General features: G+C 42.9%; 8 protein-coding genes, 3 long non-coding RNA genes, 2 other non-coding genes and 1 pseudogene across 21 annotated transcripts; 9 read left to right on the top strand and 5 right to left on the bottom strand.

The window, feature by feature from the left end:
- Positions 1-3015: 3015 nt before the first annotated feature.
- LOC115137602 (zona pellucida-like domain-containing protein 1) lies at positions 3016-7891 on the top strand. Its single transcript, XM_029673918.2, has 11 exons — positions 3016-3225; positions 3560-3673; positions 3795-4015; positions 4203-4384; positions 4564-4636; positions 4845-4942; positions 5415-5495; positions 5731-5902; positions 6137-6239; positions 6556-6585; positions 6851-7891. The coding sequence occupies exons 2-11, from the start codon at positions 3568-3570 to the stop codon at positions 7024-7026; spliced, it is 1242 nt and encodes a 413-aa protein (XP_029529778.1). The 5' UTR covers positions 3016-3225; positions 3560-3567; the 3' UTR covers positions 7027-7891.
- A 3999-nt stretch (positions 7892-11890) lies between these two features.
- LOC115137600 (uncharacterized) lies at positions 11891-13460 on the top strand. The gene is made up of 3 exons (XR_003864815.2): positions 11891-11979; positions 12123-12688; positions 13358-13460. It is a non-coding gene; the product is annotated as an uncharacterized LOC115137600 (long non-coding RNA).
- Positions 13461-55449: 41989 nt separating this feature from the next.
- LOC115136704 (CD166 antigen homolog A-like) lies at positions 55450-126976 on the top strand. Of its 2 annotated transcripts, none has more exons than XM_029672382.2 (16): positions 55450-55733; positions 114142-114248; positions 117074-117275; positions 117443-117507; positions 117960-118047; positions 118328-118486; positions 119451-119575; positions 119829-119961; positions 120533-120645; positions 120975-121101; positions 121370-121491; positions 122966-123098; positions 123699-123728; positions 125103-125214; positions 125324-125474; positions 125582-126976. In XM_029672382.2, the coding sequence occupies exons 1-15, from the start codon at positions 55673-55675 to the stop codon at positions 125436-125438; spliced, it is 1692 nt and encodes a 563-aa protein (XP_029528242.1). In that variant the 5' UTR covers positions 55450-55672; the 3' UTR covers positions 125439-125474; positions 125582-126976. The 2 variants fall into 2 exon arrangements, with proteins under 2 accessions (XP_029528242.1, XP_029528243.1); XM_029672383.2 differs by having other exon boundaries at positions 55451-55724.
- A 1019-nt stretch (positions 126977-127995) lies between these two features.
- On the top strand, positions 127996-139406 carry LOC115136703 (dual specificity tyrosine-phosphorylation-regulated kinase 1A-like). Of its 4 annotated transcripts, none has more exons than XM_029672377.2 (12): positions 127996-128786; positions 130584-130653; positions 132661-132857; positions 133052-133144; positions 133321-133509; positions 133649-133796; positions 133919-134205; positions 134393-134539; positions 134666-134806; positions 134931-135234; positions 135434-135558; positions 135872-139406. In XM_029672377.2, exons 2-12 carry the CDS (start codon positions 130644-130646, stop codon positions 136430-136432), a joined length of 2202 nt encoding a protein of 733 aa, XP_029528237.1. In that variant the 5' UTR covers positions 127996-128786; positions 130584-130643; the 3' UTR covers positions 136433-139406. The 4 variants fall into 4 exon arrangements, with proteins under 4 accessions (XP_029528237.1, XP_029528239.1, XP_029528238.1 ...); XM_029672378.2 differs by lacking the exon at positions 127996-128786 and adding an exon at positions 128805-129593; XM_029672379.2 differs by lacking the exon at positions 130584-130653.
- A 455-nt stretch (positions 139407-139861) lies between these two features.
- Positions 139862-139933, top strand: trnap-cgg (transfer RNA proline (anticodon CGG)). Its single transcript has one exon. It is a non-coding gene; the product is annotated as a tRNA-Pro (tRNA).
- Positions 139934-140153: 220 nt separating this feature from the next.
- On the bottom strand, positions 140154-140225 carry trnap-agg (transfer RNA proline (anticodon AGG)). Its single transcript has one exon. It is a non-coding gene; the product is annotated as a tRNA-Pro (tRNA).
- Positions 140226-140608: 383 nt separating this feature from the next.
- LOC115137599 (52 kDa repressor of the inhibitor of the protein kinase-like) lies at positions 140609-144953 on the top strand. The gene is made up of 5 exons (XM_029673917.2): positions 140609-140887; positions 141946-142066; positions 142233-142340; positions 142495-142531; positions 142626-144953. Exons 1-5 carry the CDS (start codon positions 140799-140801, stop codon positions 144527-144529), a joined length of 2259 nt encoding a protein of 752 aa, XP_029529777.1. The 5' UTR covers positions 140609-140798; the 3' UTR covers positions 144530-144953.
- Positions 144954-145487: 534 nt separating this feature from the next.
- LOC115137598 (uncharacterized) lies at positions 145488-155753 on the top strand. Its single transcript, XR_003864814.2, has 3 exons — positions 145488-146062; positions 146286-146391; positions 151680-155753. It is a non-coding gene; the product is annotated as an uncharacterized LOC115137598 (long non-coding RNA).
- An 18316-nt stretch (positions 155754-174069) lies between these two features.
- On the bottom strand, positions 174070-181879 carry LOC115136702 (diacylglycerol O-acyltransferase 2-like; annotated as a pseudogene).
- Positions 181826-187907, top strand: LOC115136701 (microtubule-associated protein 6 homolog). The gene is made up of 3 exons (XM_029672374.2): positions 181826-182984; positions 184100-184325; positions 186021-187907. The coding sequence occupies exons 1-3, from the start codon at positions 182236-182238 to the stop codon at positions 186225-186227; spliced, it is 1182 nt and encodes a 393-aa protein (XP_029528234.1). The 5' UTR covers positions 181826-182235; the 3' UTR covers positions 186228-187907.
- An 8395-nt stretch (positions 187908-196302) lies between these two features.
- LOC135573960 (uncharacterized) lies at positions 196303-198267 on the bottom strand (the record flags this gene model as incomplete). Its single annotated transcript, XM_065024418.1, has 6 exons — positions 196303-196801; positions 197027-197225; positions 197360-197472; positions 197613-197693; positions 197802-197948; positions 198114-198267. Coding segments are annotated over 6 exons (921 nt in total), but the record flags the coding sequence as incomplete, so codon positions are not given.
- A 6337-nt stretch (positions 198268-204604) lies between these two features.
- On the bottom strand, positions 204605-237562 carry LOC115137759 (mucin-2-like). The gene is made up of 13 exons (XM_065024060.1): positions 237483-237562; positions 228176-228855; positions 227750-227920; positions 227213-227485; positions 226244-227179; positions 225737-226063; positions 215134-215262; positions 214858-215061; positions 214453-214755; positions 206261-206333; positions 205208-205621; positions 204778-205093; positions 204605-204649 (listed from the first exon to the last, which is right to left on the bottom strand). Exons 1-13 carry the CDS (start codon positions 237560-237562, stop codon positions 204605-204607), a joined length of 3951 nt encoding a protein of 1316 aa, XP_064880132.1.
- A 7375-nt stretch (positions 237563-244937) lies between these two features.
- zgc:112083 (uncharacterized protein LOC550461 homolog) lies at positions 244938-250297 on the top strand. Of its 3 annotated transcripts, XM_029672371.2 has the most exons (10): positions 244938-245045; positions 245524-245709; positions 247126-247352; positions 247480-247591; positions 247721-247873; positions 247991-248065; positions 248283-248403; positions 248511-248649; positions 248821-248945; positions 249045-250297. In XM_029672371.2, exons 2-10 carry the CDS (start codon positions 245559-245561, stop codon positions 249460-249462), a joined length of 1521 nt encoding a protein of 506 aa, XP_029528231.1. In that variant the 5' UTR covers positions 244938-245045; positions 245524-245558; the 3' UTR covers positions 249463-250297. The 3 variants fall into 3 exon arrangements, with proteins under 3 accessions (XP_029528231.1, XP_064880488.1, XP_064880489.1); XM_065024416.1 differs by having other exon boundaries at positions 247721-248065; XM_065024417.1 differs by having other exon boundaries at positions 244952-245049; positions 247721-248065.
- A 907-nt stretch (positions 250298-251204) lies between these two features.
- LOC115136700 (uncharacterized) lies at positions 251205-257607 on the bottom strand. Of its 3 annotated transcripts, none has more exons than XR_003864687.2 (5): positions 252949-257607; positions 252563-252642; positions 251893-252220; positions 251687-251770; positions 251205-251558 (listed from the first exon to the last, which is right to left on the bottom strand). It is a non-coding gene; the product is annotated as an uncharacterized LOC115136700 (long non-coding RNA). The 3 variants fall into 3 exon arrangements; XR_003864688.2 differs by having other exon boundaries at positions 251205-251770; positions 252949-253063; positions 253219-257607; XR_010465041.1 differs by having other exon boundaries at positions 251205-251770.
- Positions 257608-269802: the final 12195 nt, after the last annotated feature.

Below are 269802 nucleotides of genomic sequence, written 5' to 3'. Positions count from 1 at the left end.
TGTGTTTGACCTGGTATGGTTCCAAATCAGAGGCAGCTGTCAATCGTTGTCTCTGATTGAGAACCATACTTAGGCAGCCTGGTTTCACCCTTGAGTTGTGGATAGTTGTTTTCTGTTTTGTGTATATCACATGACAGAACTGTTTCGTTCTCATTAGTCCTTGTTGTTATTTTGTTTAGTGTTCAGTTTTGATTAAATTTGCAATTGTGAACACGTACCACGCTGCACCTTGGTCCTCACCTTCTTCCACCTATGACGATCGTTACAGCCTTAAAGAAAAATGTATCAACCCCTACAAAAAGAATCCACATAATAATTCACAGTTCCTGTCGCTGCAGGATTATTTTCCTGCTTTAGTAAACTGGCTCAAATTGAGATCCTACATCTGTCCATTTATTGTGTTCATGGCCATCTAATCCGATTTGTTCTCAATGGCAGTTGTGTTCTTGTGTGCGCTTCATATTTCATTACAGCCCAGGGTCATCATATGGACAGATGCTAATGAATAGCAGATTCCCCTTGTCTGTTGTGTGCAGAAGGTTTTGTGACCAGCAGTGGCCTGGCGTCAATCTAGCACAGAGTGTGACACTTGAGGGAAGCATGCTATCAATACACTGATGCTCTATTGGGGTGCATAAAGTATTATGGGGTATTGACAAACAAGCAAACACATGATAAACACACACACACAAGGACAATACACACATACAGATCTGTGATCTTAATTTTGTCACCCTGTTGCAGGAGAACTTTCCCGCAATGCAGGAAATGTTAAACTTGTAGTGTATTTGTGGGTTAAAAAGGCTTCTGAAATGTGTAATTTCACACACACAAGAAAACATTGATCCAAGGCGGAAATACACCAGACATATTTCATGAGTAGCCTACAACATGACACACTGCTCTTCATAAGTGAATCAATGTAAACACCAATGTTATCTTGCTAGTAACTTTAGATATTATGCTCTTTATATTGTATGCCATTACATAAGCATGTTATCTAACAAAAAATTGAAAAGCTAAAATGATGTAACAAATAGCCAAAAGCATGTTATGTTACAAAAACATTCTCTAAAGTTGCCATTTCCATTCTGTTCTAGGGGTGTTTCAGGAGAGATAGGTTAATGGGTGAGGAACCAGAGAGCACATGACCCTACACTCACACTAGGCCCCAGCTCATCTGGAGAGAATGCCTTGAAGTAGCCCAATATTAGACCTCTGATTAGTTATTTCATTCATCTGGGATATAATATTGGGCTTTGAAGAAGCCTGTCAGATCAGGTTGAGAATCACAGTATGTTCCCAAATAGTATTATGTCTGATGATAACACATAACAGCCGATGAAGCTGTTAGGGAGATGTGGTGTAAAAATGTATCAAAAACATAATATTGTAATAACTTCTAAATTGGGACCATTCTGGTCGCAAATGCTCTTAAATATTTTGCTTTGCGACCTGGAGTTTTGATTTCACCCACATAACACATTAATTGAATGGCAACATGATGGCTGTGTCTACACAGAAAGCCCAATTCTGATTGCTTGCCCAATTATTGGCAAAAGAGCTGATCTGATATGAGTGGCACCACTGAATTTTTTCAATGGAGGAGAGAGAGGACGGAAGAGAGAGGACGCAGGAGTTGAGCAAATCAAATTAAGAAAAGGGCATTGTATCATTTCACCTCACCCGTGAGAGTTAAGAGGAAATTCTGCAATTTTCAGAAGACAGTAGAAGTTGATAAAAGTGCTTCAGGAAGTTATAAAGTAAAACATTGGTCATCAGTATATAGACCATCTTTGCTTAATTGCTTTAGTTTTAAAGATTAAATGATTAAGGAGGCTGTTATATATTTCAAATAGGTTCAGGGGCCAAACACAATGGGAATACAAAACAAATGATGTGATTGGTAAATGCATTTAAAAAATCAGACAGATGTATTCCCATTGTGATTGGTTCATTGACAGAGGCAATATATAGTTTTATATTTAAATCTGATCTATTCTGTTTGCTCCTCAATTCATGCACCTTGATTGGATCTAGGAGAGTGAGGTAGAGGCAATGTTAAATTCACTTCACTTACACCTGAGAACAACGAACACACTGCCAAGTCTCGTCTGATGATGATTCGCTGTACCAAGAGTATTGTAATGAAACAGCAGGGAGCAGGTTTCGAACCCTCGACCTTCTAGCCTGAGGTCTGGTGCGCTATTGACTGTGCCGCAAAAGCATGCTCGTGCGGCAGGGTCGATTTCCGCGCTTATAAACCCAGGGTCGTTACATACCGTTTTAATCTACTTGCGGGTCGCTAACTATTTGTTTGATAGCAAAACAACCTTGTCCAGTCATGTTACCTTGCTGGCTAATAACCTGGTAACTTAACCTGTATGGTTTAAGATGGCACTGGAAAAAATAAAGAGGCTTCTGTATAGCTTCAAAATAAGGATTCATACAGGCCTAGTGTAGGCCATATATAAATCAATTTAAATTCATCTATTTTCTGGTGATCCTAAATACTGTTTGGTGTGCTCCTAACTTCTGTTGGGAGCACCAGTGCTAACAATGACAAAAGTTAATTTGGAGCTTAATTTAGAGTTTTTGTTATCAAAAGTCATATAATTTAATGTTAAAGACTTTCAAAATAAAACTTCCAAGTCTAAGTAGGTCCAAACTACACCATAAACTCTTAAAATCATCTGTTAAAATCATTGAATTAACTTTACCCTAAGTGATACCCTGTGCATCACAATGACCTACACACAGCCCTGCATTAGACCATGCAGACCAGACGTGAGTTGACTTTTATGTCCATGTGAATGTAGGCCGCGGCCTGCTCTCCTCAGCACCTGATGACAGCTTAATTCCCAGGCCGGGCCCCCTGCTGAGGAGGCCGTTTGTGTGGGATGACAGACGGAGATCAGGCCAAGGGGAGATGAGTGGGAACCCTGCGAGCCCGCTCAGGTTTCGTGCACCGTGAAAAGATTTGTCCAGGCCATTCACCTCTGATGGAGTTTCCCATGTTCTGCTGGGAAGCAGTTTTTGTTGAAGTGTTTCCATAGCGAGTCCCCGTTTCTCTCTATCTCTGCGTGGGCACGCACATATGCACTCACTCACGTATGCACGTTGGCACACACACATTTTATGGAGAGAGCTGGCCCGTCCATTCGGTTGTTTGCTGCAGCCGAGACCACATGGCGCACCGGTGAGCTGGCCACTACACAGACCAAGGTAAGATGGGTTCAGGCCCAGAACAAGAGGATAAGAAAAATAAGGGAACAGGATAAAAAAGGGGTTGGATGGTCTTGGAAAGAGGGGACTTGTGAGAATAGTTAGGGGATTAGAGTAAAGTAAAAGAGGGGCAGTAAGGTGACCAGGGCAAGAGGGTTTATGTTATGAGGAGGTCTAGATGTGAGGTGTTGGAGGACTTTGGGGGCTTGAAAGGGCTTTTAAATAACTTAAAGGTACAGTACAGTTTCAGACATTCTTGCAACACAATAGACATTTTGAGGGTTATAAGTTGTGACATTCTGAAGGATGGAAATGTGTGAACCTCGCTCTCTAGGTGGTAAGATGGAGCGCTTATGTTTGATCCTCCTGCTGATGGGTAGGACCACTTCAGTCTTGGCACAGTTTAATGGATACAACTGTGATGCCAACTACCACAGTAGGTTTCCCGGTGAGCATGACAGTCATTTCATCTCTATGTAAATTATCCTCTCAAATCATTTTCACTTAGTCTTAGGTCTGAGAATTGTTGTTAGAATTACTGTTTATCCTTTATATCTCTCTCTCTTTAGCGGAGCGCGACATCAGTGTGTACTGTGGGGTTCAGACCATGACCTTGAAGATTAACTTCTGCCCAGTGCTGTTCTCCGGCTACACAGTTGCAGATCTGGCGCTCAACGGTCGCCATGGCGATACCCACTGCCGGGGCTTCATCAATAACAACACGTTCCCCACGGTAGTACTGTTCAGCATCAGCCTCAGCACGCTGGAGGCCTGCGGCAACAGCCTGGTGGTGAGGAACACACACACACAGACGGACACACTCGCGCACACACACATATACAGTTATGCTTTGTACTCACACAGGTGTATGCCCATCAGAATGTAATGTGTTTTATAATGTGGGAGCACGTCTTGCTTGAGTCTATGGTAGGTGTTGTACCAGATTGTGTATTTAGAGACAATGTCCCTGTCCTCAGGTCACAACATCCTATGGGGCTAATGCCTACAGGAACATGTCACTGGTGCAGATTGGGAATATCTCAGGGTACATCGACACTCCAGATCCGCCATCCATCATCAGCTATCTGCCCGGCCTGCTGTACAAATTCAGCTGCAGCTACCCCCTGGAATACCTGGTCAACAACTCACAGCTGGCATCGTAGGTGCCTGTCATAAACACCTGAAGAGCTTATTTTGAATAAAACTGAAGTATTGAGTACATAAGTAGGGATATTTCAGTGTTTTCATATTCAGTGCAGACTTCAATAAGCAAACATTCAAAAAGCAAAAGCATGTTTACCTGTCTGAACTGTACTAAATCATTTGAACCTTTTCTAGATCATCTGCTGCAATATCAGTGAAGGACAGCAATGGTACCTTTGTGAGCACATTGAGTATGATCCTTTACAATGTGAGTACACAACATCAGTGTTTTTTTTAGTTCACACAAAGACTTCATAACAGGTCCCTCATAGTAGGAATCCAATGTCAAATAATAGCTAGAACATGCTCCTGTCAAAATACCAAACTAATGACGAGACATTTCTATTAGGTAGAAATAGGCATATAATAAAAATAGGCAACTTTTTTTATTCATGGACAAAATCATGTTTGTGCAGGACTCAACCTACAACCAACAACTCTCTATCCCAATGGCCGGACTGGCTTTGAAAACCCGAGTGTTTGCTGCAGTGAAAGCCACAAACCTGGACAAACGGTGAGAGAAGGAGATCTTCAGATATGAAAAAGTTATATTTTTTGTTCTAGTTTCTATTATTCACAATACAGATGGGGATATGATCTGAGAAGCACAAAGATTTCCAACATAATGTGAACAGAAAACTATGATTCCGCCATGATACGTGCTGTTTTCAAAACGAATTGAATAGCTGCAACCTGCTGGGACTTTCTCTCACATAACCTGGATGGCATAGAATTCTTATAGTAGTCAAGTACAACTGCACTATGTCATGCACAGTATGCCATACACATACGCTATAATTTAAGACCAATCCTCTATGCCCCATACCAATTCAGTTCTATCCTCTTTGGTTCATTGCCATTCAGCTGTCCTCTATGACTGTGTGAAGGCGCCAGTGGTGGTGCTAAGAATGTCTGATCTGTCCTGTTGTGTTGTGTGGTTAGATCTCTATCCTGCATCAGCCCCGTACTGTTTTGTCTCTCTCTAGATGGAATATCTTGATGGACTACTGTTACACCACTCCCTCAGGGAATCCCAATGATGAACTGCGCTATGACCTTTTCTTTGGGTAATCACACTTTTTCTCAAATGATGCCTGGATAAACGACAAAAGTGTCCCATTACCCATTCACCCTCAACCACTTATCATAGAGGCCCTACAATGGGTTCTCATGATGACTGATAGGACATTTTTCTCATTGAGCAGTTAAAACAGGTCTAGATGTTTCAGTAGTTTCAGTGCATTTTGTGTGTGTGTGTTTGTGTGTGCGTGCATGCTTGCGTGCGATGCTCTTTCCAAACAGCTGCTATAAAGACCCACAGACCACTGTTTTTGAGAATGGGAAGAGTCAAATGGGTCGTTTCGCCTTCGAAGTGTTCCGTTTCGTCAAACACAGACACCAGAAGATGTCCACTGTGTTTCTGCACTGTGTCACCAAGCTGTGTCGGGTAGATGACTGTGTCCTGCTCATGCCGGTAAGAACATTTGACACCTTACCAAATGATGTGTTCAACATCAGCACAGTCAATAGGGGGAACTACAATGCTCTGCAAATATCAGAAATCATGTATCACCTATCTTGTCTTCTGATCAATATGAAGCTTCACATAGTCCAGTAATACCTGAGCACAATTTACTATTCCCTATTGAATACAGTATCTTATAAAGGGGTATGTGTCTGTCATTTTATATTGATCTAATATTGCCAGATCTGTGGGCGTCGGCGTAGGAGGGACATAGAGGATAGCCTGGAGTCTCGGCCGTCGTCTGGGGATGCCATCATCACCGCTGGACCCATCATCACCAGGATTGGTACGCAGTACACCTCTTCATCCATAACCACTTCAACTTAGACTATAGTTTTGTCTGACTTTAATTAGATTATTTTGATATCCATGATATAGTTGTAGAGTAAGTATTAAAACTGTATGATGTGATGTAGCCTATACACGATAATCCCTTTCGATTATATACTGTATAGTCTTGAAATATATTGATGGAGGGTGAGGTGGTATTTGACAGTATAATCAGTGGTTATTCAGTACATTTTATATTAAAATAAATGGTTGTTTTTCTCAATAATGTTGAAACTATGAAAGCATCAATGATTGATTTAGTTTCTTTTCAGATGAAACTCCAACAAATAACTCACAACTTGGTAAGCTCTCTCGCTTTGTCACTGCTTGTGCAATGCCTTGAGAGGTGATATATATTTCTAATCTATAAACTCTATGACCTTTATACATTATTTTTACATTATTGATACATTCTCTAGCTTCAAAAGAACATTTTGACATCCATGGATTTACAGCGGAAGTGACTCATACAAGTTTTACCACTAACTGTGGTAATTTTAGCCTATATTAGTGAGTATTTGTGTCGGCCCATACTTACTCTTTGTGTGTTTGTGTGTGGTAATCCAGCTTCATCGAGTGGCCCCTCCCTAACGTTGAACCCAGTGACCAGTGCTCTGCTGTCGGGTGTGGTCATTCTGGGCGTGTTCAGTCTGGGATTCTTCCTGCTCTCGCTCTGCCTCCTCCGCAGACCCCCCCTCCCTACAGCCACACCATCAGAAGCATGGAACCCTGGCTTCAAATAAACCTTTGGTGTGCGTGTGCTCTCTCTCTCTCTCTTTCTCTTTCTCATAATCGCTCTCATTCTCCCCCTCACTTTTTTCTCTCTTTCTCTTATCCATCTAACTATAACTAATACCTACAGTATGTATTTGCACGGCAGTTAGAATAGGCAGGTGCATATAAGCTCCCAGTAAAGATAACTGTGATCTAAAATAATGATTCTAGAGTAAGAGGAGGTTTAGCCACGAGCAATAGTTTCACTCTGTAACTACCAAGTAAATAGGTCAATACATAATAGGAGCAGTTATTGTAGAGCGGGACCTGTATCTCCTGAAATGTATACTTAGGTACTCTATCTTTCCTGAACGTGTACTTACTCTCCGTTTCTTACTTACTCTTATCCGGCAGCTGTAACAGTCACTGTCATGCCAAACTCTCAGTCACATACTCACATGTACATACACATAGTTAAGCACATATTGATACTGTAAATAGTTAATTCCTCCTTTGTGTACAAGGGTACAGTATATGTTCAATAACAATTTAATGAATTGTTTTCCTGTTCTTTATTTTGATCTATTGATAGACCAGTGTATTGTTTTTTACAGGTAGTGTGTAATAAAACTGACCCAGGTCAGTATGTAAGGCTCATTTCCCATCTATTCAATACCTTAGTGTCTTTTTGTCATCAATTGGGGCGGCAGGGTAGCTAGTGGTTAGAGAGTTGGACTAGTAACTGAAATGTTGCAAGTTCAAATCCCCCAGCTGACAAGGTACAAATCAGTCGTTCTGCCCCTGAACAGGCAGTTAACCCACTGTTCCTAGGCTGTCATTGAAAATAAGAATTTGTTCTTAACTGACTTGCCTAGTTAAATAAAGTTTATTTAATTGCTTGGCACAGGATCAGTTACATTAAAGAAATGAAGGGTCATACAAATAACCCTGACACACGGTGATGACTGCTACTATCCTCTACAAAGACCAAAATGTTACTTTTTGTAGCTATTTGATTTCTATAACATACTACCTGTCTTAAGTATAGTACTAACACATGAGGAGAATTGAAGAAGTCATCAATTTTATATATATGATCAGGATGAATATTTATATACCATATGTACTTATTGGTATTAATTATGGCTGAAATATTGACTTCCACATAACTTGAATATTTGTGACATCAATGCTTAATTAAAAAAATAACATTTCTTGCTCAAGTCAGGACTTCAGCCTATGTGCATTTTTTATTTGAGATAAATTTGTTTTTTCCTCTTTTTAGGGAATTTGCTATTTGACCTTCACTGATGTGGAAAGTTTAAAAAAGAAAGCAAACAATGTACTGTAATTGCCTAACTTCGTATTATGTGTTTAAAGTTATAATCATGTTGAAAGGAGTTGCATGTGGGGGGTTATTTTTCAAATAAATCTTTTACATATCAGTCTGCCTAATGATATTATTTACTGGCCTTATTTATAGTGTATCAGAATTATTTTTAACACTGATGTTGTGCCATGTTTTAAACTTCAAGCTAGAATTGAATCGAACCTGATTGTGTCTTTTACCCATGGCCAAATAAAATCACAGAAGGTTTCTAGCTATTGTAGAAAGTAGAGGTAGACCCCCTTGGATGTTTCCAGTTTTAGGAATAAGTGCACAGGCAGTCTGTAAACAAAGATACAGCATACATATTGCTATTTTTGATTGTATTCCAGCAATTGCAATTACATTCTATGATGATTGTGATCTATTTTCCTCCATATTACAGGCATATGGTCGCAGTGGCCTGCTATCACATGTCTAACTCCATGCTAATTGTCGAAATGTAACCTACACAACAATCCTGTAATCTGGGCCCTTTATTGCGCTAATCCCATATTTCAGCAGCTATTATACATTATATTCTCTGTCCACAATGGCCGCCGATGACTGAGAGGAGAGAAATAAGGGCAGTCATCACCCTCTAGATTTACTATCTTTGATAAGCTATTATGCTTTTTTTTTCTTGGACATTCAATATTCAACCCAAGTTCAGGTCACTGCCAGGTCCAAACCCAGGCTGCGTTTAAACAATAAGGCCTGAGTAGGTGTGGTATATGACCAATATACCACGGCTAAGGGTTGTTCTTATGTACGACGCAACACGGAGTGCCTGCAAACAGCCATTAGCCGTGGTATATTGGCCATATATCACAAACCCCGAGGTGCCTTAATGCTATTATAAACTGGTTACCAACATAATTAGAATAGTAAAAATTACTTTTCATCTGTAATGAAAAGCGCTATAGAAATTGTATTTATTATTATTGTTTATTATTAATCAGAATAAATGTTTTCCCTTCCCAGGTGGCTCACCTGACAAGACCAGGTTACTACTTTCCTTCATGCAGTTCCATTCAGTCCCACTTCTGATTCCAGACCAAAGTAGAAGGGCCCCTAGATGTAGACATGATGAATAATATGTATGTGCACTCACTCTTCAAAGTCACACAGGGCACATTTTTTTGGTGATATTTCTTGGTGACATTTACATCATATTTGGTTTTATTTGCATTGGTGTCACATGATAGTATCCCCTCTGTCACATGTGTGAGTGAATCACAGTGGCGTCATTCCATGGTGAATCATATTTGTGTACTTTCCCCAACACTGTCAGGAAGAATTGAATTTGTTCAAAATGTTTTTGATAACTGTAATCAGTACTTGCTCAATGTAATGTATTTGAAATTATCATATTAACAAAGGGATTCACTTGATTAGCATAGGGCATTTAATATGACGTTTTTAATCAGAGTATTGTAATGTGATGTAAATTACCCATCCACCATAAAAAAAATAAGAACACAGATGAAAGCAGAGCCTTCAGACGATCCCTCGTTTATCAATTTATCTCATTTTAATGGCCATATACTATACATATACATATACTTTTAAGCTCCTTCCCTTAAAAGTGGATGAAAACCCTTTACTGTGTCGATAGTAGACAATCATTATTCAGATAAGAGACTAAAGAGGTAAGGTCTAAGCTATTAGAAAAGACAACATGTGCTACAGATTGCACACATCTAGGAATACGAAGTCCTCCCATAGTATTTTATGCTAGTCTTGAAATGGTATTTTACACCTTGGTTTAGATTTTTAAATGTTATACTTGACATTGAAATCTGTGTGTTTTGCTGCAGATCTTCAGTGAAACAGATTGGTGAGATGGCTTTATCCAGCTTCCTCATTCTGATATTGTGGGACATGATCAGGCCCTCACCCCTGCTGAATGTGGGTTTTGTAACTACCAGGCATAGTAACTACATTGACTCTCCATTTCACCTCTTGTTTACTGTAGCTAAGCCTCACCATCTTAGCTTTATATAAGACAGTGTTTATGATAAAAGGATTTGAGACGGTTAGGGTTAGAGTCTTGTTACGTTGTTATTTGAATCATGTCTAAAACAGCTAGATTGCTACAGAGCAGGGACACTTAAACTACAGTGGTTTATCTGTATGTATTGGCTCAGAATTCATTTGAATGTTTTCAATCTCATTCAGTGTCTTCCTGCATCTATCAGAATATACACAGCCATCTCTGTGGTCTGTGGGACCTCCTCCATTGACCTTGCTACTCAAATCTGCCCTGCCATCTACACTGAATACAATGAGAGTCTGTTGATCCTGAATCAGATCATGGATAACACAGTCTGGAAGGGAACTCTGGACACCAGAGTGAATCCTCCTGTCCTGAGATTCAGCTTTCCCATTCGCCAAGGGGATGCCTGCGGGAGTGTCTTCTTGATTATTAATAGGAGAATGTTTCAGTATGCTCTCCTTCTGCCCTGGAGGAGTGTTGTGTTAAAAATATATATATTTATATAGCCCTTATGGGCTAGGGCAGGCCTGCCCAACGCTCTTCCTGGAGATCTACTGTCCTGTGGGTTTTCAGTCCAACCCTAATTTAACACACCTGATTCTACTAATTAGCTGCTCAACAAGACCTTAACTAGCTGAATCAGATATGCTAAATTAGGGTTGGACTGAAAACCTACAGGACAGTAGATCTCCAGGAAGAGGGTTGGGCAGCCTTGTGTTAGAGGGAACACTCGCAGCACCACTAACCTTGACTGAGGGGAATGGGGGAGCAAAGAATGTAGGTTTCTCTGAGAGGTTTTGACCCCTGTGAATCTTTTAAAACTTTTGAAACGTACCTTATCATGAGCTAGAAAGTAACACTAACTTGAAAGTTCATTTAGACTAAAGTAGCTGAGTTGAACAGGTGATGGCTTTCAGTCTAAAATAAACTTCAAGGGAATAAGAGATCTCATTGTCTGGTTTGCTTGTACACACTATTGCACACAGCAACCTTCAAAGCCACATAGTCAACATACTTCGTCAACAACACCCAGGTGGACATGTAAGTGAAAAGATTTACTGGATATATCTCTTACATTTGAAAATCGGACAGCAATTTAAATTGGGTCAGGATGTGACTAGGGGGGTGTTCCTATCTAGGTTGTTGATTTCTATGTTGGCCTGGTACGGTTCCCAATTAGAGGCAGCTGTTTATCATATTTAGGCAGCAATCTCCCCACTGTGTTTTGTGGGATCTTGTTTTTGTGTTGTTGCCTTTAAGCACTTCATGTACATCACGGTTCTTTATTTTGTCTTGTTCAAAGTTTCACATCAATAAATATGTGGAACCCAGATCACACTGCGCTTTGGTCCGAGTATGCTTCCAACGACGATCGTGACAGACATGGCAAAGTGCCAACTTTCCTACGTGCTGCCACCTTATAAAATAACTGCAATCCCATTCCAACATGTGTAAACCTGTCTGTTCTTATGTAAGTGTGCTTTTATAATGGTGCCATCTTCCTTTCTTCCTTCACCAGGATGCAAACTATACCACACCCCTGGTTATCCCTCCTCTGGGTATTGAGCTGAGGACTAACGTCTACGTTCAGGTTTTAGCTGCCAACCTGACTTCCTAGTAAGAACCTTCTCGTTGTGTTCCCTCTTAGCCTTAGTAATAATTACTGTCAGTTCTGGTCCAAACTGTTAAATGTGTATAGAGGGTTCTACTTGTGATCTGAAATGTTTGAGTCTGTTCTGATGACCTCACTCTCTCTACAGATACCATGTGCTTCTGGACCGATGCTACGTGGCCATCTTAACATTCATTAATTTCTTTGTATTGTTAGACAAAAAAGAACCCTCTTCAATCAAATTTGGAGAAAGTGTTAGTAGCCAAATTCATATCAAATGGTTAATCATTTTAAGACTGGGCTTGATTAAATGTCTTTCCTCCTTTGCATTCAGACACAGTGTACCTAAAGAATTTAACTATCTCCATCCATGTTCTTTATCGAGTGAGCTCAATGCAAAACTGAGGAGTAGCCACTTTGTCTAGGCACCAAGGTGCCTTCTAAATTACATTAATACGATTTTTAGATCAATCATTAATACTCTTTCTGTATCCATCGGTGTGTTGTCCTGCCTGTGTGGGCAATTGTGAGGTTCACCTTTTTTGTAAAGGTGCTCCATAGATCAGATGACCACCATGCTGGAGAATGGAGACAGCCATAGGGCCATGTTCTACTTCCCTGCCTTCTGCTTCATTGAGCAGGCAGCAGAACCAGACCGTCTCCACCTACTACTTGCACTGAATCACACGCCTCTGTGATCGCAGGACCTTCAAGGTACAGTACCATTGATCTGACCATACAATGTTATGCTCCATCCATCCATAACACGTCACAGCTTTGGTTGTTGGCAGCTTTACAAATTCAAAATAAAGAGAAGGTTACAAAGAAAGTTAGAAAATGACCCTTTACTAGTGGGTTGCCTCCAGAAGTCACATTTGAGCTGTCTAAATTTGCAGCCTGGTCTCATAGACTAGATGGAACATAGTAAATGAAAAACCGGTACGCTGAAATTATTTTGATGTTACATGAGACAGAAGGTTATTTAAGGCAAAAATAAAAGGAGGGTGGTTGGTCGGGATGGATAGGTAGGAGTATAATGCAAATGTCCAGCAACCAAAGTGTTCTATTTCTAACATATCATGAAAATAGTAACTTGTAACATCATATGAAGTGGATGATGAATGTCCACAAAATAATACATACATGTATCGTACATGTCAAACGTAACATATCATACTAATTTGAGTGTCCCAAATTGTATTATGCTATGTTACGTCTACCCTTGAGTCCAGGTTGCAGCATACAGTTTGTTGCTATATGTTAGGTATAGATAACTGTACACCTGGTGTTTCACTGTATAAACAATTATTGAGGAATAGCATGGTCACTATACCAGCACGATACTCACTTTTCTGTACTCTTTCTTTCTCTCCCACCACATAGCAATTCAACAGGAAGCGGAGGAGGGCTGCAGAAACCCCCATCGGCCAGGATGGGATTTCAGATGAAGCTCTCTTCACCTCAGGACCCATCAAGACCATGGCAGAGAGCTGTATGTCTACTCTCTATGTATCTATGTTATATTATATGTACCAATATGCCCATATTAGGACCACATAGCTTTCCTAAAAGACGTGTTAATGTAAAGATAATTTCACCATGTTCACTAGGCATATCTATTGTTGTCCATTTCCAATACTCGCATGTAATGGCAATTTATTTGGAATAATCTTATGAATACTGTTTCTCTCTTTTTCAGCCTCTCTTACTTCCAAAGAAGAGGGTATGTTTTTTCTTTATCACATTAACTCTATCATATGACAGCAAACCTTTCACTTTTAAAGTGGTGAACATCATTCTAACAGGAAGGTCAGAGCTGCTCAGAAGCTTTTCCGTTGGCTGTTGGTGTAATGTACTGTATCATGTTGCTCCCTCTCCCCTTTGTGCACAGCGCTTTCTGCTGGCCAAGTGAGCGGCCAGGGTGTCTCTGTTGGCCTGGAGATTGCCATGGCAGTTGTCATTGTGGTTGGTGTGGCTGCTCTAATGATGGCTGTAACCTTTTATTGCAAAAGGATGTGGTTAAGCTAATGCCAGTGCCAGACTGCCATGCCAAAGCCCTCATCAGGAGACTGAGACATGACATGAGTTCAACAGGGTTACATTTCAGTACTGCTGTATTTGATTTATTTATTTTTATTTAAGCTTTATTTAACTAGGCAAGTCAGTTAAAGAACAAATTCTTATTTACAGTGACGGCCTACCAAAAGGCCTCCTGCGGGGACGGGGGCTGGGATTACATTTTTTTTATTTCTATATAAATATAGAACAAAAGAGTAGTGTTCTCTTGTACTCACTCAACCTTGACTATTGCTTTGGCGTCGTTTATGTTTCTTTGGGCCTCTTGAGAAACCGTTACAGGCTCGGTAACATGAACATTCTCATGGGTTTAAAACCTTAATGGATATCCCAGGTAATAACTGTGCTAACAAGTAGGGTGGACCGTGACTATTGTAAACACAGATAGTTGACTACTGACCCTGTGAGAAACCTAAGCTTTATATGTACAATCCAGAGCTGCATTTTAAAGTTTTGTTCAACTTTAGGTTATTGTAATCTTGATCTTTGTTGTGCATGTTATATGGAAAGATGGGACATGTAGAATTAAATATTGGTAGCAAATGAGTGTACCCTGCATTCAAGTGATATAAGATGCTATAAGGATGAGAAAGTGGCATGTGTATGTCTTTAAAAAAAATCCATATTCCAGAAATATGAAGATTCATTTGGCTATTTATTTCCAAGAAATGCATGCACGTGAAGTCATGATCTTTATATCCAAATTAAGTGAGACTAAGGACTGCAAACGTTCCTTTCTAAAATAGGACTCTGTCAAATAATCTTACACGTATCACGTCCTATAACTTTCAGGCTTGTGTGATTCTTGTATTATGGATACTTAGGTGTGTTTCTGTGGCTTTACTTTTGGATTGATGTTTAAAATGTATCTTGTGAAAACTGTTCTGTGAAAACTTTGCTTATTTCCAAGACGTGAATGGTTTTAGTTATGTACAGTGGGGCAAATAAGTATTTAGTCAGCCACCAACTGTGCAAGTTCTCCCACTTAAAAAGATGAGAGGCCTGTAATTTTCATCATAGGTACATTTCAACTGTGACAGACAAAATGAGAAAAAAAATCCAGAAAATCACATTGTAGGATTTTTAATGAATTTATTTGCAAATTATGGTGGAAAATAAGTATTTGGTCAATAACAAAAGTTTATCTCAATACTTTGTTATATACCCTTTGTTGGCAATGACAGAGGTCAAACGTTTTCTGTAAGTCTTCACAAGGATTTCACACACTGTTGCTGGTATTTTGGCCCATTCCTCCATGCAGATCTCCTCTAGAGCAGTTATGTTTTGGGGCTGTTGCTGGGCAACAGACTTTCAACTCCCACCAAAGATTTTCTATGGGGTTGAGATCTGGAGACTGGCTAGGCCACTCCAGGACCTTGAAATGCTTCCTACGAAGCCACTCCTTCGTTGCCCGGTGTGTTTGGGATCATTGTCATGCTGAAAGACCCAGCCGCGTTTCATATTCAATGCCCTTGCTGATGGAAGGAGGTTTTCACTCAATCTCACAATACATGGCCCCATTCATTCTTTCCTTTACAAGGATCAGTCGTTCTGGTCCCTTTGCAGAAAAACAGCCCCGAAGCATGATGTTTCCACCCCCATGCTTCACAGTAGGTATGGTGTTCTTTGGATGCAACTCAGCATTCTTTGTCCTCCAAACACGACGAGTTGAGTTTTTACCAAAAAGTTATTTTGGTTTCATCTGACCATATGACATTCTCCCAATCTTCTTCTGGATCATCCAAATGCTTTCTAGCAAACTTCAAACGGGCCTGGACATGTACTGGCTTAAGCAGGGGGACACGTCTGGCACTGCAGGATTTGAGTCCCTGGCGGCGTAGTGTGTTACTGATGGTAGGCTTTGTTACTTTGGTTCTAGCTCTCTGCAGGTCATTCACTAGGTCCCCCCATGTGGTTCTGGGATTTTTGCTCACCGTTCTTGTGATCATTTTGACCCCACGGGGTGAGATCTTGCGTGGAGCCCCAGATTGAGGGAGATTATCAGTGGTCTTTTATGTCTTCCATTTCCTAATAATTGCCCCCACAGTTGATTTCTTCAAAAACCAAGCTGCTTACCTATTGTAGATTCAGTCTTCCCAGCCTGGTGCAGGTCTACAATTTTGTTTCTGGTGTCCTTTGACAGCTCTTTGGTCTTGGCCATAGTGGAGTTTGGAGTGTGACTGTTTGAGGTTGTGGACAGGTGCCATTAATACAGGTAACAAGTGGAGGGCAGAGGAGCCTCTTAAAGAAGAAGTTACAGGTCTGCGAGAGCCAGAAATCTTGCTTGTTTGTTATTGACCAAATACTTATTTTCCACCATAATTTGCAAATAAATTCATAAAAAATCCTACAATGTGATTTTTCTGGATTTTTTTTTCTTATTTTGTCTGTCATAGTTGAAGTGTACCTACGATGAACATTACAGGCCTCTCGTCGTTTTAAGTGGGAGAACTTGCACAATTGGTGGCTGACGAAATACTTTTTTGTCCCACTGTATATGTTTCTGCCATTTCTTCATGATTGCATGCACTATATCAAAGCTTGCAGGATCAATATGGCTGTGTCTAATTGTACCATCAGTAGAAACCTTCGCTATAGCATGATATCAACAAACATACGGACCAGAGTTCAGGTGGGCCTTCACATTTCAGCAAACAAAGGAAAGGAGGGGTGCACAACAACATTGACAGAAATCACCAGGATGGCTTACCAAGAAAAACTTCCAAAAGGACTAATTCGAGGTAAAAAGGAGTTGGAGCACTCGACACAAGGCAGAGATTGATTTGTTATTGCTCACTTTAATCCATTGTACAGGATGCAGACAGGTGACTAACGTTTTGACGTCAAGCTGACGTTTTCCTCAGTGACCTGGCTATTGCACTTAGCTCCTATTTATAGCCTAGTGGCTCATTGAAACACAACAATATAAAACAAATTATAGTGATGAAAGGTAAATGGAAAATTATAGCTCAAGCATACGGACAACTTTAGATCTTACTCATTTTACAGCCGCTTGTAGAGCGAAGGCTACTATACTCGAAACCAGAGATCCTTGTCTCGTTGCAGAGTTGTGGTCAGTTCTATTTCATGTGAAAATCAAATGATTGAAAGTTCTGTTAATTTAAACTTTCAATACTCACAGAAAATGATGGCCAATTACACATTGATTGAATGGGATGAAATGGAAATGACCCTAATTCAACTCATAATATAAAAATGTAGGGCTACAAATCTGGGTGGGAAGTTAAGGAGCCTATTTGATGGAACGTGCAAACAGACTGCCTATTCATTATCATACAGTAAACATTTGATATCTGTTCATAGCAGTATGTGCTGCTCTTCCAGCATCTTTCCACTAGGGGGTATCTAACCACCATTTTCAGTTTTTCAGCATAGGGTTGATGTTGGAGAGTCTCTTCGCTTACTCTAACAAAGGATATTGTGATAGGTAGGAATCCTCAAAGATAAGCAGGTGCTGTCTGCAATGCAGTGGTATGGAGTGCCTTTGTTTAACTGGCATTTCAGTCCATAGCACCTTTAAATTAGAACATGATTCACTAGGGATGTCTCTTTAAAGTAATCTTAGCACCATATTCTTCACAGGTAAAGTGAGTGGCCTGCCTTTGTTTGATAATGGTGTCCTAAAAAATACAAGGTGAATATGTGGTGTGACCCTATGAAAAGTGATCTACCTGAAACGGGGGGAAAAGTTTAGGAACTGACCTCAGCCTTGTTAGAAAATGATCTAATTATGAATTCACACCCAGTTAAGTAGGCCATCACAAACTCTGTGACAGGATGACCCATTTTAAAACAGCAGAGGATAAATCAGTTGGGTAAGTATCCTCCACAATGATTAGTGTAATTGTGTGTTAGGTATAAATCTCCCCTCTCTTTATAAGGGCTTCTTTATAAGTGAATTAAAACAACAAGGACAGGCGTGTGCTTCTCTAATAGCGTGGACATTAACCTTTAGCTACAGATGGGCTCTCTAAAATGTTAATGCTCTGGGGGGAGGGATCTAGTCTGGAGAGTGGTTGGTTTGGAACTCTGTGTTCTGTTTGGTTGCTCTGATCCTGTTGCTACTGTATTTGTCTGGGCCTAACTTGACAGGCCAGATGGAACACATGACCATTACAGTAACACAATAATGCATGTTCATGATGTGATTTGTGTTAGGTATGTGCCTGTTAGTATTGTTGGGGGAACCAGCTGCCTGTAACCAGTGCCTTGCCTTCCACAGATTTGTGTTGCTTTATATACAGTACAGAATAGAAAGAAATCATGCATTCAGTTGAGATTCAATTTTGCCAATGTGGGAGCTTTATAGGAAATCGTATGTGGTTATAGAGACACTCAAAACAAGAAACAATCACTATCTCATGTGCTGCACTGTGCTCGCGGCAAATAAAGAGCAGTCCCACTAGGCACAGGCCTCAATTCAACATCTATTCCACGTGGGTTCCACGTCAACAACGTTGACTCAACCAGTGTGTGCCCAGTGGGGTGAGACATGATTCTATTGATCCATCTGTAAGGATAATAATACACTAATTCAGCTGTACATTATTTGGGGGATTATATTACTGAGTAAACATTTGCATGGCACTGTGTTTGAATTGGTCAGACAGGACATGTATGAAGGATTGACAAACCTGGCCGGCTGTAATTCTGGTCAGCCATATGAAGAGTTAGTCTATCATTTTCCCTTATGAAATTAACAAAGCCTTCTCTGTGTTTGCTTTCTTTATTTACAGACACATTGCCAAGGTCGCTGTCTGTCATAGAGCTCTGTATTTGAAAAGAGTGTTCATGTTGGCATGGATACCAGGCAGGTAAAATTCATGGCCCTTAGATCAGATATGATCAGCTGAAGATACATTAGATGTGGCCCCAGAGACACTAGTACACCAGATTTAGATGTTTGAAAGTTTTATAATAGAGGAAAAGAAGATTCTGTGTGTGTGTGTGTCTGTGTGTGTGTGTGTGTGTGTGTGTGTGTGTGTGTATATATATATATATACAGCATCTTCGGAAAGTATTCAGACCCCTTGACTTTTTTCAAATTTGGTTACGTTACAGCCTTATTCTAAAATCCTCAGCAATCTACACACAATAGCCCAATGACAAAACAAAAACAGGTTTTTAGAAATGTTAGGAAATGTATTAAAAATAAAAACAGAAAAACCTTATTTACATAAGTATACAGACACTTTGCAATGAGACTCGAAATTGAGCTCTGTGGCATCCTGTTTCCATTGATCATCTTTGAGATGTTACTACAACTTGATTGGAGACCACCTGCGGTAAATTTGGAAAGGCGCACAACTGTCTATAAAAGGTCCCACAGTTGACAGTGCATGTCACAGAAAAAACCAAGCCATGAGGTCGAAGGAATTGTCCGCAGAGCTCAGAGACAGGATTGTGTCGAGGCACAGATCTGGGGAAAGATACCAAAAAATATATGCAGCGTTGAAGGTCCCCAATAACACAGTGTCCTCCATCATTCTTAAATGGAAGACGTGTTGAACCACCAAGACTCTTCCTAGAAGAGTTTGAGAGGATCTGCAGAGAAGAATGGGAGAAACTCCCAAAATGCAGGCGTGCCAAGCTTGTAGCGACGTACCCAAGAAGACTCGAGGCTGTAGTCGCTGCCAAAGGTGCATCAACAAAGTACTGAGTAAAGCGTCTGAGTACTTATGTAAATGTGATATTTCCGTTTTTTGTGAAAAATTTGCAAACATTTCTAAAAACCTGTTTTTGTTTTGTCATTATGGTGTATTGTGTGTAGATTGATGAGGGGAAAAACAATTGAATCAATTTTAGAATAAGGCTGTAACATAAAAAAACAGGGGGAAAATCAAGGGGTCTGAATACTTTCCAAAGAAACTGAATGTGCACACGCAAGGTGTGTGTGCCATTGTGTGTGACTGACATCTCTTTCAAAGAGAAACCTGACCAATAGCTCTGGAGGTCGCCATGGGCAACTGTTTAGATACAGAGCCTAGACTCTGTTTTAACCAGGAGAAGTGTGAGAAGGAAAAGGCTAAAGGTTTACGGTCACGCAAAGGGGATTTCTAATCTTATGACCCAAGCACCTGGTTTAGATTTGGAATTCCTCAAATTGTTCCCTATTTTAAGCAGGTATGTGGATTTGAGACAACAAGAGAGTTTGGTTTCTGGCTTTGTCTTTATGCCAACAGTACAGCAAACAAAGAAAGACAGAAAGAATATTAAATCCCAAAAGACAGGGTAATACTACTGTAGAGGAATAGCCCTGTTTGTCTTCTTGACCGGTACACAAACTCTTAACACTCTTAACACAGAAAACCCCTGTGGAATTACTAGGTGAAGTGGTGTCCCAAGAAACAGGATTTGAGTGTCAGATTCACAACCCATCAGGAGGCCTCTACACTAAACCCCCTTTAAAGGATGGTGAGGCTTATCTGTTGAGTCTGGTTTGAGACTTTTACTTATTTCAGAATAAACCTGAGCAGCATTGATCTCTTCCTGTCTCTCTATTAAATACATTTTTATTCACAGCAATTCCCCTATTCCCTTCTTGATATATTCCTTAGTCTTAAATACATCTTCTGAAATGGGAAAGGTCATCATCACCCTGTCCTGCTTCGTCTTAACATATTTTTCAAGCTGTCCACCATTCTCTCAACATTGGGCTACTTGTTAATGATTGATGTGAACACCTCTTAATGTGATGGATGAAGCCCCCGCTGCATGCCGGGATAGAGGGCAGAAGGCTCCTCTTGACTACTCTGTGAGTGTGAATGAGGGGAACACGCCTTGTGTCTGTCTCTCATGGAACAAAGGCACATTTAATTTAAACCCCATCAATAATGCATAGCTAGGCAGACAGAAAGCAGGGAGGAGCTGAGGCAGGGAGGGGGCTGAGGGGCTGGGAGAGCATTGAAGAGCACCAACCTCCATTTGGTAGAGGCAATATTTTCTTGAGAATTTATCTGTCAGAATTGTACACAGTAAAGTCTTAGCTTTGGTTTTATCAACACGTATGGCTCATTGCTTTTGCAAAAATATTCTGGTGCATGCCCTACAACCTATATTGTCAGCAAAAGGGAAATATGTAGAACAGAAAGTGCTGACATGTCTAGCCAGTGCATATATTATGGCAGACCCCCTGATTTTGCAATCACTGAGTTAGTAGTCAACAGACTTGGAGGCAGAGAGGCAGGACAGGGGGGGGAGTGGTTGAAGTGAAAATGTTGTGTGGTGCAATCAGCAGAGAATTGAGACCGGGACTATTAGTGTGGAGTGTGTGGCTGGCTGGCTCTCTGTACCCACACCCTGTCTCCTATCTATTCTACTGGAGGAATGCATGCCCACTTAGCCCTGCTGACCCAACACTAATGCAGTCTACAGGGGGGCGTAGGGGGAAGCAGGCCAGCCACGCCCACATGGCATTATCAGAGACACCCTTGGTGCACTCACACAACACAAATGCCCTCTGACACTCTGGCTGAGATGGGCCAACGTGCCCAAATCCCTGTGTAGGCCGCTGGGAGACCCGAGGAGCAGGATTACCTTTCATAATTCATAGAGGGAACCAGACATCCCCAGACTGGTGGCAGACTGCCTGGGGCGAGGGCCTGCAAGGCTAAACCAACCTGTTTCATAATGCATGCAGTACACAGCATACCGTGACCCAAACTCACAGACAGATAGGCAAACCCTCAGATATTCACAGGCCAAAGATGTGTATTTAGCTTAGCCAGACCCTCATACTTGTACATTGGCACTTTAACCTGCCAGGCACAGCCACCAAGTTGATGGGGTCCATGTAACTGCATTTCCTCCATGGTGAAGAATGAAGAAGCCCCCCTTTTGGTCTCACTCAGGTATTTTGAGTGATTAGGCATGAAGGCGGAACTGGCAAGCTGATCAGGCATAAAGCGCTGGCAAACAGCACGGCACTAAAGAGTTAGGAGAAATCCCCCCTCAGTGCAGTCAAGCGTCAACTCTCAAGGCAAAGCCCTGCAGAGCAAATTGTAATGAGTTAAGTGCAGTGGTGAAGCTAATTGCAAGGCAGAAACCCCTGCAAAAAAACACTTTCCTATTTCTCCTTTGGGTTTCTCAAATGATGGTCTTGACTCTTTAGATTGGTCTCAGGTTGTCCTGAAATGTCAGAACTGTCATTTATTGTAATTGCCATATTACGATTATTTGGATAAAATGTAAGAAATTCTGCCTGGTGCATGGCTGTAATCCAATCCATGATATTTGTGCCTACTCACTCAGTCTCAGACATTAGCACAAAATGTAACTGAGTTTCATTGTTTCCCCTTGTGCTGTTGTAGTTTTAATGTATTTGTTCATTATTTGTTAATACTGTCAGTCACACTTTAATGGATAGTCCGGATTTTCATACTATCAGCAAACTGTTGATAAACAACTGCTTCCTAAGGGATTTGGAGTGAAAACCTACAGGACAGTAGCTTTCCAAGAACAGGTTTGGAGTGAAAACCTACAGGACACTAGCTCTCCAGGAACATATTTGGAGTGAAAACCTACAGGACGGTCGCTCTCCAGGATCAGGGTTGGAGTGAAAACCTACAGGACGGTCGCTCTCCAGGATCAGGGTTGGAGAGCCTTAGAGCATCTACAGATGGACTATCGAAATACTTTCTTTTTGTTGTTGTCAATGCGCTGTTCGTTTTCAATGCGCTGTTCGTTTTCAATGCCCTGTGTAGTTTTCAATGCACTGTGTAGTTTTCAATGCCCTGCGTAGTTTTCAATGCCCTGTGTAGTTTTCAAGGCCCTGTTGTTTGCACAGCCTTTGAAATGCAGCTCCATGTTTTCCCAGACTGACTCCTAATTACTCCTTCTGATAGAATGTGAAAGAATAGAGGTGCTTAATGTGCCCTACCTCAGTTCTGACTCCTCATTTCAGGTGAAAAAATAAATGCATGTGCTATTACTTATTTTCTTCGCAATCATTCTTCTGCCTGCGGGGGTGAGTTGCACATGCCGGGAGCACACTCTCACTACCTCTCGCTTATTTATCATTCACACAGCCTCTCACCGCCCACTCTCTGTCTGTCTTTCTTTTAACCTTTGATGAGTTCATCTAACAAGATATTTCTATGAATAAATGAAAGCTTAAGCATAATTTTACTAAACACACCCACCTGTTAGACATAATTGTTCAAGACAATAAATTAGACATCTGTACAGCATGGTTTTCATTGGTGAAAAAATGGTTCCAAAAGGGGTCTTCGGCTGCCCCATAGGAGAACCCTTTTGTGTTCCATGTAGAACCCTTTCCACAGAGGGTTCTACATGGAACTCAAAAGGGTTATACCTGGAACCAAAAGGGTTCTTAAGAGAACCAATAAGAATTCTTCAAAAGGTTATCCTATGGGGACAGCTGATTAATGCTTTTTTTCTATGGGTGTAAAGTCAGCTAAAGTAAATAAGGCTGCTGCCAAGATCTCTTATCATTGTGTGAAGCTTCAGCAGACCTCTTGGATTAGCTACAGGTGGCTAAATGCCATATTTTAGTGGTACATGAGGGGAGTAAACCCGGACTCTCGCTTCTCCAACCAAATAATATTCTATAACCATTCAGTTCTTGTGAAGTATGATGTTTTCTTTTTAGCATTTTCAAAAAGCTTCTAGGTTCAGGGAGCACCATTTTTAGATGGTGATATCCCTCAAATCCCATGGGAAAACCACAAAAGCAACCTGCAAATAACTGAGTAAAACTACTCTCTGTCAAGATGTTTCTGAAAGGCATCAGAGAGATTGATGTGTGTTTCAGATCATTAACTGGAGAGTAAAATTATAAAAAAATGTGCGTGTCTACCAACTGTTCTCCACCCTGTTTAGAATGCAGTGGAAAGATGAGATCCCTGTGGGAGCTGAGGAGCTGGAAGCCCAAAACACAAATAAACCTTTCCCATGACACATCCCTGAAAATAGAGAGAAATATCTGAGCTCTCTGCATCATCCTTCAACCCGCATTTTCCTGTGAGTGCTGGAGGCAAGGCACATCACCACCATTTGATTAAAGATTTATACCCTTTCTGACATGTTTTCTCTCACTTTCTGAGGGCCTTATGTGAGATGGTCTGCTGGGAGACGTAATTTAAGAGAGGGGTGTGGCCTCGTCTCATTTGTTTTGCTGTAGTTGTTGTTGTGGTTGTGTACTTGTGGCTGGGTTGCCAAACAACAAAAGTAGTCATGAATATATTCAGCGTGGCTCATTTGGTTACATGGATTATGAAGGATTAAATGGCCAACATAAACAGAACCTGACTGTGCGGCTTCCTTCTGTAGGTGTCAGTCCGTCTTTTCCCTGAAGCACTGGACAGCAGCCGTCAGACACTTCTAATTGGTGTCTCTTTTTCTCTGAGAGTGGAAACATGGAAAGAATGTTTCAACCTTTTCATTCTCCACTGAGCTGTGGTGGTGGGAGTAGAAAAATGTCCTTGTTTCATGGTCATGAAATTAAAATGAATGAATAATGGGATGAAGGTGTGTTCTGGAAAATTCCACATTAAACATTCAATGAGTTTGGCTAATCTTTTGATGATGCACAAAGAGAGAAGGTGCAGAGAGAAATAATCTGTTATTTAATTAGTTCATCAATATTGTATCTAAGAAGAGAGAGAAAGGGCAGTACGATCCTTTCAAATAGTGTTAGATTATTTTTAGAAGATCTAATGAACCTCAGTGTATTATTTTAATGTTTTATACTGTACAGTCAAGTGTTTTGGAGAATTTGAGGCCTATATCTTCCACTTTCTGTTTCATTTTGTTTACATGGTTGGGGTATGTGGGTGTGTGTGTATTTTGGTGGACTTGTGCATACATGTGTGTGCATGCTCATGTGTTTGATTGTAGTGGATAGTCATGGCTGTAGAGACATGATGGACTGACTTACAAATGCCTCATTGTCAAAAACAGAACTCTGGACATGAGGTTTCATCTTTGAATAGAAAGTGGGTACCGGCTCGGGAGATTGTGGGAAGGTTGGAGGCCTGACCTCTGACCTTGTGGTGGAATGGGGCCAGTGCTGGCGGGTTTAGAGCCCTGTTCTGTTAAAACGGAGAGAAAGTGCCAGAAGGCTTCATGGAGCCAGGAGTATGAGCCAGACACAGTCTGAGTAATACTAGAACTCAGTGAGTTCGTCATCGCAAGAAGCTGCAGTACCAACAAGGGAAATCAACCAGCTACAAGAGGTTTACTGGAGCTAATTTCCTGAGCTAGCACTGCTGTTTTGGCCTGGGGCAAAACAACATTGTAGCAGTTAGTAAATATGCTATTAACATATGTAATTGTTGTACTGTATATGTGTCTATAGTTTTGTTCAATGTTGTGTTAGTGTATGTAAGTTGTTTTCTATGAAACTTTGTTCCCTCTGCTGCTGTTGGAAAATAGATTTTATCGCAATAAGAAACACCTGTATAAATGAAGATAATTTCTTAAATTGAATTGGAATCTTTAAAACTGAAAGATAATTATTGTTCATTGAGAGTGCTATGATACAGCTAAACATAGCCTGCTATGTAGTTCCACCTCCACTTCCACCTCCTTCACTTACTCTGAGTAGAGATGGAAAAGAGACTTCCTCTATTTCAATGTTTTTTTTGTCATCAGAGATGGGCCAACCCACTCATTATCAGTCCAGCAGATTCTCTGGGTGAGAATAGTGGAAGGCATCAATGAATAATGGTATTAACCCTCACCTCTGACTCCCTCATGTACCGAAGCAGCATTGTGCTGCCGTGCCGACAGATAATAAGAAGGACAATAAGCCTCTGGTCTATTTTCACGGAAGAGATGACAGTTTGGAAAGCAAGCATGCCTCAATGTAACAGACACACCTTGAAATCTGACAATGCCTCTTTGAGAGTTCCAAAGGCATTCATTTCATGCTCCTTTTCGATTCTCTTCTCTCCATTTTTCAATTTCGATATTTCCAGTACCTCTCTTTATTTTGTACATTTTGGTGTTGTTGGAGGTGGCCATGGACATGGTCCACAAAAAGAGTTGTTCCTCAAGTAAAGAACCATTGCAATAGGAAGCAGATGGCATGCATGGTGGGGGCATGGTGGATCCATCCATTAACTGTTCCTTCCAGCTTGCACACAGACCTAAATGATGTCAGAGGGATTTGTGTATTCTTTGTCATTTGAATGTTTGTTCATAGCAAGATGGAAATTGTGCAATGCAGGGTTGTTTCCAGTGATCTAAGATAATGAAACAATAATACATTTAGAGTTCCGTAATAAAGGGGAATATTATGGTGTCATGAATTGTTCATGTGTTATGAATGCAAGTGCAAACCCCCTTCAAGTTGTGTTTGTCATTTTCACTCTTCACCTTAGCATTCTCAGAAGGTTAAATCACTAGTGCCTTGTTGCAGGCCGTATAACATTATGTGACAAAACAAAAACACAGGCAAATACACAAGACCATTTGGATGAACCAATTTATTATGCACATAATAAATTGGCCTCTCAAGCTTGATGAAATTAATCTTCCTCTGAATTGCTTCTGAAATGTCATAATTGTCTAAGTTTGCCTCTCACACATCAGTTTGGTTATGCTGAGTCGATCTGCAACAGTTTCATTTATTGAGGAGTAAGAAGTCGAACCACACTATTTGGAATCTCAATAGATTGCCGATGAAATGCTAATTGTCTACCAGTGCAGACATCATTGTACATAATTCATCATACATCCATGTGTAGCCATCCATTAACACAAGACTGTTTTGTTACTGTAGTCTGTTGTGCAGTTGGTGCGATTTTCGACGTGTGGAGAACATGGAGCCCTTTCAATTTGGCCTTGAAGACTACACCTGATCCTCCATTATATTGATGTAAAGTATTGGGTGGCAGGCACACAATGCATCAGTTTGAGCACTTTAAGTCACTATCATGGTGCTGGCCATGGGCCTCTACTGTTGTATAGCATAGGAATCCGATCCCCATGGGTAAAAATCTATTCACAGTAGTACCACACTCTTCAACACATTTACCAAGACCTGAGTCAGAGAATTAAAGAGGGTTCAAATATATTTAATTTACTTTGGGTAAAACAACACAGTGTTAGATATTGGAATTGATAGATTCAAGTTGTTTTCATACAGCAAACATCCTTAAATAATCGTAATCGGGAGAATATATTGGATTCCATTTCCTTGTCAGCTATTTTAAAATCAGAACATATTTCCCTATGAATGAAACTCCCCAGTGTGAGATGAAACAAGATTGCACAAAATAACAGTTTAAAAAGAACATCAAATAAAATAAACCGTTTACCCATGTATAATACTTACAGACAAGACTTTATGTGACTACAGGCTACATGTAAATTAATTGATTATTTTCAGATGTCTTATATTGTCTGGATTCCTACAATAGGCCTAGATATCAAACATTTACATATGCTGCTTCAAAACCACTATACCATCACAAGGATTATCAAAGGTATTGCTATGGGGAGGGAAATATTGCCAAGATGGCCTTTTACTGTTACCTGCTACTTTTCCAGAGACAGGTCATCAATTTCATAAAGACTATGTTTCACTAGAGCAGGTTAGGTTTGAATGGCACAGTTAGATAACCTACACATTAAATAAATGCAACAAAGTATAAAAATGAGGCCCAAAGTGAAATAGTTTCAAATAGGCCATTGCGGGAGGCAGTGGAGGGTGTGATGAGTGAGAAGGCACCAGAACAGGGACACAGGGGCTTGCTCAGTCCAGTGCTGAATTACTTAGAACCCCCCCCCTATTTGTTCCTGCACCGAAATCTTTCCTACCAAAGGTAATTCAAATCCGCAGCAAGCACTTAACAAGATTAATGCCATCTTGATTTCCAAAATAAGCACCACATTCAGGATTTAATGAACTGCAGCTTCAACAATTTTTTTCTACGATGAATCAATAACCGAAAGGCAAGATGATTCAAGATGATTCATTCAAGTCAATAGGATCTTAGCTCTGTCTGCTGACATCACACACAGTTCTTCATCAGGGGGGGGATAAAATATGTGGCTCAGGATCTCAAAATATGTTTGTGCTAGGAGGCGCTGCACTCTAATAAATTCCCAGGTTTTCGAGAATAACACAAACAATGTTCATCAAAGTATATCTCCAGGCTTATGATGCTTAGTTTAAAAGTGTAAACTGCCGTTTGTGTTTACTCTTAAACATTAATATATCACCACACAGAACATTTGCTGTACACACACATTATGTGCACATCACCTGCTGAACAGCCTCTTTTAGGCCATATAGCAATGCTTTGTCATGGGCTCTCCGCATGAGTCAGTGGCGCATTTGTTTAGCAAACGGTATTCATTGCCATGCTAATCTTAGTTTGTTTGGAGCAGAGGTGTGAAAGAGGCCCTCCAAATTGTGTTCTCGTAGGTTATAAGAGGGCAGTCAGAGCATGAAGGTACTGGTCATCATGTTGTTATTCAGCGCCAAGGGCAGTCAGAGCACGAAGGTACTGGTCATCATGTTCTTATTCAGCGCCCAGGGCAGTCAGAGCATGAAGGTCCTGGCCATCATGTTGTTATTCAGCGTCATGGGCAGTCAGAGCATGAAGGTCCTGGTCATCATGTTGTTATTCAGCGCCCAGGGCAGTCAGAGCATGAAGGTCCTGGCCATCATGTTGTTATTCAGCGTCATGGGCAGTCAGAGCATGAAGGTCCTGGCCATCATGTTGTTATTCAGCGCCCAGGGCAGTCAGAGCATGAAGGTCCTGGCCATCATGTTGTTATTCAGCACCCAGGGGTTGTCAGAGCATGAAGGTCCTGGCCATCATGTTGTTATTCAGCACCCAGGGCAGTCAGAGCATTAAGGTCCTGGCCATCATGTTGTTATTCAGCGCCCAGGGCAGTCAGAGCATGAAGGTCCTGGCCATCATGTTGTTATTCAGCGCCCAGGGGTTGTCAGAGCATGAAGGTCCTGGCCATCATGTTGTTATTCAGCACCCAGGGCAGTCAGAGCATGAAGGTCCTGGCCATCATGTTGTTATTCAGCGCCCAGGGCTTGTCAGAGCAAGAAGGTCCTGGCCATCATGTTGTTATTCAGCGCCCAGGGCTTGTCAGAGCATGAAGGTCCTGACCATCATGTTGTTATTCAGCACCCAGGGCAGTCAGAGCATGAAGGTCCTGGCCATCATGTTGTTATTCAGCGCCCAGGGGTTGTCAGAGAGAAAGAGATAACATCAGCCTGGCCAGGGCCATCTTTAAAACCAAACACACTCTGGCTCCTCTCTTCCACACGACCGTTGTAGAAAAACAAAACTGGAATTTCTACTAGTAACAGGCCCTGGGGCTTAAGTCACACAAATCCCCCAGATTCAAATGTCACAGGGCTTACGTTCTCTGCTGTTCTGCTCTGCCCCTTAGGCCAACCATCAGTGGCGTGTATTCATGGATGCCAAGGGAAGCCAGGCTTCCCCAATAAATCGTCAAAAAAAAGAAATGTTTGCATCTCTATTTTCATAATTTTCATTCAATTGCCAAGAGGCTGAATGTATCTCACCTGAGAAAGCATCAGAGCGAGCGAAACAGCAACCCCCTGGGCCTCTACGTGTAGGCCATCTATCTGATGCTGTCTGGTTATAAAGAGTATGACATTGTTACCGCCCGTAGCATTGAACGCAAGGGAAGCATTTGGCCTCCCTTGATAACAAAACATGTCAAATAATAGACAATCAGCGGTGAATTTAACTAAGTGAACTCATCCGTGAAGAGAAGTACGTTTTGATTTTGGCTTCACTCCAATCACATCGCATCAAAAGAAATACGTCATTGACAGAAACAACTTGAATTGTTGCATCTCGTTGTGTTGTTGTCCTCCAGTGGCTCGCTAGCTAGCTACAATTGTCACTTTCCTAAATTAGCCATGGATGAGACAGGGATTTGGACTTGTGGTTTTACTTCATTCTCCGTGACTATAATGGTATATTATATAGTTGTCACTGTATTAGACTAACATCTTGACCAGACCGGACAAGTCGCGTGATCCATGTTATTCAATTATTGCACCCACACTGCTCGCGCACGCCAAATCAAATCAAATGTATTTGTCACATACACATGGTTAGCAGATGTTAATGCGAGTGTAGCGAAATGCTTGTGCTTCTAGTTCCGACAATGCAGTAATAACCAACGAGTAATCTAACCTAACAATTCCACAACTACTACCTTATACACACAAGTGTAAAGGGATAAAGAATATGTACATAAAGATACATGAATGAGTGATGGCACAGAACGGCATAGGCAAGATGCAGTAGATGGTATCGAGTACAGTATATACATATGAGATGAGTAATGTAGGGTATGTAAACAAAGTGGCATAGTTTAAAGTGGCTAGTGATACATGTATTACATAAAGATGCAGTAGATGATATGGAGTACATATGAGATGAGTAATATACATATGAGATGAGTAATGTAGGGTATGTAAACATTATATTAAGTAGCATTGTTTAAAGTGGCTAGTGATATATTTTTACGTAAATGTCCATCAATTGACATTATTAAAGTGGCAGGAGTTGAGTCAGGGTGTTGGCAGCAGCCACTCAATGTTAGTGGTGGCTGTTTAACAGTCTGATGGCCTTGAGATAGAAGCTGTTTTTCAGTCTCTCGGTCCCTGCTTTGATGCACCTGTACTGACCTCGCCTTCTGGATGACAGAGGGGTGAACAGGCAGTGGCTCGGGTGGTTGTTGTCCTTGATGATCGTTATGGCCTTCCTGTGACATCGAGTGGTGTGGGTGTCCTGGAGGGCAGGTAGTTTGCCCCCGGTGATGCGTTGTGCAGACCTCACTACCCTCTGGAGAGCCTTATGGTTGTGGGCGGAGCAGTTGCCGTACCAGGCGGTGATACAGCCCGACAGGATGCTCTTGATTGTGCATCTGTAGAAGTTTGTGAGTGCTTTTAGTGACAAGCCAAATTTCTTCAGCCTCCTTAGGTTGAAGAGGCGCTGCTGCGCCTTCGTCACGACGCTGTCTGTGTGGGTGGACCAATTCAGTTTGTCCGTGATGTGTACGCCGAGGAACTTAAAACTTAGTACCCTCTCCACAACTGTTTTTTTATTTTTTATTTTACCTTTATTTAACCAGGCAAGTCAGTTAAGAACACATTCTTATTTTCAATGATGGCCTGGCAACAGTGGGTTAACTGCCTGTTCAGGGGCAGAACGACAGAGTTGTCAGCTCGGGGGTTTGAACTTGCAACTTTCCGGTTACTAGTCCAACGCTCTAACCACTAGGCTACCCTGCTGTTCCGTCGATGTGGATAGGGGGGTGCTCCCTCTGCTGTTTCCTGAAGTCCACAATCATCTCCTTTGTTTTGTTGACGTTGAGTGTGAGGTTATTTTCCTGACACCACATTCAGAGGGCCCTCACCTCCTCCCTGTAGGCCGTCTCATCGTTGTTGGTAATCAAGCCTACCACTGTAGTGTCGTCCGCAAACTTGATGATTGAGTTGGAGGCGTGCATGGCCACGCAGTCGTGGGTGAACAGGGAGTACAGGAGAGGGCTCAGAACGCACCCTTGTGGGGCCTCAGTGTTGAGGATCAGCGGGGTGAAGATGTTGTTACCTACCCTCACCACCTGGGGGCGGCCCGTCAGGAAGTCCAGTACCCAGTTGCACAGGGCGGGGTCGAGACCCAGGGTCTCGAGCTTGATGACGAGTTTGGAGGGTACTATGGTGTTAAATGCTGAGCTGTAGTCGATGAACAGCATTCTCACATAGGTATTCCTCTTGTCCAGATGGGTTAGGGCAGTGTGCAGTGTGGTTGCGATTGCGTCGTCTCTGGACCTATTTGGGCGGTAAGCAAATTGGAGTGGGTCTAGGGTGTCAGGTAGGGTGGAGGTGATATGGTCCTTGACTAGTCTCTCAAAACACTTCATGATGACGGAAGTGAGTGCTACGGGGCGGTAGTCGTTTAGCTCAGTTACCTTAGCTTTCTTGGGAACAGGGACAATGGTGGCCTTCTTGAACCATGTGGGAACAGCAGACTGGGATAAGGATTGATTGAATATGTCCATAAACACACCAGCCAGCTGGTCTGCGCATGCTCTGACGAGCGTCTGCGACGCCAAGAGCTCTGCGATCACCATATAAGTTCAAAGATGAAAAAGCCTGGAAGGAGGAGAGTTGACAAGAATCGATTCGGTTGACTGTTTCATGTGTGGATTAATTGTCGAAGTAGAGGCATTTCAGGTAAAATAACAACTCAATGTTTATATCCCAGGACAAATTAGCTAGCAACAGCAAGCTAGCTAAATAGGACAAATTAATGTTATCTAGCAAGTTTTTTTTTATTTCACCTTTATTTAACCAGGTTGGCAAGTTGGGAACAAGTTCTCATTTACAATTGCGACCTGGCCAAGATAAAGCAAAGCAGTTTGACACATACAACAACACAGAGTTACACATGGAGCAAAACAAACATACAGTCAATAATACAGTAGAAACAAGTCTATATACGATGTGAGCAAATGAGGTGAGATAAGGTAGGTAAAGGCAAAAAAAAGGCCATGGTGGCAAAGTAAATACAATATAGCAAGTAAAACACTGGAATGGTAGATTTGCAGTGGAAGATTTTGCAAAGTAGAAATAAAAATAATGGGATGCAAAGGAGCAAAATAAATAAATAAAATAAATACAGTAGGGAAAGAGGTAGTTGTTTGGGCTAAATTATAGATGGGCTATGTACAGGTGCAGTAATCTGTGAGCTGCTCTGACAGCTGGTGCTTTAAAGCTAGTGAGGGAGATAAGTGTGAGATTGTGTGAGATTTTTGTAGTTCGTTCCAGTCATTGGCAGCAGAGAACTGAAAGGAGAGGCGGCCAAAGAAAGAATTGGTTTTGGGGGTGACCAGAGAGATATACTGTACCTGCTGGAGCGTGTGCTACAGGTGGGTGATGCTATGGTGACCAGCGAGCTGAGATAAGGGGGACTTTACCTAGCAGGGTCTTGTAGATGACATGGAGCCAGTGGGTTTGGCGACGAGTAAGAAGCGAGGGCCAGCCAACGAGAGCGTACAGGTTGCAATGGTGGGTAGTATATGGGGCTTTGTTGACAAAAAGGATGGCACTGTGATAGACTGCATCCAATTTGTTGAGTAGGGTATTGGAGGCTATTTTGTAAATGACATCGCCGAAGTCGAGGATTGGTAGGATGGTCAGTTTTACAAGGGTATGTTTGGCAGCATGAGTGAAGAATGCTTTGTTGTGAAATAGGAAGCCAGTTCTAGATTTAACTTTGGATTGGAGATGTTTGATGTGGGTCTGGAAGGAGAGTTTACAGTCTAACCAGACACCTAGGTATTTGTAGTTGTCCACATATTCTAAGTCAGAGCCGTCCAGAGTAGTGATGTTGGACAGGCGGGCAGGTGCAGGCAGCGATCGGTTGAAGAGCATGCATTTAGTTTTACTTGTATTTAAGAGCAATTGGAGGCCACGGAAGGAGAGTTGCATGGAATTGAAGCTCGTCTTGAGGTTTGTTAACACAGTGTCCAAAGAAGGGCCAGAAGTATACAGAATGGTGTCGTCTGCGTAGAGGTGGATCAGAGACTCACCAGCAGCAAGAGCGACATCATTGATGTATACAGAGAAGAGAGTCGGTCCAAGAATTTAACCCTGTGGCACCCCCATAGAGTGCCAGAGGTCCGGACAACAGACCCTCCGATTTGACACACTGAACTCTATCAGATAAGTAGTTGGTGAACCAGGCGAGGCAATCATTTGAGAAACCAAGGCTGTCGAGTGCCGATGAGGATGTGGTGATTGACAGAGTCGAAAGCCTTGGCCAGATCAATGAATACGGCTGCACAGTAATGTTTCTTATTGATGGCGGTTAAGATATCGTTTAGTGTAAGCTAGCTAGCTAAATTGCCATACATGTTTAATGCTTTTCGACCTGTCCCCAAATTAATGTCATTGGTTCAGAGTTTGTTTTGATATTTTAACCTGCGTGTCGTGATCGCGTTTGGTGTGGGGGGGCAAAATACATTTATGCACGATAGCGCACGATGGTGCACGCGCGCAGCCGGTTTGGGTTCCGTGTAAGCATAGCTGATTTGATGATGTTGAAGTTGAAATGGGGCTGAAATAGAGGAGGCAGCTCCTGTTTTCTTTGCAACTTGCAGTAACTCTCCGTGGTTCTAAATCAATAGTTGTTTAGTAGTTTGAAAACGTCAGAAACATTAACTTGCTTAATTGACCATGCTGTAGGTCATGTAACTGTTTGTTACATGCAATATGCTGTGTCGACTTCACCGGACAGCGGTTGCTCTCCATTTTTTGTGATGAAAGAAAGGTGTGGTTGAATTTGTTCTGTCACTGTGTCTTCTTATTGTCTTGGCCTTAGGTCTATATATCACGGTGGCAAGGCATATGATCTTACAGGTTATAAAGCAAACAATGCAATTATCACAACACATAGGTTTTAATATGGCTTTTTTCTGGCTTGGCTTCCCTTGTGATTTTACCCACACACCGCTAATGCCAACCATAGAGTCAACTGCCTCTGTTGAACCAATCTGTCAATCAGTTATTTTTGATTGAGCCATTGACATAAAGTTGAACTGGATCAGGTGTTACCTGGCTATAAATTGACAAGAGGGTGTTGGAGGACAAGAGTTCTGTACAGTCATCCCTTCTGGTGCTGGACAACATGCTCTCCACAGGTTCTCGTCACACCTCCTTGTCATGACAGTAACAAAATACTTTTGCCTGTCTTGTTTCGTTTGACTTTGCTACTTTGGAATTGCTGTTACCTAACCATTACATACAGTGGGGCAAAAAAGTATTTAGTCAGCCACCAATTGCGCAAGTTCTCCCACTTAAAAAGATGAGAGAGGCCTGTAATTTTCATCATAGGTACACTTCAACTATGACAGACAAAATGAGAAGAAAAAAATCCAGAAAATCACATTGTATGATTTTTAATTAATTAATTTGCAAATTATGGTGGAAAATAAGTATTTGGTCACCTACAAACAAGCAAGATTTCTGGCTCTCACAGACCTGTAACTTCTTCTTTAAGAGGCTCCTCTGTCCTCCACTCGTTACCTGTATTAATGGCACCTGTTTGAACTTGTTATCAGTATAAAAGACACCTGTCCACAACCTCAAACAGTCACACTCCAAACTCCACTATGGCCAAGACCAAAGAGCTGTCAAAGGACACCAGAAACAAAATTGTAGACCTGCACCAGGCTGGGAAGACTGAATCTGCAATAAGTAAGCAGCTTGGTTTGAATAAATCAACTGTGGGAGCAATTATTAGGAAATGGAAGACATACAAGACCACTGATAATCTCCCTCGATCTGGGGCTCCACGCAAGATCTCACCCCGTGGGGTCAAAATGATCACAAGAACGGTGAGCAAAAATCCCAGAACCACACGGGGGGACCTAGTGAATGACCTGCAGAGAGCTGGGACCAAAGTAACAAAGCCTGCCATCAGTAACACACTACGCCGCCAGGGACTCAAATCCTGCACCCCCTCCTCCCCCTGCTTAAGCCAGTACATGTCCAGGCCCGTCTGACGTTTGCTAGAGAGCATTTGGATGATTCAGAAGAAGATTGGGAGAATGTCATATGGTCAGATGAAGCCAAAATGTAACTTTTTGTTAAAAACTCAACTCGTCGTGTTTGGAGGACAAAGAATGCTAAGTTGCATCCAAAGAACACCATACCTACTGTGAAGCATGGGGGTGGAAACATCATGCTTTTGGGCTGTTTTTCTGCAAAGGGACCAAGACGACTGATCCGTGTAAAGGAAAGAATGAATGGGGCCATGTATCGTGAGATTTTGAGTGAAAACCTCCTTCCATCAGCAAGGGCATTGAAGATGAAACGTGGCTGGGTCTTTCAGCATGACAATGATCCCAAACACACCGGGCAACGAAGGAGTGGCTTCGCAAGAAGCATTTCAAGGTCCTGGAGTGGCCTAGCCAGTCTTCAGATCTCAACCCCATAGAACATCTTTGGAGGGAGTTGAAAGTCTGTGTTGCCCAGCAACAGCCCCAAAACATCACTGCTCTAGAGGAGATCTGCATGGAGGAATAGGCCAAAATACCAGCAACAGTGTGTGAAAACCTTGTGAAGACTTACAGAAAACGTTTGACCTCTGTCATTGCCAACAAAGGGTATATAACAAAGTATTGAGACAATTGGTGGCTGACTAAATACTTTTTTGCCCCACTGTATCTTCAGTTGTTCCTTGAGGGCTAGAGCCATGAAAGCTAAAATACTTAATTAGTTAAAACTAGCTCAATTGCCTTTCACGCACGTTTTCTTGCCCAATACAGTCATGGTACAGTAGTCCACCTCAGTTATAAAGGGGAGGATCACTTATATCAAATCAAATCAAAGTTTATTTGTCACGTGCGCCGAATACAACAGGTGAAATGCTTACTTACAGGCTCTAACCAATAGTGCAAAAAAGGTATTAGTTGTACAATAGGTATGTAAAGAAATAAAAACAACTGTAAAAAGACAGTGAAAAACAGTAGCGAGGCTATATACAGTAGCGAGGCTATGAAAGTAGCGAGGCTACATACAGACACCGGTTAGTCAGGCTGATTGAGGTAGTATGTACATGTTGATATGGTTAAAGTGACTATGCATATATGATGAACAGAGAGTAGCAGTAGCGTAAAGAGGGGTTGGCGGGTGGTGGGTGGCGGGTGGCGGGACACAATGCAGATAGCCCGGATAGCCAATGTTGATCGGTTGGTCGGGCCAAATGAGGTAGTATGTACATACAGTGGGGAGAACAAGTATTTGATACACTGCCGATTTTGCAGGTTTTCCTACTTACAAAGCATGTAGAGGTCTGTAATTTTTATCATAGGTACACTTCAACTGTGAGAGACGGAATCTAAAACAAAAATCCAGAAAATCACATTGTATGATTTTTAAGAAATGAATTTGCATTTTATTGCATGACATAAGTATTTGATCACCTACCAACCAGTAAGAATTCCGGCTCTCACAGACCTGTTCATTTTTCTTTAAGAAGCCCTCCTGTTCTCCACTCATTACCTGTATTAACTGCACCGGTTTGAACTCGTTACCTGTATAAAAGACACCTGTCCACACACTCAATCGAACAGACTCCAACCTCTCCACAATGGCCAAGATCAGAGAGCTGTGTAAGGACATCAGCGATAAAACTGTAGACCTGCACAAGGCTGGGATGGGCTACAGGACAATAGGCAGGCAGCTTGGTGAGAAGGCAACAACTGTTGGCGCAATTATTAGAAAATGGAAGAAGGTTAAGAAGACGGTCAATCACCCTCGGTCTGGGGCTCCATGCAAGATCTCACCTCGTGGGGCATCAATGATCATGAGGAAGGTGAGGGATCAGCCCAGAACTACAAGGCAGGACCTGGTCAATGACCTGAAGAGAGCTGGGACCACAGTCTCAAAGAAAACCATTAGTAACACACTACGCCGTCATGGATTAAAATCCTGCAGCGCACGCAAGGTCCCCCTGCTCAAGCCAGCGCATGTCCAGGCCCGTCTGAAGTTTGCCAATGACCATCTGGATGATCCAGAGGAGGAATGGGAGAAGGTCATGTGGTCTGATGAGACAAAAATATAACTTTTTGGTCTAAACTCCACTCGCCGTGTTTGGAGGAAGAAGAAGGATGAGTACAACCCCAAGAACACCATCCCAACCGTGAAGCATGGAGGTGGAAACATCATTCTTTGGGGATGCTTTTCTGCAAAGGAGACAGGACGACTGCACCGTATTGAGGGAAGGATGGGTGGGGCCATGTATCGTGAGATCTTGGCCAACAACCTCCTTCCCTCTGTAAGAGCATTGAAGATGGGTCGTGGCTGGGTCTTCCAATATGACAACGACCCGAAACACACAGCCAGGGCAACTAAGGAGTGGCTCCGTAAGAAGCATCTCAAGGTCCTGGAGTGGCCTAGCCAGTCTCCAGACCTGAACCCAATAGAAAATCTTTGGAGGGAGCTGAAAGTCTGTATTGCCCAGCGACAGCCCCGAAACCTAAAGGATCTGGAGAAGGTCTGTATGGAGGAGGGGGCCAAAATCCCTGCTGCAGTGTGTGCAAACCTGGTCAAGAACTACAGGAAACGTATGATCTCTGTAATTGCAAACAAAGGTTTCTGTACCAAATATTAAGTTTTGCATTTCTGATGTATCAAATACTTATGTCATGCAATAAAATGCTAATTAATGACAAATTACTTAAAATCATTTTCAAATTTTCTCTCACAGTTGAAGTGTACCTATGATGAAAAATTACAGACCTCTACATGCTTTGTAAGTAGGAAAATCTGCTAAATCTGCAGTGTATCAAATACTTGTTCTCCCCACTGTATGTACATATGTACATGAATGTATAGTTAAAGTGACTGTGCATATATGATAAACAGAGAGTAGCAGCAGCATAAAAGAGGGGTTGGGGGGGGCACACAATGCAAATAGTCCGGGTAGCCATTTGATTACCTGATCAGGAGTCTTATGGCTTGGGGGTAAAAACTGTAAATCCACTCAATCATATATAAATACTTTTTTTTTTCGTTTTGGTGCTATTTTCATAAATATGTGGTGAATTTTCTAAACTCTTAGTACAAATCTCCAAACTGGTTACACTTGTAATGCAGCAAGTCTCAGATCAAACTTTTTATTATGCATTCATTTTACTAGAAGACATCTTTCACCACACAACCATTGATTCAAAAAATACATTACTGTAAAATACCATGAGAATCTTGATTTTAGTGCCAAAACACAACATAATGATATCTTCTCAATTTGTTATTTTAACAACAATTAAATCAAATAGCAAAAAATGCTAGATGTTTCTAAATGGCTAAAGTACCGTAAATTACAATAGATATAATTACAACATAGGTGTACTGTAATCAAATGAAATAAATTAAAGAAACATAATGTTTAGCAGGCACTAGTTTGCATCAAGCCTGTTTGAGCATTTGGCCATAGCTTTTCATCGACATCTCAGTAAATTGTTTCATTATTCATGCACCTGGGGAAAAACATTTTGGCATGGCCAATCCAATCCTGACATAGGTTTGAATTGATGTCATTGTATGCCTCATCCATGGCCTGAAGGAGGGTGGTACGCTCATGGCAATCATACACATTCCACCTATATTGTATTCATGTATTGTATTTTACAGTATTGTATTGTATCCATCAGATCCTCCTCTCCACCCTCTCCGAGTTGGGCATCTCCGGCGCGGCCCACGCTTGGATTGCGTCCTACCTGACAGGTCGCTCCTACCAGGTGGCGTGGCGAGAATCTGTCTCCTCACCACGCGCTCTCACCACTGGCGTCCCCCAGGGCTCTGTTCTAGGCCCTCTCCTATTCTCGCTATACACCAAGTCACTTGGCTCTGTCATAACCTCACATGGTCTCTCCTATCATTGCTATGCAGACGACACACAATTAATCTTCTCCTTTCCCCCTTCTGATGACCAGGTGGCGAATCGCATCTCTGCATGTCTGGCAGACATATCAGTGTGGATGACGGATCACCACCTCAAGCTGAACCTCGGCAAGACGGAGCTGCTCTTCCTCCCGGGAAGGACTGCCCGTTCCATGATCTCGCCATCACGGTTGACAACTCCATTGTGTCCTCCTCCCAGAGCGCTAAGAACCTTGGCGTGATCCTGGACAACACCCTGTCGTTCTCAACTAACATCAAGGCGGTGGCCCGTTCTTGTAGGTTCATGCTCTACAACATCCGCAGAGTACGACCCTGCCTCACACAGGAAGCAGCGCAGGTCCTAATCCAGGCACTTGTCATCTCCGTCTGGATTACTGCAACTCGCTGTTGGCTGGGCTCCCTGCCTGTGCCATTAAACCCCTACAACTCATCCAGAACGCCGCAGCCCATCTGGTGTTCAACCTTCCCAAGTTCTCTCACGTCACCCCGCTCCTCCGCTCTCTCCACTGGCTTCCAGTTGAAGCTCGCATCCGCTACAAGACCATGGTGCTTGCCTACTGAGCTGTGAGGGGAACGGCACCTCAGTACCTCCAGGCTCTGATCAGGCCCTACACCCAAACAAGGGCACTGCGTTCATCCACCTCTGGCCTGCTCGCCTCCCTACCACTGAGGAAGTACAGTTCCCGCGCAGCCCAGTCAAAACTGTTCACTGCTCTGGCCCCCCAATGGTGGAACAAACTCCCTCACGACGCCAGGACAGCGGAGTCAATCACCACCTTCCGGAGACACCTGAAACCCCACCTCTTTCAGGAATACCTAGGATAGGATAAAGTAATCCTTCTCACCCCCCCTTAAAAGATTTAGATGTAAAGTGGCTGTTCCACTGGATGTCTTAAGGTGAACGCACCAATTTGTAAGTCGCTCTGGATAAGAGCGTCTGCTAAATGACTTAAATGTAAATGTAATGTATTGCACTTATGTATTGTAGGGGTCCTGTACGTGGCCCAGTTCGTAAGAGCATAGCACTAGCAACGCCAGAGTTCTGGGTTCGATTCCTTACTGTTATCACTTTGGATAATGACATATACTGCAGTACTACAGTGCTAGTTTTTTAAATGATGTTTTATTTCACCTTTATTTAACCAGGTAGGCCAGTTGAGAACACCTTTATTTAACCAGGTAGGCCAGTTGAGAACACCTTTATTTAACCAGGTAGGCCAGTTGAGAACACCTTTATTTAACCAGGTAGGCCAGTTGAGAACACCTTTATTTAACCAGGTAGGCCAGTTGAGAACACCTTTATTTAACCAGGTAGGCCAGTTGAGAACACCTTTATTTAACCAGGTAGGCCAGTTGAGAACAAGCTCTCACTGTATTGGCCAATTCATTTTTTTCCCACATCAAAAAGACCCCAGAAAATTAATTTTGGATACATGTTAAATGTATAGTGGATGCATTAGTTACATACAGTATTTCTCTGAACTTGTCAATATCCAATTTTTTAAACTTACTTTGAAGTCAAATCAGAATAGTCATCATCATAATAGTACATTGCAGTATATATCATACTTTATACACTATGTTTATACTTTACAAACATACATTTTCATTATGTACAATAGTTCTCAAAATCTGTAGTAGACAAACCTGTTTAAAATCTATATGTTTACCAAAACGGTTAAGTGATTATCAATTAAGAGCCGTCTGATTAAGTAATAGTAAAATGTATTTTAACAAATAAGAAGAGAATCATATTAAAAGTAAAGTGAACATTACATTGTGAAAAGCAATTACTTTATATAAACATGTATTGCAATGTGGAACATGTCATTCTAGATGAAATACAGGAGGTTGGTGGCACCTTAATTGGGCAGGACGGGCTCCTGGTAATGGCTGGAGCGGAATCAGTGGAACGCTATCAAATACATCAAACACATGGTTTGATGCCATTCCATTTGCTCCGTTACAGACATTATTATGAGCCATCCTCCCCTTAGCAGTCTCCACTGATGATGAAACACTGATTAAGTTTGGTGAAAAAAGTGACTTTTTAAAAAAGTCTGGTGAAAAGTGATTTTGTGTGTTGTACTTAGCCAATTGAAATGTGCTAGAGTTTTGAAACAACTGCCTTTTTGATGATCTGTTTTGAGTTTTGTACTAAGAATTGTGAAAATGTATCACATACTTAAAAAATACAATAAAAAGAACAGTATATTCTTGTTTTGAGGCCAAAAATTATAGACTACCCTTGCCTAACATTTCTTGTATTGATTCCCTGTCTACAGAATGCAGTACATTGTAATTTGTAAGGGATTATTCTAATTTATGTAAAGCCTGGAAATATGGGAATGTACAGGCAAAAAAAAGTGGTTCAAAAACTACTCCACAGAAAATACTTTTTGATGTAATGACAGCTCTTTCAACCCAAGCCCAAAAATGGTATCTGTAGATTCAGCTGCTTGCTCTCTGGTTGAAAAATAGTGTCTTTAATGTCGGATTTCTGAGTCATCTCTTTGATATTCTTGACATGCCCTTTTCTCTCAAATCTATCAGGTTTTGCCTTGCTTTGTCTGCTATCTATCTCCAGCTTTTGCTTTAGATATTAAATGGCTAATAGAATGTCAACCTGCTTTCTTTCTCCCAAAGATTTCTGTTTGGATTTGGATCTGTAGTGAATGATGGTGAACAGAAAGAGAGACTATTTCAACGTCTTTACCTCTGAAGTCAAACACAGCTGGGTCAGAGGATTAGGAGGCAAATGTTTCCCAATGCTTTCAATTGTTATAAAGCTACACTACAGTTAATAATTAGCAGATAAAACTGATGATGAAGCAGTGAAACCTTGATTTTCTAACTAAAGTGTAGTAAATAAAGTAGTAGTAGTAAAGTAATAAACATATTTTACTACATTTGGGAAGTCCACTGTCTTAAGCGACTGAATAAAAGGAATCAGAAAAAGGGTCCACAGGCCCAGACTTGTTAGAGGCAAGACAACACATTAGCAAAGTTGGAGAGGAATACAAGTCAAAACATAGACATATCCATACTCTTTGGCTGCTTGGCAGATGCTAAGGTTATAGCAGGTCTGTGAGCATGCCCAAACCATCCCCATGATAGACACAATGCTTTATAATTACATATCAAAATCCAATAATCCACTGCAATAACGATAAATTGGACTAGTCTCCTAAATTAATGTGGGATTTGATCTGGATTCACATTAAAGTGAGGAAAGTTCAACATTTAATGATTTTCCTGTTTGCCTGTTTAGAAAAACTGATTAAAATGTAAACACAATCCAGAATTGACCTGTACCATGTCTGCATCCATTGCATGAGTTTGCGCTGTTATACAGTTGGATTAATTAAATGCTTCGGACCATTGTTGCACATTGGGAGAAATGTGTAATTAGGCATCTATAAATCACACCTCATTAAACACACAATTTTCAAAATCTATCATTTGTGTATTTTCTGGGTTTGCTTTCTGACTAAGCCTGCAGGTGAAGAAAACATAAATACGATTGATTCCAGAGGCATTGTGCCATCATTAGCTGACAAACCAACAAATAATTGTAGGTTTGGGTGAAGCATGAACATTAGTGACAGCTGACTGATGCCTGAAGTCTAGCAGACAGGCCTATGTCTTCATGACTAATTTCTCCACCTCTCTAGCGATCAGCGAGTAACATTTAGGGGTATAACAGGTAGCAAGCCAATAGCACAACACATTACAGCACAGCAGCATACATTGCAGAATACACAAAGAATGACACAGACTGAGTAATAGAGGCTGGGAGTAATTAGCCCAAGAGGAACAATATGATGGGCCTAACGGCAATAAAGATGCAGCCTGCCTTGTTGCTTTAATAGATATCATCAACAGCACATTTTTATTGATTACCTTAATATAATTATGGAGGACTTGAAACGGATCATACACAGAGATCCATCTCCTGTTTTTCTGTAACTGTGAGGAGGATGAGTTCTGAGAAAAAGATGCGCTCTACAGAGAACAATGATATTGATTCCGACACAGACTCTTCGCAGAGGCAGAGCTAACCTGCCATTGACCACTGGCCGCTCGCACACTCAATCAGATTAACTAATGAAGCAATCACTGATTGGAGGCTCTGCTGCTGGTTGACACAGGGCCGGCCATTAAGTGGATCACCATCTCCCATGGCCACAGCACAGACAGAATATCAGGGTTGCGGTGTTTTCCGTCCGCTTTGTTCCACGGCCTTGTCACAGAGCCTATTTACTGGGAGACGAATCACTACACCACTGGCCCCTGGAGGAGATGTGGCCTAGGCCTCCTGCTTCATGGGACCTGCAATCTCATGTCCCCAAGGCCCAGTCAGTATGGACAGTATGCCCTGTCTCCAGTGGTGATCTGTCATTCAGGGCAGGTGGGGCAGAAAATATGGAGCGTTGCGCCGTGATTGGCTCAGTGTTCTGTCACTCATTGGGACACTACGTCACCACCAAGTCTAAGGGTAGAGTTCTAAAATTCTGCCCCTTGGGTGCTGCCGTAGAGTTACATTAGAAGTGCCCATCCAAGAAGGCTCGATGTCATTGGCCACAGATAAAATGACATCAAATCACGTTATATCTACAGTAGCTAGATTGGACAGATCATGTCAACACCATACTTTCAAAATCTTAGCTAGCAATCATCATCATGAACCAAGTCGACAACCTACTGGCAAATCCTTTTTATTCCTTGTCATATGAAGAGAAATAATGAAGAGAAAATATAGATAAAACGTATCAGTGCTCATCGGCCATTGGACATAAACCTTAAACAACAAGTTGGAAATCGCAAATTCAACAATGAGTGGTTTGGAAGGAATCAGTGGATAACTGTAAGCATCGCAAAGCAATCATTAGCCTGCTATTCAGTGGAGTGGATGTGTGGTCCCAAGTCTAAGATTAAGGGTCTCTTTTCCTAGTTTAAAATGATAAACATTCAACATTGGCCATGCGGTCAATGAAGCATGAGATGTGCAGCGCTCAAAACAAGTGATAACTCGGAACTGCAAAATCTGACTTTAGTGAGTTCAAGACGACTGGGACCTTGGAAAAAACAAGCTACGACTGGGAAAAATACATTACATCCAATTCTGAATTGTAAATTGGGAACTCGGGCCTCTTTCTAGAGCTACAACCTGAAGATCACTGAGATTTCTGAGAACACAGGTGTCTTGAATGCACCATACATCCAGAGAATGCCAGACTTTGATGACAATGTTTGATGACAACATTTTCCCATGAAGGACCACCGCGCCACCTGAATGTTCAAGTGAGCACAGGACAACAAGGTGTCTGGTATGCTGCTGCATAAATGATGCAATATGCCAGGGAGATATGTATACTGTCGCTAAGAAAGTAATACTAAGTGTATGTTGTTGTCACGTCTGCTCCCTCTCCAGCGTCTAGGTCACCAGGCTGCTCATTATGGCGCACACCTGACACCATCATTACATGCACCTGTACATCATCAGACTCACCTGGACTCCATCACCTCCCTGATTACCTTCCCTATATATGTCACTCCCTTTGGTTCCTTCCCCAGGCATTATTGTTTATGTTCCAGTGGCATGTCTGTGCGTTGTTAGTGTTTCTTGTTTTGTATTTAGTTGAGTTTATTTATGAAAACCCTCACTCCCTGAACTTGCTTCCCGACTCTCAGCGCGCTCATTACAGTTGTGTAGTAAGCTGTTAGTAGCCCATGTGCCTCACCCTAATAATTTAGTCAATTTTCACCTCTTAATTTTGCCTACTGTTCTGACTTGGTGGTGCACATGTAGCCTATAACCTGTTTTTGAGAAATGTAATCCTTTAATATTTTAAGAGCTTCATTGTCTGCTTATTTGCTCCCTTTATTTATCCTACGGTTCTGACTTAGTGTACAGGGAGAACACTGTAAGAATGGCCCATGTTCTGAATTCTGTCACTGTACATTTCAAAAGTGCTCAACAAATAGTTATATTGACTAAATCAAAATTACGAATTGCCTCTATCCACTTGTCGTCCCCTTATGCCATAGTTAACTACATCCTGCGCCGAAAGAGATGGCCGCCTAGCTTCGCGTTCCTAGGAAACTATGCAGTATTTAGTTTTTTATGTGTTATTTCTTACATTGTTACCCCAGGAAATCTTAGGTTTTATTACATACAGTCGGGAGGAACTATTGGATATAAGAGCGACGTCAACTCACCAACATTACGACCAGGAATACGACTTTTCCGAAGCAGATCCTCTGTTTGGCCCACCACCCAGGACAATGGATCAGATCCCAGCCGGCGACCCAAAAAAACGGCGCCGCAGAAGGGGCAGACGAAGCGGTCTTCTGGTCAGGCTCAGTAGACGGGCACATCACGCACTGCTCAAGAGCATACTACCCACCAATGTCCAGTCTCATGACAACAAGGTAGACAAAATCCGAGCAACGGTAGCCTTCCAGAGAGACATCAGAGACTGTAACGTTCTTTGTTTCACGGAAACATGGCTCACTCGAGACACGTTATCGGAGTCGGTACAGCCACCTGGTTTCTTCACACATCGCGCCGACAGAAACAAGCATCTCTCTGGTAAGAAGAAGGGTGGGGGTGTATGCATTATGATTAACGAGACGTGGTGTGATCATAACAACATAGAGGAACTCAAGTCCTTTTGTTCACCTGACTTAGAATTCCTCACAATCAAATGCCGACCGCATTATCTACCAAGAGAATTCTCTTCGATCATAATCACAGTCGTGTATTTTCCCCCCCAAGCAGACACACATGCTTTGAGAGACTAGTCAAGGATCATATCACCTCCACCCTACCTGACACCCTAGACCCTCTTCAATTTGCTTACCGCCCCAATAGATCCACAGACGACGCAATCGCAATCACACTGCCCTAATCCATCTGGACAAGAGGAATACCTATGTAAGAATGCTGTTCATCGACTACAGCTCAGCATTTAACACCATAGTACCCTCCAAACTCGTTATCAAGCTCGAGACCCTGGGTCTCGACCCCGCCCTGTGCAACTGGGTACTGGACTTCCTGACGGGCCGCCCCCAGGTGGTGAGGGTAGGTAACAACATCTCCACCCCGCTGATCCTCAACACTGGGGCCCCACAAGGGTGCGTTCTGAGCCCTCTCCTGTACTCCCTGTTCACCCACGATTGTGTGGCCATGCACGCCTCCAACTCAATCATCAAGTTTGCGGACGACACTACAGTGGTAGGCTTGATTACCAACAACGACGAGGGAAGAGGTGAGGGCCCTCGGAGTGTGGTGTCAGGAAAATAACCTCACACTCAACATCAACAAAACAAAAGAGATGATTGTGGACTTCAGGAAACAGCAGAGGGAGCACCCCCCTATCCACATCGACGGGACAGTAGTGGAGAGGGTAGTAAGTTTTAAGTTCCTCGGCATACACATCGCGGACAAACTGAATTGGTCCACCCACACAGACAGCGTTGTGAAGAAGGCGCAGCAGCGCCTCTTCAACCTCAGAAGGCTGAAGAAATTCGGCTTGTCACCAAAAGCACTTACAAACTTTTACAGATGCACAATCGAGAGCATCCTGTCGGGCTGTATCACCGCCTGGTATGGCAACTGCTCCACCCACAACCGTAAGGCTCTCCAGAGGGTAGTAAGGTCTGCACAACGCATCATCGGGGGCAAACTACCTGCCCTCCAGGACACCTACACCACCCAATGTCAAAGGAAGGCCATAAAGATCATCAAGGACAACAACCACCCGAGCCACTGCCTTTTCTCCCCACTATCATCCAGAAGGATGTTTAGTGTTGTGTAGTGACTTTGCTGGCATGCATCCCGCATATATATATATGTTTTGCATGTCACGAATCCCGCCGAAATCTCGGCGGTCGTCGTCGCCGGGCTATTAGCTGCCATCGATTCCCTTTCCTTTTGTTTCTGTTAATTGGGTCTAATACACCTGTTTTGAGTTAGTTTTGTTTATAGGCTATTTAAGGGCACTAGGCCCGCTGGGTATTGTGCGGGCTTGTTCTCTGTTCATTTGGTGTTGGTGTATTAGTGTGATCGCTATTTTTCCAGACAGTTTTAGTCCTGTGTATTTTGGACGGGTTGTTTCATGCGCCCTTGTGTTTTGCATGTCCATGTCTCCGTTGGAATAAAAGATCCAAGTACGGAATTACCTGCTCTCTGCGCTTGACTCCTCCACTCACCATTCATAGAAGTCGTAACATTGCACCACCAAGATTTACATGCTAAAATCGCCACTGCCTGTGTCATATCATACATGCTGCTTCTCCACAACAGAGCACAGAGACAGAAACATGATTAGTATCTAGGCTATAATGGTGTAATTAATGTGCAATGTCACTCTGCTGAAAGTCCCGCTCAATGCCTTATATAGCGTATTCAGAGCAAGAGATGATAAAACACACTTAAGTAATCAATATATCATTATGTTACAGTCACTTAAGATCCCTGAAATAAGTCATAAAAACTCATAATGTAATGTAATGATTTCAACCCATGAAAGATTCACTGTGTAGGTATGTGTACTGCCCCTAGATATAACTAGCTTTATTCTACAAATCCATAGCAACGTGTGGTTCTTTGTATTCACCTGGTAGCAAGGGCAATGCCACAAGATGTCTCAAAAGATATCAAAGTGAGAACATTCTCTTTCATCAAATAAAAGATGTGCACACCGGTACAGTGGCCTGGATATGACATTATATACTGTAATTAATTATTCTCTGTGAAACCGTATTATTTAACTCTGTGGATATCAAATGCTTTTCAGTGAATACTAAATATGACTATGTATTCACCATCATTCTTTCCCTCCTAAACAAGAATACATTTTCTCTTTCTTCTTTTTTCCTGCTTCTACATCTGCATTGCTTGCTCTTAGGGGTTTTAGGCTGAGTAACTTATCTGTAAAAGCACTTTGTGACAACTGATGATGTAAAATGGGCTTTATAAATACATTTGATTGATTTAGTATTGTACTATTTTGTGTGTCCCTTTTACAACTATCAAAGCTACATTTGCTAGGATTTGCATAATATGTCATTCGTCATCTATAATACAGAATATAATGCTGTATTATCTTGCAATCTTGTACAGTATGTGCAGTTCGAGACTCTTAAGAGATAAAGTTTTAAATGTTCCTGTTCAACTATCTCAACTATTTATGTTGGCCATCCATTCCTTCAGACGTTCAGTCTTGGAGTTACTTGCTTTAGCCTTATCTACCTAGCTAACCTATGGGTCTCCCGAGATCCCAGCTCAAGTGCCAATTATACCAACCTGTTTTTCTTTGGTAATTGAATGCCGAAGTCTCAGGCATTGTCGCCATTCAGACCCAATCATTCTCATCCGTGCAGAAGAAAATAAATATTTACATTTTTCTTCCTGTGCAGTCAGGCATATCACTCTCACAGAATATTGCATTTCGTTTTTCGCCACCAGCGCACTCAATACATCCTTACAAAACTATATTACTTGAAATACTTCCCCAGCTAGACCCAGCCACAAATCGGATTTTTACTCTAGCATAGCCACTTAGTTAACAGCACAGTCAGATTTCACAATGTCTGGTTTTGTCAAATGCAAACTCCATAATCTCACTCACTTCTGATTCTAGCTCCAACCAGAGTATGTGAGCGGACCAGAGCGTGGAGCGAGATTCCCAAAGGCTGGACAATCGGTCTTCTCGCCTGCTACGATTTTTCTCCAAGTAGCGCTCACTTCAAGAGTTCAGGGCATGCCATTACAGCTTGCATTTGCAGTCTACTTGTGTGCTGCTATAGCCCCTTGCTTTAGCTACTGTCATGGAGTTCGCTAAATATTTTTTATAAAGAAACTGATAAAACACACAGATGCTAAATTAAAGTAATTTACAAAGATGAGGACCAAGAGGAAGAGAGGGAGTGCGGTGATTTAGTGTCCACAACTAAAGAATAATTGTGGAATCTGAAAAGACACATATCCCAAAAGCATGCTACATGCACATGCTAAAAGAAATGAACGAGGTGGGTAGATAACTAAGTGTATCATTGTGGCAAAGTATTTATAAACCAAAAATCAGATCTCTTTAACGTTTCGTTCATGTTCGTTCTATTACCTATACAATAGGCCATAATTGATTTTTGCCCAATAGGCCTGTAATGAATTTCCTCCTCCTCCTCCGAAGAGGAGAGGCGAAACGGATCGGAGGACCAATATGCGTCGTGGTAAGTGTCCATGGTTCTTTTTAATGCGTTAAGGTACACATGAACAACTGACTACAAAAACAAGAAATGTGCAAACTCAAAACAGTCCTATCTGGTGCAAACACAGAGACAGGAACAATCACCCACAAACACACAGTGAAACCCAGGCTACCTAAGTATGATTCTCAATCAGAGACAACTAATGACACCTGCCTCTGATTGAGAACCATACTAGGCCGAAACATAGAAATACTCAAATCATAGAAAAAACAAACATAGACTGCCCACCCAACTCACGCCCTGACCATACTAACTAATTACAAAACACAGGAAATAAAGGTCAGAACGTGACAAGGCCTGGCATATTTCCACGTTCAATGAGCTTTTTATTTGATTGAGTTATTTTGCCTAAAAACATTTAGGCCTACCTATAGAAAAAAAAACTGCATCTCTGCCCAGCCTGGCAAGCGTGGCCAAAGGGATGTTTAGCAGTGGCTCTGCAAGTGTGGAGAGGATATTCTACGCTCCTGTCCGGCTCTCCAGGCACCATAGCATGAGCCTGAAGCCACAGACAGGCCAAACTGTGTTTCTAAAAAATGAATTCTAAAAATGAATTCAAAGGCACTATTAAGTCATTTTTCGTTTAATTGGTATTTGATTCTAAGTAAATCACAGCCTATATGCGCAATTTATAGACTTTAATGACTGAATACAGCAAATTGTGGTTTAAATGCTAGGGCTTTATGTCCCTACCAGCCTATTGTGTGGCACTCGCAAATGCTTCACAATGTAATTCTTTGTAGGCTATAGCCTTGAAATAATTGAAATAATATAGCCTTCCTAAATAATTCACTTTCGTTCCTTCTTATACTCCCTGCCTGGCTCCTGACCTATTTAGAATGTTTGTATGCTGTTTAATATGACATGTCGCCTATTTGAAATGATGTTCACTTCTTATATGTTCAAATACGTTTTATTCAAATCCATATGGTTTGGTTTCAATACTTGAAAACCAATTGGTAGGTCCACGTTATCTTGCAAAAATAGATTGGTGTTGGTTTAATTGTGATTTTAATGAATGGAGCGAATTTGGAACAGCGTTTTTTTGTTGTAGCTGTGAGCCGGAGCGGTTTTTAGCAGGGTGGTAGGACAGCACATGGAGCGCTGAAGCGATGAGCAGGATTTCCTACCGCTCAAATCCCCTCACATGTTCTGCCTCGAAAAACACATGATTAGTCCCAAGATGCGCAAACCAGATGGGATGGCGTATCACTGCAGAATGCTGTGGTAGCCATGCTGGTTAAGTGTGCCTTGAATTCTAAATATGTCACAGACAGTGTCACCAGCAAAACATCCCCACACCATCACACCTCCTCCATGCTTCACGGTGGGAACCACACATGCAGAGATCATCCGTTCACATACTCTACGACTCACAAAGACATGGCGGTTGGAACCAAAAATCGCAAATTTGGAGAGAAAAAATCGCAAAGGACATATTTCCACTGGTCTAGTGTCCATTGCTCATCTTTCTTGGCCCAATCAAGTCTCTTCTTCTTATTGGTGTCCTTTAGTAGTGGTTTCTTTGCAGCAATTCGACCATGAAGTCCTAATTCATGCAGTCTCCTCTGAACAGTTGATGTTAAGATGTGTCTGTTACCTGAACTCTGTGAAGCATTTATTTGGTCTGCAATCTGAGGCTGATAACTCTAATGTACTTATCCTCTGCAGCAGAGGTAACTCTGGGTCTTCCTTTCCTGTTGCGGTCCTCATGAGAGCCAGTTTCATCATAGCGCTTGATGGTTTTTGCGACTGCACTTGAAGAAACTTTCAGTTCTTGAAATGTTCCATATTGACTAATCTTCATGTAAGATGGCACCGAAGCAGAAGGCAGACGGTTTATGTGTCCCCAACCGATTGTGTTTTTTGTTCGTTTATCTGTGTTGTTTCTAACTTATTTTTTTACTCATTTTGTACATAATGTTGCCGCTACCGTCTCTTATAACCGAAAATAACTTCTCGACCTCAGGATTACGATTACTCGCCATTGACTAGCAGAATCCTTTTTCTTCTTTCACGACTCTGACGAGCCCGAGGCAGAATATTTATGACTCCCTCGGGAACAGGCCCGACCCCAGTGATCTGCGTGAAGGGGAGGCAGAGAAAGAGAGGCCGGAGAGCGGGTTGCCTTCTGAGAAGTCGGAGGCAATCGAATAAATCCCCACTTCCATCAATTCTTCTAGCAAACATGCAATATTTGGACAATAAAATGGATGAGTTACTGGGAAGATTAAACTACCAACGGGACATAAAAAATGGTAACATCTTATGCTTCACAGAGTCGTGGCTGAAGGACGACAATATCAACATACAGCTGGCTGGTTAAACAATGTACAGGCAGGATAGAACAGTGGTGTCTGGTAAGACAAGGGGCGGCGGTCTATGTATTTTTGTAAACAACAGCTGGTGCACGATATCTAAGGAAGTCTCAAGCTATTGCCCGCCTGAGGTAGAGCTTCTCATGATAAGCTGTAGGCCACACTACCTACCGAGAGAGTTTTCATCTGTATTCTGTGTAGCTGTTTACATACCACCGCAGTCAGAGGCTGGCACTATGATAGCATTGAATGAGCTGTATTCCGCCAAAAGCAAACAAGAAAACGCTCACCCAGAGGTGGCGCTCCTTGTAGCCGGGGACTTTAATGCAGGGAAACTTAAATCAGTTTTACCAAATTTCTATCAGCATGTTAAATGTGCAACCAGAGGGAAAAGAACTCTGCACCACCTACACTCCACACATGGAGATGCATACAAAGCTCTCCCTCGCCCTCCATTTGACAAATCTGACCATAATTCCATCCTCCTGATTCCAGCTTACAAGCTAAAATTAAAGCAGGAAGCACCAGTGACTAGATCAATAAAAAAGTGGTCAAATGAAGCAGATGCTAAGCTACAGGACTGTTTTGCTAGCACAGACTGGAATATGTTCCGGGATTCCTCCAATAGCATTGAGGAGTACACCACATCTGTCATTGGCTTCATCAATAAGTACATCGATGACGTCGTCCCCACAGTGACCGTGTGTACATACCCAAACCGGAAGCCATGGATTACAGGCAGCATCCACACTGCGCTAAAGGGTAGAGCTGCCGCTTTCAAGGAGCGAGATTCTAACCCGGAAGCTTATAAGAAATCCCGCTATGCTCTCCGACGAACCATCAAACAGGCAAAGCGTCAATGGAGGACTAAAATCGAGTTGTACTACAGTGGCTCTGACGCTCGTTGGATGTGGCAGGGCCTGCAAACCATTACAGACTACAAAGGGAAGCACAGCCGAGAGCTGCCCAGTGACACGAGCCTACTGGATGAGCTAAACTACTTATATGCTTCGAGGCAAGTAACACTGAAACATGCATGAGAGCACCAGCTGTACCGGAAGACTGTGTGATCACGCTCTCCACAGCCGATGTGAGTAAGACAATTTAGACAGGTCAACATTCACAAGGCCTCAGGGCCAGACAGATTACCAGGATGTGTACTTCGAGCATTCGCTGACCAGCTAGCAAGTGTCTTCACTGACATTTTCAACCTCTCCCTGACCAAGTCTGTAATACCAACATGTTTAAGCAGACCACCATAGTGCCTGTGCCCAAGAACACTAAGGTAACCTGCCTAAAAGACTACCGACCCGTATCACTCACGTCTGTAGCCATGAAGTGCTTTGAAAGGCTGGTCATGGCTCACATCAACACCATTATCCCAGAAACCCTATACCCACTCCAATTTGCATACCTCAACACAGGGGCCCCTGAGAGGTGCGTGCTCAGCCCCCTCCTGTACCCCCTGTTCACTCATGACTGCACGGCCAGGCACGACTCCAACACTATCATTATATTTGCCGATAATACAACAGTTGTAGGCCTGATCACCGACAACAACGAGACAGCCTATAGGGAGGAGGTCAGTGACCTGGCCATGTGGTGCAATAACAACAACCTCTCCCTCAACGTGATAAAGACAGAGGAGATGATTGTGGACTACAGGAAAAAGAGGAATGAGCATGCCCCCATTCTCATCGACGGGGCTGCTGTGGAGCAGATTGAGAGCTTCAAGTTCCTTGGTGTCCTCACGGTGTCCACCAACAAACTAACATGGTCCAAGCACACCAAGACAGTCGTGAAGAGGGCACAACAAAACCAATTCCCCCTCAGGAGACTGAAAATATTTGGCATGGGTCCTCAGATCCTCAAAAGGTTCTACAGCTGCACCATCGAGAGCATCCTGACTGGTTGCATCACTGCCTGGTATGGCAACTGCTCAGCCTCCAACCTCAAGGCACTACAAATAGTACGAACAGCCCAGTACATCACTGGGGCCAAGCTTCCTGCCATCCAGGACCTCTATACCAGGTGGTGTCAGAGGAAGGCCCTAAAAATGGTCAAAGACTCCAGCCACCCTACTCACAGACTGTTCTTTCTGCTACCACACGGCAAGCAGTACCGGAGCGCCAAGTCTAGGTCCAAGAGGCTTCTAAACAGCTTCTACCCCCAAGCCATAAGACTCCTGAACATCTAGTCAAATGGCTACCCAGAATATTTGCATTGACTCCCCCCCCTCTCTACACCATTGCCACTCTCTGTTGTCATCTATGCATAGTCACTTTAATTAACTCTACCTACATATACGTACTACCTCAACTAACCGGTGCCCCTGCACATTGACTCTGTACCGGCATCCCCCTGTATATATTGTTATTTTTTACTGCTGCTCTTTAATTACTTGTTATTTTTATCTCTTATTCTTTTCCATATTTTTTTTAAACTGCACTGATGGTTTGGGGCTCTTAAGTAAGCATTTCACTCTAAGGTCTACTACACCTGTTCTATTGTGACTTATACCATTTGATTTGATTTGATTTAAAGTAATGATTGACTGTCGTTTCTCTTTGCTGATTTGAGTTGTTCTTGCCATAATATGGACTTGGTATTTTACCAAATAGGGATATCTTCTGTATACCAACCCTACCTTGTCACAACACAACTGATTGGCTCAAACACATTAAGAAGGAAAGAAATTCCACAAATGAACTTTTAACAAGGCACACATATTAATTGAAATGCATTACAGGTGACTACCTCATGAAGCTGGTTGGGAGAATGCCAAGAGTGTGCTAAGCTGTCATCAAGGCAAAGGGTGGCTACTTTGAAGAATCTCAAATATAAAAAATATTTGGATTTGTTCAAAACGTTTTTGGTAACTACATGATTCTTTATGTGTTATTTCATAGTTTTGATGTCTTCACTATTATTCCAAGATGTAGAAAATAGTACAAATAAAGGAAAACCCTTGAATGAGTAGGTGTGTCCAAACTTTGACTGGTACTGTAAATCAAACTAGAAGTTGAAATGATGTCTGTGCCCATTGGGTTATTTTGGCCGTTGTCCTATTTCGAAATGTGTTTTGTTGTTGTTGCATATCCCACTCTTCCTGAGACCCTCGGAGAGTGGGGTCATGGCCAGGGTCTGCCATTATCAACTTATTAAGTGCCTTGCTCAATGGCACATCGACATATTTGTTCACATTGTCGGCTCGGGGATTCGAACTAGCGACCTTAAGTTACTGTGTGTGTGTGTGTGTGTGTGTGTAATGCAGTGCGGAGTGGGGTCCACAAGACAGTGGTAGATCCTGGGCGGAGTTGCTGTAAACCTCTACCCTACAGAGCTTCCCGTCGTCGCTCACTCGACGCGCTCCCGCATTTTACCTGTTAGCCAAGCCAAGCGACAGAGCAGATGTTATACAACTGTAACTGAACACAGTTAGTGAATATCTCATTATTTAACGCTGACCTTTACGGAAGGAAGTTAACTGATCGATATCAACGAACATATTATCAAACTTTAGGAACAGCGGAACAAGGATATCTGACATTTGCCAGGATGCACTTTTCAAGCTGTCTGTGTACCCTCCTCGTCGCGCTTGTCTACCAAGGTACTTACTGTATGTAGCCTAACATGCATCATATTTTACATTGTTTAAAATAAAACTGTTACATTTTATCAACATTTTTAATAAAAACTTAATGGGAACTACATGGGGATTATGAGAATGTAGACGATACATCTAAAGTGAAAATGCTTGTTATTCGATTAGCAATATTGATTTCCACGGAGGTTTGTGAAGACAAATTTGTAGTTAGTTATAGTCATGGTTAGAGTTTTTTTAACCATTATTGCACATAGCATAACAAACTGTGTAACTACGAGTTGAATAGTGCATAAGTGTGTACAGCCTCTGGCCACACTTCGTGAGTGTAGAATAGGTTTCGCCAGGTGATAGTGATGTGCTGTCAATTTGGGAGATCTGTCCTCTCATTTATTACAATACTTACAACAGTAAACCGAGTTTCACAAAGCATCCGCTGTCTAATGCAACACTTGATAAATTATTATGTACTGCTTAAATAATAGAAATATATGCCTTTCAAATTAGGAATGTGAGTGAATTACTATTTGAAATTTGGACCTGATTTGGTGCATAACCGAGTTGCAGTCAGATAACCTGCTATCTGACATATCTCATAGTAAGATGTTATTCCACACACCCTTTTCGACATTAACATGATGGATATGTGTTGTGTTCCTTCATGGAGCCCCATCCCTTGTATATTATACAGTCTATTGACCCAATAGTAGCTGAAATTATTTGAAGCCCCTAAGAGTTAATCATTTCAGTGTTTTTGTCATGCTGAATGGGTTCAATTGAATGAATGTTGGAGATGGGTGGGGTGGTGTTATGGGGTGATTTCGTGATGAGTCAGTTCTAGGAACTGGGGGCAGGGATGATGGGGTATTATAGGAATGAGAGTGCTGTGTGTTGGGGGAGGGGGGTAACTACATCAGATGAGGAAAAATATTGAAATTTGGCTGTTTTACGTTCTGTACATTTCTTTAAAGAAATACTTTCCCCAAGCCAACAGGTACACACCATGTGTTTAAACATTCAGTCTCAACATTTAACTAAACTGCAGTGGAGCTCTGAATAGTCCACCGGGAGAGGGAAAGGAAACCTGGTCTCAAGAGCATTTCGTAATATTTTGCATGTAAATCCGAGACACTCCATTTAGTATATGTTAAGTTTCGTATGGTATGTATTAATTTGTGTATGTCCATCACCCATTTCATAAACTAGGCTAGGGGTTAGGGTTAGGATTTGGATTAGGAGTTAGGTTAAAGGGTTAAGGTTAGGGGAAGGGTTAGCTAAAACTGTAAAGGTTAGGGGAACAATTAGCTAAGATGCTAAGTAGTTGCAAAGTAGCTAAAAAGTATTAAGTAGATGAAAAATAGCTAATTTGCTATAAGTCTAAAGTTGTCCGTGATGAGATTTGAGCTCGCAACCTTTGGGTTGCTAGACGTTGGCGTTATACGCCCAACCAACCACCCTCATTTTGTTTTAGTCTTAAGTAACTATGTGTCTTATGTAACCATACCATACGTAACATATCGTACGAATGGAGTGTCTCGGAATAACGTACAGAATAATACGAAATGCTCTGAGACCAGGTTGGGAAGGGAGGTGGGTGATCTGACTTAGGTCCTCCTCTGTCTGACACTGTTACATGACATGCCTGTCATTGTAAATTACAGTGTGCCTCACTTGTCACTGTCACCCACTCTCAGGTGTTTTTATTTGAACTAGGTGGAAAAAAGAGCATCCCCTATGACAATAGCATGTCACGTGTTGACAGTTTTCTAGTTGGACTGTGTGTTGTAGCTCCGTTGCCAGTTGCCCCTGGTTTTAATTTGGTTTATAGCTCTCCACACCAACATTTGATGAGTAAACATGATGCTGGCAGACAGGCCGTCCTCCATAAATGGTGAAACCATGTGTCTGTTTGCTTGTTCTATGGAGAGTTGATGATAACTTTTCAATGTGCTGGTTGCTCATTACACCTTCATATGCAGTCTCATTTTAAGAAGCACTAGGCAACCATCTAGTTATCTATCTTCATCAAATCACAGAATCCCGTTTAATCTATCACCATATGCCTCATTGTAAATGTTGAATTGTAGGTTTTAAACTAAGTGCTCTGTTTGTGAAGGTAGTATTCAGAATAGACACCATCAGTCAGTAATTAGATGCACTGTTGATCTTTTATTCCAAAAATTATCCTCTGGCAGGCGGTTCAGGTCAATCATGACCAAAGACTCTTACCACCTGAACAGTTTAGTTCCCTGGGCTGTGTCCCTCACCAACCGGCCATCTGGCCCATATAAACTAAAGGACTGTGCACTCTATGCTGAACACAGCAAACAGCTACTGTATCTTTGAATTGTACACAGAATAACTGCACTATTACTGCATTTAGATACAGTTGAAGTCCTACGTTTACATACACCTTAGCCAAATACATTTAAACTCAGTTTTTCACAATTCCTGACATTTAATCCTAGTAAAAATTCCCTGTTTTAGGTCAGTTAAGATCACCACTTTATTTTAAGAATGTGAAATGTCAGAACAATAGTATAGAAAAATTGATCATCACATTCTCAGTGGGTCAGAAGTTTACATACACTCAATTAGTATTTAAATTGCCTTTAAATTGTTTAACTTGGGTCAAACGTTTTGGGTAGCCTTCCACAAGCTTCCCACAATAAGTTGGGTGAATTTTGGCCCATTCCTCCTGACAGAGCTGTTGTAACTGAATCAGGTTTGTAGGCCTCCTTGCTCGCACACACTTTTTCAGTTCTGCCCACAATTTTCTATAGGATTGAATTCAGGGCTTTGTGATGGCCACTCCAATACCTTGACTTTGTTGTCCTTAAGCCGATTTAACACAGCTTTGGAAGTATGCTTGGGGTCATTGTCCATTTGGAAGAACAATTTTAACTTCCTGACTGATGTCTTGATGTTGCTTCAACATATCCACAAAATGTTTCTTTCTCATGATGCCGTCTATTCTGTGAAGTGCACCAGTCCCTCCTGCAGCAAAGCACCCCCACAACATGATGCTGCCACCCCCGTGCTTCACGGTTGGGATGGTGTTCTTCGGCTTGCAAGCTTCCCTCTTTTTCCTCCAAACATAACGATGGTCATTATGGCCAAACTTAAAGAAAAAAAAAACTATAAATCAATAAACGAACAACTAAATGTGACTATGTGGTGCACATGCACAAACACGAAACAATATTCCACAAACACAGGTGGGAAAAATATCTACTTAAATATGATCCCCAATTAGAGACAACGATTACCAGATGCCTCTAATTGGGAATCATACAAAACACCAACATAAAAAATATAAAACAGAACACAACATAGAAATATTAAACTAGAATACCCCCTAGTCAAGCCCTGACCTACTACACCATAGCGAAATAAGGGCTCTCTGTGGTCAGGGCGTGACAGTACCCCCCTCCCCCCCAAAAAAAAGTGCGGACTCCAGCCGCAAAACCTGAAACCAAATGGGGGGGGGGTAAGGGGGGGTGACTAGTTTCGGTGGCGGCTCCGGTGCGGGTCGTAGCCCCCCCTCCAGATCCTGGATCCGACCATTGCGCCAGGCTGAACGCCGTGCCTGGACTGGGCATCGGCGCAGAAGAAGGCTCCGGCCATGGAGCTGGGCACCGACGCCTGCCCTGGAGCTGGACTGGACACCTTGCCTAGAAGCTCCGGACCGTTGACCCTTGCTGGAGGTTCCGGACCGTTGACTGTCACTGGAGGATCCGGACCGTTGACTGTCCCTGGAGGTTCCGGATCGTTGACTGTCGCTGGAGGTTCCGGACCGTGGACCGTCGCCAGAAGCTCTGGACTGTGAACCGTCGCCGGAAGCTCTGGACTGTGAACCGTCACCGGAAGCTCTGGACTGTGAACCGTCGCCGGAAGCTCTGGACTGTGAACCGTCGCCGGAAGCTCTGGACCGTGGACCGTCGCCAGAAGCTCTGGACTGTGAACCGTCACCGGAAGCTCTGGACTGTGAACCGTCACCGGAAGCTCTGGACTGTGAACCGTCGCCAGAAGCTCTGGACTGTGAACCGTCACCGGAAGCTCTGGACTGTGAACCGTCGCCGGAAGCTCTGGACTGTGAACCGTCACCGGAAGCTATGGACTGTGAACCGTCACCGGAAGCTATGGACTGTGAACCGTCACCGGAAGCTATGGACTGTGAACCGTCGCCGGAAGCTCTGGACTGTGAACCGTCACCGGAAGCTCTGGACTGTGAACCGTCACCGGAAGCTCTGGACTGTGAACCGTCACCGGAAGCTCTGGACTGTGAACCGTCACCGGAAGCTATGGACTGTGAACCGTCACCGGAAGCTATGGACTGTGAACCGTCACCGAAGCTATGGACTGTGAACCGTCGCCGGAAGCTCTGGACTGTGAACCGTCACCGGAAGCTCTGGACTGTGAACCGTCACCGGAAGCTCTGGACTGTGAACCGTCACCGGAAGCTCTGGACTGTGAACCGTCACCGGAAGCTATGGACTGTGAACCGTCACCGGAAGCTATGGACTGTGAACCGTCACCGGAAGCTCTGGACTGTGAACCGTCACCGGAAGCTATGGACTGTGAATGCGCACTGGAGGCTTAGTGCGTGGAGCCGGTACAGGTGGCACCGGACTGGTGACACACACTTCAGGGCGAGTGTAAGGAGGAGACACAGGATGTACCGGACTTGGGAGGCGCACTGGAGGCCTGGTGCGTGGAGCTGGCACAGGTGGTACCGGACTGGTGACACATACCTCAGGGCAAGTGCATGGAGGAGACACAGGATGTACCGGACTGGGGAGGCGCACTGGAGGCCAGATGCGTGGAGCCAGCCCAGGTTTCACCGGACTGATGACACGCTCCTCCGAACGCCTGCGTTGCCGCATACTCCTAGCCAACTCCATTCTCCGGTATCCCTCCTCACACTGTTCCATCGACTCCCAGGCGGCCTCTGGTACTCAACTTGGGTCGACCGACCACCTCTCTATCGCCTCCCAGATGTTCTCTGACTCTTCCCTCTGCTCAGCCACCAGCTCCATGTGTCCCCCTCCCAAAAATTATTGGGGTTTCTGTGGCCGCGGTCCCCGGCGTCATCGCCATCCTTCTTGCGTCCTCTGCGACTCCTGCCAAGGAAGGGTCTCCTATCCTTCCATGATTTCTTCCCAGGTCCAACTTATTTTTCCCATCGTTGCACGCTGCTTGGTCCTTAGTTGGTGGGATATTCTGTCACGGTTGTCGTAAGAACGGGACCAAGGATGTTGAGTTCCACATATTTATTGCAAAGTGAAACTTAAAGAAAAAAAACAATAAACGAACAACTAAACGTGGTGCACATGCACATAGGAAAAATATCTACTTAAATATGATCCCCAAATAGAGACAATGATTACCAGCTGCCTCTAATTGGGAATCATACAAAACACCAACATAGAAAATATAAACTAGAACACAACATAGAAATATTAAACTAGAATACCCCCTAGTCACGCCCTGACCTACTACACCATAGCGAAACAAGGGCTCTCTATGGTCAGGGCGTGACAATTTGTATATTTGTTTACCCACTACTCATTCTCTTATAGTGTTATTCTCACTCTACCTAGTTGTATATAATGTAGATAAACTTTGTTTAAATTCATCTGTCTGTATTCTGTCTCTAAGGGTTGTCTATTACTAGCAGCACCATATCACCAAGTCACATTCTGAGTATGTCTAAATGTACTTGGTGATTCTGATTCTGTTGTTTTAGAGAGAAACAGACGCTCGAAAAAGCTACAGCTGTTCAGGTTGTTAAAAGCAGTTCCTCCGGCTCAAACACTGAGAGCTGTGACCCCCCTATGGAATAGACACCATTCAGTGTCACACCTGGTATTACTTGTCAAGCAAGTGGGGCTCTTCATTTGCTAAAGGACTAATCCGGACCCTGTTCTCGTGGGGACCACACGGTTTCATTGTCTGAGTGAAACCTCCTTGAAATGTATTCATCCACTTTCTCACACTCCGCAACCAGTTTTTGTCATGACATTATAGATAAATGTTCAGATGACTGGTGCAGAGGAAGACTTGGACGATCTGTATTCTCAGTTTGTACCTGTTTATTTGTATGACTGTGCATTTCACGTCTTGTTTAGAGGCGGTTGTTCTATCTCCCATTGACTCCTTATGCAATGTGACCCTTCATGCAACATTTTGTTTCATGGATGGAAAGCACAATAACATGAATCTATTCATCCTTAATCGTAGATGTTTATGATCCAGATTCTATTTACAAAGCAAATTGTATGCGGGTGGTGCAAGACATTGATATCAGATAATACTAATGTAATATAATTATTAACTAATGTCCTACAGTGATATGCTAATTACATGTTTTATGACAGTATTACAGGGCGGTGACAGGGGGAGCCCTTGTGCTATTAACCATGAGGAAAATGTCACTCTTCTTAGCTCTGAACATAGAGGATGTCACTCATGATGACATCATCATTTTGTACATTACCCTTAAATTTACAGGCCTTTCAATCTGCAGATCATGATATGATGTGAGAAATGTCATGATACTGAAAATATGGATGTTTTTAGTTAGTTATTTGTGCCTTGCATTACCGCCAATTTGGTATACAAGACTATAGACTTATTCCTATGAGTGTCTTTCACGCCTTTTCTGAATTCATTTCCTACCCCTCATTTAGATATGAATGATTGAAAAGGGCCTCAATCACACATCATACCCAATAAACATACCCCTTTTATCCAGCTTTACAAATGCTCAACTCACACTGGTAGCTCTTAATTTCCTTCAAAGGCATTGCGGGACTGTCAATGTTGTGTTTGAACGGACATTTTATGTATGTCATAGGAAATTGCCATGAGCAATGTGTTAGAGTCTAAATTAGAGGTCGACCGATTATGATTTTTCAACGCCGATACCGATACCGATTATTGGAGGACCAAAAAAGCCAATACCGATTAATCGGCTGATTTATTTATTTATTTGTAATAATGACAATTATTAGCACCCCCACAACATGATGCTGCCACCCCCGTGCTTCACGGTTGGGATGGTGTTCTTCGGCTTGCAAGCTTCCCTCTTTTTCCTCCAAACATAACGATGGTCATTATGGCCAAACAGTTCATTTTTTGTTTCATCAGACCAGAGGACATTTCTCCAAAAAGTACAATCTTTGTCCCCATGTGCAGTTGCAAACCGTAGTCTTGCTTTTTTTATGGCGGTTTTGGAGCAATGGCTTCTTCTTTGCTGAGTGGCCTTTCAGGTTATGTCGATATAGGACTCATTTTTACTGTGGATATTAGAGGTCGACCGATTATGATTTTTCACCACCGATACCGATTATTGGAGGACAAAAAAGCCGATGCCGATTAATCGGCCGATTTTAAAAATGTTTTTGTAATAATGACAATTACAACAATACTGAATGAACACTTATTGGAACTTAATATAATACATCAATAAAATCAATTTAGCCTCAAATAAATAATGAAACATGTTCAATTTGCTTTAAATAATGCAAAAACAAAGTGTTGGAGAAGAAAGTAATATATGCCAATATGCAATATGTGCCATGTATGTGCTATGTAAAAATGTGTGCCATGTAAAAATGTGTGCCATGTAAAATATGTGCCATGCAAAAAAGCTAACGTTTAAGTTCCTTGCTCAGAACCTGAGAACATATGAAAGTTGGTGGTTCCTTTTAACATGAGACTTCAATATTCCAAGGTTTTAGGTTGTTGTTAATATAGTATTTATAGGACTAAGAAATACTCTATACCATTTGTATTTCATATACCTTTGACTATTGGATGTCCTTATAGGCACTTTAGTATTGCCAGTGTAACAGTATAGCTTCCGTCCCTCCCCTCGCCCCTACCTGGGCTCGAACCAGGAACACATCGACAACAGCCACACTCGAAGCATCGTTACCCATCGCTCCACAAAAGCCGCGGCCCTTGCAGCGCAAAGGGAATAACTACTCCAAATCTAAAAGCGAGTGACGTTTGAAACAGTATTAGCGCACACCCAGCTAACTAGCTAGCCATTTCACATTGGTTACACCAGCCATTAGGCTGATAGGCTTGAAGTCATAAACAGCGCTGTGCTTGCGAAGAGCTGCTGGCAAAACGCACGAAGGTGCTGTTTGAATGAATGTTTGACTGAGCAGCAGCAGGCCCGTAATCAGACTTAATTATAACATAATAACACAGAATACGAGCCTTTGGTCATTAATATGGTCGAATCCGGAAACTATAATTTCGAAAACAAAACGTTTATTATTTCAGTGAAATACGGAACCGTTCGGGATTTTATCTAACTGATGGCATCCCTAAGTCTAAATATTGTTGTTACATTGCACAATCTTCAATGTTATGTCATAATTACGTAAAATTCTGGCAAATTAGTTTGCAATGAGCCAGGCAGCCCAAACTGTTGCATATACCCTGACTCTCTCTGCGTGCAATGAACGCAAGAGAAATGACACAATTTCACCTGGTTAATATTGCCTGCTAAACTGGATTAGTAGTTATGACTAGTGATTATGATTGATTGTTTTTTACAAGATAAATTTAATGCTAGCTAGCCATTTACCTTGGCTTCTACGGCATTCGCGTAACAGGCAGGCTCCTCGTGGAGTGCAATGGTTAGAGCGTTAACTGTACGGTTGCAAGATTGGATCCTCTGAGCTGACAAGGTGAAAATCTGTCGTTCTGGCCCTGAACAAGGAAGTTAACCCACCGTTCCTAGCCCGTCATTGAAAATAAGAATGTGTTCTTAACTGACTTGCCTAGTTAAATAAAAAATTAAAAAAATAATTTGGAAATCGGTGCCCAAAAATACAGATTTCCGATTGTTATGAAAACTTGAAATCAGCCCTAATTAATTGGCCATTACGATTAATCGGTCGACCTCTAGTTTAAATGGTTTCATTCTCTGAGGGTATCTCTTGCTTTTCTCAGTCTTCCCAAAGTATCATTCATGTTCTGGGGGGAAAAATAAAAGAACTTGTATATTTCGATAAGGGTCTTCTCGCTTTTGGCAATCTGGGAGAGGGAGGACATATTCATTCAAGTAAAGCAATTGCACTATTGTGGCTCTGCGTCTTTTTCATTTAATTCAGATTAGGGTCACAGAGACTAATTTAGTTTTAATCCACTTTGAGGCCTCTTGAGAAAAGGGGTGGGTCAAAGATAGAACCTATCCTTTTACCCAAATGCAGTGGATGAGGGTTAGCTAGCCAACAGGGCAGGGTTCCCCAACTGGCGGCCCGCGGGCCAATTCGGCTGTCCCCAAATATGCACACGTCTAGCATAGTAGATTTATTCACTCTGGTTCAGTCTCTGATTTCTCCCCTGAAATGTTCAATTCTCAGTATTCACTTAGTTTAGGGAAAAGTATTGGCACTTTCTGTTAAGAGCTCAGGATTCACTGACGGGATGTAAAATGTTTCCGCCCTACAGAACTGTAGTCAGGCAACAATGAGAACATGTAAGCCAGCCCAGAAAACAGTGTTTTTCCGTAATGTAAAAGAGAGTATTTACAGACTGGACGCACACAGCGATAAGATGTACAGCTTTGCTTAGAGAAAATGAAAGGGCTTGTGTGGCCAATGTAATCAGTCTCAAGCAATGACTCACCGGTGAAAAAAGTATTTTGTCTGCCTGTGACAGTTTTACACACGAGGGTATCAGTAAAACAGCCAAAGGAGTCTCAATTACACTAGCTAGTGTGATTGGCTTGTCCCAATTTTAGAGAGGAGTGGGAGATACGTTCTGTTTCAACAGTCACGATTGAGATTTCCCCTTAATCCCCCCCTTATCCAGAAAACTCACAACTCGGTTTGTATTGTCACTGGTTAGACAGGTTATAATGGCCTGGGTGGGTTTTCATTAGACAGTTTAAGATATAGGACATGTTTTACATATAGATTACATTTCCAGTCACACATTCCTGCGTGAAAGCCAAAATGTTACAATTTTGTAGAAAGGCACAGAACACCCTGGTATTTCTTTGAATGAAGATGCCAGCCTTAGAGTCTCTATCTATTTCACTCCCCATTTTCTCACAGCAATCTTTCTTCATCATAGCACTTCTGCTATTCACACACAAAAAATGCCTTATTTGTTATATGAAGGGAGTGACTACATTTTCGAGAAAGCCTTAACAACAGGTGTGAAATGACTACAACAGCACTCTCTCACTAGTCCCGTATGCCGAAATGCACCCATTGAAATGCATGAGGATATCTTTGGTTTTGGTGAAAGCCTACAGCGCACTGAAATCAGCTCTGCCCCTGTTTTGGGACAAAAATGTGAGGTTGTTTCTCGCTTTTGTTATTCACACTATCCCTCCTGCTTTCTCTAGTTTCCTGCGGACTCCCCCCGACGGTATTGTGAAGCAAGTTTCTTTTTAAACAAATGCATGGTATGATGGTGACTTCTCCTGCCGACTCCTCTCTTTGTCATGAAGATGGAACAGCACACACCCCTCTGGGAGGGCATTGAGGATCTTCCCCCTGTTCGCCCACCTCTCATATGCGCAAGGCAAGCCAAGCCTACTGGGGGAAAGTAGCTCTGGTCCATATGAAAAGCTAATGACGTGGCTCATCCGAATGACACAATGATCTTAGTTTAAATATTACATTGGAAAGCCGTAAGCTTTTTACTAGGTGTGATTTAATTAGAATAGTTCATTAGCTATACCATTAGCTGGATTGGTAGTCACACATGGTTCCCCAAGGACCCGCTCTTTTTGGCACGTGAGTTCTCATAGAAGATCATTTCTCTTCTTCTTCTTTTCCTCACATTGCCTGATGTTTTCTGAAAAGAGACAAAGCAAAAACAGTGTGTCCCATTATTGAGAGCCTATTAAGAGCCAGGGGAGCTCCAAGCACTAGGAACTTAACCTGACCCACTAAAGGTCAATGGGTAAACGGCCAAGATTTACACTCCCCATAAAGTGATTATATTGCCACATATTTACATGGGGTCAGGGCTGAAACGGATGGTACTATCGCTCTGCAGTCCAGAGTGGTCTATTGTGATGACAATGGCATTGTGCTAAAGATAAAGCAGAAATTCGAAGCGGTGGGCAATAAAATGTCATGCAATTTTCCTTTTCCCATTCACTTTTAAATCGCTTTCTGTTTGGTCAGTAACGTCAGTAGTGACTGGTCTCTATTCATTCCAATGTTATTTTGCAATTTTCATCCATGAAAAGACAGTGTCATATTTAGTGTTGCTCCATGAAGAATCCTGCCCCAGGGATCCAAACAGAAGTGTTTTATGTCTGCATTTGACCTCAGTAGTCCCCCATTCTAGCACTGCTGATGTCCCTCATCTATCCTTCTGAGATGGCGGCACACTGTGGAGCCTGGAGCTATCTATGATTACATGCTGCTTCAGATGAACTTGCAGGAGTTGTCATTCAATCCCAGAGTCCCTAACTTTCAACAAGGGACAGACATGCAGTCACTGCATATCTCTGCTTTCTGGAGAATAAACGCCTGCCATTTTTGCATGATAGGGTATGTAAACTGGTAAAAATACAGCACATTCACATGTCAAGAGTGCAGAGTGTACTCTTCCTTAGTTGCTTTGAAGCATTCTTTTAGGTCTTAAACATCTTGCTCAGGAAGTTTCAAATGCATGCTTCCTCTCATGCGTTGGATTCCTGGCTGTAAATCCCAGGTGGTAAAGGGCTTTGTAAAAGAGTGGTTTTTATGCTGAAACCTATCTGGCTGAGGAGCTCTCGCTGCCTGGAATTCAAAGCCTTGTATTAGCCTTGGATGTATGGAGTTCCTTCACCTGATGCATACATGAAAAAGCCAGAACCAAGGCTTTTGTGATCATTTGTAACAATACATTTTAGTGAATATTTTATAGATTCTAAACAGAAAGCAGAATTATTCCTTTTACCAAATGATAAAAAGTACTTTAAAAGGTTTCTGGTGAGGTTGAGAACTAGATATATTCACTGGTCAGTCACTAGTTGATTCTGGTCTTAAGGGTGTGATACTCTTAAAACTACCCTGTGAGCAAGAACTGCAATTTACTGTTTATATAGAAGGTATATACAATACAGTGTAGTTTTAGAATGAACTCTAAATACTCTGAATTCTTCACACCAGCCCTATTATCTTAGATGTTGAACCATTTCACGTTTAGTGAAGTAAAATTATCTTCTTGCAAATGTGTCACTGTATGGACGCCGTTGATGATGAATGCCATGTAAAACTGGGTTTGATTAGCTAGTTGCTACTGTGCAGTAGTTGTATTTTAACACTTCCATTGTCAGTGTCACACCTGCTCCCGCTCTTCCACCCTGGCGCTCGAGGGTGTCAGGCTGGCCTACATTACGTACTCCTGCCACCATCCTTTACGCACACCTGCCTTCCCTCGTCACGCGCTTCAGCGATATTAGACTCACCTGGACTCACTCGATCACCTGTTTATTACATCCCCTATATTTGGTTAGTTCCCCAGCTCTGTTCCCCGCTGCAACATTGTTTGTCATATGTCCGTGTTACCTGTGTGCTGACGCTGTTCCTGTCTTGTTTTATGTCTGTTCCCGAATAAATGTCTGACTCCCCATACCTGCTTCTCCTGTCCGACGTCGGCTCTTACAGTCAGACATTAGTGGGTACGCGAAGAACCTCTTGTGCACTAATTAGATGGAGAACCTAATTGTCTAATGGGACCCATCTTGAGAGGTCAAGCTCCATCGGAGCTGTTAAACCAGGGTTTCCCAAACTTGGTACTCGGGACCCCAAGGGGTGCGCGTTTTGTTTTTTGCCCTAGCACTACACAGCTGATTTAAATAATCAACTAATCATCAAGCTTTGATCATTTTAATCAGAACCCTTGGGGTCCCCAGCACCGAGTTTGGGAAGCACCGTGTTAAACCGTGACATTTTCCCGCTCATCTTTCGAAACCGCTTAAGATGGAGCACAGGAATTTGCAATGAAACACTAGAATCTGCTCTACAATGATGGAGTCTTTTGCTTTAGAAAAACCCTTCATGTTAGAGAGAAGGAATAAGTTTTTCTAAGGAATCACAAATAAATTCAGTTGCATAGTTCCGTGTCAAGTAAATGCTGCATTATTCGAAGTACTAGCCCAGTATATGAGAGCAAAGGAATTGTAAAATAAACTTCCAGGTGTTTCATTTTGAGTAATGGAGGTGCCATAATCCATTATGAATTTGTTTGCTTTCTCACCTGTAGTAGATACAGCGAGGAGAGGATATCGCTTTTCCTAATGTAATGATAGTGATTTAATTTAAATCCTCTGGGTATGTGCAATAAGAGATTGTCACAATGGAAAATGCATAACAATTGACTAGTCATATTAGTTTATGTGTTGTAGGGATGAATGGGTATGGCATTCCCCCTCCCTCTCTAAAGAAATCTCTGGATTACCTATCCCATGCTCCAAGCCTTGCCACTGTGTATTTGCCTATAAACAGATATGACACAGGCAATGAATCACAGTGGAGATCATCACTACCCCTGTCTGCCATTACATGCACATTTACCCAGACAGTAATGTCTCCAGATGTCCTCGCCAGTAATTGGATCGCTTTGTCACCCTTCGGCACCAGACGACACTTTTCCGGGTTCTGATATACATACATTCTTCATTGATGTTCATGCTTCATACAGTGTTGTCTTATGTTGTGATCCCCACTCAGAATGTTGCTGTTGCTTGTTCTTTTGTCCGTGTGGACTGTTGAGAGGCTGTTGTTCTGTAAATACGGAATGTTCTAGAGGAGGTTTTTCATTTGACTATTCAAAGTATGAGGATCCGGCCCAATTGCTCTCCAAGCCAACAGACTCTTTAATCAGGAGATGTTTGCTGCGGGGATTGTTTTTGTTGGAAGGATATGAGTCATACAGCTGAAATGTTGCTTATCGACAGGCTTCTGTGAAGTTATCGTGTCTTTCTGCTGCTGGTGATAGTGAAGGCAACTCAGCTCATTATCAGGGGAATCTGCAAAGCTCCTGTTCAAAAGCACCAGTGTTGGAAATTGTTCTCTATAGACAAACAGGAGGGGATAATAGGGAAATACGCATAGCATGGCGCCAGGCTAAGTGGTTTAAAGCACTTATGTTGATATATGGCTGCTCTCGTGTGATGATAGCAGGAGAAAACGTAATGGCCATCGAGTCATTTGTAGTAAAACTAATGAAAATATGTTACGCCTGAGAATGAATGCTCATAAGCAAGAGACATCGAAGTGAATGGTAATTCTCAATGTGCGGTGACAGTTCTAACAATAGATTGATTTGAAGTTAAAATACAAGTGTTCAACTTCTCTCCTTTGAATCTGAAGAAGGTAACAATCTTACCAGAGCATAACCTTTTTATACAAGTCCAGATTTAATGTTCTCTATCCCACACAGTATATAAAGTGTATTAATTGTAGTTTTATAATACCCCTGTGTTTTCAAGCCTTTGAAATAGGTGTAATTGGACGGCAGTCTGCAGTGAACTTATATAAGCAATTTTGCTTGTAATTGTGAAGGGAAGTGTTGCTGAAGCCATTTTCTTGAAGAGCTTGAATGACATTTGAATGTATGCCATTTCTCATACATTTTTTACAATAATGGGTAAAAGGCAAACATATATTACTCTTGTTGTGTACTGTATGTAGTAGACTTACCATTTTAGGCTTACTGTAATCCCGACAAAATCACGGCACAGAAATTATTACAAATGGCGTCCGCCTAGCATGCGCCATTGCGAGCATGTTGATTTTGTACCCCCACACCAGAAACGATCAGGACACGCAGGTTGAAATATCAAAACAAACTCTGAACCAATTATATTAATTTGAGGACAGGTGGAAAAGCATTAAACATTTAAGGCAATTTAGCTAGCAAGCTTGCTGTTGCTAGCTAATTTGTCCTGGGATATAAACATTGTTGTTGTTTTACCTGAAATGCACAAGGTCCTCTACTCCGACAATTAATCGATATTTTCTGTACAGTTGCCTGTTGGGGAACCGCTTTGCATTGCACACTTTAATTGAAAAACACATCTGCAGGTATTAAAACCTACTGACCCCAAGCTTTATAGCCTGTATCATGTTCAACCAGTTTGAAAAATACCATTGTTTTTTGTCAGAAGTTGTTACTGTCGCCCTTTGCCAGCGAGGCCGGGCGTGGAGACAGTGAAAGTCTTGTGTTTTCAACTCGTGCTGTCCTGGAGGGATTCATGTTAGTCAGTGGACTGTGTGCTCAGTCTGTCATTGGACCTACACGGCGTTCTTTCTCTCCTTAATCTCTGTGTTTATCTCTCTGAGGGAATGGGGGGGATCACTGCACTCTACTCTAGATCCATGGCTCAACATTGACCTCAGGTTCAACAGGCAGAAACTTTGGCAGCCTAGCCCAGAACCTTAGAATGGCTGTTTGTGACCTGGGGTGGGCTCTCCTTTGAGGAAGGTGGGTCATTATTTGGTGTTGGTGACATGCGGGGCCAGCACTGCTCATCAGTGATGGACGTCGGTCACACCTGTCCCAGGTGAATTACTACACACAAATCTTACTCCCCAAGAGGGATATCTTTCACTCATAATCCAGCCAAAGAATAACACATTCTCAAGTGATGTTTGTTTCTCTTCCAAAGAGTGTGCCAAGTCCCACTCAGAAAGCTTTCTCTGTTTTGTCCAGCACATTGGATGCTCCTTCCCGTTAGACACTTTATATGGTTAGTGCATCTGTAAATTCTCTACTGACTATCAGTAACATTTCAACTAACAATCTACTAACCCTAGCTTTAACCTTAACCCTTATCCTAACCCTAAACTTCACCATAGCCCTAACCTTAACCCTTACCCTAACCCTTATTCTAAACCTAACCCTAACCTTAGCAAGCAGTTGCTTATCAACAGATAGTTTGTTGATAGTATTACCATCTGTAGAGCATTTGGACTATCCATTTTCTAAAGCAGAGTAAACAATATTATTTATGCAAGGAAGACCCTCAAGACATATGTTCCTTTTGGAATTGATAGGAACAGTAACTAGGAGCATGATATCCCCCTCGTAAATCAAATCAAATGTAACACAAGAAAATAACAATAACGAGACTATATACAAGGAGTACCAGTACCGAGTCAATGGCAGGGGAACGAAGTAGTTTAGGTAAATTAGGTAATACATTATGTACATGTAGGTAGGGGTAAAAGTGACTAGGCAGTCATGATATATAATAAACAGAGCGGAAGCGTATGTGAAGAGTGTGTCTTTGTGTGAGTGTGTGTGTGTGTCTGTGGCGTCAATATGCTTGTGTGTGAGCATATGTAGTGTAATTATGTGTGTTGGAGTGTCAGTGTAGTATGTGTGAGTGTGTGTGTGTGTGGGTAGAGTAGTGAATGTATCAGGTATCAAGGGAAGACCCAGATGCAGACACGTCGAATTGACAATGGTTTAATATTCCAACAGGGGCAGGCAATAGACAGATCAAGGCAGGCAGGGGTCAGTAAACCAGAGGTGGGGCAAAGGTACAGGTTTGGGCAGGCAGGCTCAGGGTCAGGGGCAGGCAGAGTAGTCAGACGGGCTCAGAGTCAGGACAGAGTCAGGACTGATACCCCAGGGAACACTCAAACGGATATAGGCCCGTGGCAGAACAGGGAAGAGTGTTGCGGGCGTACTCAACCCACACCATCTGCTGGCTCCAGGAGGTGGTGTTGGCAGAGACCAGGCAGAGCAGAGTGGTCTCAAGATCCTGGTTGGCTCGCTCCGACTGGCCATTGGACTGTGGGTGGAACCCAGAGGACAGGCTGGCCGATGACCCAATGAGGGTGTAGAATGCCTTCCAGAACCGGGACTAGAACTGAGGACCCCGGTCGGAGACCATGTACACGGGCAGTCCATGGATCCGGAAAACATGCCGCACCATTAGCTGGGCCGTCTCCTTGGCTGAGGGTAGTTTGAGGAGAGGAATGAATTGAGCGGCCTTGGAAAACCAGTTGACCACAGTCAGGATGGCACTGTTGCCCTCAGACGGGGGGAGACCCGTGAAGAAATCCAGGGATATGTGGGACCAGGCCCGGTGAGGGACAGGCAGTGGTTGCAGAAGATCAGCCAGAGCTTGCCGAGGAGTCTTATTCTGAGCACAGACAGTGCAGGCGGAGACAAACGCAGCAACATCCGGAACCATCGTATGTCACCAAAAGCGTTGGCGCATGAAGGCCAGGGTGTGACGGGAGCCTGAGTGGCAGGCAAGCCTGGAGGAATGGGCCCACTCCAGGACGGCAGAGAGGACAGCATCAGGCACAAACATCTGATTACCAGGGCCTCCCCAAGTTTTGACTGGGACCTCTGCGCCTCCCAGACCTGTTTACCTATACCCCAGTTGAGTGCTGTCACCAGGCACGAGGTGGGAAGGATGGTCTCGGGCTCCGGGGTGGTACCCGTGGGGCTATAGCGGCGGGACAGTGCATCCGGCTTGACATTCTTGGATCCCGGCCGGTACGAAAGGGAGATGTTGAACCGTGTGAACAGCAGGGCCCATCTGGTTTGCCTGGAGTTGAGGCGCTTGGCGGTACGGAGATACTCCAGGTTCTTGTGGTCGGTCCACACGATGAATGGGTGTTCTTCCCCCTCCAGCCAGTGCCTCCATTCCTCCAATGCCATCTTTACCGCGAAGAGCTCACGATTCCCCACATCGTAGTTCCTTTCTGTGGCGTTGAGATGGTGGGAGAAGGCAGTGCAGGGATGTAGCTTGAGGTCCCGGACAAAACGCCTGGACAGGACTGCCCCCACTCTGACATATGAAGCACAGGGGATTCATGGGAAGATGGGCGACACCTGAAGGGGGGTGGAGACAATTACAAGGACAGGTGAAACAGATCTGGGTGTGACAAAGTGTGCACAAAAAATATATATATAAACTCAGCAAAAAAAGGAATGTCCTCTCAATGTCAACTGCGTTTATTTTCAGCAAACTGTAAATATTTGTATGAACATAACAAGATTCAACAACTGAGACATAAACTGAACAAGTTCCACAGACATGTGACAAACAGTGCATCTTCTCCTCATGGACTGCACCAGATTTGCCAGTTCTTGCTGTGAGATGTTACCCCACTCTTCCACCAAGGCACCTGCAAGTTCCCAGACATTTCTGGGGGGAATGGCCCTAGTCCTCACCCTCCCATCAAACACGTCCCAGACGTGCTCAATGGGATTGAGATCTGGGCTCTTCGCTGGCCATGGTAGAACACTGACATTCCTGTCTTGCAGGAAATAACGCACAGAATGAGTAGTATGGCAGGTGGCATTGACATGCAGGAGATGCATGTCAGGATTAGCCTGCAGGAAGGGTACCACATGAGGGAGGAGGATGTCTTCCTTGTAACGCACACCATTGAGATTTCCTGCAATGACAATAAGCTCAGTCCGATGATGCTGTGACACACTGCCCCAAACCATGACGGACCTTTCACCTCTAAATTGATCCCGCTCCAGAGTACAGGCCTCTGTGTAACGCTCATTCCTTCATCGATAAACGTGAATCCAACCATCACCCCTGGTGAGACAAAACCGCGACTCTTCAGTGAAGAGCACTTTTGCCAGTCCTGTCTGGTCCAGCGATGGTGCGTTTGTGCCCATAGGCAACATTGTTGCCGGTGATATCTGGTGAGGATCTGCCTTACAACAGGCCTACAAGCCCTCAGTCCAGCCTCTCTCAGCCTATTGAGGACAGTCTGAGTACTGATGGAGGGATTGTGCGTTCCTGGTGTAACTCAGGCCGTTGTTGCTGCCATCCTGTACCTGTCCCGCAGGTGTAATATTTGTATGTACCAATCCTGTGCAGGGGTTGTTACACGTGGTCTGCCACTGCGAGGATGATCAGCTGTCCATCCTGTCTCCCTGTAGCTCTGTCTTAGGCATCTCACAGTACGGCCATTGCAATTTATTCCCCTGGCCACATCTGCAGTCCTCATGTCTCCTTGCAGCATGCCTAAGGCACGTTCACGGAGATGAGCAGGGACCCTGGGCATCTTTCTTTTGGTATTTTTCAGAGTTTAGTAGAAAGGCCTCTTTAGTGTCCTAAGTTTTCATAACTGTGACCTTATTCGCCTACCGTCTGTAAGTTGTTAGTGTCTTAATGACCGTTCCACAGGTGTATGTTTATTAATCGTTTATGGTTCATTGAACAAGCATGGGAAACATTGTTTACCCTCTCTGGGATATGTGGGACGTTAGCGTCCCAACTGGCCAACATTCAGTGAAAATGCAGGGCGCCAAATTCAAATAAATTACTATAAAATTTCAACTTCCATGAAATCACACATTCAATTTTCCAAATTAAAGCTACACCTGTTGTGAATCCAGCCAACTTGTCAGATTTCAAAAATACTTTACGGCGAAAGCAAACAATGCTATTATCTGAGGATAGCACCCAAGCAAACAAACACAGACCATCATATTTCAACCCTCCAGGTGCGACACAAAACGCAGAAATAAAAATAGAATTCTGTATGCTATATACAGGGGGTACCACTACAGAGTCAATGTGCGGGGCACCGGTGTCGAGGTAATTGAGGTAATATGTACATGTAGGTAGAGTTATTAAAGTGACTATACATGATAAAAACAGAGAGTAGTAGCAGTGGGGGGGGGGGGGGGGTGCAAATAGTCTGGGTAGACATTTGATTAGACGTTCAGGAGTCTTATGGCTTGGGGGTAGAAGCTGTTTAGATGCCTCTTGGACCTAGACTTGGCGCTCCGCTACCGCTTTCCATGTGGTAGCAGTGAGAACAGTCTATGACTAGGGTGGCTGGGGTCCTTGACAGTTTTTAGGGCCTTCCTCTGACACCGCCTGGTATAGAGGTCCTGGATGGCAGGAAGCTTGGCCCCGGTGATGTACTGGGCCGTATACACTACCAGTTGTAGTGCCTTGCAGTCGGAGCCTGAGCAGTTGCCATACCAGGCAGTGATGCAATTTGTCAGGATGCTCTCTATGGTGCAGCTGTAGAACCTTTTGAGGATCTGAGGACCCATGCCAAATCTTTTCAGTCTTCTGAGGGGGAATAGGTTTTGTCGTGCCCTCTTCACGACTGTCTTGGTGTGCTTCGACCATGTTAGTTTGTTGGTGATGTGGATGCCAAGGAACTTGATGTTCTCAACCTGCTCCACTACAGCCCCGTCGATTTTCCTGTAGTCCACAATCATCTCCTTTTTTCTTGATCACTTTGAGGGAGAGGTTGTTGTCCTTGCACCACATGGTCAGGTCTCTGACCTCCTCCCTATAGGCTGTTTCATCGTTGTCGGTGATGAGGCCTACCACTGTTGTGTCATCGGAAAATGTAGTCATGAGTCATGAGTGAACAGGGGGTACAGGAGGGTACTGTGCATGCACCTCTGAGGGGCCCCTGTGTTGAGGATCAGCGTGGCGGATGTTTTGTTAGCTACACTTACCACCTGGGGGCAGACTGTCAGGAAGTCCAGGATCCAGCTGCAGTGGGAGGTGTTTAGTCCCAGGGTCCTGAGCTTAGTTATGAACTTTGAAGGCAGTATGGTATTGAACGCTGAGCTGTAGTCAATTAATAGCATTCCCACATAGGTGTTCCTTTTGTCCAGGTGTGAAATGGAAGTGTGGAGTGCAATGGAGATGGCATCATCTATGGATCTGTTTGGGCGGTATGCAAACTGGAGTAGGTATAGGGTTTCTGGGATAATGGTGATGTGAGCCATGACCAGCCTTTCAAAGCACTTCATGGCTACAGACGTGAGTGCTATGGGTCAGTAGTCATTTAGGCAGGTTACCTTAGTGTTCTTGAACACAGGGACTATGGTGGTGTGTCACTGGGCAGCTCTCGGCTGTGCTTCCCTTTGTAGTTTGTAATAGTTTGCAAGCCCTGCCACATCCGACGAGCTTCTGAGCCGGTGTAGTACGATTCGACCTTGGTCCTCTACTGACACTTTGCCTGTTTGATGGTTCGTCGGAGGGAATAGCAGGATTTCTTATAAGCTTCCGGGTTAGAGTCCCGCCCCTGTGAAGCGGCAGCTCTACCCTTTAGCTCAATGCGAATGTTGCCTGTATCCATGGCTTCTGGTTGGGGAATGTACGTACAGTCACTGTGGGGACGACGTCATTGATGCACTTATTGATGAAGCCAGCCCCTGATGTGGTGTACTCCTCAATGCCATTGGAGGAATCTCGGAACATATTCCAGTCTGTGCTAGCAAAACAGTCCTGTTGTTTAGCATCTGCTTCATTTGACCACTTTTTTATAGACAGAGTCACTGGTGATTCCTGCTTTAATTTATGCTTGTAAGCAGGAATCAGGAGGATGGAATTATGGTCAGATTTGCGAAATGGAGGGTGAGGAAGAGCTTTATGCGCGTCTCTGTGTGTAGAGTAAAGGTGGTCTTGTCACGTTCTGACCTTAGTTCCTTTGTTTTGTCTTTTGTTTTAGTATGGTCAGGGCATGAGTTGGGTGGGTTGTCTATGTTAGTTTTTCTATGATTTTCTATTTCTGTGTTTGGCCTGGTATGGTTCTCAATCAGAGGCAGCTGTCAATCGTTGTCCCTGATTGAGAACCATATTTAGGTAGCCTGTTTTCAATGATGTTTTGGGGGTGGTTATTTTCAGTCTTTGTGTGTCTGCACCAGACAGAACTGTTTCGGTTGTTATTTTGTTATTCAGTGTTCAGTTTTGATTATTATTAAAAAGATGAACATTAACGACGCTGCGCTTTTGTCCTCTCCTTCTTCCACCCAAGACATCCGTTACAGGTCTAGAGTTTTTTCCCTCTGGTTGCACATTTAACATGCTGATAGAAATTTGGTAAAACTGATTTTAAGTTTCCCTGCATTAAAGTCACTAGGAGCCTAGGAGCCACTAGGAGCGCCGCCTCTGGATGAACATTTTCTTGTTTGCTTATGGCGGTGTACAGCTCATTGAGTGTGGTTTTATTGCTAGCATCAGTCTGTGGTGGTATGTAGACAACTACAAAAACACAGGAGGTTTTTGGTCCCGGTACCACATGCCGTGTGGTAGCAGATAGAACTATGTATGACTTGGATGGCTGGAGTCTCTTATATAGCCTTAGACTTTGGGTGACTTTGGTAGAGTGCTGTAGAGTGCTTCATTTTCAACCTGTCACAGCAGTCCTCCAAAACATGTGATGTCAGTTAGTGGACATTTAAAAATACACAGACAGGATGCCCATGCAGGTATTTAATCCTCTGTGTTTATTATCTGCATTCCGTGTGCTCATTCATGTTATCTGGCCTGTGTAGCATTCTGAATGACCTCTGACCCAGTGTTTAGAATGTCAAGCAGAACACAAATGCTCCGAATTCAACCACTAATGCCCTTTTATTACCAACCAGGCTGTGGAACTTATTGGAATGGTCTGTTTCATTGGGAAGGGTTGAAAGGTCAGTTCTGTCATTAGATGTTCCACAACACAGTACACTACTTTCTGGGATCATAAGGAAGCATCAAGCACCGCTATGGCAATTACACAAGATGAAAGCCATCGCCGGTAGTCAGTTGAACAAATGGGAATATTTGTATTTGCTTTTTGACAACATAAGACATATATTATTGATAGCCAAAGTGGGCCTTGCTTTAAAATCTGACAATAATGAAACTGTAGATTCTGCTGAGTGTATACATCCATTAATCATTAATTTTGCATTAGGGAAATGTCAGCTCCTGCTTCTTACACCATCTAATGAAGCACTTTCAGATCAATAGCTAGACGGTGTTTTGTTTACACATTGATATTAGTGATCAGCCTTGGGGTCTTATCACCAGAGGGGGTTGGCAGGTGGAGGTGGGGGGGCACACAATGCAAATAGTCCGGGTAGCCATTTGATTACCTGTTCAGGAGTCTTATGGCTTGGGGGTAAAAACTGTTGAGAAGCCTTTTTGTCCTAGTCTTGGCACTCCGTTACCACTTGCAATGCGGTAGTAGAGAGAACAGTCTAGAACTGGGGTGGCTGGGGTCTTTGACCATTTTTAGGGCCTTCCTCTGACACCGCCTGGTATAGAGGTCCTGGATGGCAGGCAGCTTTGCCCCAGTAATGTACTGGGCCGTACGCACTACCCTCTGTAGTGCCTTGCGGTCAGAGGCCGAGCAATTGCCGTACCAGGCACGGATGCAACCGGTCAGGATGCTCTCGATGTTGCAGCTGTAGAACCTTTTGAGGATCTGAGGACCCATGCCAAATCTTTTTAGTTTCCTATGGGGGAATAGCCTTTGTCATGCCCTCTTCACGACGGTCTTGGTGTGTTTGGACCATTCTAGTTTGTTGTTGATGTGGCTCTCAACCTGCTCCACTACAGCTCCGTCGATGAGAATGGGGCTGTGCTCGGTCCTCCTTTTCCTGTAGTCCACAATCATCTCCTTAGTTTTGGTTACATTAAGGGATAGGTTGTTATTCTGGCACCACCTGGCCAGGTCTCTGACCTCCTCCCTATAGGCTGTCTCGTCGTTGTCGGTGATCAGGCCTACCACTGTTGTGTCGTCAGGAAACTTAATGATGGTTTTGGAGTTGTGCCTGGCCATGCAGTCGTGGGTGAACAGGGAGTACAGGAGGGAACATAGCAAGCACCCCTGGGGAGCTCCATTGTTGAGGATCAGCGTGGCAGATGTGTTGTTACCTACCCTCACCACCTGGGGGCGGCCCGTCAGGAAGTCTAGGATCCAGTTGCAGAGGGAGGTGTTTAGTCCCAGAATCCTTAGCTTAGTGATGAGCTTTGAGGGTACTATGGTGTTGAACGCTGAGCTGTAGTCAATGAATAGCATTCCTTTTGTCCAGGTGAGAAAGGGCAGTGTGGAGTGCAATGGAGATGGCATCATCTGTGGATCTGTTTGGGCGGTATGCAAATTGGAGTGGGTATAGGGTTTCTGGGATAATGGTGTTGATGTGAGCCATTACCAGCCTTTCAAAGCACTTCGTGGCTACGGACGTGAGTGCCATGGGTCTGTAGTCATTTAGGCAGGTTGCCTTTGTGTTATTGGGCACAGGGACTATGGTGGTCTGCTTGAAACATGTTGGTATTACAGACTCAATCAGGAACATGTTGAAAATGTCAGTGAAGACACTGACATTGTCAGAAGACACTGACATTGTCACAGTGAAATGTCAGTTGGTCAGCACATGCCCGGAGCACACATCCTGGTAATCCGTCTGGCCCCGCAGCCTTGTGTATGTTGACCTGTTTAAAGGTCTTACTCACGTCGGCTACGGAGAGCGTGATCACACAGTCGTCCGGAACAGCTGATGCTCTCATGCATGCCTCAGTGTTGCTTGCCTCGAAGCGAGCATAGAATTGATTTAGCTCGTCTAAAACATACTAGGTATCTGAATGCAGGTAAAACACCAGTCATTCGTACGCGAAAGGCAATGGGTTAAGAGCAGCCTATAGCTTTATGCTTGTTCTTCTCTGTTTTAAACTGACTACTCCAAAGGTCCTTTCCTTGTCATTGTTGACATAATAGGCCAGCTACGACGGTTTTGGGGGTCCAGGTTTACTTGTGAAGTGGTTTGTTACAGGGACATTGTTAGAAAGAGCTTCTAATGAAATGGAACTGAATGGTAAATTGAATATCAAACGAACCCAGTCTGAGAGAGAGGACAGATACTGGCCCTAGAAATTGTGCTCATGCTCTGCTGCTTGTGTGCTAGCTTTGCCTCAGGCAGGGAATAATAAGAGAATAATTTTATGGCTGGTCATATGGAGAGAAAAAGTCAGACACCTCCTGTCTGATGCAATACCTGTTGAAGAGGAGTGTTGAGAGTAGGAACACTTTGATGTCAAGAATTTTGTCTTCAAGTGCCAATACCATTTTGAAGTTGCCTCAATAACACTTTTGTCACAGCGCAGTCAGACCAAACCTGTCAGAATGGACCCGTGTGCTATGTAATGATATACCTGTGAGGAGGCTAATGTCTTTGTAAAGAATAGAAAGGCCCGCACACTTTTATGCTCCCAATTCACCTCCTTGTCTTTTACATAGACATGGCAGAATCAATTACATTTCTGCAGCAATTAGGAGAAACATGTTCTTTAAAGGTCACATGTTGACATAGGTGTTGAGCAGAAATAACACTTTCCCTCCTGAGATAAGAATGTCTGATTTGTCATCAAGTTCATTCAAAGTCAGACTCCAAAATGTGGTTCTGACTTGGTGGTCAAGCCCTCCCACACTGTTCTTTCCCTCTGTAGTCTGACTAGTTCAATGTTACATTAAGTGCTTCCCTAATATACTGTACGTAACCCATAGACTACTAGACTGAGGTAATCTCAGCTTCTGCAGAAGCAGCAGAATGAAGTCATTGCTAAAAACCTGGAGGCGGTGAATTAGTTTAGGAGTTAATGGACCACAAGGGAAGCAGTGTGGCTGTATTTTGTTAATGGTATTATGTTGGCTTTAATGGCACCCCGTTAATGGGAGATATTGTTGGATCTTTGGGGTCAGTGCTGCGAGCCTCCCATGATCTGCCCTCCCTTGTCTGGAGAGACATTCCTTAACCACCCCTCCCCTGGGGTCCCACTCCCCAGCTGCACCCCTCAAATATATAATTCACAACATAATGGATGTGATTTCAGAGTGCATTTGTCTCGTAGCCCAACAGAAGGCTGCTGTTTCTGAAAGCAGTTCCTGTACCCTCCCTGCTCATCCACGGACGTCATTTGTGAGTTTTTTAAAGAGGCTTTACTGGAACTTGTGTCGGGTTTGAATGCATAGAAGAGAACATTTGAAAGACTAATGATGCCCACAAGATCAATTTCAGGGCAGCCAGCCTAATGCTGGTCTTTCTAAATTGGTGGCTTTTCTTTCTTCTTCCAACGCTTTTTCTCCTCCTGTCTGTCTCGTCTACATACATATGCTAACATACCCTCACTCACCCTAATGGCTACTGACCATCCTCTTTTCTGTAATGCAGTATGGCCTTTCGGTCCTCAGATATAATGGCAAATCACAGCATAGATATAGCTTTGTAGTGTCCCAAATTCAAACTGTGTGTCTGCATTCGTACATAAATCCAGCTATACTAATATACAGTGCGGAGAACAAGTATTTGATACACTGCCGATTTTGCAGGTTTTCCTACTTACAAAGCATGTAGAGGTCTGTAATTTTTTTAATAATAGGTACACTTCAACTGTGAGAGACAGAATCTGGGGCGGCAGGGTAGCTTAGTGGTTAGAGCGTTGGAATTGTGACCGGAAGGTTGCAAGTTCAAACCCCTGAGCTGACAAGGTACAAATCTGTCGTTCTGCCCCTGAACAGGCAGTTAACCCACTGTTCCTAGGCTGTCATTGAAAATAAGAATTTGTTCTTAACTGAATTGCCTGGTTAAATAAAGGTCAAATAAAAAATAGAAATCCACAAAAGCACATTCTATGATTTTTAAGTAATTCATTTTCATTTTTTTGCATTTCATAAGTATTTGATCACCTACCAACCAGTAAGAATTCTGGCTCTCACAGACCTGTTCGTTTTTCTTTAAGAAACACTCCTGTTCTCCACTCATTACCTGTATTAACTACACCTGTTTGATCTCATTACCTGTATAAAAGACACCTGTCCACACACTCAATCAAACTGAGTCAAAGGTGAACAAGGTGATTAGCTCACTAAAGAACTCCAAAGCCAAAGATGTGTTTGGGATGGACTCTACCTTTCTTAAAAACTACAAAGAGTCACTCATTGGCCCCATTACTAAGGTCACCAACACATCTATTGGTCTCGGTGTGTTTCCAAGGTTATGGAAGTCGGCCATAATAACAGCCATCTTTAAATCAGGCGACCCTGCTGACGTGAGTAACTACAGGCCCATTAGTATACTACCTGTGGTGTCAAAGGTTGTTGAAAAGTGTGTAGCAGAACAACTGATTGCCCACCTCAACAACAGCCCCTTCACATTACACTCCATGCAGTTTGGCTTCAGAGCGAAACACTCCACAGAAACGGCCAACTGCTTTCTTCTGGAAAATGTGAAGTCCAAGATGGACAAAGGGGGTACTGTTGGGGCTGTGTTTCTGGACCTAAGGAAGGCTTTTGATACTGTTAACCATGAGATTCTCATCACAAAATTGTCCAAGTTCAACTTTTCCCCTGATGCCTTGAGATGGATGAAATCATACCTTGAAGGCAGAACTCAGTGTGTCAGAGTGAGCAATGAGCTGTCGCCCACTCGTAGCTATGATGTGGGCGTGCCCCAAGGGTCAATACTGGGGCCCCTCCTGTTCAGCCTGTACATTAATGATCTGCCTTCTGTCTGTACTGGGTGTGAAGTTCAAATGTATGCAGATGATACAGTGATATATGTGCATGCAAAGAGCAAACAACAAGCTGCACAAGAACTCACTACTGTAATGGTCCAGGTTACAAAGTGGCTCAGTGACTCGTGTTTGCATCTCGATGTGAAAAAAACTGTTTGCATGTTCTTCACAAAGAGGGCAACAGATGCTCCTCAGCCAGATGTCTATGTGTCAGGGGAGAAGCTCCAGGTGGTATCCGATTTTAAGTACCTTGGCATCATACTTGATTCCAACCTCTCTTTTAAAAAGCATGTGAAAAAGGTCATTCAAATAACCAAATTCAACCTAGCTCATTTCCGATTTATACGAAATTGTTTGACTACAGAGGTAGCAAAACTGTACTTTGAAACTATGATACTCCCCCACTTAACATACTGCTTGACTAGTTGGGCCCAAGCTTGCTGTACAACATTAAAACTTATTCAGTCTGTCTACAAACAGGCTCTCAAAGTGCTTGATAGGAAGCCCAATAGCCATCATCATTGTCACATCCTTAGAAAGCATGAGCTCTTGAGTTGGGAAAATCTTGTGCAATACACCAACGCATGTCTTGTATTCAAGATCCTTAATGGCCTGGCTCCCCCTCCACTCATTATTTTTGTTAAACAGAAAACCCAGACATATGGCAGCAGATCCACAAGGTCTGCCATGAGAGGTGACTGTATAGTTCCCCTAAGGAAAAGCACCTTTAGTAAATCTGCATTCTCTGTGAGAGCTTCCCATGTCTGGAATACACTGCCATCAGACACACATAACTGCACCACATATCACACTTTCACAAAATGCTTGAAGACATGGCTAAAGGTCAATCAGATTTGTGAACATGGTCCCTAGCTGTGTGTTGCCGCTTTCCATGTTGTCTATTGTCTGTAGCTTGTGAGGTGTGGAAACACTTTGTTGCTTTTATGAATTTTGTCTTGCTGCTTTTTGTTCTATGTTGCTCTGTCTGTATGCTATGTCTTGCTTGTCCTATGTTGCTATGTCTTGCTTGTTCTATGTTGCTATTGTCTATATTGTAATTGTTTTTAATAACCTGCCCAGGGACTGCGGTTGAAAATTAGCCGGCTGGCTAAAACCGGCACTTTTACTGAAACGTTGATTAATGTGCACTGTCCCTGTAAAAATAAAATAAACTCAAACTCAAACTCAAACAGGCTCCAACCTCTCCACAATGGCCAAGACCAGAGAGCCGTGTAAGGACATCAGGGATAAAATTGTAGACCTGCACAAGGCTGGGATGGGCTACAGGATAATAGGCAAGCAGCTTGGTGAGAAGGCAACAACTGTTGGCGCAATTATTAGAAAATGGAAGAAGTTCAAGATGACGTCAATCACCCTCGGTCTGGGGCTCCATGCAAGATCTCACCTCGTGGGGCATCAATGGTCATGAGGAAGGTGAGGGATCAGCCCAGAACTACACGACAGGACCTGGTCAATGACCTGAAGAGAGCTGGGACCACAGTCTCAAAGAAAACCATTAGTAACACACTATGCCATCATGGATTAAAATCTGGATGATCCAGAGGAGGAATGGAAGAAGGTCATGTGGTCTGATGAGACAAAAATAGAGCTTTTTGGTCTAAACTCCACTCGCCGTGTTTGGAGGAAGAAGAAGGATGAGTACAACCCCAAGAACACCATCCCAACCGTGAAGCATGGAGGTGGAAACATCATTCTTTGGGGATGCTTTTCTGCAAAGGAGACAGGACGACTGCATCGTATTGAGGGGAGGATGGGTGGGGCCATGTTTCGTGAAATCTTGGCCAACAACCTCCTTCCCTCAGTAAGAGCATTGAAGATTGGTCGTGGCTGGGTCTTCCAGCATGACAACGACCCGAAACACACAGCCAGGGCAACTAAGGAGTGGCTCCGTAAGAAGCATCTCAAGGTTCTGGAGTGGCCTAGCCAGTCTCCAGACCTCAACCCAATAGAAAAGCTGAAAGTCCATATTGCCCAGCGACAGCCCCGAAACCTGAAGGATCTGGAGAAGGAGTGGGCCAAAATCCCTGCTGCAGTGTATGCAAACCTGGTCAAGAACTACAGGAAACGTATGATCTCTGTAATTGCAAACAAAGGTTTCTGTACAAAATATTAAGTTCTGCTTTTCTGATGTATCAAATACTTATGTCATGCAATAAAATGCAAATTAATGACTTGTGATTTTCTGGATTTTGTTTTAGATTCTGTCTCTCACAGGTGAAGTGTACCTATGATAAAATGACAGACCTCTACATGCTTTGTAAGTAGGAAAACCTGCGAAATCGGCAGTGTATCAAATACTTGTTCTCCCCACTGTAGGTAGCTAACAAACTTTCTATAAAAAATATCAAACTAAACTGTAAAAAATATATACAGTTGAAGTCGGAAGTTTACATACACTTTGGTCGGAGTTATTAAATCTTGTTTTTCAACCACTCCCCAAATATCTTGTTAACAAATTATAGTTTTGGCAAGTCGGTTAGGACATCTACTTTGTGCATGACACAAGTAATTTTCCCAACAGTTGTTTACAGAGATTATTTCACTTATAATTCACTGTATCACAATTCTAGTAGGTCAGAAGTTTATTTATATACACTAAATTGACTGTGCCTCTAAACAGCTTGGAAAATTCCAGAAAATTATGTCATGGCTTCAGAATCTTCTGATAGGCTAATTGACATAATTTGAGTCAATTGGCGGTGTACCTGTGGGTGTATTTCAAGGCCTACCTATATCGACAGTAAAACAAGTCCTATATCGACATCACCTGAAAGGCCTCTCAGCAAGGAAGAATCCACTGCTCCAAAACCGCCATAAAAATCCAGACTATGGTTTGCAACTGCACATGGGGACAAAGAATGTACTTTTTGGAGAAATATCCTCTGGTCTGATGAAAGAAAAATAAAACTGTTTGGCCATAATGACCATTGTTATGTTTGGGGGAAAAGGGGGGGGGGCTTGCAAGCTGAAGAACACCATCCTAACTGTGAAGGCAAGTTAAGTTAAGAACAAATTCTTATTTAAAATGACAACAGGTTAACTGCCTTGTTCAGGGGCAGAACAACAGAGTTTGCTCTTGCAACCTTCTGGTTACTAGTCCAATGCTCTAACCACTAGGCTACGGTAATGCACAAACAATGCACAGACTGCTGGGGTGGCAGCGTCATGTTGTGGGCGTGCTGCAGGAGGGACTGGTGCACTTCACAAAATAGATGGCATCAGGAGGAAAGAAAATGATGTGGATATATTGAAGAAACATCTCAAGACATCAGTCAGGAAGTGAAAGCCTGGTTGCAAATGGGTCTTCCACATGGACAATGACCCCAAGCATACTTCCAAATTTGTGGCAAAATGGCTTAAGGACAACAAAGTCAAGGTATTGGAGTGGCCATCACAAAGCCCTGACCTCAATCCCATAGAAAAATTGTGGGCAAGACTCAAAAAGCGTGTGCGAGCAAGGAGGCCTTACAATCCTGATTCAGTTACACCAGCTCTGTCAGGAGGAATGGGACAAAATTCACCCAACTTATTGTGGGAAGCTTGTGGAAGGCTACCTGAAACGTTTGACCCAAGTTAAACAATTTAAAGGCAATGCTACCAAATACTTATTAAGTGTACGTAAACTTCTGACCCACTGTGAATGTGAGGAAAGAAATAAAAGCTGAAATAAATCATTCTCTCTGGTATTATTCTGACATTTCACATTCTTAAAATAAGTGGTGATCCTAACTGACCTAAGACAGGGAACATTTACTAGGATTAAATGTCAGGAATAGTGAAAAACTGAGTTTTTAAATGTATTTGTCAAAGGTGTATATATCATGTATTTGTTTCAGCTTCATGGTAAAGCATTTATTCCTACTTACTCACAGCACTAAAACAGCATCCCTATATATTCCTCTTTCTAAGTGAGTACTCTGCTCAAGCATGTGAACATTTTTAATTAAACAGTTTCAGTTATTTGGAAGTTAGAGATACAAGATTTTCTCTCACGATTGCGCTGTCAGCAAGATTCAAAACATAGGATAAATTGCAGGTTGGAAATGGAAAATTCAAGTATTAATAATTTACAGAAATTATTTGCCAATGCTTTCCTCGTTTCATCACTGTAAAATCGACTGAGCTATTTTCGGCATTTACTGTTGGCAGCAAAGATCAGTAACACACATTTTTTTCTGTTCAGTGACTCCTGATCTTGAATGCTATTGAGCTGGAATCTGTGTGAATATCAAGGCCTGTTTTTTTCTCTGTGACACTGGGATGTGGAAAACTTCTCTCATGGGACGGCAGGTGGGGGAAAATGAGGCAACTGTTCACAAACAATGCGCAGACTGCTGGGTAATTTGTTTGCCTCACCTGGCGATGGCTTAGGGTTCAAAGGAGACAAGCAACAGAGAGAGGCTTCATATTGTCTGCCTCTGTGTGTTTACTCTTCAAAATCAAATCTGGTGATGGAGAATCTAGAATAGACTTTTCAGCAGGTGTTGCTGGTGCCTATATTGTCGAGTGATAGAAGAAATGTGTTAAAGGAGAATTCCAGCACTTTTCAACATAATTTTCATTATCTCCAGTACCATACCAGTGTCACTGTCTACATATGTGAAAACGGTGCATTTCTACGCTTTATAAAAATAAATATGAAGTTAAAAAGTTCTACCCGATGACATCATCAATAGGTTAAACATTTTAGAAACAGTGATTTTCAAACACTTAGGAGATTCGCGGTGACATAGGGAGCAAGAAGACACCCTCCCTCTGGCTAGAAACTCATTGAAGTTTTTGAAAATCACAGTTTTTTAAACTTTTAATCATACCCTTATTAGTGGAACCCTGTTGGGTGTCTTTTTCAAGGCCATATCTTAGAGCGTAGTAGAATAGTATTATTATGCACCGGTCAAACAAGCATTGGTAACTGTGTATCGTGCACCACAATATTATTTTATTGACATTGAGCAGTTGAATGATGACTAGTTTCTACTCTCTCATGTTCCTTGGTCTTTCTTGTCCTTTTTTCCCTGAGTATTTCCTGCTACCACAAAGAGAGGGAAAATGGGGGACCTGATCTTGTCTAGTGGCAAATCTGCACAGGTATTGATTGAGCTCTCCTCAGGAACTGTCTTGGACAGAGATGACAGGAGGGGGAATTTCAGTCATTAGATGACGCAGGACGCAGGACAGGTTGGACTGCAGGCTAGGTATGGTATGAGCCCTTACACTTAAGGTGTTGACTTCTTTACATGAAGATCTCACCAGTCATCACTAACAGGCACAGAGGCTCAGCTCAGGAGAAGTTACCTTTTCAGCTGAGGTATATTGTCCCTGCTCCTCTCAGAGCTGCATGTTCAATATGTCTTGTACTTTTCTGGAGGGACTGTCAGTGTAACACAACCGTTTTTTGGTGTGATTAGTGAATAGAGTATTCACTATAGCTGCATCTTTCCTTTGTGTTATTTTGTTCTTCTGGTACACAGGAGGAAGCATTTACAGGAACTCACAAGGACTGCGTTTCTTACAATGCCCTTCCGTGCATCAACAACTTCGTATTATTTACTACTCGTCATAGAGGCTGCAATTTTGTCAGTTCTGTCAGTTGTTTCGAAAATGGGGCTGTAGGCCTAAGTGTTGCTATACTAGCTGTGTAGAAAATAAAGCCAATGTTCCAGATAGATTGCACTCTGCACTGTATATTTACTTTTTAGCACATGACTCCTCTGTGTTCATCCAGACCCCATAGTCATTACAATCACTACACAAGGTCATAGCCGCGGGAAGTAGTTTGGGGGTGGGGTCCTGAAAAAATCATGTATCCCTCGCTTCAGATGGCTATATCGGTCTGCTAATACAGGACTAGTAAAGGCCCAGTGCACTACTTTTTTAAAATATATATTTTGTTCACAGATTCTTCAGGGGATGCTGGCAACACCATCAGCACCCTTACTTCCCACGGCTATGCACAATTTTTATTTCATAGTCAGTGGAAATGGCCAGATATTGATCTAATATATGTTATCCTTCTGGAGGTTTTGTCACCATACATGATTGACTAATATCTGGGGAATCTACAGTAAGTCACATCTGCTATAGAGGACTGATTCATCATTGAAACAGATGCTAGTTTTGGTCTCAGTGTTAAAGAAACTATATAAACATTTTAAGTGACCTTTTTCAATAAACAATTGATTGCAAAATATATAGTGAGTGAGAATGTGAGAAAGGAACCTTGGGTTCCTCCTAATTTTTCTGCTTCTCAGACTCTCAGTATAAAATGTTTCAGTCATAATTGCCCTCGGACCTAGAAGTGTTGACCTGAATTGATAAGAACCCAGATTAAACCAGTCTATAAAAATCTCAATGTGTGTGCTTTCTGTTTTCCCACTCATTTCAGTTGCCTTTACCCTGTGTGTCATGTCTAATCATTTCCTAGCTGGACTGGAGCTAGGCTGCAGAACAACATGTTGCTTGTCAGGGGACAGCATCAAGCAGAACAACATGTAGCTTGTCAGGGGACAGCATCAGGCAGAACAACATGTAGCTTGTCAGGGGACAGCATCAAGCAGAACAACATGTAGCTTGTCAGGGGACAGCATCAGGCAGAACAACATGTAGCTTGTCAGGGGACAGCATCAGGCAGAACAACATGTAGCTTGTCAGGGGACAGCATCAGGCAGAACAACATGTTGCTTGTCAGGGGACAGCATCAAGCAGAACAACATGTAGCTTGTCAGGGGACAGCATCAAGCAGAACAACATGTAGCTTGTCAGGGGACAGCATCAGGCAGAACAACATGTAGCTTGTCAGGGGACAGCATCAGGCAGAACAACATGTAGCTTGTCAGGGGACAGCATCAAGCAGAACAACATGTAGCTTGTCAGGGGACAGCATCAGGCAGAACAACATGTAGCTTGTCAGGGGACAGCATCAGGCAGAACAACATGTAGCTTGTCAGGGGACAGCATCAGGCAGAACAACATGTAGCTTGTCAGGGGACAACATCAGGCAGAACAACATGTAGCTTGTCAGGGGACAGCATCAGGCAGGACAACATGTAGCTTGTCAAGGGACAGCGTCAGGCAGGGCAACATGTAGGTTGTCAGGGGACAGCATCAGGCAGGACAACGTGTAGCTTGTCAGGGGACAGAATCAGGCAGGAATAATGGACACTAAAAAGCACAACACAGATGGCCGGGTGCTCCCATGGTATAGCCTGTGTGGTGCGCTGAACAAAAAGGACCCTGTGTGATAAGGTGTGCTGTCAGTTATCCATCAGTGAAATGATTACATCCCTTCCTCAGAGTGAGAGAGAGAGAGACAGAGAGAGGGAGATAGAAAGAGATGTACAGCTGTTTGTCACAAACCTGTTCAACTGGTAGCTCTATGTCAAAAATGTTTACAAACAGGAATCAGTTAAACAACACAGTTTACTTGGAATCATTGTGCAAATTAGGATATTGAATGTCACAGCTGTAGCCCTGCCATTGTAAATTGGCTTACAATGAGCTTGATGAATCATTGACTGAACCCCATTGATAAAGTATGGACAAGACAAACATACAGTAGTTCAGCTTTTATCTTCAGCCTCACATTCCAATCTAGTTACATTAGTTAGCTCATAGTACTGACCAGCTATGAAGAAATGGTAGGCTTGGCTAAACTGCTCTGTATTGTTTTGTTTTTTCAGATTCTAGATGAAAAAGATTGAGTTTGTTAAATTACTGTGCTCACTCAAGAGACTCTAGGGATATGGGAATCAAAATGCTGTGCTTGGTTAATAATTCAAGAATAGATGGAAGGAAAAGAAAATGTCATGCAGAGTTAAGTTTCCTTTGATTTCTGCTGCCTATACAAGTAGTGTTCACTGTAGGAGTCTGGCCTTTCTGCAACCAGTATTGATCTAGTTAGAGTGGTTCTCCTAGCTGCTCTCTAACCCCTGCATTCCCAGCTATTTGCCATGGTGACTTTGTGGACATGCACCATGGGATCACCATTCATTGCACAGCCCATCAGTTTCAACACTTAATAAGTGTGAGCTTATTTTTGTATCTCTCGCCGAAGAGGTGTGTGGCACAGAAAGAGGGGGAGATAGAGAGGAAAAGGAACAACCAGGGAGAGGCAGAGGAGAGGAGTGCAGACAGAGTTTGGTGTGTGTGGGGGGGGGACTGATTTCCCCAGTGAGCGTGTATCTCCTCAGGGACAGGGCCACCTTAATCAGGAACATGAAAGTATCTCATGGCCTGTGGTGCCGGTCTCTCTCTCTCTCTCTGTCTGTCTGTCTGTCTGTCTGTCTGTCTGTCTGTCTGTCTGTCTGTCTGTCTGTCTGTCTGTCTGTCTGTCTGTCTGTCTGTCTGTCTGTCTGTCTGTCTGTCTGTCTGTCTGTCTGTCTCTCTCTCTCTCTCGCTCTCTCTCTCTGCCTTTCTTTTACTTAATTTCCCTCTCTCTCTCTCTCTCTCTCTCTCTCTCTCTCTCTCTCTCTCTCTCTCTCTCTCTCTCTCTCTCTGCCTTTCTTTTACTTAATTTCCCAGTTCCACTGTATGCAGTATTAACTCATTTTACATTGAACCTGAGGATTTGACTTTGCAGATGATTTCACATCAGAACTGGCGATCTGATCTGAACTTATTACAGTTTTTCTCATTCGCTTTGGTGCATTTTTCACATCATCCCTAACACGTGCAAAATAATAAGTGCATTTCTCAGAACAATTTGTACAAATTGCAATATTCAATAGATATGTTTCTAAAGCTAGTCAGTCACTAAAAATCCTTAGTACATCTCTCAAAAGTAAATATTCATGCCAATGATCATGTCAGTGTCATCAGAATGATAAGTCATTGAGTCATTGTTCACGAACAAGGTCGTCAAAATGTTTAGGCATGTTGTCAATGTAACTGTGTACGTTGACAGTATTACCTGATGTAAACGTAGGCTACAGTTTGGATGACAGCTACTGTATTGAAAATGCACAAGGCTGCACTTCTATGGCATATATCAATTTTAACAGTGCTATTTACTTATTACTGTATGTGGGTTATTGATTGAAAGAGACTGGACAACCCAAGAGGCACAAAGGAAAAAAAACTAAATTAGAAAGAAACACCGGAAACCACCCCTAAGGCACAACTTTGCCCGCAGCACTGTTGTGCTGTCTCTACACATCCAGACGTTCCTGTCTGTCGGCCCACATATTCTCATCCACATCACACCGGATATTCTCCCTTCCAATGCAACGTGGAAAGAATCTTTTGGAATGCCTTATCCATCCTCTTCAGGCGTCTACTGTGATGTCCTCACATGCTGCATCCATTGCAGCCAGCAGGGTCATCTGTGTGTGTGGCTGACGATCGTACACCTTCCACCTCCATGCTGAAAATAGCTCCTCAATTTGCTTAAGGAATGGTGAATAAGGTGGGAGGAATTTTATGAGCATCCTCGGGTGGGTCACAAACCATTGCCTTATGTTTGATCGATGGAAACTCACATTATCACAAATGACCACATACTTTGGCAAATCCTCTCTAAACAGACCCCTCTCATCATCAGGGATGAGAGCCCTGTAGAGAGTCTCTAAAAAGTTGAGTAGATGCTGGGTGTTGTATGGCCCTATAAGGGGGATATGGGTTAGGACACCATGCTCCGAAATAGCAGCACACATGGTGATATTTCCTCCCCGTTGGCCTGGCAAATCCACAGTAGCTCTGTGACCGATGATATTCCGACCCCGTCTTCTGCATGTGGGAGGGTTAACTTGATTCCAACTCCATTATACGCTATATCCCAGAACACACAGTTGAATTTGTTTTGGTAAGGAAGAGTGACATAACATGTACATATATTGCATGTTCCTTCCACCTTCCACCAGGCTATGAGGGGTGGCCAGTCCTCTTCTGGCTGTGCCGGGTGGAGATTATAAACCTAGAGAGGAACCAGGCTATGAGGGGTGGCCAGTCCTCTTCTGGCTGTGCCGGGTGGAGATTATAAACCTAGAGAGGAACCAGGCTATGAGGGGTGGCCAGTCCTCTTTTGGCTGTGCCGGGACGAGATTATAAACCTAGAGAGGAACCAGGCTATGAGGGGTGGCCAGTCCTCTTCTGGCTGTGCCGGGTGGAGATTATAAACCTAGAGAGGAACCAGGCTATGAGGGGTGGCCAGTCCTCTTCTGGCTGTGCCGGGTGGAGATTATAAACCTAGAGAGGAACCAGGCTATGAGGGGTGGCCAGTCCTCTTCTGGCTGTGCCGGGTGGAGATTATAAACCTAGAGAGGAACCAGGCTATGAGGGGTGGCCAGTCCTCTTCTGGCTGTGCCAGGTGGAGCCTATGTCCTCTTCTGCCTCTTCCTCTGTTTTGCCTTCCACCATGCATCCTTGCTCCTCTTATTCCTCCTCCTCTTGGCTGTTGACCCTGTTCATTTCCTGGTCCATCCATTATTGGAAAATTGCAACTCTGTGTTTTTGGTCTGTCTATATATGCTTGCCAATTGATTCTTCATGAGATGCACCTTTGAGAAATTTAGACAACTGGTTGATTGTTGGTTGAACTAACACTTTACATTCCTTCATGAGTGAGGGTCAATTTCACCTGCACGATTCATCAATTCACGTTTCTGTACAAAAGGTCTAATAGAAATGTGTAAAACTATGCTTGACAGTTTATGACAAATAGTTCAACAATTTTGCATGTAATGGCTTATGCAAGGAACTCATGCCTAGATGTTTTGAGGGGTAAGACTATTCAACAGAGAACCATCTACTACATTTTGATCAACATGACATGAGCAATTGATAATGTGGAAAAAAGCTGACACTTGTACATTATCAATTGCAATTTGCTCTAAAGGAATAAGAAATTGCTTTAATGATGTGCACAAGTGACTAGATGATTTGGAATTTGTACAAGTAGTTTCAAGAATTGCACTTTTGATCTAAGAAATGCACCAAAGCGACTGAGAAAAACTGTAAAAGGTCCAATGCAGCTGTTCTTATCTCAATATCAAATCATTTCTGGGTACAGTTAAGTAACTCACTGTGAATGCTTTCAATAAACATTTTCAAAAATAAACAAAAATAGCTTCTTAGCCAAGAGCAATTTCTCACTCAATAATTTTGCAAGGACTGTCTGGGAGTGGTCTAAGTAGGGAGGGAAAACTGAAAACAGGCTGTTATTGGCAGAGAGGTTTGGAACTATATTTGTTATTGGTCTATTAGCTAATGTACAGCATGGTGATGTCACCAGGTAGGCCAAAACTCTTATCCCACCAAAACAGGCAGAAATTTCGGGAGGTCTTTTCAAATAGCTTTTACACTAAAAGGGCGTTACCAGCATTTTCACCATTTCACAGTATTATTCCAACCTCATAGTGTGGAAATATATATACAACATAGAAAAAAAATCACGTTTTTGACTGCAATGGGCCTTTAAAGCTTCAGAGGACTTTAGGATAATGTGTTACAGTATGGTTGTGACACCATGCTAATGTAGCAGATGTCCCACAAAGACAAGAAGACTGGTCTCTGCACCGGTGTAAAAGATGTGATTGTGCTTCTTAACTCTCTTGCTGTGTGTTTAAAAAAGAAAGACTGTCCAGCTAGCAATCCCAGTGGATTGGTGTTTATTAGACACAAGGAAGCACATTAAATGTTCAGGACAACAGTATGTTGATGGCTGTAGATTCGGGAACTAACAGTAAATTGGCAGTTGAATATGTGTGGTTATTAGGCCGACTGTGGGTCGATACTGATAGTGACTAATATTTAACCTGATAGAAATAGGAAACAGAGAAAGTCGGGGGGTAGCCTTTAATTAAGAAATTCGATAGTGCCCATCCCTGCAAGTTAAAAAGCCGTACAATTTAAATTCTGCATTTCATTAACTTAACTGTAGGAAAGTTGATGTTGGTGTGCTTCAGATTGCTACCATATGACTGGTTTCACATTTGTCTTCAGCGATTATAAGATCAAATATATCTAAAATAAGTATCATTTATATTTACAATTCCATGATCCAAATGGATTACTCATTTACCTACTTCTTATCAATAGCTTTTAACAAGCTGTAAAATACAGTGCAAAGAGAATGGTGTTATTTCTATCAGGAAAAAATTCAGTTGATGCTTTTTCCACTTGGAACCGGAATGTTCGTTAGACCTTATTCATGGTTTCCCTGCACGTAAAGGTGGTGGAATTATGAGGGGATTAGGTCAAGGTCAGGATAAGGCGTATCTGTAGACACACCTCCGTCACACCTTAATTTATAAGATCTCCACCCCAAAGGAATAGCGGGTGAATGGCATGCTATTCTCATGCTTAAGTTCATGGTCAGTATACGCGTAGAGAGAAAAGTGCATGAAAAGGGAATTGTGTTCCCCATATAGAATTTTGTTTGGATGTCAATGCAACCAAATATCAACATTTGAAGAATATCTTTTGTGCCATTGACTTAGTCTGGCCTTAATTCCAGTTTGTCTACAAATGAATACTTCAACTTGTCTGTTAGCATGGAAATAACTGAATTAGCAGGGAGCTAATGCGACCATTACATTTAAAACATCAAAATCAAATCAAATCAAATGTATTTGTCACATACACATGGTTAGCAGATGTTAATGCGAGTGTAGCGAAATGCTTGTGCTTCTAGTTCCGACAATGCAGTAATAACCAATGAGTAATCTAACCTAACAATTCCAAAACTACTACCTTATACACACACAAGTGTAAAGGGATAAAGAATATGTACATAAAGATATATGAATGAGTGATGGTACATAGGCATAGGCAAGATGCAGTAGATGGTATCGAGTACAGTATATACATATGAGATGAGTAATGTAGGGTATGTAAACAAAGTGGCATAGTTTAAAGTGGCTAGTGATACATGTATTACATAAAGATACAGTAGATGATATAGAGTACAGTATATACATATACATATGAGATGAGTAATGTAGGGTATGCAAACATTATATTAAGTAGAAATAACATACATACAAAAGCACATCACTGGAAGCCCCCAATATCTAACCGGGTACCGTAAACATACATATATATCAATATATATATATATCCAACATGTAATTAATAACATACACACACACACACACACATACAGTACCAGCCAAAAGAGGCTGGAGACACCTACTCATTCAAGGGTTTTTCATTATTTTTACTATTTTCTACATTGTAAAATTATAGTGAAGACATCAAAACTATGACTGTTGAAAAGCATTCCTCATGAGGCTTGTTGAGAGAAAAAGGGGGTCTGAATACTTTCTGAAGGCACTGTATATATATCTCAATGTCTGTCGCCAAGTGAACTCGTACGTACACATTGTAAATAGTATTTCAGAAGGTGACCTACTACTTGCATGTCAATATCAGACTGGGAAAAATGGCCGTTCACAACCCCCCCCCCCCCCCCCCCCATCTGCAAGCATGACCAATGGTATAACACCTTATTAATATGTCAATTCAGCGAACCAATGGGAATACATAAACATCGAATACATATTTTTGCAGAGGCAAGTGGAAACATAACCAACCTTGTTACACTCATTATAGACCTGACATTTTAAGTATATATCACTATTTAACTCCTGAAAAATACCATGACGTGTTAATGTCATAATTCCACTGTCCCGCAGCCCAGGTAGGAAGTTCATAAACTTGATCTCCCTCGGAAAAATGGTGTCTAAACATTATTAGTTCATGCTACTATTTGGTTTGCAACAATTGGGGGGCTGTATAAACCTAACTGTGCAGCAATGTATCATTTTACAAATGCGATCTCTCCTGGACCAGTAGGGTAGCTAGTCCAAGAATGAACATGAAAGGAATAATTCACCATGGAAACCGTAAACTCTCAGAATTCCATTAATGAATTAACCAGCACAGTGCGGCTAGCACGAGTGCCTTCAGAAAGTATTCACACCCCTTGATTTTTTCCACATTTTGTTGTGTTGCAGCTTGAATTTAAAATGGATTAAATTTTTTTTTTTTTTCACTGCCTACACAGACTACCCCATAATTCCAAAGTGAAATTATGTTTTTCAAAATTGTTACTTATTAATTAAAAATGAATAGCTAAAATGTCTTGAGTCATTAAGAATTCAACCCCTTCGTTATGGCAAGCCTAAATAAGTTAATGAGTAAGATTTTGCTTAACAAATCACATACAAAGTTGCATGGACTCACTCTGTGTGCAGTAATAGTGTTTCACATGATTTTTGAATGACTACCTCATCTCTGTACCCCACACATACAATTATCTGTAAGGTCCCTCAGTTGAGCAGTGAATTTTAAACACAGGTTCAACCACAAAGACCAGGGAGGTTTTCCAGTGCCTTGCAACTGTCTGGTGAAAAGCAGACCGAAACAGGTTTTCCTCTAGGATTTTGCCTGTGTTTAATGGGTAAATATTGGTAAAAACTGCACCTATTGGTAAATAGGTAAAAACAGACATTGAATATACCTTTGAGCATGGTGAAGTTATTATTTACACTTTGGATGGTGTATCAATACACCTCTACAAAGATGCATGTGTCCTTCCTAACTCAGTTGCCAGAGAGGAAGGAAACTTCTCAGGGATGTCACCATGAGGCCAATGGTGACTTTAAAACAGTTACAGAGTTGAATTGCCGTGATAGGAGAAAACTGAGGTTGGATCAACAACATCGTAGTTACTCCACAATAATAACCTAATTGACAGAGTGAAAAGAAGGAAGCCTGTACAGAATACAATTATTCCAAAACAACAAGGCACTAAAGTAATACTGCAAAAAATGTGTCAAAGCAATTAACTTTTTGTCCTGAATACAAAGTGTTATATAGAACACATTACTGAGTAGCACACTTCATATTTTAAATTTAAGCATAGTAGTGGCAGCATCATGTTATACGTATGCTTGTAATCATTAAGGACTGGGGAGTTGTTCAGGATAAAAAAGAAACGTAATGGAGTTGAGCACAACCTGATTCAGTCTGCTTTTCACCAGACACTGGGAGATTAATTCACCTTTCAGCAGGACAAGAACCTAAAACACAAGGGCAAATCTACACTGGAGTTGCTTACCATTTTTATTTTCAATACATTTGCAAAAATATCTAAAAACATGTTTTCACTTTGTCATTATGGAGTGTTGTGTGCAGATGGTTGAGAAAATGTTTATAATTAATCCATTTTGAATTAAGGCTGTAACACAGCTAAATGTGGATTAAGTATAGGGGAATGCATACTTTCAGAAGGTACTCAGAAGGTACTCTAGGTGCCAATGATTTGTTTAGCATAGCTATGTCAAATTAATAGAATGATTAGAATTAACGACTGGGTCAAAACATGAGAAAATAACTAGCAACTTGTTGGTAGTTGTTGGAAGAATTGGACCAAGGTGCAGCGTGGAAGGCGTTCATCATATTTATTAATGTGAACCAGCAACAAAACAAATAAAGAGTAACAAAACGTCCAGCTTTGTAGGGCTCAAAAGCAACAATACCAAATCAAGATCCCACAAACAACAGGTGGGAAAAGGCTGCCTAAATATGATCCCCAATCAGAGACAACGAATGACAGCTGCCTCTGATTGGGAACCATACTAGGCCAACCTAGAAACGAAAAAACTAGAATTTCCACCCTAGTCACACCTTGACCTAACCAAAAGAGAAATAAATAGATCTCTAAGGACAGGGTGTGACAGTACCCCCCCCCCAAAGGTGCGGACTCCGGCCGCATACCTGACTCTATAGGGGAGGGTTCCGGGTGGGCATCCAGCCTTGGTGGCGGCTACGGTGCGGGACGTCGACCCCGCACCGCTCGCGGATCTGTCCGGTTTTGGTGACGCCTCTGGTGCGGGGATCGTTGCCAGAAGCGTCGGACCGTGGATCGGCGTCGAAGGTTCCGAACCGTGGATCATCGCCGGGACTCTGGACCGTGGATCGTCGCCGGAGGAACTGGACCGCGGATCGTCGGCGGAAGCTCCAGACCGTGGATCGTCGCCGGAGGAACCGGACCGTGGATCGTCGCCGGAAGCTCCGGACCGTGGGGACTCCGGACCGTGGATCGTCGGAGGAGGAACCGGACCGTGGATCGCCGCCGGATCATCGCCGGAAGCTCCAGACCGTGGATCGTCACAGGAGGAACCGGACCATGGTTCGTCACCGGATGCTCCGGACTGTGGGGACTCCGGACCGTGGATCGTCGGAGGAGGAACCGGACCGTGGATCGCCGCCGCATCATCGCCGGAAGCTCCAGACCGTGGATCGTCACAGGAGGAACCGGACCATGGTTCGTCACCGGAAGCTCCGGACCGCGGGGACTCCGGACCGTGGGGACTCCGGACCGTGGATCGTTGCCGGAAGCTCCAGACCGTGGGGACTCCGGACTGTGGGGACTCCGGACCGTGGATCGTCGGAGGAGGAACCGGACCGTGTGACGCCGCCGGAACATCGCCGGAGGAACCGGACCATGGATCGTCACCGGAAGCTCCGGACCGTGGGGACTCCGGACTGTGGGGACTCCGGACCGTGGATCGTCGCCGCAGGAACCGGACTGTGGATCGTCGCCGGAAGCTCTGGACTGTGGATCATCGCCGGAAGATCCGGATCGTGGATCGTCCCCGGAGGAACCGGACCGTGGATCGTCGCCGGAGGAACCGGACCGTGGGGACTCCGGACCGTGGATCGTCGGAGGAGGAACCGGACCGTGGATCGCCGCCGGATCTTTGCCGGAGGAACCGGACCATGGATCGTCACCGGAAGCTCCGGACCGTGGGGACTCTGGACCGTGGATCGTCGCCGGAAGCTCTGGACCGTGGATCGTCGCCGGAGGAACCGGACCGTGGGGACTCCGGACCGTGGGGACTCCGGACCGTGGATCGGAGGAGGAGGAACCGGACCGTGGGACGCCGCCGGAACATCGCCGGAGGAACCGGACCATGGATCGTCACCGGAAGCTCCGGACCGTGGGGACTCAGGACCGTGGGGACTCCGGACCGTGGATCGTCGCCGGAAGATCCGGACCGTGGATCGTCGCCGGAGGAACCGGACCGTGTATCGTCGCCGGAAGCTCCGGACCGTAGATTGTCTCCATCGGAACCAGACCGTAGATCATTGCCGGAAGCTCCGGACCGTGGATCGTCGCCAGAGGAACCGGACCGTAGATCGTCGCCGGAAGATCCGGACCGTGGATCGTCGCCAGAGGAACCGGACCGTGGATCGTCGCCGGAAGCTCCGGACCGTGGATCATCACCGGAGGAACTGGACCGTAGATCGTCGCCGGGAACTCCGGACCGTAGATCGTCGCCAGAGGCTCCGGACTGGGAACTGTTGCTGGAGGCTCCGGACTATGAACCATCGCTGGAGGCTCCAGACTAGGAACCTTCACTGGAGGCTTCGGGCCATGTATCATCACTGGAGGCTCCGGGCCATGGATCATCACTGGAGGTCTGGAGCGTAGAGCTGGCACAACGCGTCCTGGACAAATGACCACCTTTGCACGGCAAGTGCGGGGAGCTGGCACAGGACGCACTGGGCTGTGAGGGCGCACTGGAGACACAGTGTGTAGAGCCGGAACAGGATGTACTGGACCGTGGAGGCGCACTGGAGGTCTGGAGTGTAGAGCTGGCACAACGTGTTCTGGACAAATGACCACCTTTCGCACGGCAAGTGCGGAGAGCTAGCACAGGATGCACTGGGCTGTGAAGGCGCACTGTAGGGCTCAAAAGCAACAATACCAAATCAAGATCCCACAATCAACAGGTGGGAAAAGGCTGCCTAAATATGATCCCCAATCAGAGACAACAAATGACAGCTGCCTCTGATTGGGAACCATACTAGGCCAACCTAGAAACGAAAAAACTAGAATGCACACCCTAGTCACACCCTGACCTAACCAAATAGAGAAATAAAAGGAACTCTAAGGTCAGGGCGTGACACAACTTCAGAATTTTTTAATGAAAAAAAGTATAATATTTGTATTAATATGTTGGCAAGAATTTTATAAAAGCAATAAGGCCCTCGAACCCGGCGACGATCGTGTGATAACTCCCTACTAAGGGCTGTTCTTAGGCCTGAGGTGATAATCCTTATTTGGCTTATTTCTTAAGTAGTTATACACACCGTTCTACTACGAATGTTCTTTGTTTTTATACAGTGGCTTGCGAAAGTATTCACCCCTTGGCATTTTTACCCCTTACAACCTGGAATTAAAAAATGATTTTTTGGGGGTTTGTGACATTTGATTTACACAACATGCCTACCACTTTGAAGATGCCAAATATTTTTTCTCGTGAAACAAACAAGAAATAAGACAAAAAAAACAGAAAACTTGAGCATGCATAACTATTCAACCAAGATCTCAGCGATCACTGCCTCATTGCCTGCATCCGTAATGGGTCAGCGGTCAAACACCCTCCACTCATCACTGTAAAACGCTCCCTGAAACACTTCAGCGAGCAGGCCTTTCTAATCGACCTGGCCGGGTTATCCTGGAAGGATATTGATCTCATCCCGTCAGTAGAGGATGCCTGGATATTTTTATATTTTTTTAAATGCCTTCCTAACCATCTTAAATAAACATGCCCCATTCAAGAAATTTAGAACCAGGAACAGATATAGCCCTTGGTTCTCCCCAGACCTGACTGCGCTTAACCAACACAAAAACATCCTATGGCGTTCTGCATTAGCATCGAACAGCCCCCGTGATATGCAGCTGTTCAGGGAAGCTAGAAACCATTATACACAGGCAGTTAGAAAAGCCAAGGCTAGCTTTTTCAAGCAGAAATTTGCTTCCTGCAACACTAACTCAAAAAAGTTCTGGGACACTGTAAAGTCCATGGAGAATAAGAACACCTCCTCCCAGCTGCCCACTGCACTGAAGATAGGAAACACTGTCACCACTGATAAATCCACCATAATTGAGAATTTCAATAAGCATTTTTCTACGGCTGGCCATGCTTTCCACCTGGCTACTCCTATCCCGGTCAACAGCACTGCACCCCCAACAGCAACTCGCCCAAGCCTTCCCCATTTCTCCTTCTCCCAAATCCGTTCAGCTGATGTTCTGAAAGAGCTGCAAAATCTGGACCCCTACAAATCAGCCGGGCTAGACAATCTGGACCCTTTCTTTCTAAAATTATCTGCCGAAATTGTTGCCACCCCTATTACTAGCCTGTTCAACCTCTCTTTCGTGTCGTCTGAGATTCCCAAAGATTGGAAAGCAGCTGCGGTCATCCCCCTCTTCAAAGGGGGGGGGCACTCTTGACCCAAACTGCTACAGACCTATATCTATCCTACCATGCCTTTCTAAGGTCTTCGAAAGCCAAGTCAACAAACAGATTACCAACCATTTCGAATCTCACCATACCTTCTCTGCTATGCAATCTGGTTTCAGAGCTGGTCATGGGTGCACCTCAGCCACGCTCAAGGTCCTAAACGATATTTTTACCGCCATCGATAAGAAACATTACTGTGCAGCCGTATTCATTGATCTGGCCAAGGCTTTCGACTCTGTCAATCACCACATCCTCATCGGCAGACTCGACAGCCTTGGTTTCTCAAATGATTGCCTCGCCTGGTTCACCAACTACTTCTCTGATAGAGTTCAGTGTGTCAAATCGGAGGGTCTGCTGTCCGGACCTCTGGCAGTCTCTATGGGGGTGCCACAGGGTTAAATTTTTGGACCGACTCTCTTCTCTGTATACATCAATGAGGTCACTCTTGCTGCTGGTGAGTCTCTGATCCACCTCTACGACACCATTCTGTATACTTCCGGCCCTTCTTTGGACACTGTGTTAACAACCCTCCAGGCAAGCTTCAATGCCATACAACTCTCCTTCCGTGGCCTCCAATTGCTCTTAAATACAAGTAAAACTAAATGCATGCTCTTCAACCGATCGCTACCTGCACCTACCCGCCTGTCCAACATCACTACTCTGGACGGCTCTGACTTAGAATACGTGGACAACTACAAATACTTAGGTGTCTGGTTAGACTGTAAACTCTCCTTCCAGACCCACATCAAACATCTCCAATCCAAAGTTAAATCTAGAATCGGCTTCCTATTTCGCAACAAAGCATCCTTCACTCATGCTGCCAAACATACCCTTGTAAAACTGACCATCCTACCAATCCTCGACTTTGGCGATGTCATTTACAAAATAGCCTCCAATACCCTACTCAACAAATTGAATGCAGTCTATCACAGTGCAATCCGTTTTGTCACCAAAGCCCCATATACTACCCACCATTGCGACCTGTACGCTCTCGTTGGCTGGCCCTCGCTTCATACTCGTCGCCAAACCCACTGGCTCCATGTCATCTACAAGACCCTGCTAGGTAAAGTCCCCCCTTATCTCAGCTCGCTGGTCACCATAGCATCTCCCACCTGTAGCACACGCTCCAGCAGGTATATCTCTCTAGTCACCCCCAAAACCAATTCTTTCTTTGGCCGCCTCTCCTTCCAGTTCTCTGCTGCCAATGACTGGAACGAACTACAAAAATCTCTGAAACTGGAAACACTTATCTCCCTCACTAGCTTTAAGCACCAACTGTCAGAGCAGCTCACAGATTACTGCACCTGTACATAGCCCACCTATAATTTAGCCCAAACAACTACCTCTTTCCCAACTGTATTTTATTTATTTATTTATTTTGCTCCTTTGCACCCCATTATTTTTATTTCTACTTTGCACATTCTTCCATTGCAAAACTACCATTCCAGTGTTTTACTTGCTATATTGTATTTACTTTGCCACCATGGCCTTTTTTGCCTTTACCTCCCTTCTCACCTCATTTGCTCACATTGTATATAGACTTGTTTATACTGTATTATTGACTGTATGTTTGTTTTACTCCATGTGTAACTCTGTGTCGTTGTATCTGTCGAACTGCTTTGCTTTATCTTGGCCAGGTCGCAATTGTAAATGAGAACTTGTTCTCAACTTGCCTACCTGGTTAAATAAAGGTGAAATTAAAAAAATTAAAAAATAAATTCACCCCCCAAAGGCAATACTTTGTAGAGCCACCTTTTGCAGCAATTACAGCTGCACATCTCTTGGGGTATGTCTCTATAAGCTTGGCACATCTAGCCACTGGGATTTTTGCCCGTTCTTCAAGGCAAAACTGCTCCAACTCCTTCAAATTGAATGGGTTCTGCTGGTGTACAGCAATCTTTAAGTCATACCACAAATTCTTAATTTGATTGAGGTCTGGGCTTTGACTAGGCCATTCCAACACATTTAAATGTTTCCCCTTAAACCATTCGAGTGGTGCTTTATCAGTATGCTTAGGGTCATTGTCCTGCTGGAAGGTGAACCTTAATCCCAGGCTCAAATCTCTAGAAGACTGAAACAGGTTTTCCTCAAGAATTTCCCTGTATTTAACACCATCCATCATTCCTTAAATTCTGACCAGTTTCCCAGTCCCTTCCGATGAAAAACATCCCCATAGTATGATGCTTCCATCACCATGCTTCACTGTTGTGATGGTGTTCTCGGGGTGATGAGAGGTGTTGGGTTTGCGCCAGACATAGCGTGTTCCTTGATGGACAAAAAGCTACATTTTAGTCTCATCTGACCAGAGTATCTTCTTCCATATGTTTGGGGAGTCTCCCACATGCCTTTTGGCGAACACCAAATGTGTTTGCTTATTTTTTCTTTAAGCAATGGCTTTTTTCTGTCCACTCTTCCGTAAAGCCCAGCTCTGTAGAGTGTACGACTTAAAGTGGTCCTATGGACAGATACTCCAATCTCCGCTGTGGAACTTTGCAGCTCCTTCAGGGTCTTTGGTCTCTTTGTTGCCTCTCTGATTAATGCCCTCCTTGCCTGGTCCGTGAGTTTTGGTGGGCGGCCCTCTCTTCGCAGGTTTGTTTTGGTGCCATATTCTTTCCATTTTTTAATAATGGATTTTATGGTGCTCCATGGGATGTTCAAAGTTTTTAATATTTTTTATAACCCAACCCTGATCTGTACTTCTCCACAACTTTGTCCCTGACCTTTTTGGAGAGCTTCTTGGGTCTTCATAGTGCCGCTTGCTTGGTGGTACCCCTTGCTTAGTGGCATTGCAGACTCTGGAGCCTTTCAGAACAGGTATATATATATACTGAGATCATGTGACACTTAGATTGCACACAGGTGGACTTTATTTAACTAATTATGTGACTTCTGAAGATAATTGGTTACACCAGATCTTATTTAGGGGCTTCATAGCAAAGGGGGTGAATACATATGCACGTACCACTTTTCAGTTAAACATTTTTTTTAAAGTTATCTTTTAAATTTCACTTCACCATTTTATACTATCTTGTGTATGTCCATTACATGAAATCCAAATAAAAATGAATTTCAATTACAGGTTGTCATGAAACAAAATAGGAAAAACGCAAAGGGGGGTGAATACTTTTGTAAGGCACTGTAGCTTACAGTTTATTCACTGTTAGTCAGCACCTCTACACTAAATCATTTTTGGTGTGCGCCAGCTTATGCTTTTTATTATATTTTTTATACTAAACTTTAAATGGAGTGCACACATCATTTGTAATTAAAAACAGAGTGGGGTGTTAAGGCTAGTAATTTAAATGGCTGATTATTCAGTTCATGGTTACCATTGTGTCATGTTGATGGTCACCTGCTCCTGTTGCTGAGGATAACCTTATCTTAACAGGCAGCAGGAGCTTTATCCTCTGCAATTGTGTAATTTAGCACATTGCGATTCGTTCCCATTGTGGTCCATTGCACTCTGGACAGTCTTTTTTTCCATCCAAAATCATTTTAAGTTCTCCAAGAGGGTGAACACAGCTTTATTTGACTATTCAAAAATAACAATTTGAATATGAAACACAAGGAGTAGCTAATATCCAATGGAAATAGGATAACTTGACAACAGCTGTGTTCGAGATTATACTGTATGGTTTTGTGTTCTTGGGGGTGTAAGGTTTAGTACTTGGATTTCAGACTTTTGGTTAAACATTTATATTGAATAATGTGTGTTCTTTTGTAAATCCTTGTAACTCCTTTTGTCACTGTCCAGTATTTGCAGGTATACCAGGTTCATTTACTGTGTTCAGTTTGATGTGTAACAGAAGGGGTATTGAGTGTTGAAAATCCCACGTCGGGCTATTAGATCTGATGTGCACATACAATACAGGCTGCAGGATGCCAGTGGTCACTCTGGACAGATCTGTGTGGAAGCGATGGTAACCATGGTAAAAGCATTTACTCCCATTCCAAAGGGATTCAAATTCAACGGGGCATAGGAAACAAATGAAAACACTTCCAATGGTTGCTTACTGTTTGCTAACAGGAATCAGTGTTTTTCTTTGGGGAAAAATAAATACTAAATTGATGTGGCATGTGCAAGCAGCAGTGCTTGACTTGGACCGGAATTGTCCGGAGCGCTGTATCGCCACTTCAACATTTTGGGAAATTGCGTACCACCTCTATAAACCTTTTTAACGTTTTTTCCTGGAACTCCAGAGATCTTCCGGTGCGTTTGTAAACAACAGCTGTTCCGCCATAGCTGAAAATAGCTAGTTGGCTAAGCTAACTTAGTCTAGTTGTTTTCTCAAGGTCAGTGTTTTTTTACCATAGCATTCGCGGGTGGGGTGGTCCTTACATTTCCCAAAGAAGCCTCGCAGTAGGCTGCATTGCCTGCATGGATAGTAACATTAGCAGCAGCAGGAGGTGGCAGAGCCAGGATAATGTGTAGCACACGGGTAGTTTTTTAAAATCAAGTTCTATTACTCTATTCTAGTTCAATCAAGTTCTAACCCTCTATTCTAGGTAATATCAGGTAGCTAGATAAATATAAAAGGATATACAGACATCCAATATTAGTTTATTTAATGACACAAAGGTTAGCTTGATCTGCTAAAAACGACAAGTTAACTACCTAGCTAGTAGCTAAGATATCTAGCTAGCTAATGAACAAGTTTTCAGCCCCAAAGAGAGAGCTATGACAATATAAAAAGACAATTTCAACGAAATATCAAATGGGGCAAAAAAGTATTTAGTCAGCCACCAATTGTGCAAGTTCTCCCACTTAAAAAGATGAGAGAGGCCTGTAATTTTCATCATAGGTACACTTCAACTATGACAGACACAATGAGAAAAAAAAATCCAGAAAATCACATTGTAGGATTTTTAATGAATTTATTTGCAAATTATGGTGGAAAATAACAAAAGTTTTTCTCAATACTTTATTATATACCCTTTGTTGGCAATGTTGGCAATGACAGAGGTCAAACATTTTCTGTAAGTCTTCACAAGGTTTTCACACACTGTTGCTGGTATTTTGGCCCATTCCTCCATGCAGATCTCCTCTAGAGCAGAGATGTTTTGGGGCTGTTGCTGGGCAACACAGACTTTCTACTCCCTCCAAAGATTTTCTATGGGGTTGAGATCTGGAGACTGGCTAGGCCACTCCAGGATCTTGAAATGCTTCTTACGAAGCCACTCCTTCATTGCCAGGGCGGTGTGTTTGGGATCATTGTCATGCTGAAAGACCCAGCCACGTTTCATCTTCAATGCCCTTGCTGATAGAAGGAGGTTTTCACTCAAAATCTCATGATACATGGCCCCATTCATTCTTTCCTTTACAAGGATCAGTCGTCCTGGTCCCTTTGCAGAAAAACAGCCTCAAAGCATGATGTTTCCACACCCATGCTTCACAGTAGGTACGGTGTTCTTTGGATGCAACTCAGCATTCTTTGTCCACCCAAAAGTTATATTTTGGCTTCATCTGACCATATGACATTCTCCCAATCTTCTTCTGGATCATCCAAATGCTCTCTAGAAAACTTCAGACGGGCCTGGATATGTATTGGCTTAAGCAGGGGGACATGTCTGGCACTGCAGGATTTGAGTCCCTAGCGGCGTAGTGTGTTACTGATGGTAGGCTTTGTTACTTTGGTCCCAGCTCTCTGCAGGTCATTCACTAGGTCCCCCAGTGTGGTTCTGGGATTTTTGCTCACCGTTCTTGTGATCATTTTGACCCCATGGGGTGAGATCTTGCGTGGAGCCCCAGATCAAGGGAGATTATCAGTGGTCTTGTATGTCTTCCATTTCCTAATAATTGCTCCCACAGTTGATTTCTTCAAACCAAGCTGCTTACCTATTGCAGATTCAGTCTTCCCAGCCTGGTGCAGGTCTACAATTTTGTTTCTGGTGTCCATTGACAGCTCTTTGGTCTTGGCCATAGTGGAGTTTGGAATGTGACTGTTTGAGGTTATACTGATAACAAGTTCAAACAGGTGCCATTAATACAAGTAACGAGTGGAGGACAGAGGAGCCTCTTAAAGAAGTTACAGGTCTGTGAGAGCCAGAAATCTTGCTTGTTTGTAGGTGACCAAATACTTATTTTCCACCATAATTTGCAAATAAATTCATTAAAAATCCTACAATGTGATTTTCTGGATTTTTTTTCCTCATTTTGTCTGTCATAGTTGAAGTGTACCTATGATGAAAATTACAGGCCTCTCTCATCTTTTTAAGTGAAAGAACTTGCACAATTGGTGGCTGACTACATACTTTTTTGCCCCACTGTATATCGCTTAAAAATAGTGAAGCATGTCCTGGTCTAATGTATATGTTTCCTAACCTCAGATACAGAGACCTGTGAAAGCTTTCTGTGGATGAAGGTCCCTAAGAAAGTTCCAAGTTCTAGAGAGACTGAAGTGTATATCTCCTATGGGTTATATATACTACTGGTTTACTGTTAGAATTGGTTGTAGTAGGACTACAAAAATACTGTTAAAAGTAACAATACATAGGCCTGTAACATGCATGGCCAATCTTGCTCCTAGATATCTAGCTACTGGGTGTGCAGGTTTCTGTTCCATCCCAGCCCTGACATTCTGCTTATTATTTATATTAGACACTATTCATTTAACTATTCAATCCTCTCTTGCTTGGGAGTAAGATGAATGTCAAAAGCCACTAATGTAAGTGTAGCGTACTGGCGGCAGAGAAGTCAGGCGCATGAGAGCAAAACGGATTTACCAAGGCGCAGTTTAATAAATAAAACCACCGTTAACAGTACAATAATCAATGGGTAAAACCCGTCACACACCAGCATAACGTGCACAAGCATTACAATAAACAATTCCGGACAAGGACATGGGGGGGAACAGAGGGTTAAATACACAACATGTAATGATGTAATTTAAACCAGGTGTGTGGGAAGACAAGACAAAACAAATGGAAAATGAAAGGTGGATCGACGATGGCTAGAAGACCGGTGACGTCGACCACCGAACGTCGTCTGAACAAGGAGAGGGACCGACCTCGGAGGAAGGCATGACAACTAACCATTTACATAGGTGTTCTTTGTATGATATGAAATAAAGTGTTTAATTAAGCATTGTGTATTTTTTGGTTATTGAACATTCCCTGTTTGTCTGTTTTATTTGTTTGTCACTCACTCTCATTTTGTCTGACGATACTGCACAGATTTGTCCTTAATCATTGGTGTGGGTGTAACAATCCGTGAATGGCTGACCTAGGATGCAACCCCTGTACACAACAGCATTTCATACCCACAAAGCAGCATCCATTATCATACCAAAACTATGATCTTGGTTGAGCTAAGATAACCATACTTTAGGTCTGGGCAGGTGAGATCACCACACGATGGCTTCTAGGGCTTTCTTACTTTGTCTTTCCTTGATTACGCGCATCCTATCTCCTCACCTTTATTGTATTGCAACTGTATTGTCCCTCCCCTCTCACCTTCTTCTCCAATGGGTTTTTAGAAGGGGATGAGGAAAGGAGTCGAGGAAAGATTAATTGAGAAAGAGCCGAAGAATAGCCTAATTGACCAACAATCTCTCCCAAAACATGAATATTTGAACCTTATAACACAAATGTCTAGTTAGATACCTTGCTTTGAAGTAGCCTACTTTATCCATTTGATCCCTGATTCGTTGAAAGAGGGAATAATTTTAGAAAGACATAATGTTGCAATATTTTATATCAAGGGTGGGAACCATCCTCCAGGATAGCTACTGGGTATGCAGACGTTTGTTCAAGCCCTGGTATAACTACATTGTAGCCTAAACATCAGCTGCTCAACAGGACCTTGATCAGCAGACTTGGGCTGGATCAATAGCCAAGCCTGCACACCCAGGAGCTCTCCAGATGGAGGGTTGACCATATTTTGACAACATGTGACTAACAGTGCAGTTCTACTTTGTGGAGAGGTTAAGTGCCTTGATCAAGGGCACAAGGGCAGGAGATGGTAGGTCTACATGGGATCAGACACAGCAGCTTTCTAGTGTCAATAATGCTTACTTTTTAATGTAGATTATAATAAATAGTCATGGAAAATGTGTAACAGTAAATAATCAGGTCTCTATAGCATTTAGTCATTTGTGAATTTTAGTGAACATAGTCTAATGGACCGACTTGGAAAAAGACAGCACTTCTTTCATCCCAAATCAAGCACTGGAATGCAGTGTAGCTGTCACGGTCGTCATAAAGAGGAGACCAAGGCGCAGCGTGGTAAGCGAACATAACTCTTTAATAAAAGAGAGAACACTGAACAGAACTAAACAAACCGTGAAGCAATATGGCTAGTGCAGCACAGGCAACTAAACATAGAATAACAACCCACAAAATAACCAAGGCATATGGCTACCTAAATATTGTTCCCGATCAGAGACAACGATAAACAGCTGCCTCTGATTGAGAACCAATCTAGGCAACCATAGACATATAAACACCTAGAAAAACCCCTAGACATACAAAAAAACCTAGACATACAAAAAACCCTAGACAATACAAAAACTAAACAAACCACCCTTGTCACACCCTGACCTAACCAAATAATAAAGAAAACAAAGATAACTAAGGTCAGGGCGTGACAGTATCGTCTGTAGAGATAGCATACTCTGCTGCTTTTGTTGGGGAGATCCCCTGATGTTGCAATGGAGGTGATTCATTTAATGTAAAATGACTCAGGACAGTTGAGTACTTTGTTTATTGTTTACGTATGGGGTTAAGGCTTTTTACCAGTAAATCTAGCAGATACAGTTTGTTAATTGCCGTCCTTTAGCCTCCAGTCTAGGTGTTTTATTAGTTCTATGGCTCTGCTATGTCATTTCCTTTCCTAACCACCCCCTAACCCCGACCTGAACTCTGAAAAGGCTGAAATGTGAGTGCTGTTGATGGCTAGCTGAGCAACACCTTGTAGTCAGTTGCTCCATGATGTCGTGTCTTTAAACTAATCCTGTAAATTTAATTAACTAGGAAATCGGGGCACCACAGAAGATCTTCAGATTACAAAGTTATACTTTTCCAAATATAACTCTTCAGATATTTTAATATCTGATCAATTAGTCTTCTATTTCTGAATTATTCTTTACCTCACGTCACTCATTTGAAAGTCGTAAATTGTTGGTTATCTTCACAAACCCCGCCTTTACTATCAATCATCCATACACCAATTGGCTTAATCATTTATTTTACTAACTAACTAAATAATCACAGAAATGCATAATCAAACAAACAGTAGATATTGGTTACTAACAGATTCCCTAGTGGGATAAGCCAATATGACGGCTTAGTGGACAAAGGGAAGTGGGTGTGGACTGAGAAAGTGCTGGAAAGACAAAATGGATTCATTACATAGTCTATAATTATCGACATTGAAATGCTAGTCATTCGCACATGAACGGCCGCTCATTCGTACATATTTACGGTGTATGTCATTGTTGTCTTCCCTATTGGAATCCGGTCCGTCTGCTGGAGAATTCATCCAAGTCTCTTTCTGTTTCCCTGAAGATCAAAGTATTTCAAATCAAATCAAATTTATTTATATAGCCCTTCGTACATCAGCTGATATCTCAAAGTGCTGTACAGAAACCCAGCCTAAAACCCCAAACAGCAAGCAATGCAGGTGTAGAAGCACGGTGGCTAGGAAAAACTCCCTAGAAAGGCCAAAACCTAGGAAGAAACCTAGAGAGGAACCAGGCTATGTGGGGTGGCCAGTCCTCTTCTGGCTGTGTCGGGTGGAGATTATAACAGAACATGGCCAAGATGTTCAAATGTTCATAAATGACCAGCATGGTTGAATAATAATAAGGCAGAACAGTTGAAACTGGAGCAGCAGCATGGCCAGGTGGACTGGGGACAGCAAGGAGTCATCATGTCAGGTAGTCCTATTTCATGGTTAGAATGTATACTTCAGAGTACCATTCAGAAATGTTCTCATAGAATAGGTGTTTCGGCGGTTGTCGGTATTCTCGTCCGAGGTTTACATCATTTCTAGCTGCAGACTAGTAATTAGTATCTAAGATTTGCTCTTATTCTGTAGGGATCAATAGTCTCAGAGTTTAACCATTTCCAGATGTGTAGCCAATGTTCCACGTGGTATAGTTTTTTAGTTTTGGGTCTCAAACCTGTGCCACCTCAGCTTACACCGAGGTATGCATGGTCTTAACTATTCGCAATCACAGCTCACACTGTGGGTTTGCTTAGTCTGAAGAGGATTTCCTCAGGAGGGTTTTTTATTCGTAACAATAGAAAAGGTGGTTCCATGACACCAGATCATGTCTGTGCTCACGGGGACGGGCCAATGACTTAGTTAAACTTTAAAGGGAATACAATTCTCTCACATAAAAGGCTTAACATCACATTATATCATTTCACAAATAGTTTCATCTTTACTCATTCAGTTTATACAAGAATTAGATGCAAACACCGTAATTGAGAAATGTACACATTCAGAGATATATTATGTGTGTTCCCTGTCCTTCGATGAGGTCACCAAATGAAACACATTCAACATAACTGTCCCTTAAGTGTCCACTGACCCTTCCCACATTATCACAAGTGGACATATAGTTTCATTTTCCCATTTTGGGGATTTAGGAGTTCGGCCACGTGAAATCCTTTGTTCACTCTGTGGTCTTTCTCTCTGCATGAAAAGGGGAAAAGAGTCTCCGCCAGGAATTTACGACCTGAGATAACAGAACCTGGGTGTAGGAGAGAATGAGAGAGGGGGAAGCTACGATCTACACCCAGAAAGGGCCACATCATGACAATGAGGACCTCTTTTTCCCCCCTCTCTATGCCTGTGTGACAATCCCTTCCATCAGTCTCTCTCTCTCTCATGCTGGACTTTGCCCCTGTTTTCTTACTCTCTCATGCTGGACTTTGCCCCTGTTTTCTCACTCTCTCATGCTGGACTTTGCCCCTGTTTTCTCACTCTTTCATGCTGGACTTTGTCTACACAGCAACATATTGTACAGATTGGGGGTGGGAAAGGATGTGAAGTAAAGTGGCTGTAAATAAGCCATTTCAAATGTTGGCTACACTTGTGCATTTCATTAATGTGCTACAAGGTAGACTGACACCTGTCAATTAACAACCTGATAGATATTTATGAAGATGAGTTGACATTCCCCACAACAGTCAGTAAGACCTGATTTCATTTGAAAGTCAATAGATCTCGGGCTGTGTTAAATATAATTAGATTTTCCCACAGACAAGGCCTCCTGAGTGGGGCAGTGGTCAAAGGCACTGCATCGCTATGCTAGCTGTGCCATTAGAGATCCTGGTTCGAGTCCAGGCTCTGTCGCAGCCTGTCGTGACCGGGAGACCCATGGGTCGGTACGCAATTGCGCCAGCATTGGCTGGGTTAGGGAGGGTTTGGCCGGCAGGGATGTTCTTGTCCAATCATGCACTAGCAACTCCTGTGGCAGGCTGGGCGCAATGCATGCTGACATGGTTGCAAGGTGTATGGTGTTTCCTCTGGCACAATGGTGTTAAGCGGGCATTGTGTCAAGAATCATTTTTGTATATATTTTTTTACATTTACCCCTTTTTCGTGGTACCTAATTGGCAGTTACAGTCTTGTCTCATCGCTGCAACTCCCATACGGACTCGGGAGTGGCGAAGGTCGGGAGCAGTGCGTCCTCCGAAACACAACCCAGCCAAAAAAAAAACAACTCGACCTTTGCCTCTCCCGAGTCATACGGGAGTTGCAGCGATGAGACAAGACTGTAACTGCCAATTGGATACCACGAAAAAGGGGTAAAGGTTTAAAAATATATATATAAAAATATATTTTCCTGGCTGAGTAAATGACCAGTAAATTCCTTTTCCTGACTGAGTAAATGACCATGTGTTTTTCTCTCTCTCTCAGTGAGCGCTATGGATACTGTTATCGGCCTGTATGGAGAGACCGTTGAGGTGCCATGCAACAATGGAGCCCCCAAACCAAAGGACCTGTTCATAACAAAATGGAAATACGTAAGTTGTTGATATACACTGAGTATACAAAACATTAGGAACACCTTCCTAATATTGAGTTTCCCCCTCTTGCCCTCAGACCAGCCTCAATTCATCAGGGCATGGACACTGCAAGGTATCCCATAGGGATGCTGGCCATTGTTTACTCTAATGCTTCCCACAGTCGTATCAGGTTGGCTGGATATCCTTTGGGTGGTGGACCATTCTTGATACACAATCCATCCACCTGACAGGCGTGGCATATCAATAAACTTATTAACCTCTCTAGGGTACGTGGGACGCTAACGTCCCACCTGACCAACATTCAGTGAAAGTGCAGGGCGCCAAATTCAAACGACAGAGATCTCATAATTAAAATTCCTCAAACATACATGTATTATACACCATTTTAAAGATAAACTTGTTGTTAATCCCACCACAGTGTCCGATTTTTGTTTTGCCTCTAAAACATCCGGTGACAAAACATCCGGTGAAAGTGCAGAGAGCTACGTCAATTTACAGAAATGCTCATCATAAATGTTGATGAAAATACAACTGTTATACATGGAATTAAATATATACTTCTCCTTAATGCAACCGCTGTGTCAGATTTCAAAAAAGCTTTATGGAAATAGCGCACCATGGAATAATCTGAGTACAGCGCTCAGAGACCAAAACAAGCAATACAGATACCCGCCATGTTATGGAGTCAACAAAAGTCAGAATTAGCATTATAATTATTCACTTACCTTTGATGATCTTAATCAGAATGCACTCCCAGGAATCCCAGTTCCACAATAAATGTTAGTTTTGTTCGATAAAGTCCATAATTTATGTTCAAATACCTCCTTTTTGTTTGCGCATTTAGTACAGTAATCAAAATGCGCAGGCACTAGGTCCAGACAAAGTAAAAAAAGTTATATTACAGTTCGTAGAAACATGTCAAACGATGTATATAATCAATCTTTTGGATGTTTTTATCATAAATCTTCAATAATGTTTCAATCGGAGAATTCCTTTGTCTTTAGAAATGAAAGGGAACGGAGCTAACTCTCACGGGCTCCCGCCTGACTGAGCACATGGCTTTCTGGCAGACCCATGACTCAATCAGCTCTCATTCTCTCCCACTTCCCAGTAGAAGCCTGAAACAAGGTTCTAAAGACTGTTGACATCTAGTGGAAGCCTTGGGAAGTGCAATATGACCCCACAGAAACTGTATATTGGATAGGCTAAGACTTGAAAACCTACAAATCTCAAATTTCCCACTTCCTGGTTGGATTTTTTCTCAAGTTTTTGCTTGCCATATGAGTTCTGCTTTACTCACAGACATCATTCAAACAGTTTTAGAAACTTCAGTGTTTTCTATCCAAATCTACTAATAATATGCATATCCTAGTATCTGGGCCTGAGTAGCAGGCAGTTTACTCTGGGCACGCTTTTCATCCGGACGTGAAAATACCGCCCCCTACCACAAAGAAGTTAAACCGCATGATCATTACACAGGTGAATCTTGTGCTGGGGACAATAAAAGGCCACTCCAAAATGTGCAGTTTTGTCACAGAACACAATGCCACAGATGTCTCATGTTTTGTGGGACCGTGCAATTGGCATGCTGACTGCAGGAATGTCCACCAGAGCTTTTTTCCAGAGAATTTAATGTTAAGCCGCCTCCAACGTCGTTTTAGAGAATTTGACAGTGCGTCCAACTGGCCTCACATCTGCAGACCACGTGTATGGCGTTGTGTGGGCGAGCGGTTTGCTGATGTCAACGTTGTGAACAGAGTGCCCCATGGTGGCGGTGGGGTTATGGTATGGGCAGCAAACACAATTGCATTTTATCAATTGCAATTTGAATGCACAAAGATACCGTGACAAGATCCTGAGGCCCATTGTCATGCCATTCATCTGCCGCCATCACCTCATGTTTCAGCATGATGTCGCAAGGATTTGTACACAATTCCTGGAAGCTGAAAATGTCAGTTTTTCCATGGCCTGCATCCTCACTAGACATGTCACCCATTGAGCATGTTTGGGATGCTCTGAATCGACGTGTACGACAGCATGTTCCAGTTCCCGCCAATATCCAGCAACTTTGCACAACCATTGACGAGGAGTGGGACAACATTCCACAGGCCACAATCAACAGCCTGATTAACTCTATATGAAGGAGATGTGTCGTGCTGCATGAGGGGTGGCAGCGTAGCCTAGTGGTTAGAGCGTTGGACTAGTAACCGGAAGGTTGTGAGTTCAAACCCCCGAGCTGACAAGGTACAAATCTGTCGTTCTGCCCCTGAACAGGCAGTTAACCCACTGTTCCCAGGCCGTCATTGAAAATAAGAATGTGTTCTTAACTGACTTGCCTGGTTAAATAAAGGTAAAAAAAAAAAAAAAAAAATGAGGCAAATGGTGGTCACACCAGATACTGACTGGTTTTCTGATCCACACCCCTACCTTTTATTTAAGGTATCTGTGACCAACAGATGCATATCTGTATTCCCAGTCATGTGAAATCCATAGATTAGGGCCTAATTTATTTAAATGGACTGATTTCCTTATGAACTGTAACTCAGTAAAATCTTTGAAATTGTTGCATGTTGCATTTATATTTTTGTTCAGTATATATGTATACACGTCCTCTTCAAGCTTTCAAACTTCCAGAGCAGCAACAGTGTAAAAATAATGATTAGATATTCTAAAATATCTATTAATAAGTCATAAACTAAGTCTATTTAGCTCCTTCACCATTAGTGGGTGAATGATATGTTCAATGGTTTCTATACCAAGTCCTACAGTAGTACAGCTCCGTTAGCTAGTTTTTTAATACCCAAACTGTTTTATATTTCCAGGACAATGGGGACCTGCTGACCCAGCTGAAAGACCAGGATGCCTCTGTCATAGCCACCGACCAGTACAAAGACCGTGTCAGTATGGCCGAAAACTCCAGCCTGCTGATTGCTGCAGCATCACTGAAGGATGAGAAGATTTTCACCTGCATGGTGGTGGCTGGGGCTGACATCTCAGAATACCCAGTCAAACTCCTTATCCACAGTGGGTACATAAGGGCAATATTGCAGCCATACTAATGCATGCTATGGAATGGGCCTTTGAGGTACAGGTCAGTGCTGTGCTGTGTGATATTATGATGGTTAGCCAGAGTGATAGTGAGTGCTTTCTGAGATGCCTACAGCTTGTTAATGTTATTAACTGTTCTACAGAGGCTCCAACCGGAGTGGAGATCACAGCCCTAGCCGCAGAACTGGAGATTGGCAAACCAACCCAGGTAGGTTCATCATATGCTTTTGCTTATGCCTACATTATATTAAGCAGGAATATCAAGGGAAATTGTTCATTGGAGATGAAGTATCTTGAGGCAAACTAAAGAAGGACGGTGCAGCTGGAATGAAGAGTGCTTTGAAGTGATCCTGATGAATTAGTAAACAGCAGAATATCCCTCCTCCAATTAAAACAACCATGGGATGGATCTAAGAGGAGCTTTAAAATGCTTTGGGCATTTCATGCTACATGGGGGGGGGGTTCACAAATGCAGTAGATCCACCACAGATGAGAGCTAATTTGCACAGATATTTTATCAATTAAGCAACAAAAATATTGGAATTTTATTGAACTACTTTTATAATGTAAGGATTTTCCAACCTTTCGTATGCCCTTGTGGATTGTTCTAAAATAAGATTTTTCCGCTTTTTTCCTCGCTTTGTTTTATCGTCTGCACAGCTAGGGCAGTGCAGCGCCCCTGATTCCAACCCAGCTGCCAACATCACATGGTTCAAGAACAAGAAACATCTGGTGGCGGATGGGAAAGGTACGTTATTGAAGTTCTGATTTTTACAAGTGGTAAACAACTGCAAGGGGCTGAAGATTGCACATTCACACATTTCACTTGTTTGGTGTGAGATTCCACAAGAACCGAGTAGTTAAATATCACCTCTCGAGCTACATATTTTCTTCAATTCTCATAAATGTGTCTGTTTCTACAGGATCCAAAATGTCAGTAACTTGGTGATCATATTATTGTTTATCTGTGTGTCGATATGCTACTCTGTAACCATACCATTTCTAATCAGTATTGTTGTTATTTTTAGGCATTATAATCAGTTCCAAAGTGAAGGTGGACGAAGTCACTGGCCTCACCACCACTTCCTCCACTCTTCAGTACACAGCTGAGAAGGGAGACACAGATGCTCTGTTCACCTGTGGGACCCTGTACGCATTGTCCTCCCCAGTCTCCTTCACTGTCACCTGTAAGTAAACAGAGAGCCACCAAACTTCTCCAACTACCTAAACTGCTCCAACTAACTACCCAACTGCCCAAACCAACCTCAAACTCCCTCAACTACCCTTACTACCTAAACTACCCAAGATGCCCCAGCTACCTTAACTGCCTGAACTATCCTAACTGCCTGTAACTGCCCTAACCGACACAACTTCCCTAACTGCTGTCTGTCCTAGGAAGGCTATTGATCTGCTATCAGCCTCAGCAGCCAGCAGTCAGTGTATCGACAACCAGATTGATGGCTGTTTTATTTTCAAGTTATAGTCCGATCATTTGTGCCTCTATGGCTCTTTTCTTGCAGCCCAGACAGACAAGAATAATGACACAATAATGACACTAATTTAAAAATTATGTGTCCATGAGTCTGTTGTGGGAGTGATTCGGAGCGTAGCGTTCGAGGAATAGCATAGTCGATGTTATTCACTCGAAATGGCCCTTTAAATAGGACCTATCAGGGCTCGGCGGCTGTTTGAATCCTGTTTTTAAAGAAATGTTGGCAATTTGGCTGATCTGAAGCAGCATCATTGATGTTTGAAAGGAGAATTTTGTCTAGAGCCTCCGGGTGTGGCTGCTGTTCGACCAGCTCCGCCGCTGCATTCAAAAGTAGCCATCGCCACAGGAACACACTCAGAAATGGAGTGTACAGCCCTGAGGACGTCACTAGCTTGGCTAGTCTGCTTACTGGGATGGTCTTAGAAGCCCTGTCTGCCCAGGGTCACTGTGATGGTCTCAGAAGCCCTGTCTGCCCAGGGTCACTGTGATGGTCTCAGAAGCCCTGTCTGCCCAGGGTCACTGTGTTTCAGGTTTCAGCCTGACTGTGTCCTCCTCCTCTCCGGCTCCTGTTCTCACTCTCTGTCTCTCCTCTCCATCTCTGCTGTTCTCTTGCTCCTGTTCTCTCTCTCCTGGTCTTTCTCTCTCTCCTCTCCCTACAGACCCCACAGAGAGGGTCAGTCTACATGTCATTTCTAAAGGGCCCCTTATGGAAGGAGACAACGTGACTCTGAAGTGCAAGGCCGACGGGAACCCACTTCCCACCAGCTTCAACTTCCACATTCAGGCAAGCTCTCAATGACATGACTCCACTATCCTCCCACACAACCAGAAACCACACCTGGCATATGCCCTTAGTTCCTAATCTGACCCCTTTAATTACTTGCCTTCTACTGCCATTGTCCTCTTTAACCCAGTCAAACCCTACACCTGGTCAAACTCTACATGTCTTACAGCATCCACCCTGTCTGTGAAGTGCTACATTAACCTAGACTCAAGCCCATCTGAGAGTTTCAAAATGTATCCTTATGTTCCTAAAGAGAAAGGTGGTGAAGGTGGAGAACTCTGACTCCTACACTGTGACTGATGTCACACGTGACAGCACAGGGGAATACAAGTGTTCTATCATTGACAATGCCAAGATGGAAGACTCCAAGAACATTACCATCAATTGTAAGTCACTCTTTATCTACAGATATCTTTATCAATGTTTTAAACTAGCTAGCATTAGTTCTTCAATTAAGTTATGTATTATCTTCAACTGAAATACTGCCAGCAATTTATTTAACAATGCTAGGCCAGCAATGGATTCATGGGAAATACCAGCCATAATTAGCCCATTTCCTGCTACTATAGATTGCGTTTGGAAGTGTGTGGGAAAATTACTTATCATCTAATTCATAATTCATACTTTGTCCGGCAGTATAAAGTCATTAGGGTTATTTTTCTCAAAGGGGAACATTGTCAGAGTATATTTCCGTTTGCAACCGCATCCCTCAGCAGGAAAGGACATACGGTTTGTTATAGAGAATAGAAGCAGAGCATCTCGTCTCACGCTGTGAGGTGAAAATACTTGGAAAGCTCACGTCCTTTAATGCGTTAAATAAGCTGGATCAATGCGGACGTGCTGAGGCTTCTATAGGGAGCTGATATGGTTTTCAACAGGAGTGCTGTGGCACCTTCTCCTCGAGGCGGTTAACTGTCTGCTTACAGTGTGTCTTTCTCCTCCCTTCCTCCCTTTCAGACCTGGATATGAGTTTGAGCCCCTCTGAGAAGGTCATGAAGAGCGCCGGCGAAAGCTTGGCTCTGAACCTGCAGACCGATGCGTCTGGAGAACTCAGGGTGTCCTGGACTAAGGTAAGACTAAACAGTACAAAAGTTATTATAAGGCCTAGATTTATGTTTTTGGTTGAAAATGGGTGATAAAACCTTATCAAAGCAATAAGATGACTTCAGCGTGTTTTTCATCATCTAAATGAATGTGAAGGGCGCCTAGTGGTTATGAGCATTGGGTCAGTAACCAACAGATCGCTGGTTCAAATCCCAGAGCCGACTACATGAAAAATCTGTCGATGCGTCCTTGAACAAGGCACTTAACCCTAATTGCTCCTGCAAGTCACTCTGGATAAGAGCGTTTGCTAAATGACCAAAATGCAAATGTAATGGTTGATCTTATATAATTCCAGGACAATGGCAAGCTAGACAAAATGCCTAAGTTTGACAAGCTGACCTACTCTGATTCTGGAAAGTATGAGGTTGTGGTCACCATGGGCGCTCTCATCAAGAAAGCCTCTTTCGAGCTGGTCGTTGAAGGTAAAGACTTTGGGACATTTACTCAGTTAAGGCTTTTGTGCTGGTCACATTCAACACTGTTTTTCAAAGATAGATTTTTGTACCTGTTGCTAATGATAGACCTTTATTCAAAGATCCTGATTGCCCAGTAGCTGTTTCACTTCAGGGAGAGGCTTTCTCCATATTTGTTTGTGTTGTCCATACATCATGTGGTGTTGTTGCATGGCATGGTGCAATCATTTTCTTATTAGTTTTGGTGTAGCTGAGGAGGTCATGCGTCTTCTTACAGGTATTCCAGTCATCCGGCGGTTGGCCAAGCAGCGTGGCGAGGATGGCCAGCACAAGGTACTGACCTGCGAGGCTGAGGGCTCCCCCAAACCCACTGTGGCCTGGAGCGTCAACGGCACCTCGGTATGAACAAACACAGACATCTTCACTAAGGTGCCAGGACACTCCACTGACACACAGGAGGTGCCATTAGACTTCACACTCACAGGGACACTCATTATACAGACCACACATACTGTATTTATCCATCAGTTACTGTAAAACGCACAACACCCTTATCTATCCTGGAATAGCAGTAAAGACTCATAAAATCATTAGTCTATCTGGAATTCTCTCAAAGCAACACCTTGTGCCATGCACCCATTTTTCTGCGGCGTGCCACCACATGAACGGAACGGAACACACAAATCCTCGCCATCTTTCCGGGTGTGTTACTGCCGATATGAAAGCAGCTCCTGACCTTATAAAAACAGTCAATTTAAGCTTCCTTTTATTGGAATCTGTCAGGAAGCCAGGGAACTCTAAAGCTGGGAGGTTGACAGTCAATGAACCTTTGGATGTCTTTGTAGTGAATCAGTGCTTGTGGTATTTTACTGTCCACACTATTTCAGACAGACAAACTTCCCCCATAATGTCTTTCACTATGTTACTATTTGTGACTTCCTAAGTAACTTCTCTTCTTGAAACTTTTCAGACTGACACTTCCCAAACTGATGGACTCAGTGTTTTTGTAGATAGGTTTCCTTCTCTCAGATGCACACCACGTTTATTATGCATTGGTCTGTCATGAAGACAAAGGATTTTTGTTCTTGGCGTACCTTTGTGTGCACTGATAGCACAGCTACACAATGAGCCAGCGTGAGATTGTGTGTGTGTGTGTGTGTGTGTGTGTGTGTGTGTGTGTGTGTGTGTGTGTGTGTGTGTGTGTGTGTGTGTGTGTGTGTGTGTGTGTGTGTGTGTGTGTGTGTGTGTGGTCATGTCCCATGACCACACACACACCCATTGGGTCTGCATGATTAATCCACTCCAAAGCTGCACTGACCTCTTTCGATGAATATTCTATGGCTGAGTCACTCACACACAGTAATTTAGTCACAGCTCACATTTCTGCACATCTGGGGACAAACACACCAGTGCATTCAACGTTTAGAAAAAAAACCTGTTCACAGTAAATAGGATAAGACATCAAATGTAAGTTTAGTGCTAGCTCTTTTCATAGCAGACACACCATATCGTATTCTTAGAAGATGTGAAATGGGTGTTGCCTGTTTGTCTGGGGGTTTCTCTAGTCCTCTGCCTCTATGCCCTGAAGATACTTCTTTTCACGAATAGGTTGAGCCTCATGAAAATACAACACCACCTCCTAGTGGTAGTACATGAAATATACATATTTTATTTGATTCAAACAACATTCATTATGCCATGGAATAATATAAGATTCCATATATTCCTTGCAATAGAATTCTATGATATGCATCTTTGTGCTATTACTGACGAGGAAGCAGCTATGTTCTGCATGGCATTTAAATCTCCATCAGATACACAAGATATATGATAAGCCATTGTACACTAACAGCTGCGTCTATTTAATTTTCAGGCTGATGAAAGTCCCTACGTCAATGGGAAGATCTCATACAAGCTGACCATTGTGCCTACAGTCAACCTGACCGTTGTCTGCACTGTGTCCAATGAGCTTGGCCAGGACACCAGGGCTATTAACGTGTCGACCTGTAAGTACAGTGTGGTGGTATGGCCTAAAATTCCCTGTCCTATCCCCTTCCTTCCTCTCTAAAGGGTAACTCACTAATCCTTGTGTGAATCTGGTCGATCACCCTCTCCCGATGCTAACAAACTCCCCCACTGCATGATGATTAGTAAAAAAGTATGGAAATGTTTTATGGAGGGAACCTTGCCATGGGGACCTAGTTCTTGTCTCTAGCCAACCTAAAACATGCAACTATGCATACTGGACATACTATGCATGCTCCTTGGCAATAATTTCCCTTTGGTTTCTGCAGTATTTGATTAGATAAATCAGTACAGACAGCCATATCTCATTCATCTTTGTGTTTTTGGAAAAGCATTTTTCCCTTTTTCATTCTTCTCCCTCACTTTTGGTCTGTTTGTCGGGATGCTGGACTATCCTTTCCCCCCTCTGATGTCATATTCTCAGTTTGCATGCGACCAGGAAATCTAAACAACCCACACCGTGTTACAGTCAATCTAGAGTCTAACATAGCCGATAACACACTGTCTGACCAATAACATTATACAGTATACTTAACTGATTTCTAGGTTGGACGTTAATATAACTTTATATCTGATTTCAGTATTTGAGGAGGTGAGAATGGATAAACAAGGTAAGTTGTGATGATCTTATTTAACATTTCCTGTAGCAAGAGGGAGGAGAGGAGGGATTCTGTAGAAAAATATATAAGCTTCCCAGACAACGTGGAATCTGCTATTGTGCATTATACCCTCCAGAGCACAATCTCAGATTAACAGCATCCACAAATTGCCCCACTGCTGAAACGCTGTTGAACAACAAGATGTGGTGCTGGGGATGTAGGAAATATTTGTTAAGATAAACATACAAATTCTGAGGATCAGAAGGAGTGGAGCCACCAGCATCCTGACAATCTCTCAATGTTATCCATCCTTTCATTTGCCAATATTGTATTTATTACATGTTCACAAGGAGCAGTTCACATTTATCTAAATCATAATACAGAAGGTTACAAATTCTATAACAACCATTGAATTTTGCAGCATGAATGTGTATGCAGTACCTTATTCATTCATATTGACATTGACATTTATACACAGGTTTGGGGAGTAACTGATTACATGTAATTAGTTACATGTAAACGGATAATTTTTTCTTCTTCTGTAATCAGTTACGTTACGTTTAACTCCATTGGCCTCCCACAGTGAAAAAGCTGAAATTCACTACTTTTGTTGATCTGCTTGCTCTGCTCTCATATTTATCCTCATGTTTTACCATTTTCTTTTGGGACTCAAGTTTGTTCCACCTGAGTGTTTTACTTGCCATTACTGTGATATGTTGTTGTTGTTTATCTACCTTAGTTTAATGCACTAACTGTAAGTCGCTCTGGATAAGTGTGTCTGCTAAATTACCAAAATGTAAGTGTTTTGCAAGTGTTCATTTTTACATTTACATTTTGGTAATTTATCACACACTCTTATCACACCATTGTCAGCAGACTTCTGATACCAATGCAGGATGAAAGGGGGACACAGAATTGTGAACCGCTATAAAATAAATGGTATAGAAAAGTATTATTATTTTAAAAAAATGTAATACAGGTCTCGAAAGTATATTGTTACCAAATACATTGGATGTAGTAGTTCAGGCTGGTGAAATACAAAATACTCAAAAGTAATTGAAATACGTCCATCTCTGGTCAGAGACCACTATGATGACATACCAAATGCGTTTGATCGATCCTTTTTGTCTTCTTCTAATACCTCTTAAAAGGAAAGTCATCCAAAAGTAAGTAATCAGATTACATTACTGCGTTTGGGTAATCCAAAAGTTATGTTACCGATTACAGTTTTGGACAGGTAACTAGTAACTGTATCAGATTACATTCCAAAAGTAACGTACCTAACCCTGTTTATACATACACAAATTTATGTTTTGCCGTCTCTTCATTTGCAGAATGTTCCCTCCTTGTTTCTGATGTTTCTCCTCTCTCTGTGTGCCTTTACAGGCTCATCAGATGACAGTGACACAACAAAGTTGGTGGTGGGAGTTATTGTTGGTCTGCTCCTGGCCACTGTAGTTGTGGGTCTAGCATACTGGCTGTACATGAAGAAATCCAAGTAAGTTCATTAAATCAAAATGCCATTCATATATAGCATGTTATGGTGATGTATGTATTATTATTGGAGGGCTGTGATTTGTGTTAAACAACCTGATTTGTGTTAAAAGGCAAGGCAGCTGGAAGACTGGTGAGAAGGAGGATGGATCCACTGAGGAGAGCAAGAAACTGGAGGAGAAAATAGAGGAGAAGCTGGAGGAAAACAGCCAGAAAGTTGAGGTGTAAAGAAAATGAATGTTTAAAGAATGAGAGAAAAAAAAGGTAAAGAACATGTCTTGAAAAACACATCTATTACTGTATATTAGAATATTTACTTCTTATGTTTTAGATTAAAAGATGCCGTTAACATCATCACAATTTTTCTGCAGTGCGGAAGCGGAAACTAGAAGCTTTTGCTCACTTCTGTTAAAATTTGAAAAGGGGGCATTGAACTGGATGAAGACCATTTGGATTTGGACTTATCCACAAAACTTTATTTCCTCTGAATATTGAAAGAAAAAAACTGGCTAAATGAAAGGATATGTGTTGTACATAAGCCTAAATTGTCTGCTCTATGGATCAAATGTGTTACCTTTCCTTTGTAATAGTTTTTGTTTCATGTGTTGGTTAAGAAGGATTTGGTCAAATTGAGAAAAATGCCAATTAGAGTGTTTGGCTTGGATTTAATTAACGTTATTGCTATTAGAATAACTACTGGACCATATGCCTTGTCTGTAAGGATGTGTGCATTGGCCTATACCTCCCTGACCCTCAATGCATTATAGAGGATCTGAAGGTATTCGCTGCTGTTCCATCTCAGTTCCATATCATCAACACAACCAAACACCCATTAACACAACCGAACACAGTCAATACATTTTGTATTTTTTTTATGGAACATACACTGCCATTTTGTGTAGTCTCCATTGGAAAAATAAACTGTTGAATATTTTAATGAAAGGGCTAAGGGAAGGGTATAGGCTACATAACTAGTTTTGGTTGTAACGTAATATGAGTTAAGCATTATACCAAGATGCATCACTTTGCATTGCAGGAAGTAGAAGATCTGTTGTACAAATTATTTCATGGAATGTTACATGGTTCCTGTTTGTTTTTTGTACATTTTTGCAATCAAAAGTATCAGGGGATTGAGTGATGCTGTTAGGCATGCAGTACATTCTGACCATCTGTTTGTGTATCAGTGGGTTGTGTTTAGTTTGGACATAACCACTACATTACAGAATATGTCTTATCTCAGTTGTGTTCATAGTGTTAAATTCTGTGCTTTTATATCATTTTATGTGTAAAGAGACAAGTTGTCCAGTAGTTGCATACTTCACAATTTAGGTCAGGGTTATGAGTAGCATTTACTGAACCTGCAAATATATCAGACCTAGATGTAATTGTGATTTGTTTTGGTTATTTTTAGCTATTTATATTGTTCAAGATTACAAGGTTAGCATCTCTGTTAGTTCTATTCAATTATTCTCACAAATTTAACCACTTCGCTTTAAAGGTACTGAACAATTGATAGTAATTTCTTGCAGTTATTTGACAGTAATAATTATAATGTAAGCGTTCTGTGGATTTTGAGGCTTCTGTAGATTTCTATGAGATTTACCACATATCTCATACTGTCAGCTTGCTGTTTGTGTCCTGCGTTGTAGTTAATGTGAAACCAACAAATTGGAAATAAGACCAAAGAGGGTAAATATTGCCATGCAAGTATTGTAAATACTGGTTTTTGTTTTTGTACTTTTGTTTAAAATAAAGTGTAGCCTACATTTTGAAGAATCATGTTAAATAATGTTTTGTTGGCTCTGTCATTCTGCTCACAATACATCATAAAAAGTATTGCCATCAGATATCTTTGAGAATAGGTACATAAACACCCCCAAATCCCAGAGAATCAGTCTCTCTTCATTCGTATCATCCATAAAACCATATTTTACAATTGGACCACTATTGGGCATTCCTCAACACTAATAGTAGGGCACTGGTAAGTCAATTCAGAATCACACAGGACCGTGATAATCAGAAATCCAGAACTGCACATAGAAAGGATGTATGCTGCCATCCATTGGCCAAAGAACATAGCACAAGGATTTGCTTCATCATCATTCAGAGATCAAAAATGTTATTAATAAGATCCCACTTGGATATTTCAATCAGGTTGCTTTCAGTAGTTTGATCTGATTTATGAATATCTTGTCACATGTTAAATGTTACTAGTAAATTCATGTCAAGAGTCAAGTTTAGCTAAACTGAGTTCATAGAACCTTAGAGGACCTTTAAGCTGACAGCCATACAGTATAGACTAAAGATAAATCAAATGTGGATGCCCTTTATGTAGCTCGTCTGCTCTCCTGATCAGGAATGTACTTTACAGATGGGTTCTTCTATGCAACAATATCACACAGCTTGTTTATATTCAGGAATCATGATGTCAATCTGACTGTAAAAAAGACTAGGTCTGTATGTCTTGCATTTCATTTTCTGAAAATGTGTTATTGCAGTCATACAGTTTTATTACTGCCTCAAACATGGATGCAATAAAGTTTGGCAAATTCCTGCAACACAACTAACTATTCATGCATTTTTTTTTCGAATTTAGAAATCCTATTTAGATTATTTTATTCTACTTTAGAATGTTATATTTCAATTGAGACAATTTATTCATTAGAATTACTGATTGATTGACAAATTATGACAGCATACAATTTTTGAATCTATGGTTGAATTATCCTCGTCATTGGTTCATCCGGGGATTTGATAGATTGATTGACAGTTGTCATAGTAACAACTCAGGCAATCGCCATTTTGTCAGAAGGTCTTTTCAAATGTTGTCCCTTCCCGCCGGAATAATGCAATCACTGGATATACTATTGACATTTGTGTTGAAAACGATGCGTCGAATGGATCGGATTAGGACAAGTAAAAGGCAAATGATTTAGCATAGTTTAAATATATCTAGTGGGAGCCGCACTTATAGTTGTCAGCGTCTCTGGTCTACCGGGCCGGTTCACTGCGCAGGTTTGGGACGCGCGCCATTTTGTGAAAATTGACATAAAACATTTTGTCCAGAAATAAGCATGTATCTTAGGGCATGATATTGGTTTCATATTTTTGGGTCTTCATTATTTTTCGTTATGGTTTCCTACGTCCATGTTTCCGGTTGTGAGCTTCAAAGAAAACGGAACAATTTGAATGTAGCTACCTTTTATTTTGCAGTTGAATTCCTAGCTACAGAATATTGTTAGCTAACCTTCGCTAGTTAATAGTAGCCACGTTCGTTTAGTCAACTAGATAGCTAGCTGGCGCTAGTCGTCAGCTGGTATTAGTCGAAGTTGGGTGGATAACTAATTGTGTTGGTTGGGGACGCATTTGATCGTCAATAAGTTTTACTTGGATGGCCATTTTTTTTAACTTGGTTTGCCAGTGGAGAAGACTTTTCACCTTCGCGTTTCGTGAATTAGGTTGACTGACTGACTGACTTAACTTAGCCGACGACAGTGGGGGCGGAGAAGCTCAAGCTGGATAAGTTGCCCTATCATACAGGTTAATTGACTTTAAATGAAGATCGTGCCATCAGAGGTGAGCCCGTGTATGAAGCTGACTGTGTGTTGTGTAAAAAAAAGGTATATAACGTTACATGGGGTGGTAATTAGCTAATGTAACTTACGGTCATCTAGCTAACGATCAGCAGCAACCATTGCATTGGCCGGATGTCGTAAGAATGTTGCTAACATTAGCAAGTACAGATTCGCTAACGTTAGCGCTCTGGATCTAGCTACACCTAACATTTTTTTTAACCTAGTTAGATTTTTAAAAATCTAACAGCATTTCCCTTTAGTTGTAACTAACGTTAGCTAATATTATCTATCGGTTAACGTTACGTCAAGGTGTTAAAATTAATAGCTAGCTAACAGTAGCTAACGTTAAGTATTTATGGGCAAGCAAAGCTGACGCGTTAACTACCGTAGCTAGCTTACGTTACCCTGTTAGAAAGTTGGGGGCAAGATTACGTGGTAGCGAACGTTCGAGTATACGATCGGTAGCAAGTTAACAATTGGGGCCCATAACCAGCGTTATTGGCTTGCTAGTTAACTTACTGGCTAACTGGTCATCTAACGAAGCTGGCTAGTAAGCTAACGTTAGGCCCATACAGCTCGCTCGCAGAAGACGTCGTCACTGCAATCACTGGCGAGAGGAAACGGATTGCTTGCCTTAACGTACCAAAGCTAGAAGGGTAACGTTAGCTAGTGAGTAAGCTAGCTATGTAGTATTTGTCATTGTAGACGAAGCCAGACCGCCACTGACATAACTGCTATTGAGAAGGCTTAACTAAACTGATGATTTCCTTTCGAAATTCCAACCATGGCGAGATATACTCCATCATCTGTGAGTAGCTAGCTAACAGTTAACAATTCCTTATTTTGAATTGATGACAAGCCGTTTTGATTGCAAGTATGTAGCAAAACTGAATCGTTGTAATAAATAACACATGTTATAGGGTAGTCAGTTAGATATAAAGTTACATACAACACTTAAAATTCGAATTAAAACTATATCCATGTAGATAGGCCTGTGTTCATGCTTAAACTCAATAGTCAGGAAAGGAACTGTTCAGAAGACGTCCTGAAAACGGAATGTTTCGATCGTTTATGGTTCACAAGCAATTACCTTGGTTATCTTTAGTGGTACAGTTGGAAGCATTATCTTTACTTTATATGCACCGTTCTGAATAATTGAAATGGTCTACAGTTTGTGTTCAAAACACTTGCGTTGCAATGTGGGCTTGTACTGCATATCATATTTAGAAAGCATTCCCACACTAAAACTACTTAAGCTCAATGTCTATAAATGTCATATTTTATTAGCTAGTTGCTGTTGAGTCATTTGGGTCATCTTCATGACATTTGTATATAAAGTTAAATGAAACTCCAGAACTTTGCAAGTGACTAAAGACATTCTGAGAGGAGATCTCTAATGTTACCAGGTCACAACAATGGTGAAGCTGAGTTGACCTGCTTGTTTGGATTGCACCTGTTTTTTGGTGTGAAACCATGTTTCTGAACTGTTCTTGCAGCCTCATACATCATAGCTTTATAAGGCTTTATAAGGTTAATTGTGTTAGGCATGTTGAGAATCACATGGTTCACTGAGATTAACCAGACTGACTGGGAAATGGTGATTGTTGGAGTGATTATAGTTTTCAAAATATGTGCATTTTACTATCCAGTAGTTTTATTTTTTTGCTCTTGCCATTGCAGTGTTTTGGTATTTTTGCTCCCTCTTTTTTTCTGTCAAGTTTTTGTGCTTTTGGAAAGTACATCCCACCTAAAATGCACAGTCAATGAATGATACTTATCTCCTTTTTGTTCTTTATAGTGGGTTGTGGTTTGCTGCTGGACTCTCCTTCCAGGATGATATGAAATTTTACAGGAGACGATGCATCCAGGTTAGCTGCAATAACTGACATATTTTCTCTTTCGTGGGGAGGAGGCACTCTTCTGAATTTTCCCCCCACAGCCTAACCATATCTTGTCGATCAGAAATATACATGAAACTTAAATTATTAAATAATTCACCTGCTTACATCAAAACAACTTTCAGTTGTCTGTCGGTGCAAAGCAAATTGCACATGATGAAGACATTTCCACCATAAATTATGTCAGTCACAGTAGATTTATATTATTTATTAGACTTTCCACATGTTCAAATTCAGACTCTTTCAATTCTTCATTACCACTGCCTTGTCGTGTTCCTCTCGACCATTACAGTGCATTCTCCCTGGAATTTTGGTTGCATTATTAAGTTTACAATTTGGAATTGGGATTACATGAAATGGAGTGAAGTTTAAAATAGAACCATGGTGCACCTCAAGATGTCAGCCAAGAAAGTGGAGAAGAAAGAACGAAATGCCAGTCATCCTTAGACTAGTATTTTGCATTTAGTGAGCTTGGAAGCGTGCTTGAACAACTGGCAAGCATTGTTGAACAGTTACACAAAGGACAAGTGTGAACTGACCAGCCCCAGATATAATTATATGAAGGCATATATAATATTAAATGTACAATATTATACATATGTCACAATTTATAAAGTATGGTACTGTACTACTTATCGTGATTAAGTAGTAGGGTTTGAATAGGCTACCATATTTTTTGTCAGATTCTCACAATCAGTGATACCTAATACATGTTTTATTATTGTAAGTATGACATGTCAGAAATTGCATATTACAATTGGGTAATTCTAAACTGGATTCTCCTGCACTAGCTACTGTACATTTTTATTTCAAAGGTTTTCCTAATAATATCTATCTGTCTGGATATATTTGTTCCTCCACAGCTGGGTCAGCGCTGTCTCTAGTGCTCTCAGATGGAGTGCAGGTTTTGGGCTGTGCTGCTATTTTGCTGCCAGGCTCTAGTGTGCTGAAAGCGGCCTCTAAGTGTGCCAAAGTTCAATTTTATTTCTTGTTTATTTCTTGGTTTCTCATTGGAAAATGGGAGCTGCTCTGCCCTGGCAACAAAAGTAGGTTATTTGCATACTGCGTTGTGATTGGCCTGTGCGTTGATGGGCTTGCCAAATCATGCTGTATCTCTGTGGTGATAGGCTATGCTAATTAGGTGCTGTTGCTGGGATTCTGAATAGTGGTTACTGTGTAGCGCTGGTGAATTGTGTTGTCTGGTGAGAGATGCTGATAGATGAACAAGCAACGTAATAATTTTCTGATTCCTTTTCACATAAAGAGAAGGATGATTTACTTCCCAGGGTGTATTGGTATTTCATTTTTATTCCTGATTTAAAATTACATATTCTACAGCACCCCCCCAAGGCTAATAAAAAGATAAATGCCTATTTTCTTTACCATATGAACATGTTTTTTATGTGTGTGTGTGTGTGTGTGTGCGCGCGTGTGTTTTTTAAGCCTTTACACAATGTACAAGTACACAGATATTTTGTATTATTACTAGTGTAAGCCAAGAACTTCCATTTGATACAAAGGGCCCCTCATGGATGCTAATACAACAAACATACCATATATATATAATTTGAATAATAGGACTATTTAACAGTAATACATGGCACTATATGTCTTCCTACTCATGTCAATGTATGAGGTAAATTACACTGACCGTAACATGTTAGTTAGAATTGATCACCCATGCCTAGTTAAATAATAGTTTGAATTTATCAACATCCCATTTCAGAATTTTAGATAATCATTGAGATTCATACAGCATTGTAAGGGTTAAAGGTCAGTGTGCTGAAGTGTCTTCCACTTCTAGGCCTCTTGAAGTGCTATTTTAGATCAGTTTGTCAAGGCAGGAAACCTTCCATTGACAGATCAGTCTGAATTTTTTTATTGAGTTGTCACTATTTCAGGGGAAGTTTGTATAATGTATATCTTTTTTTATTTACAATTTCAGTGTTAATTCATGTCAATGTTTATTTCTTTCAGGAGGAGAGACTTCAGCATGCAAACCTTCGTCCGTCCGGCTGGCGCCCTCTTTTTCTTTCCACGCTGCTGGTCTTCAGATGGCTGCTCCAATGCCCCATACGCACCAGCAGTACAGTGACCGCCACCAGCCGAGCACTGACCAAACTGCTGCGGTCCTACCGTACAGCGACCAAACGCAACAGCTCACTGCCAACCCGGTATACAAGCAACACAGAAACCTTTCAATTTGTTACAGATACAAGTGTTCAAAAATGTACAGAATCGTACACTTTTTAATGCACACACGTGCCCAATAGAAATCAGAACTTTAACTAGTCTTTCATTTCGATTGCAAAATGTAAGAATTATTTTTTGTGTTGATCATGATTTCTTTTGTGATTTGTTGTTACAGAGGCACATGCCCCAGTGCTTTCGTGACCCTACTTTGGCTCCCCTGCGGAAGCTCTCTATAGACCTTATCAAAACCTATAAACAGATCAATGAGGTGAGACTGGTTTCTGCTGTTCAATATACTGCAATTGTCACAACATTTCATATTTGAGTGTTTGAATTGCAGATATAGTAACAAACAATGCAAGTTAATAATATTTTTAATATTCTCAGTTAGATCAAGAAGTACATATGCTCATGTCTGTATTTGGGTTATTTCCTGGACTTTAGGTGTATTATGCAAAAAAGAAGCGGCGGCACCAAACGGGTCAGGGTGAAGACTCCAGTCACAAGAAAGAGAGGAAGGTCTTCAATGATGGCTACGACGATGACAACTACGATTACATTGTCAAGAATGGGGAGAAGTGGATGGACCGCTATGAGATTGATTCCTTGATAGGCAAAGGGTCATTTGGACAGGTATACTTTTTTATAAATGATTATCAACATTATTCCCATGATCAACTTTGGATATTGCTCTCATTTTGAGCACTTGGGCAGCTCGTGTGATTAAAACATAAGAAAATGTTGGTGTTTTTTCTCTTTTGGATTGCTGTAGGTTGTTAAAGCTTATGACCGTGTAGAGCAGGAGTGGGTTGCAATCAAGATCATCAAGAACAAGAAAGCTTTTCTCAATCAAGCCCAGATTGAAGTGCGCCTCCTAGAGCTCATGAACAAACATGACACCGAGATGAAATACTACATAGGTAATGCACTCTAGCGCTTGTCTGTTGTCCAAGCCATTATGGCGCACTATCATGTTTTACACTAATCTCTCTTGTATGTGTATCAGCCACACCTGACTGACACTATTTCTCCTGTCATGTAGTTCACCTGAAACGTCACTTCATGTTCCGGAACCACCTCTGCCTGGTGTTTGAGATGCTCTCATACAACCTGTACGACCTGCTGCGAAACACCAACTTCCGCGGTGTCTCTCTCAACCTGACCAGGAAGTTTGCTCAGCAGCTTTGCACTGCGCTGTTGTTCCTGGCCACGCCCGAGCTCAGCATCATCCACTGTGACCTGAAGCCAGAGAACATCCTGCTGTGCAACCCCAAGAGGAGTGCCATCAAGATAGTGGACTTTGGCAGCTCCTGCCAACTGGGACAGAGGGTATGCTAATCTATTACTTATTGTCTTGGTCCAAAAGAGTTTAACCTTGCATCTTGCACAAGTCTCATTTTTTGCGTATGTTCTGTATACCTCTGCCATATGTTCTGTTTTCAAGATTGTTGTAATGCTGATATCTGTAACGATATCGATAAGAATGGGTTGTGATTTACTCTTTCTCCTTCCTCAGATATACCAGTACATTCAGAGTCGTTTTTACCGCTCCCCAGAGGTGCTGCTGGGCATGCCCTATGACCTGGCCATCGACATGTGGTCCCTTGGCTGCATCCTGGTGGAGATGCACACTGGAGAGCCCCTCTTCAGTGGAGCCAACGAGGTACAGTGTGCTTGACTGACTAGCTGGAGGTTGTTTTAAATATAGCCAACTTTGAGTGAATAAATTTGATACCGGCAATTAACATTTAATCCATGGCAATATTTTGTTCTGTTCTATAATTCTCAGGTGGACCAGATGAATAAGATAGTTGAAGTTCTTGGTATCCCCCCCAATCACATTATGGACCTAGCCCCAAAAGCCAGGAAGTTCTTTGAGAAGCTATCGGATGGCACATGGAGCGTTAAGAAGACCAAAGATGGCAAAAGGGTGAGTGCTGTAGTTCCCTTCTCAATCTGATGTCCTAACATTGGCTTTTGGTAGTGTTGTGTATTCAGGTTCAAGTACCTGACAACCCCTCCCTGTCTCTCCCCCTCGTCTCTCCTCTGAGCAGTATAAGCCTCCAGCCTCTCGGAAGCTCCACTCCATCCTGGGTGTAGAGGCCGGTGGTCCAGGTGGCCGGCGGGCGGGGGAGTCTGGCCATGCTGTTGCTGACTATTTGAAGTTCAAGGACCTGATCCTTCGGATGTTGGACTATGACCCGAAGAGCCGCATCCAGCCCTACTACGCCCTGCAGCACAGCTTCTTCAAGAAGACTGCAGACGAGGGGACCAACACGAGTAGCAGCGTGTCTACCAGCCCAGCGCTGGAGCAGTCCCAGTCCTCTGGAACCACCTCCAGCACCTCTTCCAGCTCAGGTAACACCCCCTGGCTCACTCGACCCTCTTTCTCTCCTCTGAATATTGCGGTTGTGGACTCATGTCTCAGTTTTTCAGTGCACTGGTGGGAAACAAACCGATGGTGGTGCTTGAAGTATTTTCAATCTTTTCTATGTTCAGTCATTTTTGCATTGTCTTTGAGTGTGATGGGCTGGGGTTGTGCCCTCTTCTCTTGCAGGAGGGTCGTCTGGGACAAGTACCAGTGGTAGGGCGAGGTCAGACCCCACCCATCACCACCTACACAGTGGAGGGCACTTTGGGGCAGTGATGCCAGCCATCGACGGTGACACCCTCTGTCCACAGGTGACATGTCTTTGTCATTCATTTGAATAAGCTAATTAATCAATAGACAACCTGTTGTAAGTCCTAATGTAGTCAATATTATTTACGTGTAATTAAATGCACTGGGAATTTAATTGTATTTTTTCCCAAGGAGCATTTCATATTTTAGCAGATGCTCTTAACTAGTGCAACTTAGTTCATGCATTCATCTTGAGATAGCTAGGTGGGACAACCACATCAGTCATAGTAAGTACATTTTTCCTCAAAGTAGCGATCAGCAAAGTCGGAGCTTGTACGAGAGACATTAATTGATTTCTCTGTGGTCCACTGACAGGCAAGAAAGCCTTACCCTCCCCCATTGGTGTGGGGAGGTGGTGTCGGACCAGAGCCAGTGGCCGGAGAGACCCACCCAGTCCAGGAGACCACCTTCCACGTCCCCCCTCAGCACCCCAAGGCCCTGCACCCCCATCATCACCACGGGCAGGTGATGGCCACACGGCCCCGCCCGCGGCACTACACCTCCCCCACACACAGCTCCTCCACACAGGACTCCATGGAGGTGGTGCATGGCCATCTGTCCATGACCTCCCTGTCTTCCTCTGCCTCCTCTTCCTCCACATCTTCCTCTTCCACTGGGAATCACGGTAACCAGGCCTACCAGCTCCGCCACCTGCCTTTTGGGCATCATGGCGGGCTGAGCATGGGGATGGGTGCCTTCTCGAACCCCAGGCAGGAGACAGGCATGGCTGCCCACCCAGCTTACCCCATGGGCACAAACACGGGGCCGTCTCACTACCTACCAGAGGGCCACCTGGGCATGAGGCAGGGCATGGACCGGGAGGAGTCTCCCATGACTGGAGTGTGTGTGCAGCAGAGTTCCATGGCCAGCTCGTGACTGCACTGACATTTGGCTGTGTGTTCCCCCTGTGCGTCATTTTTAAGGTGGTGTTTTTTACAACAGGTGTGTCGATCAAAAGCTGCTCACGTCAGAAGGGAGATATCGCTGAACCGCTACTACAGAGAAGAACCTTTGTTAAAAGAATGTGATATCTGTCATTTTTCTTTTTGCAATCATTAGGCACATGATAATGTTGCAGAATAAGCATAGTAAAATTGAGACATTCATCTGCCATTTCACAAAATTCATGTAACAAATAACCACCATCTGGTATTACGTGGCAAAATCTTCTGGTGAGCATTTGGGGATAAAGTTATAAGCAGTTTTACAGGTAGCTGTCTAATGAAATGCTAACACATCCTCTTATTTCAAACTGGAATTTCTGGCATTTTTCTTCCACAGGTTGTTGATTGTTTTACCCTTTTTTTAAAGTGAATTTTCACAGAAGAGCTGCTTTTAAAACCTTTAGCTTGACCAGGAGGAAGGTGTTTGCGGTGATATTTCGTGTTGTCTGTCGGTATTGTGTAACTCTGTGAGAGGGGAGCACATAGCAGTGGAGTTCCTATAGTGTGCGCTGGCCCAGACAGTGGAGGGGATACCCTGCAGGTGAAAGATGTCAGGGGGGAGTGCTGCCCACCTGGGGGCCTGATGAGCTGGCCCTGGCCTGGCACAGACGAGAGAGCAGATGGGCTCTGGAGAAGAAAAGGGTCCGGCCCAGCGTGAGGAAGACTGGTTCAGTCAGTGGCTGGTTCTCAGATAACCTTTTGGCCTTACGACTCATGGACTTGGAATGGGTCGGAGCTGGATATCATTTGAATTAAGATGGCTTTCCTCTATTTTTCTGTAGACAGCCCTTAATTGTTTAAGGAGAATAAAAATGATAGAAAAGGGTCATTTAAGAATGAAGATTTGAGGCCTTTCTCTACAAAGATTTCTCATCTATGGGGCCCCACATTACAGGGTCTTCTTGTACACACCAATCTCCTAAACATTACTTCCTTCAAATCTTGTTCACAGATTAGGGATTTTGTGGTTAAAAAAAAAAATTAAACATCCAGAGTCTGTTTTTTTTTCTCCCTTTTTTCCCCTGTTTGCATGTAGTTCCTCATCTGAATACCTGCACAAATGTCTCCATCTTAAACACGGAAACTGAAGAGAGAAATTAGTTAAGTGACTGCCTTTCTTTCTCCTCAAATTATGCTGTGAATTTTACAAGAATTTATTTTCACTTTGGATAATTTTTTTTTATACCAAAGCAGTTTTATAGCATATTAGGTGTCTGTAACCAATAATGTAGCAGTTCACCAATTTTGACTAGTTTATCAAGATCTTATTTTAACGTCAGTACAAAACTGCTGCAATATATTGCTTTAGCAAAACTGGAAACCGTTAAATTCAACAACTGTTAACTACCGTATATTCTAAGCAGATTTGGTTGCAATGTTTTTCCAAACCTGTTTCCATATTAATTGGTAGATTATTTTTGGGAGTCTCTTTTAACCTTGGTATGTTTTGAGACATTGGTAGTTACTCTGCAGGCTCCAGAGTAGCAGAATTAAAAGCTGATGGTTCAATGTAGACCACTGCATTCTGTTTCTGCATTTCTCCCACTTATACTATTTTAAAGGGTTTTGCTGCCTTTCATACATAATTTGGCAACATGCTAGCTACTGCCATAACATTCAAGACTATTGTAGTCTCATTACCCTGGCAGTGTACAGACAATTGCAGTAAATCTGATTTTCTAAGTGATTTGGAAGTACGCCTCCTTGTGAGCTTGGTCCAATTCAAATTGGAAGGGTACCAGTCAGCCCTTGCTAATGTCCTGAGCATGTGTGCTCAACTTTGGCAGACATGCATGTCCCTAAAACTCTACCGTTTAGTAAAGGCATTTTTCGTTCATTTTATTTTATATCAGGGATTTTGAAGTGCTTTTTTATGCTTTTTCTGGAAAGTAACTAGACCAAAGTCCTGCTCATAATAGCCTTCTTAGTTACACGCAGACCGCAGGACACTTCTATTGTCATCATAGTTCAGTGGAGAGACCATCACAAGGAAAAATCATGTTTTGTATAACCACAATCTCAAATGTAAAGCTACCTGTAATGATATTTAAATTTTATCTGAATGTTTTAGGTTATAATCACAATCATTTTTCATACCCCTCCATGATTTTTGAGACTCCGAAACTGCCAGTGGTTTTGCTGACACTCATACTGGTACTAAACATTCCAAAATAAAGATTTTAAAAACCTCTTAAGTGTGAGCCTGTTTCAGATCATGCTGATTGACCTCTGATCTAGAACAGTTGTCATGAAATGCAGCCCCTTTTTAATAGTGGAAATAGAATTTATGTATATATTTATATTTTTTTAATAAAGGAAGTATAGAACTCACTACCTTGCTCCTGCTGGTATGTTGATTATGTTTGTCAATTTGGTGACCGTTCAGTGGGCAAGATCTCAGTTTTCTTAGTCAGTGGTGTAACGTGGCCTCTGGGCAGAGGTACTTGACTACATCAGGACAACACTATGAGGTAGGGTTTGAATCAAACAGGGAAAGCTAGATCTTCAAACCTTAATTTTCACAGGGTATATTGTAAGTGCATGTACATCCACAAACTTTACTTTTTGGTTGTATGAAAAGCACATGGGGGGAGTGATTCCATTTTCAATAAGGCTGTTATGTTTGTGGTTTTCACACATGTTTGAGTACTTGTTGACATATCCTCACCCTACAGAAGCCCAAGTCCTCTGATTTTAATTTGAATATATTTTCCTTCAATTTTTGATTTCACATTTTATAACATTTTGTGTACATGCACTAAAAACTGAACAGCATGGAGAAAAGGATAAGTCCATGTATCCACAGATTGTAAGATCTAGTCAAGACTTTGCTGTGTATATGACAATGCCCATTGTATTATATTAAGACCCTCTTATGTATGATATATAAAAAGAAGTTAATTGAACTGTTGTGAGCCTCTGTTCCTCTACACTTATTTACACACACCAGTGTGTATTTCTACCAGGAATACACTGTCTTGTACCAATGCTATTACCACCACAAATACCAAATAAATGACCGCGAGGGTGGCCAATTTGTGCTCAATAACTGTTTAACCTCATAACTCCTTTGTGTAGACTATTATTATAATTCAAACTCATTGATGAACTCGGTTTAGCACAAATCAAGACTGTATAGTACTAGTGTTGGGAAAAAAAGCCTGAATGATCCTTGAATAATACACAACAGCAAGCTACATTTAGTGGGTGTAGATGAGCTTTAGATGAGTAGTATTATAGAGTATTTTGGTTGAAATTACCTTTATGAACGTGATTTGTCGTTAATTTAGCCAAATGAAGATGAGATAAATCAACTGGAATTTACCTTGATATGAATGTTGATCAGCTTTTTCTATGACGTGGCTCGTTGGTCTAGGGGTATGATTCTCGCTTCGGGTGCGAGAGGTCCCGGGTTCAAATCCCGGACGAGCCCATCTTTTTAAATTTGGAGAGCAACGGTAGATGGAATGTTGTACCATAGCAACAACGTCGTAAAAATAGTTCATTTGGTGAATTTACATAGAGATTTAGCAATAGCCTTTTCACTCCGCGAGTATAATTTTCCATCGTTTTAACTCGTGCAAATGTATAGAGAAGTCGCCCTGATTCCATCCACAACATTGACCCTTATTTAATTTCAGACATTAAAAAGAGGGCTCGTCCGGGATTTGAACCCGGGACCTCTCGCACCCTAAGCGAGAATCATACCCCTAGACCAACGAGCCAGATAGAACAATATTGGCACATGTTTTTAATTTATTCACGTTTTTATCGAAGCACGTCTGTATTGTCTTTTTTATGAGCCTGACCTGTAGCAGTTTAAAATGTACTATATTTCGCATTGTATGTCCAATTGCCATGACAAACCATGTATATTTTTGCAATTTGGGGCACCTTTGATTCGAGTGTAACCAAATCGTTAGTGTAACGTTGAAGACAGAGCGGCCATCTGCAAGCCTCTGTTCACGGGTTTTAGGCTGATCCTAGGTAAGTTTTGCTTTTAACCCTTACAATGTAAATGTAGAATTGTTGTCCGTTAGAACTGATTTTGGATCTGTGCTTAGAGAGAACGCCAATGAGCACGTGACGTGACATAATTTTTGGGGATGGAATGGAAGCAGTTCGGTTTCCTTTTTCTCCTCTGATGAATCCTCCAGGCCACGCTTAGCACTGTTGCGCGTTTTCTTAGGTTAATTTAAAAGTAACAGGTAGCTAGCTTGTGTAATTGACATTTTTTAAACCTAAAACATATTTATAAATACTAAATTGATTTGAAATTGAGTACACGTTTATGCACAATGCCCAATTTTTGCGCGGCTCCAAATTGCACCAGAAAGAGCACTCAATCCGATTTGGCTTTTTTCAGGTTTCCAAGAGATCCAGAAAGGTATTACAAAGTTTGATCATCACAATATGAACCCTACTTTTCTCGGGGAGTAATTAATTATTATATAGCTGGCTAAATATAGCTATGTTGTGTTCAGTAGCACGCTAGTCATCAAAGCTAACTTTAGTATATGGAAAATGGCTAGCTAGCCTGCTTGTTAGCCTGCACACACTTGCAGCGGGGTAGGTGGTGTGTGTGTGGAGCTGTAAAGATAAGTTAGCCCCCATTTCATTCATGGGGTTGATCCATCGTACCTCTAGTGAAACGATTGGGAAATATATACACCAGGTACCATTTAATTAATGGTTCTCAAACTCTGGTCTTGGAGAGTGAATGGGCATGCTGGTTTTTGTTCCACCCCAGCACTAAAACAGAAAAATAATCAATTCAATGCAGGTGTAGAAGCACGGTGGCTAGGAAAAACTCCCAAGAAAGGCCAGAACCTAGGAAGAAACTTCGAGAGGAACCAGGCTATGAGGGGTGGCCAGTCCTCTTTTGGCTGTGCCGGGTGGAGATTATAACAGAACATGGCCAAGATGTTCAAATGTTCATAGATGACTAGCAGGGTCAAATAATAATTATCACAGTGGTTGTCGAGGGTGCAACAGGTCAGCACCTCAGGAGTAAATGTCAGTTGGCTTTTCATAGTGGATCATTCAGAGTATCTCTACCGCTCCTGCTGTCTTTAGAGAGTTGAAAACAGCAGGTCTGGGACACGGCCAGGTGGACTGGGGACAGCAAGGAGTCATAAGGCCAGGTAGTCCTGAGGCATAGTCCTAGGGCTCAGGTCATCCGAGAGAAAGAAAGAGAGAGAGCATACTTAAATTCACACAGGACACCAGATAAGACAAGAAATACTCCAGATATAACAGACTGACCCTAGCCCCCCGACACAAACTACTGCATCATAAATACTGGAGGCTGAGACAAGAGGGGTCGGGAGACACAATTAATCGTCGTCTTCAGTCTGGATCTTGATTATTTAAAACGAATAGTTATTAGGTAACTAGGCCTATCAACAAAAAGCCAACTAACCCCTCCTAATATGGTTTGTTCAGATGTAGGCTCTGGGTTGAGAACTGTCGCCGGGCCGATCTGGAGGCAAAAACATCAGACCAACTCAATAAACACTACAGACTGTGTGCCAAACACTTTGACCCGGCTATGGTTTGTAAAACAGTAAGTGCGTGTCAAACCACAAAGATCTTTGTTTGAAACATGCCTACCTCACTGAACAATCTCTCTTTGTGGAGATGATCATAATCTTACATTTGAGAGGTCTTGAGCTGTGTTTTGATATTCATGTATTTGAATAACTTGTTTTTTCTTCATTATTGTTTTTCAGAGCCCTTACAGAACAGTACTGAAGGATACTGCTATTCCAACCATATTTGATTTAACAAGCCACCTCAAAAATCCTCATAGCAGACATCGCAAGCGGATCAAAGAATTGGTATATCTTTTCTTTTTTGCAAGAACTTTATATACCAGTGTTGCTTCAAAAAGGAATATTTTGCTGGCTTCATTTCTGTAGGTCTGTTTTCAATGTAATAGTAAATTGTCTAATAATAAACATTGTCTTATGTTTTAAATAATTGTTTTAACAGACTGAAGAAGACATAAGGAGAATTAAAGAGAGAAGATGTAAGTTGCATTGTTTTTGTTTAAAAGCATTGTTGTATCCATACACCCGTTGAACATTAACTTATATCAAATTTCATTTTTTGTTTCCTTGCAGTGGCATCCTCCATTGAACAGCTCCACACAAAGAAAGACATTGAGGCAACCGAGGGTCAAGATGCCGCTGAGGAGGAAATCAAGCTGTCCGCAGAGGAGAAGGACTTCCGAGATTACCTGAGGTCTCTGTTTGAGATCGTTGTCATGCTAGGAAAGCAGAACATCCCATTGGAGACCAATGTCCCAGAAGGAGTAGCGAGAGATCCCAGTAATTTCCAGGCCTTACTGGAGTACCGCATTAATGCTGGAGATGAGGCTCTGAGGAGGCGGTTTGAGGCCACAGCAGTGAATGTGGAGTGCCTCTCCGCATCCCAGCAGAGCCAGCTCCTTGAAGTCTGTGAGGGCACTGTCAGAGAGGAGGTCCTCATGGAGGTGAGAGAGAGTCGCTTCTTCTCACTGGTCACAGGGGACCTGGTGGAGTTCGCTGGGGAGAGACACCTGCCTCTCTTTCTGCGGTTTGTAGACCAGTCCAATGCTCTCAGGGAGGAGTTCTTGGACTTTCTGCCGTTCGAGGGGGACGAGGCCTCACTGGTAGAGAAGCTGGAGACCCAGGTGACAGACGGGTGGGGGCTGAGAATGGAGGACTGCCGCGGCCAGGCCCATGTAGCCACCGGCACCTTCGCCACTAAGATGAAAGCTGTGGCCGTCGGACTGATGGGAAAGTACCCCATGGCAATGCACACGCCTTGTTCCACCTGCGCACTGAATATCCACCTGGCCAACAGCCTTCCCTTCCCCAGCGTGCAGGTTGTAATGGCAACCCTGAGAAAGATTGATGTCTTCTTTAAGCAGTCTCGCTCTTTGCAGGCTGAGCTGGAGAAGGCCATCTCTGTTTACCACCAAGAAAATGATGAGAAGGCAGCCGAGCTGAAGGAGGCCTGTAGCTCTAACTGGACAGAGCAGCACAACGTGTTTGAACTGACTGTGGACCTGCTTGAGTCCCTCCTGCTGTGCATGGACTGCATTCGGGACAATGAGAATGTCAAGTTCCCTGATGCTATAACTGGGGACGCCTACTCAATCGCAGAGACCCTGGCTGACTTTGAGTTCATTGTCACCTTGGTCATCCTGAAAAACGCTCTTTCTTTCACACGAGCCTTTGGCAAAAACCTGCAAGGGGAAGCCCTTGATGTGTTTTTCGCTGCCAACAGTCTAACAGCCGTCCTGCACTCTCTGAATGAAGTCTTCGACAACATTGAAGTTTACCATGAGTTTTGGTTTGAGGAAGCTGTGAATCTGGCGGGTACCATGGAGATCCCAGTGAAGGTGCCTCGTCTGTTCCTCCGGAAGCACCGTTCGGCCGACGCAGGTGAGATCCCTCCAGAGACTTACTTCAAGGAGTATGTGACAGTCCCTGTGATCCGTGGCGTCATCGATGAGGTGGACGACATCTTCTCCCAGAGCAACCTCAAAGCCCTCAAGTGCCTGTCCCTGGTTCCTGCCATCATGGGCCAGATGAAGTTCAACACCTCAGAGGAGAACCATGCAGATGTGTACTGCAAGGACCTCCCCAACCCAGACACGCTGCCCGCTGAGCTGCATTGCTGGAAGATCAAATGGAAGCACCGGAGCAAGGAGGTCCGCCTGCCCTCCACCATCCACGAGACACTTCAGCTGTCGGACGTCAAGTTCTTCCCCAACGTCAACTGCTTCCTGAAGGTCCTGACCACCTTGCCTGTCCTGATGCTGGAGGACAGCAACAGCTCTGAGACATCCAGGAAACGCATGCAGACTTATCTCAGTGACACACCTATCAAACACAGGTGCAAGGGTCTGGCTGTGCTCCACATAAACTCTCACGTTAAGCATGACCTGGATGTCATGGTTGACAAATACTGCAGACTGCACCCTGAGGATGAGCCTGAACATGGGGTTGAGGCTGAGATCAGCACTGTGGTGATATAGGATATTAAGTTTGTTCAGTATAAGGGGACAAAATCAAATTAAAATTACATTCAAATAACGTCTCCCTGTTTTATTATAGCTTTAGTGTTTGATAGGTTAATGTGAATTGTAACTGTAAAGTCTGAGTAAAATATGACCTCTAGACAAGGATTATTTTGGGCATAATTGTGAAAGGTAGCCTAGTGGTTAGAGCGTTGGACTAGTAACCAAAAGGTTGCAAGTTCGAATCCCTGACCTGACGAGGTACAAATCTGTCATTCTGCCCCTGAACAGGCTCCCAGTGAACCGTTCAAGAATTTGTTCTTAACTGACTTGCCTAGTTAAATAAAGGTTAAAAAATATATATATATATATTGCCATTAAAAATGTTTCTAAAAATGTATATTTATTTCGAATTAAATGCCACTTGGTGTCTTGAATAATACTGCTCTTTATTTTATTGGTATTCATCATATACATTTGTTGTTTTAGGCGTAAAGCCTATTAACTATAGGCTACCACTATAACTTCGGAGGGTAAATATGTATTTGTCATCATTATTTGCAAGTCTGTCTTATGACAACTTTACAAAAAGGTTATACCATTTCATTCCTTTATGATACAAGCACAAGTCTACCAGTTACTGTGACCTGCCCATGACCTCGCGTAGATTCGGGAAAATGATCCCAAGATACTGTAATGATATAATGTTGCAATTTTACGGTAGTCTACGTTATTGCTAGGATGTCAAGAGTGTTGTCTTGAAATTATTTGGGAAAATCCACAAGAGGGCAGTCCAATCTCAAAAGTGTCAAAGTACATATATCGTCATCCCGAAAGAGCCATAGGCCTAGTAATGGCGTCTTTTTGTAGGCACTAATTCCGCAATGGTTCATTGGACAAAGCCTATGGGGAAAATAATGCCGTTTTTAAATTGAAACACCGAAAATAAGATAGCGGTAAATTCATGAAGGTCATGTTAACGGACTGATATTATCGCACAGAACAAAAGCTCTCATAAACCTTGTGTTAAACTCGAACCTAATTTTTGGCATTTATCCCAAAACACTGTTTTTCGCATTACTTTTCCCCATAGGAGTGGTTGAATGAACTAGCGGCAACTCATTTCCGTTTTTTAGGACTACAACTGGCGAGATGGTAAATTGATACACATTATTACAGCTCAAAATTACCTGTTGGAAACAATTCTGATAATAACAAGAATTTGTAATATGTCTTGGTAACAACCTTAATATGGTGTTTTAGTATGTAATCACTTAATTGGGCGAGAGTTATGCATATGTAGCTAGTTGACAGCTTTTTCTGTTTGGTATGTCTGACATCACACGGCGCCAAGAACTACGCGGGCACAACTGTGAGCTCCAAATACGTTCACTTTTAAAATGGGATGCAAGCAGGTCAAGCAAGACAGTTCATTCTAGCGATTCAGTGAACCGTTCATTTTCCACCGGTTTTATTTTCTGTCTACAGAGGAAATTAAATGAATAGGATATTTATCTAAATGTTTTCCTGGTGGAGGAAATCCACAGTAAGGTAGGAAGCAACATTGTTATTTGGATATATTAAAAAAGATTGCAGATAAATTAATGATTATCAATGCTAAAATGTACACTCCAGGATTTATTCTGGTAATAACAAAATTATGAACTTAATTGTGGAATGTATTTTTATATCCCTATTTGAGCAGAAATAATAAGTAAAGAGGCACAAACAAGACTTGTTCTATGATATTGAAATGAACCACACTTTTTTAAAGATTCAACGCTGACTTCTGGAATAACAACGAAGAGCTACCTCCACTGCATGTTCTGTCAGTTCCTCCACATCACCTTCCTCAAACTATGCACTGGAATCCAGTGGCTGTAAGCAAATCAATTATTCTCACTAGCTCTATGCAACTTTCTAACTAATCGTCATCCTGGTAGGCTACTACTTGTAACATGGTAGGAAGCTTCAGGTAAAATATTTTATTATTGTTCATGTACATCAGGGATTAGCCGGCGGACCAATATATATTAAATATATACACTACCAGTCAAAAGTTTGGACAACTACACCTACTTTTTCTTAATTTTTGACTATTTTCTACATTGTAGAACAATAGTGAAAACATCAAAACTATTAAATAACACATATGGAATCATGTAGTTACCAAAAAATGTAAAAACAAATAAAAATATATTTGAGATTTGAGATTCTTCAAAGGAGCCACCCTTCATGACAGCTTTGCACACGCTTGGCATTCTCTCAACCAGCTTCACCTGGAATGCTTTTCCAACAGTCTTGAAGGAGTTCCCACATATGCTGAGCACTTGTTAGCTGCTTTTCCTTCACTCTACTGTCCAACTCATCCCAAACCATCTCAATTGGGTTTAGGTTGGGTGATTGTGGAGGCCAGGTCATCTGATGCAGCACTCCATCACTCTCCTTCTTGGTCAAATAGCCCTTACAGTGCCTGGAGGTGTGTTGGGTCGTTGTCCTGTTGAAACACAAATGATAATCCCACTAAGCGCCAAGCAGATGGGATGGCGTATCGCTGCAGAATGCTGTGGTAGACATGCTGGTTAAGTGTGCCTTGAATTCTAAATTATTCACAGACAGTGTCACCAGCAAAGCACCATCACGCCTCCTCCTCCATGCTTCATGGCGGGAAACACACATGCGGAGATCATCCGTTCACCTACTCTGCATCTCACAAAGACATGGCAGTTGGAACCAAACATCTCAAAAGGACAGATTTCCACTTGTCTAATGTCCATTGCTCGTGTTTCTTGGCCTAAGCAAGTATCTTATTATTGGTGTCCTTTAGTAGTGGTTTCTTTGCAGCAATTGAACCATGAAAACCTGATTCACGCAGTCTCTGAACAGTTGATGTTGAGATGTGTCTGTTACTTGAACTTTGTGAAGCATTTATTTGGGCTGCAATTTCTGAGGCTAGTAACTCTAATGAACTTATTCTCTGCAGCAGAGGTAACTCTGGGTCTTCCTTTCCTATGGCGGTCATCATGAGAGCCAGTTTCATCATAGTGTTTGAAGGTTTTTGCGACTGCACTTTTCCGCATTGACTGGCCTTCATGTCTTAAAGTAATGATGGACTGTCGTTTCTCTTGGCTTATTTGAGCTGTTCTTGCTATAATATGGACTTGGTCTTTTACCAAATAGGGATATTTATTTATTTTTATTTTTATTTCACCTTTATTTAACCAGGTAGGCCAGTTGAGAACAACTTCACATTTACAACTGCGACCTAGCCAGAGTTACACATAAACAAACGTACAGTCAATAACACAATAGAAACATCTATGTACAGTGTGTGCAAATGTAGAAGATTATGGAGGTAAGGCAATAAACAGGCCATAGAGGCGAAATAATTACAATTTAGCATTAAACACTGGTGTAATAGATGTGCAGATGATGATGTGCAAGTAGAGATACTGGGGTGCAAAAGAGCAAGAAGATAAATAACAATATGGGGATGAGGTAGTTGGGTGTGCTATTTACAGATTGGCTTTGTACAGGTACAGTGATCGGTAAGCTACTTTGACAGCTGATGCTTAAAGTTAGAGAGGGAGATATGTCTCCAGCTTCATTGATTTTTGCAATTCGTTTCAGTCATTGGCAGCAGAGAACTGGAAGGAAAGGCGGTCAAAGCAGGTGTTGGCTTTGTGGATGACCAGTGAAATATACCTGCTGGAACGTGTGCTACGGGTGGGTGTTGCTATGGTGACCAGTGAGCTGAGATAAGGCGGGGCTTTACCTAGCAAAGACTGGAGCCAGTGGGTTTTGTGACGATTATGTAGCGAGGGCCAGCCAACGAGAGCATACAGGTCGCGGTGGTGGGTAGTATATGGGGCTTTGGTGACAAAACGGATGGCACTGTGATAGACTACATCCAGTTTGCTGAGTAGAGTGTTGGAGGTTATTTTGTAAATGACATCACCGAAGTCAAGGATCGGTAGGATAGTCAGTTTTACGATGGTATGTTTGGCAGCATGAGTGGAAGAGGCTTTGTTGTGAAATAGGAAGCCGATGCTAGATTTAATTTTGGATTGGAGATTTGAGTCTGGAAGGAGAGTTTGCAGTCTAACCAGACACCTAACTATTTGGAGTTGTCCACATATTCTAAGTCAGAACCGTCCAGAGTAGTGATGCTAGTCGGGCGGACGGGTGCGGGCAGAAATCAGTTGAAGATCATGCATTTAGTTTTACTTGCATTTAAAAGCAGTTGGAGGCCACGGAAGGAGTGTTGTACGGCATTCAAGCTCATTTGGAGGTTTGTTAACATAGTGTCCAAAGAAGGGCCAGATGTATACAGAATGGGGTCATCTGCGTAGAGATGGATCAGAGAATCCCCAGCAGCAAGAGCGACATCATTGATATATACAGAGAAAAGAGTCAGCCCAAGAATTGAACCCTGTGGCACCCCCATAGAGACTGCCAGAGGTCCAGACAACAGGCCCTCCGATTTGACACACTGAACTCAATCTAAGAAGTAGTTGGTGAACCAGGCGAGGCAGTCATTTGAGAAACTGATATGAGAATTATGTTCTCAATGTTCATAACCCAAACCCAATTTAATTCACTACTCAGCCTGAAACCCAGAATTTGTAAGAAACTGGTTGAAATGAATCAGACGGAGGCCCAGCTACGGTAGTAAGTTTATTTACGAGAGCGCGCTGCTCTATTGTACAAAACAATTCATTTTATACTGGCTTCTTCACACAAACATACGCACACACATTCACACTAACATACGCAGACACATTCACACTAACATTAGCACACAATGTCCTGCTACCCAGCCGACAAAGATTAGGGGATTCCGGGAGACTTACTCCCCATCCTCCCTCAAGATAGGGAGACCCTGGGAAGTACTCTCAGTGGCCCCAGCCAAGGTCGGCACTGAATCTTGCTCAGACAGTCTGTCTGTTATTCAAATAAGGTTTATAGACATATTGTACAGACTATGGTTATACATAATTCTAATCAATTTCATACTCATACGATTATACGGCTTCAGGGTGGACTATTTTAGTCATTCATATAAATTCCATCAACAGAAACCAAGGCTATTGAGTCTATCTTCTGTATACCTTGTCACAACACAACTGATTGGCTCAAACAAAGTTTTTCCCAATTGTTTACACACTAAAATTGGAACTTGAAATGCAATCACCAAAACCTGAAACTCATGTACCAAATCCCTAAACCAAGTCTGCAAAATTGCAAGCACTATTCCTGCTTTACACTCAGTTTTCAATTCTATATCACACTTTTTGCAAAACACTACACACAGTCAGGCACAACATTCAAAATTAAAATCTCTGCCATGCTCTATACACCAATTGGCAACTCCCACTCCTCACAGGTGTAAACACTAGTTGCTGAATTGTTCACTTAGAAATCAGAGCTTTAGTGCTATAAAAGGCCACAGATGAGTTCTGTTTTGGAGGAAAATGGAAGTCAATGGTGAAGCAAGAGCTAGAGGTGAAGGAGTCAGAGGAGGATGAGGAAGGACAGTTGTCTCGGATGAGATCAGGGTCACATTGGTTGACCATGTGTTCAACCATAGATTGAGTGTGAGGGAGGCTGGGTAGAGAGTTAAACCGTGTAGCGGCCCAACCTGTATATTTGAGTAGGTATACATTACTGTAACAATCTTTTACAACTGGCTACAGTATAACACTGAAAATGCAAAAGGCATAAACCTACTTATGGGATATTCATAGTAGTGTTTTGTGTTGAGCACATCAGTGTGTTGTTGGTTGGTAGACAGCTCTATTCATATGATGCATGTGTGTGTTATTTTGATGAAAAAAATAACATTTTGGAAAGAGAACAGTTTTGACTGCAGTGTTTGCTTTTGCTAGAGATTTGTAAGAGTTTTGCATTTTGTGGTTTTGTGTTTAGAGTTTTGGGAAAATGGGCCAAAGATTCAGCAAACGTGTGTAAACAATTGTGGAAGTGTAAGAAGGAATGCCATTTTACTTTTAACAAGGCACACCTGTTAATTGAAATGCATTCCAGGTGACTTCCTCATGAAGCTGGTTAAAATAATGCCAAGAGTGTGCAAAGCTGTCATTAAGGCAAAGGGTGGCTACTTTGAAGAATCTCAAATCTAAAATATTTTTATTTGTTTAAGATTGTTTTGGTTACTACATGATTCCATATGTTATTTCATAGTTTAATGTCTTCACTATTATTCTACAACGTAGAAAATAGTTTTTAAAAATAAAGAAAAACCCTTGAATGAGTAGGTATGTTCAAACATTTGACTGGTACTGTATATGTTTTATGCAAATAAAATAGGAACTCAGTTGGGGTCTCAATTTACTGTTGAGAGTTAGAATAATAGAATACACAAGGTGCAATTTAGAAATTGGGTTGTACATCAGCAGTCACTCAATTAGCCCATGTCAGCAATTTTTTTGTAGATTGGTAAAATTAGTCTAGCAGCCAGTGATCTAAACTTTTAAGCATGGTCGAATTACCAACCGTGGTGGGGTCCATTGATCATCAGTTATCATATTAAAAAAGTCCTACACCCTATGGCAAAATGTGTAGAATTGCAGGAAATTAACTGAAAAACTACACATTTTTCTCCCCGCCACATGGCAAAATAAATAGAATTGCATGAAATTAGTTATACAATTTCTATATCTTCTCTGCAGCCCACAGCAAAATGTGTAGAATTGCAGCAAACTTGCTTTAAAACTGCAACATTTTCTCTACGCTCCGTGGCAAAATGTGCAGAATTGCAGGAAATTAACTTTAAAACATTAAATTGTTCTCTGCGTTGTCACGACAGGGACAGCTAAAATGTTTTGCTCGCAAGGTTGGAGGTATGAATGTGGATACACAGTCACACGAGCCACTGCTGCGGCTCATGATAAATTCAGTTTTTTTGTGGCCCCCACCCCCACCAAAGTTGCCCATCCCTGATGTACATATGCATTTGCTTTAATAACGTTTCTAATTAATTGGAGAATCCCATTGAAAAAGTTTTATAACCTGCTGAATTGTCTCTGTAAGTGTTCAGGAGAATACAATTCCAGATGTGAGTTGAAGCGAGGGGCTTAAGTACTCTGAACCCTGCCAATGTAGAACAGATCCTCTTATAACACCTGTCTCTCAAAATGTTTTAAATCAGGTTTAACACCCCTGTTGAAAGTTATCTGGGTCTGGACACCACCCTCTGAAACTAGATCCTGGACTTCCTGACCAGCAGACCACAGGCTGTGAGGATTGGCAACAACACCTCCTCCACACGGACTCTTAACACATGGGCCCCCAGGTCCTCAGTCCTATGCTGAATGCCCTGTTCACCCACGGCCACATGGCTTTGCACGACACCAACACCATCAAGTTTGCTGACGACACCACGGTTGTAGGCCTGATAACCAACAACGATGAGTCCATATCAATGAGACTGCAGTAGAGAATCACAAGTTCTACATGTTTAGGGATGCACATCACTGAGGACTTGTCGTGGACCAACCACCACTCTTGTCAAGAGGGCGGAACAGCGTCTCTACTCCCTAAGGTGGCGGAAGACATTTGGCATGACGCCCTGGGTCCTTTCCCACCCATCCAGGACATCTACTCAAAAAGGGACGCGAGGAAGGCATGCAGCATCATCAATCCTTTAAAGCATCCTTCCATCCTTCCGCATTTTAGATTATTGTTTTTTCCCTCTCTTTCACGTATCACTCTTTTTTCTTGTTTTTCCTTCACCCATGATTATTTATTATTAAGCTCTATGTTCATGCCTGCCTGCTTCCATGGCTTTTGCACTTTGTGTGGGAGTTGGATGGCATATCTGTCGTGTTCTGACCTTAGTTCCTTTTTTATGTCTTCATTTTAGTTGATCAGGGCTGGGGTTGAGGTGGGCATTCTATGTTGTTTTTCTATGTTTTGTTCTGTTGTTATATTTCTATGTGTTTGGCCTAGTATGGTTCTCAATCAGAGGCAGGTGTCAGTCGTTGTCTCTGATTGGGAGCCATATTTAGGGAGCCTGTTTTCTATTGTGTTTTGTGGGTGGTTGTATCCTGTGTTAGTGTTTTCACCATACGGGACTTTTGTTTGTTTTGTTCAGTGTTCTGTTGATTTATTAAATATATCATTGTGGACACTTACCACGCTGCACATTGATCTGATCCTTGCTGCTCCTCCTCTGAAGAAGAGGAATTTCGTTACAGAACCACCCACCAGAAAAGGACCAAGCAGTGTGGTAACGGGCAGCAGAAATCTCAAGACTCGTGGACATGGGAGGAGATTTTGGAAGGCAAGGGACCCTGGGCACAGGCTGGGGAATATCGCCGCCCCAAGGCAGAGATGGAGGCAGCTAAAGCTGAGCGGCGGTGGTGTGAGGAGCGCGGCTGGGACGAGAGGCAGCCCAAAAACTTATTGGGGGGGGGCACACGGGGAGTGTGGCTAAGTCAGGTAGGAGACTTGAGCCAACTCCACATGCTTATCGTGGAGAGGTGGACCGGGCAGGCACCGTGTTATGCCGTGATCGCATCGGCCAGGCTAGAGTGGACATCGAGCCAGGTGCCATGAAGCCGGCTCAGCGCATTTGGTCTCCAGTGCGTCTCCTCGGGCCGGGGTACATGGCACCAGCCCTATGCATGGTGTCCCCGGTTCTCCAGCACAGCCACTGTTGGCTAAACAATTTCGTAGTAAAGTCAAGTGCCATCTCTTTCCCATTGATTATAATCTCCTGTTGTACAAAAAAAAATGCATCAATTTTCCAGAGGCTCAGAGTTTGTCTTATATTTCCAGGTAGCTCCTTCATTTATGTCCTTCACTTCTAAATTTTCCCGCCCCCTGTTTTCTTTTTTGTATTGATACATTTTTAAATGTTTTATTCTGTTAGTAGATTTTGAAAAGCTGTGTTAATCATTCTCCAAATGAATCATGCAAATTAGCATTTTATCATTAGAGGTAGAAAGTATTTTTGAAATACTACTTGAATTATTACTGTAAAATATTATTGTAATATTACACATTCTTGCCAGTTACATATCTAGCCCTCCTTATTAGTCTTCCCCACTGCTAATAGAATTAGTAGCATAGCTAACTAAATACCTAGCTGGACTAGCTGCATTGGTTGTTTTGACTCATCACATAAGCTGCTGCTATTGTTTATTATCTATCCTGTTGTCTAGTCACTTTACCCCTACATACAGTGCCTTCGGAAAGTATTCAGACCCATTGACTTTTCCACATTTTGTTACGTAACAGCCTTGTTCTAAAATGGATTACATTAAAAAAATCCTCAGCAATCTACACACAACACCCCATAATTACTAAGCAAAAACTGGTTTCTAGACATTTTTACAAAATGTGTTAACTGAAATACCTTATTGACATAAGTATTCAGATCCTTTGCTATGAGACTCAAAATTGAGGTCAGATGCATCCTGTTTCCATTGATCATCCATGAGATGTTTCTAAAACTTGATTGGAGTCTACCTGTGGTAAATTTAATTAATTGGACATGATTTGGAAAGGCTCACACCTGTCAATATAGGGTCCCACTGTTAACAGTGCATGTCAGAGCAAAAAAACAAGCCATGAGGTTGAAGGAATTGCCCTTAGAGCACCTTGACAGGATTGTGTCGAGGCACAGATCTGGGGAAGGGTACCGAAACATTTATGCAGCATTGAAGGTCCCCAAGAACACAGTGGCCTCCATCATTCTTAAATGGATGAATTTTGGAACCACCAAGACTCTTCCTAGAGCTGGCCACCTGGCCAAACTGAGCAGTCGGGGGAGATGGGCCTTGGTCAGGTAGGTGACGAAGAACTCAATGTTCACTCTGACAGAGCTCTACAGTTCCTCTGTGGAGATGGGAGAACCTTCCAGATGGACAACCATCTCTGCAGCACTCCACCAATCAGGCCTTTATGGTAGAATGGCCAGATGGAAGCCACTCCTCAGTAAAAGGCACATGGCAGCTTGATTGGAGTTTGCCAAAAAGCACCTAAAGACTCTCAGACCATGAGAAACAAGATTCTCTGGTCTGATGAAACCAAGATTGAACTCTTTGGCCTGAATGCCAAGTGTTACGTCTGGAGGAAACCTGCCACCGTCCCTACAGTGACGCATGGTGGTGGCAGCATCATGCTGTGGGGGATGTTTTTCAGCGGCAGGAACTGGGAGACTAGTCAGGATTGAGGCAAAGATGAACAGAGCAAAGTACAGAGAGATCCTTGATGAAAACTTGCTCTAGAGCACTGAGAACATCAGACTCGGGCGACGGTTCACCTTCCAATAGGACAACGACCATATGCACACAGCTAAGACAATGCAGGAGTGGCTTCGGGAAAAGTCTCAATGTCCTTGAGTGGCCCAGCCAGAGCCCGGACTTGAACCCAAATCAAACATCTCTGGAGAGACCTGAAAATAGCTGTGCAGCAACGCTCCCCATCCAACCTAACAGAGCTTGAGAGGATCTGCAGAGAAGAATGGGAGAAAATCCCCAAATACAGGTGTGCCAAGCTTGTAGCATCATATCCAAGAAGACTCGATGCTGTAATCACAGCCAAAGGTGCTTCAACAAAGTACTGAGTAAAGGGTCTGAATACTTATGTAAATCTAATATTTCAATTTTTTTTTCAAATAAATTCACTAACATTTCTAAAAAATACAGTTTTTGCTTTGTCATTATGGGGTATTGTGTGTAGATTGATGAGGGGAAAAAACTGTTTAATACATATTAGAATAAGGCTACACGCTTCAGCATTCAGCGGTCCCATTCTTTGACCTTGTGTGGCCTACCACTTCACAGATTAGCCATTGTAGCTCCTAGTCGTTTCCATTTCACAATATCAGGAACTACAGTTGACCGGGGCAGCTCTTGCAGGGCAGAAATTTGACCAATTAACTTGTTGGAAAGGTAGCATCCTATGACGGTGCCACATTGCTAGTCACTGACTTCTTCAGTATGAGCCATTCTACTGCCAATCTTTGGAGATTGCATGGCTGTGTTCTTCGTTTTATACACCTGTCAGCAACAGGTGTGGTTGAACTAGCCAAATCCACAAAGTTGAAGGGGTGTCCACATACTTTTGTAGTGTAACTGCCTCACTTACCTCGTACCCCTGCACATCAACTCGGTACTGGTAGCCTGTGTATATAGCCACAATATTGTTACTCATTGTGTATTTATTCCTTGTTATTTTTTTAATTAAAAAAAAATAAAATTCTCTCTGCATTGTTGGGAAGGGCCCGTAAGTAAGCATTTCACTGTTAGTCTACACCTGTTTACAAAGCATGTGACAACATTTGATTTGATTAGACTTACTAGCAAATTCTGCTGCTGCTTGCTTGCCTCCAAACTGACTCTCCAATGCAGGATGACATAACACCCTAGCAGGATGAGTTAGCTTAGTCTTTTTTTGGCCTCCTCAGCAATGATGATGGGTGCTGACGTTATCAAAGTTTGAGTGCTTCTTACAGTCCACCCTGTTTTCCTCTGATTGTGGCTGGCTGCTTTGGGGAACTTATACTTTATTTTTCTGTAATTCTCTTTTTATTAGAATGTTATTTTCTTTTAACAGGGGTTTCATAGACAACCAAAGCGTACCACAAAGACTAAGTACAATAAAAGGAATAAGGATACAGCAAAACATTATACAATCAGGCAGTCATAAAATAGAGAGAAAAAATATATAAACATATTTATAACATGGGGCCTTTATGGGAGGACTACATAGGACCACAATGGAGACCAGATTTTCCTAAATGTATCAGACTTCTGGTGTAAATCGAAGGTAAGTTTCTCTAGGGATAGAATAGCAGAGGCTTGAGAAAGCCACATTCTCGCAGATGGTACTTCAGGTGTGGACCAAATCAAATCAAATTTCATTGGTCACATACACATGGTTAGCAGATGTTATTGCAAGTGTAGCGAAATGCTTGTGCTTCTAGTCCCGACAGCGCAGCAATATCTAATATGTAATCCAACAATTCCACAACAACTACCTAATACACACAAATCTAAATAAAGGAATGGAATAAGAATATATACATATAAATATATGGATGAGCAATGACTGAGAGGCATAGGCAAGATGCAATAGATGGTATAAAATACAGCATATACATATGAGATGAGTAATGCAAGATATGTAAACATTATTAAAGTGCCATTATTAAAGTGACTCGTGATCCATTTATTAATGTGGCCAATGATTTCAAGTCTGTATGTAGGTAGCAGCTTCTCTGTGTTAGTGATGGCTGTTTAACAGTCTGATGGCCTTGAGATAGAAACTGTTTTTCAGTCTCTCGGTCCCAGATTTGATGCACCTGTACTGACTTTGCCTTCTGGATGGTAGCGGGGTGAACAGTCAGTGGCTCGGGTGGTTGTTGTCCTTGATGATTTTTTTGACCTTCCCGTGACATCGGGTGTTCTGGAGGGCAGGTAGTTTGCCCCAGGTGATACGTTGTGCAGACCGCACCACCCTCTGCCTAGCATAATAATAACAATATGCATTTTTTGGGGCTAAGTAAACAAGGGTATTGAACAGACATTCAGAGTCAGGGTCAAACACAACGTTACAATAAAAGTAGAGAAAATATAAATTCTGAGCAGACCAGTAATATAGTTGCAGATTTGGCAGAGACCCCTGCTAAATCCTTAGGCTTAATTAGACTGGTACATTTGGTTCTAGATTTCTTATTGTTCCAGATATATTTAGATATATTGGCATTCATTTTCTGGAAAAAAAGGACTGAGATAGACAGCAGGGGATATATTAGAATAGATCATTTAGCCGAGGAAGGATATTCATCTTGACAACATTAATCCTGTCAAAAAGAGAGTTTGGTAGGGTAGAGCAGTTAATCAGGTCCTGTTTAATCTTTGTGAGCAAAGGCATATCATTTGAAGTGCTCAGGTCTTTAAGATTTGGAGTAACACATGTTCCCAAGTATTTTAAGCTTGTTTCGGTCAATTGGAATGGAGATATCGTTTCTAAGTTGATTGTAGAGGGGACATTCAAAGATAAAGCCATGGATACAGCAACATTAATTTTGTACTCTGACAGGTTACCATATTCAGATATGATGTCCATTACTGCAGTGACAGAGGTCTCTGGTTTAGACATGTATAAAGCACATCATCAGCAAATAATGAAATTCTATGCTCTTCATCACCCATGGAGATGCCCCTGATGTTATTACTAGACCTTATTTCCTCATCCTGTCGATGTATGACTAATGAGAACAGAGCAGGAGATAAAGGACAGCCTCGATGACATCCCCTACCGATAGGAAATCTTTCTGATAATTTACCATTTGTGTTAACTGCCGCTGATGGGTCAGAATTAAGTCATTTTACTAAATTAATAAAACGGTCACTTTTTCTAATAGAGCAAAAAATAATTTCCACTCAACTCTATTGAAGGCCTTTTCGGCATCGAGAGAGACAATGAGTGCATGGTCTTTAATTCTGCCAAGGTGGTTTATGATATTGAAAGCACGTCTCACATTGTCCGTTCCAAATCGATCTTGTACATTGTGAAGTATAAAGAGATTTATTGACGTCGCAAAACTTGTTGATAAGCAATGGAAAAGAAGTAGAGATATCTGCCATCCTTATAGACTTAATCGATCTTTCATTCTGTTCTTTTAATAAGCCTAGGCGTACCGCTAGCGGGACAACTTCCGGTGAAACTGGAGGGCGCGCAATTCAAATAAATAATCATAAAACTTATGAATATTAAACATTTAGGTACATACAAGTGTCTTATCGGGTGAAAGCTTAAATTCTTGTTAATCTAACTGCACTTTCTGATTTACAGTAGCTATTACAGCGAAAGCATGCCATGCGATTGTTTGAGGACGACACCCCACATTTAAATATTTTTCCACCGGCACATATTTCATAAATTCACAAATAGCGATTAAATATTCACCTACTTTTTGAAAATCTTCCTCTGATTTGTCAAAGGGTCCCAGCTATAAAATATAGTGTCGTTTTGTGAGAATTCCTTAAAACCGGTCATTGGAAGAGCATGGTCTCTCTAAAAATAATAATTCCGGGCTAGTTTTTCTTTGGATTTTTTGCTATTCAAATCTATAGTGTTATACTATCCTACATTATTTATTAACATTTCTACAAACTTCAACATGTTTTCTTTCCAATGGTACCAATTACAGTATATCACAAAAGTGAGTACACCCCTCACATTTTTGTAAATATGTGACAACACTGAAGAAATTACACTTTGCTGCAATGTAAAGTAGTGAGTGTACAGCTTGTTAAACAGTGTAAATTTGCTGTCCCCTCAAAATAACTCAACACACAGCCATTAACGTCTAAACCGCTGGCAACAAAAGTGAGTACACCCCTAAGTGAAAATGTCCAAATTGGGCCCAAAGTGTCAATATTTTGTGTGGCCACCATCATTTTCCAGCACTGCCTTAACCCTCTTGGGCATGGAGTTCACCAGAGCTTCACAGGTTGCCACTGGAGTCCTCTTCCACTCCTCCATGACGGCATCATGGAGCTGGTGGATGTTAGAGACCTTGCACTCCTCCACCTTCCGTTTGAGGATGCCCCACAGATGCTCAATAGGGTTTAGGTCTGGAGACATGCTTGGCCAGTCCATCACCTTTACCCTCAGCTTCTTTAGCAAGGCAGTGGTTGTCTTGGAGATGTGTTTGGGGTCGTTATCATGTTGGAATACTGCCCTGCGGCCGAGTCTCCGAAGGAAGGGGGATCATGCTCTGCTTCAGTATGTCACAGTACATGTTGGCATTCATGGTTCCCTCAATGAACTGTAGCTCCCCAGTCCTGGGAGCACTCATGCAGCCCCAGACCATGACACTCCCACCACCATGCTTGACTGTAGGCAAGACACACTTGTCTTTGTACTGCTCTCCTGGTTGCCGCCACATATGCTTGACACCATCTGAACCAAATAAGTTTTTCTTGGTCTCATCAGACCACAGGACCTGGTTCCAGTAATCCATGTCCTTAGTCTGCTTGTCTTCAGCAAACTGTTTGCAGGCTTTCTTGTGCATCATCTTTAGAAGAGGCTTCCTTCTGGGATGACAGCCATGCAGACCAATTTGATGCAGTGTACGGCGTATGGTCTGAGCACTGACAGGCTGACCCCCCACCCCTTCAGCCTCTGCAGCATTGCTGGCAGCACTCATACATCTATTTCCCAAAGATAACCTCTGGATATGACGCTGAGCACCTGCACTCAACTTCTTTGGTCAACCATGGCGAGGCTGTTCTGAGTGGAACCTGTCCAGTTAAACCGCTGCATGGTCTTGGCCACCCTGCTGCAGCTCAGTTTCAGGGTCTTGGCAATCTTCTTATAGCCCAGGCCATCTTTATGTAGAGCAACAATTATTTTTTTCAGATCCTCAGAGAGTTCTTTGACATGAGGTGCCATGTTGAACTTCCAGTGACCAGTCAGTATGAGGGAGTGTGAGAGCAATGACACCAAATTTAACACACCTGCTCCCCATTCACACCTGAGACCTTGTAACAATTTGGACATTTTCACTTAGGGGTGTACTCACTTTTGTTGCCAGCGGTTTAGACATTAATGGCTGTGTGTTGAGTTATTTTGAGGGGACAGCAAATTTACACTGTTATACAAGCTGTACATTCACTACTTTACATTGTAGCAAAGTGTCATTTCTTCAGTGTTGTCACATGAAAAGATATACTCAAATATTTACGAAAATGTGAGGGGTGTACTCACTTTTGTGATATACTGTATATGCATTTCCTGGCTTCAGGGCCTGAGTAACAGGCAGTTTACTTTGGGCACGTCATTCAGTCAGGAAGTGGAGAAAAAGGGACCTAGCCTGATGAAGTTGGTGTGCAGTAGATGGCTCGGACAGTTACCGAACTCATAATATTTTAGCTTGGTAAAAATAATTGTTTTTTGACATGCTTTGTATGCTCTAATATTGAGTTTGGACTTAGCACAAGCTAGTGAATTCCAGTTCACCTGGGTTGGCTGTTGTCTATGAAAAAGGACTAGATGCTTTACTTCAGCCTCCAATTTTTCCCTATTTTCCATTCTAAGCTTCTTGATCAGAGAGGCTTGGGAAATGATATAACCACTTATGGTTGCTTTTATCAGCATCCCAAGATAGTTGCAGCTCAGACAGGCTTGTTGAGCCAGTAATGTGATCATTTGTATTTTATCACAGAGCAGAATCCTTCATTGTTAAGCAGAGACATATTAAGTCCCCAATATCTCATTTGGGGGATTGTTTTGCCAATTTCAATATCTATATACACTGGGGCATGGTCAGAAATTACTATAGAACCAATAGCACATGACTGGACAACATGCATGTAAGTGGGCATAAAAAAATTGTCCAATCTAAAATAGAGTAGAAGGTATAGTCTCTGACATTAGGATTTAGCTCTCTCCATACATCTACTAAACCAGACGAATCACAAACGCTTCTGAGAGCTTTTGAGGCTCTACGATTCGAGACTGGAGCAGTTCATGATTTATTCCATTTATCCAATGTCAATAGTGTGCAAAGCTGTCATCAAGGCAAAGAGTGGCTACTTTGAAGAATCTCAAATATAAAATATATTTTGATTTATTTAACACCTTTTTGGTTTTACTACATGATTCCATAGGTGTTATTTCATAGTTTTGATGTCTTCACTATTATTCTACAATGTAGAAAATAGTACAAATGAAGAAAAACCCTGGAATGAGTAGGTGTGCCCAAACCTTTGACTGGTACTCTTATTGCAGTGCATGGACTGCTCAAATAAAAGTTACTCACGTTCACGTCCATCAACTGGCCATGTGTGCACCCTAATAACATAACTAGCAGCTTTCACGAATCTGGGTTCTGTGCCGCTGTTGAGTGGATACTGTCCTGGTAGAAGGTGAGCGGACTAGGTGTCGTAAAATGTGTGGCTAGCCCCCTGGGAAGTAATGTAATCCTGAATTTAGCCAGGTGTATCAGGCCAAATCTGACTCCTGCCTTGTGAAGGTGGGCTTTTACATCTTTATATGCAGCTCTGGGAAGTCTGGGAAGATTTGGATCCGCTTGTCATTGTAGTTCAACTGTCCTCTTTCGCGGGAGGTCCAAATTATTTTCTCTTTGGTCTGGAAGTAATGTAAGTGGAGCAGAATTACTCTGGAAGGGCGACCGGGCTGTGGTTTTGCCGCTAGAGTGCGATGAGCCCTGTTGATGACAGGGCCTGTCAAACGTTTCTCTGCCGATGACTTCTTGCAGGAAAGAGGCCATGAACTCGGTAGAATTGTGCCCTTCCGTCCCTTCTGGGATTCTGACCACACATATGTTCTGTCTCCGGGAACGGTTTTACTGTTAATCTAGACTACTGTTAACCATTAGCTTCACATTCTCAGAGGTAAAATCGTTGTTTTTGGCCTCGTTTTTGGCCTCCAATCTGGTAAGCCGTTTATCGATGTTGATCAACAATGTTTCCAAATGTATTTTTTTGGCTTGTGTCTTGATAGTTTTTGTAGTGTTGCCATAGTTGACTGGACTTTGTTGATGATGGGATATGTAGATAGGGCGAGTCGGTCAAGGATCGATTCGGACAAGGTGGTCAATTATATGACAAGCGACAGTTTATTCAGAGTAAAGATATCTGGTACAACGTATACGGGCTCATTCATTTGGCCTCACAAAAGAACCATCAGAAAGAGCCCCGATAACAGATTGTAAGCATGTTATGTACAGTACAAAAAAGTGGGTTGAGTCTGAAAGTCCCTGGCTTTTGATTGGCCACAGTTGAGGTGTTGTCTTCTTGGATTGGTCCTGTTGAGCCGTCCGTCGTTCCTCCGGGTCTCGTCGTGTCGTTCTCAGTCACACAATGTTCGGCTAGGAAGGAGATTGTGTGTGTGTGCTTGTGTCTGCAAGTCAAGGCTGTGTCTCTTCCTCCCAATGTGTGGGTGTATGTCTTATCTGTGTGTCCTCGGCAGTTAGTGTGTGTGCTGTGTGTGTGGGTGTGGGAGCTATCCTGTATGGGACCTAACATGTTTTACTGTGAAAATACGTTGTCTCAGTTATAGCAATGTAATAGCAGTTGGCTGGTCACCTGCATAAGAAATAGCACTTCCTTACAACTTCTGTCATTATTTCAGGTCGTAGAATTGACACAGAGGAACAAAGTTCGTTCATGAAATCAGAGCGTAGTGTAGCCATTTCTGCCTGGATGGTGACTAGCATCTCCATAACGTTAGCATCCACCATCTTGTTGCTAGTCTTCTTGTTTATCGTTTCGTCTTGTTTTCCAGGTTCCAGACATATCCAACAATGCCACCCAAATGTTGCTAGAGCCAGTAGGTGTGCAGAGGGTGTTCAACTACACAAACTTGGATGCAGCGCATCAGTAATATTAACAAGAATGAAGCAAAGCACTGGCCTTTTGTAGATCAACAAACACAATTTACATACAGCTTTGGTATTGTTTTATGTATTGTTGAGCTGCCTTATTTAATCTGCTTTATGTGTTTATGTGTTATGTGTATTTCATAACAATGTTTGTCTGTCACCAGCTGGCTGGTAATGGGTGGATTAGGTGGTTTATTATCGCTAAGCACAAGACACAACTGAGTGAACCAACCAGTGACATGCTTACCAGGGTGTTGGACAGTGTCTGATTTGGTCCACGCATTTTTAGTTAAGGTTAGGGACAGGGTTCGGGTTGTGCCATAACCCTTTCCCTAATTCTAGCTTCATGCCCACATCCCGGTTCAACCCTAACCTTAGCTTCAACCACAACTCTAAGCTTAGCTTTATGTATGTATGTACAGTATGTATGTGTTTAATAAGGATGATGTCAACTGCTGTCTTCTGTGTGGTAGTGGTATACTGAGACAACTTGCTAGAACATGTTCTAGAAAGTTGCAAAGAGGTGCGGATCAGGCAGGCAGGCTTTTGCTTTTCAACCTTTTCATCCAAAACCAACCAACACAGACACGTGGGCATGCGCACACACACACACACACACACACACACACTAAGATCTGCAATGCCAGCTGATGTAATCACCTTCAGGCTCTTGTTGATTGCTGGCCAACTTTCTACTCTATGACCATTGATCTGCATGGTGCCAGTCAGCCATAGGTGAGGTTGATATTCCATTTGAAGTTCAGTTGTATGTTTCCCGCTTCCTGAAGTTTCTGGTATGCTCTCCACTCGCTCTTCTCAGTGTTAGTTTTTTTTTCAATCACTCTGGCTCATTTTTCAGATGTAAGTAATATATTTCCAAAATTAAGTACAAAACTTTAAACTGATAACACTTGTAATGCCCCCTATCTTATGTTCAGAACCTTTGATTGTGCATTCATTGGAGTTTCACACATATTCCACCCCGGACTCATTCATCCAAAATCAAAGTGTTCTGTAAGTGTTCAAAGTGTTCTGTAAAATACCATAAGCATGTTTTGTTTATTCACAAATACATAGGATAATGAAAGGCTCACCATTTAGTCATTTGAACCACTTAGCTTTTTTTCCAATTGCTAACAAGCATCAGTCACGACTGAAGTCACTTTTTCAAAACTCTTCAGTCTGCATTACCAACATGCATCTTGGCCCAACAGTTAATCTCACCTCAAACCACTTCATACATGTCATTATAGAATAAGAACATCTTCTCACTTTATTGACTGTACTAAAGTATATGTAACAAGAATTCATCAGAAATGCAGCAATTTGCTTCAATAGCCTTTCTATATCTTTTGTGGTCAACCATGGGGTGTTGGGTTGAGCATGCAGAGATTAACACAGAGACAGGAAGGTTTTAGTCCATAAACAACTTTACTAGGACATAAAATAAACATAACGAAAATTACGTAGGTTTGGCTCAGTCCTTCTTCTCAGCTTTTGCTCTGTGTCGGTCTCTCCCTGTCCTACTCCACGGTGTGCCACAGTGGTCCTTTTATTTGGTCTCCACGGCTGGTTGGCACTTTCCCCTAATTACCTCCATTTGGCGCTTATCCGTGTTGGGATGCCCAGCAGAGGGAGCCAACGTCGCATCACGTACCTCTCATCTATTACCATCCCCCGGAGTAGACTTCCTGGGATACCACACTGCATATAGTAATGTACTTGTGAAAAATAAAATGTTGAAACAAAAAACGAATTCCTGAAATTCCAGGGCTGCAATAATAATTACAACAACATGTATAGTATAATCACTCAAAATGTACAGTAATGTGAGGGTTCTAGTTCTCACTCTCTCCTGCATTTGACCACAAGTTCTCATCAACATCACATCTTATGTCTTCTCTGGCGATGCATCTTGGAAAGTATCTTCTGGAATGTCAAATCCAACCCTGGCAGTTTTCAGGAGAAGTGTCTCCACACCCTGGCAGTCTTCAGGAGAAGTGTCTCCACACCCTGGCAGTTTTCAGGAGAAGTGTCTCCACACCCTGGCAGTCTTCAGGAGGAGTGTCTCCACACCCTGGCAGTCTTCAGGAGAAGTGTCTCCACACCCTTCCAGTCTTCAGGAGAAGTGTCTCCACACCCTGGCATTCTTCAGGAGAAGTGTCTCCACACCCTGGCAATCTTCAGGAGAAGTGTCTCCACACCCTGGCAGTCTTCAGGAGAAGTGTCTCCACACCCTGGCAGTCTTCAGGAGAAGTGTCTCCACACCCTGCCAGTCTTCAGGAGAAGTGTCTCCACACCCTGCCAGTCTTCAGGAGAAGTGTCTCCACACCCTTCCAGTCTTCAGGAGAAGTGTCTCCACACCCTGGCATTCTTCAGGAGAAGTGTCTCCACACCCTGGCAGTCTTCAGGAGAAGTGTCTCCACACCCTGCCAGTCTTCAGGAGAAGTGTCTCCACACCCTGCCAGTCTTCAGGAGAAGTGTCTCCACACCCTGCCAGTCTTCAGGAGAAGTGTCTCCACACCCCGTGTTCATGGTATCCAGTAAGGACATCTGGTCATGTGGATGTTGGTCATAAACCTTCCACCTCCACGCAGAGAAAAGCTCCTCTATGGGGTTTAGGAAGGGGGAGTATGGAGGCAGGAATAGTACTGACATCCTGGGATGAGCAGCAAACCAGTCTGTGACTGCAGCAGAGTGGTGGAATGCCACATTATCGCATACAACAACGAAGGTAGGGAGTTTCTTGCCCCTCTCTCCTCTGCTGGCACAAGTTGATTATGCAGGTCATCCAGAAAACAAATGAGCCTCTGTATTGTAGGGGGAAATGAGTGGTTTGTGTAACAGCAAACCATCATTGAACAGTACTGCACACATTGTGATGTTAGCTCCTCTCTGGCCTGGGACATCCACGGTTGCTCTCTGTCCAATTGGGGTGGCAGGGTAGCCTAGTGGTTAGAGCGTTAGACTAGTAACCGAAAGGTTGCAAGTTCAAATCCCCGAGCTGACAAGGTACAGTTCTGCCCTCAACAGGCAGTTAACCCACTGTTCCTAGGCCGTCATTGAAAATAAGAATTTGTTCTTAACTGACTTGCCTAGTAAAAATTTTTTTAAATTAAATTAAAATCACATATCTTCCCCTGCGGTGTGTTTTTGCCAGGTTGAATCCAGCATCATCCACAAAGATGAATGTATGTGCAGTTTGCCTGCCTTCCATCTCCATTACTCTCTAAAATACAGTAAATCCACAGTTTTACAGTACTTTAGATTATGCATAGCTGTGTATGTACCCTGTTTGGTTATTGAACAGACATCTTACCTGGACATATTGATACTGGAGTTCTTTCACACGTTCACCGTTTCTCTCAAAGGGTACAACTGCTTCCTCCTTATTTGATGTTTCTCTAGGACTCTGGCCATTGTCGTTGTGCTGACTGTATTCACATTCCCAAAAGTGATATTGTCTGCCAGCACTCTGTTTCAAATTTCCCACAGTTGTATTGCATTGTTGACAATTACCATGTCAACAATACCAATTTCCTCTGCATCTTATAATATTCTGCCTCTCCGTCCTGTGGGAGGCAACCTTTGGCAACCTACTGAAAAACGCAAGACAAGACAATCAATATATTTCAAAATGTCAGTACATGTAAAAATGTGAACATACTGTATTGTACTGTAATATGTAGTTAAATTATCATTGAAGGATGCACATCTCACCTGTTGTTTTGCTGCAGACGCTGCAGATTTGGTTGCACCCTTAAACCAGCCTCTCTCAAAGAGAGACCATGGTTTACAACATGGTCAATAATTGTGGCCCTTATCTCATCAGAGACCGCCGCTCTTGGTCTTCCTCTCCTTCGTCCTCCACACATTCTCCCTCTCCCTGCCACTCTTCTTTCCCCACCAACCTGTCTTCCTTGATCCATGTTTCCAAAGTAAATCATTCTGAAGCCGTCCTCTTTTGTCTGTTTGGTAACTAGAATAAAAACAGGACACTTGGGTAGGCTTTCAGATGAAATTTCAGTCAGCTGGGTTTGGAATGATTAAATATTCTCCTGAGATTTTCTATATGTTTCAATCTGGTTACTGCATAAATGCACAACATTTGCCATCATTCTGCTTTGAATGTGTTTTTAACAGTTTTGGAAACAGTGTATTAGCATTTGAAAACGTGCTGCAAATATATAGTTTTGCAGGTGGTGGAGTATGAATGAGAAAAGAGTTAATGGATTTCGGAGAATGCGGTCATTGAATGCATTTTGTGTGAAAGCAATGAAAAATGATTCACAGTTTGGTCCATATACACTTATGTGTCTCCAATAGCAAAAAAATAGAGGATACACATTTCAAAACGGTTCTTTTTGAAGTGCTGCATAGAAAGAATAGTAGATGGTAAAAAAAAAATCCATACAGTATTTGACTATAACTTGGAAAGCACTTTTTTTTTCATCTAATGGCAGGAAGTCGGAAGTTTACATACACTTAGGTTTGAGTCATTAAAACTCGTTTCTCAACCACTCCACAAATTTCTTGTTAACAAACTATAGTTTTGGCAAGTCGGTTAGGATATCTACTTTGTGCATGACACAAGTCATTTTTCCAACAATTGTTTACAGACAGATTATTTCACTCATAATTCACTGTATCACAATTCCATTGGGTCAGAAGTTTACATACACTAAGTTGATTGTGCCTTTAAACAGCTTGGAAAATTCCAGAAGATGATGTCATGGCTTTAGAAGCTTCTGATAGGCTAATTGACATCATTTGAGTAAATTAGAGGTGTACCTGTGGCTGTATTTCAAGGCCTACCTTCAAACTCATTGCCTTTTTGCTTGACTTGGGAAAATCAAAATAAATCAGCCAAAAATTGTAGACCTCCACAAGTCTGGTTCATCCTTGGAAGCAATTTCCAAACACCCGAAGGTACCACGTTCATCTGTACGAACAATAGTACGCAAGTATAAACACATTGGGACCACGCAGCCATCATACCGCTCAGGAAGGAGACATGTTCTGTCTCCTAGAGATGAATGTACTTTGGTGAGAAAAGTGCAAATCAATCCCAGATCAACAGCAAAGGACCTTGTGAAGAGGCTGGAGGAAACAGATGGAAAAGTATCTATATCCACAGTAAAAACGAGTCCTATATCGACATAACCTGAAAGGCCACTCAGCAAGGAAGAAGCCACTGCTCCAAATCTCCATAAAAAAGCCAGACTTCAGTTTGCAACTGCACATGGACAAAGATTGTACTTTTTGGAGAAATGTCCTCTGGTCTGAGGAAATAGAACTGTTTGGCCATAATTTACATTTACATTTAAGTCATTTAGCAGACGCTCTTATCCAGAGAGACTTACAAATTGGTGCATTCACCTTATGACATCCAGTGGAGCAGCCACTTTACAATAGTGCATCTAAATCTTTTAAGGGGGGGGTGAGAAGGATTACTTTATCCTATCCTAGGTATTCCTTAAAGAGGTGGGGTTTCAGGTGTCTCCGGAAGGTGGTGATTGACTCCGCTGTCCTGGCGTCGTGAGGGAGTTTGTTCCACCATTGGGGGGCTGGGCTGAGCGGGAACTGTACTTCCTCAGTGGTAGGGAGGCGAGCAGGCCAGAGGTGGATGAACGCAGTGCCCTTGTTTGGGTGTAGGGCCTGATCAGAGCCTGGAGGTACTGAGGTGTATCGTTCCCCTCACAGCTCCGTAGGCAAGCACCATGGTCTTGTAGCGGATGCGAGCTTCAACTGGAAGCCAGTGGAGAGAGCGGAGGAGCGGGGTGACGTGAGAGAACTTGGGAAGGTTGAACACCAGACGGGCTGCGGCGTTCTGGATGAGTTGTAGGGGGTTTAATGGCACAGGCAGGAGCCCAGCCAACAGCAAGTTGCAGTAATCCAGACGGGAGATGACAAGTGCCTGGATTAGGACCTGCGCCGCTTCCTGTGTGAGGCAGTTACCAGGTCGTACTCTGCGGATGTTGTAGAGCATGAACCTACAGGAACGGGCCACACGCCTTGATGTTAGTTCCGACCACAAGCTCTCATCAACCTTACTTCCACACTGAGAACGACAGGGTGTTGTCCAGGATCACGCCAAGGTTCTTAGCGCTCTGGGAGGAGGACACAGTGGAGTTGTCAAACGTGATGGCGAGATCATGGAACGGGCAGTCCTTCCCCCGGGAGGAAGAGCAGCTCCGTCTTGCCGAGGTTCAGCTTGAGGTGGTGATCCGTCATCCACACTGATATGTCTGCCAGACATGCAGAGATGCGATTCGCCACCTGGTCATCAGAAGGGGAAAGGAGAAGATTAATTGTGTGTCGTCTGCATAGCAATGATAGGAGAGACCATGTGAGGTTATGACAGAGCCAAGTGACTTGGTGTATAGCGAGAATAGGAGAGGGCCTAGAACAGAGCCCTGGGGGACACCAGTGGTGAGAGCACGTGGTGAGGAGAGCGGATTCTCGCCACGCCACCTGGTAGGAGCGACCTGTCAGGTAGGACGCTAATCCAAGCGTGGGCCGCGCCGGAGATGCCCAACTCGGAGAGGGTGGAGAGGAGGATCTGATGGTTCACAGTATCGAAGGCAGCCGATAGGTCTAGAAGGATGAGAGCAGAGGAGAGAGAGTTAGCTTTAGCAGTGCGGAGCGCCTCCGTGATACAGAGAAGAGCAGTCTCAGTTGAATGACTAGTCTTGAAACCTGACTGATTTGGATCAAGAAGGTCATTCTGAGAGAGATAGCGGGAGAGCTGGCCAAGGACGGCACGTTCAAGGGTTTTGGAGAGAAAAGAAAGAAGGGATACTGGTCTGTAGTTGTTGACATCGGAGGGATCGAGTGTAGGTTTTTTCAGAAGGGGTGCAACTCTCGCTCTCTTGAAGACGGAAGGGACGTAGCCAGCGGTCAGGGATGAGTTGATGAGCGAGGTGAGGTAAGGGAGAAGGTCTCCGGAAATGGTCTGGAGAAGAGAGGAGGGGATAGGGTCAAGCGGGCAGGTTGTTGGGCGGCCGGCCGTCACAAGACGCGAGATTTCATCTGGAGAGAGGGGAGAAAGAGGTCAGAGCACAGGGTAGGGCAGTGTGAGCAGAACCAGCGGTGTCGTTTGACTTAGCAAACGAGGATCGGATGTCGTCGACCTTCTTTTCAAAATGGTTGAGAAGAAGTCATCTGCAGAGAGGAGGGGGGGAGGGGGATTCAGGAGGGAGGAGAAGGTGGCAAAGAGCTTCCTAGGGTTAGAGGCAGATGCTTGGAATTTAGAGTGGTAGAAAGTGGCTTTAGCAGCAGCGACAGAAGAGGAAAATGTAGAGAGGAGGGAGTGAAAGGATGCCAGGTCCGCAGGGAGGCGAGTTTTCCTCATTTCCGCTCGGCTGCCCGGAGCCCTGTTCTGTGAGCTCGCAATGAGTCGTCGAGCCACGGAGCGGGAGGGGAGGACCGAGCCGGCCTGGAGGATAGGGGACATAGAGAGTCAAAGGATGCAGAAAGGGAGGAGAGGAGGGTTGAGGAGGCAGAATCAGGAGATAGGTTGGAGAAGGTTTGAGCAGAGGGAAGAGATGATAGGATGGAAGAGGAGAGAGTAGCGGGGAGAGAGAGCGAAGGTTGGGACGGCGCGATACCATCCGAGTAGGGGCAGTGTGGGAAGTGTTGGATGAGAGCGAGAGGGAAAAGGATACAAGGTAGTGGTCGGAGACTTGGAGGGGAGTTGCAATGAGGTTAGTGGAAGAACAGCATCTAGTAAAGATGAGGTCGAGCGTATTGCCTGCCTTGTGAGTAGGGGGGAAGGTGAGAGGAGAGGTCAAAAAGAGGAGAGGAGTGGAAAGAAGGAGGCAGAGAGGAATGAGTCAAAGGTAGACGTGGGGAGGTTAAAGTCGCCCAGAACTGTGAGAGGTGAGCCGTCCTCAGGAAAGGAGCTTATCAAGGCATCAAGCTCATTGATGAACTCTCCGAGGGAACCTGGAGGGCGATAAATGATAAGGATGTTAAGCTTGAAAGGGCTGGTAACTGTGACAGCATGGAATTCAAAGGAGGCGATAGACAGATGGGTAAGGGGAAAGAGAGAATGACCACTTGGGAGAGATGAGGATCCCGGTGCCACCACCCCGCTGACCAGAAGCTCTCGGGGTGTGCGAGAACACGTGGGCGGACGAAGAGAGAGCAGTAGGAGTAGCAGTGTTATCTGTGGTGATCCATGTTTCCGTCAGTGCCAAGAAGTCGAGGGACTGGAGGGAGGCATAGGCTGAGATGAACTCTGCCTTGTTGGCCGCAGATCGGCAGTTCCAGAGGCTACCGGAGACCTGGAACTCCACGTGGGTCGTGCGCGCTGGGACCACCAGATTAGGGTGGCCACGCGGTGTGGAGCGTTTGTATGGTCTGTGCAGAGAGGAGAGAACAGGGATAGACAGACACATAGTTGACAGGCTACAGAAGAGGCTACGCTAATGCAAAGGAGATTGGAATGACAAGTGGACTACACGTCTCGAATGTTCAGAAAGTTGAGCTTACGTAGCAAGAATCTTATTGACTAAAATGATTAAAAATTATACAGTACTGCTGAAGTAGGCTAGGTGGCAGTGGCTGCGTTGTTGACTTTGTAGGCTAGCTGGCAGTGGCTGCGTTGTTGATTACATTACGTTGCGTTAAAAGAACGACAATAGCTGGCTAGGTAACCTAGAAAATCGCTCTAGACTACACAATTATCTTTGATACAGAGACGGCTATGTAGCTAGCTATGTAGCTAGCTACGATCAAACAAATCAAACCGTTGTACTGTAATGAAATGAAATGAAAATGTGATACTACCTGTGGAGCGAGGCGGAATGCGACCGGGTTGTTGAGTTCTAATCGGTAGACGTTGGCTACCTGTTAGCTAGCTAGCAGTGTCTCCTACGTTAAGGACGACAAATAGCTGGCTGCGTTGTTGATTCAGGGGCTAGCTGGCTAGCTAGCTAGCAGTGTTGATTACGTTACGTTGCGTTAAAAGAACGACAATAGCTGGCTAGGTAACCTAGAAAATCGCTCTAGACTACACAATTATCTACACAATTATCTTTGATACAGAGACGGCTATGTAGCTAGCTATGTAGACGGTGGGCGTTAGCTAGCTGGCTAGCTGCTGGGCAGATACGTTAGGACGACGAAATACGATAATTACGCAATTATCTTTGATACAAAGACCGCTATGTAGCTAGCTAAGAAGAAATTGCTAAGATTAGACAAATCAAACCGTTGTACTATAATGAAATGTAATGAAATGTAATGAAAAGTTATACTACCTGCAGACCGAAGTGCGGATGCGACTGCTCGCTCCAACCCGGAAGTAGAAAGAATAATGACCATTGTTATGTTTGGAGGAAAAAGGGGGACGCTTGCAAGCCGAAGAACACCATCCCAACCTTGAAGTACGGGGGTGGCAGCAGCATGTTGTGGGGGTGCTTTGCTGCAGATGGGACTGGTGCACTTCACAAAATAGATGACATCATGAGGGAGGAAAATTATGTGGATATATTGAAGCAACATCTCAAGACATCAGTCAGGAAGTTAAAGCTTTGTCGCAAATGGGTCTTAAAAATGGACAGTGACCCCAAGCAGACTTCCAAAGTTGTGACAAAATGGCTTAAGGACAACAAAGTCAAGGTATTGGAGTGGCCATCACAAAGCCCTGACCTCAATCCTATAGAAAATTTGTGGGCAGACCTGAAAAAGCATGTGCGAGCAAGGAGGCCTACATATATGACTTAGTTACACCAGCTCTGTCAGGAGGAATTTGCCAAAATGCACCCAACTTATTGTGGGAAGCTTGTGGAAGGCGACCCAAAACATTTGACCCAAGTTAAACAATTTAAAGGCAATGCTACCAAATACTAATTGAGTGTATGTAAACTTCTGATCCACTGGGAATGTGATGAAAGAAACAAAAGCTGAAATAAATCATTCTCTCTACTATTATTCTGACATTTCACATTCTTAATTCCTAACTGACCTAAGACAGGGAATGTTTACTAGGATTAAATGTCAGGAATAGTGAAAAACTGAGTTTAAATGTATTTGGCTAAGGTGTATGTAAACTTCCAACTTCAACTATAGTTATCCGTTTTGAGCAGTTTGAATAAGTTACAGTTAATTGTATTGTTAGCAAATGACAAGACAAAGAAAAGTGAATATTGCATTTTGAAAAGCAGATATATTTATTGAATATGTATCCATATTGAAAGAGGGATTTGGTGCAGTGAACAAGTTACTTTCTTTGTTTTAATCAGTCAACTGAAAATGCACTTAGAGTTTTGAAACATCTCAATGATCTGTTTTGAGCTTAGAAAGGGGAAACTGAATGTATTCAACTGAAATGTGTCTTCCGCATTTAACCCAAACCCTCTGAATCAGAGCGGTGCGGGGGGGCTGCTTTAACACATCCATGGCACCCGGGGAACAGTGGGTTAACTGCCTTGCACAGCAGATTAATGACAGATTTTACCTTGTGAGCTCAGGGATTCGATCCAGCAACCTTTCAGTTACCGGCCCAACACTCTAACCACTAGGCTACCTGCCACCCCATGTACCACATACTTGTGAAAATTGCACTAAAGGGATAGAAAAACGTGTTCAACCAATAAAAATACATTTTAGATTAAACTCATGAACCCATGTAGAGTCGCTTGCCCTAGTTCCTGCTATTAAATGCTTGAGTTTGAATGAAAGGAAGCCATTGTTTAATGATCAATAAATATTTTTTTAGAACATGCTGTAAAGTTCAAATTGCAGAGCGTTATGTGTTTCTTATTATAATTTATCATATTGATTTAGAAACAAGGTTCAAAACAACACCTGCTTGACAACTGCCACTGCTACACAGACAAAGATATATTTATCTTAAACTCGTCGATTGAACCCCTTGTCATAATAGAAGAAGAAAAAATATTTGAGTGCAAATAAATATCTTGCAACGACCAAATAAAACACCTTAATTTTGGTGAGATGTAAAGACAAGCGACATAAACATATTTTTTTGAAAACGTACAGTATGTGCTTCTTTTGAAATAATCATACCAATATACATGACATGTTAATGATGTATTCTACAGCTGTTTGTCTAATAAAAATACATTTTGGAATACTCTTTCATTTGTTGGTTCACTTTTAACAACTTCATGATACTACTAAAAACTATTTTGTTCATCCACATTTTTATTGTTTAGCCGTAAAATCCAGAACATTAAAACAACAACAATTACAGGGTGAATGGCTCAAAGGCATCAGTTCTTTACAATGAACAAACAAAGATATCAAATGTTTTAAAAGCATATGTTTGAGAAGCAACTGAAAGTCAATACGGTGACTAACTGTATCTCGTTAAGCTGTGGTAGCTAACACCCTACACCCTCAACAGATACACATGATGGATGAAGGGCTGGGGACCACTGCACTGACTGACAGGCAGATTCAGGGCTTCAGTGAGGGCTTAGTGGCTTAATGATTCATGCTATGATAAATAACATCAAAGGGAATTCATTCTTTATTACCATTTTTAAGAAGGAATAAGACATGTAGTTTGAAGACACTTTCATGTTTTTCTTGTTCAATGCCCTTCTAAAATAAAGGAATTTATAGCGTGTTTATAGCGTGTTTATGAAGACCTACATTCTTATCATTGTTATGTGAACAGATAGTCTCAGATTATGATAATGTGGCAGCTACATCTTGAGTGTCTATTGAACCTCATTTGCTATTATGTTGGAAAAATTAAGATACATTTGTGAATTTAAATAGTCTCTCTCTGAACAATATTTTCTTTAAATATAGGCACTGATCCACTGAATAGTTATATTAAAACATACAAGCAACTAATAATACATGATCATGTATGCCTGCTTGATATACAATACTTTACAAAAGGTTTTAATAGCTGGCAAACGTTTGTTCGTTCAATGTAGTGAAGAGTCAAGACACACCTATGTGGCCATGAAAGTGACTTGTTAAGACAAATTCAGCAAAGATTTGACATCACAATGTTTTCTTTGCAAATATCTTTGGAAAATGCCAAAAAACAACCCCGTTCTGATTCATCAAACAAAAATATTATGGATATAAAATACACATTCTGTTTTATTTACTTCAGCAGAACCATAAATTGAGAGAAGTATGCTGCCCCCTGGTGGTTATATTGAAGTGAACGTGATGAGAGCAATAATGCATAAAATGTATTGCAGTAGGCTATGCTTCCAGACAGCAAACAAATAACAACCCAGGACACTTCACCTAGTGACTATCTTAGAAAAGAACCGGCAGCATTAATGTCTTCACTCATGCTGCCAAACATACCCTCGTAAAACTGACTATCCTACCAATCCTGGACTTCGGCGCTGTCATTTACAAAATATCCTCCAACACTCTACTCAGCAAATTGGATGCAGTCTATCACAGTGCCAACCGTTTTGTCACCAAAGCCCCATATACTACCCACCACTGTTCTCGTTGGCTGGCCCTCGCTTCATATTCGTCGCCAAACCCACTGGCTCCTGGTCATCTATAAGTCTTTGCTAGGTAAAGCCCCGCCTTATCTCAGCTCACTGATCACCATAGCAGCACCCACCCGTAGCATGCGCTCCAGCAGGTACATTTCACTGGTCACCGCCATGAACCAATTCCCCCTTTGGCCGCCTTTCCTTCCAGTTCTCTGCTGCCAATGACTGGAACGAATTGCAAAAATCACTGAAGCTGGAGACTCATATCTCCCTATACTAACTTTAAGCATCAGCTGTCAGAGCAGCTCACAGATCATTGCAGCTGTACATAGCACATCTGTAAATATCCCATCCAACTACCTCATCCCCATATTGTTTTTTTGTTTGTTGCTCCTTTGCACCCCAGTATCTCGACTTGCACATTCGTCTTATGCACACCTATCACTCCAGTGTTAATTACTAAATTGTAATTACTTCGCCACTACGGCCTATTTATTACCTCCCTAATCTTACCTAATTTGCGCACACTGTATATTGAATGTTTCTATTGTGTTATTGACTGTACATTTGTTTATTCCATGTGTAACTCTGTGTTGTTGTTTGTGTCGCACTGCTTTTGCTTTATCTTGGCCAGGTCGCAGTTGTAAATGAGAACTTGTTCTCAACTGGCCTACCTGGTTAAATAAAGGTGAAATATATATATATTTTTAAATAACCTTTGACCTGTGAGATTTTTCTGTTAGTCACAGCTTCAGTCATTATGTACAAGGCGTATCTGGAGCAGCCAAAGAGCAGTACTTGTGTCTGACCCAGCCAGAATATGACCACACCTCAGTGAATCACCAGTACATCCCCCTCCCTCAGCCCAAAGTGGGTCTTGTGCTTGTCAAATAGCTGTGTAAGGGAGCGTACGTACATGGTGTGGTAATGGTTCACTTCTTCTTGGCTGGGTAAACTGATCTTGGGCATCTCCATGGGTTTTCCAACTGAAAGACAAAATAATTTCCTAACCAGATGACAGTCTCAGTGTTACTCACCCTAAAATAGATCAAAATGCACTTGAATTCTACACTGAACAAAAATATAAATGCAGCATGCAACAACTTCAAATGTTTTACTGAGTTACAGTTCATAGAAAGAAATCAGTCAACTGAAATAAATTCATTATGCCATAATCAATGTATTTCACATGACTGGGCAGGAGTTTTTGCCCACAAAATGGCTTTATTACAGACGACCCCACAGGTGGAGAAGCCGGATGTGGAGGTCCTGGGCTGGCGTGGTTACACGTGGTCTGTGGTTGTGAGACCAGTCAGATGTACTGCCAAATTATCTTAAACAATGTTGAAGGCGGCTTATAGTAAAGAACTGAACATCCAATTATCTGGCAACAGCTCTGTTGGACATTCCTGCGTCAGCATGCCAATTGCACGCTCCCTCAAAACTTGAGATATCTGTGGCATTGTGTTGTGTGACAAAACTGCACATTTTAGAGTGGTCTTTTATTGTTTCCAGCACCTGTGTAATGATCATGGTGTTTAATCAGCATCTTGATATGTGGTGGATGGATTATCTTGGCAAAGGAGAAATGCTCACTAACAGGGATGTAAACAAATTTGTGCACAGAATTTGAAAGAAATAAGCTTTCTGTGTGAATGGAAAATTTCTGGGATCTTTTACTTCAGCTCATGAAACATGGGACCAACACTTTACATATTGCATTATATTTTTGTTCGGTATAGATTAGATCCAAGGCCATTCTCCACATACATAACTTAGTGGCACTTTGTTTTAGGGGAACAGAAATGACTGAGAAATGACATGGTCAAATGGTAATTACATACCAATACCTTTACAGAACACCCCTTGTATTTCTATGGAATATGGTAAGCTTACCAACTGAGTTGATGGGTTTGGAGAAGGGAACCAGGCCCCAGGTGTCAGGGGAGAAGAGGCCCCGGCCTCTGTAGCCCCCTCTGGATCAGCCTCCACCAAGATCCCTCATTCAGAATCAGCTTCTTATACACATCATTCTCCCCAAACGAGTACTCAGGCACCAGGTCAGCCCTGGTAGACAATAACACAATAAGACACAACACAACATAGTCAGTCTCACCTCCAGATGATCAGTGTGACAGTCTGTTTAAAGTGTATCTGCTTGGATCAATGTAGCTTTCTGGTGTGGGTCGTTTGTGTATACCATGGGGACTTACCCTTGTTGCAGAGCCAGTTTCACAAAGCCCTTGCGGTTCTTTAGGGTGAGACAATGAACTCCTGGAGTACAGTCCAGAGATTCAGCTGCCCCTCCAACAGTAAGAACGACTGCATTCCCTGTCCCATTACACGACAGAATGAACTCCAGTGTGGCGCGATTCACAGGACAAATCCCTGAATAATAACAACAAATCACTCTTTTTAGGAGCAACATTTACGGAACTACTCAATCATATCTATAAATGAAACATTTACTGTCCTTGAAGGGAAATTAATCTACAATGTATGTTCACGTTATAAACAATCACTCATTGTTTTAGTATGGGTTGAAACTAACCAGAGTCCAGTGTCCTCACCTGCAGACATCAGGTACTCTCTGGCTAATGGCATGTGGAAGTTTCCAGCCAGGGTAGCCACAAATGGTGTTATTCCAGGGAACTTGGCTGAAAAACCATTGGCTTCTGTTGCAAAGTTACAAAGTGCTCCAAAACAAAAGATTCCATGTGGGTGGGAGCCTAGGATATAGTTCCGATTGAGCAACAAGTTGTGGGTCTTGATAAGCTGGAGTCAGAAGATTGTTAAATATGAGACTCGACATTGAAATTATACTAAATATTAAATATTGGCCTTAACCACAGTTAATTTCCCTTTGGAATGTGACAAAGCAGTGTGCAGTTACTATCACTCACTCGGATAGGGAAGTAGTCTCGGTAGTAGGTCCAAACTGTCCAGTTCCTCACCCACGAGAACCTTCGGCCAGCTAGGAGTCAACACATCATATCACCAACAAAAAGATACAGTAAGTCTGAAGAACAACCAGTACTCCAGCTGTATTCTCTATAATGTAGCATTTAGCTTGCCTTGTTTGTGTGTGTTCCAATCATAGATGAGCCAGGTGGTGTATGAGGCCCACCAGTAGTCAGTCCAGAAGAGGAACAGCATCACCACAGAGCATATAGGGTCTGGTCCAACACAGAGAGGGGCAAGAGGATGAAACACAGATTAACTTTGAATTGTCAAACATCCTATTGTTTTTTAAATCTGAGAAAATAAAAAAATCTATACAAAAAAGCACACAAGTTTGAGAATCATAATTAACTATTTGTGTTGTGTCATAGCCAGTTAGAGGTTGTTCAACCCATTAACACTGTGGTACAGTGTTTATGCCCTCTAGTACGCAACAGTTTTCCAAGAAGCCCAATAAAAGGCTGGCCATTTATATACTGTTCATAAATTAAAAACAAAAATCCAGTACTTCAGCCATTTGACAGTGAAGTATATGGAGCTCAGCAGATAATCTCACCTAATGATGAGGAAGGAGACAATGAACTGCATGACAGAGAAGACCTGGACCTGGTTCTCCAGCCTGGGACACCAGGCCCAGTGCATAGAGAGCAGGGACTGCAGGGCCGACAGGAGGACGGAGCCAGTGCCTGGAACACATCACATTAGGATTGATAAACTTAAATGTCAACACTTTGCTACTTAATTAAGAGTGAAGATACTGGAATGGATTTATTGCACCCTGTAAAAATGATCTTACCTCGCAAGACACAGGTGTATGCTGCAAGAATTGTCTTCTTAACTACAAAATTGAACATAGAAAGCCAGAAATGTTAGCTGTCAAAGGGCAATAAAACGAGTTCTCTCTTTTACAACCCATGACATCAGTGCTCTCTCACACTTGGTTGAACAAGTTTATACCCCTCAAAGGAGGGGTGACAGTGTGAAGGGTGCTGTGACTGTCACAGAGCACATTGTGTACTCTCTTTGTATTATTGCAGGGGACAACTGAACATTGTCCTTGAATATTATCTGTTTCATTATGTCAAAATGTTGCCTCTCTTTAGTCATATAACATGCCATTTATAAGCTACATAAGCAAGCAGTCTGGTCTCATAGACTAGGCGTCAAATAGCATAAAAAATAAGATATGTTATGTTTGGTATGGTTACATAAGACAGATGGTTACTTAAGGCAAAAACGAAAGTAGGGTGGTTGGTCAGGGTGGATGGGTGGTTGTATAATGTGAACGTCTAGCAACTCAAAGGTTGCGAGTTTGAATCTCATCATGGACAACTTTAGCATTTTAGCTAATTAGTGACTTTTGATGTAGTTAGTACTTTTTAGCTACTTTGCAACTACTTAGCATGTTAGCTAACCCTAACCTTAACCCATTTAGCTAACCTATCACCTAACCCTAACCTTAACCCTTTTAGCTAACCTTTCCCCTTTCTCTAACCCTAACCCTAACCTTAACCCTTTAACCTAACTCATAAATGTAACCCTAACCTTAACCCTAACCCCTAACCCTAACCCCAAGCCTAGCTAATGTTAGCCACCTAGCTAGAATTCGTAATATATTGCACTTTTGCAAATTCGCAACATACTGTACGTTTTGCAAATTCGTAACATATCATACTAAATGGAGTGTCTCAGATTTACATACAGAATAATATGAAATGCTCTGAGACCAGTTTGAAGCAAGGGATGAAATGTGTGTCAATGATGATTGTCAACTAATAAAGGAAATGTTAGCAAAATCGAATAGAAAAGTAAATATAATTTTTCTTTGATTGGACAAATGTGTTTGCTTAAACAATCAATCCATGGACCATGAGGTCAAAATTGAAATGAACAGATACACAAGCAGGGAAAATCCACTGGTAGTCATAGGGTGAGAGATTCCGTTACAGCGCTTTGAGACAATGTGTCTCAGAGACTGTCCTTGGTTCATAACAGCTATTGTAGCTTCACAAAGCATATCTTTGTTTCGCAATGATTCTGTAATCTTAACATTTTTGCTTGATAAAAGACACCTTGACCCCACATTGAAACCAATGGTGAAAATAAACATGAAAATGTATCTTGCATACTGTACATATTTATAAGGAGTCTTCTGTGAATCAAGTATAATAGAATAACTACTGCCAAATTTTCCTTACTTAATGTACAGATTTAAACATTCTGACATTGCTCATCTTAATATTTATATTTATATATTTCTTAATTCCATTATTTTACTTTTAGATGTGCGTGTATTATTGTTAGATACTACTGCACTGTTGGAGCTAGGAACACAAGCATTTCACTACACCCGCAATAACATCTGGTAAATAAATATGTGTATGTGACCAATAAAATGTGATTTGATTTGATGAGCAATGACAGGTAGGCTATCCATCAATTCCACTTCTAGTCTCATTGATGGAAACAAAATGCCTAAACGCATTATAAGCCTCATATTGGCTCATCAGATAACTTTCTCACATGATATGAAACCCAAACAATTATGCAATTTACCCTTTCCCAAAGCCTATGTAATATGTCCCTCCATTATAATTGGTGTTACTCTCAGCCATTTGTAGATGTTTTGAATAATGTACTGGTTGTTCCAACTATTTGTAGCTTTTTCTATCCCCCTGTGTTTCTGTTTGTTCCCAACAGTGTTTCAGTGACTGATATTTGTGACCTTCACATACTCAATAAAGTAGGACAACACATTGAATCACACCCCACTACCCTCAAGCACCATAGGTCTACTCATAATTATTCAGTACTGATGGTATAACTAAAGCCTACTCACAGAGCTTTAGGCTATACATATACAGGTAACTGCCAAAATAAAGGAAACACCAATATAATGTGTCTTAAAATAGGGTGTTGGGTCACCACGAGCCAGAACAGCCTCAATTCACCTTGGCATAGATTCAACAAGTGTCTGAAACTATATTGGAGGGATGTGACACCATTCGTCCAAGAGAAATTCCATAATTTGGTGTTTTGTTGATGGTTGTGGAAAACGCTGCCTCAGGCGCCTCTCCAGAATCTCACATTAGTGTTAAATTGGATTGAGATCTGGTGACTGAGATGACCATGGCATATGGTTTACATAATTGTCATACTCATCAAACCATTCAGTGACCACTCATGCCCAAAATAATGGCCATTTTTATACATGACCCTAAGCATGATGGTTTTAATTGCTTAATTAACTCAGGAACCACACCTGACTTCGTGATACTTTGTACCCCTAATTTATACTCAAGTTTTTCCGTTATTTTGGCAGTTAACTGTACATCTCCCGCCATTAATTCTAATTTATAGTATGTGAGCGCTGAGGTATGCTATACTGTACACTAGACCGACGTTTGCCGTGTCTGTACATCATCATCGGGAAAGGGAGGGTTAACCAGGCAGCATCTCCTCCCTTTGCGGCCTAACGGTGACGGACCCAGGTGACAGTTCACCGTGCAGACCCCGAGCATCTTCTGAGGTTTCTGGAACGTAGCGGGGTGGGGCCCCTCTGATGCGCATCAGAAAGCCGATCCAGACCGCGAATGCAATGGGCTCCTCACAGCAAATTCAGTCTATTTCAGTTTAAATTATAGTAGCTGTGTAGAACTAGTAGCCTACAAAGGACTTTCCTCGTTTGTATTATAAGGCTCTTCAATTTCTTACCATCCAGCAAGCATCGTAGGATTTCTGAAAAATAGAGACATAGGTAGACACGTAAATTTTTCTGACTGGACAGAATTTGAGTGTGCGCAGGCAGCATCATTTTCCCGTCTCTGGTCCGTGAGTAGGACGTTCATCCAGGCCTCTCTCATCAGTAGCTTAAAACTTTGATTCAGATTTTAAGTACATAGGTTATTATATATCCATCGTTGATTATGGCCTGGCCGTGCATCACACGGGCTTGCTGCATTAACCGCTTCTGGAGTGAGTTAGACAAAGCGGACATCGCTGTGCCTTTGGTTTTCACGAAATATTCGGATGTGGCTGAGGTGCAGCATCTCCACCCTCAGCCACCATCTAGACAGACGAGGACCGGCCCCATCACCATAGAAACCCAGCCTTCTCACAGTGAACAGGAGGCGGCGGCGGTAAAGGCACCGCCCGCGACTGGTGCCGCATCAGGAAAACATGGCTGTAGTGCGTCTGTGATGCGCCAGGATTTCAGGGAATGGAAAGATATACGCCCGGAGCCCAGCTGCAAACCCAAGAATGAATATCACCCCTCCGCGACACCTTTCCACAACGTAACACAGTATCAGAAGGATTATAAACCATGGCCTGTCCCGAAAAAGGGAGACCACCCCTGGATCCCCAAACCCAGCCCAACTGCCTCCTTCGATGCCCAAGAACGGGGCGTGGGGACCACAACGAAGCATGCAACTACAGAGCACGAGAGCGGCGTGGAGAAGAGTGAAATTGAAGAAAAGGTGCAAGAGAAAGTATCCAAAGAGAGGAAAAAGAAACCAGTGAAGAAGGAGAAAACTGTAGAAAAGAAAGTGAGTGCCAAAATGGAGGGACAGCCACCGGCAGATGTCACTGTGGAGGGGAAAGGAAGGGCAGCAGCAGACGCGCTGAACAGACAGATAAAACATGTCGTCTCAACTGGCACTGGCAGCTCTTATAGGTGAGGATCTGACTACAGTGGGACTATGTATTTCATTGAATGTTTATTATTGAATTACATTATGCACACATGTTCTGCCTCTGAAATATACCTTTGTTCACAGTTTAAATATGTCAACCCTAAATTAAACATAGAATGTAGGCCACAAATAACTTTATTGTGGAGCCCAAAAGTATTTTAATAAAAAGGCCTAACACAATATTTTGTGTTGCCTGGACAATACTCAATGTACAATGTATTACACAACATCTTAATATATAATTGCAGTAACTACCTAAATACATGCATCAATTGTTAATCAATTGATTTAAATGTTGTGCACATGTTGGTAAGCTAAGAACATATTGTGCACAACATCTAAATACATGTGATTAATAATTGATGCATGCATTTTTGGTAGTTACTGTACTAGCAGTAGGAAAGCCAAGATGCATGTAGCCTTCAGTCTATTGACAATAAAACACACATCATCCCTACTGGGCTATATAATCTACTCAAGAAAGCCCACTCTACCTTTCCATCATTAACTGTACATGTCCGTTTTTTTCTAGGTTCATCTTAAATGGGGTTTATTTGTGAGATATTTGATCTAACATACAGTATGTTCTCTAATTTCAGTGTCCTGTGATCTAATATTGTCATAGATAGCTACTGCAGCATTGATTTCTCCCCGTTTCATCCTCCTCTATGGTTTTACCAGATCAATACAGTAGCACATCATGTCAAGGCCAAGGCAGTAAAGGAGCTCTGTATATCCCTGAGGCCTCCCTGGAGGGGCTCTCCCTCATTTGTTTCCCTCATTTTTGACTGCATGGTCAATTGGTTTTTGTGTAAAATGTGTAGAGTGTTTTGCAGTTGTTGTCTGTGTGTGAAAAGAACCAGAAGCCCTGTGTTGCAGTTACTGTAATGGGGAGTAAAGTGACTAACGAGTCATGCTACCCTCCCTGTGTAGACTTCGGCTGTAAATCTGATGAGTCATTTCAGTCCATTTCCTTCCACAGATTTTGGGCAACAACATTGTTTGTCTGGGATTCATAATAAAACTAAGTGATTTTTTTTATGATGAACAGGGGAACTAATGATTTTGCTGAGTTTGCTGATTCATTGTTTTTCAGAAATGAGTTCAAGGCGTACAAAGATGTGAAGCCAGTGAAGTCAACCAAGCCCCAGTCTCAGTACAAACCTCCTGCGGATGACAAGGACAAGTCCAGCCTGGAGACCAGCTACAGCGCCACCTACAAGGGAGAGCAGGCTAAGGTGCAGCCCACTGACAACAAGCTGCTGGAGCGCAGGAGGATACGCAGCCTGTACAATGAGCCGGGTGGCAAGGAGACCACCAAGGTGAGCCCACATCAACATGCATGTGACAATGAACACTAACTATTTTATGTTAAAATGTCTATCTAATTGTACAAAATACATGTTCAATTTCGAGTTTTCAAACCCGTTGCTGTGACGGGCCAATTCATGTTTATGTCTCAGTGAAAATTAGGATAAATCCAAATAATGCTAATTAAACTTCAAACTGCATTAGTTACATTGGACATGGTTGATTTCATGTATATGTTCTCCTTCAAGCAACACCAATAACCATTTAGATCATGAAATTTGATTAGGAAATTCTACATAATACAAACATCCCTGTAGCCTGTTTCATGGTCCTGTTAGGCGTGTATATGGGAGGCGAAGTCAAGTGCAGGAGAGCGGAGTATATTTAACAGGCCCACTTTAATACCGGTCAACAATGACAGCACATAAAACATACTAGTGCCACAAACACGGTCTATAACAAAAGTACAGCGCCTGACAAAATAATCACGTAACAATAAACAATTACACACAAAGACATGATGGGGAACAGAGGACTAAATACATGTAGATTGATTGGGGAATGAAAACCAGGTGTGTATGGAACAAGACAAAACAAATGGACATATGAGAAATGGAGCAGCGATGGCTAGAAAGCCGGTGACGCCGAACGCCGAATGCCGCCCGAACAAGGAGAGGAGCCGACTTCGGTGGAAGTCGTGACATGTCCTAATAACTTTGTAATGCTGTACAGTATAAAGTCCCAGAATAACTGTCTAAACTACAAAATTAAGATAAGCATTAGCACATCACAAAACTTATGTAATCAATCAGAGTTAATTAAATCTCCACATGCATGTTTATGAGCGGTAGGAACGTCTCATGTGTCTGCATGCTGTGTTTATATGGCCCTTCCATCTCTCACTCTTGTAGGACTGTTCTGAGACTGAGAGCAGCTCTATTCTAGATCTGCTGTAGTCAGGTGTGTTGTCAATTTATTCTGGAAGGCATGGAGGTTGACCTCAAATTAACTCACACCTTGATTAAGGCACCTTAACCAACAGGACTAGGGTCACATTAGTCACCAAACTGCCAGATATTCAAACCTTCAGCAAAGCTGTCAGCCACATCCTCAGAGTTTGTACTGCCTCTCTCAAGACCACCAAGAGAGCTTGGATTCATTCAATTAACGTGTTGTTTTCCATGACATTTCACCTCTCAATCCTTTGGTTTGATTGGTGTTAGGAGAGGCACCTTCTACAAAGGGAAAATAGCACAATTCTCTTTACAAAAAAAATCATAATTCGTTGAATATGACCAAAAATATAGTCTTGTCCCAGGGAAAGGGAATAAGATTGTGCATATTATGTTAGCTGTTCATATACTAACCCCAACTTCATACATCTTCATAAAGATTTTGTTCTAACCACGCATTGCAAATATTATCAACAAGATGGTGACATTTGCTCTTTTATTTTTATTTGATGTTAGTAACAGCATGTAACTGTATGTATTGCATGCTCAGAAAAAATATTTACTGTAACATCTCCAGGAAATTCATTGCCAGTGTTCACCTTAGAGATTCATGAGCTCTTTGTTTCATTGTAGCATACAGTATAAGTCCAAAGATGATACTGTAACCTGTACTGATGACATTTTGGCTGCGTAGTTTACCTACAGTTTTAGGAAGATGTCAAGTATAAAATGCCCTCCTCTCTGCCTCTGTAGGTGGACAAGACAAAAACCAAACCAAAAAAGACAACGACAACGAGCAAAATGGTGAAAAAGGTGAAAGAGAAGACCATCGCTGGTGCACTGTCAACCAAGAAGAAAACCTCCACGAGCACCAAGCCAGACGAGTCCAAGCCAGAGGGAGGCGTTATTTCAAAAAAGAGCAAAGAGATAAGCAACAGACTGGCTGAGGCAAAAAAGTAAAAACAAATCATCTCTGCACTACTTTACTTAGGGAATTAAAGGCTGCCTAATGAATTAGAGGACTATCATCCATTTGGTCTATCTCTTTCTCTGTATTTTCCTTCATGTTCCTCATCTCTATGTATACGCATTAGATGTGGAGCTTTTAAGTTGACATTTTGATGTTTTCACCATGCTGTCATTTAACTATAGTGCTTTGTGCGTGTCTGTGTGATCGCGGGTGTGTGTGTGTGTGAGTGTGCACTTACTCTCTCTGTTATAAGTTCAGCACATATTTTGCACATTATTTTGTTGCATTTGTCAATCTTTTGTAGAAAGAAAACCATTGTAAAACAGAGAGTCATTGATACACAGTATATGTAGAGAACCGTTATTGGCTCTTAAATGGCTATTGAAGGCAGTGAGGTTTTGATTATTTTTCTGACTATATCCTCATAGTGATAGTCTCTGTTCTTATTTTCCATCTCTTAGACTGCATTGACTATCTGGTCTCTGCAGATATAAAATCTTAATTACTGTAGCATTTCCTGGTTACAGTGACTCCACTCTTTGAACCTAGATTTCATTTAATTATTCAGGAAGATATCTGGTTTCATCAATTTGGTTGCTAAGGAACCAGCTGAACTGTAATGTCATTTCTACAGCTTGCATGCAAGGCCCTCTTTCTGGTTGTATAGTCGCATTCAAATATCCTATTCCCATGGTCACAATCTAGTTTGTATTTTAAATCATTCATGAGAAATCAAAGGGGGCAAACCATTTCCAGAATAACTGCATGTGTAGTGATAGTCTGATCTCATACCATAAGTGTCTACACAAACAAACAACAAAACTGTCACTGACTTACAGTACAAAAGATGGCACATAGTATTCTAGTGCCTATTGAAGCTGTTATGTCAACCCACCAGCTTTGTAGTTCTGCCTTCACACACATGGTTCTACTGCCTTCTTCAATGTGAGAACCACTTTGTCAACTTTCCAGTTATTTGATACAGTATGAAAACGGATGTATTTCTGATAATACACCCCTCTTTAATTATATGTCGTTATTTTATCCATTACAAAGCTGTGATGCTATTTGTGTGCAAAACCATGTATAATGTTAAAAATGAGCATATGTATGATATAGGAAATAGGATTTTGGTATTTACTCAATCACCTCCACTTTCTTCAATGGGCTCAGTAGTTACGTGTAAAAAGATAAGGAGTGGGCCAGGATTAGAAGATCAAAATCGCTTTTTGGAACATGCAGCTGCCTGTCTGGAACCATTGATATCAGATCAATTCACAGTGAATGTGAGTGCTACTCTCACCCTGTCTCTCTTATGTACAGTCCGCCAGTGTGTTACAGTATGTGGCAGTCCTCCTCCCATATGCTGTTGTGCATCTGCTACTGTCTATTGTATCCCAGACCACCCTGCTCTCTGCTGCCTGTCAGGGTTCAGTGTGTTAGACCTCCGCAGCCCACCTGCTCCTAGCGCCTGCCCCCCAGTACTAACGTGTTGAGCACACCACACCTCGGTGCTATGACACTCTGAACTATATGCTGTCAGTTTGATGCTAATGTACTCAAACCGTGTGAAATGATGACAATATGTCATATACTGCAGATGTGTTGTGATTGTGTGCTTGTATTCTCAGCTTGCTCTGAATGAACTGATTAAAAATGTTGAAGCAGAATCTGAATGTTGTGATTTATTACCATGATACAGTATTAGTTAATGCACATATCTTGAAGCCTTGAACTGGCCCATAGACACTCTCTCAGACTCCTTCAGAAGATGTACAGTGCCCTCCACTTATATTGGCACCCTTGGTAAATATGAGCAAAACGGGCTGTAAAAAAAAAATCTTTGATGTTTATTACATTTACATTACATTTAAGTCATTTAGCAGACGCTCTTATCCAGATCCTCTTGGTCTTTCATTCAAAAAAATTCACAAAACAATCAAACCTTTAATTGAAGTAAATTGATTGAAAAAACGTATTGTGAAGTAAATTATATAAATATTTTTCTCCAAAATGTGTGCTACAATTATTGGCACCCCTAGAAATTCTTATGAGTAAAATCTAACTGAAGTATATTCCCATTCATATTTTACGTTTTTAAATTCACCTGAGTGATTAGAATTACTAAAATGGTAAGCCATGACTTCCTGTTTCACTGGGGTATAAATATGAGGTGACATACAGGTAAAGTTCCCATAATCATCCATCACTATGGGAAAGACCCGAGAATACGGTAATGATGTGCGACAGAAGGTTGTTGAGCTGTACAAATCAGGAAATGGCTATGAGAAAACAGCTCAATGGTTGAAAATGCCCATTTCCACTATCAGGGCAATAATTAAGTTTAAAGAAACTGGAGATGTTAACAACGGGCCTGGAAGACGACGTGTGTCTATATTGACCCCACCCACAGTGAGGAGGATGGTTAGAGTGGCCAAAAAATCTCCAAGGATCACAGCTGGAGAATTGCGAACATTAGTTGGGTCTTGGGGTCAGAAAGTCTCCAAAACTACGATCAGACACCACCTACATAACCACAAGTTGTTTGGGAGGATTGCAATAAAAAGCCTTTGCTGTCATCGAACAACAAACTCAAGCGCCTACAGTTTGCCAAACGTTACTGGAACTTTCAATGGGACTGGGCTCTATGGTCAGATGAGACCAAAGTAGAGCTTTTTGGAAACAAACCCCAGAGGTGGGTTTGACGTAGACAGAAAGATAGTCATGCAGAAAAGTACCTCATCCCCACTGTGAAGTATGGTAGTGGATCTTTGATATTGTGGGCCTGTTTTTCTTTCAAAGGCCCTGGACAACTTGTAAATAGATACATAGTATCATGGACTCCATCAAGTACAAGCAGATATTACATCAAAACCTGACTGCCTCTGCTAGGAAGCTGAAACTGGGCATTGGTTGGATCTTCCAGCAGGACAATGAACCAAAGCGCACCTCAAAACCAACACAAAAATGGTTCACTGACCACAGAATCAAGGTTTTGCCATGGCATTCCCAGTCCCCTGTCCTAAACCCCATATAAAACCCATGGGATGAGCTGAAGAGGAGAGTTCACAAGCGCCGACCTCGGAATCTGAAGGATCTGGAGAGATTCTGTATGGAGGAATGGTCTCAGATTCCTTGCCATGTGTTCTCCTATAATGCGTAAGGATGTTGGAAAAGACTCAGAGCTGTTATCTTGGTAAAGGGAGGTTGCACAAAGTACTGAATGAAGGGGTGCCAATAATTGTGGCACACATATAACAAATATTTGTTTTATGTTAAGAATACATTTTTTCTTTCAATTATTTAGCTGTAAAGTGACATTTTAATAACATCGGACCGAGGCTCTGCATCTGTCCTCGTGCTCCTAGACCTTAGTGCTGCTTTTGATACCATCGATCACCACATTCTTTTGGAGAGATTGGAAACCCAAATTGGTCTACACGGACAAGTTCTGGTCTGGTTTAGATCTTATCTGTTGGAAAGATATCAGTTTGTCTCTGTGAATGGTTTGTCCTCTGACAAATCAACTGTAAATTTCAGTGTTCCTCAAGGTTCCGTTTTAGGACCACTATTGTTTTCACTATATATTTTACCTCTTGGGGATGTTATTCGAAAACATAATGTTAACTTTCACTGCTATGCGGATGACACACAGCTGTACATTTCAATGAAACATGGTGAAGCCCCAAAATTGCTAGAAGCATGTGTTTCAGACATAAGGAAGTGGATGGCTGCAAACTTTCTACTTTTAAACTCAGACAAAACAGAGATGCTTGTTCTAGGTCCCAAGAAACAAAGAGATCTTCTGTTGAATCTGACAATTAATCTTAATGGTTGTACAGTCATCTCAAATAAAACTGTGAAGGACCTCGGCGTTACTCTGGACCCTGATCTCTCTTTTGAAGAACATATCAAGACCATTTCAAGGACAGCTTTTTTCCATCTACGTAACATTGCAAAAATCAGAAACTTTCTGTCCAAAAATGACGCAGAAAAATGAATCCATTCTTTTGTCACTTCTAGGTTAGACTACTGCAATGCTCTACTTTCCGGCTACCCGGATAAAGCACTAAATAAACTTCAGTTAGTGCTAAATACGGCTGCTAGAATCCTGACTAGAACCAAAGGATTTGATCATATTACTCCAGTGCTAGCCTCTCTACACTGGCTTCCTGTCAAAGCAAGGGCTGATTTCAAGGTTTTACTGCTAACCTACAAAGCATTACATGGGCTTGTTCCTACCTATCTCTCTGATTTGGTCCTGCCGTACATACCTACACGCTACGATCACAAGACGCAGGCCTCCTAATTGTCCCTAGAATTTCTAAACAAACAGCTGGAGGCAGGGCTTTCTCCTATAGAGCTCCATTTTTATGGAACGGTCTGCCTACCCATGTCAGAGACGCAAACTCGGTTTCAACCTTTAAGTCTTTACTGAAGACTCATCTCTTCAGTGGGTCATATGATTGAGTGTAGTCTGGCCCAGGAGTGGGAAGGTGAACGGAAGGGCTCTGGAGCAACGAACCGCCCTTGCTGTCTCTGCCTGGCCGGTTCCCCTCTTTCCACTGGGATTCTCTGCCTCTAACCCAATTACAGGGGCTGAGTCATTGGCTTACTGGGGCTCACTCATGCCGTCCCTGGAAGGGATGCGTCACCTGAGTGGGTTGATTCACTGATGTGGTCATCCTGTCTGGGTTGGCGCCCCCCCTTGGGTTGTGCCATGGCGGAGATCTTTGTGGCCTATACTCCACCTGGCTGTGCTGCTGCTCCAGTTTCAACTGGCCACCCCACATATGCTCTCTCTAATTCTCTCTTTCTTTCTCTCTCTCGGAGGACCTGAGCCCTAGGACTATGCCCCAGGACTACCTGACATGATGACTCCTTGCTGTCCCCAGTCCACCTGACCGTGCTGCTGCTCCAGTTTCAACTGTTATGCCTTATTATTATTCAACCATGCTGGTCATTTATGAACATTTGAACATCTTGGCCATGTTCTGTTATAATCTCCACCCGGCACAGCCAGAAGAGGACTGGCCACCCCACATAGCCTGGTTCCTCTCTAGGTTTCGGCCTTTCTAGGGAGTTTTTCCTAGCCACCGTGCTTCTACACCTGCATTGCTTGCTGTTTGGGGTTTTAGGCTGGGTTTCTGTACAGCACTTTGAGATATCAGCTGATGTACGAAGGGCTATATAAATACATTTGATTTGATTTGATTTGTAATTAAAAGTTAGATTTCTGTGAATATTTTGAATGAAAGACCAAGAGGATACATTTTTTTTTAAATGTAACAGCCTGTTTTGCTCATATTTACCAAGGGTGCCAATATTAGTGGAAGGAACTGTATTTGTGATTTTCATTACGCTACAGAGACTGAGTGAGAGCTTGCCAAACCCATTGGAGAATGAGGGCACCAAACTGCCTTTTTTTATTTTAGTGGACTTTAAAGATTCAGAGGCATTATGTTAGGTCCAGTGAAGATGGTTTGATTGCTTTGTTAGTCCTCATTGGGTGGTAAAATAAAGAGTTTCCTTATGGCAGTGAAATTTACGACCTGGCAAATTACAATTATTTAAGCATATAGGCCTAAAGTACAATATAATTTACATTTCAACTTGAAAAAAAAATTGCATTAAAATTTGTAAAACAAGGAACACAGAAACCCATCATCAGGAATCAGTTCTGAGATACAAACAGTCCCATAAACAGGAAGTCAACAAATGACTTTGCGTCCCATAAACAAAAGGTGCCCTCAGACAATGGCAGCTATAAAATGGAAACAGTAATTGATTGCCTTCTTAGCCAATCCATTAAAGGACTAAACACATGCAGTGTCTGTTGTTTGTCTGTGATTCAGTCATCCTGATGTAAAACCTCCTGAATAATTCAGTTGTTATGGGCCACTATTTGGAGAGCTGTATGAAATATTGAATGATGGAGCAGATACGGCAGTGGAAATGCCTAATGCAGTGTCCCCCTAATGCAGTGTTTGGCCAGAAGTGTCTGCAAGCAACTAGCTCGCCACGTTGTAGACCTTTGATAAATCAAATTAAATCATCAAATCAAATTCTATTGGTCACATACACATGGTTAACAATTCTAAAACAACTACCTAATACACACAAATCTAAGTAAAGGGATGGAATAAGAATATATACATGTAAATATATGCATGAGCAATGACTGAGCGGCATAGGAAAGATGCAATAGATGGTATAAAATACAGCATATACATATGAGATGAGGAGTGCAAGATATGTAAACATTATTAAAGTGGCATTATTAAAGTGACTAGTGGTCCGTTTATTAAAGTGGCCAATGATTTTAAGTCCGTATGTAGGTAGCAGCTTCTCTGTGTTAGTTATGGCTGTTTAACAGTCTGATGGCCTTGAGATAGAAACTGTTTTTCAGTTTCTCTGTCCCAGCTTTGATGCACCTGTACTGACCTCGTCTTCTGGATGGTAGCGGGGTGAACAGGCAGTGGCTCGGGTGGTTGTTGTCCTTGATCTTTTTGGCCTTCCTGTGACATCGAGTGCTGTAGGTGTTCTGGAGGGCAGGTAGTTTGCCCTCTGTGACCCTCTCTGCAGACCGCACCACCCTCTGGAGAACCTTGCGGTTGTGGCCGGTGCAGTTGCCATACCAGGCAGTGATACAGCCCGACAGGATGCTCTCAATTGTGCACCTGTAAAAGTTTGTAAGGGTTTTAGGTGACAAGCCAAATTTCTTCAGCCTCCTGAGGTTGAAGAGGCGCTGTTGTGCCTTCTTCACTACACTGTCTGTGTGGGTGGACCATTTCAGTTTGTCCGTGATGTGTACGCCCTGTTGTTCCGTCAATGTGGATAGGGGTGTGCTCCCTCTGCTGTTTCCTGAAGTCCACAATCATCTCTTTTGTTTTGTTGACGTTGAGTGAGAGGTTGTTTTCTTGACACCAGACTCCGAGTGCACTCACCAACTCATTGTAGGCTGTCTCACCATTGTTGGTAATCAAGCCCACTACTGTTGTTTCGATTGCAAACTTGATGAGTTGGAGGCGTGCATGGCCACGCAGTCATGGGTGAACAGGGACTACAGGAGGGGGCTGAGCACGCACCCTTGTGGTGTCCCGGTGTTGAGGATCAGCGAAGCAGAGATGTTGTTTCCTACCTTCACCACCTGAGGGTGGCCCGTCAGGAAGTCCAGGACCCAATTGCACAGGGCGGGGTTGAGACCCAGGGCCTCAAGCTTAATTATGAGCTTGGAGGGTACAATGGTGTTGAATGCTGAGCTGTAGTCAATGAACAGCATTCTTACATAGGCATTCCTATTGTTCACATGGGATAGTGCAGTGTGATGGCGATTGCATTGCTGTGGACCTATTGGAATGGTATGCAAATTGAAGAGGGTCTAGGGTGGCAGGTAAGGTGGAGGTGATATGATCCTTGACTAGTCTCTCAAAGCACTTCATGATGACAGAGTGAGTGCTACGGGTCAATAGTAATTTAGTTCAGTTACCTTTGCATTCTTGGGTACAGAAACAATGGTGGCCATTTTGAAGCATGTGGGGACAGCAGACTGAGATAGGGAGAGATTGAATATGTTCGTAAACACACCAGCCAGCTGGTCTGTGCATACTCTGAGGACGTAGCTAGGAATGCCATCTGGGCCGGCAGCCTTGCAAGGGTTAACACGTTTACATGTCTTACATACATCGGCCACGGAGAAGAGGGAGTCCTTGGTAGCGGGCAGCGTCAGTGGTATGGTATTATCCTCATAGGGGGCAAAGAAGGTGTTTAGTTTGTCTGGAAGCAAGACATCAGTGTCAGTGATGTGGCTGGCTTCTTTTTGTAGTCTGTGATTGCCTGTAGATCCTGCCACATACGTTTCATGTCTGAGCCATTGAATTGCAACTCCACTTTGACCCTATACCAACATTTTGTTTGTTTGATTGCCTTGCGAAGGGAATAACTACACTGTTTGTATTCGGCCATATTCCCAGTCATCTTTCCATGGTTAAATGCGATGGTTCACACTTTCAGTTTGGTGCGAATGCCGCCATCTATCCACGGTTTCTGGTTAGGGTAGGTTTTAATAGTCCCAGTGGGTACAACATCTCATTCATCAAGGATCTCCCTATACTTTGCTCCGTTCATCTTTCCCTCGATCCTGACTATTCTCCCAGTCCCTGTCACCAAAAAACATCCTCACAGCATGATGCTGCCACCACCATGCTTCACCGTAGGGGTGGTGCCAGGTGTCCTCCAGACATGACGCTTGGCATCTTGGTTTCATCAGACCGGAGAATCTTGTTTGTCATGGTCTGAAAGTCTTTATGTGCCTTTTGGCAAACTCCAAGCGGGCTGTCATGTGCCTTGTACTCAGGAGTGGCTTCCATCTGGCCATTCTACCATAAAGGCCTGATTGGGGAAGTGCTGCAGAGATGGTTGTCCTTCTGGAAGGTTCTCCCAGCTACACAGAGGAAATCTAGAGTTCTGTCAGAGTGTCCATCGGGTTTTTGGTCACCTCCCTGACCAAGGCTCATCTCCCCCGATTGCTCAGTTTGGCCAGGTGGCCAGCTCTAGGACGAGTCTTTATGGTTCCAAACTTCTTACATTTAAGAAGGATGGAGGCCAATGTGTTCTTGGGGACCTTCAATGCTGCAGATTTTTATTTTATTTAATTCATTTTAGAATAAGGCTGTAGCGTAACAAAATATTGAAAAAGTAATTGGTTTTGAATACTTTCTGAAGGCACTGTATATTCAATTCTCAGACAACTGTGGCCTCTAGTGGATTGCTTCAGTACTCTTTTCCACTGCAATAAGATAGAGGCCATTATGCACTCAGTGAAATTGCATATGTACACAATAACACTTTAGATCTCATGTCACTTGTAAAAAACAATATATTTAGTTCATATTGCATATTGCATAAATTAAATCATATTCATTTATAAAGCCCTTTCAATATCAGCAAATGTCATAAAGTGCTTATGTTTTCTCCAGCTCCATACATTGTAATCCCTGTTTTCATAAGTGACAAATCTTAACCGGGATTCTTGAAAGTCGGGACAATCCTTTTTCTACAGGGAACCTGTATTTTTATAGTTTACATTTTTTTATTTTGTTGCATTATTTGAGCTTAAAAAATACATTAAGTGGAATTTTACAAGGGCATATATTTCCCTTGTCCAGAGCAAAGAATCTAAATGTCAAACTCTACAATTAAAAAAACTGGCAATAATAAATACTAACTGAAAAAAGATTGCATGTAGTTTCTTCCAATGGCCCGCTCTGACTTTAAAAACTATTTCTTTCAAAACTAGGATTTCTAAAAAATTGTGTCCGGAGATTTGTCTAAAATCCTAAATGAATCAGAAATGAGCTGAGTCAGTTACACCATAAGGACCCCCTTCTTCATGTCCTCATTACATGTAATGCAACAAGACTCATGATCTGTAAAGTTCTCTACTTCTGATAGATTTAAACAAACAGTATTGAAATCACCATTGTCACAACCATAAACTGTTGACTCTATCTGTCTGATAGATTAAGATAGGACATGATATAATTAGGTTTTAGAGCCTTAAAGCAACTGAGGAAAAACTTGTATATCACTTGAATGAAGAACAACAAAAAAAATGTCAACTCTATAAAACATTAACTCTAAAGTCAACTCCGTCAGAGTGCTGAAAGATCTGATATAACAGTTATATTTTTATTGTTTTCAAATAAATAATTTTCTATATTTTACAAATGCTTGTACTAAACATTTATTTGTAGAGGCACAAATATGTCTGCTTTGAGTGTCCATTGTCAACTCCATCAGTGCCTTATCAACTCACTGATGACTAACCCTTTAATAAGATCGATCTTTTAGTCAATATTTAGAAAATATATTTTAACCTTGTTGCAACATATGCTTAAACTACTCATGTATTTGCTGTGGTAGATCCTAGGGATAATGTTAGCTTTCTAAATGTTGTTTTATGTTCTGAATCTAGAAAAACATGCAAAAAAACTAACAAAAAAACATGCAAACACGAAATTAGCCCTGGTGCATTATATAGCACTATAAAATAAAACAATTAAGACGTTTGGAGATTTGTATTACAATTTTTGAATAATCTAATGTTACAATTAAACAATCAAGGCCTTTATTAAACACTTGTTCAACAATAAATGTAAAAATGGAATGCCTTTTATTGTGTCTGACGGAGTTGAGTTAGTTGCATTTTATGAAACATTTAAAGTATTAGGAGGTTGTTCCTTTACATGGTGTGATAGCTGATACTTCTGTTAATATTATCAAACATATTTGTGAAAATAAGTTTAGATTATCTCGTCTTTTTAAGAATCCCTGAACTACACCTGATAAGAATAACATCCTTCTAAGTAGTCATCGGACACCACTTGTCTGTTGTGCTTTGTTTGCTTGATGTTATATGAGGTCAGCTTGCTAGCTGCTCTCCTCGCTATGGTGATGATCAGAACAACAACCACGACTGTCAAAGTGAAGCCCAGCAGAACTCCCAGGACTATTGTCGCCACTTTCCAGCCTGCTCCTGGGGCCATTGATATCTGGGAAACTCCTACAAAGAACAGACAGATGTTTGGTCAATGTTTATCAGTAACTATTGAAAGGACAATATTAGATAAGCAGCATCCCACACAAAATTAAATAGAAGAAATTTGTGAAACCACAACCTGAGTCACATACATACCACAACCAAGTCACATACATTAATTCAACAAAACAAACACCATCATCATGTAATGCCAATTCTTTTTCTTTAAATCCTATGTTTTAAACATACTTTTCAAGGTAGCTATGGCGGAGTTGTCCAAGTGTTTGCGGATTGTGTCCTGCAGAGCAGCCTGGAGAGTTCTTTCATCAGCGGTAGTATTCCCATTATAACCGCACATCATCCTGACCACCACACTACCTCTCTGGAAGCCCACCACTGTCATGTCAAAGGATGAATCTGACAGAACAAACCGCATTCTGGGGACAACCTGGAAACATTTTTTTATAGTAAAGTAGACGTCTATTTATAAAAGTACTTATGGAAAAGAAACCATAGTGTTTTAAGATGACATTTGTAAGACATCACAATAATTACAAATTAGGGAGTGTAGTATGTGCATACAGTTTTAATGATCTTTGTAGAGGCATATGCCCAAGCATCGCTTCCTGGGTCGTGCAGAGAGGAGTTGAAGATCCAAGAGTTGAATTCTGCTGTTAATTTGAAAACCTTCCTCACTGTAGGAGGGAAGCAGAGAGAGTTGTTATAATAAGCTGTAGGTCAGTCAGAGGCACAAATAGGCTTCAGTATTACAGATTCATCTTTCTCTGAAGACAGTATGTGATATCTGAAGAATTGGTATGATTTCAGAACTTACATGAGCAGAGAAACTTGGATGGAAGACATAGATTTTGGGATGAGCAAATGTCCTCTTCTTGATCAAAACAGTCGACAGGATCTATAGTGGGCACATTTTGATGGAATGAAGATGTAATGCAACGTATGTGTAAGATACACAAGTAAGGAATTGATACAGATACAATTGAGGCAGAGGACATTAGTGTACCTTTGCATAGCTTCCCAGGATTAATAGGATTCTGATCTATCAAACCAGGATAGCAGCTACATTCATGGCTGCCTCCAGGACCAACCACACACTGAGCACATGATGAACACAAGCCTTTACATGGATCTGCGCCTGGAGAGATATTTCCTATAAAACAGTGAGTGCAATAGTGGTAAATACTGCTTAAATGGATGTACTTAATAGTGTATTACAGGGTAATAACATACGTTCTTCCACTGGTAGTTACTCTTGTATAAGGTACTTATTTCATGTAAAGTGTGGCCCACATTTCAAGCAACAAAGTTTTCTTACTCTTGCAGTCAGTACCCGGTACGGTTGGGTTTTCGTCGTAGAATCCTGCCTTACATTCACATGAATGTGAGGGTCCCTCTCTGACACAGCTGGCATTTTTTGAGCATGTGTAATCGCCTCGTTGGCAGACATCTGCCTCTGTAATATAGTATAAATGAAGTCACTAAAGGCCACTAAATACACACGGTGATATGATAACGTCCTTAAATTTAGTTAGTCCTTGAATATTTATTTAAAAAAATAATTTGATTGATTCACTAGCACAGAAAATATCATTGTATTCATTGGAATTCAAAAACCTTTGACTGAGGTGAAATTCAGATCTACTCCGAGTTCAGATAATTTCAGCGCATTAATGACACTGTTCTGCACGTCAGAGGTTGACAGTTTAACCTCCAGAGCAGTGACCAGATCAAAGTCAACGATCACACTTCCTCTGTGAACACCTGTCACAACCACCACCATTTCTTTAGCCCTGGTAAGGTCCTGGTACGCTTTTGGGAGATTGTTTTCAACCTTTAAAGAAATATGTATGTTTAAATCATACAAGGTTGTATTATATTACCTAAATTAGAAAGCAATTATAAAAAATGCTTAATGAATATTTACCTGCATGGTAAAATTGGCCACAAAGTCTTTGTAAAGTTTGCTGGATTGATTTGAATAATCAGACAAAAACTCTCTGCCTGGAATTCGAGTGGAAGATTCATAGACCTTTCCAGCTTTTGGAGAGAAAAGATAAAGATGTAACAAAACAAATGTGATGTTTGCACAAAATGTCCTATTGCACTAATTTGATCTATAATTGTTTTAAAAGCAAAAGTATGCTCTTAGTGAATTCAAGGAGATTACTTGAACAAGAGTTGACATACCAGTGATTATGTTTCTTGAAATGATTTTCTTGATGTAGCAGGATAAGTACTCAATAATCAGAGTGTATATGGTTCCAGGAGTAAGGTCTGAGAAAACAGCTTTGGTGGCCGAGGTCTCAATCTGAGTTGTGTTGGAATTAGATGCCAGCTTCACCTTGTACTGTATCTGCTGATCCAGGGTAATACCAGTCCAACTCACACTGATTAACTTACTGGTGACATCCTCCAGCCTGATGACATTCAACAGAGCATCTGGCACTGAAAACAAATGACAATAAAAATCAAATAATGCAGTGTATGTACAGCAATATATTCACACATTTCAATAGTCTTTGGTATCCATTTGTAAGTTTTAAAAAACGTTACATCTTTACAATCATATCATCTTATGATGGTTTTTGAGAATAAGTGAAAATAATCTTACTGCATTCTGCAACAGTGGTTTTGATTGTTGTCACCAAAGTAGTGTCTCTGGATGTTAGTCCTAGTGAAGGGGTGGACGGTGTAGATACTGCTACAACTGCTGAGGTATCTGTACCTGCTAACACTGTAGTAGTACCACTTGTTGATGACATTATTAGTCTTAGAGTGGTGACCTCACTTGTGGCTGTTGATGGAGAAGTGGGAGTTGTGGGATCACTTGAAGTGACTGTTGATGTAATATCATTTGAAGAGGGTGTTGATATCAAGAGAGTAGTGTCAACACTTGAGTTCTCTGTCGATGTAGTTGAGGGAGAGATGGTATCACTTGAAGTGAAAGGTAATGTTGAGGGAGAGGTGGCGTCACTTGAAGTGACTGTATATTGCAAGGGAGAGGTGGTATAACTTGAAGTGACATTAGATGTAGTTGAGGGAGTGGTGGTATCATTTGAAGTGACTGTTGAGGGAGTGGTGACCACACTTGAAGAGACTGTTGAGGGAATGGTTGCATCGCTTGAAGTTACCTCTGATGTTGATGTAGTAGTTGTGGCATCACTTGTCAGTGTATTTGACGGAATGGTTGCCACAGTTGAAGTAACCGTCAATCTAGTTGAGGGAATGGTGACCACAGTTGAAGTTACTGTTGAAGTGGAGGGAATAGTGTCAACACTCGAACTGGCTGTTGATGTAGTGGTGGCATTACGTGAAGTGACTGTTGATGTAGTGCTGGCATTACTTGAAGTGAAAGTTGATATAGTGGTGGCATTACTTGATGTGACTTTCGATGTAGAAGAAGAGGTGCCATCACTTGAAATAAACATTGATGTAGTTGAAGGAGAGGTGTTATGACTTGAAGAGACTATCGATGCAGTGGTAGCAACCCTTGAAGTGACTGTTGATGTTGAGTTAGAGGTGGCATCACTAGCTGTGACTGTCAATGTAGTGGTAGCATCATTTGAAGTGACTGTTGATGTAGTGGTGGAATCACTTGAGGTGACTGTTGATGTCGAGGGAGAGGTGGCATCACTTGAAGTGACTGTTGATGTATTGGTGGCATCACTTGAAGTGACTGTTGATGTCGAGGTAGTGGTGGCATCGCTTGAAGGGACTGTCGATGTAGTGGTAGCATCACTTGAAGTGACTGTTGATGTATTGGTGGCATCACTAGCAGTGACTGTTGATGTCGAGGGAGAGGTGGCATTTCTTGAAGTGACTGTTAACGTTGAGGTAATGGTGGCATCACTTGAAGGGACTGTCAATGTAGTGGTAGCATGACTTGAAGTGACTGTTGATGTTGTGGAGGCATTACTTGAAGTGACTGTTGATGTAGTGGTGGCATCACTTGAAGTGACTGATGAAGTCAAGGGAGAGGTGGTATCATTTGAAGATACTGTCGATGTAGTGGTGGCATCACTTGAAGTGACTGTTGAAGTCGAGGGAGAGGTGGTATCACTTGAAGATACTGTCGATGTAGTGGTAGTATCACTTGAACTGACAGTTGCTGTCGTGGTAGTATCACTTGAACTGACTGTTGATGTCGAGGGAGAGGTGGCATTACTTGAAGAGACTGTTGATGTTGACTTAGAGATGGCATTACTTGGAGTGACTGTTGATGTCAAGGGAGTGGTGGCATCACTTGAAGAGACTGTCAATGTAGTGGTAGCATCACTTGAAGTGACTGTCAATGTATTTGTGGCATCACTTGAAGGGACTGTCGATGTAGTGGTAGCATCACTTGAACTGACTGTTGATGTCGAGGGAGAGGTGGCATTACATGGCGTGACTGTAGATGTAGTTGAGGGAGAGGTTGCATCACTTAAAGTGACTTTTGATGTTGAGGGAGTGGTGGCATCACTTGAAGTGACTGTCAATGTAGTGGTAGCATCACTTGAAGTGACTGTTGATGTAGTGGTGGCATCACTTGAAGAGACTGTCAATGTAGTGGTATCATCACTTGAAGTGACTGTTGATGTTGAGGGAGAGGTGGTATCACTTGAAGTGACTGTCGATGTAGTGTTGGCATCACTTGAAGTGACTGTTGAAGTCGAGGGAGAGGTGGTATCACTTGAAGTGACTGTCGATGTAGTGTTGGCATCACTTGAAGTGACTGTTGAAGTTGAGGGAGAGGTGGTATCACTTGAAGATACTGTCGATGTAGTGTTGGCATCACTTGAAGTGACTGTTGAAGTCGAGGGAGAGGTGGCATTACTTGAAGTGACTGTTAATGTCGAGGGAGTGGTGGTATCACTTGAAGGGACAGTCGATGTAGTGGTAGGATCACTTGAAGTGACTGTTGATGTAGTGGTGGCATCACTTGAAGTGACTGATGAAGTCAAGGGAGAGTTGGTATCATTTGAAGATACTGTCGATGTAGTGGTGGCATCACTTGAAGTGACTGTTGAAGTCGAGGGAGTGGAGGCATCACTTGTAGAGACTGTCAATGTATTGGTAGTATCACTTGAACTGACTGTTGCTGTAGTGGTAGTATCACTTGAAGTGACTGTTGATGTCGAGGGAGACGTGGCATTACTTGAAGTGACTGTTAATGTCGAGGGAGTGGTGGTATCACTTGAAGGGACTGTCGATGTAGTGGTAGCATCACTTGAGGTGACTGTTGATGTAGTGGTGGCATCACTTGAAGTGACTGTCGATGTAGTGGAAGCATCACTTGAAGTGACTGTTGATGTAGTTGAGGAAGCGGTGGTATCAGTTGATGTCCAGTAAAAGGTGGCATCCCTTGAAGTAACTGTCAATGTAGCGGAAGTATCACTTGAAGTGACTGTTGATGTTGACTTAGAGGTGGCATTACTTGGCATGACTGTATATGTAGTTGAGGGAGTGGTGGCATCACTTGTAGAGACTGTCGATGTATTGGTGGTATCACTTGAAGTGACTGTTAATGTCGAGGGCGTGGTGGCATCACGTGAAGGGACTGTTGAAGTCGAGGGAGAGGTGGCATCACGTGAAGGGACTGTCGATGTAGTGGTGGCATCGATTGAACTGATTGTTGATGTATTGGTAGTATCACTTGAAGTGACTGTTGATGTCGAGGGAGAGGTGGCATTACTTGGCGTGACTGTAGATGTAGCTGTGGGAGAGGTTGCATCACTTGAAGTGACTGTTGATGTAGTGGTGGCATCACTTGAAGTGACTGTTGAAGTCGAGGGAAAGGTGGCATCACGTGAAGGGACTGTCGATGTAGTGGTGGCATCGATTGAACTGATTGTTGATGTATTGGTAGTATCACTTGAAGTGACTGTTGATGTCGAGGGAGAGGTGGCATTACTTGGCGTGACTGTAGATGTAGCTGTGGGAGAGGTTGCATCACTTGAAGTGACTGTTGATGTTGAGGGAGTGGTGGCTTCACTTGAAGAGACTGTCAATGTAGCGGTAGCATCACCTGAAGTGACTGTTGATGTATTGGTGGCATCACTTGAAGTGACTGTTGAAGTCAAGGGAGAGGCGGCATTACTTGTAGTGACTGTTAACGTCGAGGGAGTGCTGGCATCGCTTGAAGGGACTGTTGATGTGGTGGCAGCATCACTTGAAGTGACTGTTGATGTCGAGAGAGAGGTGGAATTACTTGAAGAGACTGTCGATGTAGTGGTAGCATCACTTGACGTGACTGTTGATGTCGAGAGAGAGGTGGCATCACTTGAAGAGACTGTCGATGTAGTGGTGGCACTACTTGAAGTGTCTGTTGATGTAGAAGGAGAGGTGCAGTCACTTGAAGAGACTGTCGCTATACTGGTGGCATCACTTGAAGGGAATGTTGATGTCGAGGGAGAGGTGGCATTACTTGAAGTGACTGTTAATGTCGAGGGAGTGGTGGCATCACTTGTAGAGACTGTCAATGTAGTGGTAGCATCACTTGAAGTGATTGTTGATGTATTGGTGACAATGACTATTGATGTAGTTGAGGAAGCGGTGGCATCAATTGAAGTGAAAGTTGATGTCCAGGAAAAGATGGAATCACTTGAAGTAACTGTTGATGTCAAGGGAGTGGAGGCATCACTTGATGAGACTGTCAATGTAGTGGTAGCATCACTTGAAGTGACTGTTGATGTCGAAGGAGAGGTGGCATCACTTGAAGTGACCGTTGATGTCGAGGGAGAGGTGGCATCACTTAAAGTGACCGTTGATGTCGAGGGAGTGGTGGCATCACTTGAAGAAAGTGTTGATGTATTGGTGGAATCAGTTGAAGTGACTGTTGATGTCGAGGGAGAGGTGGCATCACTTGAAGTGACCGTTGATGTCGAGGGAGTGGTGGCATCACTTGAAGAAAGTGTTGATGTATTGGTGGAATCAGTTGAAGTGACTGTTGATGTCGAGGTAGAGGTGGCATTACTTGGCGTGACTGTAGACGTATTTGATGGAAAGTTTGCATCACTTGAAGTGACTGTTGATGTTGAGGGAGAGGTGGCCATACTTGAAGTGACTGTCAATGTCGAGGGAGTGGTGGCATCACTTGAAGAGACTGTCAATGTATTTGTGGCATCACTTGAAGTGACTGTTGATGTCGAGGGAGTGGTGGCATCACTTGAAGAGACTGTTGATGTCGAGGGTGAGGTGGCATCACTTGAAGAGACTGAGTTAGTTGAGGAAGGGGTGGCATCACTTGATGTGACAGTTGATGTCCAGGAAAAGGTGACATTACTTGAAGTAACTGTTGATGTCAAGGGAGAGGTGGCATCACTTAAAGTGAATGTTAATGTCGAGGGAGTGTTGGCAACACTTGAAGGGACTGTTGTTGTCGAGGCAGAGGTGTTATCACTTGAAGTGACTGTCAATGTAGAAGAGGGAGTTGTGGTATCACTTGAAGTGACTCTTGAGGGAGAGGTGGCATAATTTGAAGGGTCTGTCATTATCAATGTTGTAGAGCGAGTGATGGCATCACTTGTGACTTTCAATGTAGTTGAGAGAGTTGTGGCATAACTTGATGAGAATGTTAACACAGTTGAGGGATTGGTGGCATCACTTGAGATTACTTTTGAAGCAATAGAGGGAATGGTGGCCACAGTTGAAGTTAGTGTTGGTGTCTCGGGACTAGTTTCAACACTTGAAGTGACTGTCAACTTAGTGGTGGCATCACTTGAAGCTACTGTTGAGGAAGTGGTGGCATCACTTAAAGTGACTATTGATGTTGAGGGAGAGGTGGCATCAATTGAAGTAAATATTGATGTCGAGGGAGAGGTGGCATCACTTGAAGTGAATGCTGAGGTTGATGTAGTAGCTTTGGCACCACTTGAAGTGAATGTTGAAGGAACAGTGTTATCGCTTGAAGTGACTGCTGATGTAGATGAGGGAGAGGTGGCATCATTTGAAGAAGATGTCAATGCAGTTGAGGGATTGGTGGCATCACTTGAAGAGACTGCTGATGTTGATGTAGTAGCGGTGGCATCACTTGAAGAGACTGTTGAGGGAGTGGTGCCATCACTTAAAGTGACTGTTGATGTCGAGGCAGAGATGGCATCACTTGAACTGAATGCTGATGTAGTAGCGGTGGCACCACTTGAAGTAAATGTTGAAGGAACAGTGATATCGCTTGAAGTGACTATTGATGTAGATGAGGGAGTGGTGGCATCATTTGAAGTTGATGTCGATGCAGTTGAGGGACTGGTGGCATAACTTGAAGAGACTGCTGATGTTGATATAGTAGCGGTGGCATCACTTGAAGAGACTGTTGATGTCGAGGGAGAGATGGCGTCACTTGAACTGAATGCTGATGCTGATGTAGTAGCGGTGGCACCACTTGAAGTAAATGTTGAAGGAACAGTGTTATCGCTTGAAATGACTGTTAATGTCGATGTAGTAGTGGTGGCATCTCTTGAAGTTGATGTCGATGCAGTTGAGGGATTGGTGGCATCACATGGAGTGACTGTTGAGGGAGTGGTTACATCACTTGAAGTGACTGTTGAGGCAGTGGTGGCAACAGTTGAAGTGGTTGTTGATGTAGTATCGTCTGAAGTGACTATCGATGTAGTTGAGTGAGAGGTGGCATCACTTGAAGTGAAGATTGATGTCGAGGGAGAGGTGGCATCACTTGAAGTGACTGTTGAGGCAGTGGTGGCATCACTTGACCTGACTGTCGACGTAGTTGAGGGAATTCTGTCCACAGTTAATGTTACTGTCGGTGTAGTAGTGGTGGTATCACTTGAAGTTAAAGTTGATGTAGTTGAGGAAGAAGTGGCATCACTTGGAGTGACTGTTGAGGGAGTGGTGGGATTGCTTGAAGTGAATGTAGAAGGAGTGGTGGCATCACTGGAAGTGAAGATTGATGTCGAGGGAGAGGTGGCAACACTTGAAGTGACTATTGAGGGAGTGGTGGGATTGCTTGAAGTGAATGTAGAAGGAGTGGTGGAATCACTGGAAGTGAAGATTGATGTCGAGGGAGAGGTGGCAACACTTGAAGTGACTGTTGAGGGAGTGGTGGGATTGCTTGAAGTGACTGTAGAAGGAGTGGTGGCATCACTTGAAGCTACTGTTGAGTGAGTGGTGGCACCACTTGAAGTGAATGTTGATGTCGTTGAGGAAGAGGTTGCATCACCTGAAGTGGGAGTCCATGTGGCATTTTCTGAAGTTACTATCAGTGTAGTTGAGGGAGTGATGGCATCACGTGAAGTGACTGTTGAGGCAGTGGTGGCATCACTTGACCTGACTGTCAACGTAGTTGGGGGAATTCTGTCCACAGTTAATGTTACTGTCGGTGTAGTAGTGGTGGTATCACTTGAAGTTAAAGTTGATGTACTTGAGGGTATGGTGGCATCACTTGAAGTGGGTGTTGATGTAGTATCGTCCGAAGTGACTGTCGATGTAGTTGAGTGAGAGGTGGCAGTATTTGAAGTGAATATTGATGTCGAGGGAGTGGTGGCATCACTTGAAGTGACTGCTGATGTTGATGTAGTAGCGGTGGCATCACTTGAAGCTACTGTTGAGGGAGTGGTGGCATCAATTGAAGTAAATATTGATGTCGAGAGAGAGGTGCCATCACTTGAACTGAATGCTGAAGTTGATGTAGTAGCTTTGGCACCACTTGAAGTGAATGTTGACGGAACAGTGTTATCGCTTGAAGTCACTGCTGATGTAGATGAGGGAGTGGTGGCATCATTTGAAGTTGATGTTGATTCAGTTGAGGGAGTGGTGGCATCACTTGAAGAGACTGCTGATGTTGATGTAGTAGTGGTGGCATCACTTGAAGAGAATGTTGAGGGAGTGCTGCCATCACTTGAAGTGACTGTTGATGTCGAGGGAGAGATGGCATCACTTGAAGAGACTGCTGATGTTGATATAGTAGCGGTGGCATCACTTGAAGAGACTGTTGATGTCGAGGGAGAGATGGCATCACTTGAACTGAATGCTGATGCTGATGTAGTAGCGGTGGCACCACTTGAAGTAAATGTTGAAGGAACAGTGTTATCACTTGAAGTGACTGCTGATGTTGATGTAGTAGTGGTGGCATCTCTTGAAGTTGATGTCGATGCAGTTGAGGGATTGGTGGCATCACTTGGAGTGACTGTTGAGGGAGTGGTTACATCACTTGAAGAGACTACTGAAATTGATGTTGTAGCGGTGGCATGACTTGAAGCTGAGTGAGAGTTGGCATCACTTGAAGTGAAGATTGATGTCGAGGGAGAGGTGGCATCACTTGAAGTGACTGTTGAGGGAGTGGTGGGATTGCTTGAAGTGAATGTAGAAGGAGTGGTGGAATCACTGGAAGTGAAGATTGATGTCGAGGGATAGGTGGCAACACTTGAAGTGAATGTTGAGGGAGTGGTGGGATTGCTTGAAGTGACTGTAGAAGGAGTGGTGGCATCACTTGAAGAGACTGCTGATGTTGATGCAGTAGCGGTGGTATCACTTGAAGCTACTGTTGAGTGAGTGGTGGCACCACTTGAAGTGAATGTTGATGTAGTTGAGGAAGAGGTTGCATCACCTGAAGTGGGTGTCCATGTGGCATTTTCTGAAGTTACTATCAGTGTAGTTGACGGAGTGATGGCATGACTTGAAGTGACTGTTGAGGCAGTGGTGGCATCACTTGACCTGACTGTCAACGTAGTTGAGGGAATTCTGTCCACAGTTAATGATACTGTCGGTGTAGTAGTGGTGGTATCACTTGAAGTGGTTGTTGATGTAGTATCGTCTGAAGTGACTATTGATGTAGTTGAGTGAGAGTTGGCATCACTTGAAGTGAAGATTGATGTCGAGGGAGAGGTGGCATCACTTGAAGTGACTGTTGATGTTGATGCAGTAGCGGTGGTATCACTTGAAGCTACTGTTGAGTGAGTGGTGGCACCACTTGAAGTGAATGTTGATGTAGTTGAGGAAGAGGTTGCATCACCTGAAGTGGGTGTCCATGTGGCATTTTCTGAAGTTACTATCAGTGTAGTTGACGGAGTGATGGCATGACTTGAAGTGACTGTTGAGGCAGTGGTGGCATCACTTGACCTGACTGTCAACGTAGTTGAGGGAATTCTGTCCACAGTTAATGATACTGTCGGTGTAGTAGTGGTGGTATCACTTGAAGTGGTTGTTGATGTAGTATCGTCTGAAGTGACTATTGATGTAGTTGAGTGAGAGTTGGCATCACTTGAAGTGAAGATTGATGTCGAGGGAGAGGTGGCATCACTTGAAGTGACTGTTGAGGGAGTGGTGGGATTGCTTGAAGTGAATGTAGAAGGAGTGGTGGCATCACTTGAAGTGTAGATTGATGTCGAGGGAGAGGTGGCAACACTTGAAGTGACTGTTGAGGGAGTGGTGGGATTGCTTGAAGTGACTGTAGAAGGAGTGGTGGCATCACTTGAAGAGACTGCTGATGTTGATGCAGTAGCGGTGGCATCACTTGAAGCTACTGTTGAGTGAGTGGTGGCACCACTTGAAGTGAATGTTGATGTAGTTGAGGGAGAGGTTGCATCACCTGAAGTGGGTGTCCATGTGGCATTTTCTGAATTTACTATCAGTGTAGTTGAGGGAGTGATGGCATCACTTGAAGTGACTGTTGAGGCAGTGGTGGCATCACTTGACCTGACTGTCAACGTAGTTGGGGGAATTCTGTCCACAGTTAATGTTACTGTCGGTGTAGTAGTGGTGGTATCACTTGAAGTTAAAGTTGATGTAGTTGAGGAAGAGGTGGCATCACTTGGAGTGACTGTTGAGAGAGTGGTGGCATCACTTGAAGAGACTGCTGATGTTGATGCAGTAGCGGTGGCATCACTTGAAGCTACTGTTGAGGGATTGGTGGCATCACTTGGAGTGACTGTTGAAGCAGTGGTTTCATCACTTGAAGTGACTGTCAATGTAGTTGAAGAAATTGTGGCCACAGTTAATATTTCTGTCGGTGTAGTAGTGGTGGTAACACTTGAAGTGAAAGTCAATGTAGTTGAGGGAGAGGTGGCATCACTTGAAGTGGGTGTTGATGTAGTTGAGGGAATGATGGCAGCATTTGAAGTTACTCTTGGTGTAGTAGTGGTGGCATCACCTGAAGTGACCGTTGATGTAGTTGAGAAAGAGGTGGCATCACTTGAAGTGACTGTTGACAGAGTGGTGGCAACACTTGAACTGACTGTCAATGTACTTGACGGTGTGGTGGCATCACTTGAAGTGGGTGTTGATGTAGTATCGTCCGAAGTGACTGTCGATGTAGTTGAGTGGGAGGTGGCATTATTTGAAGTGAATATTGATGTCGAGGGAGTAGTGGCATCACTTAAAGAGACTGCTGATGTTGATGTAGTAGCGGTGGCATCACTTGAAGCTACTGTTGAGGGAGTGGTGGCATCAATTGAAGTAAATATTGATGTCGAGAGAGAGGTGCCATCACTTGTAGTGAATATTGATGTTAAGGGAGAGGTGGCATCACTTGAAGTGAATGCTGAAGTTGATGTAGTAGCTTTGGCACCACTTGAAGTGAATGTTGACGGAACAGTGTTATCGCTTGAAGTCACTGCTGATGTAGATGAGGGAGTGGTGGCATCATTTGAAGTTGATGTCGATTCAGTTGAGGGAGTGGTGGCATCACTTGAAGAGACTGCTGATGTTGATGTAGTAGTGGTGGCATCACTTGAAGAGAATGTTGAGGGAGTGCTGCCATCACTTGAAGTGACTGTTGATGTCGAGGGAGAGATGGCATCACTTGAACTGAATGCTGATGTTGATGTAGTAGCGGTGGTACCACTTGAAGCGAATGTTGAAGGAACAGTGTTATTGCTTGAAGTGACTGCTGATGTAGATGAGGGAGTGGTGGCATCATTTGAAGTTGATGTTGATGCAGTTGAGGGATTGGTGGCATCACTTGAAGAGACTGCTGATGTTGATATAGTAGCGGTGGCATCACTTGAAGAGACTGTTGATGTCGAGGGAGAGATGGCATCACTTGAACTGAATGCCGATGCTGATGTAGTAGTGGTGGCATCTCTTGAAGTTGATGTCGATGCAGTTGAGGGATTGGTGGCATCACTTGGAGTGACTGTTGAGGAAGTGGTTACATCACTTGAAGAGACTACTGAAATTGATGTTGTAGCGGTGGCATGACTTGAAGCTGAGTGAGAGTTGGCATCACTTGAAGTGAAGATTGATGTCCAGGGAGAGGTGGCATCACTTGAAGTGACTGTTGAGGGAGTGGTGGGATTGCTTGAAGTGAATGTAGAAGGAGTGGTGGAATCACTGGAAGTGAAGATTGATGTTGAGGGAGAGGTGGCAACACTTGAAGTGAATGTTGAGGGAGTGGTGGGATTGCTTGAAGTGACTGTAGAAGGAGTGGTGGCATCACTTGAAGAGACTGCTGATGTTGACGCAGTAGCGGTGGCATCACTTGAAGCTACTGTTGAGTGAGTGGTGCCACCACTTGAAGTGAATGTTGATGTAGTTGAGGAAGAGGTTGCATCACCTGAAGTGGGTGTCCATGTGGCATTTTCTGAAGTTACTATCAGTGTAGTTGACGGAGTGATGGCATTACTTGAAGTGACTGTTGAGGCAGTGGTGGCATCACTTGACCTGACTGTCAACGTAGTTGAGGGAATTCTGTCCACAGTTAATGATACTGTCGGTGTAGTAGTGGTGGTATCACTTGAAGTGGTTGTTGATGTAATATCGTCTGAAGTGACTATTGATGTAGTTGAGTGAGAGTTGGCATCACTTGAAGTGAAGATTGATGTCGAGGGAGAGGTGGCATCACTTGAAGTGACTGTTGAGGGAGTGGTGGGATTGCTTGAAGTGAATGTAGAAGGAGTGGTGGCATCACTTGAAGTGTAGATTGATGTCGAGGGAGAGGTGGCAACACTTGAAGTGACTGTTGAGGGAGTGGTGGGATTGCTTGAAGTGACTGTAGAAGGAGTGGTGGCATCACTTGAAGAGACTGCTGATGTTGATGCAGTAGCGGTGGCATCACTTGAAGCTACTGTTGAGTGAGTGGTGGCACCACTTGAAGTGAATGTTGATGTAGTTGAGGGAGAGGTTGCATCACCTGAAGTGGGTGTCCATGTGGCATTTTCTGAAGTTACTATCAGTGTAGTTGATGGAGTGATGGCATGACTTGAAGTGACTGTTGAGGCAGTGGTGGCATCACTTGACCTGACTGTCAACGTAGTTGAGGGAATTCTGTCCACAGTTAACGTTACTGTCGGTGTAGTAGTGGTGGTATCACTTGAAGTGGTTGTTGATGTAGTATCGTCTGAAGTGACTATTGATGTAGTTGAGTGAGAGTTGGCATCACTTGAAGTGAAGATTGATGTCGAGGGAGAGGTGGCATCACTTGAAGTGACTGTTGAGGGAGTGGTGGGATTGCTTGAAGTGAATGTAGAAGGAGTGGTGGCATCACTTGAAGTGTAGATTGATGTCGAGGGAGAGGTGGCAACACTTGAAGTGACTGTTGAGGGAGTGGTGGGATTGCTTGAAGTGACTGTAGAAGGAGTGGTGGCATCACTTGAAGAGACTGCTGATGTTGATGCAGTGGCGGTGGCATCACTTGAAGCTACTGTTGAGTGAGTGGTGGCACCACTTGAAGTGAATGTTGATGTAGTTGAGGGAGAGGTTGCATCACCTGAAGTGGGTGTCCATGTGGCATTTTCTGAATTTACTATCAGTGTAGTTGAGGGAGTGATGGCATCACTTGAAGTGACTGTTGAGGCAGTGGTGGCATCACTTGACCTGACTGTCAACGTAGTTGGGGGAATTCTGTCCACAGTTAATGTTACTGTCAGTGTAGTAGTGGTGGTATCACTTGAAGTTAAAGTTGATGTAGTTGAGGAAGAGGTGGCATCACTTGGAGTGACTGTTGAGGGATTGATGGCATCACTTGGAGTGACTGTTGAAGCAGTGGTTTCATCACTTGAAGTGACTGTCAATGTAGTTGAAGGAATTGTGGCCACAGTTAATATTTCTGTCGGTGTAGTAGTGGTGGTAACACTTGAAGTGAAAGTCAATGTAGTTGAGGGAGAGGTGGCATCACTTGAAGTGACTGTTGATGTAGTTGAGGAAGTGGTTGCATCACCTGAAGTGGGTGTCCATGTGTCATTTTCTGAAGTTACTATCAGTGTAGTTGAGGGAGTGATGGCATCACTTGAAGTGACTGTTGAGGCAGTGGTGGCAACATTTGAAGTGGTTGTTGATGTAGTATCGTCTGAAGTGACTATCGATGTAGTTGAGTGAGAGGTGGCATCACTTGAAGTGAAGATTGATGTCGAGAGAGAGGTGGCATCACTTGAAGTGACTGTTGAGGGAGTGGTGGCATCACTTGAAGAGACTGCTGATGTTGATGCAGTAGCGGTGGCATCACTTGAAGCTACTGTTGAGTGAGTGGTGGCACCACTTGAAGTGAATGTTGATGTAGTTGAGGGAGAGGTTGCATCACCTGAAGTGGGTGTCCATGTGGCATTTTCTGAAGTTACTATCAGTGTAGTTGACGGAGTGATGGCATGACTTGAAGTGACTGTTGAGGCAGTGGTGGCATCACTTGACCTGACTGTCAACGTAGTTGAGGGAATTCTGTCCACAGTTAACGTTACTGTCGGTGTAGTAGTGGTGGTATCACTTGAAGTGGTTGTTGATGTAGTATCGTCTGAAGTGACTATTGATGTAGTTGAGTGAGAGGTGGCATCACTTGAAGTGAAGATTGATGTCGAGGAGAGGTGGCATCACTTGAAGTGACTGTTGAGGAGTGGTGGGATTGCTTGAAGTGAATGTAGAAGGAGTGGTGGCATCACTTGAAGTGTAGATTGATGTCGAGGAGAGGTGGCAACACTTGAAGTGACTGTTGAGGGAGTGGTGGGATTGCTTGAAGTGACTGTAGAAGGAGTGGTGGCATCACTTGAAGAGACTGCTGATGTTGATGCAGTAGCGGTGGCATCACTTGAAGCTACTGTTGAGTGAGTGGTGGCACCACTTGAAGTGAATGTTGATGTAGTTGAGGGAGAGGTTGCATCACCTGAAGTGGGTGTCCATGTGGCATTTTCTGAATTTACTATCAGTGTAGTTGAGGGAGTGATGGCATCACTTGAAGTGACTGTTGAGGCAGTGGTGGCATCACTTGACCTGACTGTCAACGTAGTTGGGGGAATTCTGTCCACAGTTAATGTTACTGTCAGTGTAGTAGTGGTGGTATCACTTGAAGTTAAAGTTGATGTAGTTGAGGAAGAGGTGGCATCACTTGGAGTGACTGTTGAGGGATTGGTGGCATCACTTGGAGTGACTGTTGAAGCAGTGGTTTCATCACTTGAAGTGACTGTCAATGTAGTTGAAGGAATTGTGGCCACAGTTAATATTTCTGTCGGTGTAGTAGTGGTGGTAACACTTGAAGTGAAAGTCAATGTAGTTGAGGAGAGGTGGCATCACTTGAAGTGACTGTTGATGTAGTTGAGGAAGTGGTTGCATCACCTGAAGTGGGTGTCCATGTGTCATTTTCTGAAGTTACTATCAGTGTAGTTGAGGAGTGATGGCATCACTTGAAGTGACTGTTGAGGCAGTGGTGGCAACATTTGAAGTGGTTGTTGATGTAGTATCGTCTGAAGTGACTATCGATGTAGTTGAGTGAGAGGTGGCATCACTTGAAGTGAAGATTGATGTCGAGGAGAGGTGGCATCACTTGAAGTGACTGTTGAGGAGTGGTGGGATTGCTTGAAGTGAATGTAGAAGGAGTGGTGGCATCACTTGAAGTGAAGATTGATGTCGAGGAGAGGTGGCATCACTTGAAGTGACTGTTGAGGGAGTGGTGGCATCACTTGAAGAGACTGCTGATGTTGATGCAGTAGCGGTGGCATCACTTGAAGCTACTGTTGAGTGAGTGGTGGCACCACTTGAAGTGAAGATTGATGTCGAGGGAGAGGTGGCATCACTTGAAGTGACTGTTGAGGGAGTGGTGGGATTGCTTGAAGTGAATGTAGAAGGAGTGGTGGCATCACTTGAAGTGAAGATTGATGTCGAGGGAGAGGTGGCAACACTTGAAGTGACTGTTGAGGGAGTGGTGGGATTGCTTGAAGTGACTGTAGAAGGAGTGGTGGCATCACTTGAAGAGACTGCTGATGTTGATGCAGTAGCGGTGGCATCACTTGAAGCTACTGTTGAGTGAGTGGTGGCACCACTTGAATTTGATGTTGATGTAGTTGAGGGATTGGTGGCATCACTTGGAGTGACTGTTGAAGCAGTGGTTTCATCACTTGAAGTGACTGTCAATGTAGTTGAAGGAATTGTGGCCACAGTTAATATTTCTGTCGGTGTAGTAGTGGTGGTAACACTTGAAGTGAAAGTCAATGTAGTTGAGGGAGAGGTGGCATCACTTGAAGTGACTGTTGAGGGAGTGGTGGCACCACTTGAAGTGAATGTTGATGTAGTTGAGGAAGTGGTTGCATCACCTGAAGTGGGTGTCCATGTGTCATTTTCTGAAGTTACTATCAGTGTAGTTGAGGGAGTGATGGCATCACTTGAAGTGACTGTTGAGGCAGTGGTGGCAACATTTGAAGTGGTTGTTGATGTAGTATCGTCTGAAGTGACTATCAATGTAGTTGAGTGAGAGGTGGCATCACTTGAAGTGAAGATTGATGTCGAGGGAGAGGTGGCATCACTTGAAGTGACTGTTGAGGGAGTGGTGGCATCACTTGAAGAGACTGCTGATGTTGATGCAGTAGCGGTGGCATCACTTGAAGTTACTGTTGAGTGAGTGGTGGCACCACTTGAAGTGAAGATTGATGTCGAGGGAGAGGTGGCTTCACTTGAAGTGACTGTTGAGGGAGTGGTGGGATTGCTTGAAGTGAATGTAGAAGGAGTGGTGGCATCACTTGAAGTGAAGATTGATGTCGAGGAAGAGGTGGCAACACTTGAAGAGACTGCTGATGTTGATGCAGTAGCGGTGTCATCACTTGAAGCTACTGTTGAGGGAGTGGTGGCATCAATTGAAGTAAATATTGATGTCGAGAGAGAGGTGCCATCACTTGAACTGAATGCTGAAGTTGATGTAGTAGCTTTGGCACCACTTGAAGTGAATGTTGACGGAACAGTGTTATCGCTTGAAGTCACTGCTGATGTAGATGAGGGAGTGGTGGCATCATTTGAAGTTGATGTCGATTCAGTTGAGGGAGTGGTGGCATCACTTGAAGAGACTGCTGATGTTGATGTAGTTGTGGTGGCATCACTTGAAGAGACTGTTGAGGGAGTGCTGCCATCACTTGAAGTGACTGTTGATGTTGAGGGAGAGATGGCATCACTTGAACTGAATGCTGATGTTGATGTAGTAGCGGTGGTACCACTTGAAGTGAATGTTGAAGGAACAGTGTTATCACTTGAAGTGACTGCTGATCTTGATGTAGTAGTGGTGGCATCACTTGAAGTAACTATTGATGTAGATGAGGGAGTGGTGACATGACTTGATGTGGTTTCTGAGGGAGTGGTGGAATCGCTTGAAATGACTGTTAATGCCAATGTAGTAGTGGTGGCATCTCTTGAAGTTGATGTCGATGCAGTTGAGGGATTGGTGGCATCACTTGGAGTGACTGTTGAGGGAGTGGTTACATCACTTGAAGAGACTACTGAAATTGATGTTGTAGCGGTGGCATGACTTGAAGCTGAGTGAGAGTTGGCATCACTTGAAGTGAAGATTGATGTCGAGGGAGAGGTGGCATCACTTGAAGTGACTGTTGAGGGAGTGGTAGGATTGCTTGAAGTGAATGTAGAAGGAGTGGTGGAATCACTGGAAGTGAAGATTGATGTCGAGGGAGAGGTGGCAACACTTGAAGTGACTGTTGAGGGAGTGGTGGTATTGCTTGAAGTACCTGTAGAAGGAGTGGTGGCATCACTTGAAGAGACTGCTGATGTTGATGCAGTAGCGGTGGCACCACTTGAAGCTACTGTTGAGTGAGTGGTGGCACCACTTGAATTTGATGTTGATGTAGTTGAGGGATTGGTGGCATCACTTGGAGTGACTGTTGAAGCAGTGGTTTCATCACTTGAAGTGACTGTCAATGTAGTTGAAGGAATTGTGGCCACAGTTAATATTTCTGTCGGCGTAGTAGTGGTGGTAACACTTGAAGTGAAAGTCAATGTAGTTGAGGGAGAGGTGGCATCACTTGAAGTGAATGTTGATGTAGTTGAGGAAGTGGTTGCATCACCTGATGTGGGTGTCCATGTGTCATTTTCTGAAGTTACTATGAGTGTAGTTGAGGCAGTGGTGGCAACATTTGAAGTGATTGTTGATGTAGTATCGTCTGAAGTGACTATCGATGTAGTTGAGTGAGAGGTGGCATCACTTGAAGCGAAGATTGATGTCGAGGGAGAGGTGGCATCACTTGAAGTGACTGTTGAGGGAGTGGTGGGATTGCTTGAAGTGAATGTAGAAGGAGTGGTGGCATCACTTGAAGTGTAGATTGATGTCGAGGGAGAGGTGGCAACACTTGAAGTGACTGTTGAGGGAGTGGTGGGATTGCTTGAAGTGAATGTAGAAGGAGTGGTGGCATCACTTGAAGTGAAGATTGATGTCGAGGGAGAAGTGGCAACACTTGAAGTGACTGTAGAAGGAGTGGTGGCATCACTTGAAGAGACTGCTGATGTTGATGCAGTAGCGGTGGCATCACTTGAAGCTACTGTTGAGTGAGTGGTGGCACCCCTTGAAGTGAATGTTGATGTAGTTGAGGAAGAGGTTGCATCACCTGAAGTGGGTGTCCATGTGGCATTTTCTGAAGTTACTATCAGTGTAGTTGAGGAGTGATGGCATCACTTGAAGTGACTGTTGAGGCAGTGGTGGCATCACTTGACCTGACTGTCAACGTAGTTGAGGGAATTCTGTCCACAGTTAATGTTACTGTCGGTGTAGTAGTGGTATCACTTGAAGTGGTTGTTGATGTAGTATCGTCTGAAGTGACTATTGATGTATTTGAGTGAGAGTTGGCATCACTTGAAGTGAAGATTGATGTCGAGGAGAGGTGGCATCACTTGAAGTGACTGTTGAGGGAGTGGTGGGATTGCTTGAAGTGAATGTAGAAGGAGTGGTGGCATCACTTGAAGTGAAGATTGATGTCGAGGGAAAGGTGGCAACACTTGAAGTGACTGTTGAGGGAGTGGTGGGATTGCTTGAAGTGACTGTAGAAGGAGTGGTGGCATCACTTGAAGAGACTTCTGATGTTGATGCAGTAGCGGTGGCATCACTTGAAGCTACTATTGAGTGAGTGGTGGCACCACTTGAAGTGAATGTTGATGTAGTTGAGGAAGAGGTTGCATCACCTGAAGTGGGTGTCCATGTGGCATTTTCTGAATTTACTATCAGTGTAGTTGAGGGAGTGATGGCATCACTTGAAGTGACTGTTGAGGCAGTGGTGGCATCACTTGACCTGACTGTCAACGTAGTTGGGGGAATTCTGTCCACAGTTAATGTTACTGTCGGTGTAGTAATGGTGGTATCACTTGAAGTTAAAGTTGATGTAGTTGAGGAAGAGGTGGCATCACTTGGAGTGACTGTTGAGGGAGTGGTGGCATCACTTGAAGAGACTGCTGATGTTGATGCAGTAGCGGTGGCATCACTTGAAGCTACTGTTGAGTGAGTGGTGGCACCACTTGAATTTGATGTTGATGTAGTTGAGGGATTGGTGGCATCACTTGGAGTGAATGTTGAAGCAGTGGTTTCATCACTTGAAGTGACTGTCAATGTAGTTGAAGGAATTGTGGCCACAGTTAATATTTCTGTCGGTGTAGTAGTGGTGGTAACACTTGAAGTGGGTGTTGATGTAGTTGAGGGAATGATGGCAGCATTTGAAGTTACTCTTGGTGTAGTAGTGGTGGCATCACCTGAAGTGACCGTTGATGTAGTTGAGAAAGAGGTGGCATCACTTGAAGTGACTGTTGACAGAGTGGTGGCAACACTTGAACTGACTGTCAATGTACTTGAGGGTGTGGTGGCATCACTTGAAGTGGGTGTTGATGTAGTATCGTCCGAAGTGACTGTCGATGTAGTTGAGTGGGAGGTGGCATTATTTGAAGTGAATATTGATGTCGAGGGAGTAGTGGCATCACTTGAAGAGACTGCTGATGTTGATGTAGTAGCGGTGGCATCACTTGAAGCTACTGTTGAGGGAGTGGTGGCATCAATTGAAGTAAATATTGATGTCGAGAGAGAGGTGCCATCACTTGTAGTGAATATTGATGTTAAGGGAGAGGTGACATCACTTGAAGTGAATGCTGAAGTTGATGTAGTAGCTTTGGCACCACTTGAAGTGAATGTTGACGGAACAGTGTTATCGCTTGAAGTCACTGCTGATGTAGATGAGGGAGTGGTGGCATCATTTGAAGTTGATGTCAATGCAGTTGAGGGATTGGTGGCATCACTTGAAGAGACTGCTGATGTTGATATAGTAGCGGTGGCATCACTTGAAGAGACTGTTGATGTCGAGGGAGAGATGGCATCACTTGAACTGAATGCTGATGCTGATGTAGTAGCGGTGGCACCACTTGAAGTAAATGTTGAAGGAACAGTGTTATCACTTGAAGTGACTGCTGATGGTGATGTAGTAGTGGTGGCATCACTTGAAGTAACTATTGATGTAGATGAGGGAGTGGTGACATGACTTGATGTGGTTTCTGAGGGAGTGGTGGAATCGCTTGAAATGACTGTTAATGCCGATGTAGTAGTGGTGGCATCTCTTGAAGTTGATGTCGATGCAGTTGAGGGATTGGTGGCATCACTTGGAGTGACTGTTGAGGGAGTGGTTACATCACTTGAAGAGACTACTGAAATTGATGTTGTAGCGGTGGCATGACTTGAAGCTGAGTGAGAGTTGGCATCACTTGAAGTGAAGATTGATGTCGAGGGAGAGGTGGCATCACTTGAAGTGACTGTTGAGGGAGTGGTGGGATTGCTTGAAGTGACTGTAGAAGGAGTGGTGGCATCACTTGAAGAGACTGCTGATGTTGATGCAGTAGCGGTGGCATCACTTGAAGCTACTGTTGAGTGAGTGGTGGCACCACTTGAAGTGAATGTTGATGTAGTTGAGGGAGAGGTTGCATCACCTGAAGTGGGTGTCCATGTGGCATTTTCTGAATTTACTATCAGTGTAGTTGAGGGAGTGATGGCATCACTTGAAGTGACTGTTGAGGCAGTGGTGGCATCACTTGACCTGACTGTCAACGTAGTTGGGGGAATTCTGTCCACAGTTAATGTTACTGTCAGTGTAGTAGTGGTGGTATCACAGTGTAGTAGTGGTGGTATCACTTGAAGTTAAAGTTGATGTAGTTGAGGAAGAGGTGGCATCACTTGGAGTGACTGTTGAGGGATTGGTGGCATCACTTGGAGTGACTGTTGAAGCAGTGGTTTCATCACTTGAAGTGACTGTCAATGTAGTTGAAGGAATTGTGGCCACAGTTAATATTTCTGTCGGTGTAGTAGTGGTGGTAACACTTGAAGTGAAAGTCAATGTAGTTGAGGGAGAGGTGGCATCACTTGAAGTGACTGTTGATGTAGTTGAGGAAGTGGTTGCATCACCTGAAGTGGGTGTCCATGTGTCATTTTCTGAAGTTACTATCAGTGTAGTTGAGGGAGTGATGGCATCACTTGAAGTGACTGTTGAGGCAGTGGTGGCAACATTTGAAGTGGTTGTTGATGTAGTATCGTCTGAAGTGACTATCGATGTAGTTGAGTGAGAGGTGGCATCACTTGAAGTGAAGATTGATGTCGAGGGAGAGGTGGCATCACTTGAAGTGACTGTTGAGGGAGTGGTGGGATTGCTTGAAGTGAATGTAGAAGGAGTGGTGGCATCACTTGAAGTGAAGATTGATGTCGAGGGAGAGGTGGCATCACTTGAAGTGACTGTTGAGGGAGTGGTGGCATCACTTGAAGAGACTGCTGATGTTGATGCAGTAGCGGTGGCATCACTTGAAGCTACTGTTGAGTGAGTGGTGGCACCACTTGAAGTGAAGATTGATGTCGAGGGAGAGGTGGCATCACTTGAAGTGACTGTTGAGGGAGTGGTGGGATTGCTTGAAGTGAATGTAGAAGGAGTGGTGGCATCACTTGAAGTGAAGATTGATGTCGAGGGAGAGGTGGCAACACTTGAAGTGACTGTTGAGGGAGTGGTGGGATTGCTTGAAGTGACTGTAGAAGGAGTGGTGGCATCACTTGAAGAGACTGCTGATGTTGATGCAGTAGCGGTGGCATCACTTGAAGCTACTGTTGAGTGAGTGGTGGCACCACTTGAATTTGATGTTGATGTAGTTGAGGGATTGGTGGCATCACTTGGAGTGACTGTTGAAGCAGTGGTTTCATCACTTGAAGTGACTGTCAATGTAGTTGAAGGAATTGTGGCCACAGTTAATATTTCTGTCGGTGTAGTAGTGGTGGTAACACTTGAAGTGAAAGTCAATGTAGTTGAGGGAGAGGTGGCATCACTTGAAGTAACTGTTGAGGGAGTGGTGGCACCACTTGAAGTGAATGTTGATGTAGTTGAGGAAGTGGTTGCATCACCTGAAGTGGGTGTCCATGTGTCATTTTCTGAAGTTACTATCAGTGTAGTTGAGGGAGTGATGGCATCACTTGAAGTGACTGTTGAGGCAGTGGTGGCAACATTTGAAGTGGTTGTTGATTTAGTATCGTCTGAAGTGACTATCGATGTAGTTGAGTGAGAGGTGGCATCACTTGAAGTGAAGATTGATGTCGAGGGAGAGGTGGCATCACTTGAAGTGACTGTTGAGGGAGTGGTGGCATCACTTGAAGAGACTGCTGATGTTGATGCAGTAGCGGTGGCATCACTTGAAGCTACTGTTGAGTGAGTGGTGGCACCACTTGAAGTGAAGATTGATGTCGAGGGAGAGGTGGCTTCACTTGAAGTGACTGTTGAGGGAGTGGTGGGATTGCTCAAAGTGAATGTAGAAGGAGTGGTGGCATCACTTGAAGTGAAGATTGATGTCGAGGAAGAGGTGGCAACACTTGAAGAGACTGCTGATGTTGATGCAGTAGCGGTGTCATCACTTGAAGCTACTGTTGAGGGAGTGGTGGCATCAATTGAAGTAAATATTGATGTCGAGAGAGAGGTGCCATCACTTGAACTGAATGCTGAAGTTGATGTAGTAGCTTTGGCACCACTTGAAGTGAATGTTGACGGAACAGTGTTATCGCTTGAAGTCACTGCTGATGTAGATGAGGAGTGGTGGCATCATTTGAAGTTGATGTCGATTCAGTTGAGGGAGTGGTGGCATCACTTGAAGAGACTGCTGATGTTGATGTTGATGTAGTAGTGGTGGCACTGTTAATGTCGATGCAGTGAGGGATTGGTGGCATCTCTTGAGTGACTGTTGATGGTTACATTGAATGCAGTTGCGGTTGTAGCGGTTGTGGTGGCATCACTTGAAGAGACTGTTGAGGGAGTGCTGCCATCACTTGAAGTGACTGTTGATGTTGAGGAGAGATGGCATCACTTGAACTGAATGCTGATGTTGATGTAGTAGCGGTGGTACCACTTGAAGTGAATGTTGAAGGAACAGTGTTATCACTTGAAGTGACTGCTGATCTTGATGTAGTAGTGGTGGCATCACTTGAAGTAACTATTGATGTAGATGAGGAGTGGTGACATGACTTGATGTGGTTTCTGAGGGAGTGGTGGAATCGCTTGAAATGACTGTTAATGCCGATGTAGTAGTGGTGGCATCTCTTGAAGTTGATGTCGATGCAGTTGAGGGATTGGTGGCATCACTTGGAGTGACTGTTGAGGGAGTGGTTACATCACTTGAAGAGACTACTGAAATTGATGTTGTAGCGGTGGCATGACTTGAAGCTGAGTGAGAGTTGGCATCACTTGAAGTGAAGATTGATGTCGAGGAGAGGTGGCATCACTTGAAGTGACTGTTGAGGAGTGGTAGGATTGCTTGAAGTGAATGTAGAAGGAGTGGTGGAATCACTGGAAGTGAAGATTGATGTCGAGGGAGAGGTGGCAACACTTGAAGTGACTGTTGAGGGAGTGGTGGTATTGCTTGAAGTACCTGTAGAAGGAGTGGTGGCATCACTTGAAGAGACTGCTGATGTTGATGCAGTAGCGGTGGCACCACTTGAAGCTACTGTTGAGTGAGTGGTGGCACCACTTGAATTTGATGTTGATGTAGTTGAGGGATTGGTGGCATCACTTGGAGTGACTGTTGAAGCAGTGGTTTCATCACTTGAAGTGACTGTCAATGTAGTTGAAGGAATTGTGGCCACAGTTAATATTTCTGTCGGCGTAGTAGTGGTGGTAACACTTGAAGTGAAAGTCAATGTAGTTGAGGGAGAGGTGGCATCACTTGAAGTGGGTGTCCATGTGTCATTTTCTGAAGTTACTATGAGTGTAGTTGAGGCAGTGGTGGCAACATTTGAAGTGATTGTTGATGTAGTATCGTCTGAAGTGACTATCGATGTAGTTGAGTGAGAGGTGGCATCACTTGAAGCGAAGATTGATGTCGAGGGAGAGGTGGCATCACTTGAAGTGACTGTTGAGGGAGTGGTGGGATTGCTTGAAGTGAATGTAGAAGGAGTGGTGGCATCACTTGAAGTGTAGATTGATGTCGAGGGAGAGGTGGCAACACTTGAAGTGACTGTTGAGGGAGTGGTGGGATTGCTTGAAGTGAATGTAGAAGGAGTGGTGGCATCACTTGAAGTGAAGATTGATGTCGAGGGAGAAGTGGCAACACTTGAAGTGACTGTAGAAGGAGTGGTGGCATCACTTGAAGAGACTGCTGATGTTGATGCAGTAGCGGTGGCATCACTTGAAGCTACTGTTGAGTGAGTGGTGGCACCCCTTGAAGTGAATGTTGATGTAGTTGAGGAAGAGGTTGCATCACCTGAAGTGGGTGTCCATGTGGCATTTTCTGAAGTTACTATCAGTGTAGTTGAGGGAGTGATGGCATCACTTGAAGTGACTGTTGAGGCAGTGGTGGCATCACTTGACCTGACTGTCAACGTAGTTGAGGGAATTCTGTCCACAGTTAATGTTACTGTCGGTGTAGTAGTGGTATCACTTGAAGTGGTTGTTGATGTAGTATCGTCTGAAGTGACTATTGATGTATTTGAGTGAGAGTTGGCATCACTTGAAGTGAAGATTGATGTCGAGGGAGAGGTGGCATCACTTGAAGTGACTGTTGAGGGAGTGGTGGGATTGCTTGAAGTGAATGTAGAAGGAGTGGTGGCATCACTTGAAGTGAAGATTGATGTCGAGGGAGAGGTGGCAACACTTGAAGTGACTGTTGAGGGAGTGGTGGGATTGCTTGAAGTGACTGTAGAAGGAGTGGTGGCATCACTTGAAGAGACTTCTGATGTTGATGCAGTAGCGGTGGCATCACTTGAAGCTACTATTGAGTGAGTGGTGGCACCACTTGAAGTGAATGTTGATGTAGTTGAGGAAGAGGTTGCATCACCTGAAGTGGGTGTCCATGTGGCATTTTCTGAATTTACTATCAGTGTAGTTGAGGGAGTGATGGCATCACTTGAAGTGACTGTTGAGGCAGTGGTGGCATCACTTGACCTGACTGTCAACGTAGTTGGGGGAATTCTGTCCACAGTTAATGTTACTGTCGGTGTAGTAGTGGTGGTATCACTTGAAGTTAAAGTTGATGTAGTTGAGGAAGAGGTGGCATCACTTGGAGTGACTGTTGAGGGAGTGGTGGCATCACTTGAAGAGACTGCTGATGTTGATGCAGTAGCGGTGGCATCACTTGAAGCTACTGTTGAGTGAGTGGTGGCACCACTTGAATTTGATGTTGATGTAGTTGAGGGATTGGTGGCATCACTTGGAGTGAATGTTGAAGCAGTGGTTTCATCACTTGAAGTGACTGTCAATGTAGTTGAAGGAATTGTGGCCACAGTTAATATTTCTGTCGGTGTAGTAGTGGTGGTAACACTTGAAGTGGGTGTTGATGTAGTTGAGGGAATGATGGCAGCATTTGAAGTTACTCTTGGTGTAGTAGTGGTGGCATCACCTGAAGTGACCGTTGATGTAGTTGAGAAAGAGGTGGCATCACTTGAAGTGACTGTTGACAGAGTGGTGGCAACACTTGAACTGACTGTCAATGTACTTGAGGGTGTGGTGGCATCACTTGAAGTGGGTGTTGATGTAGTATCGTCCGAAGTGACTGTCGATGTAGTTGAGTGGGAGGTGGCATTATTTGAAGTGAATATTGATGTCGAGGGAGTAGTGGCATCACTTGAAGAGACTGCTGATGTTGATGTAGTAGCGGTGGCATCACTTGAAGCTACTGTTGAGGTAGTGGTGGCATCAATTGAAGTAAATATTGATGTCGAGAGAGAGGTGCCATCACTTGTAGTGAATATTGATGTTAAGGGAGAGGTGGCATCACTTGAAGTGAATGCTGAAGTTGATGTAGTAGCATTGGCACCACTTAAAGTGAATGTTGACGGAACAGTGTTATCGCTTGAAGTCACTGCTGATGTAGATGAGGGAGTGGTGGCATCATTTGAAGTTGATGTCGATTCAGTTGAGGGAGTGGTGGCATCACTTGAAGAGACTGCTGATGTTGATGTAGTAGTGGTGGCATCACTTGAAGAGAATGTTGAGGGAGTGCTGCCATCACTTGAAGTGACTGTTGATGTAGTTGAGGAAGAGGTTGCATCACCTGAAGTGGGTGTCCATGTGGCATTTTCTGAAGTTACTATCAGTGTAGTTGAGGGAGTGATGGCATCACTTGAAGTGACTGTCGAGGGAGAGATGGCATCACTTGAACTGAATGCTGATGCTGATGTAGTAGCGGTGGCACCACTTGAAGTAAATGTTGAAGGAACAGTGTTATCACTTGAAGTGACTGCTGATGTTGATGTAGTAGTGGTGGCATCACTTGAAGTAACTATTGATGTAGATGAGGGAGTGGTGACATGACTTGATGTGGTTTCTGAGGGAGTGGTGGAATCGCTTGAAATGACTGTTAATGCCGATGTAGTAGTGGTGGCATCTCTTGAAGTTGATGTCGAAGCAGTTGAGGGATTGGTGGCATCACTTGGAGTGACTGTTGAGGGAGTGGTTACATCACTTGAAGAGACTACTGAAATTGATGTTGTAGCGGTGGCATGACTTGAAGCTGAGTGAGAGTTGGCATCACTTGAAGTGAAGATTGATGTCGAGGGAGAGGTGGCATCACTTGAAGTGACTGTTGAGGGAGTGGTGGGATTGCTTGAAGTGAATGTAGAAGGAGTGGTGGAATCACTGGAAGTGAAGATTGATGTCGAGGGAGAGGTGGCAACACTTGAAGTGAATGTTGAGGGAGCGGTGGCATCACTTGAAGCTACTGTTGAGTGAGTGGTGGCACCACTTGAAGTGAATGTTGATGTAGTTGAGGAAGAGGTTGCATCACCTGAAGTGGGTGTCCATGTGGCATTTTCTGAAGTTACTATCAGTGTAGTTGACGGAGTGATGGCATGACTTGAAGTGACTGTTGAGGCAGTGGTGGCATCACTTGACCTGACTGTCAACGTAGTTGAGGGAATTCTGTCCACAGTTAATGATACTGTCGGTGTAGTAGTGGTGGTATCACTTGAAGTGGTTGTTGATGTAGTATCGTCTGAAGTGACTATTGATGTAGTTGAGTGAGAGTTGGCATCACTTGAAGTGTAGATTGATGTCGAGGGAGAGGTGGCATCACTTGACCTGACTGTCAACGTAGTTGGGGGAATTCTGTCCACAGTTAATGTTACTGTCGGTGTTGTAGCGGTGGCATGACTTGAAGCTGAGTGAGAGTTGGCATCACTTGAAGTGAAGATTGATGTCGAGGGAGAGGTGGCATCACTTGAAGTGACTGTTGAGGGAGTGGTGGGATTGCTTGAAGTGAATGTAGAAGGAGTGGTGGAATCACTGGAAGTGAAGATTGATGTCGAGGGAGAGGTGGCAACACTTGAAGTACCTGTAGAAGGAGTGGTGGCATCACTTGAAGAGACTGCTGATGTTGATGCAGTAGCGGTGGCACCACTTGAAGCTACTGTTGAGTGAGTGGTGGCACCACTTGAATTTGATGTTGATGTAGTTGAGGGATTGGTGGCGTCACTTGGAGTGACTGTTGAAGCAGTGGTTTCATCACTTGAAGTGACTGTCAATGTAGTTGAAGGAATTGTGGCCACAGTTAATATTTCTGTCGGTGTAGTAGTGGTGGTAACACTTGAAGTGACTGTTGAGGGAGTGGTGGCACCACTTGAAGTTAGAGTTGATGTAGTTGAGGAAGAGGTTGCATCACCTGAAGTGGGTGTCCATGTGGCATTTTCTGAAGTTACTATCAGTGTAGTTGGGGCAGTGGTGGCATCACTTGACCTGACTGTCAACGTAGTTGAGGGAATTCTGTCCACAGTTAATGTTACTGTCGGTGTAGTAGTGGTGGCATCACCTGAAGTGACTGTTGACAGAGTGGTGGTTAAACTGGAACTGACTGTCGATGTACTTGAGGGAGTGGTGGCATCACTTGAAGAGACTGCTGATGTAGTTGAGGGAATGATGGCAGCATTTGAAGTTACTCTTGGTGTAGTAGTGGTGGCATCACCTGAAGTGACCGTTGATGTAGTTGAGAAAGAGGTGGCATCGCTTGAAGAGACTGTTGAGGGAGTGCTGCAATCACTTGAAGTGACTGTTGAGGCAGTGGTGGCAACATTTGAAGTGGTTGTTGATGTAGTATCGTCTGAAGTGACTATCGATGTAGTTGAGTGAGAGTTGGCATCACTTGAAGTGAAGATTGATGTCGAGGGAGAGGTGGCATCACTTGAAGTGACTGTTGAGGGAGTGGTGGGATTGCTTGAAGTGACTGTAGAAGGAGTGGTGGCATCACTTGAAGAGACTGCTGATGTTGATGCAGTAGCGGTGGCATCACTTGAAGCTACTGTTGAGTGAGTGGTGGCACCACTTGAATTTGATGTTGATGTAGTTGAGGGATTGGTGGCATCACTTGGAGTGACTGTTGAAGCAGTGGTTTCATCACTTGAAGTGACTGTCAATGTAGTTGAAGGAATTGTGGCCACAGTTAATATTTCTGTCGGTGTAGTAGTGGTGGTAACACTTGAAGTGAAAGTCAATGTAGTTGAGGGAGAGGTGGCATCACTTGAAGTGAATGTTGATGTAGTTGAGGAAGAGGTTGCATCACCTGAAGTGGGTGTCCATGTGGCATTTTCTGAAGTTACTATCAGTGTAGTTGAGGGAGTGATGGCAAAACTTGAAGTGACTGTTGAGGCAGTGGTGGCATCACTTGACCTGACTGTCAACGTAGTTGAGGGATTTTTTTCCACAGTTAATGTTACTGTCGGTGTAGTAGTGGTGGTATCACTTGAAGTTAAAGTTGATGTAGTTGAGGAAGAGGTGGCATCACCTGAAGTGACTGTTGACAGATTGGTGGTAAAACTGGAACTGACTGTCGATGTACTTGAGGGAGTGGTGGCATCACTTGACCTGACTGTCGACGTAGTTGAGGGAATGATGGCAGCATTTGAAGTTACTCTTGGTGTAGTAGTGGTGGCATCACCTGAAGTGACCGTTGATGTAGTTGAGAAAGAGGTGGCATCACTTGAAGTGACTGTTGACAGAGTGGTGGCAACACTTGAACTGACTGTCAATGTACTTGAGGGTGTGGTGGCATCACTTGAAGTGGGTGTTGATGGAGTATCGTCCGAAGTGACTGTCGATGTAGTTGAGTGAGAGGTGGCATTATTTGAAGTGAATATTGACGTCGAGGGAGTGGTGGCATCACTTGAAGAGACTGCTGATGTTGATGTAGTAGCGGTGGCATCACTTGAAGCTACTGTTGAGGGAGTGGTGGCATCAGTTGAAGTAAATATTGATGTCGAGAGAGAGGTGCCATCACTTGTAGTGAATATTGATGTTAAGGGAGAGGTGGCATCACTTGAAGTGAATGCTGAAGTTGATGTAGTAGCTTTGGCACCACTTGAAGTGAATGTTGACGGAACAGTGTTATCGCTTGAAGTCACTGCCGATGTAGATGAGGGAGTGGTGGCATCATTTGAAGTTGATGTCGATTCAGTTGAGGGAGTGGTGGCATCACTTGAAGAGACTGCTGATGTTGATGTAGTAGTGGTGGCATCACTTGAAGAGACTGTTGAGGGAGTGCTGCCATCACTTGAAGTGACTGTTGATGTCGAGGGAGAGATGGCATCACTTGAACTGAATGCTGATGTTGATGTAGTAGCGGTGGTACCACTTGAAGTGAATGTTGAAGGAACAGTGTTATTGCTTGAAGTGACTGCTGATGTTGATTTAGTAGAGGTAGCATCACTTAAAGCAAATTTTGAAGGAGAGGTGTTATCACTTGAAGTTACTGCTGATGTTGATGTAACAGTGGTGTCATGACTTGAAGTGACTGTTGATGCAGTGGTGGCATCAGTTGACCTGACTGTCGACGTAGTTGAGGGAATTCTGTCCACAGTTAATGTTACTGTCGGTGTAGTAGTGGTGGCATCACCTGAAGTGACTGTTGACAGAGTGGTGGCAACACTTGAACTGACTGTCAATGTACTTGAGGGTGTGGTGGCATCACTTGAAGTGGGTGTTGATGTGGTATCATCTGAAGTGACTGTCGATGTAGTTGAGTGAGAGGTGGCATCACTTGAAGTGAACATTGATGTCGAGCGAGAGGTGGCATCACCTGAAGTGAATGCTGATGTTGATGTAGTAGCTGTGGCATCACGAGAAGTGACTATTGATGTAGATGAGGGAGTGGTGGAATCGCTTGAAATGACTGTTAATGTCAGTGTAGTAGTTGTGGCATCACTTGAAGTGGGTGTTGATGTAGTGTCATCTGAAGTGACTGTCGATGTAGTTGAGGGAATGGTGGCTGCAGTTGAAGCTACTGTTGGTGTAGCAGTGGTGGCATCACTTGAAGTGAATGTTGAAGGAGCGGTGGCATCGCTTGAAGTGACTGTTGATGTAGTTGAGGGAGTGGTGGCATCGCTTGAACTGACTGTCGATGTATTTGAGGGAATGGTGGCCACAGTTGATGTTACTGTCGATGTAGTGGTGGTAGTGGTATGACTTGAAGTGAATGTCAATGTAGTTGAGGGAGTAATGGTATTACTTTGAATGACTGGGGATGCTGTTGAGGGAGTGGTGGCATCAATTGAAGTGGGTGTTGATGTACTATCACTTGAAGTGTCTGTTAATGTCGTAGTGGTGGCATTACTTGAAGTGACTGTTGAGGGAGTGATGGCATCACTTGAAAGGCCTGTGAATGTCGATTTAGTAGAATGAGTGATGGCATCACTTGTGACTGTTGACGTAGTTGAGGGATTGGTGGAATCACTTGAAGACACTGTTGATTTGGGTGAGGGAGTGGTGGCATTACTTGAAGTGGGTGTTGATGTAGCATCACTTGAAGTGACTGTTGAAAGAGTGGTGGCGTCCTTTGAAGAGACTGTCAATGTTGATGTAGTGGTGGGAGTTGAGGGATCACTTGAAGTGACTGTTGAGGGAGTGGTGGCATCACTTGAAGTGACTGTCAACATAGTCGAGGGAGTAGTGGCATCACTTGAAGTGACTGTTGAGGGAGTTTTGTTATCACTTGAAGTGACTGTCGACATAGTTGAGGGACTGCTGGCATCATTTGAAGTGACTGTTGAGGTATTAGTGGCATCACTTGAATGTAATTTCGATATCAATGTAGTAGAGCGAGTGAGGGCATCATTTGTGACTGTTGATGTAGTAGGGGTGGTATCAATTGAAGTGACTGTAGACATAGTTGAGGGAGAAGTTACATGAGTTGAAGTGACTGTTGAGGGAGGGGTGGCATCACTTGAAGTAGGTGTTGATGTGTTGCCACTTAAAGTAACTGTATACATGGTAGAGGGAGAGGTGGCATCACTTATTAAAGGGACTGTCAATGTCGATGTAGCAGAGCGAATGATGGCATCACTGGTGACTGTCAATGTAGTAGTGGAAGTTGTGGGATCACTTGAAATTACTGTAGACATAGTAGACCGAGTGGTGGCATCACTTTTGACTGTCAATGTAGAAGTCAGAGTTTTGGGATCACTTGAAGTGACTATTGATGTAGTTGAGGGAGTTGTGACATCACTTGTGACTGTCAATGAATTAGTGGGAGTTGCGGGATCACTTGAAGTGACTGTAGACATAGTAGAGGGATTGGTGGCATCACTTGAGGTGACTTTCGAAGTAGTAGAAGGAATGTTGGCCACAGTTGATGTTACTGCTGATGTAGTGATAGAGGAAAATATAGTTTAGATAATCAATTATGTATACATTAATGATTAGAACCATTCATGCTAATACTTATGTTATGATTTGAAAAGTATGGGTTCTTAATTGTACTGTTACTGAAAATGTAAGCAGAAATGAATTGTGTTTGTGTCTCCTGGGAAAGGGATAAGATCGTTTTTCAAACTGATGAGAATGTTTTGGTTGGATTCCATTAGGGGAGAGGAGTTTATCCTTTAGACAGGTTGGAATGTAGAGTTAACGTGGGAGCGAGGCTGTGGCGGTCCGACAGATAAGAAATGTCTGGGAGACGTTCCAGGCCTGATGAACAATGGGCTCTTGTGAGAATCAGAGAGAGGGTGTAACTGATGACGTCATTTTATGTTCACTTTCTTTAAAATGTAATGTTCTTTGTATTTTGGGTCAGTACTCATCAATAATAAATGCTGAACTTGTTTTTAAGACTGGTCTCGTGCTAATTCATGCAAATGATAAACTTACAACTTATCATGAATTAGAAATGAGTGTGAATTTAATTGGTTTTGGCAATTAAACATAAAGGAATTTAGAATTCCTCTATCATGTAGTGGAGGGAAAAGTGACTGTTGAGGGAGTGGTGGCATCACTTGAAGGGACTGCCAATGTTGATGTAGTAGAGCAAGTGATGGAATCACTTGTGACTGTCGATGTAGTAGAGGGAGTGTAGGCATTCCTTTGAGTGACTGTTGAGGGACTGGGGGTATCACTTGTGACTGTTGGTGTAGAGGGAATGGTGGTCACAGTTGAAGTTACTGCTGATGTAGTTGAGGGAGAATTGACATCACTTGAAGTGACTGTTGAGGTGGAAGTTGTGGTGGCATTGCTTGTAGTGGTTGCTGATGTTGATGTAGTTGTGGTGACATCACTTGAATAAACGTTTGATGTAGTGGAAGCTATACTTTCTATGGATTGATTGGTATTTGCTGTTGGAGTTGATGAAACAGTGGTACCCATTGACATCTGACTGGTTACAGGCAGTGATGTTTCACTTGGGATTTTTTAAACATACTTGGTCATTTCATCCATCACTGAGGTAGATGTTGAATTATGTGATGCTGATGCATTTACTTGTGCATTAAACACTGATATGGATGTTATGTTTGTGAAAACTGTGACTCAGAAGAAAAAAAAAAAAATTGATTTGATGTGACAACGTCATGTATATGTCACAGTTTCTGTGTTATTTGATTGTTGTTTCCTTAGGTTACCGCTGGAGGGCACCCTTACCCTGTTTTCTTGTTTTGAATTGCACCCAAAAAGTCTCATAGCAAAGGGTGTGAATACTTATGTAAATAAGGTATGTGTTTTTTATCTTTAATACATTTGCTAAAATTTCTAATAGCCTGTTTCGCTTTGTCAATATGGGGTATTGTTTGTAGATTGATGAGGAAAATGTTCTATTTAATCCATTTTAGAATAAGGCTGTAATGTAACAAAATGTGACAAAAGTCAAGGTCTGAATAGTTTCCGAATGCACTGTACATACAAAGAGCACAACACAATCAGGTGTGAAAGTAAGGGGGTACAGTCTGGTACGACATCCCAGTAAAATAAATAGTGGCGGTACTCCATATGTAAAATGTGAGCCTATCACAATTAATACAATTAATACAATGAGCCCAAAAAAGCATTATTTAACATTACTAAATGTCAGCCACATGAAACATTTGAAAATTGACTGGAAACCAGGTGGTAGAGTACTAGGGAGTAACTAGCCCCTCCAAAGAACAATATACACATGTATATATACATATATTATATAATATACATATACTGTAAATTTCGGTGTTCCTCAAGGTTCCGTTTTAGGACCACTATTGTTTTCACTATATATTTTACCTCTTGGGGATGTCATTCGAAAACATAATGTTAACTTTCACTGCTATGCGGATGACACACAGCTGTACATTTCAATGAAACATGGTGAAGCCCCAAATGTGCCCTTGCTAGAAGCATGTGTTTCAGACATAAGGAAGTGGATGGCTGCAAACTTTCTACTTTTAAATTCGGACAAAACAGAGATGCTTGTTCTAGGTCCCAAGAAACAAAGAGATCTTCTGTTGCATCTGACAATTAATCTTAATGGTTGTACAGTCGTCTCAAATAAAACTGTGAAGGACCTCGGCGTTACTCTGGACTCTGATCTCTCTTTTGAAGAACATATCAAGACCATTTCAAGGACAGCTTTTTTCCATCTACGTAACATTGCAAAAATCAGAAACTTTCTGTCCAAAAATTATGCAGAAAAATTAATCCATGCTTTTGTCACTTCTAGGTTAGACTACTGCAATGCTCTACTTTCCGGCTATCCGGATAAAGCACTAAATAAACTTCAGTTAGTGCTAAATACGGCTGCTAGAATCCTGACTAGAACCAAAAAAAATTATCATATTACTCCAGTGCTAGCCTCCCTACACTGGCTTCCTGTCAAAGCAAGGGCTGATTTCAAGGTTTTACTGCTAACCTACAAAGCATTACATGGGCTTGCTCCTACCTATCTCTCTGATTTGGTCCTGCCGTACATACCTACACGTACGCTACGGTCACAAGACGCAGGCCTCCTAAATGTCCCTAGAATTTCTAAGCAAACAGCTGGAGGCAGGGCTTTCTCCTATAGAGCTCCATTTTTATGGAACGGTCTGCCTACCCATGTCAGAGACGCAAACTCGGTTTCAACCTTTAAGTCTTTACTGAAGACTCATCTCTTCAGGAGGTCATATGATTGAGTGTAGTCTGGCCCAGGAGTGGGAAGATGAACGGAAAGGCTCTGGAGCAACGAACCGCCCTTGCTGTCTCTGCCTGGCCGGTTCCCCTCTTTCCACTGGGATTCTCTGCCCCTAACCCTATTACAGGGGCTGAGTCACTGGCTTACTGGGGCTCTCTCATGCCGTCCCTGGAAGGGGTGCGTCACCTGAGTGGGTTGATTCACTGATGTGGTCATCCTGTCTGGGTTGGCGCCCCCCCTTGGGTTGTGCCATGGCGGAGATCTTTGTGGGCTATACTCAGCCTTGTCTCAGGATGGTAAGTTGGTGGTTGAAGATATCCCTCTAGTGATGTGGGGGCTGTGCTTTGGCAAAGTGGGTGGGGTTATATCCTTCCTGTTTGGCCCTGTCCGGGGGTGTCCTCGGATGGGGCCACAGTGTCTCCTGACCCCTCCTGTCTCAGCCTCCAGTATTTATGCTGCAGTAGTTTATGTGTCGGGGGGCTAGGGTCAGTTTGTTATATCTGGAGTACTTCTCCTGTCCTATTCGGTGTCCTGTGTGAATTTAAGTGTGCTTTCTCTAATTCTCTCTTTCTCTCTTTCTTTCTCTCTCTCGGAGGACCTGAGCCCTAGGACCATGCCCCAGGACTACCTGACATGATGACTCCTTGCTGTCCCCAGTCCACCTGGCCGTGCTGCTGCTTCAGTTTCAACTGTTCTGCCTTATTATTATTCGACCATGCTGGTCATTTATGAACATTTGAACCCCTTGACCATGTTCTGTTATAATCTCCACCCGGCACAGCCAGAAGAGGACTGGCCACCCCACATAGCCTGGTTCCTCTCTAAGTTTCTTCCTAGGTTTTGATTTGATTTGATAATATCTATATATACGTATATATATACGTATACATATATATACGTATATATATACGTATATATACAGTGCCTTGCGAAAGTATTCGGCCCCCTTGAACTTTGCGACCTTTTGCCACATTTCAGGCTTCAAACATAAAGATATAAAACTGTATTTTTTTGTGAAGAATCAACAACAAGTGGGACACAATCATGAAGTGGAACGACATTTATTGGATATTTCAAACTTTTTTAACAAATCAAAAACTGAACAATTGGGCGTGCAAAATTATTCAGCCCCCTTTACTTTCAGTGCAGCAAACTCTCTCCAGAAGTTCAGTGAGGATCTCTGAATGATCCAATGTTGACCTAAATGACTAATGATGATAAATACAATCCACCTGTGTGTAATCAAGTCTCCGTATAAATGCACCTGCACTGTGATAGTCTCAGAGGTCCGTTAAAAGCGCAGAGAGCATCATGAAGAACAAGGAACACACCAGGCAGGTCCGAGATACTGTTGTGAAGAAGTTTAAAGCCGGATTTGGATACAAAAAGATTTCCCAAGCTTTAAACATCCCAAGGAGCACTGTGCAAGCGATAATATTGAAATGGAAGGAGTATCAGACCACTGTAAATCTACCAAGACCTGGCCGTCCCTCTAAACTTTCAGCTCATACAAGGAGAAGACTGATCAGAGATGCAGCCAAGAGGCCCATGATCACTCTGGATGAACTGCAGAGATCTACAGCTGAGGTGGGAGACTCTGTCCATAGGACAACAATCAGTCGTATATTGCACATATCTGGCCTTTATGGAAGAGTGGCAAGAAGAAAGCCATTTCTTAAAGATATCCATAAAAAGTGTTGTTTAAAGTTTGCCACAAGCCACCTGGGAGACACACCAAACATGTGGAAGAAGGTGCTCTGGTCAGATGAAACCAAAATTGAACTTTTTGGCAACATTGCAAAACGTTATGTTTGGCGTAAAAGCAACACAGCTCATCACCCTGAACACACCATCCCCACTGTCAAACATGGTGGTGGCAGCATCATGGTTTGGGCCTGCTTTTCTTCAGCAGGGACAGGGAAGATGGTTAAAATTGATGGGAAGCTGGATGGAGCCAAATACAGGACCATTCTGGAAGAAAACCTGATGGAGTCTGCAAAAGACCTGAGACTGGGACGGAGATTTGTCTTCCAACAAGACAATGATCCAAAACATAAAGCAAAATCTACAATGGAATGGTTCAAAAATAAACATATCCAGGTGTTAGAATGGCCAAGTCAAAGTCCAGACCTGAATCCAATCGAGAATCTGTGGAAAGAACTGAAAACTGCTGTTCACAAATGCTCTCCATCCAACCTCACTGAGCTCGAGCTGTTTTGCAAGGAGGAATGGGAAAAAATGTCAGTCTCTCGATGTGCAAAACTGATAGAGACATACCCCAAGCGACTTACAGCTGTAATTGCAGCAAAAGGTGGCGCTACAAAGTATTAACTTAAGGGGGCTGAATAATTTTGCACGCCCAATTTTTCAGTTTTTGATTTGTTAAAAAAGTTTGAAATATCCAATAAATGTCGTTCCACTTCATGATTGTGTCCCACTTGTTGTTGATTCTTCACAAAAAAATATAGTTTTATATCTTTATGTTTGAAGCCTGAAATGTGGCAAAAGGTCGCAAAGTTCAAGGGGGCCGAATACTTTCGCAAGGCACTGTATATATATGTATACATATATATGTGTGTGTGTGTGTATATATATATATATATACGTGTATATATATATATATATATATATATATGTATATATATATGTGTATACGTATATATACATACTCTGTACAGTACCAGTCAAAAGTGTGGACAGCTCATTCAAGGGCTTTTCTTTATTTTTTATATTTACATTGTATTTTTACAATGTAGAAAATATTAAAAATAAAGAAAAGCCCTTGAATGAGTAGTTGTGTCCACAATTATGACTGGTACTGTACATACAATGTATATATTTCCTGATATTTCTTATATCTCCTAGATATAGGACAGACACTTCAAAACCTTATTCCTCATTTTTTTTAAATACTGTCTATTTTGCGATGTATGAATGTGTTATTCAATGCGTTTCTATGGACTTAGTAATAAAGGCCAACTTCAATATTTTATTAAATCATTTTAAAGTATATTTTGGAGATAGCTAAAGGGGTATTAAAATTCTAAATCAAATAGCTAAATGATCCATGACATGACCATCTTAAAACAATTCCATATGTTGGCTTAGTACACCTCCTCCCCCCAACGGTTTAAACTTTAGAGGTTAAACTCAACCAGCAATACCCTCTCCTCTAGTTTTATAGTATTTTGCAGCTTGTTCCAAGACCAAGGAGCATTATAGGAAAATCATATTAATCCCATTTATGTTCTGGCCTTACGAACCTTGAAAGATAGTAGTAGCTGAGAACGGAGACTATACGTTTGTGATGAGCTTGTAAGTGAGGAGCACAGATATGTAGACAATGGTCCAAGCACTGTGTTGTACACAAAGACGTACCAATGCTTCATCCTTCTCATAAGGAAGGAAGGGCCACTTCACCATGTTGTATAGATCACAGTGATGGGTGAGTGGTCTTGCATTAGTTATAAATCTAATTGCCCTGTGATTAACAGTGTCCAGCATCTTAAGTGCACTGGCTGAATATGTTTTGATTCAAGCTACTATACAACATAATTAAACCAGTGGTACTTACATAAAATAATGGCAACCTTGTTAAGCCAAGAGAATGTTCTTTCTTGCATTTTCACTTTTTTCTTTCCTATGCAAATCTCATTTGAACCCAGCCCAGCTATGTGATGTGAGGCAGAGACGATTTCCTTGTTCACAGATGAGAGGCGAGGTGTGTGTGGCAGGTTTGTTTGGGACTACCCATTTTGCTCTCAGATTGAGTCAGCACCTCCTCTGTAGTAAAGTCATCAACAATGTCAGTGGATCAAATACATGATTTCATTTGAAGTGTTGCAAATCAGCACCTTAAAAAAATATAGATTTTTTAAAATTCATAAATTGAAGTTGTATGACTGAATGAGACATTTTCTCAACACTTATTGTTGTCAGAAAGCTTGTTGTCTTAGTAGGATTCTCATTCTTTCACCATATAATTATGGGTAAGGGACAGGCATAACCTGTAGGATGGATCAGGGAAGTGTTGAATTCACAAATATGTTATGGCAGGTCTGAGGGTATACACCATGGTTTTTAGACCAGTTGGTCATTCATAAGAAACTTTGTGTGACGCAGCACCTGGTAACCAGCATGTTGGCAATATAATTTTAAAATAGACTACTTACACAAAACCTCAACCTCAGCTTTACAAATTGTAAACCATAAATACATATACTGTAAAACTGGTATATAGTGCAATGTATCAATTTCAATGTTCAAATGTTTCTTACACTTTATGAATAGCTATTCCATCTTCAAACGATGTATGTTACTCATTACCAATCAAACAAGGAAGTTGATGGAGAAATCATACTCATTATGATAATATTTAGTTATATCATCTCATTCCTGGCATAGGGAAGTTATTGTTTTGTTCCACACAGCAAATCGTTTAACAGATCACAGTTTAAAAAGGCTGCTGAAAACGACAGCCCTGTGTTACTACAGGAGAGTGTGAAAAGTGATAATTATACTGACAGCAAAATGTCAAAATAGTCACAATGGGATAATTATCAGGTCATTTAAAATAAAATAAAATACCAAGAGGCTAAATCATTGTTCTAGTTGGATATAGTCAGCAAAGGGCTCTCAATAGACATATTTTCATATACCGGTAATCACTGGCATTAGCACACACCCACACAGCCCCTGCAAGGTGGGGGTGCCCACAGGCTTTAGGTTGGTGTCCTCCTGGAGGTCGGGCCCCCCAGATAGCATAGGAACACGTGATAAGCCATTGTTTGTTTCATTATAGGAAATTAGCTTTAAAACTGCAACATTTTCTCTCAGACCCATAATAATAATAATCAGTTGTATGACTGAATGAGACATTATTTTCTCAACACTTATTGTTGTCAGAAAGCTTGTTGTCTTAGTAGCATTCTCATTCCTTCACCATTTAATTATGGGTAGTGGACAGGCGTAACCTGTAGAATGGATCAGGGAAGTGTTGAATTCACAGAGGCCTTTGATATGTTATGGCAGGCCCGAGGGTGGAACACAATGGTAACCACGTTCATAAAAAATGTAGTGTGACACATCATCTGGTTACAAGGATGTTGCCATAGGGAATTTATTGTTTTGTTCCACACAGCAAATCATTTAACAGATTATACCTTGAAAAGGCTGCTGAACACAATAGCCCTGGTGGGGTTACTACAGGAGAGTGGGAAAAGTGATACAGCATGATGTAAAAATAGTCATAATGTGATAATTATCTGGAGTATTTCTCTGGTCTTATCGAGTGTCCTGTGTGAATTTAAGTATGCTCTCTCTAGTTCTCTTTCTTTCTCTCTCGGAGGACCTGAGCCCTAGGACCATGCCTCAGGACTACCTGGCCTGATGACTCCTTGCTGTCCCCAATCCACCTGGCCGTGCTGCTGCTCCAGTTTCAACTGTTCTGCCTGCGGCTACGGAACCCTGACCTGTTCACCGGACAGGTCAGGGTTCCATTTTAAGAGGCTACAGAGCGCCTCCGGCCGTGTGTCGTTAGCGTCAGAGCAATGAGTGAAACATTCCAGATTTAGCCCGTTAGGCCAAACGGCACTACTTCTGTAGGTCAATATGACCTTCTAGAGCGAGGGCATAGAGCCAGTAAGGTTAGATATTAGAAGATATCTGTTCGGTGACCGAGCCGAAGTATTCTGTCCGCCTATCGCACTAAGCAAGAGTGGGCAGACCACAGGCATATCTGTATTTATGTGCCGTGTCGCTTCGGTCAACATAACGCTATGCCAAATGGGTAAATGTGAGACTTCACTAGTAAACACACCCTTTCCAGGGTAAAATGGACCCTATTTTGTGCTGGGAAGTGAGATTTCTGAACAAAGTAGGGTTAGCTTGCACGAGAGCTAACAAAAGGGGGAAAACTTTTCGCTTCCTGTGATCCGTTTAAATTCCTCCTCCTTGCGCAACGGAAGTCCCGCCCTTTGTACTTCCGTTTGATTTCAGCGTTACATCTCTTAAAAGAAGTAGGGGAAATCCAAACGTGGATCACGTTAAAATAATCCAGCAATCTCAATTGCTTGGGTATCATCGCCTCATTCAATTTATTTATTTAAATTGTCGAACATACCTTTCTAGGTTCTTTCAATTAAATGAGACACCTTAAACTTTGCAATATTAATTTAGATGAAGCAGATCTCTCAGGATAATTTAAAGTTTAATTACCAGATAGCCTATACAGGTTTGATTATTCATTACATTTGATCAATCAGTAAAATCTGCTTTTGCAAAACACAATCAATCAGTCCCACCTCCAGCAGGAATCCCATATGGCTGTGGCCTGAGGGGAACGTGTACCATAGTGGTGAATGTACCTAACATTACTTTTATGATAACCCAGCAATCTCAATTGCTTGGGTACCATTGTCTCATTCAATTTATTTATCTAAATTGTCGAACATAACTTTCTAGGTTCTTCCAATTAAATGAGACACCTTAAACTTTGCAATAGTAACCTAGATGAACCAACTTCCCAGGTTAATTTAAAGTTTAATTCCCAGATAGCCTATCCAGGTATGATTGATCATTATCATTGATTTGCTTTTGCAAATTCATTCACGTCCAACTTCCACAGTACTGTCCAGTACTGATGGTTCATTAACGTCTATAAATAGATTAAAATCGTCTTTGCAGCTCCCAATATATTCCAAAACCAAACTTTGGAAAATTAGGAAAAACAATTTTCCTTTCAAATGTTCTAATAATGTGCAAGCTATCAGAGGGGGTAGTCCCCACTCGCCCGCTAATTAGTGAACCTCCACCCGTAAATGGATTGATCTCTGACCTCAGCAGTGATACCAACCCTAATTATGCCATTAGCGGAAAAACAGCAGACAACAACGCTTTCCAAAATCAACCATCGGACGCAGGCCTCATAAAGGTTCTCTCCAGTCTAGCCCTGATGTCTTACCATCCGAGATTGGCATCTGTCCAATACCGCAGTGCACAGCTGAAGCAGGTAATGGTAGACATAAAGGGACAGGTGGAGAGAACCGGGAAACCAATGACAAATGCAGAAATGGGAAAAATTCTGCTAGCTATGGAACTGCGCTTGAAAACTGAACAATTAAATGTAATTGTAAAGACGTATGATGATGAACAAGCACAAGCTCTTCAACAAAATCGTCTTCTACAGGAACAAAATCATATGCTACAGGAACAACTCGATTTAGCCAAAACTAAATACGATGATGTCCACGCCAAACTAGATACATCTGAAGAGTTATCTACAAACAGGAGCGCTCAACTTGATACCATGCATGCTGTTTTGTTGAATGTTACTCAAAGTAACACGGTTCTCCTCAAAACGCTGCAGACCAAAGACGATCAGTTAATCAACACAATGACAAAGTTGGATGACAAATCAGCAGAACTCATTGAAGTCGCTGACCAAATGAATGATGAGAGAACTCAGGTGATGAAGATGGAAATATTGATTTCTAAGCAAGCCAAGGAAATCTCATCACTGAATCTCTCGCTCCGTACTCAAGACCTCTATCTGCAAACCATGACAGATAAGTTTGAGACCGAAAGGAGCAAGTGTGACACTCACGTGTCCACAATCAGTACTCTAAGTGCTCAAGTGGGCTCTGCAATGCAGCAGAATACCACCCTTAGGTACCATCTGGAGGAAGTCCAGAGCGTGACTACCAATCCAAGCAACCGGAGCCCTGTACTCACAGGAGTAAAGACGATAGGTTTCAGACCTTGCCTCCCTCATGTGTCCCTCAGTCATCTCCTCTTGGCCATTCGGCACTGAGTAATATTGCTCCTCTTGGCCAACAACAACAAGGCTTGGCTTCTCCTCTTGGCCTTTCGGCCCCAATCTCTCCACAGTTTGAAGCCAACCCTCTCCGCCCGCTTGACGCGGAATACCTTGACAAACTCATCAAGAATTTCCCCGCCTTTGACCCCGTTCCAGGTCAGCCAAACGATACTGAGATGTTCCTAGCTGACATAAAGGACGTGTTGGATGGCTACCCGAACGCTGCGGGTTCTGACAGGGTTTACCTGTTGAAGCGAATGTCAAATAGACACGTGACAAGGTTAATTAGTCTACAACAGCAACACGTGCTAAATGACTACGCTAAACTTGCCACAGCTTTGAAATTAGAATTCAGTGGTTCTGTGACTCGCAAACACGATTGGCCTACACACTGAAACAGGCATGGAAGACCTGTTACCTTTTAAACAAATGTTCCTGTCGAACATGTATCCCACCTTCATTGCCTACTTGGGCCCTGCCGCCCACGGTGGCTTGCCTATTTTACAACTCAGAGAGCTTGCAAGCACAGCTTTTTAGGCATCAAAAGTTCACAACGCTAACAGCCCTGACCACTTGGTTTTGAAGTTTGACCAGGAGCACTCACTCCAGTTTGAGGGTGCATTATCAGGTATTGGAGCGTTGAGAGATGACGCACAACAACAGTTTCTCCCACGAAACCATGATTCCAATAACCTCCGCGGTCGAAATAACTGTAAAGTACGTCGCCATCAACATGACTACCGCTACAATCGACCTGTTCGCTACGTTCCGGCACCCAACCCACAAAAAGTGTCAGAGCACAAGGGTAACAAAGGGTTGAAGGATTATCAAAACGTAGACCAATGTTCTCCAGACGTTCCACTATGGGAAGAACTAAAGCGAGAACAATTTGAGTTAAAGGGTAAAAGATAAGTCACAAGGACTAGACGGGGAATTACCGGACACCAGGTCCACAGGAATTAACACCCATAGCAAGGACGTTAAAGTTCAAATTTCTCCCACTCTCATTCAAGACTCTATCCAGGGCCGGCTTGATCAAGAAACAAGCCCCCGGACTTTGTCTATAGACTCTGATACGAAGTTTGCGATGAAAAAGGTCAAACGCTTCGTTAAAGCTAAGCCTAATCAAAATCGGAAACGTTTTTTAAAAAAAGGGGAAAAAAGTCATTGTTCGATGATCTCAAAAGAGCTTGAAGCCAACTAAACGTTGGTTAAAAGTGGAACGATGCGACACTAAACTTCGACGGGTCACTCAGACTACCTCGCCTCTCACATTGAGAGTCATGCTGAAACTACACTTCCAGGACGTATCACTAGTTCACCCTGTGTCTGTTACCAGCCTCGAAACTGTACCCCTGCTACTTGGAGCAGAATTGATGGATCAGTTGCTCCCATTGATGGATTGGAAAACCAACCAGGTATGGTTACAGGCCAAAGTACCTTCTCCACTGACCACACTGTCTTCCCCTAATGCTAGCTGCAACGCAGTCATTCACGAGGGGTATCTGTCGAAAGCACCCCTTGGGAAAAAGACGTTTAGAAACCTCTTGGTGCAGAATCCGATCCAAGGAGATATTACGACATCTCGACACATTCCATCAGCCAACATGATTGACCATTCTTTTCATGATTTCGACCCAGCTGTCTCTGTGAATGAGCAACTTCCCTCCTCCTTGCAGTCGTGCAATACAGTAATTGAGATAAACGCCCTTCAGACACTTCCGCAAGCACTGCGGCCGTCTTAGCAAGAAAAACATAGATGAGGAGATTTGCATGGAGGAATGGGCCAAAATACCAGCAACAGTGTGTGAAAACCTTGTGAAGACTTACAGAAAACGTTTGACCTCTGTCATTGCCAACAAAGGGTATATAAACTTTTGTTATTGACCAAATACTTATTTTCCACCACAATTTGCAAATAAATTCATTAAAAAATGCTACAATGTGATTTTCTGGATTTCTTTTTCTCATTTTGTCTGTCATAGTGGAAGTGTACCTATGATGAAAATTACAGGCCTCTCTCATCTTTTTAAGAGGGAGAACTGGCACAATTGGTGGCTGACTAAATACTTTTTTGCCCCAATGTATGTAAACTTCCGACTTCAACTGTATGTAAGGAGAAGTGCAGTATTATCGTAAGGAGACGTATACTTGGAATACGGAGGAGGAATGGAGGTCTAAGAGAGAGAGGGAGGAAGACAGTGAGCTTGAGTCGGTTAAAAGGGATGGAAAAAAGGGAGATGGTTTGTTAAATAGGAATGGTAGAAAGTGGAAGCAGATTGAGCTGAAGACAGGAGGAGAAATGGAAGTGAATGAGGGCGAAGTATTCAAGAAGAGTTAGGAAAATAGCAATGCAATAGTCTGGCGGCTCCGGTACCGCTTGCCCGTGCGGTAGCAGAGAAAACAGTCAATGACTTGGGTGATGGAGTTTTCGACAATTACATGGGCTTACAGGAAGCTTGGCCCCAGTGATGTACTGGGCCGTACGCACTACCCTAGCACCTTACGGTCAGATTCCGAGCAGTTGCCATACCAGGCGGTGATGCAACCGGTAAGGATGCTCTCAATGGTGCAGCTGTAGAACTTTTTGAGAATCTGGGGACCCATGCCAAATCTTTTCAGTCTCCTGAGGGGGAAAATGTCTTGTCGTGCCCTCTTCTCGACTGTCTTGGTGTGTTTGGACCATGATAGTTCATTGGTGATGTGGACACCAAGGAACTTGAAACTCTTGACCCGCTCCACTACAGCCCCGTTGATGTTAATGGGGGCCTGTCCGGGCCCACCTTTTCCGTCGTTTGGTGCGACGCAGACAGGGTGGCGAGAGTGGTGAAACAGAAGAGTCATTGTCTGTTCTTTTGAGTTTGATGTTGAGTCTTTGCCCGACAAAGTGATGCTTCGATATATAAGTTATCCTGTATGAGCTTTAGTGCCGAATACATTACGTTGTTACTGGTGTCAAGCTTATGGTCATGTGGTAGCAGTGTGTAGAACGGAAGTTCCAAGGTGTGAGAAGTGTCCAGAATGGCATGAGACAAAGGAATGTGTAGCATTGGGGAAAATAGTGGTATGTGTTAATTGTAGGGGTGCCCATGGGGCTGGGGATCAGAAATTTCCTGTGCGAGAGAGGCAGGTTGAGGTTTCCAGGGTTAGAATAGTGCAGAAGTTGTCATATGCTGAGGCAGTGAAGAAAGTAGAGGAAGATGGGTCAAGGGGAGGGATCCTGAGAGGAGTGGTGAGAGTAGTAGATCTGTACCACTACAGAGGTATAGGCCAACAAGTCATATATGTTTTAGTAAAATTGGATTTTTAGCATTTATAGCAATGGTTATCAACTGTACTCCAGGGATGGAACGGAAGTCACAGAAAATGTAGGTTGTGGTGGCAGATGCAGAGAGGTATTTGGGTCTGCAAGACTTGACATCAGAAGTGTTACAGGGTGTGTTAAGTTGTGATGTCCCATCCTTTCTAATTGTTGGCATGGTAGGACTAAGTAAATCAAATCAGTTACATACACATGGTTAGCAGATGTTAATGCGAGGGTAGCGAAATGCTTGTGCTTCTAGTTCCAACAGTGCGGTAATATCTAACAAGTAATCTAACAATTCCCCAACAACTACCTAATACACACAAATCTAAAGGGGCGAATGAGAATATGTACATATAAGTATATAGATGAGTGATGGCCAAGCAGCATAGGCAAGGTGCAATAGAGGGTATAAAATACAGTATATACAGTACATGTGATATAAGTAATGTAAGATATGTAAACATTATTAAAGTGGCATTATTTAAAGTGGCATTGTTTAAAGTGACTAGTGATCAATTTATTAAAGTGTCCAGTGATTGGGTCTCAATGTAGGCAGCAGTCTCTCTGAGTTAGTGATTGCTTTTTAGCAGTCTGATGGCCTTGAGATATAAGCTGTTTTTCAATCTCTCGGTCCCAGCGTTTATGCACCTGTACTGACCTCACTTTCTGGATGATAGCGGTGTGAACAGGCAGTGGCTCAGGTGGTTGTTGTCCTTGATTATCTTTTTGGCCTTCCTGTGACATCGGGTGGTGTAGGTGTCATGGTGGGCAGCATGTTTTCCCCCGGTGACGCGTTGTGCAGACCGCACCACCCTCTGGAGAGTAGATTTAAATAGGGGAGTAGGGTGGTACTATTTTTATTTTATTCATTTTTTTGTGGGTGCAGTGTTAGATGGTAGGGTATTTGTTTATTTTTTCAAGCAAAGTTTAAGGGAGTTTACTCCAGTCTAGTAGGTGGAGGTAATGAAACATTGGATGCCAACCACCGTTAAACCTCGTCGAAGATCAAGAAGAAGAAGCAGTTACTGTGGGAACTTCCTGTTTGTAGTGTGACCGGAAATGGATAAAAACATTGGAGGGAACGAAAAATATTCTGACATCTGTTGAAAAGGACAACATAGTCTGTAAGTAAGTTCACATATGGTATTTAGCTAACAATGTTATTATAGTAATGTTTAGGGAGCATGTATATTGTATCAGAATCTGTACAAAGATAAAGGGCTATTTGGTAACTAACTAAAGTTTACGCACAGACGGGGTGGGGATTGGTTATAAATATATTTGGTTTACGACTCTTTCCAATGTTGGAAATCCCAGCTAGCTAGCTAACGTTATTAAAACTGCCTGCCAGCTAGTTTTGTAATGTCATGTTAGGTATTTGGGACAGGCACATACGTATTTGGCATATGTCCCACTTGAAGCTAGCTGGCTAGCTAAATAGCATTGTTAGTCATATTGGAAAAATAGTGACCAATTGAAGCTTGTGCCAGAATGAATCCAGTTTGCTTATAATGGTGTTGTGAACTGGCTAACTAAATCGAACCTGCTGTTAGGACTGTTTTGGCCATTTAGCTCTAACACCTGCTGTGTTTTTGGTTCTAGGGACTACCTACCTTGTGTCCAGCAGCCAGATCACCATGGCAAAAAGGAGGAGCCTGTCCAACCTGGTGGTGTCTTGTAAGTGGGCGTCCTGCACCTTCAAAGGCCACTGCATGGAGGAGCTCAGTGAACACATGTCACTGCACCTGAAGGATCACCTAGGAGACAGAGATGCTATGGAAGAACTAGGTGGGTTCGTGAGGGGACTGGCAGGTGACCGCTACATCAGTGTCTCAGTATTGTCCCAATAGCTTCCTTTCCCTAGTCTTTTCCATCAGGTGGAAGCAAATGTAGAATTTGAAATCTTTCTGGCGCCTACAGTCTGTCAGTGATAACACACCTCCGAACGAGCTTCAATGCCTTACAACACTCCTTCTGTGGCCTCCAACTGCTTTTAAATGCTAGTAAAACTAAGTGCATGCTCTTCAACCGATTGTTGCCCGCACCCGCCCACCCAACTAGCATCACTACTCTGGACGGTTCTGACTTAGAAAATGTGGACAACTACAAATACCTAGGTGTCTGGTTAGACTGTAAACTTTCCTTCCAGACTCACATTAAGCATCTCCAATCCAAAATTAAATCTAGAATCGGATTCCTATTTCTCAACAAAGCTTCCTCCACTCAAGCTGCCATCCATACCCTCGTAAAACTTACTATACTACCGATCCTTGACTTCGGCGGTGTCATTTACAAAATAGCCTCCAACACTCTACTCAGCAAATTGGATGTAGTCTATCACACTGCCATCCGTTTTGTCACCAAAGCCCCATATACTACCCACCACTGCTACCTGTATGCTCTCGTTGGCTGGCCCTCGTTACATATTCGTCGCCAAACCCACTGGCTCCAGGTCATCTATAAGTCCTAGGTAAAGCCCTGCCTTATCTCAGCTCACTGGTCAACATAGCAACACCCACCTGTAGCACGCGCTGCAGCAGGTATATTTCACTGGTTATCCCCAAAGCCAACACTTCCTTTGGCCACCTTTCCTTCCAGTTCTCTGCTGCCAATGACTGGAACAAATTGCAAAAATCACTGAAGCTGGAGTCTTGTATCTCCCTCTCTAACTTTAAGCATCAGCTGTCAGAGCAGCTTACCGATCACTGTACCTGTACACAGTCAATCTGTAAATAGCACACCCAACTACCTCATCCCCATATTGTTATTTATCCTCTTGCTCTTTTGCACCCCAGTATCTCTACTTGCACATTATCATCTGCACATCTATCACTCCAGTGTCAATGCTAAACTAATTATTTTGCCTCTATGGCCTATTTATTGCCTTACTCTTCTACATTTGCACACACTGTAAATAGATTTTTCTATTATGTTATTGACTGTATGTTTGTTTGTGTAACTGTTGTTTTTGTCGCACTGCTTTCCTTTGCTTTATCTTGGCCAGGTCGCAGTTGTAAATGGAAACTTGTTCTCAACTGGCCTACCTGGTTAAATAAAGGTGATAAAAAGTGATTTCAAAGGAAAGTAGTCAAGAATAGGAAGCCTTTGAAAAGTACTGAGACATAGTTGATTATATGCTGACCAGAATATCACTAACACCTACTGCCTTTCGCCAGATAACGTGTGTTGTGTTGCTCCCTCTAGATGACTATGCATGTCTGTGGGAGGGCTGTGAGTTCCTGGCTATGGGCAGCCCCAGGGAGCTGGAGATCCATGCTCACTTCCACACCTTCCACAGCAAACTCAAGTTCATTGGGGAGCAGATGCTCAAGTCCCACCCCAACTTCCCCAGCTGTACCCAGGACCTCCACAGCAACAACCTGGTCCCCGAGATCTCAGAGGGACTTGTGTGCCAGTGGGAGCACTGTGATGTAAGTTAATAATACCCTGGATGGTGATTCTGCATCCCACTGTTTGACATCTCCCTTATAATCCACTGCCACCCTTAGTGATTCTGTGTATGTGATGTACTTAATGTTTGTTGTTTTTTGCTTACAGAGTACATTTAACAACCCGGAGTGGTTCTATCGGCATGTGGACATGCACGCTCATTGCACTGGTGTCTCTCCTCTCCCAGACCAGCAGCAGGCCATCTTCTGCAGCTGGAAAGGTACTGCTAGGGGCAAGAAAGGGATCACATTATACTGTATCAGCACATGCTTTCCTGCTGTAGTGCTACATTGAATATACTGATGTTTTGTTGGCCTGCTTCAGCTGATATCCTCATGTGTTTCCACAGGTTGTGATGCATTCTTTAAGATCAAGTACCGTCTGCGGGAGCACCTGCGCAGCCACACTCAGGAGCGTCTGGTGGCCTGCCCCACCTGCGGCTGCATGTTCTCCAGCAACACCAAGTTCTTCGACCACATCCACAGACAGGCCGAGCCAGAGGGTGAATGGGCTCAGCTCTGCCTGGCCAGAAGTCACTGTTTTACAGCTTATAGGCAGATATGTTATTGGCTTAGACATGTACATTTTAATTTGATTGAATGCCCTCTGATTCTTGCAGAGTCCCTGGTGTGTGAGCATTGTGACAAAGGCTTTGCCAATGAGAGACTGTTGAGAGACCATGTACGACAACATGGTGAGTGTGCTGTTCTCCACCACTTTGGTTCAGTATGATTTAGCTCATTTTCCATGTCTGGCTTGGACATGTACATCTATTAGTCTGATTTATTTGAGTTGTAGTGCTATCAATAGGGTTTGTCAATAAGATATTTTGATTGGCTGATGATGGCTGTTGTCTGTGTCCAGTTTCTGTCACTGTAAACCTTATGAGTGATCTATCCTCTGCCTTTCAGTGAACCATATCAAGTGTCCCCTATGTGACATGACCTGCACCTCTCTCGCCACTCTGAAGATCCATATCAAGTTCCGCCACTGTGACGAGCGACCCTTTCCCTGTGACTTCTGTGAGAGCAGGTTGTTGTTCCACAGAGTCATCACAACTTACTGACCCATATGGGCTGTAAACATATTGTGCACATATTATTTTGCTTACACTTTTGTTTATGATTCATGTTTCCCAGCTTTAAGAACCAGCACGACCTGCGGAAGCACATGGAGACACATAATGAGGGGGCGGCCTACCACTGTTCTGTGGAGGGCTGTGACTACTCCTCCCGCATGGCCCACACCATGAACCAGCACTACAAGAGAGTACACGAGGTACTTGAGACTGTCTGCAGGGGACGCCAAACACTCACTCACTGCTCAATAGACCTACAGAATCAAGATCAGTGTCAAAGCTTGACTTTTTCATTTTCAAATATGAAAATGGGTTTGTGGAATTTTGATCAAGTGTACTCCATTTGACACTTGTGTAATTTTCCCCTGTAGGGTGGAATGGTCTCAAAATACAAGTGTCATCTCTGTGACAGAACCTTCTCTTGGTGTTACACACTCACTCTGCACCTGCGCAAGAAACACCACCTGAAATGGCCCTCTGGACACTCCCGCTTCAGGTATGAACAGCACTTGATCTTTCCCTTGTGTTATTAGTTAACATGAGTTAGTTAGTTTTACCATAAGGGGGTGGTTGTTGATTATTTGGCTTGCTCCAGATACAAGGAGGATGAAGATGGCTACCTGAGGCTGAACATGGTGCGTTACGAGACAGTGGAGGTGACTCAAGAGATCATGAAGAACATGGCTAAGAAGAGGACGCCCCATAAGGGCCCCGGGTCCAGCAGCCGAGCCAAGAGAGCTGCCACCCGGGCAGCCAGGAGTCATGGCTCTCCCCCTGGCTCCTCCTCCCCCTCCTCTTGCTCCTCTTCCTCAGAGCTCTCTGCAGGGGAGGAGATGTCAGCCCAGCCCAGCCCCAGGAGCAGTGACTCACCTGTGTACTGTGTACTGAGTAACGTGTCTGATATGGGGGATGACCCCGACGCAACCCGGGACGGCTCTGACTCCTGCGGGCCCTCGGGTGCTGTGAGGGCCCTGACTGAGGTGGCCAGGGGTCTGGGGATGGATGTGGTGTGATCACACACAGACCCTCCTTATTCTAGTGGTCCAAGTAAACTATTGACGTTACCACATTGTTGTCTCCAACCTTGATCCTGTAGACTAAAGTAGTGATACCAACTTGAATTGTATCTCAATGAATAGGAATATTCCATTCGATGAATGCAGCCATTCATATCTAACGCACTGTCATTCCTTTGTGAAATGTGCACTTGGTTGAAGAAATACAGATCCAGTATCTTCTCAGGACCAGTGTTGGAGACCACTAATGTAGCATTACTGAATCACTCCAATGTTACAGCTGTGCTGCATGTATGATGGCTGGGCTTAACCTGGGATGGACTGTTTATTAAAGTTCACTAAATGTTAGTATCTCTGGAAGAGATGTGACAAGTTGACAAGAATGTGAGGACTGTTAGTGCTTACTATCCCTGATCAAATGTTTTTATTTGTTAGTGTTTTACAGTATTAGCTTTAATGCGGCGAGGGCGTTGGCAGCATCAGAATGTGACCCCATTGACAGCAGTTTTTAATTCACCTCTGGTTTTTAGTGTAGAAGTCTCATGTCACTTTTTTTTTTTTTTTAACTCTTTTCCATTAAGTTATAGGTCTTAGGTTTTCCTTTGTGGTCACTGGATAATCTGATTTCATTAATGCTGTAGCTTTTGATTTGACCAAGTTTTTTTAGATTTAAGTTTTGTCAGTTATATTTTTGTATGTCCATTTTAGGAACAGTAACCAGACTAACTCATGAGTTAACATTTTATGAACGAATTTGCACTTTTATGTTGAACAAAATCATTGTTCATCAATTTACAGGTGTTTTAAAGGATGTAAATCGTTTTTCAACACAGTAGTTTGTCCTATATCTGTGTCATACAGGTAATAATCAGAATCACAGAATTTGTCTTGAAGCAGGACCTTGCAGAGTTACAGTTCTAAGGCAAGCAAGCTCACAGAATAGCGTCCTCTGATTTCTGTCATTACGAGGTAGTCCTGTGGGGCGCTCCAGACAATGGGAGAGAGAAGGGGACCAGAGGCACCAGTGTGCTTAAGGACCCAGGGGGAAGAGTTCTGTTGGGGAGGCTACTCTGGGGGCTCTGTGTGAGACCCACCATGGAAATATGTGTCACTTGGAATAGGTGGAGGTCAGGAGGCTGGGATGGGTGAGATGGCCTCCCATGGTGGCAGAATGGAGGCTGTGCTGGTAGTATTCCTCTCTGAGCATAGTCAGACGCTATCTCCATGAGGTAAGCCCTCTCCTGCTGCTTCAGGGCCAGTGAGGGGTGATGGGGTGGGTGCGGAAAGCCGTGATGAGTGTCTCTGTATGACCAGTCTGCTGCCTTCAACAGCCTGGCCCCCACTACACCACGTGGAGGATCAGCCCTCATGCTCAGCTCTTGACGGGAGGAGACTGGGAGGTCCATACCTCTGTATACATCCCATAGTGGGTCTCTTAGGGGGGGTCCCAGGGAAGTGCAGGGTAAGGGTACCTCTCAGCTCCTGAGTAGGGGATGAGCTGAATAACAGGAGTGCCAACATGAGTCTGGGCCAGTTTACATAAGCTATTTACTGGGTAGAGTACTGGAATAATGTTTCCTATGGTCATGTGCTGCATCAACATGGATGATGGCATGTGTATTGGAGGGGTCAGAGATGGTTTCTCTGTGGGGTCCTGGGTTTGAGGGCCATCATTGAAATCCTGGTCATCCTCTCTGCCGCTTCATCTTCTTGGCCTTTATGTAGTTTTCACACTCAAGCCCTCTCTTCCTGACTCCCAGCTACGGCTGCCATTGGACCGCTGATCAGGTTTCAAGGTCATTGTCTGAGGAACAGACTTCTCTTTAGCCCGGTGAAATATCAGGAGTCCCTGCAACATTGTGGCCTTGATGTTTCTCCACTATGTACTGTTTCTCCTCCATCTTCTCTCTGGGTACGTGCAGCTGCTTTCCCCATTCCCTGTCCTGAGGTTTCCTGCTTGAATATTCCTGGTCGTTCAGGTTGTCATTCAGAGGACAGGGGTGTCTTCTGCTGCCTGCTCCATCACTCAGGAGTTCCTCCTACTTCTCCATTTGGTGCATTTAGATTGTCTTTGTGATAGATCATGGGATAGTCTGTTTTTAAGAGGAGGAAGAATAAGCAAGTCAAAGAAATGTTAGTTTCAAAAGGCAATTCCCTCCTTTATGATTATATTGTCATAATACTGAACCAATGCTGAAGGGAGACTGAAGGTGCTACTCACTTAGTGCTAGGATTGCCATGCCACCAAATGCTGTGGCACTCATTGTCCCCAAAACTCCAAATGAAGGATGTGTACTGTGTGACTCTGGAGCAGGAGAACAATGGGAAAATGCTATGTTGAGTAATTTCTCTCTGTGTTAGATTACAGTACTCTAGTGAGATAAGTCATCTTTTTAAGGAGGTTAAGTCTTTGGTCCCTGTCCTCACCTTGGTTAGAGAATGGGGTGGAGGACTGAATACGGTCCCGCTGATGGTGGATGGCTTGAATCAGGTCAGGACCAGCATGCTGATTCAGAAACTCCGGCTTGATACCGAAGTGGATTGCTTGTGAGTCCACTTGCGTTTTCTGCTGAGAAATGGGAGGACAGACAGACATATAGTGCCAGTTATGTGTGGCTTAGATACAAATAATAATTTTGGGATTTTATACACATTTTAGTGGATGTTTAACACATTTTCATACCTTCACCCGCAGTTTATGGTGGTGGATCTGCTATGCAATGCGGACATGCATTGTATGCCATCTTCCTGGTCTCTGAGAGAATATCCAGTTCAGTAGGTCGAAACAGAACTCAAAACACTTTTCAAATGAGAACATTTTGGCGATACTCTTATGATTTGAAATGATGAAATTAAAATGATCTAAAGGGTACTCTTGGGATTCTTCTCACACAAGTAGGTGCTTGTGTGACCCAGACCCAGTCCTAGGTCCTGGTGCCATGTCTAGAACATTTGATGTCTGACAAAGACAAGGAAATGTAGACTTCTGATCACACACTACTAACTCATGACACCATAACTTGATGATACCTAAATACTATATATTTTGCCTCTGCCCCAACTTCCTAGTTCCCATTACTCTCTTTTCCACTGGTACCTTGGGAGGGTGGAAGGACCCCTGCAGGGAGCTGAAGGGTCATGGGGGGCCAACCCTGGCATCACATGTGGATGGGTCAGCTATAGAGTAAAGAAAAGCAGTGTATGAGAGAGACTTACATTGTGTCTGTAGAAGGGATCCACATTAGTTGAGAATTTGACACAAAAAAAGAACATTCATTAGATTTGTACAGGTTTCATCAACATAATTGATATAAAACAGTAGAACTTCAAATCAAATATTATTTGTCACATGCGCTGAACACAATAGGTGTAGACCTTAGTGAAATGCCTACTTATTTAACCAACAATGCAGTTAAGAAAATACCTTAAAGTAAGAAGAATAACAAACAATTAAAGAGCAGCTTTAATTGAACTTCTCTGTACATTTCTGTGTGCTGATGTTGGTGTTAGTGGACCTCAGTGGACAGGTAGAGGGTGGTCTGGCCAGAAACCTGGAAGGCCAGGAAGCGTGAACTCATCTGTTGCAGCACACTGGGCTCTGAAGAGGACGAGCATAGCAGACATAACAAACACATTCCATGTAACTGTAATCATTTCTGCTATATTGTGTCTGAAGATACTAACATATCTGTAAACAGGACCACTCCAAAAGGCTATATAGGGAGAATGGCAGCTAAGCAGATGAAGATGTACCTGAGTAGGAACTACCTGCTGGTTGCTGGGCAGTAGAAGGCGAGGCACTCACTGGGAGCAGTGGGGTAGGAGGAGATAAGACAGTTGGGGGGGGGGGACACACACTTACACACACCAACTGATTAATGGACTGCCGAATGTATATTTTTCTCTTGTTTTGTTTGTTCTTTTCCACTCTGATAAGCTACCCAGGAAAGGGCTGAAAATAGCCCACGTTAATAAACGGTCGTGGCCAAAAGTTTTGAGAATGACATACATTTCCACAAAGTTTGCTGCTTCAGTGTCTAGATATTTTTGTCAGATGTTACAATGGAATACTGAAGTATAATTACAAGCATTTACAAGTGTCAAAGGCTTTTATTGACAATTACATGAAGTTGATGCAAAGAGTCAATATTTGCGGTGTTGACCCTTCTTTTTCAAGACCTCTGCAATCTGCCCTGGCATGCTGTCAATTAACTTCTGGGCCACATCCTGACTGATGGCAGCCCATTCTTGCATAATCAATGCTTGGAGTTTGTCAGAATTTGTGGGTTTTTGTTTGTCCACCCGCCTCTTTGAGGATTGACCACAAATTCTCAATGGGATTAAGGTCTGGGGAGTTTCCTGGCCATGGACCCAAAATATCGATGTTTTGTTCCCCGAGCCACTTAGTTATCACTTTTGCCTTGTGGCAAGGTGCTCCATCATGCTGAAAAAGGCATTGATCGTCACAAAACTGTTCCTGGATGGTTGGGAGAAGTTGCTCTCGGAGGATGTGTTGGTACCATTCTTTATTCATGGCTGTGTTCTTAGGCAAAATTGTGAGTGAGCCCACTCCCTTGGCTGAGAAGCAACTCCGCACATGAATGGTCTCCGGATGCTTTACTGTTGGCATGACACAGGACTGATGGTAGCGCTCACCTTGTTTTCTCTGGACAAGCTTTTTTCCGGATGCCCCAACAATCGGGAAAGGGGATTCATCAGAGAAAATGACTTTACCCCAGTCCTCAGCAGTCCAATTCCTGTACCTTTTGCAGAATATCAGTCTGTCCCTGATGATTTTCCTGGAGAAAAGTGGATCTTTGCTGCCCTTCTTGACACCAGGCCATCCTCCAAAAGTCTTTGCCTCACTGTGCATGCAGATGCACACACCTGACAGAGGAAGAACAGTGATTCCAAGCACCACCCTCCTTTTAAAGCTATTCGAACTCAATCAGCACGACAGTGATCTCCAGCCTTGTCCTCATCAACACTCACACCTGTGTTTAATGAGAGAATCACTGACATGATGTCAACTGGTCCTTTTGTGGCAGGGCTAAAATGCAGTGGAAAGTTTTTTGGGGGATTCAGTTCATTTGCATGGCAATGAGGGACTTTGCAATTAATTGCAATTCACCTGATCACTCTTCATAACATTCTGGAGTATATGCAAATTGCCATCATACAAACTGAGGCAGCAGACTTTGTGAAAATTAGTATTATCAAAACCTTTGGCCACGACTGTACAGATGTAGCCTTAGAAATAAGGTTCATGAAATCAATAACTTACATCAGATAACATCTATACATTGCATTCGTAAAGTATTCAGACCCCTTCCCCTTTTCCACATTTTGTTACATTACAGCCTTATTCTAAAATGAATTAAATTTATATTTTTCCTCATCAATCTACACACAATAACCCATAATGACAAATCGAAAACAGGTTTTTAGAAATGTTATCAAATGGCTTACAAATTAAAAAAGGAAATACCTTATTTAGATAAGTATTCAGACCCTTTGCTATGAGACTTAAAATGGAGCTCAGGTACACCCTGTTTCCATTGATCATCCTTGAGATGTTTCTACAACTTGGAGTCCACCTGTGGTAAATTCAATTGATTGGACATGATTTGGAAAGGCACTTGTCCAAATAAGGGCCCACAGTTGACAGTGTATGTTCGAGCAATAACCAAGCCATGAGGTTGAAGGAGTTGTCATAGAGTTCTGAGACAGGATTGTGTCAAGGCACAGATCTGGGGAAGGGTACCAAAACATTAATGCAACATTGAAGGTCCCCAAGAACACAGTGGCCTCCATCGTTCTTAAATGGAAGAAGTTTGGAACCACCAAGACTCTTCCTAGATCTCGCTGCCAAGCTGAGCAATCGCGGGAGATGGGCCATGGTCACTCTGACAGAGCTCCAGAGTTCCTCTGTGAAGAACCTTTCAGATGGACAACCATCTCTGCAGCGCTCCACCAATCAGGCCTTTATGGTAGAGTGGCCAGATGGATGCTACTCCTCAGTAAAAGGCACATGACAGCCCGCTTGGAGTTTGCCAAAGGGCACCTAAAGGACTCTCAGACCATGAGAAACAAGATTCTCTGGTCTGATGAAACCAAGATTGAACTCTTTGGCCTGAATGCCAAGCGTCACATCTGGAGGAATCCTGGCACCATCCCTTCAGTGAAGAATGGTGGTGGCAGCATCATGCTGTGGGGTTGTTTTTCAGCAGCAGGTACTGGGAGACTAGTCAGGATGGGGGAAAGTTGAACGGAGCAAAGTACAGAGGGATCCTTCGATGAAAACCTGCTCCAGAGCGCTCAGAACCATAGACTGGGGCAAAGCCCGGACTTGAACCCATTCAAAGATCTCTGGAGAGACATGAAATGGCTGTGCAGCGATGCTCCCCATCCAACCTGACTTGGCTTGAGAGGATCTGCAGAGAAGAATGGGAGAAACTCCCCAAATACAGGTGTGCCAAATTTGTAGCGTCATATGCAAGAAGACTGTAATCGCTGCCAAAAGTGCTTCAACAAAGTACTGAGTAAAGGTTCTGAGTACTTACAGTTGAAGTCGGACGTTTACATACACTTAGGTTGGAGTCATTAAAACTTGTTTTTCAACCACTCCACAAATTTCTTGTTAACAAAGTATAGTTTTGGCAAGTCGGATAGGACATCTACTTTGTGCATGACAAGTCATTTTTCCAACAATTGTTTACAGACAGATTATTTAATTTATAATTCAGTGTATCACAATTCCAGTGGGTCAGAAGTTTACATACACTAAGTTGACTGCTTTTAAACAGCTTGGAATATTCCAGAAAATTATGTCATGGCTTTAGAAGCTTCTGATAGGCTAATTGACATCATTTGAGTTAATTGGAGGTGTACCTGTGGATGTATTTCAAGGCCTAACTTCAAACTCAGTGCCTCTTTGCTTGACATCATGGAAAAATCAAAAGAAATCAGCCAAGACCACAGAACATTTTTTTTACCTCCACAAGTCTGATTCATCCTTGGGAGCCATTTCCAAACTCCTGAAGGTACCACGTTCATCTGTACAAACAATAGTATGCAAGTATAAACACCATGGGACCACGCAGCCGTCATACCACTCAGGATGGAGATGTGTTCTGTCTCCTAGAGACGAACGTACTTCTGTAAGTGTATGGAACTCCCTTCCATCTTATATAGCACAAGTTAACAGAAAACCTGGTTTAAAAAACAAAGAAAGCAACACCTCACGGCACTGCGCCTCTCCCCTTGTGACCTGCTTGATGTGTATATGTACTGACATGTACACTATCATTCAAAAGTTTGGGGTCACTTATAAATATCCTTGTTAATTGAAATATGTATATTTTTAATGGTCTATTAAAATAACATTAAATTGACCAGAAATACAGTGTAGACATTGTTAATGTTGTAAATTACTATTGTAGCTGGAAATGGCTTTTTTTACATGTAAGTTTTTTAAATAGAATATCTACGTAGGCGTACAGAGGCCCATTATCAGCAACCATCACTCCTCTGTCCAATGGCACGTTGTGTTCACTCAACTGGCAGCTTCATTAAATAGTATCCGCAAAACATCAATCTCAACGTCAACAGTGAAGAGGCTGGCCTTCTAGGCAGAGCTCCTCTGTCCTGTATCTGTGTTCTTTGCAACTCTGCGTAGAAGGCCAGCATCCCGGAGTCGCCTCTTCACTGTGTGTCAAAGAAGCAGTGTGACGCATGGCTCTCGACATTCGCCTCTCCCGAGTCCGTATGGGAGTTGGAGTGATGGGACAAGACTGTAACTACCAATTAGGGGGAAAAGAAGAAGAAAAAAGGATTCCAAAAGGTTTCTTCGGGCTGTCCCCATGGGATTGGGACCATTCTTCAGACCCTAGGTTTTAGAGAGCACTTTCTTTTCTAAGAGTGTAGACAAATAATGTCATTTTTGATCATAATTGATCATATCTGCCAAGTGATGTCAGACAATGTGACATTCCCTCATTCTAGGAAAATCCCTAGTCATTTAGAAAATCTCATCAGCTATATGGCCAACTGGTCTGATACTGACACGATCTAAGGCAAGTTTTACTATGGAGCTATATATCAATTCAAAGTTTATTGGTCACATACACAGATTTGCGGATGTTATCGCAGGTGCAGTGACATGCTTATGTTTCTAGTAACAGTGCAGAAACATAAGCATTTCACTGCACCTGCAAATCTGTGTACGTGACCATTAAACTTTGATTTGATATATACTGTAGCGCCATAGTAATAAATCAAAGTGTATTGGTCGCGTACACAAATTTGCAGATGTTATCACAGGTAACAGGTTCTTTTGAAAAACATTATAAGGGAACTTGATAACAGCTTGAAAACAAGGGTCTCTATTCAAACAGATCTGCTTTAACCAACATCTATAGCTGTTTTTTTGGCGGTGTCGGAGGTGGAACTACATGCTGTCAAATACAACAGCAGCTCCTGGCATTATACCTAGGCTGAAAGAAATCCTCATTATTTCGTTGAATGATTTTTCCATTTGAGCGTAATTATTTCTATATAGCCAACACTTTCTCGTTCTGAACTTCTAACGCGAGTGGCGGTTGTGGCTTTACAACAATGATCAAGAGCAGCTCCAACACAGTTACACCTCCTGACACAGCCGAAACATTAGCTATGCAGGTGTCGGCTATCTCTGGTTAACTTTTGATCTGATTGAATCTAGGCCTTCGGTGTGTTTCACAGGACAGGACACTCTAGTTGCAAAGACCACACAGTCTAAAAAAAATATATAAAAAAATATGCCAGTTATGGGTTGCATTATTAGAATAATCCAATTGAGGACATTGGCTTTACAAATCCATTTAATTGATTTGTGCCAGTGTGCCAGATTACTGTCCACATTGAGACAAAAGTTCATAGAGAATCACCAACGCATATAACCTGCAGTTAACTCACTTTGCTGAAAACCTCCTGTGAACAGAAAACAAATCAACAAATCCGCCTTGGATTATGCTTGTTCGCCATGCATGGTGTTTCTATAGTGAAAGGGGCTTTGGGAGTCTCATAATGGATTGTTGGGATCTCTTTAGGGTTTCAAGCCCCTCTCTATGGATGGAACAACTGATCCCTCTCTCTGCAGGGAGTAAATCCCTTGGTGAGAGATGGGGTTTGTATGGGGCAGAGTTGATGCAATACGATGGGGTGGGGCCAGCATTAGGCCTGAGGCAATACAGAGAGAGAACATTAGCCCTCTAATAATGTAGACATTATTAAATGCATTTCTATAGCTTCTAAAATATTTTTTTACAACGGTGGGGGAGTGCCAAGTAGGAGGCACGGTGGCTTCAACATAGTGCCCCCTATCTGTCATCTAGTGTATACATAAAGCATTGGGTTAAACCTGTGTTTCCAGTGGGATAGGTATGTCCTCCCTTCCTTTACTTCCTGGCTGTTTGTGTCAGTCATCACAGTGCCATGGCTGACCTCTCTAACCCCTCTGGGCCTGAGAGATCCAATGGCTTGATCCCTCCATTCTCATAAAGACAAGATTAGCTGGAGGTTAACCACTCCTGTTCTCTAAATTGCGTCCTTGCCTGCACACAAAAAAGAGACACCAACGAAGGACATGTATGTGAAAACGGCCAAGAATGCAGAACACCCACACATAATCAATGAATTAAGTTACACCCTTAATTTACAATGTAAGCTACTGTAAGTATTTCAGTCATCTCAATTGGCAGGAAACAGTCCATTAACCAGTTTGCAGCCCTCTCTGTGTGCGTGTCATAGTAAAGAAGAGGTTGAGCTGATAACTAAAACACACTCACACAGTTGTCTGTACTTGCTGACAGATTCCAACATGGTTCTCAGCTCTTTGAGAGAAACAGAGTGAAACCGAGTGAAACAGAGTCTCTCCAAACATCTTCTCCATTCAAAATAGTCTCAAAGACACAACAACCGATAAAATCAGCTAATAATAAATACAATGTGCAGTAGCCCATACCATATTATGGATACCAGATCATGGATAAACTATGTTTATTCGTACCTATGTTACAAATCATTACCAATTAGTAAATCCGGACAAACATTTTTACGTTTTCAGACCTTCAACGATCATGCCTTTGAAACAGGCAGACATAAACACACATATACTAACCTATCTATTGCGCCAATGCATGTCCAATTTGTCAGCCAACCTTAGCAGCAATCCAAAAAGGCAGGCAAGTGGCTTACTCCAATGAATAAACCCTTATCGGACTTCAGAAGTGATTCAAAATCCAGCCTCTCCAGCATGAGACTAATTTGGCTCTGAGACAATCCTCTGTGTCTGTCTGTAGGGTCTGTAGTGTCAGGTAACACTCAGCAAATACTTCCTCTACCTCGCTTTGTCTTACTCACCCTCCCTCGCTCGCTTTCTAGCACTCTCTCTCCTCCTCATCCACCCTCTCTCTTTCTCTCTCATCTCTCTATCATTCACACTCAGTCACTCAGACAGCCCAAGAGGTGGTAATGGGGATACATGGGGATGTTGATTCTCTAAAGGGGATTTGGAACAGAACATTTAACCCCCTTTACAACCCAAATAACCATAACTACTCTGCGTTAGACCAGAGGCCCGAGCTGCCCTAGGAATGCCCAACTTAAGACACACTTACATAATAAACATTATGACTACTACGTATGAATACTGGCTATAGGGGGGTTCAAACTTTTCATACCACATTGGATATATGTCAAGCCCTATGTCTATGCAGTCTATGTTCTATGATTTTCTATTTCTATGTGTTTGGCCGGGTGTGGTTCTCAATCAGAGGCAGCTGTCTATCGTTGTCTCTGATTGAGAACCATACTTAGGTACCCTTTTCCCCCACCTGTTTTGTGGGAAGTTAACTTCGACTTTGTTCAGGACACATAGCGGCACGTTTTGTTCTGTTTTGCGCTCGCTACAAGGGTCCCCAGTCTGGGGTCGGCACCGCTGAGAAATGCCCACCCAGACCCTCCCAGGTTCGGGTTTTGCGGCCGGAGTCCGCACCTTTGGGGGGGTACTGTCACGCCCTGACCGTAGAGAGCGTTTTATGTCTCTATTTTGGTTTGGTCAGGGTGTGATTTGGGTGGGCAGTCTATGTTCTATGATTTTCTATTTCTGTGTTTGGCCGGATGTGGTTCTCAATCAGAGGCAGCTGTCTATCGTTGTCTCTGAGAACCATACTTAGGTACCCTTTTCCCCCACCTGTTTTGTAGGAAGTTAACTTTGACTTTGTTCAGGGCACAGCCCAAAGCATCACGGTTTTGTTCTTTGTTTTGTCGGCATCATTTTTAATAAAGAGAAAATGTATGCTTACCTTGGTCCAGTCCTTCAGACAGGCGTGACAATATACCACGACCTCCATACAGGTAAATTAAATGGCCAAGCTTAACTTTCCATTTGGAATTTAAAATACTGAGAATTCATGGAGGGCTGTCTAATCTTCCACTACTTAAGTGAGTAACCTTTATCTCAATTGAATTAAACCAGCTGTAGCAGTTCTTCTTGGCATTGTATACAAACATTAGATTCTGAGCATGTACAGAAGTTACAGGAATGGACTGAACCCCTCATTTCATTGATCTGAACAGTCACCTTTCTATGTGTTTACAGCCGTTTTATTAGGCTGACCAACCTAATGGACAGCTGCTTCTCTACTGAATGACAAATGGGAGATTTATACTGAACAAAAATATAAACACAACATGTAAAGTGTTGGTCCCATTTTTCATGGACTGAAATGAAAGATCCCAGAAATGCTCCATATGCACAAAAAGCACATTCTTCTCAAATGTTGTGCATAAATTTGTTTATAGTCCTGTTAGTGAGCATTACTCCTTTGCAAAGATAATCCATCCACCTGACAGGTGTGGCATATGAAGAAGCTGATTAAACAGCATGATCATTACACAGGTGCACCTTGTGCTGGGGACAAAAGGCCACTCTAAAATGTGCAGTTTTGTCAAACATAATACCACAGATGTCTCAAGTTTTGAGGGAGCGTGCAAATGGCATGCTGACTGCAGGAATGACCACCAGAGCTGTTGCAAGTGAATTTAATGTTAATTTCTGTATCATAAGCCGCCTCCAACATCACTTTAGAGAATTTGGCAGTACGTCCAACTAGCCTCACAACCACAGACCATGTGTAACCACGCCAGCCCAAGACCTCCAAATCCCGCTTCTTCACCTGTGGGATCGTCTGAGGGAGTGCTGAGGAGTATTTCTGTCTGTAATAAAACCCTTTTGTGGGGAAAAACTCATTCTGATTGGCTGGGCCTGGCTCCCCAGGCTCCTCAACGTAACCAAGACTGAGATGATTGTGGATTACAGAAAAAGGAGGACCGAGCATGCCCCCATTCTCATCGACAGGGCTGTAGTGGAGCAGGTTGAGAGCTTCAAGTTCCTTGGTGTCCACATCAACAACAAACTAGAATGGTCCAAACACATCAAGACAGTCGTGAAGAGGGCACAACAAAGCCTATTCCCCCTCAGGAAACTAAAAAGATTTGGCGTGGGTCCTGAAATCCTCAAAAGGTTCTACAGCTGCAACATCGAGAGCATCACTGCCTGGTACGGCAATTGCTCGGCCTCTGACCGCAAGGCACTACAGAGGGTAGTGCGTACGGCCCAGTACATCACTGAGCTAAGCTGCCTGCCATCCAGGACTACTACACCAGGCGGTGTCAGAGGAATGCCCTAAAAATTGTCAAAGACCCCAGCCACCCCAGTCATAGACTGTTCTCTATACTACCGCATGGCAAGCGGTACCGGAGTGCCAAGACTAGGACAAAAAGGCTTCTCAACAGTTTTTATCCCCAAGCCAAAAGACTCCTGAACAGATAATCAAATGGCTACCCAGACTATTTGCATTGTGTGCCACCCCCCAACCCCTTATTTTACACTGCTGCTACTCTCTGTTTATCATATATGCATAGTCACTTTAACTATACATTCATGTACATACTACCTCAACTGGGCCGACCAACCAGTGCCCCCCCGCACATTGGCTAACCGGGATATCTGTATTGTGCCCTGCAACTCTCTGTTCATCATATATGCATAGTCACTTTAACCATATCTACATGTACACACTACCTCAATCAACCTGACTAACCTGTGTCTGTATGTAGCCTCGCTACTTTTATAGCCTTGCTACTGTATATAGTTTGTCTTTTTACTGTTGTTTTATTTCTTTACTTCCCTATTGTTCACCTAACTCATTTTTGCACTATTGGTTAGAGCCTGTAAGTAAGCATTTCACTGTAAAGTCTATGTAACTGATGTGAAACGCTTGCTTAGTTCGCGGTGGTACGCGCTAAATAGTGTTTCAATCGGTGACGTCACTTGCTCTGAGACCTTGAAGTAGTGCTCCCCCTTGTTCTGCAAGGGCCGCGGCTTTTGTGGAGCGATGGGTAACGATGCTTCGTGGGTGACTGTTGTTGATGTGTGCAGAGGGTCCACATCTACACCTGTTGTATTTGGCGCACGTGACAAATAAACTTTGATTTGATTTGATTAATGCCACCATAGGCCCACCCATTGCTGCGCCCTTGTCCAGTCTTGTGAAATCCATAGATTACGGCCTAATTTCTTTATTTCAATTGACTGATTTCCTTATATGAACTGTAACTCAGTAAAATCTTTGAAATTCTTGCATGTTGTGTTTATAATTTTGTCGAGCATATTTGTATATCTTTGTCTACCTATTATGACACATTGTACAATTAAGAGTAGAAATCCAGAAAACAAAGATGCACTGTCTTCAGACCTACTGTCCTCGAGTCCATGTCCTCTGGTTCTAGTCATCCCTGTTACTTACCAACAGAGGAAAATACCATCAATTATCACTCGTGACTGTAATGGTAATCTCATTAAGGCTCCTAAATTCCTGATTTGATTTAGTGCACAACGAGCAACAGGAGTGTGAACAACAGGTGGAATTATAGGTAGTGTTGCCAGAGTCTCTCATTTAGCTATGTTATAAAGACTGACATGATTCAATGAGGCAGAGGGAGCAACAGGAGTGTGAACAACAGGTGGAATTATAGGTAGTGTTGCCAGAGTCTCTCATTTAGCTATGTTATAAAGACTGACATGATCCAATGAGGCAGAGGGAGCAACAGGAGTGTGAACAACAGGTGCAATTATAGGTAGTGTTGCCAGAGTCTCTCATTTAGCTATGTTATAAAGACTGACATGATTCAATGAGGCAGAGGGATAAACCACCATTGAAATCAGTTCGCTGTGATGGAGCAGGAATAAGAAGGAAAAGAGAGACTTGTTTTTCTATTGTTATTTTATTTATTTATTTAACCTTTATTGAACCATTTCAAATAGCTCAGGTAATTTATAAAACACAACCATACACATCAGGTCCTCAAAGCTAGGGACTGCAAACTCAGTTGCACTTTTACATTATGTACACAATATAAAAAAAAGTATGTGGACACCCCTTCAAATGAGTAGACAAACATTGGCAATAGAATGGCCTTACTGAAGAGCTCAGTGACTTTCAACGTGGCACCATCAACAGATCCCACCTTTCCAACAAGTCAGTTCATCAAATTTCTGCCCTGCAAGAGCTGCCCCGGTCATCTGTAAGCATTGTCATTGTGAAGTGGAAATGTCTAGGAGCAACAGCGGCTCAGCCGCAAAGTGGTAGGCAACACAAGCTCACAGAACCACCGAGTGCTGAAATGTGTAAAAACCCTCACTACCGAGTTTCAAACTGCCTCTGGAAGCAACATCAGCACAATAACATTTCATCAGGAGCTTCATAAAATGAGTTTCCATGGCCGAGCAGCCACACACAAGCCTAAGATCACCATGCGCAATGCCAAGTGTCGGCTAGAGCAGTGTAAAGCTTGCCACCATAGGACTCTGGATCAGTGGAAACACGTTCTCTGGAGTAAGGAATCATGCTTCACCATCAGGCAGTCCGGAGGACAAATCTGGATTTGGCAGATGCCAGGAGAACGCTACCTGTCCTGATGCCGAGTGCCAACTGTAAAGTTTGGTGGGGGAGGAATAATGGTTCGGGCTAGGCCCCATAGTTCCAGTGAAGGGATATCTTAACAGTACAGCATGCAAAGACATTCTAGATGATTCTGTGCTTCCAACTTTGTGGCAACAGTTTGGGGAAGGACCTTTCCTGTTTCAGAAATGGTTTGATGAGATGGGTGTGGAAGAACTTAACTGGCCTGCACAGAGCCCTGACCTTAACCCCCATCGAACACCTTTGGGATGAATTGGAACGTTGACTGAGCCCTACATCAGTGCCTGCAGCAATGTTACAAAATCTTGTTACAAAATCTAGTGGAGGCCAGAAGAGTGGAGGCTGTTATAGCAGCAAATGGGGGACCAACTCCATATTAATGCCAATGATTTTAGAATGAGATGTTAGACGAGCAGGTGTCCACCTAGTAACTGGGAGCAATGAGTTGTGTACATTCACATGCTTTGAAATCATTGAGAACGCCGATTGGCTGATGGCAAACCAGCTGCGTTAACCGTAAACTGAAAGCAAAGCTATCATGCATGTACACAAATTAGTGTTAAAAAACATGTTAATTGATTGCTTTTTATGTTTTGTTGCATTTGCATGGGAGAAGTCGGAGCTCAGAAATGGTAGATGAGTTTCCCACTGGAAATTACCAGTTGGAGGGGCATTCAAGCGGATTTTTCCCAGTGTAAGAGCATAATTTGGGGAGTCTCCGGAAGGATGAGAGGAATGGGAGATAGAGGAATACTGCACTGCTGAGGCAGAGGGCTCGTAGTGAGGACGACTGGCTACTATTCTGAACTTCGTGTGGTGAGCTTTCTGGCGCCCAGAGCAGCTGAGGCATCACCCAAGTCGGTGCTACACAGTGGAAGAGAAGTCCAGTGGCTATAAGTCAGGCTGGTTCCCAGACTTTCCCTCTACAGGATCAGCAGCAGACTCCATCAACTACCATCCTTTGACCAGCTCTCTCTACTCAAGCCATGAACTGACCACCCCTCTCTTCAGAGGATGCAGCTTTCAAAGACTTGGCCTCTATTGATTGAACTGTCATGATATATTGCTTGTTTTTTTTTGCTCTTGAAGCGCTTTGAGATTTTATGAAAAGCACTATAGAAATGTAATAAATTATTTGCTAGATGTTATGAAAGCAGAATTATGTTAAGTGAGATTCCTAGAGAACCAGCTCACACATCTGCCCTCTGATCTCACATCCCCTCAGCCTCGTGTGAACCCATACTAGAACCACATGCCAATAAATACACACGTTAATTTGTCCTTACTGTACACTGTTTGGTCCCCAGATGATTTCAGTGTGACTAGAATAGTATTGTTGCACAAAAAATGCCCTCAATTACACAGCTCTGGCACATTGTCCATAATGCCCACTAACTAATAAGGCAACTCAGCAAAAAAAGTAACGTCCTCTCACTGTCAACAATGTGTTTATTTTCAGTAAACTTAACGTGTAAATATTTGTATGAACATAAGATTCAACAACTGAGACATAAACTGAACAAGTTCCACAGACATGTAACTAACAGAAATTGAAAAATGTGTCCCTGAACAAAGGAGGGTTCAAATCAAAAGTAACAGTCAATGCAGCTGGTGGCCACACCAGATACTAAGTACTGCAGTGCATCTCCTCCTCATGATTTGCCAGTTCCTGCTGTGAGATGTTTCCCCACTCTTCCACCAAGGCACCTGCAAGTTCCCGGACATTTCTGGGGGAATGGCCCTAGCCCTCACCCTCCGATCCAACAGGTCCCAGACATGCTCAATGGGATTGAGATCCGGGCTCTTTGCTGGCCATGGCAGAACACTGACATTCCTGTCTTGTAGGAAATCACACACAGAACAAGCAGTATGGCTGGTGGCATTGTCCTGCTGGAGGGTCATGTCAGGATGAGCCTGCAGGAAGGGTACCACATGACGGAGGATGACGTCTTCCCTGTAACGCACAGTGTTGAGATTGCCTGCAATGACAACAAGCTCAGTCCGATGATGCTGTGACACACCGCCCCAGACCATGACGGACCCTCCACCTCCAGATCGATCCCGCTCCAGAGTACAGGCCTTGGTGTAACACTCATTCCTTCGACGATAAACGCGAATCCGACCATCACCCCTGGTGAGACAAAACCGCAACTCGTCAGTGAAGAACACTTTTTGCCAGTCCTGTCTGGACCAAATAAAATAAAATGTTATTTGTCACATACACATGGTTAGCAGATGTTAATGCGAGTGTAGCGAAATGCTTGTGCTTATAGTTCTGACAATGCAGAAATAACCAACGAGTAATCTAACCTAACAATTCCACAACTACTACCTTATACACACAAGTGTATTGGGAAAAACAGAACGGCATAGGCACGATGCAGTAGATGGTATCGAGTACAGTATATACATATGAGATGAGTAATGTAGGGTATGTAAACATAAAAGTGGAATAGTTTAAAGTGGCTAGTGATACATGTATTACATAAAGATGGCAAGATGCAGTAGATGATAGAGTACAGTATATACATATACATATGAGATGAGTAATGTAGGGTATGTAAACATTATATTAAGTGGCATTGTTTATAGTGGCTAGTGATACATTTTTTTACATCAATTTCCATTATTAAAGTGAGCTGGAGTTGAGTCAGTATGCTGGCAGCAGCCACTCAATGTTAGTGGTGGCTGTTTAACAGTCTGATGGCCTTGAGATAGAAGCTGTTTTTCAGTCTCTCGGTCCCTGCTTTGATGCGCCTGTACTGACCTCGCCTTCTGGATGATAGTGGGGTGAACAGGTAGTGGCTCGGGTGGTTGTTGTCCTTGATGATCTTTATGTCCTCCTGTGACATCGAGGGGTGTAGGTGTCCTGGAGGGCAGGTAGTTTACCCCCAGTGATACGTTGTGCAGACCTCACTACCCTCTGGAGAGCCTTACGGTTGTGGGCGGAGCAGTTGCCGTACCAGGCGGTGATACAGCCCGACAGGATGCTCTTGATTGTGCATCTGTAAAAGTTTGTGAGTGCTTTTGGTGATGAGCCAAATTTCTTCAGCCTTCTGAGGCGCTGCTGCGCCTTCTTCACAACGCTGTCTGTGTGGGTGGACCAATTCAGTTTGTCCGTGATGTGTACGCCGAGGAACTTAAAACTTAGTACCCTCTCCTCTACTGTCCCATCGATGTGGATAGGGGGGTGCTCCCTCTGCTGTTTCCGGAAGTCCACAATCATCTCCTTTGTTTTGTTGACGTTGAGTGTGAGGTTACTTTCCTGACACCACACTCCGAGGGCCCTCACCTCTTCCCTGTAGGCCATCTCGTCGTTGTTGGTAATCAAGCCTACCACTGTAGTGTCGTCCGCAAACTTGATGATTGAGTTGGAGGCGTGCATGGCCACGCAGTCGTGAACAGGGAGTACAGGAGAGGGCTCAGAACGCACCTTTGTGGGGCCCCAGTGTTGAGGATCAGCGGGGTGGAGATGTAGTTACCTACCCTCACCAACTGGGGGCGGCCCGTCAGGAAGTCCAGTTGCACAGTGGCGGGGTCGAGACCCAGGGTCTCGAGCTTGATGATGAGTTTGGAGGGTACTATGGTGTTAAATGCTGAGCTGTAGTCGATGAACAGCATTCTCACATAGGTATTCCTCTTGTCCAGATGGGTTAGGGCAGTATGCAGAGTGGTTGCGATTGCGTCGTCTGTGGACCTATTGGGGCGGTAAGCAAATTGGAGTGGGTCTAGGGTGCCAGGTAGGGTGGAGGTGATATGGTACTTGACTAGTCTCTCAAATCACTTCATGATGACAGAAGATAGTGCTCAGTTACCTCAGTTACCTCGTTTAGCTCAGTTACCTTAGCTTTCTTGGGAACAGGAACAATGGTGGCCCTCTTGAAGCATGTGGGAACAGCAGACTGGGATACGGATTGATTGAATTTGTCCGTAAACACACCAGCCAGCTGGTCTGCGCATGCTCTGAGGACGCGGCTGGGGATGCCGTCTGGGCCTGCAGCCTTGCGATGGTTAACACGTTTAAATGTTTTACTCACGTCGGCTGCAGTGAAGGAGAGTCCCCAGGGTTTGGTAGCGGGCAGTGTCAGTGGTACTGTATTGTGAGTCACTGGCTTACTGGTGCTCCTTCATGCTGTCCCTAGGAGGGGTGTGTCACTTGAGTGGGTTGAGACACTGGCATGGTCTTCCTGTCTTGGTTGGCGGCCCCCTTGGGTTGTGCTGTGGCGGAGATCTTTGTGGGCTATACTCGGCCTTGTCTCAGGATGGTAAGTTGGTGGTTGAAGATATCCCTCTAGTGGTGTGGGGACTGTGCTTTGGCAAAGTGGGTGGGGTTATATCCTGCCTGTTTGGCCCTGTCTGGGGGTATCATCGGATGGGGCCACAGTGTCTCCTGACCCATCCTGTCTCAGCCTCCAGTATTTATGCTGCAGCAGTTTCTGCCGGGGGGCTAGGGTCAGTCTGTTATATCTGGAGTATTCCTCCTGTCTTATCCGGGTGTCATGTGGGAATTTAAGTATGCTCTCTCTAACTCTCTCTCTTCCTTTCGCTCTCTCTGAGGACCTGAGCCCTAGGACTATCTGGCCTGATGACTCCTTGCTGTCCCCAGTCCACCTGGCTGTGCTGCTGCTCCAGTTTCAACTGTCCCAGACCTGCTGTTTTCAACTCTCTAGAGACAGCAGGAGCGGTAGAGATACTCTCAATGATCGGCTATGAAAAGCCAACTGACATTTACTCCTGAGGTGATGACTTGCTGCACCCTCGACAACTACTATGATTATTTGACCATGTTGGTCATTTATGAACATTTGAACATCTTGGCCATGTTCTGTTATAATCTCCACCCCGCACAGCCAGAAGAGGACAAGCCACCCCTCATAGCATGGTTCCTCTAGGTTTCTTCCTAGGTTCTGGCCTTTCTAGGGAGTTTTTCGTAGCCACGATGCTTCTACACCTGCATTGCTTGCTGTTTGGGGTTTTAGGCTGGGTTTCTGTACAGCACTTTGAGATATCAGCTGATGTAAGAAGGGCTATATAAATACATTTGATTTGGAGGAACTGTGCGTTCCTGGTGTAACTCGGGCAGTTGTTGCCATCCTGTACCTGTCCCGCAGGTGTGATGTTCGGATGTACCGATCCTATGCAGGTGTCGTTACATGTGGTCTGCCACTGAGAGGACAATCAGCTGTCCGTCCTATAGCGCTGCCTTAGGCGTCTCACAGTACAAACATTGCAATTTATTGCCCTGCCTCCTTGCAGCATGCCTAAGGCACGTTCAACACGGATGAGCAGGGACCCTGGGCATCTTGCTTTT

Source organism: Oncorhynchus nerka, linkage group LG11, assembly GCF_034236695.1.
Source record: "Oncorhynchus nerka isolate Pitt River linkage group LG11, Oner_Uvic_2.0, whole genome shotgun sequence".
Taxonomy (NCBI): Eukaryota; Metazoa; Chordata; class Actinopteri; order Salmoniformes; family Salmonidae; genus Oncorhynchus; species Oncorhynchus nerka.
Note: the sequence above shows the minus strand (reverse complement) of the source record. Positions and strands in the feature narration are given on the sequence as shown.

What these genes read in the sequence shown, in the direction of transcription:
- LOC115137602 (XM_029673918.2), top strand. Translation starts at nt 3,568, where the DNA reads ATGGAGCGCTTATGTTTGATCCTCCTGCTGATGGGTAGGACCACTTCA. An exon ending in ACCCATCATCACCAGGATTG is followed by an intron (nt 6,240 to 6,555) that starts GTACGCAGTACA and finishes GTTTCTTTTCAG; the next exon opens with ATGAAACTCCAACAAATAAC. An exon ending in AACAAATAACTCACAACTTG is followed by an intron (nt 6,586 to 6,850) that starts GTAAGCTCTCTC and finishes GTGGTAATCCAG; the next exon opens with CTTCATCGAGTGGCCCCTCC.
- LOC115136704 (XM_029672382.2), top strand. Translation starts at nt 55,673, where the DNA reads ATGCACTTTTCAAGCTGTCTGTGTACCCTCCTCGTCGCGCTTGTCTAC. An exon ending in TCAGGGTGTCCTGGACTAAG is followed by an intron (nt 120,646 to 120,974) that starts GTAAGACTAAAC and finishes ATATAATTCCAG; the next exon opens with GACAATGGCAAGCTAGACAA. An exon ending in CTGTACATGAAGAAATCCAA is followed by an intron (nt 125,215 to 125,323) that starts GTAAGTTCATTA and finishes TTGTGTTAAAAG; the next exon opens with GCAAGGCAGCTGGAAGACTG.
- LOC115136703 (XM_029672377.2), top strand. An exon ending in TCTTCAGTGGAGCCAACGAG is followed by an intron (nt 134,540 to 134,665) that starts GTACAGTGTGCT and finishes TATAATTCTCAG; the next exon opens with GTGGACCAGATGAATAAGAT. An exon ending in AGACCAAAGATGGCAAAAGG is followed by an intron (nt 134,807 to 134,930) that starts GTGAGTGCTGTA and finishes TCCTCTGAGCAG; the next exon opens with TATAAGCCTCCAGCCTCTCG.
- LOC115137599 (XM_029673917.2), top strand. Translation starts at nt 140,799, where the DNA reads ATGCCCAATTTTTGCGCGGCTCCAAATTGCACCAGAAAGAGCACTCAA. An exon ending in TTTCCAAGAGATCCAGAAAG is followed by an intron (nt 140,888 to 141,945) that starts GTATTACAAAGT and finishes TGGTTTGTTCAG; the next exon opens with ATGTAGGCTCTGGGTTGAGA. An exon ending in CGGCTATGGTTTGTAAAACA is followed by an intron (nt 142,067 to 142,232) that starts GTAAGTGCGTGT and finishes ATTGTTTTTCAG; the next exon opens with AGCCCTTACAGAACAGTACT.
- LOC115136701 (XM_029672374.2), top strand. Translation starts at nt 182,236, where the DNA reads ATGGCCTGGCCGTGCATCACACGGGCTTGCTGCATTAACCGCTTCTGG. An exon ending in GGCACTGGCAGCTCTTATAG is followed by an intron (nt 182,985 to 184,099) that starts GTGAGGATCTGA and finishes ATTGTTTTTCAG; the next exon opens with AAATGAGTTCAAGGCGTACA. An exon ending in GTGGCAAGGAGACCACCAAG is followed by an intron (nt 184,326 to 186,020) that starts GTGAGCCCACAT and finishes CTGCCTCTGTAG; the next exon opens with GTGGACAAGACAAAAACCAA.
- LOC115137759 (XM_065024060.1), bottom strand. Translation starts at nt 237,562, where the DNA reads ATGCTATCTGGGGGGCCCGACCTCCAGGAGGACACCAACCTAAAGCCT. An exon ending in ACCTTGCAGGGGCTGTGTGG is followed by an intron (nt 228,856 to 237,482) that starts GTGTGTGCTAAT and finishes ATTCACTTCAAG; the next exon opens with TCATACCACTACCACCACTA. An exon ending in GCCACCACTACTACATCGAC is followed by an intron (nt 205,094 to 205,207) that starts ATTAACAGTCAT and finishes CTCTCCCTCGAC; the next exon opens with ATCAACAGTCTCTTCAAGTG.
- zgc:112083 (XM_065024416.1), top strand. Translation starts at nt 245,559, where the DNA reads ATGGCAAAAAGGAGGAGCCTGTCCAACCTGGTGGTGTCTTGTAAGTGG. An exon ending in TGTGACTTCTGTGAGAGCAG is followed by an intron (nt 248,404 to 248,510) that starts GTTGTTGTTCCA and finishes CATGTTTCCCAG; the next exon opens with CTTTAAGAACCAGCACGACC. An exon ending in TCTGGACACTCCCGCTTCAG is followed by an intron (nt 248,946 to 249,044) that starts GTATGAACAGCA and finishes GGCTTGCTCCAG; the next exon opens with ATACAAGGAGGATGAAGATG.